Below are 288,358 nucleotides of genomic sequence, written 5' to 3'. Positions count from 1 at the left end.
AGAACAGTGTGACATGACTGTTTAAAGGCACTGAATGTGGTATTTTGCCAGGCTGGGACTTGATCCAAAAGGAAAATACTGAAGAGAAACAGAGAAGAAACAGACTGTGTTTGCTGGAATTCAAGACAACAAAAGGACACTGAGAGAAGAGGACAGTGACCAGTGAGAGGCGAAGCCGGACGAGTTCGACTGTGAGAATACAGGGTGTAATTAGGATTGAAATGAAAGCCTGAACTCATGATGGTTTAGAGATGTCCACCGTCACAAACAAAGAGGTAACCAACAATAGAAAACACACATACACAAAGTGTTACATGTGAAATTATTTTTGGAAAGAATCAGAAGTGAGATAATTTTGAATTAAGAAATCAGTGTAAAGATGTATTAATTAAACCTGATTATAACATACAGAGGCAATGAAGAAAGCAGCTTACACTCACTGAACAAAATACATAGGAAAAGCAATGAAGACCTGCTTACACGTATATACATGACATAAGTTGGGATTTCTGACCAGAGAGAGGGAAACGGGTAGTTTAAGTACTTATGATAATAATGAAAATGTCTCAGTTGTGTTTCTTTAGGGGCGAAAGAGACCTGGATCAATTCTCCCCATGCAGCGGTCGGAAGAAACCTGTAGGTTAACTTGACTGGACATGCCAAGGCAAGTTTCTGGTTGAATTGTTCACAGCGCCATGTCTCCATAAATCTGACAAGTGGGCCCTAACTTCTGGCTGAGGAGCAGGAATGCTGTTAATAAGGTGGGAACTTAAAATTTGGGTTAGCAAATTTGGGAAAGACAACTGACAGCTTGAGTGGAGAATTGTGCAGGAGTCTGACACACTGCAAAAGCAACATATGCAAATTCACATACACAAACAGAAAATGCATTAACCTTATAAAGACAAGACAAGCTCATGGAGTTTAATGCATAGACACTGATTAAACCTGGCTAAGAACACAAACATATGCAATGAAGAACAGCTTGCTATTTTGTATGAATGATACAATGGTGTGAATGTTTAATAAAATACATTTGAGTTTGTAATTGAGGAATAGAAGAAGCCATATGACAAAGGGAGTGAGTTATGTAAACAAAAAGTGATTAAAGTAGTTTTAAAAGAGTGACTTAGGAGTGCTCTCTCGTACTGAGTGATCAAAACCAGTGATCACTGTAGAAAGAAATAAAATGATTTAATGAGTTGGGAATGTTTAAACATATGTTTCTGTTGTTACAGCAACTCATTGAGAGATGACTCAGTATGCAAATTAGTTGGAGTGAGTGGTGACGAAGGAACTTCCTGTGTGTGTGTGTGTGTGTGTGACTGAGGAAGTGACTTTCAGGAGAGGAAGCACGGCAGACAAGAGGAGTGCAGACTTGGGTAGGAAATAATTTATAGTTTAGTGATATGTTGTTGTAAGGGGGTCTTATGCTGAATTTAAGTATGTTAAAGAGCATAAGGGGGTGATTTTTGTGTGCAAATTGTGTGGTTTTAATGAGACTTTCGGTGTATTGAGGAGGTGAAATTATGTGGTGGCAAAACTTTTGTGTGTTTAAGGTTCGGGTTGTTGTTGTTTTTGTTTTTAATAGAGGGAGTTTTAGGAAACATGGACATGTCTAAAAATTGGGCCCATTATTTTGTAACAGTGCACTTAAAGAAAACCTGCCAGGTGATTTTGTTTTGTTTTTATGAGCTAACAATCAGCTCTATTTTTTTTTTCATTTCTGTTTTAAGGAGGCCTGCAACAGTGAATAACGACGCTGAAAATTCTCGGGAGGAGCAAATATTTCCAGATTACAATTGGCTGAGGAGAAAGCTACCTGGGGACTATTCAGGTCGTAAGTCCCTGTAAAAAGGATTTTATGCGAGTCAATCCAGTCCAAAAGCATAAAGAAATATTTTCCTATGGAAAATAAAAAATGACTGAGCTCATTTTGCTGAGGGTGGAGAATCTGGCGCGGGACGCTCCACTATTAGCAAATATATGGTGTGACTGCATGTGAATGTGTGACTGGATGAAGGTGTGGATGAATACATGTGGACAGACAAATTTGCTTTTACCAGAGAAAATTTCTGTTTTGTTTTGTTGACTGGGGTTAGATTATGGGATTATAGTATATTGTTGGGAGAATGCCAAATGTTAAAGGGGAAACATTTTGATGTAACTCAGTTACCATTAATTGTAGAAACACATGACTGATAATTGTTCTGTTTTAAGTTTATTTGTAAGATATAGATTGGAACATGAGTGGGCAATACTGAGCATTTTTAAGTTTTGTATAGTATCTTGACACATGAAATGTATCAAGATAAAGGGGGGTTTAGGGTGTATTAATTTAATTGTTTAATAATTTAGGATCATTTTAGGACTTTTGGGGTTTTTGATCATTTGGATATGGTAAAACTGAAACTGTTATTTTTAAGTTAAGGTTAAAGGATTAAAGTGAACTTGTCACGGTTTGCGGGGCAAGCCGTGTGGAGTTGTAGAAAAGGACCCAAAAGGCGGCAGCTCTGGTGCAGGTGAATATTTATTTACAACGGTGGGCACAAAACAGCACTGGTGGAAAAACAAGAAACCGGAAACCTAAACTGGGTAAGCTAATAACACAAACCAGAAACGAGGATGCAGGGAGGTCCGGGGAAATACACAAGAGACGCAGGGAGACCGAGGGGAAACAACACAGACGAACCAGCAACTACCATAACAGAAGACACAACTTAAATACACCCAAAGAACACAGGGAGATTACACACAGGTGGGGAACACAGGTGACACTGATAAACATAACGAGACAGGGCAGGAGTGAACACAACATTACGCATACTGACGAGAGACTGTCAAAGTAAAACAGGAAGTACACAGAGGTTCAGACAGGAGGAGAGAGAGCACGGGGAGAACACAGACATAACAGGCTGGGGGAAACATGGAATAAACACAAAGAGAGACGAGAGCTCATAAATACACAGAGGGGCACAAGGGGGTAAGAGTCACAAAGGGAAAAACACTTGGGGAACACCACAACAGGACACCTCAGAAAACCTGGCCTAAATAAGGAGCGAAAATACAAGGAACCAAGAATACTGGGCCAACATGGCCCAGGACCATGACAGAACTGAATCCTGTTTAGAAGATACAATGCCGGTTTTTCAAAGCTGTGAATAATTCTTAGAGGGAAAATTAGTGAGGGTTGAAGGAGTAGAACAGCTTTGATTTCTTTTTGATTTCTAGAAGTAGTGGTTATAATGTAGGCTTACACATACAGATATAACATAGGAGGTATTTTTAGGATAAAGGGGAGAGCTTGTAAATAGAAATGATTTTTATACATATTGCATTTTTTGATATGAGTATTGAGTCCATAAACACACATGACAGTATTGAGTCCAGGCAAAAGGCCTCAAATTCATTTAGCTTTTTGACTGAACTTAAAGAAGGACCAAAGAGGAAGGAAAGCATATATTTTGGTTAAGTCTGATAAATTAGAATTAGAAGGTATTGTTACATTAAAATGAGCAAAATGAAATAAAAGGCTATACCAAAAACAGGTGATAACATAGGAAATGTGAGGTTAAAATGAAGTTAACACATAGGACGTTGAAGAATATATATAAATACAAGTCAATAAGTTAAGAACATAATTAGGATCATGCTTTTGATTACAGAGTCCCAAAAAGGATAAGTTAGGGAGAGGCAGGAAAAGGTGTTTTGTTTCCTTTGCAGAAGATCGATTTCGGCGACCACAGGAGGGGCGAGGATCCTGGAGATCTCGAGGCCTGCTGAACCACCAGAGAGGGACCGAGAAAACCAAAGCTTACACATGGAGTGTTCTCGAATGGGAGCTGGTTGAGCCAGAGGACGGCTAGAGAGGGTCTGAGCGAGGACACAATGTATTGCGACCTCTGGTGTTCCAGAGGTCGAGAGAGGGAGTGTGGAGCAGGGAAATTATTTTACTGCTATTGTTAAATAATTGTCATCATTACCATTGCATTAATAATATAATCTGGAGTTTATATTGCATTCAGGGGTTGAACAGTGTGTCTTTCAGAAAGGCTAAAAGTAACAGGACAGGAAATAGGCTTGGAGAGTTTTGCAGAAGTGGAAGTTATTTTGAGCAGCAGGCTAAGACGAGGCTTTAACAATGTAACAGATAGCTTTAAGAAGGCCTTAAGCAGTTATGACTATTTTATACACAATGCATATCTGTGCTTATTTGAGTTGATGTTCAGGTTCATTAATGGTCTTAAGCTTCATCTAGTGAGAGTGTCTAGATGATCCATGCTGAGGGAAAACTAGAACATAGAAGGAATTGCAGTACATGCTTACAAAACACTTATATATCAGGTCATTTCATATTAAGGTTTTAGTAGAAGTTCTTGGTTAAAACATTTATTTAGTAGAAGACATACACATAGTCTCAGTGAGCTTCTGGTCTAGTGAAAGGTCAGAAGTGCAACAGGTGAATTGAGAAAGAGCATTTGAGGACGAGACACAGACAGTAGGTGAAGAGGTGACACAAAGAGCATGTGAGGTCAACACATACACGCACATTAGTTAGATTTATTTAGAGGAGAGATTAGTCATGTCTGGTTGTAACTGCAAAAGTGTCTCAGTAAAAGAGGAACCGTCCTTGTTGTCTCGGCAAGAAAGAGGAACAATTTACTTTAAGACAAGAACGGAAAGTACCAGCCATGAAAATAGAAGATGATCTTCTGGGTTAAAAGCCATTGTGGTGTTGATCTGATCTATGTATAAAATGTATCTGTGACGCATGAAGGGGCGTCAGTAAATCAAACCCTGATGCTATAAAATATCTGTTCATGCTTTGATTAAGTCGAGGACTACTGGCTGTCTGCGTACAGAGTGTCTTCCCACACGTGTGTTCATTAAAATCATTGTTGGACCAAGAGCTTCTGGACCAAGGGTGGTTTGTACTCTCCCTCCTCAATTGTGAACCTTAACAATACAGAGTTGAGACATGTGCAAAACAGTGGCATTACTGTACAGTGTGGAGTGCATAATGTTGAAGTTCCAGTAGTGAAGCTGAGGTGTCTATGACGTGTTCAGCAGTCTGATGGCCTGGTGGAAGAAGCTGTCTCTCAGTCTGCTGGTACGGGACCGGATGCTGCAGAGCCTCCTTCCTGATGGAAGCAGTCTGAACAGTTTATGGCTGGGGTGACTGGAGTCCTTGATGATCCTCCCCGCTTTCCTCAGGCACCGCTTCCTGTAGATGTCTTGGAGGGAGGGAAGCTCACCTCCAATTATCCGTTCAGAGCACCGCACTACTCGCTGGAGAGCTTTGCAGTTGTAGGCGGTGCTGTTGCCATACCAGGTGGTGATGCATCCAGTGAGGATGCTCTCAATGGCACAGTGATAGAAGGTCCTGAGGATGCGGGGGCTCATGCCGAATCTTTTCAGTCTCCTGAGAAAGAAGAGGCGCTGCTGCGCCTTCTTCACTGTTTTGTTTGTGTGTACTGACCACGTAAGATCCTCAGCCAGATGTACACCAAGGAACCGGAAGCTGCTCACTCTCTCCACAGCAGAGCCGTTGATGGTGATGGGGGTGTGTACTTCTCTGCACCTCCGGAAGTCCACTATCAACTCCTTTGTCTTTGCGACGTTGAGGGTGAGATGGTTGTCTTGACACCAGTGGGTCAGGGCGCTGACCTCCTCCTTGTAGGCCGTCTCATCACCATTGGTGATAAGACCCACCACTGTAGTGTCGTCCGCAAACTTCACAATGATGTTGGAGTTGTTAGTGGCTGTGCAGTCGTAGGTGTAGAGTGAGTATAGGAGAGGGCTCAGTACACACCCCTGTGGAGCACCAGTGTTCAGTGTGATGGGGGATGAGGTGATGCTGCCCAGTCTGACCACTTGGCGTCTGTCAGACAGGAAGTTAAGGATCCAGCTGCAGAGGGAGCTGCTCAGTCCTAGATCCTGCAGTTTCCTGTCCAGCTTCGAGGGAACGATGGTATTGAATGCTGAGCTGTAATCTACAAACAGCATTCTCACATACGTGTCTCTCTTCTCCAGGTGTGACAGGGCAGTATGTAGTGTCAGGGCTATGGCATCATCAGTGGACCTGTTGTGGCGGTATGCGAACTGTAGAGGGTCCAGTGAGTCGGGTAGTGCAGAGCGGATGAAGTCCCTGACCAGCTTCTCGAAGCATTTGCTCACGATGGGGGTCAGGGCTACAGGTCGCCAGTCGTTCAATGAGGAGATGGTGGAGGATTTGGGTACAGGGACAATGGTGGCCATTTTGAAGCAGGCTGGGACTACAGACAGAGAGAGGGAAAGGTTGAAGATGTGCGTGAACACTCCAGCCAGCTGAGCCGCGCATGACTTGAGGACGCGGCCGGGAATCCCGTCTGGACCAGTAGCTTTGCGTGCGTTCACCTTCCTGAAGCACTTCCGCACATCCTCCTCAGACACAGTGTGCGCATTGACGTCATCCGCGGTGCGCACACTGTCCGGTCTCATGGTGTTCGCTGTGTCGAATCTAGCGTAGAATACGTTTAGATCCTCACACAGAGAGGCCGTGGTCTGCGGTGTGCTGGGTTTCCCTCTAAAGTCTGCGATCGTGTTTAGTCCCTGCCACATACTCCGAGGGTTGTCAAACTGTTGCTCCACCCTGTCCCTGTACTCACGTTTGGCTGCTTTGATCGTCTTCCGGAGTTGGTAATGTGCGTGTTTGTAGTCCGATGTGTTCGTTATGTAACGAGTTAGCATCTGTCCTGCTGTATCAGGAACTGATATGACTGTGTATGAGTGCCTAGTCCCCTTAAAGAACTCTCTCCAACATTACATCCCAAGTAAACAGAGGAACTATGAGATAAAAACATGGGCAGTATGTGATGCCCAGTCCAGCTGTACAGAGAACATGCTAGTGTATGATTGCAAACTTGCTTGCCTGCAGTCAGGGCACGCGAGCTGTGCTTAATACAGTAGGTCTCCAAAAGACAATGATCGCCCTTGAAAGTTTGTTTAATTCATATGCCCTTGGCCTACAACTACTGAAAACAAAGCTGTACATGGTGTGACCAGCAAAAAGCAAAAAACCTGAGCTGCCTCCTGCACTTATGTCAAATAGGACATGCATTTTTTGGCATTAAAGTGGGGGTTCACTAAGGCCCATGCCTAAGTTGAATACAATGTCAAAACACATAAAGATTTCAGGTAATCAGTTGGAATACAGTTTGATAAAACATTGAAACATGGAGATGGATGATAATTTATAATTCATGCTTTATAAATAGTCAAAGCAGACGCTTTACCCCAGAGGACAAAAGAAGTATGGCAATCGGGAGGACATCACAAGGTTTAAATATTGAAAATAATGGGAACATGATGACCATAGGTGAGGGTAGGGACGTAGATCGACCGGTAAATTGAGAGCTTCGCTTTTACACTCGGAGCTGAGTGTAAAAGGGTTTGACACGTTGACTCACTGTCAGTCTTTTCTATTTTGATTTCTTTTTCACTTTTATAAGGATTTGATCTTCACCACGAGGGACCGGTGCAGCGTCTGCATTACTGCAGCCCCAATCCGTCTGTCGATCTCCGGCTCCCTTCTCCCATCACTCGCGAACAAGACCCTGAGATGCTTGAACTCCTCCACTTGGGGCAGGAACTCATCCCTGACCCGGAGTGGGCACTCCACCCTTTTCTGGCTGAGAACCATGACCTCAGATTTGGAGGTGCTGATCCTCATTCCCGCTGCTTCACACTCGGCTGTGAACCGTTCCAGTGCGAGCTGGAGGCCCTCACCCAATGAAGCCAACAGAACCACATCATCTGCAAAAATCAGAGATGAGATTCTGAAGCCACCAAAGCGAAAGCCCTCCGCCACTTGGCTGCGCCTAGAAATCCTGTCCATAAAAATTATGAACAGAACCGGAGACAAAGGGCAGCCCTGGCGGAGCCCATCACCCACCGGGAACGAGTCCGACTTATTGCCAGCAATGCGAACCAAGCTCTTGCAACGGTCGTATAGGGATCGAATGGCCCGTAGCAATGGGCCAGACACCCCATACTCCCGCAACACCTCCCACAGGACACCCCGAGGGACACGGTCGAATGCCTTCTCCAAGTCCACAAAACACATGTAGACTGGTTGGGCAAACTCCCATGCACCCTCAAGTATCCTCGAGAGGATAAAGAGCTGGTCCAGTGTTCCGCGACCAGGATGAAAACCGCATTGTTCCTCCTGTATCTGAGGTTCGACTCGCGGATGAACTCTCCTTTCCAGCACCATAAACTTCCCAGGGAGGCTGAGGAGTGTGATCCCCCTGTAGTTGGAACACACCCTCCGGTCCCCCTTCTTAAAGATGGGGACCACCACCCCGGTCTGCCAGTCCAGGGGTACTGCCCCTGATCTCCACACAACATTGCAGAGGTGTGTCAACCAGGACAGCCCTACATCATCCAGAGCCTTCAGGAACTTGGGGCGGACCTCATCAACACCAGGAGCTCTGCCACCAAGGAGTTGTTTAACTGCCTCAGTGACCTCACCCACGGCAGGCACCAACCACCTTGCGGCCGCAGCTCAATGCAGCAGCTTCGGCAATGGAGACGCTGAACATGGTCCATTCGGACTCAATGTCCCCAGTCTCCCTCAGAATGCTGTTGAAGCTCTGCCGGAGGTGTGCGTTGAAGATCTCGCGGACTGGGGCCTCTGCTAGACGTTTCCAGCACATCCTCACTATGCGTTTAGGTGCACCAGGTCTGTCCAGCGTCCTCCCCCGCCACCTGATCCAACTCACCACCAGGTGGTGATCAGTTGACAGCTCAGCCCCTCTCTTTACCTGAGTGTCCAGAACATATGGTCGCAGGTCTGGTGATACGATTACAAAATCGATCATTGGCCTACGGCCTAGAGCGTCCTGGTGCCACGTGCACTTATGGACACTCTTATGTTCGACCAAGGTGTTCGTTATGGCCAAACTGTGATTTGCACAGAAGTCCAATAACAAAGCACCGCTTGGGTTCAGATCAGGGAGGCCGTTCCTCCCAATCACGCCCCTCCAGGTCTCGCTGTCGTTACCCACGTGAGCATTGGAGTCTCCCAGCAGGACAACAGAGTCTCCAGGTGGAGCACCTTCCAGCACCCCCCCCCCCCCCCCCCCCCCACTGTGGACTCTAAGAAGCATAGGCGCAGATGACAGTCAGGACCCGTTCCCCGACCCTAAGGCGCAGGGAACAAGCCCTCTCATCCACCGGGAAAAACCCCAACGTACCGGGAGCAAGCCGAGGGGATATTAGAATACCCACTCCAGCCCGCCGCCCCTCACCAGGGGCAACTCCAGACTGAGACAGAGTCCAGCCCCTCTCCAGGAGACTGGTTCCAGAGCCCAAGCCATGCGTAGAGGTGAGCCCGGCTATATCTAGCCGGTACCTCTCAACCTCACGCACTAACTCAGGCTCCTTCCCCACCAGAGAGGTGACATTCCATGTCCCTATTGCCAGTCTTGGCAGCCGGGGGTCAGTCCGCCAGGGCCTCCGCTCCTGGCCGCCACCCGGCACACAATGCACCCGACCCCTATGGCGCCTCCTGCGGGTGGTGGGCCTGCGGGAGGATGGGCCCATGTCTCCTCTTCAGGCTGTGCCCGGCCGGGCCCCATGGACTAAGGCCCGGCCACCAGACGCTCGCCCTCGGGCACCCTCCCCGGGTCTGGCTCCAGGGCGGGGCCCCGGTAACCCTATCCCGGGCAGGGTAAACTCTTCCCTCGATGTTCTTTTCATAAGGGTCTTCTGAATCGCTCTTTTTCTGGTCCCTCACCCAGGACCAATTTGCCATGGGAGACCCTACCAGGGGGCAAAAGCCCCCAGACAACATAGCCCCTGGGATCCCTGGGACACACAAACCCCTCCACCACGATAAGGTAGCGATTCAAGGAGGAGTGAACATTTTTCACTACGCTTAAATGTAGGGTGTTACTTTTAAATGTACACCTAAGAGTACAAAATCTAATCTTAGGTATATGTTATATTTCTATATATATATATGCTCTCCATTGTTTAGTATATCAATATTATTGAAGTTTTCAAATTCTAAAAATTATGATTTTAGACGCATTTCTGGAGGAAGACTATATACAAAGAGCAAACAATCTAAAACAATTTTCTCTAATTGGACTGAGGAAAATAACTGGCATTAAATGGCTAGAATGTTCTCGTTTCTTGTTAATAGTCCCATTTTGGTGAGTGTTAATTACTCACCTTTTCCATTTTATTGTTGGTGGGTAAACCAAAACCTTTGTCCACGTAGGCCTCGATGAAAAGTTCAGTGTACTAATAATAATTATATGTAATGACAGCGTAACCACATATAACCGTTTCCTGTCGCAATGAAAGCTACGTTATCTGTCTGTGTGATGCAACGACTCAATAAATACCGAATGATCAAAAGTGGGTTGGCTATATGTCATGTGACTCTTGTCCCACACATCCGTTTGCATTGAATTAACAAATAATACTAATTTAATTCTAATAATGAAGCAAAAACTAAAAAAATGTTAAGGCAATGTGCGACCTTGTTATTTCATGTATAAAATATAAGCAAAATAGTATTGGCAGAAATATTTCTACGAGTTACAGTATGAAAAAAAAAATTAAGAAACCTGTAATCAAAAGGCAAGATATTGTATAGGTAATTCAGAATATTACTGTTAAAGACAATGCGTGTCAGAGAAAAAGACAAAGGCATATGCTTGAAATATATTGTAAAAGATGCGATTTAAGACTTTCATATAAATTATGAGAATTGAAAATTGTTTTTATACTTCTAAGACTACTATTACTTATAGTAACTTGAAAATTAACGAACAAAAAAGAAAATATTATTTTCTATTGAACAAGTGAGTTGAATTAGATTTTCAATGTTTTTGCAGTTAACATATTTACTGAGACAATCAAAATTGAGCATGGAGCAACATGCCATGGTACCCAGCTCTTTGTTTTCTCTTACTCTTGTCTTTCAGGTGTCAAGCCTCATTCTATTGTCCAATACAAAGGTAATTGGCACGTCTCTATTGGCTGATCTGGGGAACAGTAGACCAATTGCTTGCCTGGGATAATTTAAAAAAACCAGCTCCCGGGCCAGCAGGTTGGCTTCTGACTGTCTTTGAACTTTTGTTAGTAGGTGTCTGTGTGTGTGGATAGAGTGTTTGGGTGTGAGGCTGGACAGATAAGATCGGGGTACCCCAAACACATTCAACTGAACTTTAATAATAATAATAGATTGGATTTATATAGCGCTTTTCAAGGTACCTTACAATGCCACTATTCATTCACACACTGGTGGAGGCAGCTACAGGTGTAGCCACAGCTGCCCTGGGGTAGACTGACAGAAGCGAGGCTGCCATATCGCGCCATCGGCCCCTCTGGCCAACACCAGTAGGCGGTAGGGTAAAGTGTCTTGCCCAAGGACACAACGACCAGGACAGAGAGCCCGGGGATCGAACCGGCAACCTTCCGGTTACAGATACGCTTCCCAACCCCCTGAGCCACGGTCGTGTTAAAAACGCTAGGTTAGGCAGGTGATGACACTTTTGTATCCTGTGACTGACCTTATGTGTCAAGCAGGTACACAGGCCTTTTGTTTTGCACATTATTTTATTTCCACTTTAGGGAAGCTGTTGGCTTCTTTTTGTTTTAGTAATGTCTTTGATCTGGCTCAGCCGCCTGGTTCTCGTCCCCAACATTTTTCTTCTGATAAGCTTACTGTTATCAAGGCATGGTAAATGAACAGTAAACCTTGCCTGATGACTAATCTTCCCATTTCCCTTCCATTGATTTATTTGGGTTGTCATAGAAGAAGTATTAAACAATGCCTTTTATTAGAACATAAGCATTTAAATGCAGTAATTGTACTTGAATTAGTTAAATATGAGTGGGCAACTCTGACCATGACAAGACTGCATTTGCTCTAAGAAATTAATAAAAAATTTAGACATATTGTTGTCATTGTTTTTACTCTTCAATTTTATGTGTTTTTTTCTTTAAGATCGTATCAGAAGTTGCTCCTCCACCATGAAAAAAAACAATCTGCATGTATTCTTTTACTACATCCATGATTCTCCTCTGTGGTCTTCATCATTCATCCTGTTTGGAGCTTAATGTTCAACATCCTTTATCTGTTAAAATTACAGAAGTAGAAGAAAGTGATCATCAGAGCAGGAATCATGATAAATAGATTACCAGTACATAAAAACATAACATTTGCATAATTTCTCTGATAACCCTGCATTGGATGGGTTTATTAACGGTGGGCTGAAATTGTACTACAGTCTGCTGATGAGGAACTTTTTTGAGTGTTGAATTAAATGTCCTCCACAATCTGTATATGAATTGTCATTAAAACCATAGAGATTCTTGCTTATAAAGGAAAGAAAAGTGGGACAATGCCCATCAACATATAGTGTATATTTTTTGAAACATTACAAAGATACAGGGTTCACCTGAATTACAGATTAGACTGGTGGACAAACAGATGTTGTGTACAACTGGTGACAGCATCCAGCGTTTGGGTCCTCCTTCTCTCATCCACGACACAAAGCCTAACAGAATGACACGACCCCGCGTTGTGGACCCAGCGGACTCTGACCTTTTTGAGCGGCAGGAGGCAGCGCTCTCCTTTTGGGTGGAAAAGCTTAAGGAGAGACAGCGGCTCTTCGCTAGTGATTTGCGGATCGATACTGAAATATCAATTCCGGGCTGGGGCCCGGGCCGGGCCTCGGGGGCTTGGGTCCTGGTTGGTGTGTTGCCGGGGTTGTGGGCGGGTGGGTGCATGGGGGCCCAGCCCTGGAGCAGGGTGCCGCCGGTGCATCGAACCACCTGGGGGGCTCTTCAACTGGTGGGGAAGATTGTCACATCTTGCAGGAGCTTTCCTCTCTTCAGGAGCTCTCTCTGCAGGAGGGGGAGATACAGGAGAGGTGGAGGAAGATCTCAGCCTGGGTGTTTATTGTCTTATGTAGTCTGGAAGATGAGGGGATGGTGGGGTGGGTGCAGTTTTCTCTGTGGTGGGGTTGGGTGGACTGTCCCGGGCTCTGTGGGGCCGGGAGGCGCTGCTGCACTGGGCCCCGGTCTGAATGGGCCTGGGCCCCCTTTCCCTGGCGGGTCGCAGAGTATGGGGGTGCCTACTGGGGTCAGCGGGGGAGCTGGCCCCTCCCTTCCTTCCCTCCCCATCTCCAGCTGCCTCCCTCTTCCCGCTCCACCACAACCACCCACACATGCAGGACCTTGGAGTAGGGGTATGTCACCAGGGTGCAGAGGAGGCTACCCCCCCTGTCCCATTCTGGCTGCCTCTGCCTCAATTTTATCCCACAACTTAGACATTCACATTACTCACACTCTCATTACACATACATATAGGATCTTGGGGGTGGGCACGATACACGGAATCCAAAGTACCATCAGGGTGTACACCTCACCCCTGGCGTCGTTGCCCACCTCTCAATTTTAAATACACGTAGACATTGAGGGCTAGCAGGAGGGACCATGCGCTTACCTGCTGCTCTCTGGCAGGTAGCTCCATGCCCTCCTGGGTTTTAAATGCACTTTAGAACACACATGCATCAACACTACAATGAGCGGGTGGAGGGAGGTTTGGAGTCTTCTCCCACCCCCATTCTCTGCGACCTGCTGGAGCGGGGGGGCTAGGAGGAGGAGTTGGCCGTCCGACTGCGGTCTGGAGTGTGGGGCCGCCCTGCTGCTGCGGAGTCGGGGCGGTCTGCCTCCCCCCACCGCAGGGAAAAGGGTAACACCACCTGGGTCTGGGTGCAGTTCTACAAACCGGGTCTAGGTACCCTTGCCCCTGGAGGGGGCCAGGGGCAAGGGTACCTAGACCCGGTTTGTAGAGTACGCTTGGGGAGTGTGATCGTGTGTACAGCGTCTCTTTATGTCTGTCTCCACGTTGGTTGAGTGTGGAGTAAGTGCATATGAGAGCATGAGGGTGGGAATGGATGTTTGTATATGTGTGTGCCTGTATGTCTGTGTCTATATGTCAGGTTGGGTATCAGACGCCACTTCTCTGGGGACATCTCAGGACAATAAGGAGAGTTTTATGTGATACTAACAATTCAATTTTCAATCCAATTTTATTTATATAGCGCCAAATCACAACAACAGTCGCCTCAAGGCGCTTTATATTGTACAGTAGATCGTACAATAATAGATACAGAGGACATCCCAACAATCAGTTTATATAAATGCAACTCAAATGCAATAACAATAGTACCGTGGGAAACAGCCTCAACAGTTTTTGACGTTGATGGCTGTGGTGGTGGTGCGGAGGAAGAGGAGGTGGTGGAGGCCCTCATTACGGAAGCACATTCTGCTTTCAGTCTTTTTTCTGCTTCGCTAGCTTTTGCAGGGCTGAGTAACCCGAGTTTTCTGAACCTTGGGTCCAGCAGTGTCGCAAGGAACATAATGCTCATGGTTTGTATTTTATCCAGCTTCTCTCTCAATAGCATCCTTAGCTTCTGAGCCAGAGAAGACCCAATGGATGGTGATTTTTCCATTTGTTCATTGAGGCAATGATCCAGCATGGTGAGCAAAGGTATGACCTTTGACCCAGACACCCTTTTTTCCTGAGAGAGCTCAGTGGTTGCATCGCTAAATGGTGCTAGGACAACCAGACACTCTGAAATTATACCAAATTCCTCGGATGAAACAGGTGGGATGTCTGTTGTGAGACTTGCCAAAGCACCCACTGGCTCCCTTTGCTCTAACAGTCTTTCCAGCATATTATAAGTGCTGTTCCAGCAGGTTTCCACTTCCTGTATTAGTTTGAGTTGAGACTTCCTTAGTTGTTCCTGCACCACTGAAAGCCTCTCCTTACAAAATACAATTAAAAAAGCATACATTAGATTGTCAAGGGAGCAGAACTACACACTTAAGTAGCATTAAAGAAACTGTAATTAAGGCATCTTACCTTTGCAGTGGTACTGCTCCTGAAATATCCCACGATCTTCCTGGACTTGGCTCAGATGGCAGAGAGCTCAGGGGTCTGGTCAAGGGCCTTCTTCACCACTAAGTTCAGGGTGTGAGCTATGCATATGGCATGTTTGAGTCGTAGCTCCCTTGCACAAGTCTCCATATTGGCAGCCCCATCTGTTACTAGGCATGTGACTTTGTCAGTAATTGCCCATTCTGTCATGAGTGAGCCTTTCACTTGTGCAATATTTTCTGTAGTGTGTGCATTAGGAAAATATTGCACTCCTAAAACAACGGTGTTTAATGTGCTGGACTCATCAACAAAATGGCAGGTGACTGCAAGATAGGCCTCTGTGTTGATGGAGGTCCACATATCTGATGTCAGACTCACAGCTGCTGCCTTCTCAATGCTGGCCTTAGCTTTCTCCTTCATCTCCTGGTACCTGGCCTCCACCATGACTGTCAGGGCCTAAAGGAAAGAAAAAACATTTTGTTTGAAAGTACGGCGTGGCTGCACTGAGGCTTTGAACCTCAGTCCTGCCTGTTCACATTTTATCCTGCCTGTTCACTGCTTTTATAACCTTTAGTGGGGAGAACATAGCTAGGATTTAATGATTTAACAAATCTTTTAAATCCTTTGTTCTCCACAATGCTAAATGGCTGGGAGTCCTCAATCACCATGCTAAACAGGTCTTCATCTATTTGAGATTGTTCTCCTGAGGAAAGACAATAAAGACAAAGCACAAATATAAATATCACACACGTAACTTATTGCAGTTGTATGATATTGTTATATCATTTAGTAACATTACGGCATGCTATATTATCATTGCATTTGATGGCTCACCTGGTCTTGCTCCACAATCGGTGTTCCCCTTATTCTCATGCAAAGCTCTGTAGTGCCTAAGCATGGATGAGGTGTTGTTGTTATATCCCAGCTCCCTGGCACATAGGAAACACTTCACCTTGTACAAAAGTAAAGACAGCTTAACATAAAATGTATTGCACAATCAGTATTATGAAAATACATCTTCTGTAGAAATTTACATACCTTGTTGGGAGATATAAGATCAAAATGTTCCCACACAGGGAATGACTTAGCTGGCTCCATTCTCTCCTGACTTTCTCTCCTGACTTTCTCTCCTCAATCTCCTAAACCTCCAAACTGTCTCCAAACTCTCACTAACCGCAACTCTCCATCAAACACCTACATTTTGAATGAAGTCTGAGGGGTTTATATCGCTGTCATAGCTCCCGTAAAGTTCAAACCACTTCCTGAACCAGTCACGTGGTACAGCCGGGCAGCGAGGCTTCGGACATCATCATTTTCAGCTCCTTCCATAAATGAAGTAAGCCTCATTACGCGCATCGTGGAAACGCCCCCTCCATTACTCGACACAAGCTTTGAAACCTCGATACAGAACGTCACATCAATAGTGTACATACCTTAATAAAAACAAGCAGGTGAGATGTTAGAACGCTTTTATTTTTATTTTAGTGGACACTCAATACAATAGACAGCTACTGGGGTTTGGGGTTTGTTTAACCTGAGTAGCAAAAAGACCGCGGGGGGGTTGGAAACGATGTGCCGGGAGTCCGCTGTTCTTGCCGGCTCTAATGATCCTCGACCTCGCTGTCTGCTATGGAGCTGGCGGGTCACAGACGTCTCCAAAAACGTCGGAGCACGTTTGGAAATATATGATATCTTGATAAATCGAGCAGATATTTGAAATTTACAAAGCTACATTCTGGCTTGAAAATAACTTAAGTTTATTTTGTGACCCAGAAAGAGTAATATTCAAAAGTTTTTAGCCCCGCTTATCCACCATTGCTGCGTTTGAGTTTTGGACGAAATGCATTCTGGGATATGTAGCTGTACCAAGTCCACACAAGTCTCCACCGATGCATGCTCGATAAAATGGGCAGAGCGAGAACACATCTGGGACTTTTTCGCGTTCTCGGCTTGATGCAAACAGTACTTGATCTCCGACTGATGACGTATCACGAGAACACGAGAACGCAAGTACTCACAAGTACACATATTGAGACAGGGCCTCTATATTCTGAATATATGGTGGGTCAATTTAACTCTAATGCTTAGCCACATTCAGGCTAGGTCCTCAAGAAAAGGATTTTAAAAAAATATTAAATAAGCCACTATCTATAATTTATTGTCTGACTGACAAAATTTCCAAAGAAGAGGTGTGACCTATACATTCCCAAGGTGTTACTCTTTGGTGTTGCAACAGTTCATCACTGTTTTGTAGACTGCATTTGTTCTTAAAGAACTATGGTGAAAGAACTATGCTATTTGTATGATGCCCCTCTCCCTCGATCACATTTGCACTACAAGGCTTGTTCAACATTTTTCAAACCAAATTTTCTCTTAACCTGAAGGCGTGATGGAGAGGCATTTGCTGAAAATTCTGGTTTGACAAACTCACCTGCAAATATCAAATCTAATTACACTTTGCTTCTAAAATGTTTTCTCTCAAAAGCAGAATTTAAAAGAGGAACTGGAGATGATGAAAGTTCAACAAAAGATTCACAGTTTTTTTAGATGAGGAATTGTTGCTGTGTTTTATGAAGGTAATGCTAAAGCTGCAGCCAGCTTAATGACTCAATAAGTAAGCTGCGAGTTAAGTTGTTGTTATGATGGAGAAAATACATAAATAGCATGTTAAGCTGGACCAATATTCTTGAAATCTTGTTCTTGTTTCTTTGTTTGTTTATTCTTATTTTGAACTCTTCGGCAGAACTGTCATTTGAAAGTATGAGAAAGCATTTACATATGAATACATCGCCATTCCCCATTGTTGGGCATCTGCAGAAAGTGCATATTTAAAAACAACAGGAAAGACCTTGCTAAAATTATCAAATTGGAGCCTTGATGTAAAACACATAAGCAGCTATTTTCACTTTCATTTCAGTAATTCTGTTGGTGCTCAATGCCAGATTCCTTTGCATTTCTTTGAACTCTCAGAAACCGCCTTGCAAAGTCTCCTTGTCTTGGCTTAGAAAAAATGTATGAACAAAAAGAAACAAATAAGATCAAAGTGTTTAAACAATAATTCAAAGCATTTTATCCTTTCTATGCAGTAAACAGAGAGGGGATATTAAATGAATAAAATCAGTGTGATCGAAAATGTATTATTGAGCCACTTTTAAAACAAATTGTTCTAACAAAGTAGTAAAAGCACTTTTAGAATGTCAATATAAAGTAGGCCTACTTCCTACTGATACATGTCATGTTTCAATTATGAGATATTATAAGTTCATATTAAATCATTTTGATTTAATGAGTTTGCAATCACTTGGAAAAATATCAGGAAATTTAGCTGTGATTCTGAGTTACAGTATATCACTATAAAGTTGTCGTGTCGTGTGGTAAATAACTCGAGAGGCTCACACTCTGTAAAGATGTCCATTTACTTTGATCATACATCTCTTTCATTTCTTACAACTTCTTCTCACCATACTAGAATTCTGTATTTGGTCTGTCATTATATCTTTGAGTCACTCTTATGAAACATAAAGAAGGGAGAGGCAATGTTATATTAGGCTAAGAAACGTGGCTTGACAAACTTGTGAATCCTGTGATGTGACATTCTAGAGGTGCCACAACCTCATCAATCATTTCTCACTTACGTCATTAGCCCCAATTCTGCTGAAATATAAAAGGACGAAAGGTGTTTTGACAGGAACATAAGGTGAAAGATTTACCAAAGCAAAGAGGTGAACTGCACCATTTTAAAATAAAAAGAAATTGAAGACATCTACAGATAAAAAAACAGGAATTAAAACATTTCCATTTGATTCCAGTTTTGGTAAGTACAATGGAACATATTTTCTGTACTGTAAATCTGATTTTTTTTTTTTGTATTATGACTTATAAAACTAATGATGTTTGTACCAATATGATTTTTTAAATAGTCATGATTTATCATTTCATTTTAAAGCATAATAATATTAATTACACTTAAAATTCCACTTACTAAATTTTTTAACTTAGTAACATAATGGCAGATTTTGTGTGTGCGTGTTTGTGTATGTGGTGTAGATAGGGATGGGAATTGATAAGAATTTAGGAATTCCAATATTGATATCACTTCTTGAGGTTATTGTAATGTAAGTCTAAAAGGAACCTATAAGCAGAATAGGCAAGCAATTCCAAGGAACTGAATTACTGGAAACCAGTTTGCTGCAAGAACCAGTCCTTCATCCCTAGTTGTGGAGATGAGGAACCAAGTGCACACTCACAGCCAGGCAGCATTGAGCAACAAATGAGCTGTTGATTAGGTTTATTGTGATACAGCCAAAATGACAAAAATTATAAAATCCAGATAAAGTGACAACTAAAGGGGAAGACAGACACACTAATTAAGTTAATACAGACCTCCCCAAAGTGTGGGGCCCACTCCCTGGGGGGGGGGCAGAGCCATGGCGGGGGGGGGGGGGGGGCGCATTAAGAAAGGGAAAAAAACAAAAGGCTTGGACACTGCTAGCACGGGCGCCCACAGACACGCAAAGCAGGAGATGAAGTATCGCTGAATATGTTTCCAAACCAACTTCATTCTAAGCCAAAGACTAGAAAATATGGTGAAGCATATCTGCCCTTTGGTTTCACCTGCACAAGTGCCGAGGTAGGTCTCCCCTGCAGAATTGGTTTTCCCTTTGTTGGGAGCAGCTGGGCTCTTCAAATCACGGACAAACAGGATCCCACATTCTTGATTTTTAGTTTACAAACACTTGTTGTAATGACTAACTACTCCTGACATTTTGGAGATGTTAGCTCTGTATACAGTAAAGTTACAGCGGGATACAAATAATATCGGGCTGATCCTGCCATGATTTGTTCTCCCTGTCTAAATCACGGACAAACAGGATCCCACAGCTGTTTATGTTTTTTAACCCATTTTGCACAGAGAGGCATTTTTTGAAAAAATTATTGATAGCAATGTTGAATATTATTACACAGGAAAAAAAAAACAACTACATGTAAAATAATCACATGGTGACGCCTCTGCCTTTGTAAATGGAGGGACAGTAACTGCGTGTAAAACCTGAAGACAGTCAGATTAACAGTAACAGTATTTCCTCTTGATCTGCTATTCTGCAATTCATCTCATGTAAACAATAACGTGGCGCACAGCCTGACGTGAAAAGAGGCACATACCTTTGATGTTGCCAGACGACCTCTGTATTCCTTGTCTACAATAAAGGAGTTTTAAAAAAAATCTCCGTTTTCGGTGATTCGAAACACCGTTTACGTGTGGACGAAACAGCTGCGTTTTCAAAAATACCCGGGTAGGTGTGGACGTAGCGTAAAAGAGTTAGTAGTTTATTTTATTACTACCTGTAATTTATTGCAGGTTACTTGTATTTGCTTAATTGTTTACTTAATGTTTGAGGTGTGAAATAAACCGCAATTGAGCAAAATATGTGTGTGTGTGGTTGGAGGATGTGTTAGTGCGTGTGCGGGGGAGGGGGGGGGGGGCACGAATGTTTTTCGTGTAAAACAAAGGGGGGCCCAGCAAAAAAAGTTTGGGAACCACTGAGTTAATACAGCAGACATGACACAGGAAGCAGGGGAACACACAGGGAAGTATTTGACTCTAAAGAGAGAGGGTTACATATTCTAAGAGAATGAATACAGGAAATAATATAAAGTTACAAAACCCTGGGCCCTCATATAAGAATTAAATAAACAACACAAGTCCAGAAACTCAAGTGCAGAGTAAAAAGAACCAGACCATAAAACAAGCCTTGACATATGTTTCTTTTACAGATTTAACTGGTTGAACAATGGGTGTTGCACTGATGATATCAGTTTCCTTGCTTCTAGCAGGTAAGCTAAGCGATGCTAAACTTACTGTTGATGCAAAATCAATAAACTGTTGTAGCACTGGAAAGTATAACCTCAAGAATAATTGCTTTAGAGAATATGCAGACTGTATTAAAGTTGTGTGTCATAGTAGTTTAATGGTTAAGCATTTCTTTATTTTGAGTGTAGTAACTAAATCTAGTTGAGTTGTACCTAGTAATGCAAGGTGGAGCCAAATTTCCCAATTTTTTTAATACCTAAAAGTTGTGGGTTCAGTGAATACTCTGAGTGCATGTCTGGCAAAAGTTTTTCTTAAAAGAACCCCACAATTTCTCTCTGATTCTTCCCCTCTTGACTCAGCATTTGGTTATCCTCACAGTATATGGAATAGCACACTTGCATCATTCCATTTAACCTTCCTCTCGTGTTAGCTTTCTGTTATCATCTCTTATGTTAGCGGGTCGGTTTTGACCCGTGAATTAAATCAGCTATAAAATATACTAAAAACAATAAGTTATCATCCAATTTGTTTCTCATCTCTTGGTTACCTTGTTAGGCTTCTTTATCCATGAAAATGTTGGTTTTAATACTTTTGGTGTGGGCCTCTGGGTCTTTTTTTGTCACTATACCCCTCGATTTCAATTAAAAAAAAAATTGTAAAATTAACCTCAAGAGAATCATATTAATAAATAAAAGGTTTCTGTGTTACCTGAGTATTACTGAGGGGTATAGGACACATCTCTTAAATAAATCTGTTTTATTGATTCTTTTCATTTTAAGATTAATAACTAAAATGACATCGATGGTGTTACGGGTCAATTTCGACCCATAGACATTTACATCAAGAAAAGACAAAAAAAGTTTTTTTTTTTTCAGCAGTAGACCTTTAATATAAACTGAAAAAAAGAAAAAGTCCTCTCCTCCTTTGTTTTGGTTATAGCCGTGGGTAATTGTGGGCTTTTTATCACTTCCCAATGATACAGCTTCACCTCAGTTTCCTTTGTGAAGTTCTTGTCCAAGGTCATATCTGGTAAAAAATAAAATAAAATAAAATATCACAGCTGATATTGTGATCCTGCAGTCCAGTGGTCATATGGAGGACCACACATTTTCATTGTTTCTTCTCAGGGGTGCCACTCGCAGCTTTGACTGTGAAAATCTGTACATTCCAGGCATAGTTGGTTTTTGCATCACAGGCTTCCCAGATTTTTCTGCCGTTTTTCCCTTGCTTACTGGGTATATATTGCCGGAAGGGGCATTTTCCTCAAAAAGTGGACAAGACATTCATCCACTGTCACTGGCCCTGGGATGAACATCAGTGGAAGAAGCTGCACCCATCTCTCCCAGACATCCCTGATGGGAGCAAGTTTGTCAGACCTCGGTCTGGTCTCTCTGTTGTCAAATCTGAGGACTCTTGAATCAAAATGATATCAAATGTGTGAAGTGACATCGTTGCCCAGAAAATGTTTCTGCCTGTCGATGCATCCCATAGACGATCAGTGGCCTCATTGCAGCATCTGTACACTCCAGCAAGAACAATGAAAGCATCCAGGTATTCCTCATCATGTCGCCATTGACTTTTTTTCCTTCAAGGTTTATCATAGTAATGATGATTCTTTCTAGTGACAATGGCATAAATATCTCAAAACATCTCTTGATGTCACTGACTTTGGTCAGAGCAAACCTTGTGATTCCAGGGGTCATTTTGATGACATTTGCAGCAGCTGCCCTGCCATGTACATCATGAGGTACTGAGCTCCAAAAGATCTTACCATTTTTGGACTTGAATCTTTCAGCAGGAGTAGCTTCAGCACCAGCGACCTCCACCTCTGATCAGATGTGTCTGTGTCTTCTGGATGATAGTCCACATTGTCTTCCTCCTTAGAAACCTGCCCATCTGAATCGCTATGCTGCTCTGTGTCCTCTCCTTCATTTTCACCAAAAATATGATCCAGAACTTAGCTCACTGTGAATCTTCTTCTCATTTTTTGTATGCTGCAAATTGTAAATGTGCACTCTGGAAGTCAAATGGCCACTCAAATAGTGAATTCACCTCACATGCCCGTGTTTATTTTGTTTTGTTTTTGTGCAGGTATACTGCAAAAAACATGCAAAATAAGAATCCCCTAAAGCTCATATGATTAGGAGAGGCGCTTGCTGTAAGTGTTTTAGCTGACAGTGCACTTATGATTTCAGTTTTGGCTTTAATTATTGCTTTATACTCATAATATTATACCTGGGTCGAAACCGACCCTAACAACACAAAGGTCATAATTTCAACTAGGGCATTTTATAATTTAGTGAAAATAATTTTTTTTATTTTATTTTGTAGAAATAGAGGTTCCTGACAAAGTCAAAAAGCCTTGATACAATAAACAAATGTATGTGATTTTTTTATGCATTTGAAATTTAAAATGGGTCGGTGCCGACCCTAACACGAGAGGAGGGTTAAAATCATTCAGTTCTGAAAAAGGTCCTAAAAACATTAAGGCACATGATTGAGGCTAGATTTGTGACACTTTTAGCAATATCATTAAAAATGACTGTTAAAAAAATATTCACACAGAAGGAATAACAGGTAAAGGTTGCCATATATCAAAATGTGGCTAACGGTGATACTTTTATTTGCCATAATTAATTTTGGCAAAACATTTATACAGCATGGTCATAAGTTTACCTAGGCTGCACCGTTAAAGTTTCACTACTTGAACTATGTCATATCTCATGACATTGCTTGTTATAGAAAAAATGTGCTAAACAACAATTATATTTCACTAGCTTGACCCACGTTCTCATTTTAGGCTTGACAGCGTTTTTAGTAGATAAAGGTGAATGGCTTAAACATGAATTGAGGTGTGGTTTGGGGAAGGGCTTGGAGAAGACTGGTGGCAGCTCCCAGGCCTGGGAAATCCCCATGTACTAATGAGAAGTGAAGAAGTGAAAAAAGTGAAAGAACTGAAAAAGGGGAAGGAGGGTGGGGCGCAAAAACAAGAACGAACAGCTTGTAGGACAGGGGAATCATATCTACAGATAAGAACGAGAAGGGATGTGTCTGGAGGCGTGGTCCTGCTCCTAAAATTCAGATAATTTAAACTCAAATTAACTTCAGACATTGACACTTGTTGTGAGTAATAAATGTAAAAATTCTAAATGCCTTTCATGTTCCACTATTCTAAACTTTTTTCTTCACCTTTGAAACTGAGACAAACTGCTGTGTCCTGTGTATATTGAGGTAATAGTTATAGAATGAAAGTATATTGTTGTACAGTTCATTTAATATACAGAACTAAATTCTTATTCTTTAACATGCTATTCTATCAGCTTGTCAAGAATGAAAGACAGACACAATCTAGGCACATAAAGGATTCAGCGTCAAATATACACATAATCCATTTTTCAACCACTGAAACGCTTGTGCATTTAATCGCAATATAAGACAGAAGTATCACAAAAAAACAATTCAACAAAAAACAAACTTAACAGGAAAATAAACAAAAAATAGCACTAAAACTGACCAAAAAAGCAAGACAAAAAGAGGAGTATAAATACTGGTGGATAATATGATTTCAGAAACACAAAGAACGCAAACAATTAAATAGCAAAAACAAATAACAAACAAATCCAATCCATTATCTACTTATTTTAACTTACAAAGTAATAAATCCAAAGCAATAAACTACCTAGGGCAGGGGTCAGCAACCTTTAAGACCCAAAGAGCCATATGGCCCCGGTTTCCACGCAAAAGAAAACACCGCAAGCCGCAAATACTTTTTGAGATCTAAAATGAAGATAACACTGTATATATTGGTTTTTACCTTTATGCTTTGTGTGAACAACTAAGGTGTGTTGGTTATGAAATCCATGAAGTGCTACAGAGAAAATTAAATTTTATTTATGTAATGAACACATTTTGAACTCTTAAAGAAATATAACAAAAGGAAAGACACCCAGCTGAACTGAAATGATCCATGTAGCAAACAAAAACTGTTGTGAGCCGCCTGACCTTTGGGCTTTTGGAGACTTGACCTGACTTTAAAAAATAATTGGAAAAAAGGCACTATGCTGCTAAAATATGAAAAATAGATATTTGCAAAATTCTGCCTAAATATGTATTTTACCAGGTTAATGTGTGTGGTGGGGCGTGGTCTGCAGCACCGCTGCAGGGGAGGCAGACGCACCTGAGCGGCACCCGCTATCACGCCTCGCCGCCTTAACGTCTGTGCTATCTATGCTGTTGTGTTGGTATGTGTCGGGCTGTGAGCTGAAAAGCTACAGCTGGCTGCATGCGCACAGCGTCTGCAAATCGAGGCTGTACTTTCATCTTTACGCAGGTCTGTAAGCTGCCATCTGTGAGGCGTGAGCGGTGTTTCTTTTTAACATAGTTCACGGTGGAGAATAGCTGTTGACAATGTGGATCCGAAGATTCATAACTGGCCTACCTGGGGTTGAAAGTCTCGATAAATGCACGGCATTTCGTCAGGCATACCGGCTTCCGCGAATGTGACACTTATTTTGAGCAAAGAAAAAATAATAAAATAGAATTTTATTTTTATATCTCAATGTCACAATAATCTTCCAATTTAGAACTACAAGTTTTAAAAAAAGTAACATAAATAAAATACACTTCAGCTAAATACTTCTAATTTATTTTCCCAAACCACGCGGAGCTGCACTATAAGGACTAAAGAGCCGCAGGTTGCTGACCCTGACCTAGGAGAACAAAAAAAAAAAAGGAAAAAAAGAACATGTTTTATAAGAATAACTCCAGTCAACTACAGCATTATACAGAAACAATCCATATGTCCCAATCAGTGCAACTCGGAAGTCCCGTTGCATTCCAAAATACAACTTTGGTTCATAAGATCACAAAAGAAATCAAATGGCTCCTAATACTGACAACCTGATTAATAGAAAGTAGTTAAGAAAATGGAATTTACTGAACATAGAAAGGGAAATATATCTGTGTACAACAAACAGGAAGATATTATTTGGAAAAATGAAAAATTAATATATCAAACTTCTGAATAGCAAATAATGTTTTCGCAAATGGAGATTCAGGGATGCAAAATATGTGTATCAAAACAACTAGAATAACTATCACATGTTGCAAAATCACAACAGCTGCACATACAACGATTATGGAAAATCCACCAACCACAACAACCACACCAACATTCACGACTGCAGCTCCAACAACCACGGAAGCAGCTCCAACAACCACAACAGCTGATACAACCACCACTGCAGCTCCAACAACCACAACAGCCGCTCCAACAACCAAAACTGAAGCCCCAACAACCACAACAGCAGCCCCAACAACCACAACAGCAGCACCAACAACCACAACTGCAGCTCCACCAACCACAACAGCCACACCAACATTCACGACTGCAGCTCCAACAACCACGAAAGCAGCTCCAACAACCACAACAGCTGATACAACCACCACTGCAGCTCCAACAACCACAACAGCCGCTCCAACAACCAAAACTGAAGCTCCAACAACCACAACAGCAGCCCCAACAACCACAACAGCAGCACCAACAACCACAACTGCAGCGCCAACAACCACAACAAGCGCACCAACAACCACGACTACAGCTCCAACAACCACAACAGCCGCTCCAACAACCACAACAGCCGCACCAACAACCACGACTGCAGCTGCACCAACAACGATGATGGCGAATCCACCAACCACAACAGCCACACCTACATCCACGACTGCAGCTCCAACAACCACGGAAGCAGCAACAACAACCACAACAGCTGATACAACCACCACTGCAGGTACAACAACCACGACTGCAGCTCCAACAACCACAACAGCAGCACCAACAACCACAACTGCAGCTCCAACAACCACGACTGCAGCTCCAACAACCACAACAGCCACACCAACAACCACAGCTGAAGCTCCAACAACCACAACTGCAGCTCCAACAACCACGACTGCAGCGCCAACAACCACAACAAGCGCACCAACAACCACAACTGCAGCTCCGACAACCACAACAGCCGCTCCAACAACCACAACAGCAGCCCCAATAACCACGACAGCCATACCAACAACCACAACTGCAGCTCAAACAACCACGACAGCAGTTCCACCAACCATAACAGCTGCAACAACAACCACGACTGCAGCTCCAACAACCACAACAGCCGCTCCAACGACCACAACTGCAGCCCCAACAACCACGACAGCAACACCAACAACCACAACTGCAGCTCCAAAAACCACAACTGCAGCTCCAACAACCACAACAGCCGCACCAACAACGATGATGGCGAATCCACCAACCACAACAGCCACACCTACATCCACGACTGCAGCTCCAACAACCACGGAAGCAGCAACAACAACCACAACAGCTGATACAACCACCACTGCAGGTACAACAACCACGACTGCAGCTCCAACAACCACAACTGCAGCTCCAACAACCGCAACTGCAGCTCCAGCAACCACAACAGCAGCCCCAACAACCACAACAGCAGCACCAACAATCACAACAGCAGCTCCAACAACCACGACTGCAGGTCCAACAACCACAACAGAGGCACCAACAACCACAACACCCGCTCCAACAACCACAACAAGCGCACCAACAACCACAACTGCAGCTCCAACAACCACGACTGCAGGTCCAACAACCACAACAGAGGCACCAACAACCACAACACCCGCTCCAACAACCACAACAAGCGCACCAACAACCACAACTGCAGCTCCAACAACCACAACAGCCGCTCCAACAACCACAACAGCAGCCCCAACAACCACGACAGCAATACCAACAACCACAACTGCAGCTCAAACAACCACAACTGCAGCTCAAACAACCACAACAGCTGCACCAACAACAACGACTGCAGCTCCAACAACCACAACACCCGCTCCAACAACCACGACAGCAGTTCCACCAACCATAACAGCTGCAACAACAACCACGACTGCAGCTCCAACAACCACAACAGCGACACCAACAATCACAACTGCAGCTCCAACAACCACGACTACATCTCCAACAACTGCAGCTCCAACAACCACGACTGCAGCACCAACAACTGCAGCTCCAACAACCACAACACCTGCTCCAACAACCACGACTGCATCTCCAACGACCACAACGGCCGCACCAACAACCACGACTACAGCTCCAACAACCACAACACCCGCTCCAACAAGCACAGCACCAGCTCCAACAACCACAACAGCCGCACCAACAACCACGACTGCAGCTCCAACAACCACAACATCCGCTCCAACAACCACGACTGCATCGCCAACAAGCACAAAATCCGAACCAACAATCACAACAGCAGTTCCAACAACGACAACAGCCGCACCAACAACCACAACTGCAGGTCCAACAACCACAACTACATATCCAACAACCACAACAGCCGCACCAACAACCACAACTGCAGCTCCAACAACCACAACAGCCGCACCAACAACCACGACTGCAGCTCCAACAACCACAACATCCGCTCCAACAACCACGACTGCATCGCCAACAAGCACAACATCCGCACCAACAAAAACGACTGCAGCTCCAACAACCACAACAAGCACACCAACAACCACGACTGCAGTTCCAACAACCACGACACCCGCACCAACCACCACAACTGCAGCTCCAAAAACCACGACTCCAGCTCCAACAACTACGACAGCCGCACCAACAACCACAACTGCAGCTCCAACAATCACAACTGCAGCTCCAACAACCACAACACCCGCTCCAACAACCACAACTGCAGCTCCAACAACCACAACATCCCCACCAACAACCACGACTGCAGCTCCAACAACCACAACAGCCACACCAAAAACCACGACTGCTCCAACAACAGCAGCTCCAACAACCACATCAGCCGCACCAACAACCACGACTGCAGCTCCAACAACTGCAGCTCCAACAACCACGACTGCAGCTCCAACAACCACAACACCTGCTCCAACAACCACGACAGCAGTTTCAACAACCACAACAGCCGCAACAACAATCACAACTGCAGCTCCAACAACCACAACTGCAGCTCCAACAACCACAACTGCAGCTCCAACAACCACAACAGGCGCACCAACAACCACAACTGCAGCTCCAACAACCACGACAGCAGTTCCAACAACCACAACAGCTGCACCAACAACCACAACTGCAGCTCCAACAACCACGACTGCAGCTCCAACAACCACAACAGCTGCACCAACAACCACGACTGCAGCTCCAACAACTGCAGCTCCAACAACCACAACAGCCGCACCAACAACCACGACTGCAGCTCCAACAACTGCAGCTCCAACAACCACAACAGCCGCACCAACAACCACGACTGCAGCTCCAACAACTGCAGCTCCAACAACCACGACTGCAGCTCGAACAACCACATCACCCGCTCCAACAACCACGACAGCAGTACCAACAACCACAACTGCAGCTCCAACAACCACGACTGCAGCTCCAACAACCACAACACCCGCTCCAACAACCACCACTGCATCGCCAACAACCACAACAGCCGCACCAACAACCACAACTGCAGCTCCAACAACCACGACAGCAGTTCCAACAACCACAACACCCGCTCCAACAACCACGACTGCATCTCCAACAATCACAACAGCTGCACCAACAACCACGACTGCAGCTCCAACAACTGCAGCTCCAACAACCACAACACCCGCTCCAACAACCACCACTGCATCGCCAACAACCACAACAGCCGCACCAACAACCACAACTGCAGCTCCAACAACCACGACAGCAGTTCCAACAACCACAACACCCGCTCCAACAACCACGACTGCATCTCCAACAATCACAACAGCTGCACCAACAACCACGACTGCAGCTCCAACAACTGCAGCTCCAACAACCACAACACCCGCTCCAACAACCACGACTGCATCACCAACAACCACAACAGCCGCACCAACAACCACAACAGCCGCACCAACAACCACAACTGCAGCTGAAACAACCACAACTGCAGCTCCAACAACCACAACATCCCCACCAACAACCACGACTGCAGCTCCAACAACCACAACAGCCGCACCAAAAACCACGACTGCTCCAACAACAGCAGCTCCAACAACCACATCAGCCGCACCAACAACCACGACTGCAGCTCCAACAACTGCAGCTCCAACAACCACGACTGCAGCTCCAACAACCACAACACCTGCTCCAACAACCACGACAGCAGTTTCAACAACCACAACAGCCGCAACAAAAATCACAACTGCAGCTCCAACAACCACGACTACATCTCCAACAACCACAACAGCCGCACCAACAACCACGACTGCAGCTCCAACAACTGCAGCTCCAACAACCACACCACCCGCTCCAACAACCACGACTTCATCTCCAAAAACCACAACAGCCGCACCAACAACCACGACTGCAGCTCCAACAACTGCAGCTCCAACAACCACAACACCCGCTCCAACAACCACGACTGCATCGCCAACAACCACAACAGCCGCACCAACAACCACAACAGCCGCACCAACAACCACAACTGCAGCTGAAACAACCACAAGAGCAGTTCCAACAACCACAACACCCGCTCCAACAACCACGACTGCATCTCCAACAACCACAACAGCCGCACCAACAACCACAACTGCAGCTGAAACAACCACAAGAGCCGCACCAACAACCACAACTGCAGCTCCAACAACTGCAGCTCCAACAACCACGACACCCGCTCCAACAACCACGACTGCATCTCCAACAACCACAACAGGCGCACCAACAACCACGACTGCAGCTCCAACAACTGCAGCTCCAACAACCACAACACCCGCTCCAAAAAGCACAACAGCCACACTAACAACCACGACTGCAGCTCCAACAACCACAACACCCGCTCCAACAACCACGACAGCAGTTCCTACAACCACAACAGCCGCACCAACAACCACAACTGCAGCTCCAACAACCACGACTGCAGCTCCAACAACTGCAGCTCCAACAACCACAACACCCGCTCCAACAACCACGACTGCATCGCCAACAACCACAACAGCCGCACCAACAACCACAACAGCCGCACCAACAACCACAACTGCAGCTGAAACAACCACAAGAGCAGTTCCAACAACCACAACACCCGCTCCAACAACCACGACTGCATCTCCAACAACCACAACAGCCGCACCAACAACCACAACTGCAGCTGAAACAACCACAAGAGCCGCACCAACAACCACAACAGCCGCACCAACAACCACGACTGCAGCTCCAACAACTGCAGCTCCAACAACCACAACAGCCGCACCAACAACCACGACTGCAGCTCCAACAACTGCAGCTCCAACAACCACGACTGCAGCTCGAACAACCACATCACCCGCTCCAACAACCACGACAGCAGTACCAACAACCACAACTGCAGCTCCAACAACCACGACTGCAGCTCCAACAACCACAACACCCGCTCCAACAACCACCACTGCATCGCCAACAACCACAACAGCCGCACCAACAACCACAACTGCAGCTCCAACAACCACGACAGGCGCACCAACAACCACGACTGCAGCTCCAACAACTGCAGCTCCAACAACCACAACACCCGCTCCAAAAAGCACAACAGCCACACTAACAACCACGACTGCAGCTCCAACAACCACAACACCCGCTCCAACAACCACGACAGCAGTACCAACAACCACAACTGCAGCTCCAACAACCACAACACCCGCTCCAACAACCACCACTGCATCGCCAACAACCACAACAGCCGCACCAACAACCACAACTGCAGCTCCAACAACCACGACAGCAGTTCCAACAACCACAACACCCGCTCCAACAACCACGACTGCATCTCCAACAACCACGACTGCAGCTCCAACAACCACAACAGCTGCACCAACAACCACGACTGCAGCTCCAACAACTGCAGCTCCAACAACCACAACAGCCGCACCAACAACCACGACTGCAGCTCCAACAACTGCAGCTCCAACAACCACAACAGCCGCACCAACAACCACGACTGCAGCTCCAACAACTGCAGCTCCAACAACCACGACTGCAGCTCGAACAACCACATCACCCGCTCCAACAACCACGACAGCAGTACCAACAACCACAACTGCAGCTCCAACAACCACAACACCCGCTCCAACAACCACCACTGCATCGCCAACAACCACAACAGCCGCACCAACAACCACAACTGCAGCTCCAACAACCACGACAGCAGTTCCAACAACCACAACACCCGCTCCAACAACCACGACTGCATCTCCAACAATCACAACAGCTGCACCAACAACCACGACTGCAGCTCCAACAACTGCAGCTCCAACAACCACAACACCCGCTCCAACAACCACGACTGCATCGCCAACAACCACAACAGCCGCACCAACAACCACAACAGCCGCACCAACAACCACAACTGCAGCTGAAACAACCACAAGAGCAGTTCCAACAACCACAACACCCGCTCCAACAACCACGACTGCATCTCCAACAACCACAACAGCCGCACCAACAACCACAACTGCAGCTGAAACAACCACAAGAGCCGCACCAACAACCACAACTGCAGCTCCAACAACTGCAGCTCCAACAACCACGACACCCGCTCCAACAACCACGACTGCATCTCCAACAACCACAACAGGCGCACCAACAACCACGACTGCAGCTCCAACAACTGCAGCTCCAACAACCACAACACCCGCTCCAAAAAGCACAACAGCCACACTAACAACCACGACTGCAGCTCCAACAACCACAACACCCGCTCCAACAACCACGACAGCAGTTCCTACAACCACAACAGCCGCACCAACAACCACAACTGCAGCTCCAACAACCACGACTGCAGCTCCAACAACTGCAGCTCCAACAACCACAACACCCGCTCCAACAACCACGACTGCATCGCCAACAACCACAACAGCCGCACCAACAACCACAACAGCCGCACCAACAACCACAACTGCAGCTGAAACAACCACAAGAGCAGTTCCAACAACCACCACTGCATCGCCAACAACCACAACAGCCGCACCAACAACCACAACTGCAGCTCCAACAACCACGACAGCAGTTCCAACAACCACAACACCCGCTCCAACAACCACAACAGCCGCACCAACAACCACAACTGCAGCTCCAACAACCACGACTGCAGCTCCAACAACTGCAGCTCCAACAACCACAACACCCGCTCCAACAACCACGACTGCATCGCCAACAACCACAACAGCCGCACCAACAACCACAACAGCCGCACCAACAACCACGACTGCAGCTCCAACAACCACAACACCCGCTCCAACAACCACCACTGCATCGCCAACAACCACAACAGCCGCACCAACAACCACAACTGCAGCTCCAACAACCACGACAGCAGTTCCAACAACCACAACACCCGCTCCAACAACCACGACTGCATCTCCAACAACCACAACAGCCGCACCAACAACCACAACTGCAGCTCCAACAACTGCAGCTCCAACAACCACAACACCCGCTCCAACAACCACGACAGCAGTTCCTACAACCACAACAGCCGCACCAACAACCACAACTGCAGCTCCAACAACCACGACTGCAGCTCCAACAACCATAACATCGGCTCTATCAACCACGACAGCAGTTCCAACAACCACGACAGCAGTTCGAACAACCACAACAGCTGCACCAACAATCACAACTGCAGCTCCAACAACTGCAGTTCCAACAACCACAACAGCCGCACCAACAACCACGACTGCAGCTCCAACAACCACAACTACAGCTTCAATATCAACAACCACTGTACATACAACCACAACAGCTGCACCAACAACCACAACAGGTGCACCAACAACCACGACTGTATCTCCAACAACTGCAGCTCCAATGACCACAACAGCCGCACCAACAACAACATCAGCCGTACCAACAACCACAAGTGCAGCTCCAACAACCACAATAGCCGCACCGACAACCACAACTACAGCTCCTACATCATCAACTACCATACCAACAACCACGACTGCAGCTCCAACAACCACAACAGCTGCACCAACAACCACAACTACAGCTCCAACAACCACAACAGCCGCACCAACAACTACGACTGTAGCTCCAACAACCACAACAAGTGCACCAACAACCACAACACCAGCTCCAACAACCACGACTGCAGCTCCAACAACCACAACAGCCGCTCCAACAACGTCAACAGCCACTCCAACTACCACAACTACAGCTCCTACATCAACAACTAGTGTACCAACAACCACGAACGCAGCTCCAACATCAACCACGACATCTGCACCAACCACAACGACTAAATATGTTGTTTTCCGATCCATAGCAAGCAGTTTTACAAGTGACCTGTCAGATTCGTCCTCTGAAGCTTTTAGAAAGCGATCTGCATCAATCAAGAATCAGGTAATTTTTCACTTTTGTCTAATGCAACACTGCTTGCCTACTTTGTGGAAAGCAAAAACACAAACACAAAATACTTTTTGAAATAACCAAAAACAAGTCAACTTCATAACCTTTGCTTCCAACCTTTTAAAACTTTAAAAGTTTGTTTTTTTCTAAGCTTTATACATCGAGTGCTTTTAAGCTTATTGGTCTGGAGTCTTTTTTTTACTGGTGGCAAAGCAGTTTATATTTGAACAAAGATTTTCAGTGATGAAGTTTAACAAACGCAGATACATATTCTCTTTCACTCAACTGTCTACTGTCTTTTGCATCTCAAACTCATGCATTGAACCTCACTTTATTGCATTTATTCAACATTAAACACATTGCATTTCTCTCCCTGAGTTAGGAAGAAACACTTCAAAAATGCGTGCAGAATTTTAAGTACTATAATTTAAAAGGCTTTGAACCTCTGACACACAAAAAAATCCACATGCATGGTTTATACAAAACGGTAGCACAGTGGACTCTTGGTAAGCGCTATTTCGTCCTTGCAAAATAAGTTTGACTCTGGGATCTTTTTGTGTGGAAATTGCATGTTCTCTTTATTTAAACATGGGTTCTTTCCAAGGACTCTGGCATACAACAGTCTAAAGACATTTTAGGGAGATTACTTGGTAATTCTAAATTACCCATACCATTGTATCTTGAAAGGTTTCACAGCTTTTGACTTGTTTCATATTTTGTCATTTTACAGCCTCATTTCATATGGATTATATATCATTTTCACTTCAAAGTTCTACAAACAATACCTGCTTATGTCAAAATGAAAGAGGTTTCTAAGTATTCACAGTCTTTCGCATGTGTCTATTTGAGTGTAAATGGTAGTCTTCCTCTTTGTGATAGCCATGTGACAAGCTGGCACGTGGCTAACACAGATCTGGTTGTTGTTGGGTATACCTTGCCTCTCATGCTATTGTAGCTGGAAAAAGTGCATGGATGGTTTCTGGAAATTCTGATCAAGTTTTCAAGATTGAGTTCAAAATGCAAGATTCTTTATTCGTCATATGCATAGTTATACAAGTATAACATGCAGTGAAAGTTAACCTCGGCTTTTGCAAAAGCGGGATGCGAGGAAGAAGATTGCATATTATATACATTAGGTGAATGTGCAGTAGAAGCATTGTATGCAGCAAGCAGGTGAATTCTGTAAATTAAGTGAATTAAATAAGAATAGACAATATGAACATATTCAAAATTAAAAAAGAATTTTAAATGTACATTTGGCCGGTGTAGAAGCTTCTCTTGAGTCTCTCTGTCCTTGCCCGGATGATGCCGAACATTCTGCCGGATTTCGGAAGTTGGAACAGTTTGTTGCCAGGATGGGATGGGTCCTTCAGTATCTGCACTGCTTTTGTCCGGCATCTCCTGGTGTAGGTCTCCTAAAGTGGAGGGAGAGCAATCCTGCAGCAGCGTTCTGCTGTACGGATCACTCTCTGAAGAGCTTTTTGGTCCTTAACACAGCTGTTCCCAAACCAGGACGTGATGGTCTTGCCAACGTTCAGCTGGAGATGGTTATCCTGGCACCATGATGCCAGATTCTTCACTTCATACATGTAGGCCACCTCATCGTTGCTGGAGATGGCGCCCAACTCCACTGTGTCATCAGCAAACTTCACAATGGTGTTGGAGCCATGGGTGGCCACGAGGACACGTTGCTGTGGTGCTCCTGTAGCGATGGTGATGCTGTTAGAGACGCATCTGCCCACCCTCACCACCTGAGTTCTGCCAGTGAGGAAGTCCAACACCTATGCACACAGACAGCTGTTGAGTCGTAGATCCCTCAGCTTTATGAACAGTCTGCTGGGCACTATTTTGTTAAACACTGAACTGTAATCAACAAACAGCATTCTCACATAGTTACCCTGTTTCTTGTCCACGTGGCTGAGCGTAGTGTGAAGGATGTTGCCGATGGCATCCTCTGTGGATCTGTTAGGACAGTAGGCAAACTGATGCGGATCTGTGGTGTCTGGGATGGAGGAGGAGATTGTGTTCTTCAGCAGCCTCTCGAACACCTTTATTACTTCATTACTGGCCGGTAATCCTTCAGGGATGAGGGTTTGCAGTTCTTGGGCACAGGGATGATGGTGGATCTCTTGAAGCAAGGGGGGAACACAAATCTTGCCAGGGACTCGTTGAAGATGGAAGTGAACACATGTGCTAGCTGGTTAGCACAGCAGACGGCCAGTGATGATGTCTGGCCCCGCCGCTTTCCTTGTGTTCAGTCTCCTCAGCGCCGCTTGGACGTCGTGCTCCGCGATGTTGATCACCAATCTCTCGGTTGTCAGGGGGTAGTTAGCATTACCCACTTGCCTGACCTTGTTAAGGGTGTAGATCTGGTTCAGCTCGTTGGTGAATGCAGTCGGCATTGATCAGCGCAGTGTCCCTGGCTTTGTAGTTCGTAATGGTGCATAGTCCGTGCCACATACTCCGTGTGTCGCCCTGGTGGAAGCGAGACTCCACACGCTCCTGATACTGGCGTTTGGCATCTCTCATCGTATCAAGCCGCATTGTAGGCACTCATATCACCAGTGGTGATCCCCCCTCGTCGGACACGAGACATGCTGGTAGAAGTTCAGCATGACTTTTCCGAGATTCCCTTTATTAAAGTCTCCTGCTACAATGAGGGCTGTGCCCGGGTCCTTGTTTTGAAACGAACTCAGCACATCAGAACTCAGCACATCATGTAGTTCGGACAAAGCCATGCCGATGCCCGCTTGGGGTGGGATGTAGACCAACATGGCGGTGACCGAGGTGAACTCACGGGGCAGATAGAAAGGGCGTCACTTAATGTTCAAGAATTCCAGAAGTGTAGAGCAGCCGCTGGAGAGAGTAGAAATGCTCCTGGCATCACACCACTTTCTGTTTACCATGAAACACACTCCACCACCTTTGGTTTTGTTTGACTCAGCCGTTCTGTCCGCACAGAGCACAAAGAATGAATCTGACAGAGTTGTGGTCTAGTCCGGCACGGTGGGGGTCAGCCAATTCTCCGTCAGCACACAATGTTGCAGTACCTTATGTCATGTTGGAAGGTGACTCTTGCTCTTAGGTCATCGAGCTTGTTTTCCAGCGATTGTACGTTGGCCAGTAGGATGCTGGGCAGTGGTGCGTGATGCGCCTGCTGTCTTAGTCTGTTTTGAATGCCAGCGCGTTTCTCCCGGCGCTTATTTGTTCTACGCCTCGGGTGAGTGGCTCGTCCTTTGTTGTTGATTGCGCTGCGTAGTATCTCAGGCGGCCAGGATGGGTCGGGTTTAAAAGTGTCCAAGATCAAATGTGCAACCTTGTCATCGATGTTTACAAGTGATCTGCTATCGTAGATTATAAAACTAGAGGATTTTGGGATGTAAACCAGACCAAAAAATAATATAATATAATATAATATAATATAATATAATATAATATAATATAATATAATATAATATAATATAATAATAACGACTAAAAAGGTGCATAGTCTAAGCGGAGCGGTCAGGAAGGCATCTGGACGTGGCCACGCCATCTTTGACTAAAAAATTGATAGAATATTGTTGTTTTTCATATGCCTATTTGATTTTCCTTTGCCTCACTGTAACAATGACTCTCACCATCAGCAAGAGACTTCATATTTACATTAAACACAACTGAATTGAGTTTCTTGGCATAGGGCTCCAAAAAATTAGTTTCTCAAGTGGCTCATTTAACAAAGAAAAAAAAAGAAATTGTATTGCTGATCTTAAAGGACAGATTAAGCCAGACCTTCCCAAAGTGTGGGGCCCGCCCCCTAGGGGGGACGCAGAGCCATTGCAGGGGGGGTGTGGTATGAAAAGGGAAAAAAACAAAAACAACATTTGGACACTGCTAGCACGGGGCGCCTACATAAACGCAAAACAGGAGATGAAGCATAGCTGAATATATTTCCAAACCAACTTCATTGTAAACCAAAGACTAGAAAATATGGTGAAGCATATGTTCCCTTTGGTTTCACCTGCACAAGTGGTAGGTCTCCCCTGCAGAATTGGTTTTTCCTTCGTCGGGAGCACGCACTGGGCTCTTCCAATCACGGACAAACAGTATCCCACATTCTTGATTTTTGGTTCACAAACACTTGTTGTAATGACTACATTTTGGAGATGTTAGCTCTTTATACAGTAAAGTTACAGTGGGATACAAATAATATCAGGCTGATCCTGCCACAATTTGTTCTCCCTGTCTAAATCATGGACAAACAGTATCCCACAGTTGTTTATGTTTTTAGACCCATTTTGCAAAGAGAGGCATTTTTTGAAAAATGAATTGATAGCAATGTTGAATATTATTATACAGGAAAAAAACAACTACATGTAAAATAATTACACCGTGACGCCTCTGCCTTTCTAAATAGAGGGACAGTAACTGCGTGTGTATATGTAAGCGTGTAAAACCTGAAGATAGAGACAAAATACTGTTAATCTGACTGTCTGCCATTCTGCAATTCATCTCATGTAAACAATAACGTGGCACACAGCGTGACGTGAAAAAAGGCACCTTTAACGTTGGCGTTAAAGGCACATACCTTTGACGTTGCGTGACGAACTCTGTATTCCTTGTCAACACATAAACGCAAAAAAGGAGTTTTAAAAAATCTCAGTTTTCGGTGATTCGAAACGCCGTTTACGTGTGGACGAAACAGCTGCGTTTTCAAAAATCCCCCTGTAGGTGTGGACGTATGGTAAAAAAGATAGTAGTTTATTTTCTTACTACCTGTAATGTATTGCAGATTGCTGGTATTTGCTTAATTGTTCACTAAATGTTTGAGGTGTGAAATAAGACACAATGGAGCAAAATATGGGTGTGTGTGTGGTTGGAGGATGTGTTTGTGCGCACGGAGGGGGGGGGGCGAACATTTTTCTTGTTAAACAAAGGGGGGGCTAGCAAAAAAAGTTTGGGAACCACTGGGTTAAGCCATGAGACATCACGAGGAAAAAAAACTTCATATAGCGAGTCCTGTTTTTGGAGTAAACCATCAAAACTACTCACTATAGAGGGAAAGTTCTTAGATTTCCTCTTTTAATATGTCTCCTTTTTTGATATTTTCCTGCACAATTTGTCACTTACACAAACAGATAAACATTGTTTTAAGAAAATCGCTTTGTGACTGCAGATTGAACCTGCTTACAAAGAGGAATTTCGTTCGTTTCGCTCCTTGGCTGTTGTCAACTTCAGGTAATTTCATTATTTTGACATTTGATGTTAAGAGCACCAACAACCACGACTGCAGCTCCAACAACCACAACTGCATCTCCAACAACCACAACAGCCGCACCAACAACCACAAGACCCGCCCCAATAACCACGACTGCATCTCCAACAACCACAACAGCACCAACAAAAACCACAACAGCCGCACCAACAACCACTACTGCAGCTCCAACAACCACAACTGCAGCACCAACAACCATGACTGCAGCTCCAACAACCACAACAGCCGCACAAACAACCACTACTGCAGCTCCAACAACCACAACAGTCGCTCCAACAACTGCAGCTCCAACAACCACAACAGCCGCACCCACAACCACGAATGCAGCTCCAACAACCACAACAGCCGCACCCACAACCACAACTGCAGCTCCAACAACCACAACAGCCGCACCAACAACCACAACTGCAGCTCCAACAACCACAACTGCAACTCCAACAACCACAACAGCCGCACCAACAACCACGACTGCAGCTCCAACAACCGCAACAGCCGCACCAACAACAACAACAGCCGCACCCACAACCACAACTGCAGCTCCAACAACCACAACAGCCGCACCAACAACCACAACAGCCACACCAACAACCACAACTGAAACTCCAACAACCACTACACCCGCGCCAACAACCACAACAGCCGCACCCACAACCACGAATGCAGCTCCAACAACCACAACTGCAGCTCCAACAACCACAACTGCAACTCCAGCAACCACAACAGCAGCAACAACAACCACGACTGCAGCTCCAACAACCACTACACCCGCGCCAACAACCACAACAGCCGCACCCACAACCACGAATGCAGCTCCAACAACCACGACTGCAGCTCCAACAACCACTACACCCGCTCCAACAACCACAACAGCCGCAACAACAGCCGAACCCACAACAACGACTGCAGCTCCAACAACCACAACTGCGGCTCCAAAAACCACAACAGGCGCACCCACAACCACGACAGCAGCTCCAACAACCACGACTGCAGCTCCAACAACCACAACAGCCGCACCAACAACCACGACTGCAGCTCCAACAACCGCAACAGCCGCACCAACAACAACAACAGCCGCACCCACAACCACAACAGCCGCACCCACAACCACGACTGCAGCTCCAACAACCACTACAACCGCTCCAACAACCACAACAGCCGCACCAACAACCACAACTGCAGCTCCAACAACCACGACTGCAGCTCCAACAACCACAACAGCCGCACCCAAAACCACGACTGCAGCTCCAACAACCGCAACAACCGCACCAACAACCACGACTGCAGCTCCAACAACCACAACAGCCGCACCAACAACCACTACAACCGCTCCAACAACCACAACAGTCGCACCAACAACCACGACTGCAGCTCCAACAACCACAACAGCCGCACCAACAACCACTACAACCGCTCCAACAACCACAACAGTCGCACCAACAACCACAACTGCAGCTCCAACAACCACAACAGCAGCACCAACAACCACAACAGCCGCACCCACAACCACGACTGCAGCTCCAACAACAACAACAGCCGCACCAACAACCACGACTGAAGCCACAACAACCACGACTGCATCTCCAACAACCACAACATCCGCACCAACAACCACGACTACAGCTCCAACAACCATAACAGCTGCACCAACAACCACAACAGCACCAACAACAACCACAACAGCCGCACCAACAACCACTACTGCAGCTCCAACAACCACGACTGCAGCACCAACAACGACAACATCCGCACCAACAACCACAACAGCACCAACAACAACCACAACAGCCGCACCAACAACCACTACTGCAGCTCCAACAACCACAACTGCAGCACCAACAACCACGACTGCAGCTCCAACAACCACAACTGCATCTCCAACAACCACAACAGCCGCACCAACAACCACAAGACCCGCCCCAATAACCACAACTGCATCTCCAACAACCACAACAGCCGCGCCAACAACCACAAGACCCGCCCCAATAACCACGACTGCATCTCCAACAACCACAACAGCACCAACAACAACCACAACAGCCGCACCAACAACCACTACTGCAGCTCCAACAACCACTACTGCAGCTCCAACAACCACAACTGCAGCACCAACAACCACAACACCCGCTCCGACAACCACAACAGCTGCACCAACAACAACGACACCTGCACCAACCACAACGACTAGATATGTTGTTTTCCGATCCATAGCAGGCACTTTTACAAGTGACCTGTCAGAATCGTTGTCTGAAGCTTTTACAAACCGAGCTGCAACAATCAAGAATCAGGTAATTTTTCACTGCTGTCTAGACTGTTGTCTAACGCTGCTTGACTACTCTGTGGAAAGCAATATCAAGGTTAATTCTTAGGAATACCCATTAAAACACAAAATACTTTTTTAAAAAAACCAAAAACAAGTCAACTACTTAACCTTTGCTTCCAACCTTTTAAAGTTTTTTTTTCTAAGCTTTATACATCGAGTGTTTTTGAGCTTGTTTGTCTGGAGTCTGTTTTTACCGGTGGTATGTCTGTGAAGGTTCTCAGTCATCCAGGTCATCGTAGTCAAAGGAGCTTGCAAAGAAAAGCGTCTGGACTTCTTTAAGTTTTTTGAAGACGTTTTTACTGGTGGCAAAGCACTTTATATTTGAACAAAGATTTTCAGTGATGAAGTTTAACAAACGCAGATACATATTCTCTTTCACTCAACTGTCTACTGTCTTTTGCATCTCAAACTCATGCATTGAACCTCACTTTATTGCATTTATTCAACATTAAACACATTGCATTTCTCTCCCTGAGTTAGGAAGAAACACTTCAAAAATGCGTGCAGAATTTTAAGTACTATAATTTAAAAGGCTTTGAACCTCTGACACACAAAAAAATCCACATGCATGGTTTATACAAAACGGTAGCACAGTGGACTCTTGGTAAGCGCTATTTCGTCCTTGCAAAATAAGTTTGACTCTGGGATCTTTTTGTGTGGAAATTGCATGTTCTCTTTATTTAAACATGGGTTCTTTCCAAGGACTCTGGCATACAACAGTCTAAAGACATTTTAGGGAGATTACTTGGTAATTCTAAATTACCCATACCATTGTATCTTGAAAGGTTTCACAGCTTTTGACTTGTTTCATATTTTGTCATTTTACAGCCTCATTTCATATGGATTATATATCATTTTCACTTCAAAGTTCTACAAACAATACCTGCTTATGTCAAAATGAAAGAGGTTTCTAAGTATTCACAGTCTTTCGCATGTGTCTATTTGAGTGTAAATGGTAGTCTTCCTCTTTGTGATAGCCATGTGACAAGCTGGCACGTGGCTAACACAGATCTGGTTGTTGTTGGGTATACCTTGCCTCTCATGCTATTGTAGCTGGAAAAAGTGCATGGATAGTTTCTGGATTAAAAAATTGACAAAATATTCTTGTTTTACATTAAACACAACTGAATTGAGCTTCTTGGCATAGGGCTACAAAAAATTTGTTTCTCAAGTGGCTCATTTAAAAAAAGGGAAAAAAAGGAATGATATTGCTGATCTTAACGGACAGGTTAAGTCATGATGTATCACAAGGATAAAAACTTCATATCGCAAGTCCTGTCTTTGGACTGAACCATCAAAACTACTCACTACAGAGGGAAAGTTCTTAGATTTCCTCTTTTAATATGTCTCCTTTTTTGATATTTTGCTGCACAATTTGTCACTTTTACAAACAGATAAACATTGTTTTAAGAAAATCGTTTTGTGACTGCAGATTGAACCTGCTTACAAAAAGGCATTTCGTTCGTTTCGCTCCTTGGCCGTTGTCAACTTCAGGTAATTTCATTATTTTGACATTTGATGTTAAGAGCACTGACCTAAAGCCCTAAATTTTCAAAAACTATAATTTTTGTTTCATTTAAAGGAAGGGATCAGTCATCAACACCATGGAGCTTCAATTTGTGTCACCGGTTCCAAATGACACTGAAATTAGAGATGTTTTGAGCAATCAAGCCTCAAATGTGACAGGTTTTGACATTGACACAACCTCCATCACTGTCAGTGATACTTATCCAACTATGACAACTACAGCTCCAACTACAGATATAACAGCGACGACTGTACCTCCAACGACCACGACTGCAGCTCCAACCATCACAACAGCCGCTCCAACAACCACAACAGCCGCTCCAACAACCACAACAGCCGCACCCACAACCACGAATGCAGCTCCAACAACCACAACAGCAGCACCAACAACCACAACAGCAGCACCAACAACCATGACTGCAGCTCCAACAACCACAACAGCCGCACAAACAACCACTACTGCAGCTCCAACAACCACAACAGTCGCTCCAACAACTGCAGCTCCAACAACCACAACAGCAGCACCAACAACCACAACAGCAGCACCAACAACCACAACAGCGACACCAACAACCACAACTGAAACTCCAACAACCACTACACCCGCGCCAACAACCACAACAGCCGCACCCACAACCACGAATGCAGCTCCAACAACCACAACAGCCGCACCCACAACCACAACTGCAGCTCCAACAACCACAACAGCCGCACCAACAACCACAACTGCAGCTCCAACAACCACAACTGCAACTCCAACAACCACAACAGCCGCACCAACAACCACGACTGCAGCTCCAACAACCGCAACAGCCGCACCAACAACAACAACAGCCGCACCAACAACCACAACTGAAACTCCAACAACCACTACACCCGCGCCAACAACCACAACAGCCGCACCCACAACCACGAATGCAGCTCCAACAACCACAACAGCCGCACAAACAACCACAACTTCAGCTCCAACAACCACAACTTCAGCTCCAACAACCACAACAGCCGCACCCACAGCCACGACTGCAGCTCCAACAACCACAACAGCCACACCAACAACCACTACTGCAGCTCCAACAACAACAACAACAGCCGCACCCACAACCACAACTGCAGCTCCAACAACCACAACAGCCGCACCAACAACCACAACTGCAGCTCCAACAACCACTACACCCGCTCCAACAACCACAACAGCCGCAACAACAGCCGCACCCACAACAACGACTGCAGCTCCAACAACCACGACTGCAGCTCCAACAACCACAACAGCCGCACCAACAACAACACCAGCCGCACCCACAACCACAACTGCAGCTCCAACAACCACAACAGCCGCACCAACAACCACAACTGCAGCTCCAACAACCACAACAGCCGCACCAACAACAACACCAGCCGCACCCACAACCACAACTGCAGCTCCAACAACCACAACAGCCGCACCAACAACCACAACAGCCACACCAACAACCACAACTGAAACTCCAACAACCACTACACCCGCGCCAACAACCACAACAGCCGCACCCACAACCACGAATGCAGCTCCAACAACCACAACAGCCGCACAAACAACCACAACTTCAGCTCCAACAACCACAACTTCAGCTCCAACAACCACAACAGCCGCACCCACAGCCACGACTGCAGCTCCAACAACCACAACAGCCGCACAAACAACCACAACTTCAGCTCCAACAACCACAACTTCAGCTCCAACAACCACAACAGCCGCACCCACAGCCACGACTGCAGCTCCAACAACCACAACAGCCACACCAACAACCACTACTGCAGCTCCAACAACAACAACAACAGCCGCACCCACAACCACGACTGCAGCTCCAACAACCACAACAGCCGCACCAACAACCACAACTGCAGCTCCAACAACCACAACTGCAACTCCAGCAACCACAACAGCAGCAACAACAACCACGACTGCAGCTCCAACAACCACTACACCCGCTCCAACAACCACAACAGCCGCAACAACAGCCGCACCCACAACAACGACTGCAGCTCCAACAACCACAACTGCGGCTCCAAAAACCACAACAGGCGCACCCACAACCACGACAGCAGCTCCAACAACCACGACTGCAGCTCCAACAACCACAACAGCCGCACCAACAACCACGACTGCAGCTCCAACAACCGCAACAGCCGCACCAACAACAACAACAGCCGCACCCACAACCACAACAGCCGCACCCACAACCACGACTGCAGCTCCGACAACCACTACAACCGCTCCAACAACCACAACAGTCGCACCAACAACCACGACTGCAGCTCCAACAACCACAACAGCCGCACCAACAACCACTACAACCGCTCCAACAACCACAACAGTCGCACCAACAACCACGACTGCAGCTCCAACAACCACAACTGCGGCTCCAAAAACCACAACAGGCGCACCCACAACCACGACAGCAGCTCCAACAACCACGACTGCAGCTCCAACAACCACAACAGCCGCACCAACAACCACGACTGCAGCTCCAACAACCGCAACAGCCGCACCAACAACAACAACAGCCGCACCCACAACCACAACTGCAGCTCCAACAACCACAACAGCCGCACCAACAACCACAACAGCCACACCAACAACCACAACTGAAACTCCAACAACCACTACACCCGCGCCAACAACCACAACAGCCGCACCCACAACCACGAATGCAGCTCCAACAACCACAACAGCCGCACAAACAACCACAACTTCAGCTCCAACAACCACAACTTCAGCTCCAACAACCACAACAGCCGCACCCACAGCCACGACTGCAGCTCCAACAACCACAACAGCCACACCAACAACCACTACTGCAGCTCCAACAACAACAACAACAGCCGCACCCACAACCACAACTGCAGCTCCAACAACCACAACAGCCGCACCAACAACCACAACTGCAGCTCCAACAACCACAACTGCAACTCCAGCAACCACAACAGCAGCAACAACAACCACAACAGCCGCACCCACAACCACGAATGCAGCTCCAACAACCACAACAGCCGCACAAACAACCACTACAACCGCTCCAACAACCACAACAGTCGCACCAACAACCACAACTGCAGCTCCAACAACCACAACAGCCACACCAACAACCACTACTGCAGCTCCAACAACAACAACAACAGCCGCACCCACAACCACAACTGCAGCTCCAACAACCACAACAGCCGCACCAACAACCACAACTGCAGCTCCAACAACCACAACTGCAACTCCAGCAACCACAACAGCAGCAACAACAACCACGACTGCAGCTCCAACAACCACTACACCCGCTCCAACAACCACGACAGCAGCTCCAACAACCACGACTGCAGCTCCAACAACCACAACAGCCGCACCAACAACCACGACTGCAGCTCCAACAACCGCAACAGCCGCACCAACAACAACAACAGCCGCACCCACAACCACAACTGCAGCTCCAACAACCACAACAGCCGCACCAACAACCACAACAGCCACACCAACAACCACAACTGAAACTCCAACAACCACTACACCCGCGCCAACAACCACAACAGCCGCACCCACAACCACGAATGCAGCTCCAACAACCACAACAGCCGCACAAACAACCACAACTTCAGCTCCAACAACCACAACTTCAGCTCCAACAACCACAACAGCCGCACCCACAGCCACGACTGCAGCTCCAACAACCACAACAGCCACACCAACAACCACTACTGCAGCTCCAACAACAACAACAACAGCCGCACCCACAACCACAACTGCAGCTCCAACAACCACAACAGCCGCACCAACAACCACAACTGCAGCTCCAACAACCACAACTGCAACTCCAGCAACCACAACAGCAGCAACAACAACCACAACAGCCGCACCCACAACCACGAATGCAGCTCCAACAACCACAACAGCCGCACAAACAACCACAACTTCAGCTCCAACAACCACAACTTCAGCTCCAACAACCACAACAGCCGCACCCACAGCCACGACTGCAGCTCCAACAACCGCAACAGCCGCACCAACAACAACAACAGCCGCACCCACAACCACAACAGCCGCACCCACAACCACCACTGCAGCTCCGACAACCACTACAACCGCTCCAACAACCACAACAGTCGCACCAACAACCACGACTGCAGCTCCAACAACCACAACAGCCGCACCAACAACCACTACAACCGCTCCAACAACCACAACAGTCGCACCAACAACCACAACTGCAGCTCCAACAACCACAACAGCCACACCAACAACCACTACTGCAGCTCCAACAACAACAACAACAGCCGCACCCACAACCACAACTGCAGCTCCAACAACCACAACAGCCGCACCAACAACCACAACTGCAGCTCCAACAACCACAACTGCAACTCCAGCAACCACAACAGCAGCAACAACAACCACGACTGCAGCTCCAACAACCACTACACCCGCTCCAACAACCACAACAGCCGCAACAACAGCCGCACCCACAACAACGACTGCAGCTCCAACAACCACAACTGCGGCTCCAAAAACCACAACAGGCGCACCCACAACCACGACAGCAGCTCCAACAACCACGACTGCAGCTCCAACAACCACAACACCCGCTCCAACAACCACAACAGCAGCAACAACAACCACAACAGCCGCACCAACAACCACGACTGCAGCTCCAACAACAGCCGCACCAACAACCACGACTGCAGCTCCAACAACAGCCGCACCAACAACCACAACAGTAGCACCAACAACCACAACAGCAGCTCCAACAACCACAACTGCAGCATCAACATCCATGACAGCCGCACCAACAACCACGACTGCAGCTCCAACAACCACTACTGCAGCTCCAACAACCACTACAACCGCTCCAACAACCACAACAGCCGCACCAACAACCACAACAGCCGCACCCACAACCATGACTGCGGCTCCAACAACCACAACAGTCGCTCCAACAACTGCAGCTCCAACAACCACAACAGCAGCACCAACAACCACAACAGCCACACCAACGACCACAACTGAAGCTCCAACAACCACTACACCCGCTCCAACAACCACAACAGCCGCACCAACAACCACAACAGCCGCACCCACAACCACGACTGCAGCTCCAACAACAACAACAGCCGCACCCACAACCACAACTGCAGCTCCAACAACCACAACAGCCGCACCAACAACCACAACTGCAGCTCCAACAACCACAACTGCAACAACCACAACAGCAGCAACAACAACCACGACTGCAGCTCCAACAACAACAACAGCCACACCCACAACCACGACTGCAGCTCCGACAACCACTACACCCGCTCCAACAACCACTACAACCGCTCCAACAACCACAACAGCCGCATCCACAACCACGACTGCAGCTCCAACAACCACTACACCAGCTCCAACAACCACAACAGCCGCACCCACAACCATGACTGCGGCTCCAACAACCACACCAGCAGCTCCAACAACCACAACTGCAGCTCCAACAACCACAACAGCAGCACCAACAACCACAACAGCCGCACCCACAACCACGACTTCAGCTCCAACAACCACTACAGCCGCTCCAACAACCACAACAGCCGCACCCACAACCACGACTGCAGCTCCAACAACCACTACAACCGCTCCAACAACCACAACAGCCGCACCAACAACCACAACACCCGCTCCAACAACCACAACAGCAGCAACAACAACCACGACTGCAGCTCCAACAACCACAACAGTCGTTCCAACAACTGCAGCTCCAACAACCACAACAGCAGCACCAACAACCACAACAGCCGCACCCACAACCACGACTGCAGCTCCAACAACAACAACAGCCGCACCCACAACCACAACAGCCGCACCCACAACCACGACTGCAGCTCCAACAACAACAACAGCCGCACCCACAACCACAACTGCAGCTCCAACAACCACAACAGCCGCACCAACAACCACGACTGCAGCTCCAACAACCACAACAGCCGCACCAACAACCACTACTGCAGCTCCAACAACCACAAAAGCCACACCCACAACTGCAGCTCCAACAACCACAACAGCCGCACCAACAACCACTACTGCAGCTCCAACAACCACAAAAGCCGCACCCAAAACCACAACTGCAGCTCCAACAACCACAACAGCCGCACCCACAACCACAACTGCAGCTCCAACAACCACAACAACCGCACCCACAACCACAACTGCAGCTCCAACAACCACAACAGCAGCACCAACAACCACAACAGCCGCACCCACAACCACGACTGCAGCTCCAACAACCACTACACCCGCTCCAACAACCACAACAGCCGCACCAACAACCACAACAGCCGCACCCACAACCACGACTGCAGCTCCAACAACAACAACAGCCGCACCCACAACCACAACTGCAGCTCCAACAACCACAACAGCCGCACCAACAACCACAACTGCAGCTCCAACAACCACAACTGCAACAACCACAACAGCAGCAACAACAACCACGACTGCAGCTCCAACAACCACTACACCCGCTCCAACAACCACTACAACCGCTCCAACAACCACAACAGCCGCACCCACAACCACGACTGCAGCTCCAACAACCACAACAGCCGCACCAACAACCACTACTGCAGCTCCAACAACCACAAAAGCCACACCCACAACTGCAGCTCCAACAACCACAACAGCCGCACCAACAACCACTACTGCAGCTCCAACAACCACAAAAGCCGCACCCAAAACCACAACTGCAGCTCCAACAACCACAACAGCCGCACCCACAACCACAACTGCAGCTCCAACAACCACAACAACCGCACCCACAACCACAACTGCAGCTCCAACAACCACAACAGCAGCACCAACAACCACAACACCCGCTCCAACAACCACAACAGCCGCACCCACAACCACGACTGCAGCTCCAACAACCACTACAGCCGCTCCAACAACCACAACAGCCGCACCCACAACCACGACTGCAGCTCCAACAACCACTACAACCGCTCCAACAACCACAACACCCGCTCCAACAACCACAACAGCAGCAACAACAACCACAACAGCCACACCAGCAACCACGACTGCAGCTCCAACAACAGTAGCACCAACAACCACAACAGCAGCTCCAACAACCACAACTGCAGCAACAACATCCATGACAGCCGCACCAACAACCACGACTGCAGCTCCAACAACCACTACTGCAGCTCCAACAACCACTACAACCGCTCCAACAACCACAACAGCCGCACCAACAACCACAACAGCCGCACCCACAACCATGACTGCGGCTCCAACAACCACAACAGTCGCTCCAACAACTGCAGCTCCAACAACCACAACAGCAGCACCAACAACCACAACAGCCACACCAACGACCACAACTGAAGCTCCAACAACCACTACACCCGCTCCAACAACCACAACAGCCGCACCAACAACCACAACAGCCGCACCCACAACCACGACTGCAGCTCCAACAACAACAACAGCCGCACCCACAACCACAACTGCAGCTCCAACAACCACTACACCCGCTCCAACAACCACTACACCCGCTCCAACAACCACTACAACCGCTCCAACAACCACAACAGCCGCACCCACAACCACGACTGCAGCTCCAACAACCACTACACCCGCTCCAACAACCACTACAACCGCTCCAACAACCACAACAGCCGCACCAACAACCACGACTGCAGCTCCAACAACCACTACACCCGCTCCAACAACCACTACAACCGCTCCAACAACCACAACAGCCGCACCGACAACCACGACTGCAGCTCCAACAACAGCCGCACCAACAACCACGACTGCAGCTCCAACAACAGCCGCACCAACAACCACAACAGTAGCACCCACAACCACGACTGCAGCTCCAACAACCACTACACCCGCTCCAACAACCACTACACCAGTTCCAACAACCACAACAGCCGCACCCACAACCATGACTGCGGCTCCAACAACCACACCAGCAGCTCCAACAACCACAACAGCCGCACCCACAACCACAACTGCAGCTCCAACAACCACAACAGCAGCACCAACAACTACAACAGCCGCACCCACAACCACGACTGCAGCTCCAACAACCACTACAGCCGCTCCAACAACCACAACAGCCGCACCCACAACCACGACTGCAGCTCCAACAACCACTACAACCGCTCCAACAACCACAACAGTCGCACCAACAACCACAACACCCGCTCCAACAACCACGACAGCAGCAACAACAACCACAACAGCCGCACCAACAACCACGACTGCAGCTCCAACAACAGCCGCACCAACAACCACGACTGCAGCTCCAACAACAGCCGCACCAACAACCACAACAGTAGCACCAACAACCACAACAGCAGCTCCAACAACCACAACTGCAGCAACAACATCCATGACAGCCGCACCAACAACCACGACTGCAGCTCCAACAACCACTACTGCAGCTCCAACAACCACTACAACCGCTCCAACAACCACAACAGCCGCACCAACAACCACAACAGCCGCACCCACAACCATGACTGCGGCTCCATCAACCACAACAGTCGCTCCAACAACTGCAGCTCCAACAACCACAACAGCCGCACCCACAACCACGACTGCAGCTCCAACAACCACTACACCAGCTCCAACAACCACAACAGCCGCACCCACAACCATGACTGCGGCTACAACAACCACACCAGCAGCTCCAACAACCACAACTGCAGCTCCAACAACCACAACTGCAGCTCCAACAACCACGACTGCAGCTCCAACAACCACAACAGCCGCACCCACAACCACGACTGCAGCTCCAACAACCACAACAGCCGCACCAACATCCACCACTGCAGCTCCAACAACAGCCGCACCAACAACCACAACAGTAGCACCCACAACCACGACTGCAGCTCCAACAACCACTACACCCGCTCCAACAACCACTACACCAGCTCCAACAACCACAACAGCCGCACCCACAACCATGACTGCGGCTCCAACAACCACACCAGCAGCTCCAACAACCACAACAGCCGCACCCACAACCACAACTGCAGCTCCAACAACCACAACAGCAGCACCAACAACCACAACAGCCGCACCCACAACCACGACTGCAGCTCCAACAACCACTACAGCCGCTCCAACAACCACGACTGCAGCTCCAACAACCACTACAACCGCTCCAACAACCACAACAGTCGCACCAACAACCACAACACCCGCTCCAACAACCACAACAGCAGCAACAACAACCACAACAGCCGCACCAACAACCACGACTGCAGCTCCAACAACAGCCGCACCAACAACCACGACTGCAGCTCCAACAACAGCCGCACCAACAACCACAACAGTAGCACCAACAACCACAACAGCAGCTCCAACAACCACAACTGCAGCAACAACATCCATGACAGCCGCACCAACAACCACGACTGCAGCTCCAACAACCACTACTGCAGCTCCAACAACCACTACAACCACTCCAACAACCACAACAGCCGCACCAACAACCACAACAGCCGCACCCACAACCATGACTGCGGCTCCATCAACCACAACAGTCGCTCCAACAACTGCAGCTCCAACAACCACAACAGCCGCACCCACAACCACGACTGCAGCTCCAACAACCACTACACCAGCTCCAACAACCACAACAGCCGCACCCACAACCATGACTGCGGCTACAACAACCACACCAGCAGCTCCAACAACCACAACTGCAGCTCCAACAACCACAACTGCAGCTCCAACAACCACGACTGCAGCTCCAACAACCACAACAGCCGCACCCACAACCACGACTGCAGCTCCAACAACCACAACAGCCGCACCAACAACCACTACAACCGCTTCAACAACCACAACAGCCGCACCCACAACCATGACTGCAGCTCCAACAACCACTACAGCCGCTCCAACAACCACAACAGCCGCACCCACAACCACAACTGCGGCTCCAACAACCACAACAGCAGCAACAACAACCACAACAGCCGCACCAACAACCACGACTGCAGCTCCAACAACAACAACAGCCGCACCAACAACCACGACTGCAGCCAAAACAACCACGACTGCATCTCCAACAACCACAACACCTGCTCCAACAACTTCTGCTCAAACATCAACAACCACCGCACCAACAACCATGACTGCAGCTCGAACAACTACGACTGCAGCTCCAACAACCACAACAGCCGCACCCACAACCACAACTGCAGCTCCAACAACCACAACAGCCGCACCCACAACCACAACTGCAGCTCCAACAACCACAACAGCAGCACCAACAACCACAACAGCCGCACCCACAACCACGACTGCAGCTCCAATAACCACTACACCAGCTCCAACAACCACAACAGCCGCACCCACAACCATGACTGCGGCTACAACAACCACACCAGCAGCTCCAACAACCACAACTGCAGCTCCAACAACCACAACTGCAGCTCCAACAACCACGACTGCAGCTCCAACAACCACAACAGCCGCACCCACAACCACGACTGCAGCTCCAACAACCACAACAGCCGCACCAACAACCACGACTGCAGCTCCAACAACAGCCGCACCAACAACCACAACAGTAGCACCCACAACCACGACTGCAGCTCCAACAACCACTACACCCGCTCCAACAACCACTACACCAGCTCCAACAACCACAACAGCCGCACCCACAACCATGACTGCGGCTCCAACAACCACACCAGCAGCTCCAACAACCACAACAGCCGCACCCACAACCACAACTGCAGCTCCAACAACCACAACAGCAGCACCAACAACCACAACAGCCGCACCCACAACCACGACTGCAGCTCCAACAACCACTACAGCCGCTCCAACAACCACAACAGCCGCACCCACAACCACGACTGCAGCTCCAACAACCACTACAACCGCTCCAACAACCACAACAGTCGCACCAACAACCACAACACCCGCTCCAACAACCACAACAGCAGCAACAACAACCACAACAGCCGCACCAACAACCACGACTGCAGCTCCAACAACAGCCGCACCAACAACCACGACTGCAGCTCCAACAACAGCCGCACCAACAACCACAACAGTAGCACCAACAACCACAACAGCAGCTCCAACAACCACAACTGCAGCAACAACATCCATGACAGCCGCACCAACAACCACGACTGCAGCTCCAACAACCACTACTGCAGCTCCAACAACCACTACAACCGCTCCAACAACCACAACAGCCGCACCAACAACCACAACAGCCGCACCCACAACCATGACTGCGGCTCCATCAACCACAACAGTCGCTCCAACAACTGCAGCTCCAACAACCACAACAGCCGCACCCACAACCACGACTGCAGCTCCAACAACCACACCAGCAGCTCCAACAACCACAACAGCCGCACCCACAACCACAACTGCAGCTCCAACAACCACAACAGCAGCACCAACAACCACAACAGCCGCACCCACAACCACGACTGCAGCTCCAACAACCACTACAGCCGCTCCAACAACCACAACAGCCGCACCCACAACCACGACTGCAGCTCCAACAACCACTACAACCGCTCCAACAACCACAACAGTCGCACCAACAACCACAACACCCGCTCCAACAACCACAACAGCAGCAACAACAACCACAACAGCCGCACCAACAACCACGACTGCAGCTCCAACAACAGCCGCACCAACAACCACGACTGCAGCTCCAACAACAGCCGCACCAACAACCACAACAGTAGCACCAACAACCACAACAGCAGCTCCAACAACCACAACTGCAGCAACAACATCCATGACAGCCGCACCAACAACCACGACTGCAGCTCCAACAACCACTACTGCAGCTCCAACAACCACTACAACCGCTCCAACAACCACAACAGCCGCACCAACAACCACAACAGCCGCACCCACAACCATGACTGCGGCTCCATCAACCACAACAGTCGCTCCAACAACTGCAGCTCCAACAACCACAACAGCCGCACCCACAACCACGACTGCAGCTCCAACAACCACTACACCAGCTCCAACAACCACAACAGCCGCACCCACAACCATGACTGCGGCTACAACAACCACACCAGCAGCTCCAACAACCACAACTGCAGCTCCAACAACCACAACTGCAGCTCCAACAACCACGACTGCAGCTCCAACAACCACAACAGCCGCACCCACAACCACGACTGCAGCTCCAACAACCACAACAGCCGCACCAACAACCACTACAACCGCTTCAACAACCACAACAGCCGCACCCACAACCACGACTGCAGCTCCAACAACCACTACAGCCGCTCCAACAACCACAACAGCCGCACCCACAACCACAACTGCGGCTCCAACAACCACAACAGCAGCAACAACAACCACAACAGCCGCACCAACAACCACGACTGCAGCTCCAACAACAACAACAGCCGCACCAACAACCACGACTGCAGCCAAAACAACCACGACTGCATCTCCAACAACCACAACACCTGCTCCAACAACTTCTGCTCAAACATCAACAACCACCGCACCAACAACCATGACTGCAGCTCGAACAACTACGACTGCAGCTCCAACAACCACAACAGCCGCACCCACAACCACAACTGCAGCTCCAACAACCACAACAGCCGCACCCACAACCACAACTGCAGCTCCAACAACCACAACAGCAGCACCAACAACCACAACAGCCGCACCCACAACCACGACTGCAGCTCCAACAACCACTACAGCCGCTCCAACAACCACAACAGCCGCACCCACAACCACGACTGCAGCTCCAACAACCACTACAACCGCTCCAACAACCACAACAGTCGCACCAACAACCACAACACCCGCTCCAACAACCACAACAGCAGCAACAACAACCACAACAGCCGCACCAACAACCACGATTTCAGCTCCAACAACAGCCGCACCAACAACCACGACTGCAGCTCCAACAACAGCCGCACCAACAACCACAACAGTAGCACCAACAACCACAACAGCAGCTCCAACAACCACAACACCCACACCAACATTCACAACAGCCGCACCAACAACCACGACTACAGCTCCAACAACCATAACACCCGCTCAAACAACCACAACAGCCGCACCAACATCCACAATAACAACTCCAGCTTCAACAACCACCGCACCAACATCCACAACAGCTGAGGCAACAACCACGACTGCAGCTCCAACAACCACAAAAGCAGCACCGACATCCACAACACCCCCACCGACAACCACAACTGCAGCTTCAACAACCACAACTGCAGCTCCACCAACAATCACAACAGCCCCACCAACAACCACAACTGCAGCAACAACAACCACGACTGCAGCTCCAACAACCACAACAGCCGCACCAACAACCACAAATGAAGCACCAACAACCACAAATGAAGCTCCAACAACCACAACACCCGCTCAAACAACCACAACAGCCGCACCAACAACCACAATTACAACTCCAACTTCAACAACCACCGCATCAACATCCACAACAGCTGAGGCAACAACCACGACTGCAGCTCCAACAACCACAACAGCAGCACCGACATCCACAACACCCCCACCGACAACCACAACTGCAGCTTCAACAACCACGACTGCAGCTCCACCAACAATCACAACAGCCCCACCAACAACCACAACTGCAGCTTCAACAACCACGACTGCAGCTCCAGCAACCACAACAGCCGCACCAACAACCACAAATGAAGCACCAACAACCACAAATGAAGCTCCAACAACCACAACACCCGCTCCAACAACCACAACAGCTGAGGCAACAACCACGACTGCAGCTCCAACAACCACAACAGCAGCACCGACATCCACGACTGCAACTCCAACAACCACAACAGCCGCACCAACATCCACAATAACAACTCCAGCTTCAACAACCACCGCACCAACAACCTCAACTGCTGCTCCAACAACCACAACTGCATCTCCAGCAACCATAACAGCTGCCCCAACAACCACGACTGCAACTCCAACAACCACAACAGCCGCACCAACACCAGCAACCACAAAAGCTGCACCAACAACCACAACTTCAGCTCCAACAACCACAGCACCTGCTCCAACAACCACAACTACAGCTCCAACATCAACAACCACCGCACCAACAACCATGACTGTAGCGCCAATAACCACGACTGCAGCTCCAACAACCACGAGTGCAGCTCCAGCAAGCACAACCGCCACACCAACAACCATGACTGCAGCTCCAACCATCACAACAGCAACACTAACAACCACAACCACAGCTCCAACAACCACAACAGCAGCTCTGACAACCATAACAGCCACAACAACAACCACAACTACAGCTCCAACATCAATAACCACCGCACCAACAACCATTACTGCAGCTCCAACAACCAGAACAGCAACACCAACAACCACAACAGCATCTCTGACAACCATAACAGCCGCACCAACATCCACAATAACAACTCCAGCTTCAACAACCACCGCACCAACAACCTCAACTGCTGCTCCAACAACCACAACTGCATCTCCAGCAACCATAACAGCTGCCCCAACAACCACGACTGCAACTCCAACAACCACAACAGCCGCACCAACACCAGCAACCACAAAAGCTGCACCAACAACCACAACTTCAGCTCCAACAACCACAGCACCTGCTCCAACAACCACAACTACAGCTCCAACATCAACAACCACCGCACCAACAACCATGACTGTAGCGCCAATAACCACGACTGCAGCTCCAACAACCACGAGTGCAGCTCCAGCAAGCACAACCGCCGCACCAACAACCATGACTGCAGCTCCAACCATCACAACAGCAACACTAACAACCACAACCACAGCTCCAACAACCACAACAGCAGCTCTGACAACCATAACAGCCACAACAACAACCACAACTACAGCTCCAACATCAATAACCACCGCACCAACAACCATTACTGCAGCTCCAACAACCAGAACAGCAACACCAACAACCACAACAGCATCTCTGACAACCATAACAGCCGCAACAAAAACCACGACTGCACCTCCAATAGTGACGGCCCCTTCCCCATCAACCACCAAAGCCCCGCCCTCCACCACTGCCCTTCCATTCACCATTACCGCTCCTTCATCAACCACAACAGCAGTTCATAACACAACAATCCCTCCAACAACTGGCAGGGATACAGTAATGAGATATGTCACATTCAGATCACTTCAGAGCAATTTTGAAACAGACTTGTTGAATTCATCATCTGCAGCCTTTATAAGTCGATCTTTAATGATAAAGAGACAGGTCAGTAACTGTTTTTCCCAAAATCCTTTGTGAAATTAATTTCCTCTCAATATTAGGTTAATGCCCTTTTCCAACAATATTTTCATGTTAATTTTTTTTGTTTAACTACATAAGCACCTCTACCATGACCGTAATCCTAACACATCAGTCTGTTTCAATACCTACAGAGCTCTTCAGTTCAATATAATTTCTGTTTTGTTATTCTTCATTCAAAGGGATGAACTTTCCACACACAAGAAGATGTCTATAATGTTCATACGTATTTCAAATATTTAAAAAAATACAACAGAAAAAATAGTTTTAAGAAAATCTCTTTTGTGTGTGTAGATTCAACCTGTTTACAGTAAGGCCTTCCCCTCTTCCTTTGTCTCCTTGGATGTGGTGAGCTTCAGGTAATTTCCATATTTTGACATATCATGTAGGGCACTGACCTAAAAAGCTAATATTCAAAACAATAACTTGTGTTTCTGCATTTGCAGGAAGGGATCAGTCATCAACACCATGGAACTTCAGTTTGTAAACTTTTCTGTCCCAAACTACACTGAGATTAGGAATGTTTTGATCGGTCAAGCCTCAAATGTGAGCGGCTTTGACATCGAAAGGGCCTCCATCAACATCAGTGACACTGCTCCAACAACAGCCACTCCACCAGAAACAACTGCAACTACAACAACAGTTGCAGCAACTCCAACCACTATCCCAACTACAAAAGCACCAACTGGACCTGTCCAAATTGTTCTGTTTCTACAGTTCCTTGAACCATATGTACCTGATCTCGAAGACCCCAACAGCATTGCATATCAAGATCGCAAAAAACGAGTTGAAGAGACGGTGAGTAATATTTGAACTTAATACAAATTACATGTTGACTGAAACAGTATCAAGAGAACAAATCTAGAAGCAAAAGATAGATGTATTTCAAATCATATATTTTAAATAAGGGTTTTTAGATAATGTAATTTTGAAGTTTCACCTGGTTTAAATTTTCTTTTTGTGTTTATTTTTTGCAGTGTGATAGAATATACAGAGCACAATTTGCTAACTTCATCCGTGCCATTGTGATTCGGTTCAGGTACATGTTTTTTAACACTGGTTATTTTTCACACACTTATTAATTAAATTTCATTTTGAATGTTAAAAGTGACATGTAACATCTGCCTCACTCTCTTTCATGACACAGCTCTGTTATAGTCCAAAAACGAGTGGATAGAACTGAGGCATTGGTGGAGCTTGTGTTCAATCAAACAATTCCCAATGCACAAGTCCCAGAAAATATTACTATTGTTCAAGCTTTAAAAGATGCTATTAACAGTTCCAGCATTAATTTCACCATCCAAATAGTTCCTGAGACAGTATCAGTAACTTCTGGTGAGTATTAGAAAATGCAAACAAAAGTTAGTTTGGTAATTAATCAGTGATAAATAAATTATTTTAGTCTGTACAGAAATATATATTAATCTATTTTTGAAAAATATTTTATAGTTCCTGTCATTGTCACGGACAATTCCACCACACCTCTACCAACCACTGTCACTTCCACTACTGCTGCACCGACTACTAGTTCCACTACTGCTGCACTGACTACTAGTTCCACTACTGCTTCAGCTACAACTGTTGTACCTACAACTACAGTTTCAAGTGGAGTATCCCACAAGATTAATCCCAGAATTGCTTTCCTCCTGCTGCTGTTGTTATGCCTTCTATCAAGCCAGCAATAGCATCTGTGCTGGTTTCCATGTGAAAGGCCAGCAGAACACGATCTCTTTTAATAATGAAATGAAAAAAATGTAATGTCAGCAGAAATCTGATATGTTACTATTTATAAGGGTTGTTGGGTTTGTTCAGGTGCACTTTAGTTGGACACATCAGAAAGAGTAGCTCTAGTATGTTTTTATCTACATTAAAATATTTTCGGGTGGGAATGACCCTGCCCTGAACAGAATGACACAAACAATTTTAAGCATCCGGTTAATTAAATCACCAATAAAAAAATTAGCCTGACAATGCATGGGCAAAACATTTAAATATATACTGTGGGTGCCCCGTAACATAGAGGCTTAGTAATTAGTACTATGCAGTGGCCTGAAATTAAGTGAAGTCCAGGTCTTTTGCTTGTAAGTGTATCTTTATCTTCATGTCTGTTAACTATTCCTCTTTCAAATATGAGGCCAAAAGAACATAAATTCTTCTTTTTTTTTCTTCCTTTCATCTTTTTAATATAATTATCGACAGCATTTTTTCTTTCTTTACATCCATTCATTGTTTCTAAATGCTTGTAAGATTATATATTTTGAGTTCTATTTCATATATATCATACACAGTATATATCACAAATTACATGTAATAGTGTTAAGAATAGATCTTCAGGTGTCCCAAAACATGCACTGTCACTTTTCTTATTTATACAAATGTATTTTTATAAGTATCTTTATATGTACTCTGTGAAATTTCTTTTAATTTGCACATTTTCTGTAAGAAAAGTCAAAATGACCAGAATACATCTTTATGAGAAATTAACACTGTTAATTAACACTATTTAGGTTTGGGTAAATAAAAAGAAAATCAGGAAACTTTCAAGATGTGCAACAACTGCATGTAAAAAGCTTTAATAAAAACAGAATATTTACAGATTGGTTTCTGTTATGTCGTTTCTTTAAATGAATATTTGCAATAATTTCTCACAACCTGATAGTGTCAGACTCAGATATGTCGGGGGGTCAGCTTGCAAGAGAGAGCCATACCTTTCAAATATGTCCATTGATCCATTCATCCATCCATCCATTTTCTTCCACTTATCTGGGGCCGGGTCGCGGGGATAGCAGCCTTAGCAGAGAAGCCCAGACCTCCCTCTTCCCAGCCACCTCCTCCAGATTGTCTGGGGGAATACCAAGGTGTTCCCAGGCCAGCCGAGAGATATAATCTCTCCAGCGTGTCCTGGGTCTGCCCCAGGCCTCCTCCTGGTGGGACATGCCTGGATCATACACCTCCCTCACCCAGGAGGCGCCCAGGAGGCATCCTTGTCAGATGCCCGAACCACCGCAACTGGCTCCTTTTGATGTGGAGGACCAGGATCTCTAAGGAGAGGACAGCCACCCTTCGGAGGAAGCCCATTTTTGCCACTTGTATCCATGATCTCGTTATTTCGATCACTACCCACAGCTCGTGACCATAGGTGAGGGTAGGGATACAAATCAACTGGTAAATTGAGAGCTTTGTTTTTATACTTCCCTCTTAACCACGAAGGACTGGTACAGTATCCATATCACTGCAGCCGCAGCACGAGTCCACCTGACAATCTCCTGCTCCCTTCTCCCATTACTCGTGAACAAGACCCCGAGATACTTCATCTCCTCCACTTGGGGCAGGAACTCGTGCCTGACCTGGAGTGGGCACTCCACCCTTTTCCACCTGAGGACCATTGCCTAAGATTTGGAGGTGCTGATTGTCATTCCCACAGCTTCACACTCAGCTGCGAACTGTTCAAGTGTGAGCTGGAGGCTATTAAATTCGGTTCTTTGGAATTCTTTTGGCGAAAGAGAAAGACTTCCGACTCAGAGTGGTCAAAGCTCAAAAAATGATCTCTATTGTACATTTCCGGAAACAGAGAACTGCAGACACGAGCACGCACCCCCAGTTCTAAAGGCATTGCCAGCCAAAATACGTATATAGTTCTGCTATACGTCACACACAGACACACACAGTTTCATTCAAAACAACTCCTTCTGGTCGGACTAGTGTGTGTGTGTGTGTGTGTGTGTGTGTGTGTGTGTGTGTGTGTGTGTGTGTGTGTGTGTGTGTGTGTGTGTGTGTGTGCGTTACTTAGTTCTGCTTTTTCTGTCTGATTTCCTGTATTTTATTAATATGCCTCTGCAGCTCTGCACTAAACTTCCTGTTTCTTAACTTCCCCTTACTAAAGCCTCTGTTGCTGGCGACCTGTCACCCTCTGACCTAGTTCTTTCTCACATCTGCCCTTGGTTTATAAAGGCTTCTATTATTAAAATACATAAAACAATCTAATCAGAAAATAAGCACTAAGAATATATATATATTTCGTAACAAAGCCATCACCCAATGAAGCCAACAGAACCACATCATCAAAATCAAAAAAGGGTTCTACTCACTCTGGGATTACAGGTGAACCTGGCAGTGTGAGCCCAATGAATAACCGCTGAACGAGCAGAAGTGGGAACTTAGCATAGATTTGGTGGACTGGTACTGGGGCCTGGCTCATTCAGAAGTTTCTGGTGGATGATTTCCTCGATGTCCCACATGAGGGAACCCACTTTGCAGCTGGATGGGAGGATGTTTTATGGCTCTGGTTGGTCAGGGTTGGTGGAGAATTGGGAACAGGTTTGAGCTTTCTGGAACATGGATAAACAGAAATGGAGAAATTAAAGCGGCCAAAAAACTTAAAATGATGACAGAGGTCAGTAATTTGCACCAGAGGTACACTTCAACTGTGGGAGACAGAATGTGAAAAAAAAAATCCATGAATCCACATGGTAGGATTTGTAAAGAATTTATTCGTAAATTAGGGTGGAAAATAAGTATTTGGTCACCTCAAACAAGGAAAATCTCTGGCTCTCACAGACCTGTAACGTCTTCTGTAAGAAGCTTTTCTGTCCCCCACTCGTTACCTGTATGAATGGCACCTGTTTGAACTCATCATCTGTATAAAAGACACCTGTCCACAGCCTCAAACAGTCAGACTCCAAACTCCGCCATGGCCAAGACCAAAGAGCTTTCGAAGGACACCAGGAAAAGTATTGTAGACCTGCACCAGACTGGGAAGAGTGAATCTACAATAGGCAAGCAGCTTGGTGTGAAAAAATCAACTGTGGGAGCAATCATCAGAAAATGGAAGACATACAAGACCACTGATAATCTCCCTCGATCTGGGGCTCCACGCAAGATCTCATCCCGTGGGGTCAAAATGATCATGAGAACGGTGAGCAAAGATCCCAGAACCACACGGGGGGACCTGGTGAATGACCTGCAGAGAGCTGGGACCAAAGTAACAAAGGTCACCATCAGTAACACACTACAACGGCAGGGAATCAAATCCCGCAGTGCCAGACGTGTTCCGCTGCTGAAGCCAGTGCATGTCCAGGCCCGTCTGAAGTTTGCCAGAGAGCACATGGATGATACAGCAGAGGATTGGGAGAATGTCATGTGGTCAGATGAAACCAAAGTAGAACTTTTTGGTATAAACTCAACTCGTCGTGTTTGGAGGAAGAAGAATACTGAGTTGCATCCCAAGAACACCATAGCTACTGTGAAGCATGGGGGTGGTAACATCATGCTATGGGGCTGTTTGTCTGCCAAGGGGACAGGACTACTGATCCGTGTTAAGGACAGAATGAATGGGGCCATGTATCGTGAGATTTTGAGCCAAAACCTCCTTCCATCAGTGAGAACTTTGAAGATGAAACGAGGCTGGGTCTTCCAACATGACAATGATCCAAAACACACCGCCCGGGCAACAAAGGAGTGGCTCCGTAAGAAGCATTTGAAAGTCCTGGAGTGGCCTAGCCAGTCCCCAGACCTCAACCCCATAGAAAATCTGTGGCGGGAGTTGAAAGTCCGTGTTGCTCGGCGACAGCCCCAAAACATCACTGCTCTCGAGAAGATCTGCATGGAGGAATGGGCCAAAATACCAGCTACTGTGTGTGCAAACCTGGTAAAGACCTATAGTAAACGTTTGACCTCTGTTATTGCCAACAAAGGTTATGTTACAAAGTATTGAGTTGTATTTTTGTTATTGACCAAATACTTATTTTCCACCCTGGTTTACGAATAAATTCTTTACAAATCCTACCATGTGAATTCATGGATTTTTTTTTCACATTCTGTCTCTCACAGTTGAAGTGTACCTCTGGTGCAAATTACTGACCTCTGTCATCATTTTAGGTGGGGGAACTTGCACAATCGGTGGCTGACTAAATACTTTTTTGCCCCACTGTAGGTGAAGTGTAAAATTGTTATTTGGATGAATGATTTGAGGTGCACATTGTTTTGAGAGAAAAGCTGGTGTGTGTGAGACGATGATGAGAGTATTGCGTGAATGATGCTGCAAAACTGAGCTGAAAGAATGGTGATATGTGTGGAAAATTGTTAATTGTCCTGATGAGCTCTGCTGAGCACGCTGAAGACAAGGAATGCTGTTATTTAAGGTGGGAAATCAAAATTTGGGTTAGCAAATTTGGGAAAGAAAAAACTGACTGCTCAAGTGGGAAAATTGTGAAGGAGTCTGAAACACTGCAAAAAGAAACACACAAAATCACACACACAAACAGAAAATGCATTAACCTTACAACTACGAGAGAGCTCATGAAGATTAGACAGCATGTTGAGCATGTGAGTCTGTGTATTAGTGTTAAAACAGTGTGAACACACAAACCCTGAAGTTGAGGAATAACTCAGGAAAGTTTCATGACAAGAGAGTGATGTTGGTGAAAATGAAAAAGTGATTAAAAGATTAAAGTAGTTTTAAAATAGTGAATTGGAAGTGTTCGTGTCGATTGAGCAAAACAAGTGATTACTCTTGGAAGAAAATAAAATAATTTAATAATGTGGTAAGATTTAAATACACCTTTCTCTTGTCACGGTAACTTCTTGAGATATGACTCAGTATGCAAATTAGCTGAAATGAGTGGTGAGAAAGAAGCTTCCTGTGTGGCTGTGTGTCAGAGGCTTTCAATGGAGGAAACATAGCAGAGACTGAGAAGAATTAGTTGGTGAAATATATAATGGTAAAGTAACAGGATAATTAAATAAGGTGGTCAGGTCTGTTTAGAGGTGCAGATTTGGACATGAAATGTATAATTTAGTGAGGACACATTGTTATAACAGGTTTATATCTTATGCTAAATCTAAGTATGTTAAAGCGCTTAAAGGGGAACATTACTGTGTGCAAACTGTGTGGCTGTTAACAAGATTTTCTGTGTATATAGCAGGTGAAATTATATCAGTTGACCTCTGACTCTCAGGACACTGTGGAATCTGAGGCCAACCACTGAGATATGATGTGGGGAAAATGAACAGAGGGAGTGATTTTAAGTCTGATTTCAGACTAAGTAAGTATTAGTTAACCCGAGAGTAGGGCAAAACCTTTGTGGCCCTGAAGTTCTAATCTCCATAACATATCGATAGATTAATAAGCAAATTTTTTGTGTTTAAGATCTTTGGGGTTGTTGTTTGAGTGATGGGTGGATTCTGTCAGTTAGGTTTGGGTTGTTTTCTTATTTTAATAGAGGGAGTTTTAGTAAACATGGACATGTCTAGAATTGGGCCCTTTAAATTTCTAACAGTCCACTTAGAGAAAACCTGACAGGTGATTATGTTTTGTGTTTTGATGAGCTAATAATCAGCTCTCTTTTCTCATTTTTTGTAAGCAGGCCTGCAAGATTGAATTAACAGCGCTGAAAAAAAAATTTCGGGAGAGCAAATATAAGGTGACCTTTCCAGATTATAACTGGCTGAGGAGAAGGCTACCTGTGGGAACCTGGAGTTCCTGTCTAAAAGGATTGCCGCATGTCAATCCAGACCAAAAATGATAGACAATTGTTTTTCTTTTCAGTGAATGTGTGTGAATGACTGGACTGATAACTGGACCAAGGTTAGCATGAATAAAGGGGGACAAACAATTGACTAGGTTGGGGAGAGAAAGGGGATACTTTGCAGACTTAATGTTTTGGCTGCTGATTTTGGGTTGCTGATGTTTGCTTTAAAAATAAAATTTCTGTTTTATTGTCTGGGTTTAGAATATGGTACTAGATTATATTGTTGGGAAAATGCCAAATGCTAAAGGAGAGAAACTTTTTGATTTAACTCATGCCATTAACAAAATAGGCCACTGTAGAAGTCAACTAAAGTTTGTAGAGGAATATAACTAAAACAAAAGTAATATTCATGAGTCACATAGGAGATTGCTAGACTTTTCATATAACATGCAGTAATAGAATAACAAACACTTGTCGAAGTGACCAAGGTTTTTTCCTTTAAAGCAGGAGCAAAGTAAGGAAAGCATATATATTTTGGTTAAGTCTGGTAAAGTATAATTAGAATCTACCGTTACATTAAGAGGAGCAAAATGAAATCAAAATATGCTGTATCAAGAACATATTATAATGTTTTAGTAGCTAGCTTTAGTGTATTTGACACATGAGATGTGTCAAGAAGGGGTGATTTTGGGTTTAATTTGAAATAAGGGGCTTTATGATCATGGTAGGACCTGGTGGGAGTTTGATTTAGCTATGATAAAACTTACGCATAAGTAATTGCTTTCATGCTTAAACTTAATTGATTAAAATGTTTGTTTTCTCTTTGATCTTTTAGTAGAATAAGCTGTTATAATGATTTTCTTCTAATCTATTGTGAAAGGTGTCAGGGTGTAAAAGGTCAATGAAGATGCTTGCAGAAACAGATAACATGTATTGTGACTTGTAGGTAGTGTTGGGAAGGTTACTTTTAAAATGTATTCCATTACAGAATACAGAATACATGCCCCAAAATGTATTCTGTAACGTATTCCGTTACGTTACTCAATGACAGTAACGTATTCTGAATACTTTGGATTACTTAATATATTATCATGCTGTTTACAACTACGTGAATGTACTATTGCTGTGTGATTTATTACTATTACTGAAGGTCCGCGACTCCGAACTGTAGTAAAGGGACCTCTGACTAATACGGCGGGGTCCCTGTCGGCTCGTAGCCGAAAAATAGCTTTACTTTGTTGTGTGGGTCAATTTTTCTTGCGAGAGACAGAGAGAGGCATTGAAAGGCTGCTCCAACGGAACTTATTGTTTTCGGAGGAAACACGAACACGGTGTACAGTCGAGTCTTAATAGCTTACTTACAACTGGGCTCGTCAGGCACTCTTCTTGGCTGAAGTAGTTATTATTATATTTACATGCTTCCAGCTCCCGTTTTTCCTCGATGACAACTCGTACCTTTCCACTCCCCTTTTTCTCCCTCCTCGCGCTCACAGACCCATAACGTGTATGGCAGTCCATTCTCCCTGCAACACGGACTACACTGCCCATGATGCTACATTCTTTAGAGCTATGCTTGTAGCATTCTGCCTGTTAGCTTAGCACAACAACAACAACGAAAAGGCGCTCTCTCACCCAGGAAACACACAGTCGCAGAGAGAGAGAGCGTCGCCTGTAACCATGGCAACCGTAACGCTGCCGCCTGGAACAACAGAACGTAGCTGTCAAACAAAACCCAAACAGTCCTGACCCGCGACAAAATGAAACAGGAAAGTACCGCAGTGTAATCCATTTATTTCAACAAAGTAACTGTATTCTGAATACCACCTTTTTAAACGGTAACTGTAACGGAATACAGTTACTCATATTTTGTATTTTAAATACGTAACGGCGGTACATGTATTCCGTTACTCCCCAACACTGCTTGTAGGTCAGAGTTAAGGCACATTCTGCTTGGAAACTTTCGCACTTGCAGAAGCAACAGTTTTGTGTACAGGATGGTGATAATCAGATAAGAGAGAAGAGAGCGAGCAACAGGAAGCACCTAGGGGGACGTGAAAGCGGCGCTTTAAGTGGGTTAAAGGTGTTAAAAGGTTGTTTACTGAGATGAGTAACATTGAAGAATATATATAAATAAAAGTCAAAAACCTGGTTCAGCGTGACTGACTGAATTGATATATTGTAGGGAGGACCTTGAGGGCCGGTGGATAGATGCTAATACGCTTATACACATAATTAGATTAATCCTTTTGATTAGAGAGTCCCAAACATGATAGGTTGAACTAAGTTTGAATAATTAAGAGAACAATTGATGAACATAATAAGTTAGGGAGGTGTAGTAGGGAAAGGTGTTTGTTTCGTTTGCAGGAGATTTTGGGACCACAGCGACCACAGGGGTGGCAAGACTCCAGGGAGCACCGTACCGAACGGAACCACCAGAGAGGGGCACCCATAAAAAGCACAGAGCACCAGAGTTGAACAAAATTTGTTGTTTAGGAGATTAAAAGCTTGTTAAGGTTAAATGTGAGCATAAAAGTAATGAAGAGTAATGAGAGCGACTTTAGTAATAGTTTCCAGGTTTTCTATGTTAGGTAAATTGCCCAAGAAATAGTGCTAAGACCGGATTTATGTTATCCGTAGAGGGGGTGGGAAAACTTAACTCTACAGAGGCTGTTTCCAAAGAGTGATAAACGTAAGTAGGCCCTTTGACCAGGAAAAGCTAATTATATCTGTTGTTCGTAAACAGTAGCTATTGAGGGAATCAGTTAATTAGTTTAACTAATAGAATTAGTTAAAGAGGGGGTCTGTTAGGTAATAAATATATAATCTTAAATGCTTATATGCTGATTATATTGGTTTATATAAGAGAGGCCCAGACTTCAGTGTAAAACTTGTCACGGCTGCCGAGGCGAGCCGTGTGGAGTTAGAAGAAGGACCCAAGATGCAGGCAGTGGATGAGATGCCGGTGAGTTTATTTACACAGTGGTGAGAAGGCAAAACAGGCAAGAGGGAAGACAAAACTAAAGACCTGAACTGGGAAAGCTAAATGACAAACCTGAGATGAAACAAAAAGGGAAGAGAGGCAGCGAGACGAGCAGGACACCGAGGAACACAGACTGACGCGGAGTTACACAGACGAACCGGCAACAGGCAGGAGAACACACCGGGCTTAAATACACACACACCAGTAATCAGGGGATGAGAGACAGGAGGGCAACACAGCTGGGAGGAATCTGGGCTGACGGGACAGGGGAAACGTAAACTGATCACACTCACATACGACACGGACCTTCACAATAAAACAGGAAACTCAGACACATGGAACCAGACAAGACATTGAACTAAACAGACAGATTCACAAACAGATGGGGAGACACCATAGACAGACAGATACAGACGCAGACTCAGAGGCAGATCGAAAATAACAGAACTTAAACAATCATCATCTAGAAAATGATAACAAACTAAAAGCGCTGGGTCACCGACCCAGGACCATGACAAAACTAGGTTGCAGGCTGACAGGAAATTACATGCTTTTGCAGAGCGTGCTTTTGCAGCTAGAAAGTGAAACCAACTAGGCTGTTTGATTGAAACTTAAAGTGTGGTGTGACGTAGAGAGCAAGTATATAAATACCTAGGCTTCCGTTTGTGCTTCAGACCTGGGGTTGTGTGTTTTGTGTTCAGGTCTCCATATCCAGGACATGTAAAATAAAGATCATTTTTAAAGTAAAAGGACCACTTCTGAGCTGTGTCTTTTTTGGCTGTAAAGAATCTAAAAGAACCCAATTTAATAGGCTGCTGCAGGCCAGGCAGATGAGGCTGCTGCAGGCCAGGCAGATGAGGCTGCTGCAGGCCAGGCAGATGAGGCTGAAGCTGGACCAGACGAGGATGATGAGGCTGAAGCTGGACCAGACGAGGGTGAAGACTCTGAAGCTGGACCAGACGAGGGTGAAGACTCTGAAGCTGGACCAGACGAGGATGACGACTCTGAAGCTGGACCAGACGAGGATGACGACTCTGAAGCTGGACCAGACAAGGATGTAGGCGCTGCAGGCGACGGCGTGGCAGCCGGAGACGGTGGCGCTGCAGGTAACGCCGTGGATGCCGGAGACAGTGTCGCTGCAGGCAAGGCTGTGGATGCCGGAGACAGTGGCGCTGCAGGCAAGGCCGTGGATGCCGGAGACAGTGGCGCTGCAGGCAAGGCCGTGGATGCCGGAGACAGTGGCGCTGCAGGCGGCGGCGTGGCAGGCGCAGTCGGTGGCGCTGCAGGATCGCTGGAGGATCCCTTGGACTCTCCAGTGGAGACAGGAGATGAAGGTCGGATGAGGCTGGAGACTGAGCTACGGGTAGCGAGGCTGGAGACTGTGCTACGGGAGACACTGGAGACACAGGAAGCTGAACTACGGGAGACACTGGAGACACTGGAGACTGAGCTGAAGGTGGCTGCTGGGCAGCTAGCTGAGCCGAAGGTGGCTGCTGGGCAGCTAGCTGGGCTGAAGGCAGCTGGGCAGGGGATAAGCAGTTCTTATTGCTGTCTGCCGCACAAAACACAGTCCCTGAATAAACAGTCACACAGTTCAAAAACTGTGCCACCGTGCCACCGTCACGGCACGGTGGTTAGCACTGTTGCCGCACAGCAAGAAGGTCCTGAGTTCAATTCCAACATCAGGCCGGGGTCTTTCTGTGTGGAGTTTGCATGTTCTCCCCGTGTCTGCGTGGGTTCCCTCCGGGTACTCCGGCTTCCTCCCACCGTCCAAATACATGCAGCTTGTGGGGATAGGTTAATTGGATAACCCAAATTGTCACTAGGTGTGAATGTGCAAATGAATGTGAGTGTGAATGGTTGTTTGTCCCTGTGTGTTAGCCTTGCGACAGACTGGCAACCTGTCCAGGGTGTACCCCGCCTCTCGCCCAATGACAGCTGGGATAGGCTCCAGCGCCCCCCGCGACCCTGAAAAGGATAAGCGGAAGTGAATGGATGGATGGACAGTTCAAAAAAGAAAAAGAGTCCCTACTCAACACCCGGCAATTCTGAAGTCCCCACGTCCAGCTGTGGGGCGACGCGCCGGCGGCGCAACTGTCGTTTCCTCCCCGCAGACAGCTCCGACAGGCTGGGCAAAACCACATCCGGCGGGTCGGGCAGCGAGGCAGTAGTGGCTGGGAGAAGGTGTGGTGTGTGCTGGAGAAAGGCCTGTATGGTCGGGGAAAGTGAGCCAAACAGCCACAGAAGGCCAGAGAAGAGCCGCTGTAGGCGTGTTTCCGGGGGGTGTTCCAGCCACAAGTTGAGAAGACTTTCAACAGTGTAAATGATGTCGTCCTGTAGCTCCTCAGAAGGATTGAAAACTGGCTGGCTAGTTCGTACTGTCACGGGGCAAGCCGTGTGAATTATTAAGGACCCAAAATGAAGGTGGCTTCTGAGGTGAGCGAGCTTTATTGTGACAGTGATGTACAACACAAAAGAAAGGGTGGCGAGAAACAGAACTGAAAACACTCTAAACTGGGAAAACTAAAACTTAAACAACAAAACCTGAACATGAATGAGGGTACCTTGCAGAGAGAACAACGCGGGGAGAATGCACAGGAAGACGGGGCAAAATACACAGAATGACCGAGGGGAATAACACAGACGAACCAGCAACGAGGACGAGGGAACACACACTATAAGTACACACACCAGTAATCAGGGGATGGGAAACAGGAAGGAAACACACCTGAGAGACATAACAGCTGACGAGGCAGGGGAAACGTAAACAGAATACACTGACATCAGACAGAGACCGTCAAAGTAAAACAGGAAACACACCGACTTAAGACAACACTCACCAACTAAACACAGGCTGGGGAACAGACATAGGAACATGAAACGTGAAACAGGAGAGTACAAAAACCCAAGATAACCAAAACCACAGAATAATAATAAACTTAACATAAACACAGAGTCACACACTCCGGACCATGACAAGAACGAAAATCTATAAAAGTTTTCTCTTTCCAAATATTTATGGACCTAACTGTATATTAACAAAATATGAATAGTGTGAGTACACAAGAAAACAATGATTAGAATAAAATATGCTCAAGTTTGTTTGATAGGGTGCAGCTGTTGATCAGAAGAATAGGTAAGGATTTGTGAATGTGTGGGTGTGAGTAATTGTAATTGAGTAATTGGGGGGAATTTATTGATACTGGGGGTCTGCCTGTCATAAAAGGACATGGGAAGCCACAGCTGGGGGTGTATAGGGATGCACAGAATAGAGTAAAAGCAGATGTAAGTCATGAGCATACAATCTCAATCATCCAGGTAAGTAAATCTCCAAAAGTTGATTCTGTTCATCTGGACGTATGTGTTTTCAGTGGGCGAAACGTTTCTTCACTCATCCAAGTGACTTCTTCAGACTGAAGAAGTGGCAATCTTACAGATCTTAAACTAAACCAACCTGTTTGTCTTCCTGTTTGTCACTGATTTATCACACAGTGATCATTGCTCACAAAAGTTAGATTGTTTTAAAAATTCTTATTATATATATTTGACATCTCTATTCTTATGAGGCATTATTCCTGGGGCAGGGATAGCTCAGTAGGTAGAGTGGTGGCCCCATGATCGGAAGGTTGGGGGCTTGAATCCACTGAACAGCTACCCTGAGGTACCCCTGAGTAAGGTACCATCCCTACACACTGCTCCCCGGGTGCACAATGGCTGCCTACTGCTTCACTGAGTGAATGGGTTAAATGGAGAGAGGAATTTCCCCACAGGGATCAATAAAGTATACATTATTATTATAGTATTGTCTTTTTGTAGAGAACAGCACGCAGTGCCTACAAAATGTGTTAGACCAAAACCCAGTAAAAGGTTTTATGTCATCCTGTTAATGTGCCCTACATTAACAGGACTGGTAACTAACAAAATAATTTTTTGTGTTTCTATAATAGTTAACCCCCCAATATATGCAAAGTCTTTAGTCAAAATAGTTTTTTCAATGCTAAAACAAACAAGGTCCCAGCATCTTTGACGGGGCAGTGCTTTTTTGTTCTCTTTCAGCCAAATATAAATAAATACAATTTTAATAAATAAAAAGGGTGCTATTTCTTATACACAAACCTCACCTTGTCCAACAAGTCTAACAAGAGCATTTAAGCTACACTCGGCATGGACAACTAGCAGACAAGATCAAATAACCTTGAAATGACACTAGGAAACACAATTATGGTAAGATATATGTTTTAAAAGACAAATTGTTAAATTCATGCTAACAATCAGCTGATATTTTTGTAAAAAGAAAAGATATATTAGTATAATATATTTAATTTAATCAATATCATTTTCATACTATGAACCTTTTTACAACTAACACCCCCTAAAACTACACAGTTGAATTGAAATTTTGTGCATTTTAAGTGTGCTTATTCTCTCCAGTATATTTGAGCTCTCTTCATTTCCTATGTCCACGAGACAACCACATGATATTTTCAGGCCTGAAAAACCAGACCGTTCTCACTCCCAAGGCGTAATATCTCAACGTGCTGCAGCGTTCCTGAGGTGACTTTCCGCATTCTTATGGTACGCGCCGGGTTATAGATGAAATCCTGCGGTAATAAACGTTCCAGCCCTAAACCTGACCTTATCCCTAACCATAACCTTATTCCTGACCATAACCAGCACTTTAATGACGTTAAATAGTGTTTTCCCAAGCGATTTGAAGAAAATTAACAAACATGTGTGGATTGAGTCCAAACGATTTTCATATTTCCTCATTTTTTTCCCAATCTTGTCATTTAGGAACGTAATATGTTGACGATTTGTTACCTAGTGTAAAATGTTACGCTTTGGGAGTGAGAGCATGTTGGAAAAACATATCCAGATACTGCAACCAAACCGGTTTTACGCTCATTCCAAGTGGCACAATCTAAAACCAAAATCTCAAGCATAAAGATCCATGACAGTCATTAATTAAGTTCAGTTTCTTGTTACCTTATGGACCATGCGTGTGACCTTATTTAATAACAAATGCGTCACAAAAGAGATTAATGAATGAAGATATTATATTTAAAGAGCAATAACTTGAAACAGATAGGATGAAGGAATGTGCAAGGGCATGGTGGTGGTGATAAACTCTTGTTTAATCTAAAGATCAAACAAGAAACAGCCGATCTTCCCCTGTGAACTTCATTATTGTACCAATACATGACTTAAAGTAACTAAAGTAACTATTTAAACCAGTTTTTGTTTGATTTCTTTTTTTTTTTAAGAGTTGGGCGTTCGCCTTGTAATCGGAAGGTTGCCGGTTCGAGCCCCGGCTTGGACAGTCTCGGTCGTTGTGTCCTTGGGCAAGACACTTCACCCGTTGCCTACTGGTGGTGGTCAGAGGGCCCGGTGGCGCCAGTGTCCGGCAGCCTCGCCTCTGTCAGTGCGCCCCAGGGTGGCTGTGGCTACATTGTAGCTTGCCATCACCAGTGTGTGAATGTGTGTGTGAATGGGTGGATGACTGGATATGTAAAGCGCTTTGGGGTCCTTAGGGACTAGTAAAGCGCTATATAAATACAGGCCATTTACCATTTACCATTCTTTTTCTCTATTTAGCCCCTAAAGTGCACACTTCAAATATGTAGGAAGAAATGATTGATTCTTTTTGGGAATTTAAAAAAATGTATATGGTCTGAATTTATGAAGACAGAATTGTTATCATGATCATGATGATCATCAGTTCTCATTGCCTGATGTGGGTGCAGCTGTATTTGACAACTAGATAAGGTGCAAAGTGAAACTATGCAGTAAATCAGGCTTGTATCAGAATCAGAATCAGAAACAGAATCAGAAAGGGTTGTATTGCCAAATGTTGAGCAGGTTTACAACATTAGGAAATTGCTGCGGTGCTTAGTGCAAACATCCATCCATCCATCCATCCATCTTCATCCGCTTTGTCCAGGGCCGGGTCGCGGGGGCAGCAGCCTAAGCAAAGAGGCCCAGACCTCCCTCTCCCCAGCCACCTCCTCCAGCTTATCCGGGGGAATACCAAGGCGTTCCCAGGCCAGCCGAGAGATATAATCTCTCCAGCGTGTCCTGGGTCTGCCCCGGGGCCTCCTCCCGGTGGGACATGCCTGGAACACCTCACCCAGGAGGCGCCCAGGAGGCATCCTTGTCAGATGCCCGAACCACCTCAACTGGCTCCTTTCGATGTGGAGCAGCAGCTGCTCTACTCTGAGCCCCTCCCGGATGGCCGAACTTCTCACCCTATCTCTAAGGGAGAGGCCAGCCACCCTTCGGAGGAAGCTCATTTCCACCGCTTGTATCCGCGATCTCGTTCTTTCGGTCACTACCCACAGCTCGTGGCCATAGGTGAGGGTAGGGACGTAGATCGACTGGTAAATTGAGAGCTTCGCTTTTACACTCAGCTCCCTCTTCACCACGACGGACCGGTGCAGCGTCCGCATTACAGCAGCTGCAGCCCCAATCCGTCTGTCGATCTCCGGCTCCCTTCTCCCATCACTCGCGAACAAGACCCCGAGATACTTGAACTCCTCCACTTGGGGCAGGGACTCATCCCCGACCCGGAGTGGGCACTCCACCCTTTTCCGGCTGAGAACCGTGGCCTCAGATTTGGAGGTGCTGATCCTCATTCCCGCTGCTTCACACTCGGCTGCGAACCGTTCCAGTGCGAGCTGGAGGCCCTCACCCGATGAAGCCAACAGAACCACATCATCTGCAAAAATCAGAGATGAGATTCTGAGGCCACCAAAGCGAAAGCCCTCCGCCACTTGGCTGCGCCTAGAAATTCTGTCCATAAAAATTATGAACAGAACCGGAGACAAAGGGCAGCCCTGGCGGAGCCCATCACCCACCGGGAACGAGTCCGACTTATTGCCGGCAATGCGAACCAAGCTCTTGCAACGGTTGTATAGGGATCGAATGGCTCATAGCAATGGGCCAGACACCCCATATTCCCGCAACACCTCCCACAGGACACCCCGAGGGACACGGTCGAATGCCTTCTCCAAGTCCACAAAACACATGTAGACTGGTTGGGCAAACTCCCATGCACCCTCAAGTATCCTGGAGAGGATAAAGAGCTGGTCCAGTGTTCCGCGACCAGGACGAAAACCGCATTGTTCCTCCTGTATCCGAGGTTCGACTAACGGACGAACTCTCCTTTTCAGCACCCTGGCATAGACTTTCCCAGGGAGGCTGAGGAGTGTGATCCCCCTGTAGTTGGAACACACCCTCCGGTCCCCCTTCTTAAAGATGGGGACCACCACCCCGGTCTGCCAGTCCACAGGTACAGCCCTACAACGTCCAGAGCCTTCAGGAACTCGGGGCGGACCTCATCAACACCAGGGGCTCTGCCACCAAGGAGTTGTTTAACTGCCTCAGTGACCTCGCCCCCGGAAATTGGCGGGTCATTCCCCTCATCCCCAGACTCTGCTTCCTCCTCAGAAGACGTGTCAGTGGGATTAAGGAGGTCCTCGAAGTATTCCTTCCACCGCCTGACAATTTTCTCAGTCGACGTCAGCAGCGCTCCGCCAGCACTATACACAGTGCAGGTAGAGCACTGCAGTGCAAACATACTGTCATAAATTACGCTAAAATAGACATGAAAATAAAAATAAGAATAAGAATTAAAAGTGCTAAGTAGATAGTGTTACTCCCCCCTCACCGCCTAGACCCCTCAGGGGAACGTAACAAGCCGTATTGGTCTTTTTTATGAGTTCGCCCTCCTTAAGAGCAGTGAGCTTGGGGGCCCTTTTTTCCCTTATTTCTATTTTTCCTTAGTTACACGCCGGTTGCCTAGGCCGGGGTGTAACAGATAGATATATACATATCTATCTACTTAGCGATCGTGGCTCAAGAGTTGGGCGTTCGCCTTGTAATCGGAAGGTTGCCGGTTCGAGCCCCGGCTCGAACAGTCTCGGTCGTTGTGTCCTTGGGCAAGACACTTCACCCGTTGTTATCATGATCGTTGCCTACTGGTGGTGGTCAGAGGGCCCGGTGGTGCCAGTGTCCGGCAGCCTCGCCTCTGTCAGTGCGCCCCAGGGTGGCTGTGGCTACAATGTAGCTTGCCATCACCGGTGTGTGAATGGGTGGATGACTGGATATGTAAAGCGCTTTGGGGTCCTTAGGGACTAGTAAAGCGCTATATAATTACAGGCCATTTACATGAGTGCAGGTGGTGATCAGTGCCAAACATGGAATGATGCAGTGAACACAGCGTAGGGTCATGTGTTAGTGGTGGGAACAGTCATACGGTTATTGTTCATGTGTCCAACAGCAGAGGGGAAGAAACTGTTCTTATGGCGAGAGGTTCTGGTGCGAATGGACCGGAGCCTCCTGCCTGAGGGGAGCAGGTCAAACAGACTGTGTTCAGGGTGAGAAGGGTCAGCTGAGATCCGAGCTGCATGCCCCAGTGTCCTGGAGGTGTACAGGTCCTGCAGAGATGGGAGTCTGCAGCCAATCACCTTCTCAGCAGAGCGCACAACACGCTGCAGTCTCTGTTTGTCCCTGATAGTGGCTCCAGCGTACCACACGGTGATGGAGGAGGTGAGGATGGACTCGATGGTTGCAGTTTAGAATTGCATCATCATCCGTGTTGGCAGGTTGAATTTCTTCAGCTGCCTCAGGAAGTACATCCTCTGCTGGGCTTTCTTAATGATGGAGGTGATGGTGGGCTCCCACTTCAGGTCCTGGGTGATGGTGGTACCCAGGACCCAGGAATGAGTCCACAGAGGTGATGAGGGTGTCAGTCAGGATGATGGGGGGGAGTGGGGCTGTGTGCTTCCTGAAGTCCACAATAATCTCCACTGTCTACTGGGCATTCAGCACCAGGTTGTTGTGGCTGCACCAGGACACCAGACGTTCAACCTCCCTCCTGTAGGCAGACTCATCCCCGTCCGAGATGAGTCCAATAACGGTGGTGTCATCTGCAAACTTGATTAGCTTGACAGACTGGTGGGTGGAGGTGCAGCAGTTGGTGTACAGAGAGAAGAGCAGAGGAGAAAGAACACAGCCCTGAGGGGAGCCGGTGCTGATGGTCCGGGAGTCCGAGACATTCTTTCCCAGCCTCACATGCTGCTTCCTGTCCGTCAGGAAGGATATGCTTTGAGAAACCACATACAGTACATGTTCAGGGAAATGCTTTCCATATTGATCAAGGCTTTCCATCTACAGTTCAGTCATGTGTAGGCTATATTTATATTTTCATGTCATTTCAGTTGAGTGAATGAAATGCAAATGATTTCCTTTTGGTTTACCAAAACAAATTATTGAAGGAGTACCTTCATGTTGTGAAGTACACTGGTTCTAAATTGACTTGTGAATGTGAGTTAGTCTGTTTCTCTGTGTTAGTCGTCTTTTTACATCACACAATGCTATCTGGGAAACGCTCCAGATTCCCTTTGCAAGGCAAAGCAACAATATGTTGGATGAATGGATAACTATACATTTATATCACAAAGCCAGCCAAAATCATACGGGGTTTGCAGTGTAAATTCAAAAATACCCTTTTCTGTCTTCTGTTCTGAGAACTAAAGGAGGGTTTGGGATCACCTGATCCACCTTGATCTATAAGCTTTATCAAAAAAGAAAGTTTTGAATCTCATCTTAAAATTAGAAAGGGTGTCAGTCTCGCAAATCCAAACCAGGAGCTGGTTCCACAGGACAAAGGACAGAGAGCTGGGTTCTGGGTCACATTCTAAAAGTGCTCATTATTCATGAGCTTCTTGATCGTGACTGCTGTAATAAATTGTAACCAATTAATTCCTTCAGCTTTGTCCATTAATTTTCTAGAATAAAACAATAATATATGAGTCTTTGTGTTTTCTAATCCTACACCACCTTACTATAATTAAGAGCAAACATGCTGAATGTGTTCTGAACCAGACTGGATTTTTGTAAAAGGGATCATAAGACATTTATTTCCTGTAGGTATGAAGCCAATCTTCGCTTAGCCTAAAATTAAAATAACAATAATAATAATAATAATAACAAGCAAGCAGTTTCTTGAGTGATCTTGCAGAGTACAAAGCAGCACTTTAAAGGAGTGGTTGAGAATTTGGGTGTAGGGATCCAGGCGTGCAAGAACAGGTTGTGTTGTGGAATGGACAAAGGCCTAACTGAATACTTAAAATAACCACATGCTGTATTAACAATGAGCCTTCGTGACTGTGCTAAAAAAAAAAACAGCTCGACACAGGTTCTTCAGGACATTTAAAGTTAGCACAATCATGACCTCAGATGAAATGTTTCTCACAGGAGGATTGGTGGTTTCAACAGTGTAGGAGGCTGTGGTTGCCACAAGATGTGTTAAGGAAACACAAGTTGTAACTACACAATCAAATAAAAAGATTGTGAAATGCCTGCCAAACCAAGCAGGCAATTGTATAGATAAGACTGGATTTTCAGTATCCTCTACCAGAAAAACACTTGCAGGCGGTGAGATTTTATTTAGAACAACCAGTGTTAAAATGTTATCTGATCAATCAATATAGAAGCACCATGATTGCTTATGCATTAAATAAAAATTAAGGTTGATGTGAATGAATTTTAGGGGGGGAAAACAACGTTTGAAACTGAATATTTGTCCTGATAATGGGTGATGATGGATAAACTGCTGCCTGTAAAGTAAGCTGTCACTATTGAACATTAGGGCCACTCACATTAAAAAAAGGCAAATGGCAGTCATTCATAAATTACTAAGATTAAAAATTATGCCCACTGATATGTTTTTACATATGAAAGTTAAGACCACAGAGGAGTCTCGCAGATGTATTGAAGGAGGACATGCAGGGGGTTGGTGTGACAGAGTTATAGGATGAGATGGAAGCAGATGATCTGCTTTAGAAACCCTTAAAGGAAGCAGTCAAAAGAAGAGTAAAAGTTAAGACTTTGTCCTGCGGTGCTTTACTTACAAGGTTTTTTTTAAGATTTTAAAAACTTGACAAGCAAAATGTATAAAGTTTATATGAGATATTGTTTAGAATGGCTATGTTTAGATTTTACATAAAATCCTTGAATGCGATACACAACCTACACAAAAGAACACACCCGCTTACACTGTACTACTGAGCGTTCAGACAAACCCATGGCGCAACACACCTTCCAAAATAGAAAGAGAAGAATCAGTGTAAAGAACAATAGCAATATCAACAGGGATTTGAGCGCACTGTACTCAAGCTTATATCTATGAACACACTGTCTCAAGGAATGAGGGGAAGAGTTGCTTTCAGAGCATGACATTTTTTTCTCAGATCACCACCAAAGTGTCTATCCTGACGTCAAGTTAGACCAAAGGCGCTTTATTTTTTATTGTTTTATTTTTATTCTCAACCACTTTCCAACCCCTTTTGATTTTGCCATGTCATTATAAAATGCATAAACACTAAAACAGTTCAGCTTGATGCATTGTCAAATAACTTTATTCTGCACTTACATAGCACCTTATAAATCTTAGCTTGGTTTTACTTGGTTTTCTCACTGACACATTCAACCTCTCACACTAGTGACAGCAGAAATGCCGTGCAGGTGCTTGCCTACTATCGGGACTAAGGTGGGATTTAGTGTCTTTCCCAGGGACACCAGAATCTGAAATTGCTACACATAGTCAGAATCTGGTATAAACAATATGAAAGTGTGGATCCGTCCTGCCTTGTATCAACAGCTCAAGCAGTTGCTGGTGTATTAGCATGTTGAATATTTAATGCAAATGCAGTTTTAAGGCAATGACTCATAAGAATATAAAAAGGAGTTCAAGAAGATAACACCAAAAGCTATAATTAATAAGAAGATAAATTTAAATATACTGCCTACCATTCAGGTTTATATTTGCCTTCTTTTTTCATATGGCTTAACTAGCTGCCATGCTTTGACTAAGAGGATCTTCCAGGTTAAGCTGAATTTATTATTTGAACAAAGGAAATATACCAAAATTGCATGAGAATAATTTAGAAAATGCAGACATGTAAATTAAAGTGTGACTCAAACAGTTCACTGTAAATTATTTGAAGTTATCAGCTTACATTGAACACGTCAATTGCCAGTTCTTTAATTACAGATTAAGAACTGTCGTACTGTCACTTGGCTTCATTGGAATTCTGTTATGAAACCTTTTCACAAGAAGCAACTACGCCCAATTTTGTTTACATAACTCCTTTGATAGTGACGCACAAAGGGACTGCTTAGCAAATAAAAAGGTTTTAAGAACTACTAGACATGATCCCCCGCATAAAGTAATCTGCCATTTAACAAAGGTTAATTTTTTTCTTACAACAAAACCATTCATCTTAGTTTATGCATATTTCGTTTCTTGTTTTGTTATTTTATTAACCCTTGTTAATTCTCAGCACACCAGCAGTTTATTCAGATCAGTTAGTTGATCAGTCTTGCCTGATCAACTAACAGATGCTTTTTTGCATTGTGTTGCTAACTTTTCTCCACACGTATCATGTCAGTCTTTTCAAATCCTGCATCAGTTGTGATTATATTGATTAGATTTTTTTCAAAAAAGATGTACAAATGACCTTTTGAAATCATCACACGCATCACGGCACATGTATCTCTCAGGTCCTGTGTCAGATTTTTGCTGGATTTTTCCCCCCCTGTTCCTTAGGACACAAATTAAAGTATGTAAGATGTAAAATTAGGAAGTCATCCTCTATTTTCTAAATATTTTCTTAAATGTTACTGACTCACACCTTACTTGACAAGCCACATCTCTTACGTCTCTAAAGGTTGATGAGATGACTCAGCGGGTTTGTAATGAAATCTTGAAACGCCACACCAGCATAAAACCAAGTCAAACATGAACGATTGTCGCTTTTAAATCTGGCGAGTTGCCGGGTCTGGGTTTGTCATATAGCTCTCTCATTTGTCAAGTGGAATTTGTTTTATTTATTTATTCACTATTTTTTCAGTTCTTTGCAAGAAAATGCAGAGAAGAAATTTAGTGAAGTAAAAGTTTGCTGGAACAAAATAAAGGAAAAGAAAATGAAACTGTATAATCAATTTTTGAGAACCTCTGCCTCAGCTGGCCTCAGATTTGGAGGTGCCGATTCTTATTCCCACCGCTTCACACTAAGCTGCGACCCATTCCAGTGCGAGCTGTAGGCCATCACCCGATGAAGCCAACAGAACCACATCATCCGCGAAAAGCAGAGATGAGATTCTGAGGCCACTTAAGTGAAAGCACTCAGCCGCCGGGTCTGTCCAGCGTTCTCCCCCGCCACCTAATCCAACTCACCACCAGGTGGTGATCAGTTGACAGCTCAGCCCCTCTCTTTACCCGAGTGTCCAGGACATGTGGCCGCATCATTCCTCTGAGAATGAGTGAAAAAGCAACCAATGTTCAAAGAAAAACTTTGAAAGATCTTCATGAAGTCTACTGCTCATTACCATTTAAAAGTAAAGTACTACAAAGTCTGGCTTCTTGTAATAAAAACAGAAAGAAATGAAGGTGGCTCAAAGTGCTTCTCCAGCACTGTAAAATAAATAATTCATGAGTATTTGCTATTTACTTTGGATAATCTTAACAATCTTACTCTTGTCCTCTGTTGCATTCCCTTGAATAGTAGGGGAGACCGGGGATAGTTGTAACGTGGGTCAGTTGTAACACTTCCAATTTCTCCAATCAGGGCTAAGTTTCAAATGATGTGACTCATCCTGTGCATGCCCAATTCAGTTCTGCTATCACATGTGAAAAATCAGCACATTTTGTCAAACACAGACAATTTAACATGAAAAAAAGTGATTTGTATGCCAAAAAGTAAGTTTTTCTACTTTATTTCAATTTGTAATAGCATTATCTGCTTTGCAGTTAAACTCATCAAACTTAAATTATGTTATTTGTATGTCTATGGGGATATATTCTGTGTAGGTCTTTAGTGCTAATGTTTTAGCCGTTGGCTGTAATGTTAGCTAGTTCATGGCTATAGGAGTCTGGGTCAGTTGTAACAGCAACAGTCTGGGTTAGTTGTAACAATAATGCAGATGTTGCAACTTACCACACTATTACTTTAACTTATATTAAACAAGTTGGGGCAACGACATCAGCAGAGAGAGGTTCACTGGTCGCATTTGTATATGCGGTTAATGCCATTGGCAACACAATTCCTCCACTGTTTGTGTTCCCACACATACATTATGCAGACCACTGTGTCAGAGATGGACCAGTAGGAAATACTGGTAGTGGAAATAAATCAGGATGGGGGCAAGAAACAGATTTCCTCATCTTTCTGAAGCACTTTGCAAACCACACCAAGGTAAGCCATGATAAAAAGTAATGGAATTGCGATGCTGGTGAACAACTACATTTTTTCAGCTTCATTGTTATGTTCAAAATTGGTGCAAGAGCTGTAGGTTATAATGCCCACTGAGCCAATGAGGCCAAACTCAAGGAAGACCAACCAAAATTAATGAAATATTCAGTTGCAGAAAATTCCATAATTTGTCTTTTTTGAGGGGTTGGAATATGTTCAAAAGCTAGATTTCTGCATTCTGTCACACACACACACACACACACACACACACACACACACACACACACACACACACACACACACACACACACACACACACACACACACAGCTACATACATGGCTCTAAGTGCATTCATGTGTTGAATAAACAAAGATTACACGTTAATGTTTTGTCAGTACCCTTATTTCATTGTGTTACATTTTACCCCAGGATATGTTACAACTAACCCAGACTATGGGGTTAATTGTAACATTTCACTCTTCGTGTTTGAGACCATACCATGCAATGGGTAATTGTGCTGCAGAGAAAATATCTGCACTATTTAATAGCAGAGACATGTAAATACTTTGCATTACATTTTGAATCCACTACCTTAAACGAGCTCCAATTTACAGACAGAAATGTCAAAAATGTTACAACTATCCCCGGTCTCCCCTACAGACCTCTGGGAATTCCGCCTACATTTGTGCAACCCTGTGGACAGCTTTTTGTCTCTCTTTCAAGTCACCACAAACATCCAGGCACAAGATTACAGGGTACTCATTTCTGAAGCGCAACTCAACAGCATTCTTTGAGAGCCCCTTGCAATTAAAATGCTTTGGGGGGGAAAAAACTATTGAGAAACCACTTATGAAGTCTGAGAAACCTTGTTGTACATCTAAGTACTGAATACCTAAATATATTTCTAAAGGTGCTACTGGCATGAAATTCTGTGGTCAGCAGCAGCTCATCCCATCAAACAGGAAAGAAATCAGACCAGTAGATGTTCATATATTAAGTTTTGTGTAATAGTGAGAATTGACCCAGAGAAAAAGTATTAAACATGCTTACTGAAATGTATTTACTACTTTGTACAAAACACTTTGTTGGTGACAGCTTTAAGACTTTTGCACACAACTATATATAATTATCAGTTACTTACCTCAAGATGATACTGTTTTCATGACATGGATTTACCCCATCACACCTACATTTACCTACACATTACGCCTATTAGAAGTAATGTTAGTCTGATAAAGGCAAAACCAATAGGCTGATGATTTTTTTATATGCATCTATGTCTTAACATAACTAAAACCACTCTTTTCAAAGAAAAAAATGGCAAAGCAGCAGCTTTTTTCATTAGACTACTACACAGATTGTTCCTCAGATCCAAAAAACAAACAATAAAGCACTTTAAATAAAAAAACAAAAACAAAAAAACAACACCACCATTGCTAGTGCATTGTGCAATGTGTGCCATGCATATTTTAATCTCATATTCCAAACAGCATTTCACTATGGTAATGACTGCTTCACATGTGAAGAATGAAAATTATTTGTGCTATGTATTATGATGACCTTTAACAGATGAACGCTCAAAACCGCCTTGAGTATAATTTGAAGAAGCACGTAAGCTGCACTTTTGTTCGTTAAGTTGTTTGTATGTGCCTTTTCTTTTGGTTTAGCAGAATTGTTGTTATGCAGGTTTAAAAGTATGCAGCAAGCCTAATCTCCCCTGAAGCGACAGGATCACTAATCCTTTTTGACTGGCAGATGATATGTGGGGAAGTACAAAGCAGAAAACAACACAGACATTGACGCAACACTTCAAATAAAAGTTGTGCATACTGAGAACAAGTGAGGCTTAATTATTTATTAGTTAATTAATGTCTGATGTAAAATTCAGCCAAATTATATCATGAAACGTTTCAGTGCTTTAAGATACTTAAGAATGATCTGCTGATAAGTCAGACAAACACAATCTCAAAATTACGGTATAATCTGCTCCACTGTCTGTGAAGCGAAATAGGATATTTAAACTGATTTAGATATTATACAAAACTCGCAGGCTTTGTGTAGAAACTATGAAGTAGAAAATGGATCACTAAGCACAATACTGTGTTGAGATGAGCTTACTGCAACACGTGATCCCAGCTCTACACATAAATGATTTTACACTCGTATATTACTCATGTTAATATGCAGTCACTCGAAAGAATCCCATATAACTTTGTGCAAAAGTCTGGAGCCGCCCTTTATTTCTTCATAGAGCCAGACTTTGTAGCAATTTTTTTTTATTTAATAGTCTTGAGAAATAGTATTCCAGGGATTCTAGATGTCTTCCAGAGTTTTTCGTTGAACACTGACAGACACTTGACGCTGACTTTTGAGTCATTGGTGCATTAAAAAAACGGCTTCTACACATACCAGACAACTTAGCAAAAAAGACTTGTACTTGCACTACAAAAACAGCTCATTTGGCACCATTTCTTTATCTGAATCTATGACAAAGCCCAAGGATACAAATAAATAGGACACGGCCCTGAAAAATAAGGGCATTAGAATACATGTCCTCGGGGGGTAGAATGCTGTAGACTTTTGCTTACGCTTGCCTGGGAGAAAGTAGATAACAGGGGACCATCTTCTAGTGGAAAGTTACTGAAAACACTGTTGTTTAGACTAGAGAGGGACCAGCAGATTGACTGTTTGATTGTAATTGATTGTTTATTCCGAGAAGAAAAACAGGAATGGGATATAACACTGTTTTATATCCCATTCCTGATATAAAACATTCTCTAACACTGAGAGAGAGAAAGAATGTGGATGTTTAGGTTTTATGACTTTGGAGAAATGGTCAGACACTTCGAGATTTGCCGGATACCCTCCCGTGCACATGTCCCGTCCGGAAGTTTGTAATGCTCAAAGTGTCTATTGAATAAAGAGATTGTTGATTGAGCATTAAACACCAAGTGTTGTTTTTCCTTTAGCCCAAAGATCAAAGAATAGGGACATTCAACAAGACCAAGCAAACTGAAAGACTTCCAAGCGATGCTTGTTATTATTTGGCTACCAGTATGGTGTTTCAACACCTCAGTACAAACCTGTTGAGCCATCTCATCAACTTTAAGAAATCTAACAAATGGGGGTTGTCACATAAGGTGTGAGTCAGTAACACTTTGGAAAACATGCAGATAATAGAAGGGGACTGAATAACTTTACATCTCATATGCTTTTCATTCTGGGTAAGTTTCTTTTTATAGTACAATAATAGAGAGCAGTCGTTATTGTTTTTCCTTGTATGATGTCCAAGAAAAAGGCTTTGCTTGCTTTTTTTGTACATTTTGTACAGCATTTAAATTTAGTAGAGAAAGCAAAAAGACAACAGATGAATACTGAGGGTGCAGACTTTAGTCAGATTCAGGAGAATAGCATTTTAGTGAGAACATGCTCCAAGCTAAAATGTGATTGACTCATCAAATGCAAATGCCCATCATGCAAGAACTATTAAAAAACAGCAGCTTTAAGTCTCGGTTCCAAAAGGTTAACTGACTTTTTTGTATAGTAACTTTTTTTGTTACTATTAAAATGGCTGTGCTTTTATTTTTGTTAAAAAATTACAATATTAAAGTGAACTGCTATTGAAATTGTATACAAGATCCTAACAACTGCAACAGCTGTCTTGTTTATCGGCACTTGAGAGACAAGTAAAACCGGAAACACCAAAAAGAAAACACATAAACTGATTCCCAGCACTCACTGTGACTGTTGCTGTTGTTCTATTTTGAAACATACTGACTCATTGACTTCTTGTTAGTCGATGTTAGTCTTATTTTGTTCATCATTTAAAAATGTAAAAATCATAACTTACTGTTATTGACAAATAGTAGCAAACGTTTTGTTTCCTTAAACAGAAAACAAAGAAACATCACAGTGCATGTGTGTGTGTTTCAAAGTAACGCACAGTGATTTTCTTGTACAAGTTACAGATAGATAGATGCACAGATAGACAGACAGGCTGGAGACAGAAAAAAGGGAGTGTCTATAAATAAAACCTGTTGGCATGACATAGCAAGAGAGGCGCCTGTGATGTGTACAGTGGAAGAAACAGCTTCTTCAGCAGGGAAAATAAAGGCAACAAGATTTAAAGGGAACACATAGGGAGGTGGACTGTTTGAAGGAAAGAAAGAAATGGTGAATGGCCTGTATTTGTATAGCGCTTTTACTAGTCCCTAAGGACCCCAAAGCGCTTTGCACATCCAGTCATCCACCCATTCACACACTGGTGATGGCAACATTGTAGCCACAGCCACCCTGGGGCGCACTGACCGAAATATTTTTCTTTTATTGTGAGATGGCTTTTTAAATACCCATTTTCTGTATTTTTGGATAGTCTGCATTTAAAACTACTCAAGGGAGACATGATAAGAATAACAACATTTAATCTTATTAAAAAATACAAATATAAAACTAACCCCCTTATAGCGACAAATTGGCTACTGAGTCTTTTTTTTTTTTTAAACAAACAAAAACAAAACAGGATTTAACATGTTCATTTCAGCTGTAAAGTTGGCCATTTTTTATCATGGGAGTCCATGGTGCCTGATTAACTACCTTGCAAGAATGAAATCACCATTGGAGATTTTAAACGCGCATTCAATCGACCAGAAGGTCAACCACATACTCAGGGGTGCTTTCTATTTAACATTCACTACTAACAACTCACCAGTAAGCCTGCCCAATGTGGAGGGCCACGAGTGGCAAATTAATTAAATAAATATATAATTAAATAATCCATTAAATGTGTCATTATTAAGATACATACATGTCTATTCATTTCATTTAAAACATCAGTGTACTTATTTGAAATTGTATTTATTTGATAGCACATTTTTGGGGTAGCTGTAGCTCGTGTGATAGAGCAGGTCACCTACTAACTGGAAGGTTGGTGGTTTAAATCCCTGTCTGCTCCAGTCTCCAGTCATCTGGAGTGTGAATGTTAGGTAGAAAGAACTTAAGAAAAAGTGCTTGTAATGAATGAGACAAGGTGTGTAAAGCTCTTTGAGTGCTCAGATAGAGTAGAAATACACTATATCAGAACCAGTCCATTTAATGATATATTTCATTAATTCATTTTAGCACTGGAGGCCGTGCGGCCTACATTTGTACATAATAATTACAGGCTGGCAAAGCTATAGGCCAAGTCTTGTTTTCTGCATACCACACAATGTGATTTTAATTATGGGCCAACTTCTCACCTACTTAATTTTATTAATAATCAAATCGAACCAAATCTATTTTTCAAGTGCCTTTCACTTGTTTAAACAGTTAAGCGTGTTTCAAAGTTTTACAAAGCACATTCGAGGACTGAAACAGCGTCAGTTTGGGGGATGGGGGGGGGGGGGTTACGCATTCAATGCGTAAAAAAATATAGCGCAGTCGGCTTAGATCGGCGATAATAACAGTAAGCTTAAGACGCTTTATATTGTAAAGTAAGGACCCTACAATAATACTACTAATTTTAAAGGCATTAGTGGGTTTGGAGGACATTTTTCTAACGCGTAATTGACCAAAGTGTTCGAAAAGTTAAAAAAAAAATAAAGCTGGACGATCACAGGGCAGCTTTTGAGACTAGCTAGTCCCAAAAGTCCATGTTTACCGAGGCAGCACTTTGTCAGCCTGTGAGGGTCTGTGGCTGCTCACCAGGTACGCCAGAGGGGGGGCGGTATGAAAAGAAAAAAAAGAAGGCTTGGACACCGCTAGCATAATGGACAGGTTTTTGACGGGGCTTCCACACAAACGCAAAGCAGGAGATGAAGCATCGCCAAATGTGTTTCCAAACCAACTTCCTTCCAAGCCAAAGACTAGAAAATATGGTGAAGCATATCTTCCCCTTGGCTTCACCTGCACAAGTGCCAAAGTAGGTCTCCCCTGCAGAATTGCTTTTCCCCTGCATCGGGAGCAGCGCTGGGCTGTCCAAATCACGGACAAACAGTATCCCACAATTGTTTATGTTTTTGAACCTATTTTGCACAGAGAGGCATTTAAAAAATGTATTGATAGCAATTTTGAATATTATTACACAGGAAAAAAAACATTTTTCTTGTAAAACAAAGGGGGACCTAGCAAAAAAAATGTTTTGGAACCACTGAGGTACGCGCTATTAAACGAGGCTATTTTTAATTTGTGCTGACCGGCGGAACCGGAAGAGAAAACCGCAGGGATTAGTGTGTTTACAACTCCTAGCATCCTGGGTGCATCAACCTGCCATCAGACACATGCAATTTGCATTTGCAAGCTGGTGGGCTTAGCCTATCGTATAACAGCTTCTCTTTTTGCTTTCTTTCCTGGATTGTTGTTTAGGTGGTGGTGGACTCTTGTTGTTCTGGAACCGTCGCAGCGTCGGGCCACCCACCATCTGTAGAAGTGGGACAAGGGAACAGATGGCGCATCCAAGCCGGGCTGCAGGGTTGCTGACGCTGAGCGTTCGTGCAGAACTGGAGATCAGTATCAATCATTAAAATAAAGCACTGCCGCTGTATACAGCACAGTGCGTTTTTCAAGGTTACCAATGCCAATGTGGTTGCGATAGAAGCGAGGGTGGGGGGACTGGAAGCATCGTATGTCGACCAAATTGAGGCGCAACGATCGGGCGACGATTTGACCGCTGGCATCAACTTAATCCCTTCTGACGTGTCTCTGTCTCGGTGAACAATGGTTGACAATCGCTACGCCACAGCTCTGGTCATCGCCTGCGTGCTGAGCATCATAGCCACCGTGTATCTGTCGGTGGCAATCGGAACGCAGCACTGGTACCAGTACAGCAGCCCCACGGTGCGCGGAGAGGCCAACATTTCCGAGTTGCGCTCGCTGTACGAGGAGTTCATAGACGGAGAATTCGATGAGAAAACCTACAGCGACACGTTGTTCCGTCTTAACGGGACTGTGGGCCTCTGGTGGCGGTGTGTGCTTGTTCCTGCCAACGCTCACTGGTACAAAGAGCCAGGTATGTATATGTGCTGACGTCAGTAGCACAGTGTCCTTGTAGCTTTACGTGAAGTTGGATCATTCACGTCTCAGATGGTTTAAACTATACAGAGATGGCTTTTGCTGCTCTCTAATTGAGCATCTGGTCTCAGGCAGGTGTGGTATATTCCCAGGCCTCTCCTCTGTTTTCATCACATCTCTATGCAGAGCATTTTATTTTGTTTCCCACTACACAGACTTAGACAGGAAATCAATTCCAACCCTGTTCCTCCAATTATTCATTATAGGGTCACGTGGGGGGGCTTGACCCTGTGCCAGCTGTCACAGGGCAAGAGGCTGTGTGCATCCCAGACAGGTCTGCCTGTCCCCTGCAGGGCTGACACATACAAAAAAATTATTCATAGCTACAGCCAATTTAAAATCACCAGTTAACCCAACCCCACTAACTGCATGTTTTGGACTGTGGGAGGGAGCTGGCCTATCGGGAGAGAACACACCTAAGCACGGGGAGAACGTGCAAACTCCAAACAGAGTGGATTTTCGCTTTCTGGTGCTAACCACCACACCAACATGCCATTCAATTTTAACCACTGTTGCCAATTAGTTTGATCACTCAGTTTTTTTGATCACCAATTTCTACCTGGGCCTTACGATCACTTTCATTTGTAGGTGAAAAACCAACCGTACAGTAGGTATTTCCTGTCGTGCTTAACGCTATATTTCTTTTCATAATGTGAGAAAGTTTTCTCAGGGCTTTCACATTTCCTTTACATTTTGTGCGCATTTGTACAACCAGTTTCTCCACAGGTAGTACGAAACTCAATGTTTGAAATGAAAATTTAATTCAAATGCACAGTAAATGGAGTATAAACGGGAGCCTGATCTCTTGTAGGTGCCAAGATGGTGCTGGAGTGTCGAGGCTTCACTCTACCTCAACAGTTTACTCCAAAGTACAAAGAACCAGGGAACCACAACAGCGGGGAGGACATGGTGCGCACATGTAAGCTCAGCCACAAGTTTATGCTTTTTAAAATATGCAAAAACCACACTTTAGCTGTGAGAATATTCTATATTAGATTCAGCCTCTTGTCTAAGTAGTGCATTACTTACATCTGATGTTGAGTACTACATTAATCCCAGTCAGGGCAGAATCTTATCTCGCACATCCCTCTGTGTGTGCACAGATCTGTGGAGGTGCCAGTTTCTGCTGCCGTTGGTGTCTCTGGGTCTAGTGGTGTTGGCAGGTCTGACTGGATTCTGTGCCTGTCTGTGCCGAAGCCTCACACCAACTCTTGGAATAGGAGTGCTTCACATGCTGGCTGGTAGGAGCAATGTTGAAATCCATACATGTTGTCAGACTGTGCAATTAAACATTTTAATAAGGGTTCAGGGATGTAAACTTTTACATCTGAAAGTAACTCTACAAACTTATTTAAATATAGTTCTCTCCATGGTTTGTTATTGCTTTTGTGAGGCATGAAAATCACAATGACATAATCTAGTCAGTGTCCATTTTTTTATGCACAGTCTGTGGTTATAGTGCATGTTGAGTCAATCTCACATTGTCATGACTGGGAACCAAGCAGATCTGTTGGCAAAGTGGACCTATCATGCACATTTTCAGCTTTTATTCTTGGTAACTAAAAGAAACTTGATGAAACATTCAAAATAATCTTTATTTTTCAGTTCAACCACCGTCTGAAACACACTGTTTGCATTAAATTTAACAAGCAGAGTGTTTCAAGCAGTCTGGAGCTCAAGCTTTTAGCTCACAGCGAATACTTTTCCATACGAGAAGAAGGTTTCCATTAATATTATTTCCTAATAGTCGAGCTTTTTCCACATTAACCAATCTAATGTGAAACAAGCAGTGATGCTGCAAAATGATAAATATACTATCTGGACGCTTAGCATTTGACTTATTACGAAGTGAATACCAAACTATAAGCACAAAAATTTCTACCTAAACATAAATTTGAAATCTGATAAGTGATTAAACCCTAACTAAGTGTGTCTGTACGCCATCCAGGTCTCTGCACCTTAGCCACAGTGTGCTGCTACCTGGCGGGGATGGACCTGCTCCACAGGGTGTCGATGCTACCCGACAAAGTGGACGGCTCTCTCGGCTGGTCGCTGTACCTGGTCCTCATTTCTTCACCTCTCCACATGATGGCTGCCGCCCTGCTAGTGTGGGCGGCGCGCAGCCATAGTCAGAACTACTACCGCATGACTGCCTACCGGGTGGCATAAACTGAGATTTAGCTCTGGATCTTAAGCCCTGTTTAGAGTCTGACACCAAGATTCGTTTTCTTAATGAGTTGTGGGGGTTTTTCCTCTACGTGTTTTTGTCTCTCAAGGATTAAGAATTTTTGCATGTCCTGTACACTAATGACCGTTCTTGCTGCGTTAACAGATTTGATTTTTATCTCCTGGGGGATGGAAATGGTTTGCAAATCAGATTTACCAGAACAATATGTAGTATACGTGTGCTTCAGACTAACTTGAAACGAAGTAGAGAAGCATTAGCAGTGCCCTACTTTCATACAACATAAATTTTATCAAAATCTCCAAAGTGCAGGTCAGTCACATCGGAAAAGTAGATATATTGCGATTTATTTTCATAGTTTAGTTCTTTGGAGGCAGTGATAAGAAGGCATGACCCCGTGAACTGCATACCTGGTATCAGAGTGCCAGATAAATTTTAAAAAAAAATCTTGTTTGGAAGAAAAGTAAAAGCAAGTTCTTAAATGACAGTTTACACAGGTTTCATGTGTACTGACTTCAGTTTTCCTTCCTTCTCATCCCATCTTATCAGATTACAGAGATTTTGTGATATTGCTGTTCTTCCTGTTTGTCATAAGGGCACATGCGTACTGCACATTTTTAAACATCTTTGATCTGTTGAAAATTGAACAGGATTTAATTTTATCTTTTAAAAACGTCACAGTTGTTGTCATAGTTTTCTTCAGTCCAATATAAATCTTCCATTGTAAAAATATAATCAAGTCAACTGACGTATAATGGAAAATATTTTAACTTGCGCAATTTTTGTTGATTTTGTTGATGACGTATTTCGCAAAGGAAGTCAAATTTGTAGGTTTTTTTAATTTAACCAAAAAAAAGCTGCACACTGACTACTGTTCCTTGATATGTGTGATTTTTATCATTTAAATGGCGATGACAGAAGGCACTTTAGTGATAAGTAAGCACACTTAGTAATAAAAGAAGTACTAGAGTCTGGGAAAAGTGTGTATTTACAGACCTCTGCTGGTGAAATTTTCTAGTCTGCCACACGTGATTGCAGCTGAATGTGATGACGTTCCTGTTCGTTGCACTTGAAGAATGTGGCCACAGGTTTGTTGTATTTACACAATGTTCCCATGACTAGAATTTAATTTACAATTCTGTTTCAAATCCTCTGTTGTTGTTGTTTTTTTACTTAAGTTTATTTATTTATTTATTTATTGTTTATGGTAGTTATTATGTTCAGACTGTGTGTATAATTTGTTTACTACACGATGTATGTATTGCATTGCTTTGTTTGCTTTTTGATCACATCATGTTGTGACTGATTTTTGTAGAAAAAAGTGAAAACCACAGTAGTGCTCATTTACTTTTTTTTTTTTTAGTTGAGCACATACATTCATGAAAGTAATTTTCTTAGTTCATATTTGGGTGTTTTTTGTTGTTTATTTGATCGATGTATGTCCCTCAGCTGACGGATTAATGTGCTGAAAAACAAACAAACTGTTTTAGTCTCATTTCCCTGGTTGGCACTATGAATGTACTTTAAAGGCCATATTATGATAAGCTACAGCATTTCTTTGCACCTAAATTAATTTCAAACACATTCTGACCATTGCTGTAGTAATCAGTAGTGAATTTCTATATTTTTAAAATGTAAATATTAAAATAATTACATTTGGAGAGAAAAAATACCACTATTACCCACAAATTCATGATATCTGTTTGTGAAATATCACTGCTGATAAAGATTTATGAGCTTCATGAATATCTGAAATGATGCACTGTTCGTCTCATTATGAAACACATTGTATTTTACACATTCACCCTTTAAATACTGGAAACTCAATCCCTGAATGCACACTACCATGTGTTGTTTGTGAAAGAGTGCTTAATCCCCCTGTTATGAGCTGCAGCAGTTGATAACTATGTATTTAAATATCGTGTGTGAGTGTGAACAAGCATAACACATGTCACCATTTCAATAAAAAGTTTTATAAAAACTGAATTCAGTCATCAGTCTCATGTGGTTAACATCTTTTGATGCAAATTCCTGCTCATCAGCTTGTTGCTCCTGCTCTGCCTGCACTCGGATTGCAGGAATCATCACCGTAGCCCAACTGTCGCAGAGTGAGTCACTGAGTACATCCTGGACGCGGCGCCAGCCTCTTGCACGGCTTCCTTTTTTCTTTTATATTTTGACTTTGCTTGTACAGCCAGTTTCTCCTCAGGAAATAGAAAATACACCGAGATTTTAAAAAAACGACAGCAACGTTTGAAATGAATGTAATTCATACAGTAAATGGAGTTTAATGTGCTTAAACACTGAAATAACTGATCTCTTGTAGGTGCCAAGATGGTGCTGGAGTGTCGAAGTTTCACTCTACTTCAACAGTTTACTCCAAAGTACAAAGAACCAGGGAACCACAACAGCGGGGAGGACATGCTGCACATATGTAACTTCAGCTATACTAGTGCATTAATTACATGTGATGTTGAATAATTACCCCAGTCTATGCAGAAGTTTGTGACATGCAGAGGAAGGTACTTAAATGCCTCATTTACTAATAATCTCACATCTCCCTCTCTCTGTATGCGCAGACCTATGGAGGTGCCAGTTTCTGAGCAGGTCTGACTGGATTCTGACTTAGAATAGCAGTGGTTCATCTGCTTTCTGGTAAGCGCAATATTCAAATGTCAACAGACTATATTAGTAAACAGTTTACTAAGGCTTCAGGAATGTGACCTAGTACATCTAAAACAATGTTCCCTCTAATTTTTCATGTGTCTGAGCGAACACACAAACTCCCTGAGCGATCCCTTGGACCACTGTGAGCAACAGCAGACGTGTGCACTGTGGTCACGCCAGCATCGAATCCATCCAAGTTACATGGTTTATTAAAATAATCAAATTACAGCATTTACATTTATGTTAGACTACTTTTAATTAAGTGCTTTAGCCCACTTACAATGAAAAAAAATCTTGTTCATGAACTGTGTAGTATGTTAACACTATTGGAAGTAAAAATATCTTGAACTCCAATTTTGAAAACACAACTTTCTTTTTTTTTCTTCCTATAAAGCTGTGACTTGTATTATGAGTTTGTGGTCTGGGAGAGAGTCCTGTAACTCTCTGTCTGCATAATACAGAATATAATGACCAATGTTGGGCAATTAATTATATAGTTGCTTCTTCAAAAAAGTAACTGAGTTTTGCAAACAACGAAGTTTATTTGCAGCTGTTTAACCTAAAAATGCAGCCAAGGCGTTTTTCTAGAATTTACAGAACAATCAGCTGTTCTGCATCAAATCTGATGCCACACAAATTATCTGTGTCACTCCAAAAAATACTTTCTGTCCACTATGAGATGAAGGAGAACAACAGCCTGATACCTGCAGGCCTGACAACAGGAGGTGTATCACTCCTGTAACACCTGTAACATTCAGCAGTCACCTCAATGTTCTGACACACACAACAAAACTATTGACTACACTGCACACTAACTACACAAGATTTGCGCTAAACGTCGCAAGTCACAAGTCTCTCACATCTCTAAACACTCCTAAACTTCCCCCCAACCAAAGTAATTTTTTGATTTTGGTTTGGTTTGGTTTTACGTGGCCTATCAACACAATTTAAAAACTGGGTCCACACTTTTTCCGTCAATTGTTCCGTCTGTCCTGCTCACATCTTCCATGGTTGTTCATGTTGTCATTAATGTGGCTTCACTCCACATCAGCCACGCTGCTTTGCTAGCTAAAACACCGGTGTCGGCACATAAGAACGCTGTCATAGCCTGTCAGCGACGTTGATTAGCTGCGAATGTGAATCGCATTATTGGCTGGACTATGGAATAAGGTGGCATCATTCTAATCCCATACGGGAGCAGCCAGTCACTGACTAACACTGCAAAACAGAATTGTTAACGTATTTATTTTAATTTCAGTTCAGGTTAGATTTCATTTCTGTGCGCAGAGACCATGCCGCATGCGCAATTGCGCACGCGCAGCTTAGAGGGAACATTGATCTAAAATTAGGTTATTTATGTAAATGTAATTTCAGTTTGACAAATACTTTCAAAGTAATTATAACATTGCAAATTATAATTATATTTTGCTTTATACCTTTTTTTGGGGGCAAACAAAATACCCAGCCTATTTTATGTCACAGTGAATTATAGATTTGCCATGCTAACCGTGGCAGCTAACAATATCAATAGTCAAATGTCCATAGCTCCACAGAGTATGGTTCAGTCTGTTGATTTGTTTTACTTTTTAAAACAAAATGTCAAAAGGTCTGAAAACTATAATGACATAGCATGGTCACAGTGTCCATCTTTTATATACAGTTTGTGGTTGTACAGCATGTCACGATAGACGGGGAACAGAGCAGAGCCATTTTGAAAGTGGACCTATTGTACACATTTCAGCTTGTAGTAGCCATCTGTAAAATAATATCTTGGCATGATTCACAGTTGAAACTAATCCTTATTTATTTAGTTCATCCACTTTCAGCTACTGGGCACACCCCGAGTATAACAAAAACGCACATGCTTTTTGTCAGCTGGGCCAGTTGTTTCGTAATGGGTTTTTTTTTTACGTAGCTTCTTTGGAACAGACTGAAAGAATTTGGCCTCGGGAAGAACAAAAGAACAAAGGCAGTGACACTGATTACTGTCATTGCAGTATGTTCCCATGATTTCAGGGGAACATACTTTGCATACATTTCCGTAATTGTTTCACTCAAGTTATATTTACTCATTTAGAATTTATGCTAGTTTTTAGGTTCAGATTGTGGTATAATTTTACCCAGTGTACTTTTTTTGATCATATTTATCATCTTGTCACGGATTTTGTAGAAAAGGAGGCAAATACAGTAGTGCTCATTCACTAATTTGTTTTGCTGACCGCTTACATTCAAAAAGTAATTTTCTTGTGAATTGGTTTTAATCTGGTGTTTATGTTGTTTATTTGATCTATATATGTTCCTCAGTTGACTTATTAATTTCAAGGAACCTGAAACAGTACAGTGACTGTACTTTAAAGGTCATGTTATTACAAGCTTCTTTGCACTTCATTTTGAACATATCCTGATCATCGCTGTAGTAATCGGTAGTGAATTTCTATTTTTTTAATTTAAATATTTAAAATAATTAAATTGCCTATGAATTCATGCCATCTGTTTTTACACATTCAATTCTTACTAGAAACTTAATTCTTGAATGCACAGTGGCATGTCTGTGAAAGATAACGCATGCCATCATTTCAATGAAAGCTTTTGTAAAAATTTAATTCAGCCATCACTCTCGTGTTGGAAACGTCTTCACTCCTCTTCTTCTGATGCAAATCCCTGCTCATTAGCTTGTTGCTCCTGCTCCGTCTGCACCCGGATTGCAGGAATCGTGATGCGCCTCTTTCTTGCCAGGGAGAGAGCGATGCCCTTCTCGTAGTAAGCGCATTCGTTGATGAAGAAAGGATAGAGAGGTTCAGTGCCTTTATACCTCACTGTTTCTCCTGAGAACGTCTGGAACAGGGGGTCTTCAGGGTGGAGCAGGCAGAAGTCTCGGTCCTGTGAGGACAAGCAGATGGTTTAGGTGCTGAGCAACACCTGTCGGATTTAACAGGATTAACCATAAATACATAAAAGTGCCATAACAAAGCTCCAGTGGCTTAAAGTGCAATATCATTAAGTGATGCTAGGTGCTTATTTTTAAATGCAAATAAAAAATCATATGTCATATGTCAGGAGCTAAATTTAAGAAGTGCAGAACAGTTTAAAAATACAATATACCAGACTGATAGTTATGCAACCATCCTATTCTCAGTAAACATCTCTACCAAAGCCTCCTCAGGTTGGTTGTGTTGACAAATTTAACGAAACTCCCAGACATTTCCAGCACATTTTTATTTTTACTTCAGCTTTTTTCTTATTTCAGTTTTCATTAAAGTTTCCTCAGTTGACTAAAGCTTAAAGCAGTTTAATCTATGTCGTCCACATTACACATTTCCCTTAAAAACCACAGTGTAAAGTATAATGGATAAAGACATTTATTTATTGCGTCTGCCTGTACAGCTGCTTCTGACATTTAGCGGTGTTAATCTTAAATAAATTGAACTGACTTGTTGTTTTTTTACTATCGAGGTTGGCATTGACCCAGTCAGCCTGCCTTTTAGCCACATGAATTAACTTAAAGGTGTTAATTTTTCATCCGGTCACCTTTGGCCATCCTTTTCCGTTTGGATTCCAAATAGGTGAAACAAAGATTTCAACTTAACACAAACCCTTGACAGGTATCATCTCTGGGACAAAGCTCCTTTAATAAAAAAGGCCTCACCTTGTGTTGTAATTGTTTATACTTTACAGTAAAAGAAAACGCACACTGACTGAATGAATCACTTCTGGACAGCAGGTGTGGCGACAGGCTAAATATAAAACTTGATTCATTCTTGCACAAACAGCTTTTGAGTTCAGACTGTGATTATTTTTCTTGGGACAAAGGGCCTTTCTTCTTCTTCTTTGTTTGTGTTTTGTACATGTCTCGTACTTTATTGTTATAAAGTTTGTTTCTGATGTCATGTGCGCCTCTTCATACTTTACAGCCTCCCTGGTTATGTCTAACTTACATAATTGCTTGGCAGTAATTCAGTGTTTTGTTCCGAGGAGTTTTTTGCTTTTAAGTGAAGGTATCTCAGGCCGTACCTGGAGACAAGGATGAATGGCTGCTGTGATATTGCGGGTCTCGCTGTCTCTCGGGTAGTCGATGTGTTTAACCATGGTGAACACGTCCACAAATCCTCCCTCAAACACATTACCTGGTAATAAACAGAGAAGGTGGTTGAAACCAACTGAGAGCCTCAAAGATGCATTGTTTCAGCTCAGCCCGTAATATGTCTATAAAAATGTACCTGAGTTAAAGAGGCGGACCCAGTCAAGCATGTGCTGGACACCCACTTTCATTGCTGTATAGATGTTTGACCTCACCACGCCGTGAGGCTGAGGGCCGATCTCCATGGCTGCAGATCAAGGATTTAAATTGAGAGTTATCACGCACTAATGCCACTTTTGACTAGACTAGATTTATAAAAGCTGTAAAAACTTACCAAAGCCATGTTTTCCCAGTGAATCAAGGGAATAGGACTCTTTGTTGGACACATCAAAATGTAGGAATCTCATTGGTGTATCTGGCATCTCCCTCTAAAAAAACTCAAATTTTAGCTCACAAACATGCAGGGCGCAAAGATTTCACTAAACTAAGAAGCTGGTTTACTCACTTGCAGGTGTCTAAATATGTGCAGGCAGATCCAGTCACAGTCAGAGTATCCGATGAAGCACAGGCCCATGTTGGCAGTGGTGTTGTGGAGGTCGCAGACCAGATCCACTGCCTCCGGACTGCCCTTGGGTCCTAGCAGGGCGTTCAGCTCTCGGGACCTGATGATCTCATAGGGGGCCATGTCTGAGAAGGGACCACTGCGGGATAAAGAAAAATACAAAATAGCAGCACGCTCTTTGATTTTACAACTGACACCATGAGTGTTATCTCTGATTGTTGCCTTACTTGAGGGTGGCGTGGGTAAAGCAGCGGTTCAGATCAGTGTCTACGTATCGGCGACAATGCTGCATTGCCCGCGGGTTTGACAGCACCAGCAGCACCAACGCAGGCTTCGAGTCCTCCTCTTGCTCTTTCTTCATAACTTCTCTCTGCAGTTTCAGCAGCTCTCGCACCAAATACACACCGGACAGCTCATTGCCATGGGTACCTCCACACACGGCGACCCGGGGCAACCTTGGCAAAGGCACCATCTGGTCTACCTCCATCTGACTGAGAGCTGAGAGACTTTCCTGACTTATTGAACACTGTAAAGGGACAATTCCAGCTTAAAGGCACTGTACTGTAAATCAGCACTGAGATGCAAGACTCTTAAGGAGAAGCTTGATGTAAATCAGGGTGAACTGCCAGCTCAATATTCACAAATTATAGATGAATGAACGACAAGGAATAACACTGTACATTTTACCCAGTCTACCCCTCGCTGTTACCTTTCTCTTCCCTCTCCCCCTGCCGTTTACCCTCTTCCACCCTCTCCCAGGCTTTCATGCATTTTCACTGATTCAGCATTCCCATCCCTCCCTCTGTTCAGGCAGTTGCTGCCTGTTATACAAACTCTCACCGTTTCTCAACCACCTCCTGTCCACTGCACTGCACTGTACCACACTGTGTGGTAGGAAAGGGTGTGTCCCGAGTGTGATGGAGTGTGTCGGTCGCTTCCTGTAGTCACAGCATCAGTCAGGTTAGATGAGCTGAAAAGCCCCTCCCCAGCTTTCCCCGTATTCCCTGTTTCTCTTTGCCCCGTGTATAGGATGGTAGGTTCCAGTCTGCCTTTCAAAAAAAAAAAAACTGGCTAAAAATAAATCTGCTGGCATGACACAGCAAAGAGAGGTGCCTGTGATGTGTACAATAGAAGAAGCAACTCCTTTGGAAGCAAGCAGGAGATTTAAAGGGAACACACAGGGAGGCGGACTATTTATAGACAAGTACATATAAGAAGTCAAATAGATTTTCTATTATCGTCAGGTGACTTTTCAAATACATATTTTCTGTATTTCTTTCTATTTTGTAATAGTTTTTACTAATTGTAAAAGTAGCTCAATCAGAACTGCGCTTCAAAGTGTTTCGATCAATCAAATGGGAAGGGACAGATAATTGTCACGCTATAAATGTAATGGATAAATTTAAAGAAAAGACCTTTTGTTGGTGAAAGGTGATGAAAAGTGTAAGAAGTGTACATGAAAACTCCAAAAGCAGGAAAAGCCCCACAGGAGGCTTGTTTTTACCCCCTCTCACCAGCGCTACTATGAAAATATACCAGTTTTGTTAAGTGGTTCATTTAGTTTATTTTCTCAGAGGGCATTTAAAGTCCAGTAACACACATCCATTCTGAGGCAGGAAACGCCATCCTGTGGCTCATTTTGTGGTGAGTAGCACCCTCTAGTGGACAAACTATATAACAGCATGCCTGTACAAAGCACAATTTTTCCATTCAAACATGATATTTATCAGATAATATACTCAGTGTTGACCTGTGAAATACACTAATCTGCTCCTATGACTTTAATTTTGAACCTTTACGTGTAATTTGCGTTGCCATTGTGTAGTATACATTGTGACTGAAATCCAGACTTTGAGCTTTAATTCAAGGGGTTTAGCAAAGTTTTCTTGTTTAGGAATTACAGCCTTACATATAAAACACAAAACGTTATATAGTAACCTGGTCAACTGACTGGCCAGCGATTTCATGGCCCAATGAAGTCTATTCCTGTATTATTTCTTTACAAATTAAACACATAAAAGATTTGGAGCTAAGTCCAAGTATTGAACTAGTGCTGGGTAGCTGTTCACTGGAACTTTAAATACACTGAACAAAAATATAAACGCAACACTTTTGTTTTTGCTCCCATTCCCCATGGGATGGACGTAGAGACCTAAAATTCATTCCAGATACACAATATAACCATCCCTCCCAAACAGTGGTCACAAATCAGTCCAAATGTGTGGTAGTGGGCACATCTGCTATATTGAGATAATCCATCCCACCTCACAGGTGTGCCACATCAGGATGCTGATCTGACATCATGAGTAGTGCACAGGTGTACCTCAGACTGCCCACAACAAAAGGCCACCCTGGAATGTGCAGTTTTGTCTCACAGCAAAATGCCACAGATGCCACAAGCAATGAGGGAGCGTGCAATTGGCATGCTGACAGCAGGAATGTCAACCAGATCTGTCGCCCGTGCATTGAATGTTCATTTCTCAACTATAAGCCGTCTCCACAGGCGTTTCAGAGAATATGGCAGCACATCCAACCGGCCTCACAACCGCAGACCTCGTGTAACCACACCAGCCCAGGACCTCCACATCCAGCAGGTTCACCTCCAAGATCGTCTGAGACCAGCCACCCAGACAGCTGCTGGAACAATTGGTTTGCACAACCAAACAATTTCTGCACAAACTGTCAGAAACCGTCTCAGGGACGCTCAACTGCATGCCCGTCGTCCTCATCGGGGTCTTGACCTGACTCCAGCTTGTCGCCGTAACAGACTTGTGTGGGCAAATGCTCACATTCGATGGCGTCTGGCACGTTGGAGAGGTGTGCGCTTCACGGATGAATCATGGTTCACATTGTTCAGGGCAGATGGCAGCTGAGAATGTCCCAGTTCTTGCATGGCCAGCATACTCACCGGACATGTCACCCATTGAGCATGTTCGGGATGTGCTTGACCGGCGTATACGACAGCGTGTACCAGTTCCCACGAATATCCAACAACCTCGCACAGCCATTGAAGTGGAGTGGACCAACATTCCACAGGCCACAACTGACAATCTGATAGACTCCATGCGACGATGTGTTGCACTGCATGAGGCAAATGGTGGTCACACCAGATACTGACCGGTTCTGGGTCCCCAGACCCCCAATAGCGCAAAAAACTGCACATTCCAGGGTGGCCTTTTGTTGTGGGCAGTCTGAGGTACACCTGTGCACTACTCATGATGTCAGATCAGCATCCTGATGTGGCACACCTGTGAGGTGGGATGGATTATCTCAATATAGCAGATGTGCCCACTACCACACATTTGGACTGATTTGTGACCACTGTTTGGGAGGGATGGTTATATTGTGTATCTGGAATGAATTTTAGGTCTCTACGTCCATCCCATGGGGAATGGGAGCAGTAACAAAGGTGTTGCGTTTATATTTTTGTTCAGTGTAGAAAGTTCAAAGAGATGCAAGTGGAAGAAGCGTCATTGGACTGAAAAACCCGAATAAACAAAAACACCTTCAGGATCAGCCAAAGCTTACACTGTGCACTTCAGTCACTTCCCCTTTCATTTAAAACCCACTGTGATAATGTACATTTAAAAATTACCAAAAAAAAATTAAACTATGTATCAATGTGTTTTAAAAACTAATTTAGTGAACCTTAAGAATGAAAACCTGGAAATGCAGATTAAAGAAAAACAGTATAAAGGTGCTGTTTGACATTAGAGCATTTATTTCAGTTTTTCTCTTTGTTAATACAAAATACTGAACAATGCCACGTCCCTCGCCCATCTGAGTCAAGTACTGAAACTCCCTTTTTTTGGAAAATGAAGCCTACCAATATTATGAGGAACCAAAAATACAAGGGAAAAAAAAGTCTACCTTACTACTACAATATGAATTTCTATACATTTATAAAATCAGTTATTTGCAATGATTTTCAATTCTTTATTCTTCACTTTTTAAGTACACTTACAATCAAAATTATGAAATGCACGCACACACACGCACACACACATACATATATCCTGTGTTTTTGGTGTCAACATGTAGTTGCATATGTATGAACATGTATTTTTTTTTTTAATGTTTTCTTCACTCATTTGTCTGTTTTACAGTCAATACAAGAGCACAGCAAGTATCCTGCACTATTTAAAACCATTTTTTTGTTTTGTTTTTTGTTTTGTTTTTTTTACAGTAAATTTGGTTACCGTTCACTTGATTAACAAAAATGTCAAAATATTATTCCAGCATTGTGAAAAAAAAAAAAGGGGGTAGTTTTATTATTTATTATTAAGGTAAACAGTTATATGAGACAATTTGCAACAACAAGTGCAGGTTCTTCATTTCTAAGGCAAAGAAAGGTTTTGTTTTTTTTTAGGCCTTGCCACACTACAATTTTCACTGTCATACTTCCCACTAGGCCTTGGTAAAGAAAAATAACCTAATTATAAACGTGATAGTGTGAAAGGTCATCTTTTTTTAAAGCACACTGCACAGTGGCCCTGTTGTAAAGTGATGGAAGAGCAGATAAGCAGTCATACATACGAGCACGCTACAACTTTCACTTCATTACGTTAAGACACTAAATCAGAGATTAACAAAAGAAAACTTGCTAATGTCTTGAAGGCCACCAGTTGACAGTTTAATGAAAATTACTTTTAATCATACCTGTATATAAATGTATATATTAATCAGGTTTTATCCCCCCCCCCCCCTTTATTTTTTTTCTAGAGTTATTACCAAAGCAGATAATGCTATGGGTGACAACAGGAAAAACAAGAAACAAAAAATAAAACCCGAATCACCTCAATCAAACACTCTTGATCTGAAAAGACTGAGCAAACTTGATTTGGAAGCACTGCTCGTTTCACATCCTCCCACTCATGCTCAGCGGGACAAAAGAAAAAACAAACAAAACAAAAAAAACTAAAAAACAAAACAAAACACAAAAGCACCCAAACAGCAAAGAAATTTTCATTCCAGTCCTCTCAGATATGTGACAGCAACGAGGGGGAAACCAAATATGGGACGAGGGAGAGAAAACCCTGCTCTCCCTGTGGATCAGACAGCAGTGACCGTCCTGGAGATCTCTTAGAACAGAGAGCAACTGGAGGGGAGCAGCCGTCAGAGAAGGGGAACAGCAGGCCTTTGATGGTGTCTCTTCACGGCACTTTGCAGTCAATGCCAAGATCAAAAGATGTTGGGACAGCTCTCCCAGCTCCCGCGCTCCTTAGCTTCCCAGTAGCCTCCCTTATAGATGTGAATCTCCTCACCTGTGATTGGGTCCTCGCAGCGCTCGAACCAAAGTGCAAGATAGCTGTCATGAGGTGCGCCTGAAAGAGAGGGAAGGACAGAGGGGGGGAAAGAAAAAAAAAAAAAAAAAAAGATCCCCAGAAAGTTAATGAGCTGCTCACTAGAGCAACATGAATTTAAACATGAAATGGAGACAGTTTAATCGATTTTTATCTAAAAAAGAAAAGAAAAGAAAGAAAAAAAAAAAAAAGGAATACTTGCCTTTCAAGGAGGGATCGGTAACAGAGTCCTCATCGACAGCTTTGGAAGACAAAAGGGGATCACAGAGAATCGTTTTACCCCTTTGTTCCATGATTTTCCCCATGCAGAGAGGAGAGGAGTACGGTAAAGAAAAAGTGAAGCACAAACAAGTTCGATTCTAACCTTCTTCTGATTGACTCGAGGTGCGTTGGCTTGCGGCCTCCCTCTCTCTCTCACGGCGGGCGGTGCGCTGCTTCTCCTCCAGCCGCTGCTTCTCAGCATTGGCCTCGTCCCAGCGACCTTCCTCCATTAAGCGCTGGTCAGGCCGCCGTCGGCTGTCTGTGGGAGCCACGCCCTCTTCAGGCTCGTTCAGGGTCAAGGCCAAGGCAGTAAAGTAGTACATGGTTTCTGCTCCATCGCTGAGGAGGATGACGGAGCACAGCACAGCAGCGCTTTCAGTCACACAAAACTACACCCTGATACTGGCATTGATGCCATCCATGTTTAGGTCTAATGTTTATTTCTGCTTCAGAAAGCTATGTGCGCACCTCTAAATCGTAACTAATGCAGCACAGCCCGGTTTTACTTTTTAGAACAGCACTTACGGTAAAGGGTTTCTTCTCCACAACTCTCTGGCTTTAAGGGTCTGATAGACTGTCTTCTGTTTGCCCTCAGTGCCGTTCTCGCCTCCTCGGCTGCTCTGCATCACCTTGGAGAACTCCATCTTCTCGTCCCATGTGCCCGACAGCACGTAGTGTGCCTTTCCATCTTTATCCATTACCACACCTGTAACCTAAAAACAGAAGAGAGGGGAGGTTACCACAATACCACAATATACCGCCTGTATATTAAAATTTGTCTGTTGGTTCAAACTTGATGCACCTACTGTGTGTGAGTTTTCTTTCAAAGCAAGTCAGAGAAAAACAGACTACATCTATTCAGGTCTTCTGCATCTTTCTCACCTTTCTGGCTACATCTCTGGAGAAGTAGCTGTAAGGAGCAAACTTTAAGTGGCAGCGGTCTCCGGTGGTGTGGTTTACTACGTCTATCTCACCAGACTGGAAGGGAAACACAGGGATACACAGTGAGGAGGGGAAAAAAAAAAAAAAAAAAAAAAAAAAAAAAAAAAAAAAAAAAAAAAAAAAAAAATCACAAGTGGGGATGATATCGACTAGATAAAAATTTTACTTCACACTCAAGTTAAAATGCTGCAACGCAATGCTCTTACTCTACTTTTTATCTGTAGAGTAAAAATTAGAACTGGAAGCAAAGAAATGGGGTATTTTAATGCTATGTGATGGCAACCAGCCATGGCAAATTCATTTATATAGCACATTTCATTACATGTGAACTCTTTGCGATTAACCAATAAAAAAACAAATCAGACTTTGCAAAGGAATAAAATACACTGTAACACATACAAACACACAGAGTAAAATCCCGAGTCTGTCTGTGAAGGCAGGCATAGTTGCAACTGACCTTTAGGTCAGCAGGCAGCTTGTTTCAAAGAACAGGCGAGCACTAACAGAAAGCTCCCTTAGCACACTCGAATCTAAATCTGAGAGGAGTGAGAAGAGCTGCCCCTGATGACCTGAGAGGTTTGACCTTGTTATAGACACTAAGTCAGAGGTGTACCGGGAGGCCTAAAGACAGAAAGCTATATTAACAAAAAGAAGGACTAAAAGGTAATTCTGTACTGAACTGTAAGTGAACTAAGTGACCGCAGTACAGATTCCTGGGTTGCTTGTTGTGTTTTAGAAAACTAGTCTCTGACAACAAATATCTTCAACACCTCTCTGTTAAATTACAAAAGTTTTTAGACATCCAGTCTAATCAATCATTAGTGTGTGAGGTTACATCAGAGGGAAATGATAAGTACAACTATGTTTAATCTGCATAAGAATGATATTTCGATTCTTTAAGATGGGACCAAGCAGGAATACGTAAAGGTTAAAGAGTAATGGACCAAGGACAGAGCCCTGAGGAACCCCAGATGCTACCAAGTGAAACTTGAAAACTTCTAAATTTTAGATATGAGAACCAATCGAGAACCTGACCTGTTAAAGTGAGTTAAAGCTGTTAAACAAACTGCCAAATAAATGGGAGGGCAGTAGTGGGAAGGGCACCCTGCGTAAAAATCTGCACAGAATGAGTTATGCAGATCTCTGATGACTAACATGTACACGTGTACGTGCAGGAGATCAGATAAGTGTACGGATGTGCTGAAGTACACCCTTTCAAAAGTTTTCTTTGTGCGTTTTCTTTTTGGTATCCACCCTGCATATTAATGTCATTGTGAATCACTGAAGTGATTAAAGGCATCAGTAACTCTATTCAAATGTCACTTCTTTGTTAATGTTACTAGCATGAGAACTTGTTATTGTCTCTCCAGAAAAGACATGTCAATCATATCGTGGCAAAGCTGGTTGTAAAAGATAAACCCATGTTTATTTTTCCTTGTTAGGAGCGTCATAACAGATCCTTTCTTGCTCTTCATTCCTGCCTCCTCTGCAGATCAGGCCCTGTGGCCCTGCAACGACGTGTCCGAGCGTCTCACCTGATCGATCCAAAGTTTTCCGACAATGATGTTGTGCACCGTGGTGTTAACTTTCTTCCATGTGTAGTGATTATTGCTCTTCTCAAAGACTGCATGAATTGTGCCTGTGACGAAGAAAAGAAATATGAAACAAACTAAAAAAAAAAACAAAAAGCAAAGCAAAACCTTTGTTCATTAGTAATTACCGTTTTATGGTTCAACTAAAGAAAGGTGTGGGCTGGTACACTCTTTAGTCACTTATAAATTCTGATGATAGTTGTGTGTACATCTTTTGTCCTTGACACTATGGAAGAATGGTATGCTTTGTTTTCTAACCTAGCTTGCCTCTTACCCAAAGGCATAATGGAGAGGTATTTCCCCCTGAACTTGCTCGCAACTGTGATTTCTTGTCTCAACGTCCAGCCACGATCAGAGATAGCATGATGTGCAGCAGCAGGTGGGTGGTGACTCACCTGGAAAGAGAAAATGTTTTTCTGATGCAACAAAACATCAAGTCCTATTCTTCGTGAGTCTGAGTCATCCCCAATAGATGTGACTCACATTTAGTCTCATAAATCTGACATGTGACATGACAGCTTTTACACACACACACACACACACACACACACACACACACACACACACACACACACACAAAACCTCCATTTGATTTCCTCCTCTACAAATAATCTATTCAGGATCAACCAGTGACTTTAGATTGTTTTAGGTTGGTGTATTTTATGACAAGAAGGGGCAGAAATATGACACTTTTTGATTTTTTTTTTTTTTAAAAGTCGCCACTTCATGTCTCCATATTAAAAAAAAAAATAATAATAATAATAATAATAATAATAATTCTGGTTCCCTGCCAGCATGTTCAACCCCAACTGCGCAGAAAAAGGAAGCAAGATTCTCTCTTAATGCCAAGTCAGTGGGATTTTTTTTAATTCCTCCTTTCTGACATTCAATCTCTCTCTTGGGTTACAGTTCTCGGTTGGAAAACTTCCATTCTCTTGGTTTTTTTCCTCCCTCACCTGCTCACATAGGGAGCGGTAGCCACTTTCTCTCTTGCGGTCCAGCTCATACGTTTCTCCCAGCAGAGGGTTGAAAGGCTTTCCCGTGCGGTAGACTGTGGTGGAGTAGGCAGACACTGCGAAGGCGGCCACGTAGCACATCTGCTCCAAAGAGTTCTGACACTTTGCGGCCTTATCCAGCAACTCGTGGTACTCGAGGTCCTCAGACAACCGCTGCAGCATGGAGATGGGCTCATTGAAATTAACCTAGAAAGCAAAATGTTTGAAATTTACTTTTATATTTGTGTTATGTATTAATTCCAGCAACAAATCTCACACATGGCTAAGACGTGGATCTGAACCTGATTCAAAAAGCTAGACTGGGTAGAAGTGACCACAGGCTGATCTGTTCAATTCGGTTCTATACTGTCCTGTGTGCATCTGCAGCAGTGCACTGCTTCCTTCTGGGAGAGCTTTGTTAGCACAGAGGAAGCTAATAGCAAAGAGTCAGCAGTTTTTGAGCAATTTCACACTTGCTGCAGTAGTTTGTGACTTAACCACAAACTGTGGTCAGGTTTGTGTTCCCTCTTCACTTCTTGGAAAGTTTTTATTACGCTTTCGGTGACCTTAAGAGTTGTTGTCAGCATATGCATCTGTCTCCACTCTGCTACACTCAATGTGAGCGAGGCCCATCACACACACACTGACACTTGCTATGTAGTGTCACTTCAGTAAAAGTATATATGTGTAGATTGTTAGATAGGTACAGGTATGGTTTGGGTAACGTCTTCTGTTTGGAAAGACCAAATAGAAAAGCTTTTAACAGAAAACCTGTATTGCCAGTTTCTGAAAATCTGCTAATTTAGCCTTTTGCTTAAGCAAAGCCCAAGCCATTTTCTAAACCACAACCATAGATGGGTCAGCAGTGACCTGGCGGGTAGTGTTGCTAAGCTACAGGAAGTCGACATGTGTCAATGTCAAAGTATCTCTGTAATGTGGCAGAGACAAAACTCTTTATTGTTAGAGTGGGGGCAGGGCGACACAATGGCAGTGATAAGTTGACAGAACAAAGCCAAATCAAACACGTGACCATTTATCTCAGCAGTGATCAGTCTGACAAATCAGTTTGTCTGGACTCCTATAAAAAGCCGTGATGGTAGCTCATTTTAGACAACTCTGCTGACCCACATCCTACAAGTGACCTACAGTCGATTTCACAAATAAACAAAATCTGGGCAGATTTGCCGATAAACATCTTCAAAAGCTCTCGCAGAATGCTGACAACCCTTACAGCGGAAAAAGGACAGGGATCAGTATCTACGCTCCAATTTCGTCACACTGAACTGACTGCTGCCACATTCTGAAGGCACTGCGGTGGCATTTAATGATGAGCTTATCATAGATTTTGTATTTTTACTGTAAACGCACACAAACCATATTTCCAATGTGGTTTTAACTTGGGGTAGGAGGGGTGTTAAAAGGCACCCAAATCTTTCATTAATTGAATATTATGAGTAAGACACAAATATTTTAACACTCAAACTCTTTGAGTCTGACTGTCCAAAATGAAGCTGATCAGACGTCTTTTTCAACAGGTGAACAACGAAGCACACATGGAAGAACAACAAGCTTTCAGTAACTCTGACTGGACGTTCAGTAAGAAATCCTTACAGGCATCGGGATCTTAGACAGCTCTTTGCCGATGCAGTTTTTCATGATGCTCCAAAGGTTGAGGGAGTAGTTTGGTTTGTCTGGGATGCGTGTCCGCCTCTTCTTTAAGGGTACCAGCTCCTGGGAGGGGGACTCCTGGTTCATCGCAAGAGGCTCCTCGTTAAGCTAAGAAGCAGAAACGTTTATCAATATAAAACGGAAATGTTTTTGATTTATTACCATAGCAACAAAATCATGTTTAAAGAATATCCATACAACACCCGTCCTACTGCAGCTTTTCATTCAGACTGTGTTATTTTAAAAGATGGGATACAGCATTATAATAAGATTTCAATGATTCGGACAGAATGAGGCCTACCGACTGATCATCTGCACACAATTCACTATTGAGGCCGCTGATATTACTGCTTGACCTTCTGTAAGAGATCAAAAAAAAGCAAATAGATTCTGTTAGTGACGTGAACGTTACTAGTTAATCAGGTATTTTCACATATGAGAAAAGAGAGGCTTAAAAAAAAAGACCTGATACACACACACACACACACACACACCAATCTGTCATTACACAATTTGATTGACTTAAGATAAATACATACTGGAATGTGATACAAGGAAGTGGTCTAAATATATAAAAACAAAGACAAGCCACACACAAAGTCTTGGGGAAAACCCCCAATTAACTCCATCTGTCAATCTGTACCGACGGGTAAAGGGAAAGATACCGACTTGTGAAACTGGGGGTCCGCAGGTACAGTGATAAACTCGGGGGCTTCTTCCATGGCATCAAAGAACTCATTGTCATCATCCTCATCACTGGCCTCACCTTTTCCAGGCCCAGCAGCACCTTAACACAAACAAACATCTAAGTTTTCCCTATACAGAAGCTTAAAGATGATTCTCCAGGTATCACAAAAACAATAAAACAACATGTAATATAGAGCAGGTGTGTCGAACTCCAGGCCCCGGGGGTCTGTGTCCTGCAGGTTTTAGATGTGTCCTTGATCCAACACAGCTGATTTTAATGACTAAATTACCTCCTCAACATGTCTTGAAGTTCTCCAGAAGTCTGGTAATGAACTGATCATTTGATTGAAGTTTTAGATCTCACCCAGGGTGAGATCTAAAACCTACAGGACGCCGGCCCTCAAGGCCTGGAGTTTGACACCTCTGATTCAGAGCATTTAAAGTGTTAAAACAAAAATTTAAAACAAACAAACAAAACAGGAAGTTGCAATTCCTCACATCTGGTTACATGGAATCAGAATCAGGTAATCACGGGTACTGCTACTTGTAAAACTTGACTTCACATTTACCTGATAATTGCCAAGGGGATTTCAAATGGGGGTTTAGTCAATAACGGAGTAATTAAAAAGTTTGATGAGACTGAAACTGATAATGTTCTTTTAGTTTCACATCTTGATTCTATTTTTCTTGCTAAGTGCTTGATCACAAGGACTCTCGTATGTCAGCCACAGAAAATCTTGGTCACCCAGGAGTTAGCATCTCCCTGGTTCCCCTGATAAAAAGCCAATGAAATTTTTCGCAGGCTCTTGGATTACCACTGAAAAATATCTCTGTGGGAAATTAGGTTTAATGAGTTTTGTTCAGAAATCGAAGTCGAATGCAAACAGTTGGTGGCCCCACATCTTTGATTTCGAAAGAGTTGTACGCCACATGTACCTGATAAGAGTTATAATAGTTTAGTATTTTATTTTCATTTCACTTTGACTTTTGGTTTTGAATTCAGTTTAATTTCATTTAGTTTTCAGAATCGATTTTCATATTTCAGTTTAGTTTTTGTTGTTTGAAAAATTAGTTTTAGTTTAGTTTTTATTATTTTCAGGGTTAGTTTACTCTTTTTACTTATTGTATGGAGGTCAGAAGTAAGATTTACAAAATAAGTGCTGGTATTACAATAAAAACTTTCTGAAAACATTAACTCACACTCTTGTAGAATGTCAATAGACATGTGCATCATCCTTCATTGTTATCTTGTCAGAATCACAACTTACCTTTATTGTCTGGACTAGCATTAGCCTGTGCGGCTCCTCTGAATGCTCGCTCGAGGTGATTGTGCTGTTTGGCCAGTTGCTCTAAAGTCTCCTCCAGCCGCACTCTCTGCTCCCGCTCAGCCTGCAGGGCCTTTTGCCATCGCTTGCTGTGAGTTTGTGCCAGCGTCAAGAAGTCTCGGCACGCCTGAGAAGCATAACATTGAAACACTTTTCAATGTGTTTCATTGAAAAGCTGCGCAGTAATACATAGACAAGGTCTTCTCTGGTATATATACATTATATATTAAAAACTCAGAGATCAACACACAAGGATGTCAGACTTACATTGATCATGGCGTTAGAGGTGATGCGGAACAGAGTGGCTCTTTCTGTGACTTGGCGAATCTTATCCCCAGCCTCTCCAGTCAGACGTAAACCATCCAGTTCTGCTAATGACCTGAAAAAAATATGAACTTTGGATGTTTGGACAATATGTAGTCAATTTACACATCAATGATTTTATAACAGGACTCTTCTGCAAATGGTACAAAACATCTGAATATGGCACTGAATTACCAAACCTACAGAATTATAACTTCAAATTTAGAGCTCACATAGTAGACTAGTAGAGACATGAGGCATAAATGAGACTGTTGCCTGAAGATTAAAGCAAAGAGCAAGGCAAAATGGGTTTAAGTCTGACCTCTGGAGGGCAGAGCCATGCTTTGAGATCAGATCGTTGCAGGTGCTCAGATCCTCCACTTTGTTGCTCAGGGTTCTGAGAGCAGACTGGACTTCTGAATTTTGTGACCCACCACCTTGTGTGATGCGTGGTGACGATGAAGGGAAGTCATCGCCCGAGTCATCTGTTAGGAAATCAAACAAAAGGAAAGGAAAATTAAATAAATAAATAAATAAATAAATAAATAAATAAATAAATACATACATACACTTGCTAGCCACTTTCTAAGGTACACTGTTGAACTGCTTGTTAATATCAAATATCTAATCAGCCAATCACATGGCAGCAACTGAGTGCATTTAGGATTGGTCAATGCGACCTGCTGAAGTTCAAACTGTGCATCAGAAAGGGGAAGAAGTGTGATTTAAGAGACTCTTAAAGTGTCATGGCTGTTGAGAAGATATTCAGTGAGCAGCTGTTCTCTGGACAAAAAATGCCTTTCTGATGTCAGAGGTCAGAGGACAGAGGACAGTCAGACTGCTTCATCTGACAGGAAAGCAACAGTAACTGAAATAACTACTCTTTACAAGCCAAGGTGTGCAGAAGAGCTTTTCTGAAGGAACAACACGTCCAACATCACATACAAATGGACTCCAGCAGCACAAGATCAGGCCGGGTGCAACTTCTGTCAGCTAAGAGCAGGAAACTGAGGCTCCAATTCACACTGGCTAATCAAAGATTGGGACAAACATTGACCTGATGAGACTTGATTTCTGCTGCAACATTCAATGTTTCAGGCCGCTGCTGGTGTTTTTACTAAAGGTCCCAGAGTGTGTCCACTCCATAGTACCAACTGAGCATCATTCAAACACCACAGTCTACTTGAGTATTGCTGCTGGCTATGTCCAGCTCTTTATGACCACAGTGTACCAATCTAGTACACTGCCCGGCAGGATAACACAGCATGTCACAAAGCTCAAAACATCTCAAACTGTTTTCTTGAACACGACAATGAGTTCGCTGTGTTCAAATGAACTCCAATCACCAGATCTCAAGCCAATAGAGCACCTTTAGGGTGTGGTTAAACATCATGAATGTGCAGCCAACAAATCTGCAGCAACTGTGTGATGCTATAATGAAAATACAGACTAAATTTTCTGAGGAATGTTTGCAGCACCTTGTTGAATCTTGTTGAAAGGAAAAGGGCGTCCAGCCCAGTAGACACAAGGTGTACCTAACAAAGTGGACATGCGTGTAAATATGTACAGAAGCACTAAATAATTCCCCTGAAGTCTGTTTTACCTGACTCTGCCTGCATGCGGACAGCCTTGGCTTTGGCCAGCTCCAGGGCAGTGATCCATCGCTGACGTTCCACCTCACAGCTGGCCTTGAGGTGATATGTTTGTGCCCCTCCATTGGAGATGACAAAGTTGCAGGCATCATCCACAGTGATAGTAGCTGTAGCCAAGTTGATGGTGCCCCGACACGTGTGACCCATCTCTGCCTGGGTCCTAATAATCAGAAGAGCCTCATTTGACTTTGGGAATAAAAAGTAACTAAAAAGAAAAGAGAAATATCCTTAAACTATACCAGTGTTCTACAGAAAGGTGTACCTGTAGTATGACAGCAGCCCATTGCTCAGCACAAACCACCTCCGCTGATAACCTTTGATGTAATTTGTCCACTTGAACACCCATCCTTTGTATGTGTCTCCAGGAGGGGTGGGAGTGGGGGTCTTGGCTTCTGACATCACACCCCCTAAACTTAAGCTACAGACTGGAGGGACCTTGAGGGGGAAGATGGAAAGTTGTATCATTTACATAACAAGACTGGCTGATACAGTGATTCGGTGAATCAATTAGGAGCCAGTTCCTTGAATTCTCAGGTGTGACCATTCTCGGCGTTCCCCAGGCGAGGCTTTAATTTAACTGAAATTGCTTTTGCAATGTGGGTGCACTGGGTTTGGAACAATCTGGTTAAGGACTAAGGTTGCAAAAACAGCATCTTGCTTTAAATCACATGCTTTCATCCTGTTTTTTTAGGCCCCCATGTGAAGCCTTCTGGTTAAGATGTTTGCATTTCATTCACCTTCTGATTACCTTTCCCCCCCCCCCTAGCTCTCGATGTCATTTGTCAACCTCTGCTTTCAAAGGTGCTATATAAATACAGTCTTAGTATTGTGACTTGTTTCATCAGCACAACAATGGACAGAACACGTTTTTTTTTTTTTTATAAAAAGTTCCACAAATGTAATTCACTGAGCTCTTACAAAGTAAATTTTAACAGTTGTTATATAACCTGAATATATAAAACACCTGAATATCTCTGGATTTTAAACCAATGGTCCAAATTTAATGTTAGTTTGAACTGTGTGAAGTCAAATTCACATTTTCTGACATTCTTAAACACAAACAATTTCACTTCTTTTTATTGACTACAACCCTATTTCCAAGCTGAAAGTCTTTAATATTGATTATTAATGAGTGTCAACACTGATCTTTGAGTGTGCAATGACAGGTCAAAGGTCGGCCGAGAGATCAATACATACCGACTACTCGTGACACGTTTTACCAAAATTAATTATTATTTTCGCCTGATGAAGAGATTAATAAAAACTTTTAGTGTTATTTTGTCTTCTTACTGATAAATAGTCCAAATATTAACAGTTTTGAGTCAGATTTGAGTCTAATTCAGTCCAATTCTCTTTTAGGGAAAATTACTGTAATTTAAGGGGCAAACAGAACAACAACAACAACAACAGGTTTTAACAACAGTAACTGGATAAATAAATCAGATAAATCTGAACATACTGACGAACTTGACAACAGAGGTTAGCCTACATTAGCCCCAGTTAAGATAAATGACAGTGTCGGTAACAACAATTCATCGCTGATAGGAGCTTAAAGTGAATAAACTCAATCTGACACGATTGTTCCAAGTTATTTAGCTAGTGTCTGCATATTTAAAAAGCATTGCGAAGAAGAGCAAATGCTAAACATTGGCTTCATCACTAGCTAGCTTTCAAACTCGCCGATGGCTAAATGTTTACCTTGACGTGTCCAAAATGAAAGATCAGGCAACCAGCAGCCGGGTGAAGTCACTGCTAACTCTGATACCCATACGACACTGGCTAGCTGAGGAGGCTAACAAACCAACACAAGGCAGCTAATGGGGCAAACAAACAGACCGAAGACGTCGACGGCAACAACAGTGCGACTTTAAAACGAAGTGACAGCAACACGTTTTATTGCTGCCCCTCAATATTTGCGTGTATAAGGTTCATTCTACAGCTGCGTACACCCACAAATATCTATAGCTAGCTAGCTACATCTAACTAGCCTAATGTTAGCTCGCTGGTTACACCCGGTGCAGCAGTGCTGGGTCTCCGTGTGGAAACACGCAGCTATGGCTAACTACGTTTAGCATTAAGCCAAACTACACATCTTGACACATTTAATTCATTTATAAAGCAACAGTCGCTACACTGTTCACAGTTAAGGTAACTACGGTTAATACTTTATTCCACCAACATGTTAGTGTAACGCAACTGAGAGGAAAAAAATAGACATTTACCCGTGAGGCAATAAAACATTGCGATTTTTTAATAATTACAATCACTGTTTTGTAATCGCTTGACACTCGTGACCATGTAGTGGTATGTAATACAGGTGACTATAAACATGGCCGAAGTTTTCCAGAAGAAGTACAAAAATGCGACTCCGGTGGGACTCGAACCCACAACCTTTGAATGTCTGCATCTATGCCTAGAAGTCCAATGCGCTATCCATTGCGCCACGGAGCCACCTGTTGCACATGTTGAACACTATGGTATTTATAGTGTAAATAGGTCGAACTCGGGGGTGATATTGTCAAAGGTTTTAGATTGTGATTTCTGGGGTTGTGAATATTTAATATAGCGTACATTGTGTATAAATAATGTGAAACTGAGCCCTTACTTCAGAATTGAAACATCCTTTCAGACAATACCAAGCAATAAACGTTCATTTTCACCCTATCGTTTTAGAGAGGGCTTTCTTTTTTCATATTTTATCATGTTTTTAGATTTGTATGCCTTCTCTGCATGTGGGGAACCTAGGGAAACACCTGGGATTTTTAAAAAGAAAATGATCTCTGTGCGTCAATATGGTATATCAAACACTGGATGGCGCTACAATGCTGCATTAACCTGAATAACCCTCAAAAACCACCACAATTTCTGGTGACAATGAGAAGCCACTGGATTTTAACCAAATTTACTTTGACAAACACAAATAAAAATCTCTGTACTTTATTTGCAAATAATGACAAGATCTGTTAAATGCAATCTCTAATTCTACTAAAGTACGGCTTCACCAAAAGATAGATTCTGTTCATCTGGACGTAGCGTTTTCAGTGGGAGAAATGTTTCCTCACTCATCCAAGTGACTTCTTCAGTCTCAGCTGACTGCAGGTTTCCCCAATTTTATAAACAGTGCATTTGCACAATTACTGAAACTAGCACCACTGAAGGAACAGTGGGCTTGGAGGTCAGTTCCTTGATCATTAATATGCAGATTCTCATGACCATTGATCAACAACTACTGATCAAAGACCACTGATCAATGGCCATGAGTACCATTCACAGATTTGGGGAATGGCTGCAATCACAGCATTGGAAGATGGTGAAAGATGCCCGCCTCCTCGATTCAGAGATGGCTTTCCATTTTCACATAAATGCTCTCCTTGATTCCCCACTCAAACCAGCGTTCCTCCCTGTCCAGGATGTGTGCATCCTCATCATTGAAAGAGTGTCCACTGGCCTGTAGGTGTAAATAGACTGCAGAGTCCTGGTCTGACAAGGTAGCTCTTCTGTGTTGTGATATTGGCTTCGCTAGAGGTTGTTTGGTTTCCCAGATAAATAAATCATGGCAATCCTCTTGGCACTTAATACTATATTACTCTGTTTGTGTCTGGGGCCCGATCCTTGGGCAATAGGCTCGGAGGTCAGCCCATTGTTCCTTCAGTGGGCTGGTTTCAGTCATTATGCAAATGTAGATTGGGGAAACCTGCAGTCAGCTGAGACTAAAGAAGTCACTTGGATGAGTGAGGAAACATTTCTCCCACTAAAAACTTTACATCCAGATGAACAGAATCAACCTTTTGGGGATTTACTTACCTGGATAATTGAGCGTGCATCAAGAAGATAAAATACCCCAACAATCAGATGAGTCGTTATCAGCAAGCACCTCCTGACAGGGGGAAGGAAAAACTCCCTTTTAACAGGAAGACACCTCTGGAAGAACCAGGCTGAGATAGGTGCAGCTCTTTGCCTGACTGGTTGGGGGTGAAAGGAGGGAGAATGGACAAGGACACGCTGTGAAGCCAGAGATGAATAATAACTAACGATTAAATTGAGAAATTGGTTTATAAACACATAATGAGTGAAAAAAGGTTAGTGAAGAAGAAACAATGCATCATGGGAAGCCCCAGAAGGCTACACCTATTGCAGTGTAACTAAGGGAGGATTCAGGGTCACCTGATCCAGCCCTAATTATATGCTTTATCACCAAGGAAATTTCAAGACTAATCTTGAAAGCAGAGAGGGTGTCTGTCTCCAGACTAGGAGCTGGTTCCACAGAAGAGGGGCCTGAAAGCGAACACTTTACCTACCATTCTACTTTTAAATAGTGTAGGAATTACGAGTAAACCAGCACTCTGAGAGCGAAGTGCTCTGCTGGGGTGATATGGTACTATGAGGTCTTTGAGATGATATGAGGCCTGATTATTTAAGATTGTTTGGGGGCTTTAAAAAAAAAAGTTATTATTTCAACAATTTTAGAGTGCAATGTTTACAAATTAAAGCCATATTTTCAAATGCATTTTTAAAATACTTATTAAAACATATAAATTATTCCGTGTTTTTTTTTAACTAATGGGCCCCGGGGTTGGACATGAATTCCTTTGGAGTGTCTACAGGAACGGCATCTGGCGTAAAACTCTGATAAATATGTGGAATTCGTTGTGGCAAACCTTTGTAATTAAGAGAACAGCCGAAAGTTTTGTGTTCGTTTGTTTGTGTAACAAGTCTGACCTGGCAGTTTGCTGCTTTTGCTGGATATGATGTTGTGCAGCGACGGTTAGAAATGCAAAGGGTTCAGAGAGATTTGAATTCCTCTGATAAATGATAAAGTGGAACAGATGTTTACAGAAGAGGGAGATGGTGATTCTGTGGTGTTAAAGGAAGGGATGTCAAGTCTCACAGATGAGAGTGTGCCCCATTTGGATTCTTATGGGGACCAAGAACATGAGGTGGGTGTAGCCAACTTGGCTCGATAAGGAAGACTGCTGGACAGCATTCAAACCCATTTAAATGGCCACAATAGACTATAAATAAATAAAATTTCAAGTGTGTTCCCTTTTCAACTCATTGTCGGGTCAATAATCAATAATCTTGTTTGTGTTTTGCAGCTGTTGTTGTGCTGCTTCTGCTGTCCTTTTGTTGTTCTTTTGGTTGATTTGTAACTTTGTATTGGTTAGTCCGTCCAGCCGTAAGGGCTGTTATGAATGATTGAGAGTGAGTCTTGTAAGGACGAACTAACCTCTCTCTTTTTCTTTTTTTCCGTTTATTTGTTTGTGCCACTTCCTTTATAAACCCAGGTTGCAGGTCATAGCGCTGCTTCCCAGCTGTGCAGAGGTCCAAATTGTTTGCAGTGCATGCCCATAGGTAAATTGATTGCAGTATCTCTAGATTGGGTTTGCAGTGTAGCGCTATTTGCTCACACCTTTGGTGTGATAGGTCTCATGTGCAGCTTGGATGTTAGTAGAATGTGTTATAAGTCCTGTCTGGGAATGAGTGGGAAAATGTATATTTAATTGATGGAACAAATAAATCATGAATTTATTTCTTTGACATTTTATTCAACACCTTAGTGCTCCTTACATTTGTTTTAATTGACTTAAGACATTATACTTTAATTATACTCCAATAATCTTTTAAATATATCTTTCTGAATAATGTTCAGCTAAAAATACAAATAAAATAATATTAATAAGCCAAGAATAAGCGGAATACAATAAGTGTATTCCAGTATGTACAGTATATATGTGTATAATGGGCAATTGCAATGTAAAGGGGGGGTTAGGATGAATAAATAAATGCACATTTCCTTTAAAACTTCAAGTTCTTACTCTCTCATTTTTCTGTACATTAGCCCTTACACTTTAAATTTAGAATAATGACAAAGATTAGGAAATTACGCCATATTGTATTACAATTGCACTGTATTATAAGGTGCTACCACAACACGAGACACAGCTCTGAGTAGTGAGCACAAAGACTATTTTAAAAAAACCCTCTGCGTATAACGATTTTTTAAAAGACCGGATGTCAGCAAAAGGTTTTAAAATTGTTAATTGTCATCATTATCATTTCAAATCATCTTCATCTAAATTTGAGTTCAGATATCAGTTTGGGAACACGCATAAATCCTCCGAGAAACAGTCGATTAGGTTTTGAAACCCCAAAATTGATATATTACTCCACATTTAAAGCCCTAATTAAAAGTTAAGTGCTTAAATGCTAATGGCTTCAATTGAGGTTTGCTGATAGTTTGAGCTAACAGCGTACCCGTAATAGCGGTCTGTTTTCCGTTTTTAGGTCTATGTAGTACATATCCGGTCTGGCCGACGGGAATGTAGACGTAGACGGAGGATATCTCTCTTTACTCCTGCGTGTCTTTGACACATCCTGCCTTGAGCGGAAGTGTCTGGGATTCTGCTCGAGTCGTCGCTTCAAAACAGTCGTTTGTAAAGGGAGACGGGGACAAGCGGTGTCCGCATCTCTCCCTCCACCATCACCGGCAGCCGGGCTCTTTTTAGCGTGGCTTTATGAGCGCGGGACATGCTCTGTCAGGTTAGACCTCTGCCACAGCAGACAGGCGCAATTCCTAGCAAACTAACGAGAAGACAGCTGAGAATTGGGTTAATAAATAAATAAATAAATAAATCGGATTTGCCCCCCTCTAATGAGCACGTTTTTGTTATAGGTCTGCGCAATCTACGTGAACGCTTGTCTGGACACAGGAGAGGATTAAGTTACTGCTGTTGGCGGCGGATTATTTTATTGGCCTCTTCTTGTCACGCCCGAGTCTTTGGTGATCCTTCTTCCAATTAAGAGAGGTCTCTCAAAAACCGCAGGTATGTGCGCTTTTGGACTGGAAAATAATAACGCGAGATGTGTCATTGTGGGACTATCTAAAACGGGTCCTTTGTTGCTCATGTCTGCATTTGTTTCTTTGCAAAAAAAGAAGAAAAAAACAACTGCTGTCTCCTCACCTCCTATTGTGAGCAGACAATGGGAACACATAGAGAAATGGTGCAAGGATGCAGCATATTTACTAAATGGGTATATATAGAAATGAACATTATCGTGCAGTAAGATCGCGCTGTTTAATAACACAGGTTTAAACGCAGACTGGACGTAGTGGAATCCAGCGAACTGGATTTGGGGCGGTTTTATCCTCACGCTGGAGCCCTCTGTAGGCTTCATACCTGCTGATATGCCGTTTGCTTTGACCATTGGTATATGGCATATAGAGTTACTGCCTCCTCTCACAGCAGCTATGACTGCCCAACCCCCTTCTCCTCCCTGCACGGCATGTTTTGGTTTCAGGCGGATCATGCCCTTTTGTCCACTGAAGCCTGACTGTACTTTTCAGGGCAGGCTCCCAGTATGAAAGAATTTGTCCGCTGTCCTGGCTGCCCCTTCTTTTTGTTTGTTTGTTTTTTTCACTGACCATATGAAGATGGTGAGGATTTACTAAACCAGCTGTACAGCAACATTAGCAGCATTAGTGCAGAGTTTGGGGATTCAAAAGACTAAGACTACAGTTTTAATAAAGCATGCATACTCAGCCAGTTTTTATTTCTATGCAATTCCAAATATTTTCCCCATCCCAAGTGGGAAAGTGTAACTAAGTGTTTCTTGGTAACTCATAAAAACAAAAAGAATCTGTTTTGTTATGTGATACTCAACTTAAAAGAACAGGATCTTTATTTTTAAGTTTTAACACTTTATTGTCATTGCACATTCATTAGTTGTAGTACTTGTCCCACATTTGTGCAAAAAGAGAGCCAAGCAGATGACAGTAAATAAATACCATATATACAGAATAAAATATATATGATATATGCAGACAATTAAATATGCATATAACAGCATTATATTTTCGGAGGTATACAGTGGGGTGTTATAATTGTCCATTTAATTGTCCTAAATATGGCAAATTCTTATTATTTTCACTGGAGCTTAATTATATATTGCTGAGAGCTGATATCAGATATTTGCTGATATATCAGTATCAACATTTATATCAGGCCATAAATGAAAATTTAAAAAGTAAAGAAGAGATGAGAGAAACACCCTTCAACTGTGCTATGAGTGCTGATGTTGCCTATTTTGTCCACCAGTGGGCACTCTACAGCTTAACTAGAAGTGAAAACACAAAAACGGTAAAGTACTTACTGACTATATACAAAAGAATATTTTTAAACTATCGTGAACTTATCAAGGACCAATAATATTATCGGTATGTGTATCGTTCTTAAAAATCCTGTAACAGTCAAGGTCTATTTTCCGTCATAAAATATACTGAAAAATGGAGATCTGAGTAGATAAAGAAGACATGTATTGTTGCTTGTTTTAGTTAACATGCATTTTAAATAAGATATAGTCCATTTTAAAAGGTGACAATATTTCATTTTAGCCATATTTTACTGGGGAAAATATCTTTTTTTTTCACAGTCCAAATGATTAAACCAGAATTTATTTTTCAAGCTTATTGGCTGTTTGGTTAATAATTATCCTGCTTATTTGATTACTGTTTGCTGACAGAAGCTTTTTACTTTTCAGCTGATGAGTTAATAATTTACTGTCATTCAGCAGCATCTGTCCATTTAAGGTTGCTGAATTGTAACTGTTCCTCTGTGTAATCTTAATCTCCTCAGGTATGTCTTTCCGGCGAGGTGTGGTCAGGCAGAGCAAATTCCGCCATGTTTTCGCCCAGGCGTGGAAAGCCGAGCACTGCATCGATGATGTCAGAGTGTCCCGGGTGACGTGGGACAGTCCACTCTGTGCAGTCAACCCCAAATTCATTGCTGTTATCATTGAAGCGGGTGGAGGAGGGGCCTTCCTCGTGGTTCCAGTCAGCAAGGTTCAGTCTCCTACATTACAGAGTATCAGATAAACAGTAGATCGATGTTTCTTCCACTCTCCTACTAAAAGCATTATGTCACCAACTTTTTAACAGCCTGCTGCATGCCTGACTAAAGTACTTTCTACACTTACGAGACCATTAGCAGGACTGGATAATGCATTAATGGTTGAAACACTCTGTTTTTCTCTACAGAGTGGAAGAATCGACCAGTCCTGTCCCACAGTCTGTGGTCATGCAGCACCAGTGTTGGACATCCAGTGGAGTCCTCATGATGACAATGTCATTGCAAGTGCCTCAGAAGATTGCACGGTGAAGGTAAAATTTTCAAACCTTGTAGAAGTTCTGTGCTGGTGGTTTGTGGTCAAGTTATCTGTAATCTGACGTCCGTAGGCATCAAACCCGCCACAACCTTAACCCACTAAAGCTGTGTTGGTCCTTCTTCTGCTGCTAATGAAAACACATCAGACTTCAGGGTGCAGACCTTGAGTGTGCTTCAAACTACTATAATAATTAACATTGTGTATTTAACACTTTCTTTATCATATTGTATGACTTAATTTTACTTATAATTGTAAAATTATGTCAGTAGAATTCAGTTGAGAGGTCTTTGGTGCCCTGGGTCCGTCCATAATGCCAGTGCTGGTGTGAATACAAAACATATGAGGGTTTCCTGTAGTATGTGGTGTGGGGACAGAGGTCGTGTCATTTCTGAGGTTAGGTTGGAGCCTGGATCAACACTTTAGGTGCTTTGTCAAGTCATCCAAGAAATTCCAGAGCTTTTTTTTTTTTTAAACAGTGATTGTTCAGCTGAAGGAGACGACTGCCAGGGGTGCGTGCTTGGTTTGCAGCATTTTTTAGGTGTAGGTAATATTGTTTCTCTGATCACAGCTGTGTAAACTTACGGCGAGGTCTCTGTGAAACAAGTTGGCATTCCTCAGCTGTTAGACACGGCTGGGCGAGGAGGGGGGTTAAAAGAATGTCACTGATTCCAGATAAATGATTGACGAGCACCCATAGTCTTTTCTTCAGGCACACCTTACCATTTTTTAACAGAAAGTAAATCACTTTTGATACTACTAAAAAGCTATACTGGGATATAGATACTGTTTTAAAAAAATACAAATATATATTAAATAATAAAAATCTGAAATGTTGAAAGAGAACCTAAATGCATATTTAGTTGATATCGATAATTGGGTAGTAGCTAGGCTAGCTCTGACCAAACGTAGCAAATTAAGCTATGGAGCTACTTCAAAGGTCACTTCCTAAAATGTCAGAGCTTTTTTAATCTTTTAAAAGGTGTATTGTGCAGGACTAGCTTAGCTGGCTGTTTTTTTCCTTCTAACAGCCTTACTATTAAACAAAGCCAATCATGTCTTGGCTGTAGCTTTATATTTAACAGGTAAAAATAAATGTGGTATTGAGTAAATTTGGATGAAGAAATGATGATGTACTCCAAGTGCTGTCTGCGTTATTCTTGTTAAAATGACATTAGCGAGTTAGCGCGGATTGCCGTGTGCGTGGGGCTGCATGGCGTCAACACGTTAGCACGGCTAGATTGTTAACGTGTTAGCGCCATGCAGCCCAATGCACTCGCTAACAGAGATTTGCCTCGTTATTGCGGTTGTGACGTTACAGTCATTTTAACGAGATTAACGCTGACAGCACTAATCTATCTATCTATCTATCTATCTATCTATCTATCTATCTATCTATCTATCTATCTATCTATCTATCTATCTGTCTGTCTGTCTGTCTGTCTGTCTGTCTGTCTGTCTGTCTGTCTGTCTGTCTGTCTATATATACACATACATATATGTATAAACTGGCAATAAAATAACCAATCTAAATCTTATATACAGAAAATGCAGGATTGCAGAAATGATACCACAGAGTGTGCATAAATTGCTGTTGCTGTCTAGCAGTGTGACAGTTCAACTGTTTAGGAGGGAGATGGTGAGGGGAATGAAGGCTCTGATAGCAGTAAGGTTAATAATATGTCAGGAAAACTGTAAAAATTATACGACACACATATATATGTCTGCTTTATGTTGAAGGTGTGGCAGATCCCAGATGGTGGGCTCACAAGTCCAATGACTGATGCCACTGTGACCCTTGAGGGACACAGTAAACGAGTGGGACTCCTGGCTTGGCACCCAACTGCCTTCAATATCCTCCTAACTGCAGGTAGGACCATCTGTAGCATTGTAGTGCTCCCATTGTTCTCCTATAACCAAACATGGTTCACATCTGTGGAAAATAACAGTGATAACTGGCTATGACTGGTGTGTTTTTTAAGTGTGTTGTGTAGAGAACATGGTCTAAACATTAAACTGCGCCACTGTGGAAGCAGGCTGGTGTAGTTTGTATGTTGCTTTACATATATTTCCATAAAAAAGTGATCTAAAACAAAGGGCTTGTGTTTGCACACTGGAAATGTATTGTACTTGAGTTTTATATGGTGAATTAAGGTAACCTTTGCCTTGTAATAAACATCCAGGGATCATTTTACCTTTTAACAAACTCCAAATATGGTGACAGTGAAACTCGAGGCGTAGCTTCCCCGTGCTAAACATTCCTCATTATCCAGATAAAAGTGACATACACCCGTCCATTTGTAAACAGTGAGAGTTGAGGAGCAGCTCCTGTCTTACTATGTTGGTGTTCAGTGACAGCCAGTTCAAATACTGCTGCATAATACAAGTATGGAGTAGGATTTCCCTCCTAGGCAACTCACAGCATGTGATTAACCTGAAAAATAATTACACTTTGCTGAAAAGCTGCCAGAGCTGGTTTCCATTGGAAATGTAGCCTACGCAAAGGAGGCACTACTATACGCACAAGCACATAAAGTAATGTTTGGCCTGCGGGATCCTCATGGCAGTGTAAGAATGTAAGCTGCCCACTTATGTTAATGCATACTGAGAAGAGTGCATATTGTTCACGCTGCATTATTTTACCACCAGCTTTTTTAAGCAGCTCTGCAGGCGTTGTTGCTCCTCAGTATAAGTTAGCGTTAGCGAGGAGAAAGGCAACACAACAACACAGTTATACTGTGCTAAATTTCCATAATGGAGTGAGATTAGAATTGTATTCAATTATATAACACTTTCAAATCACTCACATTAACTGCTGGTATCGTGATATAGCATCAAATACAGTGTATTATGTTATCTGTGTACAGTTATCATAATTATTTGATTCTTGATCGTGTCAGTGAAGTGGCTCTGTTAATTGTTCACTTTGTCATATTCCTTTTGGGATCCACTGCAAGGACTCAATCAGTTGAATAACATTGATAGGGGAAACATGTTTAAGTGCAACTGCTTGTTTAAATGAACATCAATATTTGCTACCAGGCTATCATTAATTGTACTGTAAAGGGGAATGAATCAAAAAAGAATATTGAGGTACTGACATCATGTCACAGATCGACTCCCAGCAAACAGCTCCACTGCTCTCACTCCATTTCAATTAAAATATTGGCCTGAAGTGCAAGGAATCGACTCGTCTTTCCACTCTAGCTACATCTTCTTTAAACTAACAACACAAATAAATGAATCTTTTATGTGAAAGATCAACAACAATGACTTGTTCAAAATTAGGCAGGAAATGATGTGATTGTTTGTGACATTGCCACTGATGGAGAAAAGTAACTACACCAGCAAGACGGATTCAACCATTTATAGGACACACTCCATGTACGACACATGTAATTAGAAGTTGAGACTTGATGCAGAACATATCAGGGAGAAGGCAGAAAAGCCCAGTTTGGAATCACAGAGCGAGCCGTGATACAATACGCTGAAAACGGCACAGATGGTGTTTCGATTAAGCAACTTTAAACTATCGGGGAATTCCTTTAAAGATGCAAAAGGGATTTGTTCACTGCATTGTGCTATTGTGTGTGTATTGTCATTATTATTCATTTTTAATGTGTCAGATCAGTTAATACTTTGCTTCTTTGCTTGTCTCACCGCGAGTTCACTTTACCAATATTTACTTTGATAAAGTTAATGACATACTGAGGTAGTGTGTGTAGGTAGTATCTGTCACAGGGCTAACACAGAGACAGACATCCATTCACACTGTTGTTCAATTTAGCATCGCCCTAACCTGTTGTTATTATATATTGATATATGGTGTCATAATTAGAGATGGGTATCGTTTAGGTTTTATCCAATACCGGTGCCAAACTGGTACTTTTGAAACGGTGCCGGTGCTTAAACGGTGCTCGAACCGGTGCTTAAAGAATGGAGAACACAAAATTGGTCCAAAAACCTCTCATGTTCAGCTGTTTTTTTGTAAAAAGATAACAATGTTAGCCTTTTCTGCAGCTATGGGGCATATATGGTATCCCTCTTGGCTGGAAGCAGTGCTTAAACAATGGAAAAAACACAAACTTTGTCCAAAAACCTCTCATGTTTAGCTGTTTCCCACTTTTTCTTTGGTCATTTTAGCCTTTTTGGCCAGGGTGAAGGGAATATCTGCCATCAAACAAGAAGACAGCTGCATGTAACTACGACGGTGTTTGCTAGTTCACCTTACATGCATTAATGTAATAACGTGGTTAGCCTACTCAACGTAAATTACACACAAACAACGTTAAGTTACTCACGCAGAGAAGAACGGCTGCTGCTGCCATCATCATCCGTCATCATTTCTGCTACACTGGCAGGGCTAGGGGCCAGGACTCTCCTCTTCGGGTTTTTGGGGGATGTTGCTCCGGGTCCGATAACAGGCACGACACCCGCAGTAGATGTGCTCTGTGTGAGGTCTCGCAGCAAGCTATCAAATACGGCGCATTTCTCGGCTTTTAAAAAAACCGCTATGCGTCACCAGGTGTTTCATCAGATTTGAGGTGTTACCTCCTTTGACAGTATCAGCTTAAAGCACTTGTTGCTGGCTGCTGAGTTTGCATCTTTTGCTGTGAAGTACAGCCAGACTTTTGACCGCTTCGCCTTGGGCATTTTTAATCTGTAGCTCTGCTCTAAAAGAACGTACGTACCTGGGCCCGCCTACTATTCTCGGAAACGTAAAATGATTGGCTAGAAGTGTATCACAGCTCAGGAAATAAAGCACCGAAATGTGCGCTGCTTTTCGGTCTGGTTACTACCGTTTATGTCAGATGATGGCACCAGATACCGGTACCCATCCCTAGTCATAATGCATTCATAATACACCTGCACCGATAACCTGTCACTTTCTCAAGACGAACAAGAAAAGCAAATGAATTTATAGGAACATCGGCAACATCTGCATCTGTTTATCCTCACATCCTTGCCCTGTACAATTTCAGGCTTCACACCCTCTTCCTTGGATGTTGTCTTTCCCTCTCTGTAGGCTGTGATAATGTGATCTGCGTGTGGAACGTGGGCACGGGGGAGCTAGTGTACCAGCTTGATGACGCCCACCCAGACTTGATCTACAATGTCAGCTGGAACAAGGACGGCAGTGCGATATGTACCGTCTGCAAGGACAAAGCCCTCCGAGTCATCGATCCGCGAAGAGGCGCCGTCCTCAAGGTGATTTCACATTCATGCTGTCCGTGAAGATGTGAGCAAAGCGTGGAGCACGGCTCGGCTCTCATTTCTGGTATAACGCGTCAGTGATCAGCTTGTGACTGCTTTCCTAGGTCAGAGAGAAAGTCCATGATGGTACCAGGCCCATGAGAGCCGTGTTCCTCTCTGATGGAAAAATCCTGACGACAGGCTTCAGCCGTATGAGCGAGAGGCAGCTGGCTTTGTGGGATACTGTAAGTTTCTTGTTAGACATGTGGTATAATGCAGGTGAACTGAATTTTACACATGGAAAAGGTTTGAGACACAAAAAACATGTGTGATTGTTAAAGTAGGCATTCTAGTGATGTGAAAATGCTTTTATCTTACAGAAAGACCTCTCAGAGCCAATGGTAATACAGGAAATGGATACGAGTAATGGAGTTCTGCTGCCCTTTTATGACCCCGACACAAACATGGTCTACCTGTGTGGGAAGGTGAAGCCTTGGCATCATGTGGCAAATAGAAATTTAGCTTGTTCTATGCAGCGTCAATCATCGTGATTGTTTTGTTTTTTTGTTGTTAATCTCATGGCTTTCAGGGGGACTGCACCATCCGATACTTTGAAGTGACTGATGAATCACCGTACGTTCACTTCCTCAGCTTATACAGCAGCAAAGAGCCTCAGAGGGGTGCAGGCTTTCAGAGTAAAAGAGGTGTGGATGTCAATAAGTGTGAAATTGCCAGGTAAGAACAGTATGCGTACCGGTAACTAGTAAAAACTACAATACACAGCTACTTCAGGAACTGACCAGTCTCCTAAAAGTGGGAAAGAATAATGCAGAATAACGTCAGACGGGACTTTGTCCTTGCTTTTTCGGCAGGTTTTATAAGCTTCATGAGAGGAAGGTGGAACCCATTTCTATGACTGTACCAAGAAAGGTAAGGCACACACATACTTTAAAAGTGGACTTTATAAACTGCTTTTTTTTAATAGCTAATGAAGTTTCCATATTTCCTCTCCAGTCAGATCTGTTCCAGGGAGACCTTTACCCAGACACAGCCGGCCTGGAGCCAGCCCTCCTGGCTGACGAGTGGATCGCGGGGCAGGACGCACCACCGCTGCTGGTCTCCCTGAGTGGTGGCTACACAGCTCCTCCATCCAAATACAGAGACACTCTCAGAAGCAAGCCCAAGCTCGTCTCTCAGGACTCTGGGACCGGGGCCGTCCCACCTTCCGCAGGGAACGTAGCAGCTCCCACGTCCACACCTACCTCTGCCGCCAAGGAGACAGAAGAAGAGACGCCACAGCCGACAGCGGCCACGAGGGAGACGGATGGAAACGGCGATAGGCCAAAGAGAGAGGTCGGTCAGCAGCAAGTGAGATGCTGATTTAAGATTTTTTGAAGCTATTTTTGACTTGTTTTTTCTCTCTCTCTCTCTCTTCTTTCAGGATGACGTGTTGAGCGAGCTGTTAGCAGAAATGAAAGCTCTGCGGGCCGTCGTGCTTGCTCAGAATCAGAGAATTGAGTTGCTGGAGAGACAGCTAGCACGGATTGAAGATGGGGATGTATGAGCAAGCGGAAGATTCACTACATTCAGATGGCTTTTTTTTTTCCCCTTAAATCCATAGACCATAGCCTTACTAGAGTCAACAGTACCTTAAGCAGTGTGGGCTGAAGAATGTAGTGTAGAGCAGCAACTAATTGTGAATAAATAGGAGCTTACAGCTATTGTTTCCAAGACCACAATATGTGGGTGACAACTGGGTAAAGGATATCGTTGCCGCTGTGTGACGGTGCATATAATGCAGTTTTGATCTTTGCTTTAATTTCGAAGCACCCTAAAGGAGTTGCATCGGCACAGTTGCCTCAATTTGACGCACAAAGTTGTGTTGAAAAGGATTATATTGGAGCTAACGAAGGCTGACAGTCTATAGCAAAGCTATTAAGTACCTCCTGTACGTTTTTCTCTCTGACGCACTAACAAATGTAACCATTAGGGCTATTTAATCAGGTAGATTAAGCTGCTAAACTGTGATTTCATATCAAACCCCCGGTTGTTATCTCACTGCGTGACTCGTGCTTTGTTTTACTACTCCATAATAGAACACCACGTGTAAAGTTAACTGTCCTCGGCAGCGAGAGCTGTGTGAATGATGGCCGATGAGAGCGTAGCTGAATATTTATGTGTATTCGTAGCTGTGTGTAGTGTTTGCAATCAGTGAGAAGGTGACACTTGTGATTTTGTACCTCATGTTGTCATACGAGAACAGCGTAAAGATAACACTATGTTACACTGTAACCTGTCATAAACACAACACAGAATTTCTTTTTTTCTTTTCTTTTTTAAGCACGCGGAAATGCCGCAGTGTCACACGACCACTCGAGAACCAATCAGGATCTGAGCAGCAAATGTCACATTTTGTAGTTGTTGCTTCCAATGATATGAAAGACCTGCAGACTGGGCATGGGACGGGAACCTTTTTTTTCTTCTTTTAAATATTCAACCTTACACTACAGTGACCGTGCAGCTAAGTCTGACTAAACTGTTCCAAATCTACTCCGGATTGCAGACCAGATTTGGTAGCAGCAAGAAAAAGGTTCAAGTGTGGAGGCTTTTCTACGTTTTTGCGCTTGTATTTGTGTTGATGAAAAAGCACTTTTAGATTCGTGTAGTTTTGTGTTTTTTGCTATTACATTTGACATTTACATTTAGAGGCATTGATCTGTTATTAATCTGTTCTTCTTACAAATGTAGAATAACATTGGTACATTCCACATAAAGACTACCCCTTTATTACTTTATTTATTTCTTTATGCACTGATGTAACATTGACTGTAAAAAAAAAAAAAAAAAAAAGTAGCAGTTTTAATCAGACTACATTGTGAAAGTTCAATAAACATTAATTCTTACTTTATGTGAATTGGCCTTTTTCATATGAAGTAGTCAGATCACGGTGTGTATGTGTGATCACATTCTACCAACAGAGAGTGGTCTGAAAATGAGAAAATACTGAGTGAGCAGCAGTTCTGTGGGTGAAAATGTCAGAGGAGAATGGCCAGACAGTAGCTCAAATTACTATTCATTGCAACCAAAGTGTGCAGGAGAGCGTCTCTGAATGCACAACACATGGGGGTTATAGTAGCAGAAGACCACACTGAGTGACACTTCCTGTCAGCTAAGAACAGGAAACTGAGGCTTACAGCTTACACAGACCAAAGTTGGACAGAAGACTGGAAAAATGTTGCCGGATATTATGAGTCTCGATTTCTACTGCAGCATTCAGATGCTAGTCTTTTAGCATAAACAGCGTGACAGCTCCCTTGTTTCAACAGTTCTGTGTGGGATATTTTCTTACCACACTTTGGGTTCCTTAGCACCAACCAGGCATTGTTACAGTGCACCCATCTTCTGCCTAGTACACTATCCCTAGTGGGATAACGCACTATTTCACAAAGCTCAAATGACCTCAGACTGGTTTCTTGAACATGACAGTGAGTTCAGTGTACTCAGATGGCTTCCACAGTCTTTAAATCTCAATTCAACAGAACACCTTTGAGATGTGTTCTCAAAGGTTTCAAGGTGGCATGTTCCACCCTAAACTGATCCCTTGCCACCCTAGTTTTGCATATGACAGTGTTTATTAAAATAAGACAGCATTAACACTTTGAGCCTAGCTACAGTTAACCCTGAAATACACATTCTAAAACTGAATATATTGCATAGTGTTACCCCCCTCCCACCCACTGTTAACAAATGGTTCAACCCATAGCACAGACCGGCTTTTTTTCTTGTTGTCAGTAGCAAGTGATGTGCCAAAGCACATTTTAAATCAACACCATAGTCATTTCAGATTTTATGTGTGAAACTTAAGTTAGACTTGTGTTTGTGAATGAGCCACCCCATGGTGTGTATACTTCATCCATTTGAATCATTTTAACCATATGTAACACCTGCGTGCGTGCGTGCGTGTGTGTGTGTGTGTGTGTGTGTGTGTGTGTGTGTGTGTGTGTGTGTGTGTGTGTGTGTGTGTGTGTGTGTGTGTGTGTGTGTGTTTTTGCCACCCCATTTGATTTTCATGCCATCCTAAGAAGGTTTCTCTAGATCCACCCCTGACACAGGATGAACATCAAGGACCAAAATCTGTGAGGAATGTTTCCAGCACCTTGATGAATATGTGCCATGAAGAATTAAAGCAGTTCGCAATGCAAAAAGGGGATCCAATCCAGTATTAGCGACGTGTACCTAATAAATGGCCAAGAGACTATGGTATTTGGGTTTGGTAACCGTGCCATCGCCTGCTGCTTTGTGCATTTAAGCAGATACACAAAACACAAACAAAACAGTTTAATGTGTTGTACTTGACTGCTCGTCAGATCAATTAAAATTCCTCACACCCAGCAAAGGCCATTTTATCTGATTTGTACTAGAAAGCAGCTGGAGGCTTGTTAGAAAGGCTTATAACAACAATAAAAAGAATAACAGAACAACCTGTGATCTTTTTAGAATGAAAATCAAACCCAATCAACCATGCAAAAGCCTAAAAAGAGGCCACCCAGTTCCTCCTCTCAAGTCAGCGTAAAAGTAACAATGTGGAGCTTTAGTACCATTCTGAAACACAACAGCTCAAAGTGTTAATAACCCAAGGTTAGAACAGTAGATCACTGAATTATGTAAACAACACAAGAGTGCTTAACCTCCCCCTCAAAAAACCCAAAACAACAGAGTTATGATTAGAGTTGTATAGATATGGATTTTCAGGGTTAACGGCCAAAAAATATCAGGTGCATAATAAGATAGAAAGATAATAGAAAAGTGAAATAGGAAACAGATGTAGGCTGGCTTTAGAGTGTAGTACAGTGCAGTATTACTGTACAGATTTGGTTTAGCTGTCTTTGTTGGGTGTAGGGGCTGTGGAAGGCAGGCCGGTGGAGCAAAAACAGGATGTGGCAAAGTGGTTTCATATTCAGCACAGCTTTTTGAACATGATGCACTCTTTTGATAGGTTCAGATATCACTGTTGTAATATGTAATTAAGTCCTTCGTTTGGGGGTTGATTAAAAAGAAATATAGATCAGGGTTTAGCTCTTAGGCTGCCTTCGGGTTCATGTACACCACCAGACTTGTTTTGTTGGTTTATATGTCCAATAAAGCAAAACCAAACCAAATTAACAAACTTCCAACTGAAAAAAAAAAGAAAACTATATATATAAGTTCATTCACAGACCTGTGCAACAAGTAATGAGACATGCATGTTCTGCACGTGTACTTCACAGACTTCACACCTGCAGTTTCCAAGTGACTTGTCAACCTCGCAAGGAACAAATTCAAATTTGCACCTTCCTCTTTCCATAAATAATTGTGTGTTTCCTTATCTGTGCTCATCACCACACCCCGTCAAAGTCTCTCTTTAATCTCTGCTCTCACCACCTCCTCGGAGGGCTTCAGCGAGCACTTTCTGCATCACATGTCATGCATCACCCCCCTGCTGTCTCTCTCTCTCACTTTTTTTCTTCTTCTTCTTTTTCTACGCACTCGTTCTAACACACCCTAAATGACACAAGTCAGCCTCTTTGCCATTCTTCGCTCTCCAGCAACACAAACAGTATCTCTCACTCACAACTTTGGTAAGTTTTTCGGGTTTTTAAAAAAAAATGTCCTTCCTGTTTTTCTCTTAAGCTCATTTTTGCTGCGCACATCTTTTACACTGAAACTGCTTTGTCTGCTTTTCCCCTGTTGTGATTTTTAATACTTTGGATTTTGAAGTACTTGAAGCATTTATTTAATCTATGCTAAGCTACATTTGAGGTACAATTACAGCACCTCAGGCAATAATTTGCAACTTAGATCAGTTATTCTGATCCATTTTGGCTTTAATTGCTCTTTGTAAGTGGACCTGCTTTAGTTCTTGATTAATTTTGCAATAGTTGATGTCGGCTCTCGGTCTGATGAACTCCGAGTGAAAAAGTTTCCACCCATGGCGGGCTGACTGATGCTGTTCAATTATCATTTTGACAGGAAACCAGCAAACGCTCTGAGCGGTCTGCAAAGCTTCCTGTCATCCTAGTGAACACAATTTAGAGTTTAACAAGGGCAGACTTCCTGTAACATCTCCAGTGTGAGTATGTATATAACTATAACCTGTGAGCCTGTGTTATGTTTTGGTAAAGATTGATTTAAAAAAAAACTTTCTAAATTTTAATGTGCAAAGAACACATTTGTATATGGAGAAAAAGTTTCAGGTTAACGCTGAGCAATGCATCAATGTTTCCTCTCGATTTAGAAAGCTACAATTAGTGATGCTTCATCATAAATCGTGCAATATTGTGCACTTGCTGTTCAGATGATAGGTCATTTCAGTAGTACCACTGCCGTTTTTGTGCAGTGTTGTGCATGCCTTAACTTTGTCAATTTACCTCTTTTTTAATTTCATGTTTAGATCCTGAGTATAAAATTCACCAATGGATCTCCTGATGACAAGTTCACAGCTGCTTTGAAAGCACCAGGAGTTTGTGACTGTAAAGTTCAGCCTGTAACTGAGACTCCAAACCATCCAGGAATTTTTTTTCTTTAATTCAACTGTAACTTCTTCCTAAGGAGGTAATGCACATTTTTAATTACATTTAATTGTAGCAAAGTCAGATTTGTGTCATTGCAACGAGTTAAAAGTGGACTGACAATGAGTTCAGAAGCCCTACACAAAGTCTGTGGCAGACTCTTAGTTTCCATTGTTTAAAAGTGCAAAGAGAGAAACAGCTTTCTGCTTTTGTGTTCCCTCAAGTGCACACACTGCATTGTTTTAAGTGATAAGGCACACCCTTGCTAAAATAAACAGTGAAAGCTGCTCTTAAAGCTAAAAATGTACCTATTTTTAGAAGTGCTTGTTTTGTGTGTGTGTGTGTGATAAACAGTGTTAATGACTTTCTTGCCAAGAGTTTGATAAAAAAAAAAAATCATATTGCTGTCATATGTAGAAATATGAAGATGATGCAGACAGTTAGCTTTGCTAAGCAGTGTTAGAAAAAAAAAAACACACAGCTTTTGTGTTTGAAAAAAGGCCTAAAGCAGCTGTAAATCTTGCTTGCTTGCTATTTCTTTTTTTAATTTGCACCACAACGCAACTGTCAGATTTAGTTTGTTGTGTCAGAATGATTCTTAGCTGGTGTTCTTGGGACCAAAGCAAACTGTAATGCAGCAAACGACTGAAACAAACTTTCAAAAGTGGATATAAGTGCCAAAAATTGCGTGTTTGTCACTCTAGAATTTTGAAAATTTCTAATTTATGCAATTTGATCATCATTTTCAGCCGTTTCACTGCAGAATTTCAACTGGTGGATAAAGTTCACAGGTTTGACTCTTTTTGACTATAAGAGAGTCAAATTTATGAGTTAAAAAATGTCTTCGGAGCGCCTTTGTAAAATGAAATAATTGCAATGACACATGTTCATCCAACTTTAAACCACCAGCTAACCTGACAAGCAGTTCTGCCCAGACCCAGAACTTGCTTACTGTGAGGTGATTAATGCGCAGCTATCCGTTACAATGGGTCTCTCATTTAACGAAACAAGCTAGACTATGAAAGGGACAAGGTTAGTTAGTACTTGACCACGGTTTGCTCCTGCTAGACCGAGCAGTCTTTCCACTGAAAGCTCCACCCACAGACACATTTTAATGCTCACATACAAATCCAGATAAATATATATCACACCTCACACCCTGTTGGCAAGTTATTGGTTGAATGCATATGATTTCACATTAAGATCATTCAAAGAGGCAAGGCTTGCTTGAAAGAGAGTTATCTTCAAATGCCTAATGGGTTTTATGAAGAAAAAAAATCATATAGGAATTTATACATCAGCTTTGCCCCTTGTGTCCACCTGTGACTGATTTCCTTGTACTGCACCCTTCGTATTTCGCTACTCTATCAGATTTCAGGCTTCAATTAAATGAAACGAGAATGATGTAAAATGTCATTTTTCTAATCTAACTCAGCAAGAATGTAAACATGTGTTTTCTGAAATCCTACATCACCAAAACATTTATGAAAATGAACTGATTCCCCATGTGTGTTCATACTAATTCTGAACCTCTTCTCTGTCCTTCCTTCAGGGATGGGGGATTCTGAACAAAACAGCACTCCATTGGTGCTGGGCCTTTTGTTCATCCTATTATTCCTCCTTGTTGTGCTCTTTGTACTGTACAAGAAGCTGAACAGGGAGGCTGAAGGGGAATATACAGTCCGACGCATCGTCTACAAGGAAGGAGGTCTCAGGGACCAGGCGAGAAGTGCAGCGTTAGCTGTGGGGGCACGTCTTGGGGTCCAGCTGTGGCCTGGAAGTGATGAAGAAGAGGAAGGGGAGGAAATGCAGGAAGTCCAAGATGAAGAAGAACAGGTGGATAGTGGTGGTAGTCAGGAGAGTGACACAGAGGGAGATGAAGAGGAGGAGGACAACGACACTGGTAATGCTAAAAAGAAAGAAAGTAATACTTCAAATGATGACTCAAGTATTGGGAGTTCAGAGGCAGGAGAGCAAACCAAACTTAACGATGAGTCTGAGCCAGAGGGAGAGACGGAAGATAAAAGTGAAGAAAAGGAGGAGAAAGTGGGAGAAGAGCAGAGTAAAGCTGAGGCAAGTGGAGGGCCGGGATTGCTGATAGATCTAAAGCAGTTCTCTGGAAGTGCGATCTGGTCTGAAGAAGGTGGTGAGGGTAAAGGTGACGTGACGGCGTTGTGAGAATCAGAAATAATGAATAAGACTGAGGAAACTGCCAAATCAGGATTTCACAAACATCAGCTTCATCCCCTAAATGTCTCCCCACTGCAAATTCCTTCTATTAGTCTAAAAAAATAAAATAAAATAAAAGATACATGCACCCACCCATTAAACCCAAAGAGCTTTAAACTTTCATGACCTCACTGACCTTGCTTTCCTCTGGTCAAATTTTTTTGATGAATAAAGCAGTTATATAAACATACAGGGGTACTCTAGATTGTAACTGTAAAGTGTAAAAAAAACCAATACTTGTCTATACTTTTTTGCTTTAAATGTTTATTTTAATCTACATAAGAAATTGAAAACTGGAAACTTTTTTTAGTGTTTTCTGCTCTGTTTTTTGTTGTTCTTTATGCCGTTTGTAGAAATAAAAAAAGAGTAGTAATTAAATATAGTGAGAACAAAATAATGCGTTATTTGTTTTATTGAAAACAAGTGAATGTAACCGATCAAACTTTAAGTCAACATACATTTTATATGGTGTGTAAATGGTTGAAAATTTAATAAACCACATACTGAAAATACGAATGAATTGTATACTTTAAAAATATATAAAACATGCAGTAATGCTATCAGCGGAAGCATGTGTACATAACGTGATCATAGCATGACGAAGCTAAAATTCTTCCGTGTTTTATGTTTTTAGGGTTTTAGAGAAAAAACATGCTAGCGGTACGCCACAAGTTTCCTGTTGTATGCATTAACCGGAGCAAATACATATGAATAACAATATAACTTTCAATATTAAAGTCGTAATTACACCAAAATCAGCCACAATAGCGGTACAGCCATGAGTTACAGATAAATCCTCTCCTTGTTGATTATTCAGCCAATGGGGATGTAGCTCAGTGGTAGAGCGCATGCTTCGCATGTATGAGGTCCCGGGTTCAATCCCCGGCATCTCCAAAGAATTTTTTTTTTCAACTTTTATTTCCGTATAAGTTGTAAATGTTATAAAGTGCAATATTGTCACAGAAGTCACAGAAGAAGAGGTAAAAAATTTTAAAGCAATACGGCATAACTATATAGCAAACACCGTCACCTCAATGTGTGCGCGAGGTGAGGTAGGTTTGCGATTGGCCCAAAGCAGCCCGTGCTCGAATGTGATTGGACGGTGGATGCCTTGGAGGCGTGGGGGTGTTCATACACGCGAGCCTCAAAGATTTATTTTCACCCGTCCAGTACCTGATAGTTAAGTGAGAGCTGGTCGATGGAGGCATTTTGGATGAGCCAATAAGTAAAGCTAACTCCAAACGTAGTGTTCCGAAAATTTATTAGAGCGATTATGTAACACGGACACGGGATTTTACCTCATTCTTACAGTTATATTGGTGGATCAATACTAAACAAACTACTCTACAAAGCAGTGTTGTTGTTTGTTTGTTTTTACAGGAGGAGACGATTTAACGGGGTAAATATTAAAAATCTATTTTTAAAAAAAATCCTCCGTTTTTTGTCTGATTATATATATTTTTTTAAATCTTACAGTTTACTATGAAAGTCGGTTCATGACAGTAACCTAGTTCACCACCGCCGCACCACCGTGAGCATCCAAGTTGCATTTTCTCCTCTCACCCAAACTTGACTGTGGCTGAGAATTGATTTCGGTAGACGTCACTCATCTGCATAGGGAGTAAAATGCAACCATCCTGGAAGGCTTCTGTTCTGTCTTTGCTTCCACGAAACGCTCTGTATCTCCCCCGTGCAATAAAAGGACCTAATAATTGCTGCACCTCCGAAACTACAAACATGGAAGGTACGGATTGCATGTGCTGTCATCCCGAAAGATGCACTTAGAAGCACAGATAGCACTGAAAACACATCTGGGTTGCAAACTGTCCAAGATGGATGCAGCGCCGCTGTGCGCAGGGCTGCGCGGCGGAGAGGCATCAGCGGGGTACCTTTAAACACCCGTCGCCCCGGCTTCTCCTTCATTTGTGCCTCGGTATTGTCATTTTTTGTTTTTGTTTTTGTTTTTCTGTCTTTTCAGGAGTAGGATGTTACTAGCATCCGCCGTAGTGGTATGGGAATGGCTGAACGAGCACGGACGCTGGCGGCCCTACAGCCCGGCTGTCTGTCATCACATCGAGGCAGTCATCCGGAGCGACCCGCGCTGTGGTAGTGTCGTCCTCGGCCAGGTGGACTCTCGCCTCTCGCCCTACATCATCGATTTGCATTCCATGCACCAGTTCCGACAGGACACAGGTGAGAAACGGGAGGGGGGAGAGGGGCGAGAGGGAGGGTGTGTTTGAGAGAGAGAGAGAGAGCGGTGGTGGTGGTGGGGGGGGTGTAATGCTGAAGCTGAGCCTGAGGTGGAGGCCTTTTTTTCTTTTTTTTATGCTGGCGGGTTGTTATTGATAATCATCATGCAGAAGCTGATGGGTTTAGTGGTCTAAAGATCTCACTCAGTGACATAAATTGAATCATTTTCATCTTAAAATCTCAAATCATTGAATTGCCATCTTCACCAGTTCAGTGACACCCCCCTCCACACGGCCCCTAGATTTGTGCACTCCAGCATTGAAGAGGTTGGATTTTGAAAGGTGTCAGCTCTGAAGTGAGTCATTCCTGGCAGGAAGTGTGTGCTTGCCCATGCATGGGAAGGTTTTCATTGCAAAACACGGCCCTCGGTATTGTCTTCCAGGAGACACAAGCGGTGATCTGCCACAACTTCACCGAGCAGGCCAGGCAGGGTGGTATAAGACAAAGAAGGGGATTGTCAGACCCCCCCCCCCCCCCTTTTTTTCCCCCTCTTTTTGGCAGACACCCCAACATTGGCCTTTTCTCAGCGCTGGCTGATAAAAGCTTTTGTCTGGTTTATTTTCTAAACCCGAAACCAGGCTGAAATGAGGGAGACAGGCAGGGTGCCCCAGTCTGAGGAAGAAAAGCAGTAGCAGCAAGAGAGGAGGAGAGGAATTTCAGGAGTGCGAGGACACTGAAAAAATGGGGTTGACAGGAGCAGAATTCGTGAACGAGCCCATATTATTATGCGTCTGTGCGTGGCAGGCCTCATGTGCTCAACAGTGCTTTATGTTTTGTGTGTTCATTAGTAGTGTGCAATGTTAAAGCTCCAGAGTCACAGTTGCGAAAAGTGTTATTTCACAGAATTTGTACGGTTTTCTGTTTTTCCCTGTTATTGTTGCCAGTGAAGAGGCTCAAGTGTGAAGCATCCTTCTTAACGCAACGTATGCAGTGCTATCGGAAGCCGGGATTTGATGTGGGGAGCTTTTACAGTATAGAGACTCTGTGGAGTTTCTCTAGACACCCAGGGAAAGCAAACACAGTCAGCTTTGGGTCGGATCAAGGCTGCCAGCCAATCGGAATTCAGAACACCATGTGCTGTTACCAGGGGCAACCTGTTTGCCCAAATTCTTAGCAAGCAAACACAGACATGTAGAATTTGTTATGGTTGTAATCTACTTCTCCGCAGCAAATTGTAGTGCAGTCGCATTCCTCGTCTCGCGTCTACTTCTCATCGCCTGGCGTCATGTTGAGCAGACTCAGTGAAAAGTCGCTACAGAACTTCATATTCACAGTACAAGTCTTCTTTTTAATGTATACTAATATAGTTTACTGTTCAGTAATTCAGTCCATTGTGGCGTGTTCTTCAGGTACCCTAAGACCGGTGCGACGCAGCTTCTACGACCCCACATCAGCGCCAGGCCAGGGCTGGTTGTGGGAGTGGGAGAACGACGCTGGCAGCTGGACGGCATACGACACTGAGGTGGGCATTGCAATCCAGGCAGCGCGCGACCGTCAGCAGCCCTGGCTGGACCTGGCGCCGCTGGGTTTCTGCTACCTCATTGACTTCGAAAGTATGACCCAAATCAATGGGCAAACGCAGCGCTGCAGACGCATCCAGCGCCGTTCTGATCTGGCTTACCCGCTGGTATCTGGGCCACTACCCAAGTCTCACCATGCCTGGGGGCCAACGTCCATGCCTGGACACGGAGGACTTCTAGGTGTTGATGTATCTGGAGTGGGCATGGGGATCCGGATGAGCAGCAGTGGGACTGGAAACGGGAGTGCGTACCCCAGCGGGGCGCTCCCGGCTTCAGCCATCACTTCCTTGGGACAGCCATGCGCCTGTCAGCAGTGTATGCTGGTGCTAAGTGTCAAAGCAGGCACTATGTCGACCGCTCACACTCTCGGTCGAAGACCACCACAGACTAAACCACCAAGTCCCAAACTAAGCAGCCTCCCCATCCCAGGAGGCTCTTATTCACTAACCCTGCCTCGGCCTCCAACCCTGTCGAGGTCGCTTTCCCCCCACAGGACATCCATGGTTGGGGCGACAGGTGGATTCAACATAGGTGGTATGGGAGGTGCAGGAGGTATGAGCATGGTTGGTGCTAGCAGCGTTGGCACTACGAGCCTTGGCTACGGAGGAGGCTTCACCCATTCTCTTTCCCTTCTTGGGTCAGCCACAGCTGGTCTCTCCATCTCCTCCACAAGGCCCCCACCTCCTCCTCTCCCACCACCGCTGCCACCGCCCCCCCCGCCCTCCACTACGCTATCATCTTCCACCACCTCCACCCCTCACCCTTCCACCTCTGTCTCCTCTCTCTCCATTTCCTGTTCTGCCCCTGCAGCACCTGCCTCAGGGCCACCTCTCATCTCCACAGCTACATCCACCTGCACCCCATCACCTTCTGCCCGTGTCCTGGGTCCGGTGTCTTCATCCGGCGCTGCCGCGGCGGCTGCTGCCTGCGCGGCGCCCCTGCCACCTCGGTCTAGCCTCGCAGGGCTGAGCCGTCCGGCGCTGCAGCGTATCGCCATGGCTCAGTCGCGTGCCCTTATCGCCTCTGGGTGAGTAGAAATACGCTGTAATGTTTCAGCACCTGTCTCTGTACGCAGAACCTGCTCGTATCCTGCAAAACCTATCAATGATGAGAACCCTCTCACTCACTCCACACTTCAACACGTCAGCTGTGAAATTAAACACGCCTTCCACACTTCTGAATGACAGGCTTATGTGTTTTTCTGAGCTTCTCTGTCATATGCTCTGTCAGCAAAACAAAGGTTGTAAAGTTCCTGTAAACCATGTTTTCAGTACATGGAAATTTAACAAATAACTTTCTAAGGCACTTGTATTTTTGTCACAACAATTTCACATCCGTTTTTTCACAGCCTGCAGTTCCTTGGTGTATTTTGCCTCGCATGCTCTCCTGGTATATCATGTGAATTGTTTCCAGATAGACCAGCAGTATAAAAATGCTCATATGATATGAAAGGTACCTACAAATCATGATCCAAGCACTAACACTATGTAATACTAAATACATGAAATGTTTCTGGGCATAAGATCCCATGCCAGTTCACTTTACACAAAAAAGCCCAATCAGGCATCAAGACATGTAAAAAGAAAACATTTTTAGACAGCAATTTCCTATTTGTTTGGGGCTGTCATTACACCGTGACAGCCCCAAACAACCATGTCTGACATCGATGCTCATTAGTATTTCTGAGCCTTTAATCTTTGTGACAAAGTCCACCAGGCTCAGTTACTTTCACGGAAATACAATGAAGGGCATTCAACAAAGAACAAAGTAAGCTCTCTCAAGTGTTTGCACATTCCAGAGATTAATCACGCAAACAGCAAATGGTGGTAAAGCTCTACAAACACACAGTAGCACAAGTGTCATCTTAAATCAAAGTAAAGTGAGGATGTTGTCAAAACAGCGTCATGAATAGTTCGTATCTGTCACTTAAATAGAAGAACTCTGGTATTCGTTGCTAGTCTTTCAATGAATGATGACCTGATCCAGCTTTTTTTCCTCGTTATGTGTAAAGAAACATCAGGCTCAACTTAAACAGCTTTTAAAACTTTGTAACATAAAATTTAAGAAATCCAGAATTTACTGAAATGTTGTCGCTGAGGACAGTTGTTGACTCTGGCTATATGGCTGAGCTTGTTTTAAATGTACAGAGTGAATGTAGGACCAGGAACCTGCCTGGATGTACTCATGATGGATAAAAACTTAGTTTGCAAGTACTTAACTCTAAGAGATGGGTTGGTAAGATTTACTGAATTGTCTGGGTAACTTGGTTAAAAAAAACCCTTTGGTACAATTAAATATAAAAAATGTGGATGTGGTGTAATGTGATGTAAAGATACTCAAAGATGCATCAAGAAACATTTTGAATGCTTGTAAAACAAGTCAGGGATGTCCAAAACGTGTCACTGAAAATCTTGATAAGAATTTAGAAATTTCCACTAAGGAATATTTTAGTGTACAGACATCAGCTGTGTAGCTGCTAAAGTTGTAATTTTTAAATTATTGTAAAAACAAATTTCTATAGTAAAAAATGAAAGTAACGTTTTGTCAAGTCACTCTACTGCCTGTAACTGTGCATCAGACAACATCATGGTGACCAAAGTAATTATGGTAGCTAGCAGCCACAGTTATCATTAAAATAAAGGCCCTTGTATTTTGACTGAAGACAAGGAGCTCCCAACTGCTGATTGCACTCCTGTTTAAAATTAAACAAAATAAATAGATATATACATACAACCAAATGTTTTCCTGTAATATACTAAAATCCATGAATCTACAGCAATTTCTATACATGTCATCTGGAACTTTTTGCATGGTGTTAGCTGTAACTTAAACTAAAAATGCCATGCAGTGGGAATTTATCTAAATATTTGCTAATGAATGCAATATATCAGGAGGATTAATGGCATAAAAACTAGGATTTAAAAATAGGCGTTCATGTTGCTTTTACTGCATATTCTGCAGCACCAGTCAGCAAAGAGTATACATATAATTAACAGTAACATGCTGTAATTCATATACAACAAAACTATAAAGTGTAACATTATATACTTCATTTTGCAGTCATCCATCACATTCATCCAGTTCCTGCCATGTGATTGCTGTGATTTGAGTTGGAATACGAGATGTTCTTACCTGCTATAACCTACAAAAAGATCTCCTTTTATTAGGGAGAAGGGTTTGATGTAACAGAGAATTTTGAAACTCTTTATCAGAGTGTCGCTTTATGACCGCGTGATCTTCCGGTGTTGACGAACTGAGTGCATGAGGATTAATGAAGGAAGTCGCAGTATCCACGTGTCGGAGCCAGAAGGCGCTGGTTAGTTGGATGTCTGGTCATGGTCAGGTGGAGGTGCGCTGTTCTTGCTGTGTAACTAGAATTTTTTTTTTTTTTTTAAAACACAGTTGTTGTGTTTAGTTTGCAGCTGGAGTTGTTTGTGGCGTTCACTGTGACTGAGGTAGCTGTTTTATATATAAAACTGCAGACATGCAGAGAAAATGCATGCGTGCATACTGCTCTGCATAGACCTAGTTTCTAGTTCCAAACATTAGACACATAACTATACACTGAAAAATAATTTCCATGTCACCTAATCCATTCGTGCCCCAGCACGGTGACCCAACTGTCTGAATCCTGGCATTAACTGAAACAACCTCAGTGAAACACCAGTTTTTACACCAGCTAAGCCTCAGATTAACACCAATCACAGCAGGATTAATATTTCTGCCTCGTTAATCTCCTCATTTTGTGTCAGGTGAGCTGCATGACAGAGCAATTCTTTAAACATATCAGGTGAGAGTCCAGCAGATGGTCACACCTGCTGCTGCGGTAAAACCACCGACGTCACCGATTCAGAATCGCTCTGATCCTGCCAGCCTGCTCACTGCTTTATCCCCATATCCATGCAACACAAGCGCGGTCACATCCAAACTGTTTTAAACCCGCTGAAACCAGTCATTATTTAAATCCATTGAAATGTGTGGATAATTAAGTTCACCCTTTTTAAAAAGTAAGTAATTAAGAAAGTACAACAATCAGGAGTTATTGCCCCTGTGAGGCATTTAACATCATTGAATTGCTGCTTCACCTTCCAGTGGGACCTTTCACCTGCTGTGCAATGATGTTATTCACAGAAGGAAATTACATGTAATTATTTTTAGCAAAATGAATTCTGCTGGGGGATTAGGGTAAAGCCTTAACAGAAATTACTTCAAATTGTAATTTTTCTTATCATTCAAAACCTTAAACTGTTACTGTTTGACACTACTCGGCGCTACGGTCCTCAGTTAATTTTAAGGTTGCATTCATTATATAGAGTAAACTGTCAACCAGGCTGTATATGAAACATGGGCTTATAGTAGTAAATTATCAGTCACAGAGTAACCACACTCTAAATCATGCCCATGTACAAAATGATAATGATAATAAAATCATGTAAGAGGATATTTTCCAGACTTGTATATAGTCAGACTTCCAGTTTTGAAGTCTTAATTGTAGCGTGTTGGCCCCATCAATAATGTTTTCCTTTATTCTTATTTTTCTTTTTGTGGCAATGGATGGTGAGCTAAATTATCCACTGATGTTAGCAAGCTGCATCCAAAAACTGTAAAGGTGTAATGCACAGAAACAGATAGCCTGCTAAATAGTAATGAGTTAGTAATAAGATAGAAGTTCACTTATTAAGACTTGACTACAGACTTACTGGAATTTCTGTTAGTATGATTAGCTACTATTTTCAGATAACTGCATTAAAATTTCTCTACAAATGCACTTGAGATACCAGTTCAGTGACTCAGTTTAGCTGAAATGACGATTAGCAAAAAGCCGCCAGTGTCACCATCCATCTGTTGCACTTATACAGTTTAGTGGTTAGTGACACAGACCTAGCGACCAGTCAGTGAGCGCCTTGGCAACTTTTGGCCGCTAGGGAAAAATATGTATTGAAAAATGTGACTGGTTACTGAATGCTTGCTGCATGAAACAGTTGTAATGAGTGTGTTGCACCAAAACCATCCTTGCAGTTGCATTGGTTGCAAGCAGATTGCCACGGTCACTTATAGTTTGCATCTAAGACACCAAATTCATTGACTGAAAGATGTTGACTGCAGCTGAAACCAGCACCTTTCCAAAGGCACATTTTTCCATTTCTGGTTTGCATTGCACTCTTCAACCAATTTCACTGAGTGACAATGAGCAACCTGCAGCAATCCCCCACCAGCTGGTTGGCCAATACATTTTCCCTAGTGACAGATATGACTGGGGCCTTCTGAGAGTGTGTTATTAAGAGGAAGATTAAATCGAGTTGCCCAAACAATTTCTTTGTACCAACTAGTAAACATTCCTGTTCTAAAGCTGGTAAAACATTAACATGGAAGTCTCTGGGCTGTTCTCCCTTTTGGAGCCAGCGTGAAAAGGTATGTGGGTTATCACTACACTGATGACTTTTTGCCTTGCACATATCCTCTTTTGCTGTCAATGGGTCCAAAATATTTATGTGTTGAGCTTTAATTATTCAAATCTACAGAAGAATTCAAGCTGCAGTGAATTTAACCAAGCAGCTCGCTTTTACTTTCTGGAGAGGATCAAGTAGAATTTCTTTAAGACCACAAAAGATGAGCACATGCTGCAGTAGCAAAGGAAGCACAAGACACATGTACATACAAACTGTAGCAAGAAAACATGATGACAAATTGAGGAAGTGTGGTACCAGAAGATGTTAAAGAACTCTCATACTGGATTTAAACAGTCTGCTGAAAAAACAAAAATATTGTAGCATTTATGCGGTTTAGTTAAAAAATAGTACTATGTAAGTTTGTTATGTAAAAGAATTTCCTTTAGTAGATGGATTGATGAGCTGTTGTTGAGAGTTTGCCTGCAGTGAAATTGAGCAGATGGTTTGTAAGTGAGGCGTTAGCGTGTCGGGGGTCTTCAGCGTCACAGATGCATCACAGTGACGAGAGTTTCCATTGGTCGGCGCACCTGCTTTTTCTGCACTGCCTATGCTTGTCTCCATAAAAAGTAACCCGTCATCATTCGAGCCCGATGACTGGATTTACTTCTGCTTCAAGTTTTAATCAACCAATTTGTTTATTAGATTTGATTCAGGGTGTGAGCTTGTGTTGCCATATGCGGTGGCTTGTGCGTTTCCATCATCCAGCGCGCCAGATGGACTCCGCTCTAATGCCGATAGCTTAACCGAGATCAGAGAAACGTGACTGGCCGACACGCCCCGGCTTGTTTTCTTAACCTTTCTCCACTTTTCTTCCACCTCATACTGCTCACTTATTCCCGCCGGACACACAAATAAAATGCCAGTCAACATTTACCCGTTAGAGATCGAGTCGGTCGGTCGACGTTTTCTTAGTCACGTAAGGAGCATGCTCAGACGGAGTTAATACCACAGCTAGGACACTTTGTTGGTAAACAAACAAATATAGAGCCACAGCACCGTGTAATCAGGTTGACCAGTACAGGAACCTGAACAGTCTAGTAATTCCTTACTGTGAGGTTTTCCATGCCATCGTCACATCATTTACTTAGAGAGGGAAATTACAGGGTTTTTTCTTGTCTTTTTTCTTTCTTTTTTACATTTTATTATGTATTCTATTAACTGTAGAATAGTCTGAGCTCTTCTAGTCACACAGGAGTCACTGTTCCTCAAAAGCTCAATTTTTCTTTAGTGACTTCAAGATAAGCAGGTTCAATTCTGCATATGTTAAAATGACTCCCAGATTTGTCATCGCATCTATTTAAAGCTCTGTCCAAAGCTAAGTCACGATCACAAATAAGACATTATATGAATCTATAATAAGTGAAGAAAGTATCAGTCATTTATCTTCAGCTCTAGAAATGCATTTTGAATTTGATGACTACCAAAAACACAATCAACTTATACAAAGAGAAATAAAAGTACTCTCAGTTTTTCTACGTGATAAAGGAGTATAATTACAGAAAACGTTCTGCCCAGACTGTCCTGTATTTATAAAACAACGTTTTTGTTGATTGAAAAAAAAAATCTTTGAAATCTCTAATAGATGAAATAGATGATGAGAAACAGGAACTTGTCTGTCACTTGATTGTTTACACTCACTTAACTACTTTGGTGTAGTATGAATGGCTGTGGGGGAGGTTTTTTATCAGCAGGAAAAGCTTTAAAACTTAAAAGTACAGTTAAAAATCCAAAATGCATGCCCTCCTTCATATATCCAGCCGGCCGGATTGGGGTCTTTACTAGGCCAATTCTAGAACCAGGGCCTTATGTTTGCTTTTGTAGTCTTACTCGAAACACTTTAGACTAGAAACCACATTTTCAGTCATACATAGTCCTTTATTTTACACTCTATATCTGCTGTGTTTACCCCACATGTAAACCAGTCACCCTAACATGCATGTCTATTTTGCTGTGGTCGAAGCGACCTGCTGAACTTCAAACTGAGCGTCAGAATCAGGAGGAAAGATAATTTAAGTGACTTTGATCATGGTGTGGTAGTTGGTGCCGGACGGGCTGGTCTCAGTTATGTTTGTGATTTTCAGATTTAGTACATGTTGATTCACTAACGACATCAGAGTACTAAATCAGCTTTTTAAAGTCAGAGGGATTCTTTTGTATCGCCATATTGTAACTCATACAGTCACCAACCTGGTGCTGCCTTATGACAGCCTGGCAGTGTGATGTAGCATCTGACAGGTAATCCCTGCTGTAACGAATCTCTGGCCTACAACCAGAGTTTAGCCACCAGATGGAAACAGGTGGATTAGGCCTATAAAAGAGGAGAGCGATCTAACACCGGCACACAGGCAGAGGAAGAGGGAGACGGGGGCAGACACACTGACACACTAAAGAACAGAAGAGTGAGAAACCAGTGGAGAGGAAGCTTAAAAAACGTATCATCTGCATATCGCTGCTGGAATATTTTTGACTCGTATCTGTGGTTTTTGGCACTTTCGAGCAAGAGCGATGACTGTTATCAAAAGTGGCAGACCGTAAGTACGCTCGTCTGATGGGTCAGACACAGCCGTGACTCTCCCTGTGTGCTATACACATTACAGCTGTGCTTAAAGTTACTGTAGCATTTCAATATGTTCATAACAAATTTGACATACTAAACAGCATTTTTAAATATCTTGAACAAAAACTGGAGGTTAAAATGAACAATCATGTCACCTCCTTGTATAAAAATCAAAGCTGCTTTTGTTGGAGTTGATGGATTTTAGCTTAAAGTGTTTATAATTTTGTGATCACCGACCCTGGGATATTACAAGTATTGTTACTGAGAAAATAAAGCAGCCAAGGCTCTGGTGCTGCCATTTAATCCCAAACATATGTGGCAATTATAGGGCAGCATGTCAATCCGTGTTTGTTTCTCCACTTGACTCGGCAAAAGCTCCTTAACCTGCTGACTCTAAGTAAGGTGGAGGCGAGCATCTGCTGTATCTAACTGCACCTGTTCACAGGTGACTCGTCAGATTTCTTCAGTCTGCGTGGAGGTGACCTGGCCTGTGTCAGCCATCAGTAGATTCATACAGCTTTGTTTTCCTTGTTGCAGAGTGCCAACAGTTCCAGTGAAGAACCTGAATGGATCCAGTCCTGTACATCCTGCACTGGCAGGTAACCTATGCTAACTACCTGAATCAATCCAAATGATTTAGACTGGATCATTCTCATAACACAAGAGCTCATCCAGCTTTGTGTATGCAATAGGAATGTATGAGTAGTATGTCTCATGCCCCCTCTTCTGGCTATATTCAGGTATAACAGGCATCTTGATGAGCGCAGCAGGGCTTCCTGTCTGCCTGACCCGCCCTCCCAAGCTGGTGCTTCATCCTCCACCTGTCAGCAAGAGCGACCTCAAACCTGTCCCAGGGTTGGGCCACTGCTGTCGCAAGACCACAAAGAAACAGGCCCGGAAAGGTGAGCTAGTTGTGATTTGAAGAAGAGCAAATGTGCTTTGTGACTATAATGAAATTCTCACTGAATTTTGTGTTTCTGTCTGTAGGCAAGACTCCAGAGGAAGTGGTGAAGCGCTACCTCCAGAAAGTGCGAAACCCCCCAGAGGAGGTGAGTTCTCTCCCTATGGAGGGCATTTATCTAGCAAGTCTATTTATGATGGAGACGTCATAGCTTCCAGCAACATCTCTTAGAAATCTAACGTATAAAACAGAGCCCGTGTTTGGGACAATAATGACCAGTAAAATGATGTTGGACTTTGATGGGATTCATTCTTAATAACTTTTAAAATACTTTCAGAGCAAAATACAGCAAAAACGTAAAATATTGGGCCAAATTTCTCTCTTTGAGGCTCAGGACTTATACTCCTGATTATATAACTGAAAAAGGTGGGAGGGAAAATAACCACATCTGCACTATTCTCAGTTTCAGGAGCAAATTACATAGTAGAATTGTTTTGGTGTCCATATTTTTACGTGGTAGAAGTGTAGAAGGTGTACTAATGCTGCTCAAAGCCATGACACGTGCTGAAAGTTGTTGGGAGGTGATCAAACATTAAAAAAGAGCTGCACAGTGTAGCCTCAACAATGTGTCGTGATATTTTAGGGAAATTTGTGACAACGATATTTCTGATGACATAGGGAAAGATACCTGAATAACATTTTACCTTTAATTGCAGCTTGCAGGGAGCAGCATTTATTGTAGTGCAGTAGTAGTGACACAGCGCAAGTCAAATGTAAGCACTCCAATGTCTGGAGTCGCTGGATTACAGATATCTGATAACATAAAATACCGGTATTATCTCAAACAGCATGATGTGGCACGTGCTGATAATTTGAAAATCTCTTTTCTGCAGTGGACAGAACTCAAACTGTCCTTTATCTTTCTATGTCAGGATTGCACCATCTGTATGGAGGCCTTGCCCGGACCATCGGGCTACAAAGGTCCTGGTGTGGGTGGCATCTCCAGGGCCGAGTCGGTGGGTCGTCTGGCACAATGCGGTCACCAGTACCACCTGCAGTGCCTCGTTGCTATGTACAATAACGGCAACAAGGACGGCAGCCTGCAGTGTCCCACCTGCAAGACCATTTACGGCGTAAAGACTGGCAACCAGCCACCCGGCAAGATGGAGTACCATGTCATCCCGCACTCCCTGCCTGGCCACCCAGACTGCAAAACCATCCGGATCATATACAACATCCCTCCTGGCATCCAGGTACATTCAGTATATCGGTGTTTATGTGGTGCTAGCAGCGTCTCTTTTTGAATGAAGTGACAAACTGTTCTTCTTCTGGTCTTCAGGGCCCAGAGCACCCAAATCCAGGCAAACCCTTCACTGCACGTGGGTTCCCCAGACACTGCTACCTTCCTGACAGCGAGAAGGGACGCAAGGTATACATAGAAATGTCTCTTCTTTTGAATTTCAGATGGGCAAGATGGTCATATATTAACACGTGTTCTTTATTAACCCTTTGCAGGTTCTGAGGCTGCTTCTGGTAGCGTGGGATCGTAGGCTCATTTTTTCTGTGGGTACGTCGAGCACTACAGGTGAGAGCGACACGGTCATCTGGAACGAGGTGCATCACAAGACCGAGTTCGGCTCCAACCTCACGGGCCACGGGTACCCCGACCCCGGCCACCTGGACAATGTCCTCGAAGAGCTCAAAGCTCAGGGCATCACCGAGGAGGAGTGTCTACCCAGAGACTGAGCAGAGACATTCACAGCACTGAAGACACTAGAAGATACCAGGCGTGAGTCTTTAAACACAATCCTGGGACGGGGATCCGCAGCTAGACGGACCAGTTCTTTTCAAAGTGTGACGAAACGAACAGAGGAAACTTTTACACCAGATGATGGAGAAGGACTATAAAACAAAAGCCCCAACTGAAATAGCTTCAGCAGAATTTGCTGCGACTCAATTTTTTTTTCTCTTACGACTGCATGAGTCAGTTTTGATACGTACGTGGGGAATCATTTTCTTTCCTGATGCAGTAATGGTGTCAAGGTTGCCGATGTTACTCAGTGAGACATTTGAGACCACTGTGCACATACGAGTCATTGTTAGTTTGTGGGGGGGGAACAAAAACTGTCATTTATACTGTCAGACTTCATATCAAGAATGTAACTAACTGATTTTGTTTTTCTTAAGTGATGAAGTGTTTACCACTCCTGCTGCTGCTGAACCGAATGGAAGTGAAATTTAAGAAATTAATGTGGGTTCGTTTTTAAAGTGTTAGTCCACAAGCAGAAGCATATAAATCCTCCAAATGTTTGACTGGATATCTGAGCATGGATATTTGCTGACCTCTAGTGGTACTTTTCCAGAACTACATTCCTTTTTAGGTTTGATTTTTAACTTGTGTTCTTGTATGTTATGAATACTTCATATATTATATGATATCGGTTCCATTAATCCATGTTTTTTATACTATAATTTCACATTTTGTTTAATATGCTGTGTTCCATTGTATTGTTTTTGGGTTTGGCTTGACAGACAAAGACATGGGAGGGAAGTTTAGATAAGCTGTTGGTGTACAAGAGTTTGCCTGATACTTTATATGCCATTTACCAGCCCCTTTCGTTAAAAACAATCATTTTTTTTAGTATTTTTCTATTTAAGAAATAAGCTGACATTCCTGAATCCTTTGGCCCTGAGAGCATGGGTGTATTTAACAGCTTTCTATGTCTTCTTGTATCTGCATTAATGTTAATGACTGATAGAAGAAACCCTATCGTGGATTAATCCATTACCCCCCTAGGAGGCATAAATTCCCCAAAAGCTAGGATTGGACCTCCTGCCTGAGCTCAGATTTGCACAGTGTTTTTTACTTAGTGTCAAAAGGAAACAGCTTGTATCTACTGTATTTTTTTCCTTTTATTGTGTAGGATACACACCAGCCTCAAATGCTCTAATCACACTACAGAATGTGGTCAGCGGTTGTATTTGTCATGTTTTGTTTTTTGCCATGCGCGGTCTAAAAGACTATCTTGATGTGGGTCCAGCTTGGGCCAAAGTGGTCCACTGTGGACCAGGTTGTTATGTTAAAGAGAAATGCAGCAGTATGTGTCAACATACTAATGTAGGCCAACATCAAAAGCATTTTTACTTTATGATATTTTATGTATGCACTGTATTCTATGTATATGTTTTATGTGCATAAATTTGCATTAAACATTTTTCTAAGGTTCAAAGAGAAAGCCTGAAGCCTCAACTTTTTTATTTTTTTTATTTTTAAGAAGTGATGATCAAGTCTGACTATTTGACTTTCTTGGAAGGTAGCTCTTTAAACTTTTGTTTTGCTAAGATAAAAACTTATTAAAAACAGGTATATTCAAAACAAAACAAAACAAAAAAGCAAATGATATCGGGGTTCAATTTTAGTGGCTTTTGATAAGAAGCAGTCCCGGTGTGTGACCAAGCACAGTAGTAATGTCTGTGTTGAGTCTGCTAACATTAGCAGTGAGTTGTAGCACTGACGCTATTAAAAAGTTAGCTAGATATTACAGCTTTACTTATTAAATAAAGTAACTTGTTATTATAGTTATTTTTGTGATAAGAAAAATTAACACCATATTTCAAACATTTGTTATATTGCTCAGGGGAATTTAGCTTACTGTAAGTCTGCTTCGGGATGCGTTGACTTTAGCTAATTTTACAGCTAGTTGATATTGGAAGCATTTATCAACTTTCCCACAAGATTTGGTGCCAAACAATTGTAAGTGAACTAAAAGTTATCCTAGCATTAGCACCATTCTCCTCCTTGATGTGTCATGAAGGTTGTAGAGCTGTGTTTAGCTAGCAGGTATGTCTGCTCTATGTTCAAGAAATCAGTTAAGGGTGATGTGAGCTTTGTGTTCCTGCTGGAAGCAGATATCAGAAGATAGTTACACTGCAGTCATAAAGGAATGGACAGGGTAAGCAACAACACTCAGGTATGCTGTGGTGTTTAAATCCCTGCACCATTAAACCACTGGCAGCCTGAACTATTAAGGCAAGACCATCTGAATGCAGCAGAAATCAAGGCTCATTAGAACAGGCCATTTACCATTTACAGAGTGCATGAAAAATAAGCAGCATGCTTATTAAGGAGACTGCATGTATTAGATTTTAAGTTGTTCAGTTTCTCCTGAAAACCTTTGTTAAATCGGCTGATAGGACATTTTAATCCAACAGTTGATCATTTCTGAAATGCTTTGTGTGAATACAAACTACACTGTGAGTGAGGTGAAATTAGAAATGAAAGATTCCTTAACGAGATCTCCGAGTATGCGTTGTTTACATATATACAATTTATTTATTTATTTCTACCAAGTGGCTCTATTTTACTGATCACTCACAACGGTGACTTCTGCCTGCAGACGTGAGCAGTGCATCAAACAGTTTATCCGCAGATTAGTCTGGCTCCTGGATTACTAGTCTGGATTACCTCCACCTTATTGAATGAAAAAATGCACAACAGTAACTAAAATGCAATCCTAAAGGACCGCAGAGAAAAGACAGAGAGGAGGGGGCGGGGCGTGATGCTGAAATAAGCCGAAGTGACAGATTATTTTTAATATTTTGAGACTCAGTCAAAAAACGATCAACTGTTTAATCCGGAGCAAAAACGCGACGTGGTAACGATTGCAACCCTTTCAAAAAAATCTTTTTAAGTGTCAGTCACATTTCTTCAAGCACACCGAGAACCTTTCACGTCAACTTTCGTTTGCGTTTCCATTTCTGCAACGGCAGAGATTTATTTTAAGTGACAGATGTGATGGATCGGGCAAAGCTGCCAATTAGCGGTATGAACATGCAGCGCCCGCCTGTCAGGTTAGTGGGGAGCAGATGGGTTAAAGATCTAATCAGCCTGCAACTGAGTTAAACTGGACGCAATGCAGCTAATGGCACTAATGCACCTAAAGTGAGAATACATGATGGTTATTGCTGCATTGCCAGTTTTAAGGTGGCAAAAGTAAAAGAAATTTAAAAAAAATGTGGGAGACAAAGCAGGGGCTGAATTGCTGCCAACTCGCTGTCTGTGTGTGAACGACGGTGGGGCTTCAGTGCGTAAATGCTACTGAGAGAAACATGAGACCAGGGGAGGTAGAGGGAAAGGAAAGAAATATGCACATAAACTGGTTAATGCGCACAGGGGCAGGGGAGAGCCGCCCTTTGCAGAGACTGGAATGGGGGTGGGGGGAGGGAGTCCCCAAATGGTCAGAGAAACCCTTTCTGCAGGGGTCCATTGTCTGCTGACCATGACTATGAAAAGAAAGCTGATTACAGGAGACAGCGTGTTGTGTTGCTTCAACGGTTGCCTGCAGTTGATCACTACACGTTGCCGTTTCGTCTGATGTCTCCCTTTTGTTATCCCCACCTAAAAAAAAAAAGAGCTTCACAGCTTTGCGGTGCGATGCCTGGGCTTGCTTTCTCAGGTCTGAATTGCAGGCTGCGAGTGTTTCTGCTCTCTTTTCCCCCGCATCCTGCCAGATAAAGCAAATCCTCCCTCTCCTCATCTCAAAATGACTTGTGTATTATTAAAAGCTTTTAAATGGAGCAGAGTGCTGGCTGACTACCAAATCCACTGCCTTGTTGCCAGGGAAACACATACCCATGGTCTCCACTCCTCCTCCTTCTCAGTGCTTTTTTCCCCCCTCCCACCCCTCCTCCCCTCCCCGGAGGCTCATATTTCAAAACCATCAGCAGTCTTGTGCGCTCACACTGCTGCCTTTCAACTAAAAGCTTTTTGTGCTTCCAGTGAAGCAGAATGGAGGGGAGAGAGAGCAGATGGGAGTGGTTAGAGGAGAGGGGAGGGAAAATAAAGGGCCTCCCTCACCGTTGCCAGGGCAACTTGATGTCACGGTGACATCACGCACCACTAAAAGCTTTTAACCGGATTCCTCTCCTGCCTTAGGCCCCATTTTGAGTCCTCTTTCAGCTAGACTAGGGGGAAAGGCACAGGCAGGGTGGTGGTGTGTGTGTGTGCCTTCCTGCTTCTATCCCTCCATTACTGGAGACTCAACACGGCTCTTTAGCGAAGTAAAAGGCTTTCAAAACCAACCTCTAAAGCTCTGCAAACAGAACCAGCACAGGTCAAGAGAGTCATTTAAATTTTTAAAAAAAAAAAATGGCATCAGAGGATGGTTTCAGCTACCTGATGCCAGGCCACAGTGAGAAACACAGACGGGCCCCGAACTGGACCGATGGCGAAATGAAAGCCCTCCTGTACGTGTGGGAGGAACACCACAACGAGCTGAAAATGAGCAAGAGGAACGCTAAGGTTTACGAGAAGATGTCCCAGAGGTTCTTTCAGCTGACAGGAGAGCAGCGCTTCAAGGAAGAGATCAAGATGAAAATCACCAATATGTCTTTTCAGTACAGGCAAGTGCAAAACCCCGGTCCAAAGTCGTGGCTCCAGCTGCTGCATGACCAACCCCCCCCCCCCCCCCCCCCCACCCCCCCACCACCACCACCACCACCCATTTTTTTTGTTTTTGTTTTACATTTTCTCTGCTTTAACAGGCGACTGAAAGCTACAGTTGGCGAAGGCAGCGAGGCGCCGGATTGGCCGTACTACAAGGCCATAGAGAAGATCCTCTCCAAGCCGCTGGAGAACGGCAGGGTGAACTCTTTGGAGTTTCAGGCCTCTGCAGCGGGTCCCTCCACTTCCTCCCAGTCGACAGACAACCTGGTGCCACAGTCAGACGAGGGGCTGATGGGATTCCTGCCAGAGTACACAGGCTCCTCGGACGAGATGGAGATCAAACAAGAGCTGGACTCGCTGAGCTCTGATAGTGAGCACACACAGGGCTCCAGGTAACAGGAAATAGAGGAGACACACAGTGCATGTGTGTGTCATAGTGAATATGTGCACTTTTGAAACACTCATAAAGATAATAATAGATGAACTGACCTTTGTATGCTATTGTTTCAGAGAAGCAACCCACCAGATATACAGTTTTATGCAGTTTTCAGCTTGCCAGCTATAACTGAAAGTGACTACCTTTCCTCAGCTGGGTTACTTGTTGCTATGCTTTATTTAAACCTTGAATGCTAAAATTATATACACGATTGCTTTTTTCTCTCTGCGTTTTAACAGTTTTGTTAGTTTCTGTAAAGTATACTTACTTTACTTACTTACTAATAATCTGTGTAGGTCTGTCTGTTCCTCTGATCCACTCCAGACTTGGTGAGTCTGTCGCTGGGGACTCTGGCAAGGGCAGTGCTCAATTTTGAGGTTGTTTAGATGAGCGGTTCTCTTTTTTTTGGGGGGGGGGGGGGGGGGGGGGGGGGCTAAATGTAGTTCCTTGTTAAAAGTGTTTCCACACTGACAGACACACACACTATCTTTCTGGGGACATTCATGCAATCCCAAGCCTCTTAACTCTACGTTTAGCCATAACAGCTAAGTGCTAAAGTCTTAAATTCACCCTAATTCTTTAACCCTAAAACCAAGCCTTAGCCCTCAAATCAACTTTTAATGGGCTGAAAAATGAGTCAAAAAGTTCTGGCTTTAAAAAAACCCCTCATCACTCTGATGCACTAAAATTCAATCTGGATGTGTTTTCTTGTCATTATTGTTGTTGTTGGCATTAGTTTCCTGTGGCACACCACAGCAAACGCTCACTCATGCTTAGGGATGGGTATCGAAAACCGGTTCTTGCTGAGAACCGGTTCCCTCTGTTTCAATTCCTTGGAATTGTTTGCCATTTTTGCAAACGATTCCCTTATCGATTCCCGTCGCCACGAATTACGTCACCACGTTGCGGAGTGTCATTTACCTGGCAGGAAACATGGCGGCTCAAACGCTCAAAAGTTTGGTTATACTTTACGAGAACGGATGACAACAGGGTAACTTGCAATACTTGAAAAGTAGATATTTCATTTCAGGGAGGAAACACTACGAATATGCAAAAGCATTTGCTCACAAAACACACGATAACCTTAAATGAATGTCGTGTTTTTAATTCCGCTCCAGACTCGTTAATCTCAACCCAGCAGCAGCGGTAACGTTTGTACGTCCTCTCCCGTTAATGCAGCAGGTAAATAATCAACTAACAGTGCATATTATGTTAACGCGATCTGCCTTCTTACAAAACCTGCCATTACTGTGCATTTAGGTGACCATGATGAGACAGACAGACAGTCTGGCTCAGATGCTGCCAGTTCTCGCTGCAGTCTACTGGTAGCGTCTCCTTTCAGGCCAGGATAGACGAATGTCACCGAGCAGTGACTAAGTTTGTGGTCAAAGGTTTGCACCCATTTGCCACAGCAGATGTGTTTAATTGTAGGCAGGGACATTACTGGATATTCTTGTGTAATTGTAATTATTGCTACAGAAGAATATTTATGTTATTATTTTACATTTACAATTTTTTTCCTGGGGACCCTGTGACACCCCATTGAAGAGCCGTAGGCTGTGTATCTCTTAAGATCTCACTGTTGGGTTTGTAAGGCCATGTTACTCCTAAATTTCTATCTTGTTCAAAGAGAAGATATAAAACAAAGTTCTAAGCTAATCGACCTTAGTGTTCTCCTTTTTTAAAAAGAATCGATAAAGAATCGAATCGTTAAACAGAATCAAAATTGGATCGGAATCGTGAAAATCTTATCAATACCCATCCCTACTCATGCTGCTTCTCCAGAAAGCTGCAGCCCACAATCTGCCTGTACTGGTTAGGCAAAATCAGAAACATGCATCCAGCTGATGTGTCCTCAGGGCTGTCTTCTTATTAAAACTGTGCCTCTCAATTGTCTGTCTTAATTGTCAGAAAAATCTGTAGATTGTAGCTACCAGTAATAAGCCATGTTTCACTCCCTTTAAATGCCGTCCATAGCATTGTAAAACACTTGCAATGATTTACTTCTATGATTTCTGCCTTCGGCGCGAGGAGCCGATGCACACAAACCAATGTTATGTTGAAGGTCGTGGAACTAACCTGTGAAAATGCGAACCCAGTGTGATCTCTTTTTACTAGGCACTGCCTGCTCTGAAAGGTTCCCCTCTCTGCTCCCCCAGCTCACATCCTATCTCGGCCAGGAAGAGGAAGGCCAGCAAGCACCTGTCCTTGAAGCGGAAGAAACTGCGAGTCTTGCAGGCTATGCTGCAGCAACAGAAGAAGTCGAGCCGGGCCATGGAGGAGACGTGCAGGGAGGTGCGTCGAGCCGTGCACCAACAGAACCTCCTCCAGGTCCAGTGCCTGCAGCTGCAGGAGCGCATGATGAACCTCCTGGAGAAGATGATCCAGCTTCCCGCCACTGCATCAGCCACATGGGGTCAGAGCGGTGTGAAGGATCCGGGAAAACCATAAAGTGTATATTTTTTGTTTTGTTTTTTATTGGGGGGCATTGCCTCACCTATAACCTTGTTGAATACAAAAAAATGATGTATTTTATTTTGGCATTCCAGGTTTATCCTATTGTGAGTAAAGCTCTGTGTAGAAATGGTAGAGACAGGCATGAATACAGGCTTTTACCATTTCTGGAGGAGTATCATTTGTAGAAGATAAACATGTTATTGCATTTGTTAGCACTTTAGCATCAACATTAAGTCAGGCTCCACTGTACATTTTCATTTTAGGAACAGTTGTATAAGATTTCTTGATAATTTGCCAAGTACCCTAATAAAAATCACTGTGGGAACAACAGCCATCACTTTTTATTCTTTGCCAGGATAATTACATGTTACATGGGAGGTCTGATGCCAAAACAGGGCAATTTGATATATATGGAAGCTTTCATTCAAGGCAGAAACCCGCAGATTTGTTTCTTGAGAACTGACAACTATGCAAAGATAACCTGCTGCTGTCTTTCACTCTAACATCCCCCATCTCCGTGACTCTACGGTACAATTATTGGGATGCAAAATACACAGAGGGTGGAGGCTGACGTTAGCTGAAATATTAAGGTCTTTGCCTTTCAGCCCATTTTAAGAGGATTTAGAGAAATAGGGGGGATTAGGCTAGTTCCATCACACATTACACCAGCTCAAAGGAAGTCACTCCTTCATGAAAATGAGAAAGCAACATCATTTGTTTCCTTATAACACACTGAACTGTGTGGCCTGTGTTTGCATAGTATGCTCATTGCTCACAGCCGTAATAAATAAATCATAAAGTGCAACGTCATTGCATTAGACTTCTAATCCTGTTGTTATATAGTGGTTTGTCAAAACGGCTGTCAGCTTCTTGCAAATGAGTAAGCTACACCGCACATGAGTAGTAAGGCCAGGGGTGAGGCAACCGTTGCAGCCCTTTGACCAGAGTTAGTGTTTACACACCATCCGCCGTAAAGAGCCGCAGTCGAGTGGAGGGGAAGGAGTTAACCAGAGGCAAAGTGGATGAGACATACTGCAGTAACCGCAGTCATATGGGTAAGACCTTTTTTATTTTTACTTTTTGGTTTTTAAGTGATCAACTTATCACCATTGCATGGGCAGTGCCTTTTAAATTTCATTATATTCCTCCTTTTAGACATATGTCAGGGGTGATTACAGAGTCTCCAGAGAACTTTCTGTGCTCTCACTTGTATACTTAAGCAGAGTTATTTATTAAAAATATCATATATAAATAAAAAAATATATACATACTTTACTTAAGGGAAAAATGAAGCTTGTCAACTGCCATCATTGTCAGCCAATAGCGTCACTCCCACTGTTTGAATATTGAACGCAAAGGAGATGCTGATTGGCCAGTGGGAGGAGTCACATGTTCCGGAGACGTTACGCTGTCATGGTTACAGTGAAAGACGCTTTGTGTTTTCCGTGATGAGTGAATGGATGGAGGTGGTGCCCTCGAGCTCTGCCATATGGAATACCGAATCACTGCAGGGAGAGAATAGAGAAAAAAAATGGACGCGTGAAGCGGAAAATGTAAACGTGGTAGACTCGTGTTAACGTAAACGTAAAACCCGTGGGCTTTTTTTTTCTGGCACAACTTTAAAAGCAGGTACTGTTAATTTTTTTCCCCGATAAGGCCTTAATTGTTGTCAAAGTTTCGAGCTACGTTAACATTTTTTGTCGCTTTAAAGTTGCCAAAACTCTAAAAAAAAGTAAAGCAGGAGCTAGCTTTCGCTATTTTTGTTTCGGTTTTTTTGCCCTCATAAAATGACTCGGGCGGTGACTTAAGTGTTGGAACATTTAAAAACTGGCTTACCGACACCAGAGTCCTTCATTAAAGTGGTGGTGAGCAGGGAGCCAGCTGGCGGTGTGTTTTGGGGAGTGGGTGGAGGGGTGACTGGGAGTAATATGCGAGCCGTGTTTGCACATAAAAGCTGCCTCTGTTTTAGCTCTGACAGATAATTGCAGATATAAGATTGATGTGGGTTGCGTTACTTGGTTATTAAATGAAACTGATTAAATTAAATTAATTTGTTGACTAGGTGAGAGCAAAGAAAGCTAGAAAAACACCCTGCTTTTTCTAACACTGCTTAAAAAATGTTATTCTGTTTTCAGTATATGGTCTTTACATTATTTATTAGCAGTATTCATCAATAAAATAACCATTTAATGTAATTAATAAAATGTGCTGTAGAACTTCTCATTAGTTTTCACAAAGAACTTTAGAGCTGTCGTTTATTTGCAAGTATTTTTGACATTTTAATGCATGAGTTGTAATTTATTAAGTCTTTGAACAATTTGATGTGGTGGAAAAACATGTCGTCTTCTTTACTTTTTGTCCTTGTGTTTTGCTTTGTGTTACCATAAGACGACAACAACACAATAGTGTTGGCAACGGACAAGTGTTACAGTTCCCACATGCGGCAACAAAGATGAGGATACAGGGACAGCCTGAGGGCGCGAGGAGGCGTCTGGATATGAATGCATCCGGTGAGTTCAAGAGCGTGGAGGTCATCCGTGGTCGGGCTGGATATGGCTTTACTATTTCAGGACAGAGGCCGTGCATGTTGAGCGGCATCCTGGAAGGAAGCCCGGCATACTTGGTGGGGCTCAGACAAGGAGATTGCATCATGGTCATCAATGGAAGTGACGTGTCTACTGCTTCTCATGAGGCTGTGGTGCAGCTGATTGGCAGCTGCAAAGGACCCCTGTGCTTGGTGGTGCAGGCTGAAGGCCGAGTGTTGGGAAACCCAATCCTTAATGATGTGAAATTTGGGTTTCCTCAGAAAAGTGGCGTTTTCCAAAAGGCAAGTGTTTTCCGCACAGTCTCAGATGACTCAAGCAACTCCTCCTTTAACGCGAGTTGTTCGGTTGCCGCCAAACAGAGGCCGGTTTCAGAGCCGGATATGTCACAGTGGTCACAGCAGTGGAGTGCTTTAGCTGAGCAGCCAAGGGAGGAGACTTCCACGTCTGGGGATGCAGACTCTGTTATTACAGACGAAGCCAATCCAGACTGGGGTGTTTTGAACATGACTTTGGTGGTTGGCTACCTGAGCTCCACAGAGCTGATTTTGAACACTAGTGAATCAGAGGACTGTTCAAAGGCCATTCTGGAGAGAATCCGACAGCTGGGCACTGAGCAGGACACCCATACCCTTGTGATGATGAAGATCATGTTTGATTGCATTCATCTTTGTGACGACGCTGGAGCTGTTTTGGCAGCTTTCCCTGCTGAGAACCTGGTCTTGGGGGCTGTGTGTACTGAAGACCCACGTTTTTTTTGCCTGGTCACCACAGGGCATATTATTAATGGCCGTGTGCCAGAAGATAGTCCTCTGCGTGCCTCCTGCCATGTTTTTTTCATTGACCCAGATCTGGGAAATCACAAGGATCACACTGGGATTGCTGGCCGTTTTGGTTTCAACTGCACTCCAGATCCAGATGCCTCGGGCTGCCTGGAATTCCCACAGACTCCCCCGGATGTTCTTAACTTTGTAACAGTACTTTACAGCGACATGGGGGAAGCTGTGGAAAGACTAAGAGTGAAACTGGACGCAGAAGCCCAGGAGCATGCCAAGGAGAACGTCAGCACTGCCAAACGTGGCAGTGCAAGCAGCAATGGGGACAGTGGTATTGGAAATGTTTCTCCCCCTGAGGAGAGAGCGGACAGGGATTTCCCTTCGGTGATCCAAAACCATCCTGGGGCCCACCTCCCCAGCTGTCCATGGGATTATCCTCCGGCTGAGGGCCTCACCCCAATAACCCTCTCCAAGAATGGCCAAAAACTTAATCCAGAGAACACTACCAGCACAGATTCCCTTTCAGAGTCATTACCTGGCCCAGATTCTTTAGTTAGCTTTTATGGAGGACCCCCACCCAGACTACAGTTCCAGTTCAAGCCCCCACCACCTCTTATGCGTTTGGATAAAAAAACAAACTTCTCTGGAGATCCTCTCAGAGGGAGCCAACGGTGGTTCTCAAAGCCAAAGTGGCCAAAAGTCCTGAGTAGTGATCCAGCACTATGTGAAACATCCAACAACAACTGGCCCTCACACAATAGTCTTAGTGCCAGCACCAATAACCTGCCACCTCCAATGAGCCAGATACCCTCGGAAAGATACCAGTCAGCTGAAGTCATGATGCTGCCTCCCAGGGAGGAATGGACCAGAAAGTTTGTAGAACAGAGACAGAAGCAGCAAAAGGATGGCAGCACTAGAAATGTAAGTAAGACACTCTTTCTTGTTTTCAATTTTTTTTTTACTTTAAAGCTGCAATCTAAAGAATTTAAAAATAAACATTTCTTATGCTGCCATTGAAGTAGTTAATGAGGTTTATGAGTATGTATAAATAACCTGTGATCTGAAATACAGGTTTCAGGCATTTAACTTCCACAAGAGTCAAATATGAAAAATCATATATTTATCATGTTTTTGAACCCAAAAGGTTAAAATTTCTTGATAGTTATTTACAAAAAAGGGCAAAAATGTTAGAAAATATTTTTTTAATTTCACTTGTGAGGGAGCCATTATATGCTCCCCCCCCCCCCCCCCCTGTTTTTATCTCATATGTACTTTTAAAATTGCAGATGCTCAAATTAAAAATGGCACACAGCAGCCCAACTACCTGCTCTTTGTATGCTGCAGCATATCCAAGAAAGTAGTTTTAAAGGGGAGGATGTAAAATAGTTTATTTCAGACTGAGCAACTGCACCAAGGCCCATCATCAAATTAATAAGGATTATTTTGAGGTGTGAGTCATGCAAAGCTCTAGCAAGCTAGAATACAAGTCAGAAATGACGTCCCTGTAATAGGTCCTTAATATGTCCTCTTGAAGTACCTGGTGATGTTTATAGGATCTTTATAGGTGTCCTGACAGAGACATTTTATGTGATCAGCAACAAGCATGAGGTGTCCTGTCTTTCACAAACTCTTTAAAACTTTTTTTTTGTATTCTTGTTGAATTAAATGCTTTTACTTAAGTGCTGTGCAGGTTTCTTTGCTAAAATGTAAAGTTTATTATTCCTGTCACCTTGAGGCAAGAGCATCTGCTTCTGTGCTTATAGTGGCTCTTGAACTATTAAATGCTCAGAAAGAATTGAGTTTCCCGACATCAAGGGGGTGTTAGTAAGTCTGTTTTTGGTGGCACCTAACATGAAATAAAACACCACTGCTCAACGCTCAGTTGGTGCAGTGTGTCAATTGAGCTCAGAAAACACCTGCTGAAAGTTAATGTGCAACTCTATAAAGAGGTTTGTTTTACTGTTGGTTTCCTCTTTGTCCACAAGATGTCCCTGTGTATCCATGAGCTCCAAGAACCACAATTACACGTCTAAAGTATCTCTGAAGTCGGCTTTTTCACTAAGCAACAGACTCGAATTAGTCAGCATGTAGGCGAGCTTGTGTTTGTAAATAACTTTGTAATCAGGGACACGTGCAGCGGGCTTTAGATTAAGTTTGGCTACAGAATAATCTCATGTGATATATTTTTTTTAAGTTTATTTCTTTAAGAGAAGCATTGCCCTGTGTTTCCAAGTCAGAGCTTGATTGCATCTTTTCCCAGCAGCTTGCATTAGATCAGAAAAAAAGACTATCTTGAACAGGAAGCCAGACAAATTACAGGGTAGAGCCCATGTCATGTAGCAGTAATTATCTGCAAGCAATAGACACAAAACCTCTCCAGTCACAAGAGTATGCGGTGGCTGGTTAGAATGCAGTATCTTTAAGATATTAGCGATTGTGTTTCCATCTGCAGTCCGAGAGACTGTGACATTAGTGTGCAATTATATCTGAATGTAGAGGCACCAGGAGAGAAATCTGTCAGATCTCGCGGATCATTTTAGATTCCCAGAAAGATGTGTTTGAACAAACTCATCTCAAATTCAATTCTCACTTTGCTTATACTGTTACATTTTCATTTTCTCCTATCCGCGAGTAACTCCATTATCTTTGACTCTCCGGGCAAAAACGTGTCACAAACACTTCAGTTCTCTGAAAATTATGACATTATCTCCGACAGTCATAGCAAAAAATTTCTGTAGATAAATAGATGTCAGTGACAGTAGTTTAACAGTTACTAAGTTGTAGTTTGGTAACTTGATTTTCTAGGAGAGACAGTGTCTTGTGTTCAAAAGTTAAATCAGTAATGGTGATTTTAAATACTCTTGCCTTCAGGGTTCCAGGTTTTGGGGTATAGGCGCTATTCGTGCGTCTAAACGTCGTTCTGCCAAACGTCTCAGCCTGGCGCGATCGCTGGATGACCTTGACGTAAGTTCTTTTTCCTTCCTCACCCTTTATGCTATGAATTTGAAACATGGAAAGTGTTTTTTCATTTTAATGCTCGGATGCTCTTCTGTCCTTCCCATTCTGGTTGGCCTGTATGTACAAAAATTACCTCATTAATGTGGACGTTTGAACCATACCCCCTCCCTTTTACACTTCAGCTTTTTTTCTCTTCTTTTTTTTAACCTCACATTTCCGTTGCCTTGAACTCTGTGTTTGCAAGGGATGGCTCACAAAGTGGTCTTTGTGTAAGCTAGAGGCATGTTCCTGTTTGTTTGGTGTCACTAATGAGCGCTGCTGCACGATGGAATATCATGCTCACATTTTCTCATATTAATGTTTCTGAGGAACCCTCTTTCTGCAGTGGGTCTGTGCATGCACGTATTACTTAGGCACACTGATTCTGATTCATATTCACAAAACTACACACACACGTGCTCTTATGTCTTGTAATTGTTCCGAATGCACACAAACAGGCGCAAAAATGATCCAGAAAGTGGCAGACTGTATTGTGGGTCCACATAGGAGCACACTTGCAGGATCCACATTGCACTCAAAACATCACACCACAAATCTGCTTCTCAGGAATGTCTCAACACACACTAAAGAGCACTGTTAATAATAATAAAATGTTTACCCCAAGATGTCTTAAGCTACTTTCTTAATCAGCTATAGATTATAATACCCCACCTCCCACTTCATCTCCTAATCCTCACTGTATGTTCACATGTACGAATCTGAGTAGCTTTTGTTTTTAAGCGAGGTTACAAACTTTTACCAGTAAAAAAAAAAATTGAAAAAATTAAAAAGTGTATTTTTATTTTGTTTCATAACTTCTTGTTGGCTCGTGTGCAAAGATTTCCTCACCGTGCGTGGGTCTAACGGTGTGTTTCATTGTTTACTTTTTATGACTTACCAGAAATAGCTAATTACTTTGCATCAATCAAGAGTAAAATTGCCTCTGAGTATGCCATCACCCCTAGCAACTAAGACATCTCTTCTCTAGTGCTGTTATGAGGTGTCTATTCCTGCCTGCTGTTAAATTTAAAAGGGGATGTTTTGAGCTGTCATATACTCTGCTTGTACAAAATAACATTGGCTGAATAGAAAGGTAGGTGTTCTCATGCTTGAAGCAGTCTGTGAAATTATCTAATCTCTTCCCCCCCTTGTCTCTCAGCGTTAGTTTGATCTGTTACATTGTTTTGTAGATCTTTGATATCTTTGTTTTATCATCTCTATGCTGGTGGGACCTGCAGTGGCACAAACAAAGAGAGGCAGGCTTAGGCTAGTCTCAGTTGGCTCAGTTAAATACAGCATATGTTTTGAAGTGTTGATTATCTACAGACAAGAGTACTACATGACTTCTGTTAGTAATTACATGCTATCTAAAAGATAACTATAGCTTCATTGTCTGAAAAATGAAGCCATTGTAAAAGAGCTTTTAAACTTGCATTCAAAACAGACAGCGGGCCTATTTGCTTAAATGCTAGTTTCAGGAGATTTCAAATAAAACAAGGTTTCATTTTGTAAATTAAGAGTCAGACTAACAGCTTTTCAGTCTCAAGTAGTTAGTTTTTCTCAGTTTTGCACTCACATTTACGTGCCCATTACTCCTGGTTTCAAAACACCAGCAGTGCCACAGTGAAAATAATGAGTTGTGAGTATCACAATGAGATTTCACTAATTAATGGGTAATCTTATGGTGGCTGTGTCCATGTTTTATATATAATCTATGTAGGAACACTATAAAATGACAGAAAAATGGAATACAATGAAATGAAAAAATGTAACTTTGCTTGTTTTGAAATATAGGGCTCATTTTTTGTGCTGTGCAACAATATAAAACAAAATGGACAGTTTAACGATTCTTTTAACATCAGTGTGAGTATTTCCAACTGACGACACTAACGCCTGTAGCTTAAAGAAAAATATTGCTCATCCTTGCTTAAATTAGAGCTGAGCTTCATAACAGGTTGCTGTATTGTGGGTTTGTTTGTCTTTGTTTCATAATGTGCCAAATGTTTTCAGCAGGTGGCAGTTTAAGACCCAGACTCTGTTTTACAGAGCTGTGCTTCTACATGTAGAATGCGGTTTGCATAGGCCCTCCTTTAATAAGATGTCTATATGATGATATATAGCTGCATATATTGTTCAGCATTAATGGTGCCTTCACAAATGTGTATTTTACCCATGCCACATGCACTAATGCACTTCCACAGATCGAGCCGTATGATATCACTATTCTTTAGTCAGTATGATGTGGTGTGTGTGATTTCCAAAAATCCCAAATTCAAATTTTCAGTGATAAAATCTGTTTTTAATCTGCAGTATTAAGTCACGGTACTGCTATACATTCCAAATAATAAGAGTTTAGGGAATTTATGATTTTCAGAGACTTTTCAGTGTGCACCTCGGGCTCTGCTCTGGATTTTAATTTCACAAGCTTTCATCTTGCAGTCATGGCCAGATATCAGGTTTTCTATAAGCAACTCTGTTCTCCCATAGCAAATTAAAGCCATCCAATGGCACCAATTTGGTTCTTATAGACTTACACATATGCAGAATTGGGTGGTGCCTCTTAAGCACCAGATTTGGAGAATGACCTGTTCAGGAAATGATTTTTAGCATGGGAATCTTTGAAGAATGAAGTGAAATTTAAGGACTTGTTTCCCCCCTACTTTGAAGGTTGTGGTCCCCTTCAGAGCAAAAATAAGTGACAAATGATGGACACAGCAAGCTGATGCACTGTAGTAAACTCTTTACCTCAGAAGACTCTTTAACCTCCTAAGATCCGAGCTCTTCTACGGCATGCATTTTTAATTTCTCTTTGATATTTGGGCATATTGGGGCCCGATGAATGTAAAAACAAAGAATTACCAGATTTTTTTTTTTTTTGCCTTATTTTTGTTTTTATGAAAAATTAGAGCCACATATGAGGATATTTGTTTAAAATCTTGATAGAACAGTAGCAGTATAATGTCTTCATAAGTGGAAATAAGGCCCTTGTAGAGCAAAATTGAGTATTTTGGTCTAAATAACCCAAAATGTGATGTCCAGGTTAATACAGGGAGAAACTCCTGTCCAAGTGTTTGGTTTCTGCAGGATTTTCTGACTTGTGTATAGTTGTGAAGGACTGTTCTCATAACAAGCCTTTTCAGAAAACACACGATAAGCTCTCATTCAGTGCATCTGGACTCACAAGGACACTGTGAGGCTCTTTACGAGTTCCCCCTCATGGATAACTTCTGTATGCGTTCTTGTAGCATTTTGTGTCCATAACAATCTGAAACTATGGGTGACACAGTGGCCAGAAATGAGCATACTTCTGGAATCTTTCCTCACACGGCTCTGACATGTCATAGTAGTAGTAGTATTGTTGCTTTTCAGTGTTTGCCTTCCTTCTTCACCAGAAGAAGAAACTGCTATATAACCCTGTGCTTGTGTATGTAGTAATTCATTTTTTTTGCCCCTGCTGCTTTTCCCTCAGAGAGTACTCCGATGCTAAGCTTTTCTTCGTGCTGAAGAGCGTCCTGTTTTGTACATCCTTGTATTATTTCTCATTCAGAGCCCCACTGCAAACCCCCACCACCCCACACACCCACACACAGCCCCCCACATCCCACTGCCCCGGTGCTGTAAGCCTGTGTCTCACTCATCACACACTCAGCTGCAAACAGATGCTTTGCGCCCTCCACGCTCAGCAGACGACAGTGTGTTCAACTTTGCAAAGATGACACCATTAGCTGGCTGCTGCGACTGTGCTCAATCTGACTATGTTCGGAGGTGTTGCGGCATTTGAGAACATCTGTTCCTGCGAGCCGTTAATGGTTAATGCGTGCCGTTTGATTCGGGTAAATTTGCTGGGGAAATTTTTTGCCTCTTTGCTCCGTGCCTGAAGTTTCTCCCTCTCCTTTCCTTTTAGGTGTGGAAACATTAGCGGCTTTTGTTTACATGATTGTGGGTAAGAGATGTATGCTGTGGGCGTAGCAGAAACCCAGACAGGGCATGAAGACACAGACGGAGAGGGAGGTAAATAGAGAAGGAATGAGGAGGAATTCACAGCAAAGAGAGCGAGAGAGGGAGGGAGAGAGAAAACGAGGGGAGGGATATTGATAGAGAGAGAGAGAAAAGAGAGAGGAAGAGAGGGGGAGCTTTTGAACTCTCAGTGGCTGTCAGGATTTTCGGCTCCTCTGCACGCTCTCTCCTCCCTCGCTCAGCTCTGCCTCTCTGCACTGCAAACACAGACTCGCACACGCACCGCGCGAGATCCAGCGGATGGACTCTCTTACACACACCAGGCGTGTGGAGTAGCGCTGAAGACGGGCAAAGCACACAGCGCCATACATGGAGCAAACTTTAACGCTCAACTCCGTAAGTCACAAAAATCCTGCCACGCGTGCTTTTTTTTTGCCCATTTGGTGATGGCACCTTCATCTTTCACACTAGGGATGTCTTGGCTGCCACACTGTTACTTCTTCTTTGGGCTCTTTGTAGCTCCTGTTGTAGCTTTCTGAGCAGCATACAGTGGTTAGCTTGTGTGGTCTGTCAGAGGAATGTTTTGACCAGTGCCAGCTGAGACTCCCATGTGCTGTGTGACACACACTACACTGCTGTATGCAGGAAAATGTGGCATTGCGTCTAGATCAGGATGCACGACGACTTTAAATTAGATGTCGTACTGAAAGAGTTTTGTTAAGTGACCCGGAGGCTTGTTATTGTAAACTGCATGGGGCCTTTTCAATGAAGCGCGCTCTGTTGCACTTGCCCCGAGAAATGACCCTTTCCGCAGCGAGTCGGCAGCACCGGGAGAAGTTCGATTAGCTGAAGCGACGTTGAGATCCGGCGTCGTCGCTGTCGGATGGTATTAAATCGGCAGTGAATTCTCTGTAGCTTTTTATTCTGAGGGAGTCATCTAACAACCACAGTTTAGTCTGAACTTGAAATGGTTGCCTGTGGTTTTACCTTGCCCTTATTTGCTTTGTGCAGGCATGTCTTCGTGTTTGATTCACCAGCCATCTCTATAACATATCTTTCCTAACACATTTCACAACTACTTTCTTTGGTAATGTGGAATCATACATGAAACTAAGCTTTAATGACTAGTGATTTAGTCATAGATGCCATACTTCATTATGTAAATTTGTGCCCTATTTTTTTGGTTATTATTTTTTAATGCGGATGTTGGGACTTGAGAAGATGAGCAGGTATCGAATCTTCCTGTGAATTAGCAGTAGTGTAAGGAGAACACGACACACTTTTATGTCTCTGACATCACATGGCCAGCTCTGTTAGAGTGGGTGGACAGCTGTGCTCACGATATTTGTCCTTAGGCTACACACACACACACACACACACACACACACACACACACACACACACACACACACACACAAAGCCAGCAAACAAAAATGGTGCATTAACACAATAAAAGTTATTTTGCTGTCCAGCTGCTCTGTGTTGGAATATGCAGCGGCCTTTAACCAGCTGAACAGATGTGGCTGCGGTTGCTGACTTTGCTGTTTGACCCAACTGTAACCACGGAAAATACCCGCTGCCTCACCATCTCTAAATGCAGGCGTACTGCTGCTCCACTCTTGGCTGTTGTCATACCAACATCACTTAGCGACATTTGAGACTATGGGAGTTTTAAAAAATTGTTTTTTTAGTTAACCACACAGCCCTTCATCAATGCCTGTTGATTTTGTATGCGTGAATCAGAACGCTCTGAAGCTCATACATTCCCCTCTCTCTGTTTACCTCGCTCACTATTACTATTATTATACTTATCTGCTTCACTGAAAAGGAACCTACTGCCAAGGGTGTGGAGGTTATTCAATGAGGAACGACTCTAGAGCTGCCAGACTTTTTTTAACCTCCTTGGTAACAGTTGAAACATGTCTGGTGTACAGTGGACTGCTCGTTGTGTTCAGCTTTTTACCTCTCGCATGAAGCTCAGATAATGCCGGGGCATGTTTACTTCCCGTATGAGACGTTGAGCAAGGCTGCAGACAGGCTTGGAAAGTTAATATTGTTGGCATCTTTTTGGCCTTGTGTTGGCGCAAGATGATGCAGAACCAGGCCAAGGTCTTGTCGATATTACACTGTGGGAGTCATAAACATGGCCCACTGGTGAAGCCTAAACACTGACTTTACCTCTTAAACATTTTTTTAACATCATCTTTCTCTGGTCAACATCAAATGTGGTATTTCCAAAGCCTGGTTATTGCCTGATCTTGTTATTTTTGGCTGTGTAAAATACCACTTATTACTCAGTTTGCAACCTACATGTGTTAGGATGTTTCAAAGAAAAGGTTAGCCAAATTATGTAGTGCTAGATCATTCTCATATTGTGTAGTAAAGTTGACTTACTGTACCCTTTCTCAGTGTTTTCCTTTTTAAAATGTGTATATTGTTGCAGTGGTGGATGCCCAAGTTAAATATGGCCAGAGTATTGAATAATTAGGTCAGGGTACATACAAGTAACCTCAGTGAGTCAAAAGCTCAGGCTTCAGGCCTCTATAAAATGCCCAGTTTGAGAAAGTTTTTCAACTCTTGGCTCTCACTGATGTCACAGAGAGGGGAAAATCCCTAATATAGTCATCTTCAGAGCACAGCTTTTCTAGTTAGGAGGGGCAGCCAATCAGAAGAAAGTCTTCCAATGATGTCTGCATCAAGGCCCAGTATAATATAAATAAGGATTATTTTGAACTGGCAGTCATGCAAAGCTGCTCCAGTAGATGCTGCAGTTAAATGATGATGGTGATTGTTTTTATAGGTCACCTTTAAACAGAAGCTGACTGATTGTTTTCAAAACAGAAATAACTGTCTGACCTATTTGTAATTTTACATTGTGAGCTTTACCATACATCCTTACAATCTACAGGACATCTTAGGCCTGAGTGATAAACATTGGACCAACTTGCCTTCACTTCTTTCCCATTTCACTAAAGTGGCTTTGGGTTCCCAGCATGACCAAAGGGATTAGACAGAGGGGTTTAAGGTCAGTAGGACTTAAAGAGGAAGTAAAGAATTATGCTACTTCTTGTATTCTGCAACATATGGCCTTGTTACATTTCCAGATGGCAAATAGTATTAGTATAATCTTATCGTCATAAAACAAATGTAGCCATACACCCAGACTTTTCAGAAAACTTTAAAAAAAAAATTCGTTTGGTAAAAAACTGAAGGGACTGTGAGCTAATTATAGGTGTCTGGTTTCAGGTTGGAAAGTCCATTTCTGGTGGTTTTTCTTTCTTTCTTTCTTTTTGTGGAAAAGAAAGGGAGCAGCAGGAGGGTGTGGTCGCGTCTTATGTGGTTTACTCACCTCCAGCCCTCCAGGCTCATGTGTACACAGCCCTTTCACTGTGATAATAAACTGCTGTGGGAAAGGTCCTGATCACTGGTTTTGGTTGCCTTCTCTGAAGTTGTTCTGTTTTTGTGGAGTTCAGCTGTGAATTGTAAATCGAAAGGCTTCTCATTTGTTGCTTATTTTGTATGCGGCCCTGCTTTAACACTGTGTTACTTTACAACAAATAGAGTTGAAGTCATGTTTTCATGTATGCTTTTAGGCTTGGTGGTCAGACCATTTTCACACATGATGGCAACCTGTGTAATTAATTTTATTACATTTTCATCATTACACAGTAGCTCTGAATATGAGAATGCAATGTCATGCATGGAACTGTATTTATCTCGAGTATAAGCCAGTTGATGATCTAATGGTTAAGAATAAAACAGGTCATTGCTTTCATTGCAATTGTGTGTCTGTTTGGTTTAAAGGCCTCGTGTCTAAATCAAACAGTAATTTCAGTAGTGAGAACTGATCTGACAACACAATTCTGACCATCCAATGAGTAAAGCAAAAGCAAAGCAGTAGAGTAAACACATCAATTTATAGGAATGCTAGAAGTACCTTTCAGCTTTTTAAAAAATAGCAACAAGCGCACAAGCACACGAGTCGCACCACACAAATCATACAAATGCCAGTTTAATCCAGACAGAAGCAGAGCTTTACCCATCTGCTCTGACTAACCTGTAATTATTGAGGAACAGGCAATAGATTACTGCTGATCATTGGGATTAAGAGATGAAAGGCAGCGTACTGACGGTCTCTTCCATGTAAATCACTCATACAAGTCTTTGAAGAGATAATTTGTTTACTAAATGGAAACTAAGTGGACCCTTCATGTGGCTAATAGCCAAAGGCCAGACATGTGACATTTCAGCAGCATTATACTGTTATGGATTGTTATCTGTTTAAATAAGAAATCGTTTCACTTAAACTTCCCAGAGGTCAGTAGCACAATGGAAATGTTGGCTTCCTACTCACGCTGGAGGATGAAGTGATCTTTGTATGCATGAATAACACAACAAGCTTAGATCAAAATTTCTAAATGACATTTACAGTATCTTCAGCAAGTTTTTTTTCCATGTATGTTTTTGTTTTGTGTTTTAATCTAAATTATTTCTGTGGAATAAGCAGATGGCGAGATGAGATAACAGTCTTGATCAAAAAGACGATGCTTTTATTCTTTTCCACTCCTCTGTCAGTATAATGGAATAATTACACATTAACAGAGACCTTTTGCTGTAATGGTTTTGCCAAGTTTATATCTAGAAATAGTGGGGAGGAAAACCAAAAAACATTTTATTTTTGTCAAATTCAAATGCTGAATGGTTTGAGCAGTGTTTTTTAGCGATGTCACATGCCTTCTAACGTCATGCAAGAATCAACAAGTTTCAAAACTGTCACTGTAAAATCAAAACTAACCAAGAACATGTGAAGCTCAGTTGGATCACAAGTCCAGCCTTCATTTCTGGGCCTATTATGGCAAACAGCATTACTCAACAGTGCATGACATTAAGTCACAAATATGACTGTTTGCTCTGTACAAGTCATCAAATATCTTCTTCTCCGAAGGGTCTGAGTGTGGTTTCACAATCCTTGAACCACAGACATAACAGCGATACCAGATCTTACGAGACGGTCATTGTGTTCGTGTTTTTCCCATTCCTGCCCTTTTGCATCACATAACCATGCTGACCTCATCAGATCCTCGCTAATTTGATAGGACGGCCTTGCAGATTTGTCGTGACAAATAAGATTATCACAGTAAAAACATTGGATCCTCTAAAAATCAAACACAGTGTTGCCTGTCAGGAGTTTCATAATTTTCCAAATCAGTCCCTTTCCTTGTCTCCCTACACTCCTTGCATGTTTGGAAAAGAGATGTGTCTTCCCTCTTATCAGCTGCCGCACCCTCAATCTCCCTCCCTCAAAAGGAAGTTGCCTTCATGCAAGGCGCTTTCTGATGTTATTTTCAGGGAATAGTTTGTCGGCAGCCACAGATAGCAGGCCTAGATTATTTTCCGTCTTGGGTCAGGATTGGTTGTTTGAGAACTTACCATGCAATTAGTCTTGTGACAAGCAGCACTTATTGCTGTTGTAAAGCCTGTCTAGAAATCTTTCGTGTGTTGATTGAATTAAGTAGAGGCTCAGCACTCACACAAAACCTATTCACTTTGTGGCAGCAGACGGCTTCTTCAGCTGTGAATGCTGAAGCAAAGAACAGAAAAAAGCTCTTTCTCAAGGCATTTTAACATGCTTTGCTCTTGTTGTGTGCTGAGACGTGCTCACCTGGACGCAGAAGGTTTTCCGCCCGAGGGAGGTCAAAGGGCAGGAGTAGACTTAAAGGGCTGAGGAGGGCTGTTCTGTGTCCTTTGTGACAGGAGCTATGGATGACTCAGCTCTGCACCAAAAATAGCTTCTAATTACTGCATGACAGATTTTATCCTTGCTTTAAAATAGAGTCCCACTTATATTGTTTTTTTTCATGCCACTGCTGATTTCTAGGGAGCAAAAAAGTTCCTGATATCTCTCTATGTGCAGATATTCTTGTACTCTTATACTGTATTTGCTCTCACGACAATGAGAGAATCTGGTGGCTCTGTTAAGTTCTTGTCCACTTAGATGAAAATGCAAAATGAGTGATCAACTTCATCCTATGTTGAAACATTGTGGTCTCTTCTAGAACCATAATGATATATTGACATGCCAATATAGTGGTCGATATTAGCCGTTTTGTAATATGTGTAATTGTTGTCTGTTGTGGTTGTATTGAGAGTGTCCATGTGAGGATAGATAAATGACGACTGCAGAACAAATCTACCTATGGGTACAAAAAAGGAACCTGAAACTGTTTGGCGATAGATGGGTATCTGTATTTATGATGGACAAATTCTAAAGTTAAAAATGTAAAAAAAAAAGAGATGGGAGACGCAGCCTTTAACCAGATTATGAGTATTGACATTCCATTTGTACACCAGAGAACACTCTATGGCTTGCTGTAATAACAAAGCAAGATTATGTTTAGACCATATTATAAGGATTCCTAACTAGCTACACATACCAAATGTTTAAATCGGATTTTGTATTTGTTAAGTAGTTTGTTGTTTGGGGTTTCACTTGCCCAATAATGTACATTTATTTAAGAAGAATGGAAGTTCATACATTTCAGTCAAATAAGGCAACAACTAGGGCAGCCTCATGTCACACCATAAATTTCTAGGTAATATAAAAATCTCATATCATGACATCAATGATAAATCAATGTCACGCATTTATGTTTGCTAGTGCCCACAACAATGAGACAAGCCCAGACATGTCTGAGAATGAGAGGCCTTTGTCAGCCTCCGGTGACAATTTAGGACTGAAAAAAAGGCAGCTTAAATAACCTTAAATAATAAACTATACTCTGCAAAAAGTAAACTGTAAAATGTTTTCACCAGCTGAGTCAAAAACACAATGTCGACTCAAATCCGGCTATGAAGGCACATGATGAGGAGAGATGCTAGTAGCTGGTGATGTTACTCAAATGTTCAGTATTTGTTTTTGTTTGTAAATGTATGTAAATGTCATATGTCATCATTTCTTTGAGACATTGCAATCTAATGTCCCACTGCTAGTAACGATGAATGAGGGAAGGCGCTATAAGCATTATTTATACTGGCTAGCAAAGGTTGACTCACTTAGTTTATGGTTTCAATCGCTACTTTTAAGATTTCCTGAATACAGAATGAAACTTATAGTTTTGGGTGATTTTATGTTATCCAGCACTTGCTTGGTTTAAAACAGCAGCCAGAATACCAAACTCAAGACATTAAAAAAAAGTCCGATAAACCATTTTCACGCTGCCTACGTCCATATTATACAGTTTCTAGTTCTATCCTTCCAAAAACAAACAAAAAATAAGAGTAAATTTAAAGTAAGATGAACTGACAAAGAGTTGTAAAAACAATGCCAGAACACTTCATACAGATGGCACTTTTATGTTGGTTTCTAAATTCATCGAACAGCTCTGCAGGATAAAATGTGTAATACCACAATTTTTACATTATGTTTTGTAAAACTAAAGAGCAAGCACAAATGCTGACATCAGTAAGATAGACAAACCCTCTCCAGCTGACATATCAGCGTGGCTTTACATGAAAGCGTACACATTGAGCCTTTTAGTTCTGCGCTACAGTGTAAAGTACAAGAAGGTACTTTCATCTGCTCTGTTATTTCCCGTGGGGTTACCATAGCGGATGGATCCGCATATTTGATTTGGCTCAGTTTTTTACACCAGATGCCCTTCCTGACGAAAGCCTTCCATTTATCCGGATTTGGGACCGACACAAGGACACAAGGACTACACTAGCTTGGGATATCCTGAGGTTGGGTTTTGTGTCCCCACCATCATGGCACTGAAGTATACAGAGAGATTATTGTGCTCAAAACTTACAGCCCAAATCTTAGTTGTTTGAGACGTTCCTGGAGCTATGTCAGCCCAGTCTAAAATCATAACAATTTTCACCTGTGAGCGGCTTGTCTTATACATCTCCCTTTTTTCTTTAAATTTCTGGATAAAAGCAAGCTCTAGTAAACAGATTTATTAAATTACGGGCAGACACTGTTGCAAGATTTATTTATTTTTTGTGCAGAATCCTTTCAAAAGATCCAGTCTAAAGCACAGTTTGTTTGTTTCTTTGGGAAGTGTGAAGTGCACACCAGATGATGTAAGGCTTTGTTCAGACCAGTAAATGTAGTTCCCACATTCACTTCAGGAAGACAACTTCATTAATGCAGAGGGCTTTACGTAGCAAGCTCTGGCAGGAAAAAAAGGACCATATTTACAAAAAACTTAACTAAATGACATTACGTGTAAGTGTTTTGCTACAACTTACAGCGAGAGGGTGTTTCTCTTAGATAAATGAAGAGATAAATGAAGGTGCGAATTCCTTGTGGATTAGTTTGGAGCAAATTGGTAGGTCTTGGAGGCATGCACTGCGTGGGTGTTTTTCTGCTGCATCGGTTCACAGTACCAGGTGCTAAAAGCCTGGGTGAAACGGGATATAAATTGTAGGGTTTGTGATTAAATAAATTCACTCTAAGCCTGTTAAGGCAGTGACTGCTTTGAAACAACAACTCAACAAATGGATACACAGATTTTCCGGGATTTGCACTTTAAACACAATGAAATGCAGGATTGATAATAACATACCAGCCTGGTGCGTGTGGCACTGAATGGGGTAAATGGGGTAGTTTCATTTGCATTTGAGTTAATAAACGCAGCTGAAGATGTGCATGATCTCAAAGCAGATTCATCAACATGTGCTGCTTTTTATTTCCTGCCTCAAGATGCCTGAAAAAGATTTAAAATGCAGAAGAAGGAGCTTTTTGCACAGCATAAAGCAGCTATGGGCAACAGGTACTGCTATGTTGTTGTTGTTTTTTCTCGTAGCAGACTGTCACATTGAGTAGGTTTGCTTTAGTCTGAACATCTACTAAGACGGCCTTAAGCTCCCTGTCTGACAGCATGTCAAACCTGAGTTTGACTACTTCTGAAACTTTTTTAAAAAAACCATGCCGGGTGTGTGCAGGTTAAAACGCACAACTCAGGTTTTGATACTACAGGAAGTGATATATGTGTATATATGTGAGAGCCTGCAAGGAGAAACTGTCCAAAGATGTGCATTCTAGTGTATTTGAAACAATACTCGGCAATTTCTTTCCCTCATTTCTATTTGTTTTTAAATGCATTTACATACATGAGCGCACACCCACTCCAGATAGCCACAAGAATGCCACTACCACCCCTAACCCCACCCCCAAATAATCAGCACAGCCATTCAAATGAGATGTTTAACTTCCAAAGCGATCGAGCATGCGGAGATTTAATAAATAGGAGAAATCTACCATGCAAACCAAGCTGTTAATTTTGCTGAAATGAGTGGATGAGATCCAGTGTCTATTAAGTCCGACGAATGCTTGGTCATTTGCCACAGGAAAACCTCAGAATGAGCAACCCCTGCTTTAAGAATAATAGCGGGTCTAAAAACAGTCGACATGTTGATTGTAGAGATTTGCCAGTTATGTGGAGGCACAGTGTTGCAGCAGAGCAGAGAGGAGTGATGCCAGATTTGAAAGGGGGAAAAAAAAATCTTTTTCTGGTACATGAGCTTTAATAGCCAGCAGAAAAACGCCAGTTGACACGGCTGCCATTTGGAGTTTAAGAATAGCGCTCTGTGACAGCGGATAATGAAGCTCAGGATTTGGCTTGTGGACTACAAACTTTTATTTTGATTAAACAAAATTCATATGGTCTCAATTTTAGCTGACTGGGTCATTCTTGTCTCTCTCTCTCTCTCTTTTTTTTTTCTTGAGTGAATTGAGAGAGGGAGCGAGAGGGAGTAGTGCCCCAGCTGGAAACAAAAGAGGGGGGAAGGCCGGTGTGGTTTTCACATAGCGAGCGCGCGTTTTTGCAAGGGGAATAAAAGGGGGTTAATTCATCTGATTCCTTCATGCCACTGTGGCAGAGGCTGTATGTATTGTCAAGCGGGTTGCCGTAGCAACAGCTGCAGAGTAAGGAAATCTTTCTTTCCTCTTTTTGCACCCCCCCCCCCCCCCCCCCCCCCCACACACACACACACCTTCTTTCTCTCGCTTTCTCTCTCTCTCCCTCCCTCCAGTACCTTGTCAGATTTCTTCCTCATCCTCCCTCCCTTATTCCCTCTTCCCAACTTGTACAAACATGCTTTGCAAAGTTTTGGGTGGGGAATGTTCAGGTATGCGTTCACACACACACACACACACACACATATTGTCTGCGTGCCGCTGGTGTTGCAGACTAGGGAACAATGAGTCTCAAAAAGAGACTTTCCTTCAAGAGGACTTGGAACTTCAACACTGTAAGTAAACAGTGGCTTGCCGGCTGAATCTCCTCTTCCTCTCCTCTTCCTCTCCTGTGTGAAATGAGGAGACTACTTGTGTTCACTCAGCTGTTTTTGTCATTAATCTCCCTCTTTGTCGCTCTTCTCACTCTCTCAGTCAGAACAGCTGTTTGAAGCGGCAGGGACTTGTCGGCTGTTTTGTTTTGTGGAGTGCTGGAATCGGCCATTATTTGTGTTAAAGTTTAGACCAGGCTTTTTGTACAGAAGTGTGAGGGATTTCTGGAAAGGCAACGTCTCGACCTAACTTTTTGAGGGCAGAGACGTGCCTAAACAAGCTCAAAAGATAAAAGAAGTCACTTTTTAAACATGTGAAACACACTCTGTGAGAGGTGATAGCGAGTGTGATTAACTAGGTGTTAATGGAGTTGGTCCTTCAACCATTTCACACTGATAAAAGTTTCAGTTGTGGTAGATCACAAACAAAGATCTGTCGGTGTGATCCTCTACGTTCCTTCAGCATGTGGTGCCTTGAGATGCCAGACTGTATGGCGTGGGGAGCTGTACCCGAGTAAAGCTGAAAGAGTGGTTTCCAGCTGGAGAGCCAGATCGTGCTTTGTTTAGAGCCAGCAAGCTCGCCATGACTTCAGTTGTGATATTGGCCATTTGGTTGACAGACTTGCAGCTTTTTAGGGGAATTCCATTTGGGAAATGGGGTATTTTCACTTTTGACTCTATAAAAGGGATCAAAGAGGGCCTGCAGTGCTACTGCGCCACCCACAGTGCTCTTGCTTGTCACCAGAGGTGTCAACAGAGGAAGGAGGTGTTACTGACTAGAGGTGCCAGGGTCATCACTTTGGCCTCATTGTTAGAGACTTGTGGGCAAGGAAGCAATAATGAGTTGGAAAAACACAACACACTGACATGTGTGCTTGTGTGTGGTCTAACTCCAGCAGCAGATATCATTTTGGCTTCTTATCTTGCCAACTTTTAGAAGTACACATTTGTACATGTGTCTTTGTATTTGACAAAAAGCTTTTAGATAATAAGTTAGTTTATTCATGTATGGAACCACTTCTGCAGAAATCATTATATTTAAAAAGAGGAACAAGCTGAACAGCCACATATTTGGTGAACCCATGGATGAGATTACAACTCCACTGAAGAGATTGAGAAAAAATATCTTTCAATCGTGTTATACATAGTTGCATAGTCTGCCCACCAGAGAACACTCTGCACCTTCCCTGTTAAAAGAATGCTGCAAAAACCCATGATCTGAGGTGAGTTGAGCAGAGAGTGTATATAAGTAATCAGCTAAACATCCAAATTTTGGGAAAATTCTTTGATGTTTCAAGTGTCTGAAAGAAAAACAAATATCAGCCAGTATATAGCAGTTTTAAACCACCAAATATCGGTATGTGTCTTAAAAATTCTATATCAGTCAGGCTCTAGATGACATGAAAATTGATGACATGAGCTTCCGAGTCTGTAAAATGAGACCAGTGCAAACCTTCATAAGTTCTAATGGCCAGCAGGGGGGTGACTCTTCAGCTTGCAATAAGAAGTGCAGTTGTATAAAAATTGGAAATACATGTGTGGAAAAATGACACAATTGCTTGCATATGTATAACATCAGTAAGCACTTTCCTGAACAGTTTATGTTGTCAATAATTAGTTGCCACTCATAGCACATTAACACTAAGCTGTATCAAGTAAAGTGCACTCCTATTTACAATAAAACTGAGCGTAAAGCAGAGTATGCTGTAGGGTGGAACTGCTGTGTGATTAAAAGGGGTAGGAAAGTAAATTGACAGGGACCCATTTATGTCTTTGTTATACTTTAAGTGACCACAAGTCCGATTTGGTCTGTTTGGGTCCGAGTGACACAAACTTCGTCATCACACTGTGAGCCTGAGGTTCCTGTGGATGTCCGTTTGACCATGTGGACTTTACATTACAATGCTTCGACCTCAAAGACGTATAATAAGTATGACTAATCAGGTTGTGGTGTCTGTTCGTGCCGGCAACAGCGTATAATCAAGACTTAACATAGAGGCATGCATGCAAAAATAATTGCTATCTCGGTTTAAAGTTCGCTGTCTGGGACCTTTCGACCTCGTGAGCCACAGCTAACCCCCAAATCACCGATGTAAGAACTGCGTAAAGAACAGAGAGTCCTTCGACTTCTCAGTGAGTTACTCTCCTCCTCGCTCGTCACATCCGGTTTTCAGACGATCAAAATGTGGCTAAATGTTCAACTTTGCTGATGAACGTTTGGTGGTTGAAGGTGGTTATGGCACAGTGATGCAGTCTGTGTATTTTTGGGACGATCGCATAGACAAAACAAGACATTTGAACCCACTGCCTTGGGCCTTGGAAACGTCTTTATTTTGATAACTCGCTGTTCCATTTCAAAATATGACATGAATTTTAATTAAATTGGATAATAATTTATCATGTGGCTGTTAGTCGGATAAGATCAAATAATTAGGGTTTTGCAACATTTGAGTTTATTTGGGTGCTTTAAGACATTTAAGACTTTTCTGTCACTAGGATAAATCTGTCATGATTGTGGTTGGAACCAGGAGATTGCAACAAATGTCACAAGCGAGTGATTTATCGCTGCTCTCCCACTTTTTGTGTAATTTCTGCTCTTGCACAACATGGATAGTTATCTAATTTGTCATCCATATAGATGTGAGTATTGAAGCACCGAGAATAGCTAAAATGCTCTTTTCAGTATTTAACCTTTTGTTTGGTCCAAACCAAAATTCACGTCACAGTTTTTTTGGGGGGGTTTTCCCACCTTTTTTTCTTAAACTGGACTCCAGCTGTGGTGCACTATATATTTAAGGTTTGAGGTTTAGCTGTTTTTAGACCCATAGGAACAGACAGATGGAGTGGGTGTTCTCTCTTTTCTCTCTTTCTTCTGTTTTGGCTTCACGTTGGTCCTCATCCTACCCACCCATGATTACTGTACACATGCGAGCCACCACAGAAGGGGTGGCTTTTTTGGGTGTTGACGATATAGGGGTTGGACTCAGCAGCAGCAGAGTTGTAAAGAAGGCTGTGATGGACAATTAGTGGTTTAGCGGTCTATGTCTGATAGAGCTTTTACATGTGGTCATTCCCAAAATGGAAACAAGCCGTCACGTCGGTGAGCATGACCGATCCCCCTAGTCTTTGTGCATAAAGTGAATAGGCTGCCATCTGAGGTTGTGCTGAAGCTGACTGATTTAAAGCTCCTAATTGAAAAATAAGAGTTTATATAATGAGTAAAATCAGAGCGGGGGGACAAAAACAGTCGATGTTCATTGTTTTCGTTGTTTATGTCATTCCTCTTATGATATTACAGCTCCACAATACAGAATTACGTGAGTGTACCAAAGCACAAAGTCTATTTGCTGCTGAAACCAAAGCTGGAGCGTGGCAATGAGAGCCTTGTTTAGTCGTATTTATCAGCTCTGAGTATTCACACTTTGAAGTGGCAGCTCAGAAAACACTCCTCTGGAAATAGTGCCTCCTTTTCAGATGAATCCTCCAACGCACACTTTTTTTCCTTCTTTTTTTGGAGTTTTCTTGGACAAAGCCCTAAGATTCTGCCTCTCATATCCTCCCCTGCATGTAAATATATATTTATGCTGTGGCTCTCCAGTTTGCACGTTAAATCTTTCTTTATTAGTGGGGTTTACACAAGCCTAACGCTGAGGCAGTGATTTTAAATTGAAGTATTGCCAAGTAGAGCAGGGCGATATGGCCAAAAATATTTATCACGATATATATTTGAAAATTTGCGATAACGATATAACCGACAATATAATTGATGCGAGACAAAATACAACTCCACAACACTACTAGCGCAAAAAGACAACCTTCCATTTATTTTCACTTAAACAAGAAGCTGTTTTTTATGTACATTAAAGCTTTATAAAAATGTAACAGTGCAAATGCAAATTCCTTGCTGAAAGTTTAACCAAAAGGCATTTCCAGTAGAAATGGGCTGACATATCCTGAGCATAACCATGTATAATATCCACTGAAGTTAAAAAGAGGTGCTTTGCGACATTAAACTGCAGTGTGCAGTACGCATTTTTCGGACCATAAGGTGCACGGGATTATAAGGCACATTAAGCGAAACAAAGCAGTCAGATAAATCAAACTTTATTAAACTCATTCTTCTTGCTTCCTCCACTTCTGTACCATTTATTCATTAATGTTGAATTCTCTGGCAGCTGCTCTATTCCCATGTTGTTGCAGTATATTAATGACTAACCTCGTATTGTGGATGGATTATCTCAGTTGTTCTCCTGACTGAAGTTTGGTCCGTTTACAGTATCCTGCCATGCGATTGCATTTGTCTCTAACCATGAAGAACCTTCACGTTAACTTTTATAAGTGGAAAAGTGTTAGTGTTCGTCCTCCAGCTTCACTGTTTATGTTATGCTAACATAGCTGTGCCGCTAGCGATCACGTAGCACATCATTATATACCAGCTAGCCCAACTTCAGTAACCCTACAAACGTCACTGCTGTTTAGTTTCCTGTCTTCATTTATGTTGGAAGTGATAGCAGAGCTGTACGTTTGATTTTTTTCAGAAATCTCTCAGTCAGAACATGCTATATCATGCTTAGGTAACTAGCAAAACTAGCGAGCTAACTTCCGCTAGCTTCCTGCTAACTTCTAACTCCGTTAAATGTAATAACTTTTGTTTTCATGGATGCCTGGAAGTTAAACTTTATAGTTACACCTGGTAAAGCAGCAATGCTGATCGTTTTATTAAAGATGAAAGAATTTAGACAGTTTTTAACGCTCAGTGATGCTGCAGTGTTGTTTGACCTGAAATATACGGAGTTTAGGACCCAGATTACTCCCAGATTTAAGAGCATCTTAGTCCGACAAATATGACAATAACGACGGCCGCTTGCATGTTCTGCAAAAAAATGTGCTTTGTTGTGTATCTGACGGACAAACACCAAACCAGTTCCACATCACTGAAGTTGCACCATTTTTACAAACCAATTCTGGTTCATCTGTTTCACTCAACAATCGGCCATGTGCGTATGAAAACAAAGGCACTGCGCATGCGCGTTTTACTCCCATTCTATCGCGATATTTCATTTTCCTATCGTTGCCTAACATTATACCGGTATTACCGTGAACGGTATAATATGGCCCAGCCCTATTGCCAAGTTAATATTCACTTATCCATGTTAAGCTCAGACATGGGTGGTGTTTTTATTGAGCCTTATTCTCTGGCTGTAATTACACTCCAATTAGGGCTCTGAGTACAAATGATTTCCATTGTGAATTAATCCACATATTATTTATCCCAATCAATTCATCTTGCTTTGTCTCAGCTGAAAATGTGAAGATAGTCAGTCAAACCAGTAATCAGCTGGGGATTCCTAATGATAATTTCTCTCAGTCTGCTTTCAGTGTATGGGTTAATTCCTGCAGCTCTACATAAACTTCTAAAAAGACGTCCGTGCCCAGTAGGGGAGCTCATGTCATTTGCCTTTCTTAGGGACATCTACACATGCATAAAACTGCAACTCTCCGAATTAACAAGTGAAAAGCTCATCGTTAACTAGTCTGCCTTGATGACTCCTGATCCTGTGACTTCAGTTAGCAGGAATGCACACGTTAGTTCAGAGCTGTGGGTGGGGTACCAGTGTGGAGGTGTGAACAGCTGTCCATGGTACGGGTCGAGAGCCACCCACATAAAGTAATTGTGTAAGCCCCCCCAAGGTCCAACCCTTTCCAAGCAGCACACTCAGTTTTACTTACAAACCAGGAGGACACACAGCTCACAGGGATGCCTGAATGGACAGTGCTACCAGCACAGCATTCAGCCTCTTGTGTCTGCGCAGGAGGTCACGAGGGCAACTCCTCACTCATGTCTCTCTTTGTTCTCTTCCAGTCTGCTGCTTCATCAGATGGTGGTAAGTGCAACTCTTTTTTTTTTTTTTTTTTATGAGAGTGTGGAGAGGAATTCAATCTGTGTGCTTATGAATATTTACAATCTTAAAACTGAAGTCTTTTCAGCATTCATCGTTTGGTTCATTTTTGTTGCTTTTTTATTTCTCATTTTATATTCCGCCCTCAACACAGAACTTTGTAGCTGCTCAATAAAGTGACCTAATAAAAAGTCTTTTAGCAAGCATGATGTATTCGCTGTAGGCAGCATGCCTCGTTAACAAATGTTGTTTACCCAGCGTGGTTGGGTTGCTTTCATGGCTAAGCTTGGATGCTGTCTGGTCTTCCCTTTCATAGCAGTTTTAACAGCGCTTGCTAACAGGCTGACCGAGGCTGTGTTGAGGAGTGCAGCTCCGCTTCTTTCACAGTTGATGTGGATCAGACATGCACGGCTGTTTGCTTTCTAAAGCTGTCTCATTAGCTGAGCAGCCAACAGTGTAGTAAACATAGGCCCTCAGTCCTAATACAATAAGCCAAGTCCAAACAAATAGCTTGTCAGAAAACCTCAAACCAGGACTAATTTGACCGTACTGTTAAAAGAAATATGTTTACTCATAATTTATGGAAAACTAGTCTAATTTTAATTGGACATCTACTTTAACTAGGATGTGGTGTAGGCTTGGAAGGTCATACAGAGGCCACCTTATGTTTCTTTCCATTTGAAATGGGAATTTCCGAGTTCCCAGTCAGAATTTTTAATGGGAGCAACAGCCTCAAGTGGGACTTCCAACTCAGAAAGTCATACCTCCATTCCAGACACCTAGGAACCCATGAGTGACACCACTCCCCAGTTAGCTTGTTCCAGTTGTAATGTAATGTTAAAAAAAAGAAAAAAGAAAAAAAAAACATTTGTTTTGGTTCTTAGCACCACAGAGCCTGGTATTGCTAACAATACAGCACAGTACTTGTTTTTGTGTGCTTAAAAACAGCACGTCCTTGGATAGAGACTTTTCAGTGGTCTGCATATGGCAAATTTAGTGAGTCACAAATACACAACAGTGGCAGAAAGGATTAAAGGTTTTACGGGTTTACTACTGTTTACATTCACTGCTACTATCTTAGATTGTTAGCTAGCCGTGGGTGGTGCTTAGGGTTGCCAACCGTCCCTTAAAATACGGAATCGTCCCGTATTTCGAAACAAAAGTACACGTCCCGTATTGAGCTAATAAGGGACGCACTTTGTCCCGTAATACAGTGAGAATCAAAAGTAGTCTATAACTTTTAATGGAATTAACGCTTTGTTTGAAAACATAATTCCCAGCCCCTCTCCTGCTTTGTGACCAATGAGCTGACAGCACACTTACGAGTATGACAATTCAGATTACCACTCATCTCATTGGTCGAGGAAAGGTCGCTTACGGAGAAAATACCGGAAGACAACAAATGACCACAACAAGAAGCATGGCCAACAGGGAAACAAACGCAGACACTGCGGTGCAAGTCTCGGACGACAGTAAACCTAAAGCTGGGCAGACACTGTGCAATTTTTTTCAGTCACGTTATTCAGCTCCTGCTCAAACTGCACGATTGACTCGCAGTTGGTAGGTCACGATGCAGGTCTCACACTATACCGCCCGATGCTCTGATGCGACCTGAGTGCTCACACTGTGCCTCCATAAAATGAAGGTTATAACAGAAAATCTGTCGCTCGCTCTCTCTCTCCGTCTTACACTCACACAGACACACACACCACCACCATCAACTTTGCTAAATTGCTAATGAAAAACATTGATCGGGCAGCTGTGACTGAGCAGCAGTGTAGATCCAACTATTTTCACGGTTGTTGTGGTCGTGATAATTTTGTGATGCCACATCGAAAAGGCTCGGATGAGCTTTCCAAAGTTCTACAAGTTGTGCCTCCATCGCTTGTGTCCAGATCACAGGCTGCACAGCCGTGCTGCTCCATCTTTTACACCAACGTTTACGTGTTTGCGCGCGAGCAGTGTGAGCGGCTGTGGTGAGACCCTCACGAGCGATTGATGATCGGGAGCTGGTCGTGAGGTGTTAATCACTTCTTGTTACCCCACGTATACTACACGATGCACGATGAAGGCCAAAATCGGCTCAAAATGGGCCAAAAATCGCACAGTGTGAGCCCAGCATTAGAGCAGCAATGTTTGTTCCCCTCAGAGAAAGGGAAGAATGGAAAAAGGAAAACACCTGGCTGGAAAAAGTTAATATGGGCATGTGCAGTGAATATCAGCGCTATGTGGCCAGAAGTGTGATAATATAATTTATTTTGTGTAATAAACAACTGCAAGAATAGATGATTACAACAAATAGATGACTAATACATAAAAGTAATACATAGATGAATAATGATGATGAGTTAAGATGCGTAATCATGGGAGCAAGTGGGTTTACAAACAGGAGCAGCTGATTAGCATTAGAAAAGCTGAAATAATACCTCAACTGAAGCCAATTGTACTAAATGCACTAAATGTGCACTGTTACAAGAATGTTTTTCTTTCTATTGTTTTCTATTATTTTAAGTTAAGCAGGACAGAGTTCTTTTAAAGAAAGATTTACTTATATTCTCAAAAGTTAAGCATGACAGGCTTCTGTTTAAGAAAGAGACCTGTTTTATCGTGTTAATGTTGTCATTTTGAGCTAAAAATAAATGGCTAAATGATCATTTGTTTCACATGTGTTCATATCACAAAGAATACACATCTACTTAAATCAAATTCAAGTCAAATGGTTAAAAAAATAATTTCACACACAAAAAAAGAGCTAGAAAATTCACCACACTGGGAAGGGTGAAGACAATTGGGTCGCCCGGCCCTGGCCACGAGGTGTCCCTTATTTATTTTTCAGGGAGTTGGCAACCCTAGTGGTGCTGCCCTGACTTAACAAATTCAGGCGGTGTTCCACATTCAGATTCCAACTGAGAACTTCCAGCTTATTTTGGAACGACCCATCAGAGCGGCACCATTGAGCCCGACTTAACAATCCAAGATGGCGGCTGTGCTTTTAAACATTGGTAAAGCAGTTTGTGCTGCTGTACTATTTGTACGTTTGCAGTCAGTGCTACCACTGTTGTGTATTTGTGACTCGACAAATAAGCTACATGCAGACTGACCTGTGAAAGCACAGTTTTTAAGTGCAACAAAAAAAAAAGTACTGCATGGTTTTGCTAGAAGTGTTCCACCTCGCCAAGGAGCAAAATAAATCCTCGGTTTTCCGACACATTCCAGCTACTGGAATGTGCTCAACTTGGGAGTGATGTCACTACCCGAGGTAAATAGAACGCAGCCTTACTCACAGTCAGTGATGTCATCTGCTATTTAGAGTTCTTTTATTTTGTTTGCAGATCTAGCCCACTCATGCAGGTGGATTGGCAAGATAAAGATATGCAGTACTACACCTTACTTGCCCCTGCTACCATTCCTTTCTGAAATGTAAAAACAACCGCTTAATTTCAGTTGCCTGCGCCAGCGAATTGACTTTCCACAGAATGACAACCGTGTATGTGTAACCAATTTGGCTGAGACCCTTTTTGTTCTTTTTGTTTTTACTGTGCGCTCCTCACTCGATCTGCTCACAGCTCTAAAGTGGCCATCTGCCGCCATGATAGCAGGTACTGTGTAGGCTGAGGCCACCACTTTAGCTTTGTACCAGCTCCTGTATTGTCACCCACACTTCCCTGTGGCCTTCCCTGTAATCAGCTGTGTCGCCTTTCTTTCCTCCTTTTTATCCTCTGCACTCTCTTTCTGCTGCTCCCTCGTGCAATGTGAGCAACCTCTGCTGTGTCTTTGTGCACTTCTTGCCTTTCTAGTCTAAAAAGCTTTAGGGTAAATTTTCCCCTCTCTAACAGGATCATTAATTTTCTGACAAATTGTGTGTTCTTTCCTTTATTTTAGATTTGCTTCAACTAAAGGAAAGGAAATTATTGAACAGGTTGTGAGAATTTTGAGTGGACTGCATGAATAGCATTAGCACGAGCGCCAGATGTGATTGATGTACCTACCTTTGGAAATTTCTGATTAACGAGGATCTCATTTCCATTTGCCATGGATTTAATTGCAGTCCAACTGTAGCTTTTGTTTTAAAAAACATTCAGTGAAGTTAAAACTGCTCAAAGGAAGTAAAACATACAAAACACCACTGTTATATTTAGAAAGGGTGAGAGGCCACAGTGGAGAATCTAGATCTGGTACCCCCCCCCTCTGGCTGGAATTACCCTTTAGCATCAGCGCTCTCTAACCTTTGCACTGCACTCTCCTGTCTCGCAGACTATAGTGGGATCCAGCTGCAGAGCTGCTGCAGCCAGAGCAGCCTGAACAGTAATGGCAGCCTTCCAGGAGCAGGCAGCAACCGAGGGGCTCCAGAGCAGCGTGTGGCCAGCTGGTCCTCCTGCTTTGAGCGTCTCCTCCAGGATCCCGTGGGTGTGCGCTACTTCTCGGTAAGCTTGGAGAAAGAATCCTTTCGGAGGTTATCAAGAGTGTTATTAAGGGGTTTGCTGAAAGCTTCTCTGTGCTTTAGATTTGAGTCACTGATGTAGATCAAAGTCCTGTAATTCCAGATGTTACTTTTGGAGACTAATGAGCAAAAAAGGAAAGAATATTTTGAATACTTGAGGCATTATTTAATATTTCTGAGATTAATAGAAACTAGCTCCAACTGCAACACGGACAGACGTGTTAGCAAACACTTCCAAATTATCTCTCTGCCAGTTTATTTTAGTTCTGTACTTGTTCAACTGATGACTAATATGCATCCATTTTAGCTCAATTCTGAGCTCCACTGTCTTCAGAGGGAAATATTTACATCCAGATGTACTATTAATATTAGTATTAAAGAGTTGATATAGTGTAAAAAAAAAAAAAAGCTGTAGTGTGATATATGAATGAATTCTTTTCCGTCTGGTTAAAGTGAAGAGCCATTTACCAACACTAAACCCTGGTGAGTGAGTGAGTGAGTGAGTGAGTGAGTTTATTGTCATGTACCATTTCCTCCCACATAAAAGATGTGCTTTTGAATTTAGCCCACAACACCTTCAGAAAGCTCAACATTAAGTTCTTCCATCCCAGAACCACCTCCCTCCTCACCTTCCCTCAGTACTGATCAGAGCTGCGCTCGCCTACACCATCCTGCGCCTACACTTACACCAATCTTGTTACATTACACCCAGTAATATCTGCCCGCTCGACTGGTCTCAACAGCAGCAGAACTGGAAAGATGAGAATGTGATCACCAGTTGAGATTACATAGACAGAGGAAAAAAAAAAACCTCTTTTACTGTGTGTTTCCACAGGAATTTCTCAAGAAAGAATTCAGCGAGGAGAATATCTTGTTCTGGCAGGCCTGTGAATACTTCAGTCATGTCCCTGCAACAGATAAAAAGCAGGTAAGCTACAGTGTGCAGCTGCAGATCCTGTGACAGTTTTGTTTGGGGGCCCACTGTGAATTGTTGGATTATCCCCTTTAACCAAAGGTCATACTAAAAAATATGAAGTGTTTAAGACCTGAGTTTTCTTTTTTTCTGTAAATCATTTGTCACACAATTAAAATAAGTATTATTTATTTATTCTCTTTTAGCTTGACAGTCTAGCATACTTTAAAGCACACTGCTAATTTCCTATAACGTATGTGGAGCTTTTATTTTGAATGGTAAATGGCCTGTATTTGTATAGCGCTTTTACTAGTCCCTAAGGACCTCAAAGCGCTTTACACATCCAGTCATCCACCCATTCACACGCTGGTGATGGCAAGCTACATTGTAGCCACAGCCACCCTGGGGCTACCGGACGCTGGCGCCACCGGGCCCTCTGATCACCACCAGTAGGCAACGGGTGAAGTGTCTTGCCCAAGGACACAACGACCGAGACTGTCCAAGCTGGGGCTCGAACCGACAACCTTCCGATTACAAGGCGAACTCCCAACTCTTGAGCCACGATCGCTTTGATCTACATCAGTGACTCAAGATTCAGCTACTCTAGCTAATCTACCTACTTCTCTCTAAAAGGTTCAGACTAAACCGAATCTGCTCACTTAGCTGATGTAGACTCTTAAAATGTACTTTTATTTTGAAAGGGAAACCAAAAAGAGGGGGAAGGCTCTAACATGGTGTGGTCGTATGCACTGCCTACAGACGGCTTTACAGTTGAATCTACATCATAGTTAGGTAACCCCCCTGAGACCCTACAAAGTAACTTACGCCATGACCTGATGTGCACGTACCTGGAAATGTAACTACATCAACGCATCTACGCAACCCGCAACTATTGCACTTTTATTACTGAGATATTATCAACAATGACTTTAGTATAAGGAAGAAGTCATACCCTCATTATGAAGGCTCACAGGGGGAAAAAAGCACAAGAAAAAGTGAGGACCCCGGAAAGAACAGTGTCCCGGGATTTTGATTTGTTTTTATTGTGGCTGGCGCTGCATATACAACACTTGGACATAAGCACAAGGTCATTAAGAGCGCGCAAAAGTATAAATGAATGCTGCCAAAGACATAAGCCACTTACCCAGGTTACAAGAAAGGTTCTAAAAAGAGTTGTGCATACGTCTAACTGTAACAGATATCGCTTACATGTTGTAGCTGATTACTGCACTAGGGGGCAGTGTCACAAACAGCCAGTATGTGGGCTAAGTAAAATTTTTGGTCCTTCAGCCAGCCATAGAAAAGGGCAAACTTATAACATGCGAAGAGCTGAAGTGAAACTAAGTGTTAAAAACAGTCAAAAAAAAGTGCTGCGGCCACCATCTGTGCTTCTCATGCTTTATTTTGGTCTTATTTTGGATTTTTTTTTGTGCTTTTTCCCATTAACTCCCCTGTTCCTGTTTCCGTCCACTTTTTCAACCAATCACCTTCAAGCTATGTAGAGCTGCATGGTTCTGGGTTGTTTAAGGACTGCATGCAAGCATGTTTCCATTAGATGCATACCCTTTTTTTGGGGGGGGGGATCGCTAAACAAACCATAAAACAAGCATGATGGTGTTTGCGTCACTGTGGCATAGCATAACACACACACTCATCACAAATTCTCAACAATTCTCTTTCCTGCAGCTGTCCCAGAGAGCAGGGGAGATCTATAACAGCTTCCTGTCCAGCAAGGCCACCATGCCGGTCAACATCGACAGCCAAGCCCAGCTGGCCGATGACGTGCTAACCTCCCCAAGGCCTGACATGTTCAAGACCCAGCAGCTACAGGTAGCAACGAGACAGCTGTTGAGTTTATTTATTAGTGTTCCAAATGAGGCAGCGGATAAATAATGCGGTGCTCCCGCAGTAATCAAAACATTCAACAAACAGTTTGACTTTTAGTGACAGGCCCTTTGTGAGAACCTCATTTGAATTCTTCAGTTGTTCGGTATCAAGCTGAGGATCAAGCTTTTTCTAGACAGTATTAATGGAGGAGGGATTCTGCGTGCAGTAGGGGGTTCTGTTCTCATCTAGCCTTTAGTCACTTAGCACAAGCATATTGGCTTTTTTTTTGGTGGCCATCTGCATTTGTTTACAAAAGGGCTCTGAGGCTTTACCAGAGAGATAAACACAAACTGGCATACACCCACAGAGAACCTAGCACATACTGTACACACAGCCCCATAGACACACAGTCAGAGATCTGTATATTTTCAGTGTGCACATGAGTATGATTAAATTTTAACCGTTAAGGCTGCTGTCAAAACATGAGCTGTAACCATATGTTAACACTAGCAGCTTTTTGTCTATTGCACATCTTCTCTTCTCTTTTTATTTATTTATGTATTTTTTTGGTCAAATCCTCACTTGCGATGTCTTACTCATCGGCCCCTCTCACCACGTCCGCAGATCTTCAACTTGATGAAATTTGACAGCTATTCGCGTTTCCTCAAGTCCTCCCTCTACCAGGAGTGCATGCGTGCTGAGATGGACGGTCAGCCGTTGCCGGACCCCTACCAAATCCCCTGCAGCCCCGCCCCCTCAAAGCACAGTGCCAGCTCTGACCGCTCCACCCTGTCGACCCCCAAAAAGGTATAGCATTTATTAAAGACATTTCTCACGGAGTTGTGCGGTTGTTGTCCAGACTGACTGATAACGGATCTATTTGCCTCCCAATCCACAGGACGTCAGAAAGCAGCGCTCAGGGAGGTCACTGAATGAAGACGGCAGAGACGAGAGCGCCGACAAGAAACGTGGCTTCTTCTCTTGGTCGCGCAACAGGAGCTTTGGGAAGGGTCCAAAGAAGAAGGACATCGGAGACATTAACCTCGGTAAGGAGTGAACTGACAACGGTGAATGTTTCAAACGTCCCCGACACAAACGTCTGCAGTGCTCAATTGTCCTTGAATAAGACACCAAATCAGTGCCAGCTCCAGGGCTGGAGTGAGATACATGCAGGGTAGAAGTGAAGAAACACAGCTGGAAGTCTCTCACACACTGAGAAACACACAGACATACCACTGGTACCCTGGCAAAAACATACTTGTTGCGTCCTGACACACTGAGGAGGCCCAAGGAAGGGTTTAAATGATAGTCTTAGTGTTTTTTTTTATTGTTTTGTTTTTAAGTTGTTATTATGTTTTGGGTTGATTTTATTTAAGACTGGCCATAAACTTTAATCTACAATTCCATTTTCTGACTTTTAGGCATACATCCGTAATGATTACTTGTAGTTTCTTTCTCATGCCAGTTGTGTGCAAAAAAACTCGATTCTGTTCTTACTTAATGTGACTAAATATACATTTTACACTCTCTCTAAATGCATTTGTCCTGAAATGAAACTCCAACTCCCACTCATATCCTTTATTTATTCTCTTTGATAAAACGCGCCTTTCTGTTTGCCAAAATCTTCCAGTGACCAACTTCGATACTGAAACACTGTTATTAGTCATATTACATGTCGGTGTTGCATATTGTAAGTGTCATGTAAAATGAGCAGTGCGCTCATGTCTCTCTGACGTGCACTAATCTGTCGTACTCTGCACTGCGCTGTGCAGATTACTGGGGCAGTAATGGGAGGAGGGAGTCCCAGGGCTCCTTGTCATCCGGTACCAGTCTGGAGATGCCCATTTCCTGCTCCGCTGGCAAGATTGAGGTAAGACTCCTATGGACAGGTCACCATGGCAACACAGAGCTCAGTGTCTGGTGAAGCTATTATAATAGGGCCGCAGCAGTTTTTTATATACTTCTCAGACCATGGAGTTTTTTTGTTTATGGGTCACATGGAAGAAAAAACACACACATATATATATATATTTATAATATTAAAAAGTATTTATTTATATATGCGTTTATTTTTAATTCTTTGACCATAGTCTGATAATCGCCACTCGGTTGGAGCGTGGGAACGTGCTCCCAAACAGTGCAGCGTGCTGCTACCCAACGGCTCCTGCTCTTCTGTCAGCCTTCGGCCAGGTGCCTCCATCAGGGAAGTCCTCCAAGAACTCTGCCAGAACATTAGTGTCAACGTTGCCGCCGTTGACCTTTTCCTCGTGGGAGGAGACAAGGTGAGAACAAACTGCTGTCAAATGCTGCATACCGTACATCTGCTGCTGCTGTCCCAGTAAGCTAAGCACTGCTACAGAAAGAATTTGAGCGGAGTTATTCAGCTGTGCTTACACTAAGAAAATAAAATGTAGCCTTTAGGAGTTGCTTTGTTTCATTAGGGGTGAGGCTCTCCCAAATAGAGACTTTTGAGTTCTGTAGAACTTATCAGAAGGAAAAAGACAAAGCTTTGGTTACAAAAAAACTATCTGAGAGTCATCAAAGAAAGGGTAGAAGAAACACAGTATCTCACATAGGGGTCACATTCTGTTTACTGCTTACTCTGACTGATATAGGATTTTTAAGAATGATACCAATACCAATATTCGGTTACTTGAAAAGCCAATATGTTGGCAAATATTTCTTTTTAATTTCAGATACATGAAACAGATGTATTTCCCTAAAATTTGTTATGTGCAAATATTTGTGATTCCTTACTGACATAATATGACAACGCAGTTTAAACGTAATCTTGTTACAACGATTCACAGATTACTCATTTACACTCCTTGTTTTGCTGGGATCAGCTGATCGTTGCGTTTGTGGCGTTCTAAAATTGTTGCCAATACGGATGCTCCAATGTGTCCTCTGTGGACAAAGTGTGTAACCTCTTAAAATTGTCTTTTATTGGCCTTTAGAAATACTGATACCGATTGATCAGAAAATGATCGGCCTTCTGAGAAGCTCATCTATGCCAAAACCCAGTTTTCAAAAATCTAATTTTAAGATAAAGGATTGCTTGTGTCATGCTTAATAATATAATGAAGCAGGTGTGCTTCCAGGAACCCCCCAAAGAAGTATTAGCCCTATTGATATATCTGTCAGGCTCTCTCTAATATAAGCTGGGGCACCCATAATTATTCAGTAAAAGCTGATGAAGTTTGAAACAGTGAACATGATAATCATTACTTTGAATGAGGAGAGTGTCAAGCTGACATTTTTCACAATTACAAAAGCAAAACAAAACAAAAATGCACATAATTACTAGAGATGGACCGATCCGATATTGCGTATTGGTATCGGTCCGATACTGACCTAAATTACTGGATCGGATATCAGAGAGAAATAAAAAATGTAATCCGATCCATTAAATATCAAAAAAGCACCTCACAAAACTTGCGACATGGTGTAACTCGGCTCATAACATGTCGGAGCAGTGTGCGTCACGTGATAGAGCAGCTGTGTGTATTTGTAGCCTCGCTAGCAATCCGGCATTTCATCTCCGAGGAAGTTAACCCAGAGAGAAGTAAAGCAAGTGAATGTTTGTAAAGCATTCCCGCGTTAAGCTTAACAACCGATATATGGAGCGACTGCCTCTTCTCTCTCCCTCCCTCTCCTGCTGCTACTTCAATCATGAAACTGATTAATGATCAGCTGATCGGCTTTTCTGTCGTGAGTCCGTCTCTCTTCTTTGTTTTTGGCCCACTTCGCGCCAGAAAGAGGAAACCAGCGGCTGAACAACAGCAGCACGTTTAATCTGTTGTTAGAATTTATTTAATATTACTTTCTACACCAGGATCTTTTTCTATGTACCTGACGGCTGGTAACTGTGCAGGGGCGGATCTAGCAAAGTTTAGCCAGGGGGGCCGATAGGGCATGAACAGGGAAAAGGAGGCACAAAGACATACTTTTCTTTATTCTCATTTAAAATGTCTAGCTTTTAATAAATAATTATCTGAATCTTACACCCAAAGTTTTAATCTGATGTAAAATGTATAGAAGTCCTTTACTGTATATAGTGACTACTTTTTCCTTTGGGAAGATACCATCTGTGCAGTCTGCAATTATGTTGAAGAAAGATGTTGAATCTATTTAATATTTCTTGAAAAATAATTGATATCTGTCCTTTTTTTTTTTTCACACTGCATCAAATTAAAGTTGATTACATCGATTAAGCATCATGAGGTGGGGGGGGGTCATCAGTTTCTCACCCCGATGACTAACCCTATTGGTTAGGTTGCTTACTCTTTAAAATACCAGATTAGGGAGGATGGTGCAGGTTTAAGTTTATTAGATTGATCAGTGTTGCTGAACTATGAAATATTTTGGGTGCAGTGTATTTTTTGCATACAGGTATAACAGAATAGCTTTAGTGTTGTTGTTTATTTAAACTTGAGTATTAACTTATACAAAATGCAGCAAGATATAAAAAAAACCAGTTTTATTGATTAAAAAACACACTATATCGGATTCATATCGGTATCGGCCGATATCCAAATTTATGATATCGGTATTGGTATTGGACATAAAAAAGTGGTATGTGCCATGTCTAATAATTACCTTGAAAAAGGAACTTCAGCATGCCGGGGTGTGTCTTGTGACTTTATAATTTTTATGTCATCTTGACAAAATTAGTGTACACAGTTTAATGATGATGGATGTATAAATACCACATACTGCACAAATGTATGCACATTTTATGTGTTTTTATTTGATGTAGGTTTGGGAGAGAGCAGGGGTGGAAGGTGAGGGGGGGAGTGTTTTTACTACTGCTGCATATTACTGTGAAAACAAATCTTTGTATGCTGCTGCAAAAACAACAAAAATATTGTTTAAAAAAAGATGATGGATGTGCCGCGATCTTGTACTCGAGCTAAGATGGCAGATATTTTTCATATTTACAAAAAAACAAATACTTCCAATATCCAGACACTTAAATATCTGGGTACAGCACACCTGAGGAGTCCTTGTTAGCAAATATAAGTTGTGAAGTGAATCAAAAAGAGAATTACAGATAATTTGTTTTTTTCATTGCTGTTTATAGCGCTCAATACTGTGTTTGATCCTGGCTCTTTATGTACTGCTAATGTGCAGTTTTATGCTTTTTTTCCCTTTTAGCCTTTAGTGTTGGACCAAGACTGTATGACACTAAGCTCCAGAGACCTGAGACTGGAGAAGCGCACATTGTTTAGGTATGAACAACCGATCAGTGTTCCCTTGAGTCTGTTAATCGCCTTCAGTTTCTCATTTTGCGTTTCTGCTTTCATTGCTGTCACATTTACTTTGATGCTCTCGGCTCACTGGTAGGTTGGATCTGGTGCCCATTAACCGCTCCGTGGGGCTGAAAGCCAAGCCGACCAAGCCAGTCACTGAGGTCCTGCGGCCCGTGGTGGCCAAATATGGTCTCCACCTCGCTGATCTTGTGGCCAAAATAGTAAGTTGTCTCCAGTGCCTTAATCCTTTTGAAGCTCCCGTGTGTCCAGACAGCAGCCTGTGTAGTGTGTGACTGTGCCACAGGGTGGAGTATCATGGTTAGGGGGGTAAAACGACCGCATCCTTTTCCATCTCTACACAGTGGTTAGCACTCTGACTCAGCCCAGCCTGCTAAGACGAAACACCGGGGCTATAATTAAGAATGACGACACTCCTCAAACATGCCGACTCTCTACTCCTCCTCCTAAACCCCTGTCAGATTTATTTTAGTCCTGTGGGTTTCCAGGCATTATAACTGTATTATACAGTAGACCAGAGCTGAAAGGTGGTTTATAAACTAAGCAAAGGAACACGCGCAGCAGCAGTATTTAGATTTCCGCACAACAGGTGAGGATACTAACATGTTGACCTTCAAATTTTATTTTATAATAGAGCGGCGAGACTGAGCCTCTGGATCTGGGTGCCCCCATATCGAGTCTGGACGGCCTGCGAGTTGTGCTGGAGCGAGCAGATCCCTGTTCAGTCAAAGGTAGAATGGAACAAGAAAACAAAACTGGTTTGTCCTTTCTCATCAAGGCACCAGAAAAATGTAAATCACGCCCACCTCAGTCATCCTGCTGATTAACGTGTACGAGTTTTTGCAAGACGTCTCTCTCATTACGCCTCAAGCACCCTCTCCTCCCCTCTCTGTCTCACGCTCTTCCTCATCAGTTTCTCACCCCGATGACTTTTTCATGTACACATCTCTCTGTTTCTCTCTCTCTCTCTCTCAAATAGACAAATCCAAGTCTTCCTCCTTAAAAAGTCACCCAACCCGGAGTTTTTCTGCGACAGTGAGTACTCGTCACATCTTTATTCTCACACAATGATAAAAAGAGTGGTGTTTTTGTCTTTTTCTGCTGCTGCTTCTGCAACATCATTTAATAACATTATTAACACTGAGCCAATGCTAAGCTATCAGTTGGTGTTTACTTCCTTTTTTTTATATTATTATTACTGTTATTTTGGGGTCTTCCTCTCCCTAACACTGCCTATGGCTGACTCACTCGCTCCTGTTTTCTCCGCTCGAGTTATTGCACCATATGAAGGCAGATCCTGCTTAGTCTGGATTCTATCAGGGTCCTTAAAGACACACAGCCGACAGATGGACCAAGCTCATCTTTACCTGAAGGTCTCAGTAAATCTGGACAAACTGCTCAATAGGGTGCTTAGCAGCTCGTGCTTAGCTTCACCCCCATCCCACCCCACCCCTTACAACCTCCCCACACACCACATCGTCCCTCCATCCCCTTAATAGAGTGCCTTGTTATTGTTGAATCTGCAGGGAGATGAGAGGTCAGCACCAAAGGACTTTTCTGTGAGGCCAAGTGGACCAGACTCAGCACTCCCAAGGGATAAGAGAAAACAGAAAAAGATTAATATAGATGAAGCTGAAGGTAAATCCCCCTTTTTCTCCTTATTTGTCTTTCTTTCTTTTCTTTTTTTCAACTTGTGGTGGAATTCTTAGCTTTGCTTTGCCTTTAAGACTAACTCGTGTCTTTGTTAGTTCCATGAGGGTTCTTTTCTCTTAAGAGGAGCGAGGTTGCTCTGCTGCACGTCACACCCAGCTAATCCTTTTCTTGCGTGTGTGTGGAAACTTTCAAGTGAGGAAATGTGCTTGAACTGTTTTCCAGAATTCTTTGAGCTGCTGAGCCGGGCGCAGAGCACCCGAGCCAACGACCAGCGTGGTCTCCTGAACAAAGACGACCTAGTGCTTCCCGACTTCCTGCGACTGACTCCGCCCACTTCCTCTGTCTCCGTGTCCTCCGACCTGGCCTGCTCCACCCCCAACTCCCTGAAGCCGGTTCGAGAGAATGGCATTCCCTCCCGGAGCCCCCTCACTTCCAGCCTACGCTCGGAGAGCCTCGACTCCTCTCTTAGCTCCAGTGCGAACGGACACTCCAGGCGGTGCCTCATGCCCCCTCCACGCCACCCAACCTTCGGCACTCACATGTCCCCCATCCTCCGGCCCTCAGACACCCGTCCAACCCTTCGCACCGTGGAGGAGGACGCCAACACCGACCTGACTCTCATCGGTGAAGGCGACATCAGCAGCCCCACCCTGCTGCCTCCTTCACCATCCCCTGTGTCGTCCTTCGATAGCAGCCTGCCGGCAGCCAACTTCACCCCGCCACCGCCCTGCTCCCAGGCTAAAGACACGGGTGAAGAGGGAAAGTCCAGTTCAGGTATTTCTACAGTGTAACAACCTAACACTCGGTGTGTTTGCGTGTGTGCTTGTGCGTGTGTGTGTTGTACATGCATGTGTGTGGTCAGGAACAGGACCACTTTGACAATAAAACTCCCTCTACACTGACTCTGATGCACTTTAATGACAAATTGATATCGACTCTTTCTCAGTTTGCCTGATTCGTCTTTATCAAGCTCAGCAAAGCATGTGTGTGATTGATCATGATGATTACACTACTCAAGATTGATCTGTAAATAATGACCTGTGTATTTTGTTCCGTGAGTAACGTTTACTTGTATATCACCTCCCTCGCCACAAATTGTTGAGTTGAACATGTGACTGACATAAGCGGATTTCCAGTGATATATTTTGTCCTTTTGGGTGCATGCAAAATGTGACTGATTGCAGATCTGTTGAATATCAATGAAATATACACAATGCGTAGAGATTAATGATCAATATTTGACAGTTATGTGGACGCTAGATGTTGTACCGAAGATTAGAAATCAGAGGAGAAAAAAAAGATCAGCTTTCATGTACAAAAAAAAGAAAATTGAGCCAGACTGCTGCACAGTGTTGGACCTGCAAATACCTAACAGTCGGTACATATAAATGCTGTATCCCTATCCATCCCACCTCCTCTACTTAAGAGCAATTCAACAATGTCCGTGTCAAAAAGCTAGATGTTTTTTTCATTCTCTTTTTACGCAATGCTACAAATCCGGTGAGCCATTAAACAGCTCATGCTGTAGCAGTTTGAGCAACGGTGAAAAATTATTAGTCATTGGAGGACAAGTGCTCCTTGGCGCTGGTGACATTGTTGAAGTGCCTGTCATTCTTTACCAGGCTCATTCGCTCTCTAGGTGCCTGTTTGTAGATAATCACTGCCAATAATCTCTGTACCTGTGATTGAATAGATCTAATAAATGTTAGAATTGGAAATCACTCTCGTCTGTCTTTTTACACGTTTGTCAGATCAGTCCCTCCCCCCCACTCCTCCCCTCTCTCTCCCCGCCACCCGCCGCTTGTCCTCTCCACCTCCACATGCCTCCTTCCGTTCTCTCTTAGCTTTTTTTGTTTAATTTGTTTTTTCTTTTTCTGTTTTTTGTTGTTGTTCTTGTCTAGTGGCTTCCTCCTCTCATCAGCTCCCACTCCTCCGTGTCCTTCCTCGTGCGCGCTCATTTCACAAGTGTCACTGCTCGCTGGGTGTCTTTATTTTTTTTACTCCTAGGATCTCTCGGTGTGTGTTTATTCTGTGTCGTTGCTCAGCCGACCTGCTTCTTGTTGTTGCTGTTGTTGATGATATAACACATATTGCTTTTATTTCTTTAAATTGAGCCACTGCTGTTCGCGCGCGTGTGTGTGGGTTTCGCATTGGGTTTGCAAAGCTTTGCCTCGGCATTGGTTCATCGTGCTCTGAGTGCATGGCCATCTCTCGCACACATTTCCCGCCTTTATGTGTTTTTTTTTCCCGCTCCTCCGTGCATATGTGTGTGTTGTCTGTGATGCTATGTGAAGTGAAGTAGTGATTTGATCTGTGACAGTGTTGCTTTGATATCCTACATGTGATGATCGCGGCTTCGAGTTGAAGCCTTTCCTGACACGCTGTGAAGTCGTCAGAAAAGAAGATAACCACACTCCTGTGTTCCAGCTACAGAGCAGCTCCGGCTGCTCTTTTTGATGCACCTCAAAGCACTTTTTTAAAGGGGCACAAACATGACCTTATTGCCTTGTCTTCATATCTACGCTTTTAATGCAAAGCAGGGCTTACCCACACAAGACGAGGAGGATAAATCGAAGCTTTTTCAGCTTTCATACAGCCTCATTCCTCTTTTCTGGTTGCTAAGCACATCAGGCTGATTCTTCCCACCACCGGGCGCCATGGTAACCTTATCCACGAGTTGTCTGAGCTACAGATAGAAACTGTCACTACTGGTTTTCATCTATCTCCCTGCCTCTTTCTCTCAGTTTCTCTTTTCTCTCGCTTGCTAAAACGGGAGCAGAGCAGTGATTCGGTATGGCCACGCTTTAAGCGCAGTTTGCCACCTTGGTATCACCGAGGCTGTGCTGGGATCTTTACAGCGAGCTAAAACGCCTCCACTTTCTCACTTTCTCACTTTTTGGACTTTATGAAGTTGTTACATTTGAGTTTGGGTGGAAAGTTAAGCTCGCTGGCTTTCTTTAGTTTAAGACAAAGTAAACCACCCACAGAGTACAGTTGCATCTTTAATTCCAACTGCAGCGAAGCCAATGTTGTGCAGTAGCAGCGTTCCTCTTCTTTTATCTGTCATCCTGCTGACTTCAGGCACTGCAGAGATGTCTCCTCGCTTTCTGTATTACTGTTAGACTGACGCCCTCTGCTGTTCCGAGAGAATAAGAATACAGTAATTACTGCTTTGGTAGCTTGACATGGATCTCATTTTAATGCCATGCAGAAAGTCAAAGACATCCTTTCTACAGCAGCAGAAGTGCATCACGCGGTACCATTTTTCACATTTCCTCTAATTCTACTGGAAAGTCACCAGTGTGCACACATGACAGTTACACAAATATCTTGAACTGCATATGGTTTGAATCCAAAAGAAGGCTAAAGTTCTTCAGTGATCTGAAGCTTTTAGTACCTTTAATGGGTACTAGTTTTATAGTTTAATAGTTTTATAGTTTAATTAAAGCCCTAATTAAACTATAAAAGACAAAATCAGAAAGGAGAACCAGGGCTGAACTTGATGCTCCCTCTTACTCCACGGCTCTGTGGGGAATAGAATGCCCACTAGGGGGCGACATTACACAGTGTATCTCTACACAGCACTGATTCAGACTCAATTTAAAGTGTGTTTAGTTAAGTCAACAATAATGCTGCCGTCTTCATAAACAAGAACAGACGGCCATCTTTGTCTGAATACTAAGCAATAAATTACAGAAGTGAATAATTCAGCAAGTTCACGACAAGAGCTTGTTTGTCTTGAGTTTTCTATTTCTTCTTATACACTCATGCTGAGGGAAGATTAAAGGATTCCTTGGGGTAATTGAGACTCTATCTCAGGGCATTACAAAGTGCTTTGTAATGACTCGATTTCAGCTGCCTGCATCTGAGGCACCATGCCACTGAGCTGTCCTTCAAGCCCGCTTCACCCGTTTCTTCGTCTTCTGTCCTCGAAGCAGACAGCTGCTGATCCCCGGGCCTGCCTTAGCATCCATCTGGCGGTCAGAGGAGGGCTTGATGTGGATCTTTTGCAGGGAGACTAAGTGAGGACTGGAGCTGGTTCCGTTCTGTTCTGGCTGCTTGAGCTCAGCGTCCTGCTGCCGCCATGGCTGCTGAAAGGAGTTGCCACAGGAGGAATGGCCATGTTAAACAGTTGTGCCTCATTATCACATGGTGCAGACCAATCAGCAAGCACACCACTGAATCCATGCATGAGAAGCGTGTATGTGTAAATGGTAGAAGTGCACACACCAGGTCCAGAAATTACATTTGAGTAATGGCTACATGAGTTTGATCTCCCATGACTAAGCAAAGTAAAGCTTATGTTATAAGCAAAAACCATATTTAAACCCTATCTTGTAGGTTTATTGTGAGTAATATTAAAAGGTTTACCATATCAGTACAAAGCCAGGTGGCTCAGTCAGTGGTCTTTAACGAACTGCGATATTAACAACCTCACTGTAGGAGTGGGGGCTGAGAACAGAGAAGCCTTTCCCAAATTTTCTAGTTTGTGACTAGAGCTAAAACAAACTGCGACTTCATTATTCTTTTGACATGAATTAATTTTTATAGTTGATTACTTGTTCCAGCCAGGCTAAACTTTATCTGTAGGTGTGAGGGTTTGCTGCGTTCCTCTTCTATGATTGTGGACTGAATTACCCCCAAATTATTTTGTACCAACAGAATAAGACTTTAATTAAAGGTAGGGTTTGTGAAAACCTATGTCTTCACTATTTTCTCTCACATTCTATAGATTGCGTAAAATAGCCATTAACTATTATTTAATAATTGGCCTGAACATAATCCACTTGTATTGCCCTATTAGCAAGCAAAGCAAAATTCAAGTAACACTAGAAATGCTTTGTAAGCAAAATGAGGTAAACCAGCAAACGCAAGTGCTGGAAACTATTACACAACCGGAAAAGTACTTGTAGGTTTTCTCCCTCACCCCCCAAGTATGATTGTTCAAGCTGTTGCAGGATAGATAGGTTTGCTGGGTCTACATAAGGTCAGCTGTTGGAGCTCACTGACAGTGTTTACATATATATCGGACAGCAACGAATAACAGCCAGTCGAGTTCAGAGCATCTGTGTGTTGAAGTGTAGTGCTTATGTCCGTGTGTTTACAGTCTCTGGAGGCCACATGGTTCACATGAGATGTGGAAAGTTTATCACCCATAGCTGTAACACCAGCATCAAAAAGAAACGCTGGCTTTGTGGCTTCTTGAGTGCGCTTGCATTAGCGAAGAGAGGGGAAGTTTGAGCATGTTTTATTTATTATCCTGTAGGGGTATTGCGATGAAGTCATGCATCTCTGGGGTTAAAGGAAATAAAGACAGTAATGTTCAGATGTGTCGCATCAGATTTTATTGCACTGAATTACTGTACAGCATATAATCCTGTCAGTTTTTAGTCCGATCTTTCTGACGAACCAGCTATAAAGTTGAGCAAGTTTAAGCAGAAGTGGTTATGTCATCAAGTCTATCATGACAACAGCTGGGATGATTACACAACTATAGAATGCTTAAAATATAAAAAAACAAGCCCACTATTCAACTTAAAATCAAGCAAAGTGGAGTTAAAATGTGCACTCGCACGGTGTGACAGATTTTGCTTGAGTGCTTTTGAAATCTGGCATTGCTGTGCTAAACATCTGGCCGTCAGCCAGTGTAATAAGAGGTAAAAGAGATGTGAAGGCCAAGAATGAATAGTTTTGCACATCTGTGCAGTCACTCCTGTGTAAATGAACATTTTTGGAAACCACATTGATTATCTAAAGCTGCACTCAGTGTTTCTGTTAAACAACAGATCAACATATAAAGTATAAGGTAAGAGGAGCTGCACTGAGCCCGGTGTAAACGGACTGTAACAAAAAGATGGAAGTAGCTACCCAGACAAAACAAATTATCAAGTTATTGAATATTGGTTAACACCGGCAAGCATGGTTGTCAAGCTGCGAAACTGCACAAAATGTGTGGCTGCACATCGCGCTAATTAGATAGCTGCTAATTAGATAGCTGCTAATTAGTGCTAACATATAAGTTAATACTTGAAATTTACCCACTGAAAATGGAGTGCAGTGTTTTCAGGCCGGCTGTTTGTACATTATTTGTCAAAAAAACAAAAAAACAAAATGAAATGCTGTCAGGAAGAGGAAATTAGCTGAGACCAAATTGTTTAACATGGCAGTCTCTGGGGATTGGAGTCAGGTCCAAGTGGCCATTAATGGAACTGCGGTTTTTTAGCACTTCCTGCATTGACTTCAGAAAGAGGGTGTAGCTTACAGAGTAGTAGGATTTCTCAAGCGTGATTATACCTTCTGCTTGGATCAGACAGAGTGATGGTCCGTGTGGACATCCATGTGTCTCCCCTTTTTTTTTTTTCTTTTTTTTTTTTGTGGCTCATCCATCTACTGCTAACTACACGTGCGCCTGAGGCAGTGGACTTCAAAGAAGTATGATTACTTGGCTGTTGGGTCTGCTTATTCATTTCCCAACACCATCCTGCATATAACGTTAGAAAACTATTCCCCAGGATCTTTTGTTGGTGGACTTGGTGGACATGGGCGCTCACACTAGAAGCAATTTGCCTATTGGCTGCTTTTTAGTTGACGGGTGATCACTGGTGGACATTCCAGGCTTTGGTTGCTTGTCCTTCATTCTTATTGGTAATCTCACACCTCAAAGTTGAGAAAGGTTTAACTTGGCATCTACCTACTTTTTGCATTCACTAGCAGAAATTTTGCTCTCTGTCGCTTACAGTTACTGAATGTCACTTTTGGTGGTCTGTGGTTGCCATGTTGGTGCTAGTAACTTCCTGGGTGGACAGCCCTTTAAAGTACAGTGAATGGTTCCTTATGATGTTATATCATTTGAATGCAGAATGGGCCATCCCACCCATCATCTGCAATATCCAAGTATCTCTTGTCTCTAAATCAATTTATCTTATATCTTCCATGTTTTGCTTTGTTTTTCTCTCCCTTGCACAGAGGCGACAGAAACGATACCTAATGCCAAGTCACCTCCTAAAAAAGCCAACGCTGCACATACCATTCAGGAGGTGATGGATGTGGAGGGAGTACATCTAGAAGAAGGAACAGCGGAGACATCCCAGGGTGAGGACTCTGAGTTGAGTCTGAGTTTTCAGGGCTATGTCGCCGAGCTGCGACAGTGCCAGAGCAAAATGAGAAACGCCCAGATGCCCCAGAACGGCCGCAACCCACCGGAGGGCCAGGACTGCAACACAGATCTTTACAAGGCCACCATCGTCTAAAGGGACCCCCCCCCCTCCCCCCCATCCCCACTGCTGCACTTTTAAAGCCTGAGCGACTGTTGTTTGAGGAGATGTAGTCGAACAATGTGCTGCATGTACAAGTTGTCAGTTTTCTTTACTAAAGCATCAATATTATGGTGATGGATATTGTATATTTGTTTAAAAACAGTTCAGGCATCCTGTTGACTTCTAGTACCGGTTGTAATTTTGGGACAGTGATATGTTTTGTTATTGGTATGCTTTGATAATTAACTATTTTGAGCCATGTTAGGCTAAATAATAATACCACAGAAGAAGCCTGAAACTCACTTTGGGGTACCAGTTGATAATAATTGTACACAATTTAAAAAGTGGAAATGACTGAGAAACAGGACACTGCTTGATAAGAAGCTGCTTAACATCTTCTAAACAAAAAAACAATGTAATAACCGGCAGCCTTCTGGTGGTGGAAACCAAAAGGTTAAAGCTCAGGAAAACGCTTGTTCAGGTTCTTGATAACAATTTCGAAACCATCACCAAATGATTTAATAAGCTGTTAAGCTGTTTGGGTATATTGAGTTTTACATTAAAGTCCCAATTAACTGTCCACCCATTACCTTTTTCTGCTAGTCTTGCGCTGAGAAAAGTTGTGAGATGCAATTGAAATAGCAATGATAATTTAAAAATCTAGAAAGTAAAGCTTGACTTTTGTTTTACGTGTCCTGATTAGAAAGTAGGACCACATGCTAGGAGAGGACTCTTAGATATTTGACTATTTCTTGTTCATATTGTCTTCCTGTGTTGTACAGATGACACATAACAGTACCTCTATCGTCTGTACTTTCTGCTTCTGTGGTTGTGAGGTTGTCCTAATTGTTGAACAATTAAAAGGCTTCGATGGCTCTACTTTCAACCAACTGTGTGTCTTTGCTTTTGTGCTTTCATCGTGTAAACGAGGGGGGAATACTTCAAATGTTTCTTTGTTGTTGTATCTAATGCAAAGTCTTCATTTCATACTTGGTATATTTGACCAGCTCGATGTGTTTGCTAAGTTAGTTAGAGCTGTCAATAATTAACAACGTAGTCTTCAGGGCTGAACGATTTCCCATCTGGAAAGTCCACCTTCACTTGCTACTTATGTGCTATTTAGAGGCCCAGCCTCCTCTTTGTATTTTTAGCCCAACATCTGGAGGAAGATTATTACAGCTGGTGAAAATTAGAGGTTAGATTGCATGACTGGGGACTTTGACTTGATACAGCATGTCACTGCTGGAATGCTGACAAGATATGAAACTCTTACTTAGTTGACTTCCATGCTTTACCTGATTTCAGAGGTATTTTCTTTAAGGAGTTCTTCTTAGGAACAACAATTCCTTTGAGGTCCCAAATTATCTTCCCGATGAGACATTTCCTTATCTTGAGATGTTATTGAGCATAACACCTGTGAAAGACACTACTTTTCATAGTCACACACACTTATTTCACTTGTATTTTGCAACCTTCAACTCCAGATTTAGAAAACTCATTGTGTACATTTCAGGACAGAAACCTTCTAGATGACAGATTACCTGAAGAGAACTGCAAACTGAATGAAGGGAGTGCTGACAGGAACAATAATGCTTGAAAATGCACATTAAAGGTAAATGCGCCTTACTTCTTTGTCCTTGTATCCCCTTGTATCCCCAAGGCTTGCTGAAGTTTAATCTGAGTATCAGAATGAAGAAGAAAATTGATTTAAGGACTTTCATGGTTGTTGATGTCAGATGAGTGGAGCTGAGTATTTCAGAAACGGCCGATGTGTTCCTGCACTCGCTATGGTTCATAGAGAACGGTCTGAAAAGAGAAAATATTTGTAAGTGACGGGTCTCTGGGTGGAAATGTCTGGAGAATAGCCAGACTGGTCCAGGTGGATACTAACCACTCATTACAACCAAGGTATGCAGAAGAGCATCTTCAACAACACTTCCAGCCTTGAAGCAGATGGCCTATAGCAGCAGAAGACCGCACTGTCAACTAAGGAACTGCCAACAGGAAAGTGATACTGCAAACAATATCTCACCACAACTATTGGGACAACAGAAGATTGGAAACATGTTGTCTCGTCTGATGAGTCTCCGTTTCTGCTGCGACATTCAGTTGGTAGGATCCGTATCTGGCGTAAACATGAAATCAATCCCGAATTGTATCAGCGGTACAGACTGCACCGCTTAGTGAGCACCATTGAGACACCACAGCCTACCTGAGTATTGTTGCTCTCTATGACCACAGTATGCCCATCTTCTATTGGCTGATAATGTGTCGTGTCACAAAGTTCAGATCATCTCAAACTGTTTTTTTAAACATGACGATGAGTTCACTAACTCAAATGGCCTCCACAGTCATCAGATCTCAATCCAATAGTGCATCTTTGTTCTCTATTGTGGTAGCACGGAAGATTGGCATCGCGGATGTGCAACCGAAAACCTGCAGGTACCGTGTGATGCTGTCATATCTCGCGTCGATATGAAGCAAAATCTCTGTTAAGTACAGAAACGACGCACACCTACACCACAGGTGAAAGAAAAGCTAAAATTGGGCGACTTTAGGAGAAAGCAGTGTTAAACCTAAAAGGGGTAAGGATTGAGCGGTATTACCTCTCTGCCTGCCTCTGCCTCAAGAAACTTCTTGTTTCTTTCGTGAGTCGATAAGTCGTAATGATAAACCGTGGGCGAGCGCAGAGGGGGAGCTGGGGGAACACCAGCCGGGATACAGGATGCCTCAGCGTCAGACAAGCCTAATGACGCAACGGGTTTACTCAATACAGCTTCAACTTGTGAGGGACAGGATAATACTTGCAGGATTTCCCACGTTTCCTATGACCAAAAACGGGCTGAGGACTCTGACACTGACAGATATTACGTGACAGGCACACGGGAAATAAGCTTCTCGGGACACCAGGGAAACATCAGATGCAAACTTTCGCGATGGCACACGCCGTGATGCTTTTTCTCTCGTGCGTTTTCGCAGGAGTGGTAAGTTTTAGCCACACTTCTCTACTCAAGTGAGTCTGTGCTTATTGTTATTGCGTGTTTTTGAGAGCGTGAAAGGAGTGAAATAATGTCTCTCCCTTGATTTCAGCACACATTAGCACCTACATATGAAGCAGAGGCGGTGAGGGAGAGCCATACAGGCGAGTTTCTTTTTGTTATTGTTTGTTTGTTTGTTTTTACTCTGGTCTTAAAATCATTTTTCCTATATTATTATTATTATTATTATTATTATTATTATTATTATTATTATTATTATTATTATTATTATTATTATTTTACTTAGTTGGTGGTGCTGCACTCTTAAGTCCTGAGTGAGCTGATGTTTGCATAGGTGTTACCTGTAGGGGAGGGGGTGTAGCTTGCTTATGGATTTTTGTACATTCATTTGAAGTGAAAGGGGTCTTTGTGTGTGGAAACCAGCGAGAGAGTGGGTGGGTCGGGGTTTCCAAGACAGTTTCTGCTGCTAATGTTTTGTGTTTTCCCCTTTACGTCCTCTGCAGTTGTTACCACCACGGGCAAAGAATGTAAATTCCCTTTTCGTCAGGGTGGAAGGATTCATCATCACTGCATCACTGTCCTCTCCTCAAGACCATGGTGAGTCCTTATTAGCCAGCCTGTCTGTCTGGATCTACTGTTTTGGTTGCACAAACAGTCTGTAATGTGTGTGTAGTCAAGTCAAAACACACTTCTGACAGAAGTGTCAGTCCTCTGACACACACTGACAGATCTCTCTCTTCTCTCTCTCTCTCTCTCTCTCTCTCTCTCTCTCTCTCTCTCTCGCTCTTACACACACACACACACACACACACACACACACACACACACACACACACACACACACACGCACACACACGTTGTTTGATACGCATGATTTGAAACTTTTATTCCACAAAATGTAAAAAAATCATCTTTGGATAATTTACAGATTATTTGATTGCATGGTTTGTATTGAATTTATTTTCTTAATACATCTTTTATTTTTTTGCTGTCTTGATGATGCGTGTTTATCATTGCCTTTGTCACTTCCCACTTAGTGTTGTCACTGTATATTTTATTCTACCACAGCGACTTGAAAGCAGCTCCCGCTGCTTTTAAATGTGCTAATTAAATAAAAGCAACTAGCCTTGACTTGACAATACCCTTAGCACGGTCAAGGCACATGTAGCAGAATAGCATCGTGACTGATGGAGCGGAGTCAGGCTGTGTGTTTTGATTGCTTGATAGTTAAGAAACAATGAGCCATAATCTTCCCTTTTCAATCTCAAACTTACTGTATACACACAGGTCAGACAGTTAGCTACACATTCATGATGCAAATCTCTGTGGTGCTTAAATGATGCTCATTTAGTACTAAAGGACCCAAAGAAAATATCCGGTCACAACATTACACCGCCACCACCATCAGCCTGAATCATGGACTCGAGGCACAGATTCATGCATTCATGTTTTCTACACCAAATTCTGAGCCTACTCATTAGACCAGACAGCATTTATCTTCTGTTGGCAGGCGTTTGTAAATTGTAGCCCAAGTTCCCTGTTTTTAGCTGACAGGATCATGTGTTTTTTTTCTCTTGTTGTTTTCCATCTGCTTCAAGGTTTGACGTGTTATGCGTTCAAAGCAGTCTGGCCATTCTCCTCTGATCTCTGTTATCAACAACACATTTTCACACAGAGAACTGCCACTCAGTGGATATTTTCTGTTTTTCAGGCCATTCTTTGTAATCCCCAGAGATTGTTGTGCTGGGATATTCCCAGTAGATCAGCAGTTTCTGAAATACTCGAGCCAGCTGGTCTGGCATCAATACCATGCCACATTCAAAGTCACTTAAATCACCTTCTCCCGATGCTCGGTTTGAACATGTTTAAATGCATTGAGCTGCTACCATGTGAGGTGGGGCAAAATATCGATATTTTCATATATCGTATACCGTTTTCTTGTAGTACATTTATTGATGTACTGGTTTCAGATATCAATATATGTATTCATTATAGCAGACACTACTTCAGTCTTTGTGGTGGCAGTTATCAACTGAAGAGCTTAAAATGAGCTTAATGAGCTGACACTGAAGAAGAACAAACTCTTTACTTCTTTAAGTATAGTTCTTCTTGTTAAGTCACACAGATACGGTGTCATAGATGACTGTCTTACAGTGGATTACAGTATCACTGGAATATATATATACAGAATATGTCTGTGTAAAAAATAAAAGGCAATATATTTATATCAGACTTTTGAATTTTATAACTTTAAAAGAAAGCACTGGAAACAGTCAACCTTTGTGGGGCTGGAAGATACAAAGTGCAGCTTTCTTCTCAAGGGAGAAATGTCGAGTTAGTGTTCTTATTTCTAATTGGTTGATAGTTCCTGGCTTTTTGCATGCCCTTAAAAGAACAAACACACTGGTGTTTTCCATCACTGCTGTAATAGCAATGATTTGTACACTGATGCAGTGTGTTTGGGGTGTGTAGTCACACCTAATTACAGCTCGCGGGGATGAGGGATTTATGCGACAGTGCCATCTGATCACAAATTTTAATGAGGTAATGAGCGAAAAAGCTTTAATAAAATGCTTATTGCTCAATTGCTGCTGGGGCCTGTGATGATTTTTATCATAATACAGTGTTATCATTAATAACTGTGAAGATAAAATGCAGAGGTACTCTGTGAAACTGCAACTATAGCTGAAGTTTAGCCGTTTCACAGCGTTTATCCCGAGGGTGCATAAACAGCTGCCTCAGTAAAACCATCATGGTGTAATTTGGTTTTTTTTAATCGCTCATCTTTTTATGATATTGGAAAAAAAACCCAAAACAACAGGAGAGACGCTGGCAGGGTTTCAGTCTTCACTACTTGGAAATGATGCAGAAAGGGTGGATGCCAGTAAGGTGGAGCAACGTTTATGCAATTATACATGGGCCAATATTTTCTGGTCCACCTACATGTAAAGTTGCGGCGGTTTGACCCTGCTTGTTTTTGTGATGTGCTCATCAGCTCACCGTCAGAATGGGTTTGTCATTGAGTGTTGTAGTTACAGTGAGTGGAGAAGAGGTATGTTAATGTTACGCAGGTTAGATTAGTGGATGATTGACAGAGTTAGTTAGTGTGTGTTGGCAGAAGATGCAGCGTTCTGGAGCAGGGTGTCAGTACTTGTGGGTTTGATTAAGGGTTGGGTAAAATCCTCTGCACATGGTTTACGCAATTTTATGTCACAATATCTATATGCTCAACTCCAACAGTATAGCATGACTAACCGTCAGCGGGCACGCTAACTTACACGCTTAGTCAGGATATGCTTACTAAGGTTGTAATCAGGGTGTGATTTGTGAAAAAGACGTTTGATGATTTATTTATTATTTATTTATTTATTTTTACATGAAAAAAAAGAGTGGTCCTATATACTCCTTTATACAAATTCAGAACAAAAACATCCAACCATACTTAAAGAAATTACAGAAACTTGCTTAAGAGAGTTCAGGTTATGTTGAAGAATAAAGGTGATCATACCAAATATTAACTTTCAAGCTTGTTAGAATTGTGCAGACTCTGTTTTTGGCATATTTGCTGCATTTGCTGACTTGCAGGTGACTCTCTTCCTGTTTCCTTTGTCCCAGGTGCTCTCTTACACACAATTTTGATCGGGACAGGAAGTGGGGTTTCTGCGCACCAGAGAGAAGCCATCCAAATGGTTAGCTCACCAAACCAGCTGCAGATTGAATTTCCACTGCTGTTTAATTAGAAACTACAGTGTTGCGGTTGTTCTCCTGCTGATTATGTTTTGATGTTTTGATTTCAGTTTTTGTCCACACTTCACGCAGAATCACAGATCCGTGTCAGGCGAACCCGTGTCAGAATGGAGGCGTCTGCACAGCGATCCCACACAGACGCACATTCGAATGCTCCTGCCCTGAGAGCTTCTCTGGGAGAATATGTGAACAAAGTAGGCACCTTTATTAATATTCTATGAATTAAAGGTATAGTGCTTGTCATCCATTCATATTTGGTTTTGTCAGACTGTCTTTTTTTTGTCTGTTCCCTGAACATATTCACATCAAAGTGCACATTAGGCAGCCCATTGTCATTCATCTGTTGTCCACAGATGTAAACCAAAATCAAAAGCATGCCAGCTAAAAACTCTGTAATCAAATTCATGCTTAGTGAAGGCAGTTGAGTGTGAAGAGTTAACTCCTTCTTCTCTGGGGACCAGTGAGCCACATAGAGAGGCTATATTTGTTAAAAATGCTCAACTGTTGACTTTTCAGAAAGGTTGCAGATTGTGGCTCATTATGCAAAGAGGCCACTCATCATACAATGACTAAATTGGTGTGGCATTTGACGTGCTTCATTTCTGCTACATCTGCTACATTCAATAACGTTGTAGTTTACTGGCTCACTGGTAAGTGCTGTTATTTACACTGATTTACAGCTTTGATTAGGAGGAAAATTGCTGTCAGTAATTGTTGGAGGTTTGAAAATTTCACTGGTGACAAGAATAAGGATACTTTTATCCACAGAGCCCAACGCTGTTCTTTGTGAGCTTACCTTTTCCCAGCTGTGAACAACTAAATTTGGAGATTTTTCATAGATAGAAAATTTACATTATAATCTGGACTCGCTGTGCTTGCACAAGGTTTTCTATGGGAGTCAAAGAACATGCTAGGTTATAAGGCTGCCTGTATGGTCCCAAAATACACTCGCAAAAGAGACTTTTGATCTTAATTTCCTGCATAAATAAAGGTTGATTAAAAAAAGGAAACAAACCGTGAAGACAAACAAAAGCATGACAGTCTAAGTTCACTCTTGATTATCACAGTAGTTAAGAGTCTGCGTGGCTTTCAACCCCACCTCATGTAACCCTGTTCTGCCGCTGGCAGTAGCACCACCCCATCTGTTAGTTCCAGAGATTTACACATTTACAATAAAAAAAGATTGTGGCCGATGCCAAAAAGCTGCCACTAGCAAAGCACCACAAAGTTGCCGTGCCCAAAGGTGGAATCACTGATGTCTGATGCAATAAATTCTCCAATGACTGGCAAGCTGTGATTATCAATTTTTGTAATTATTGGTTCCCAAACTTATCTGGGCAGGAGCTTCATATCCTGAAGGAGTTAAGGCAGAACTGGTTACAGACCAGCAGTGACACAGTGATTTCGCTCTTTTTTAGCAGCAAATGTAGTTTGTTTAATTGACTTTAAACTGGTTTAGCTGCATTCAGCTATAGCCTCACACGCCACTGACAGACGTGACCTGATGCTATTAAGATGACAACTGAGCAATCTCTATTTGCTGATATAGACACTGAGATGTGATTGAAAGATCTGAGTGGCAGTCTTATGTTCGCCACAGTCCTATAAATGCGGCATACGCTTCACAATAACGTGACGTGTATAACATTGAAATGACATGCCAGTTTCATTTAATCTGTGTTTTCCGTTAAAATGCTGCTGAAATTTTGCGTGCTTGCCTTCAGGCCAAAATAATGGCAAATCAGTTATGAGTTACCTGTAAACAGGTTTCACTTTTCAGCTGAAAGCAAAGCAGTGAAAGAAGATGGAAAAACACAGAAAAATGGATCCGTCGCAGCAGCTCAGCCATCGGAGATTTGCTCCGTACGCTCCATTGAGCTCTTCAATCTGCTCTCCCATTTCAGCCCCGACGCCTTTCATGTGTTGTGTCGGCTTTTTCAGAGAAGTGCTACGAAACTGTACACCTGCGCTATTATGACATCGGAGAGTCTTGGGGACGAATTCACCTCCGTAATGTGGAACAGTGCACATGTGTGGCAGGGGAAATCAAGTGTGAGAGAGTCCACTACACGAGTAAGACATGCTTTCTGCTTTTGTTGTTCTGCTCTGAATGTGTCCAGTTTTTTTTTTCTTGGCCATTTTTTGCTATTTTTGGGGTGATGAGAGCAAAACTCAATAGGCTGCAATGACTTCAGCGCTATTTGCTTTGACAGCTGCTTGAATTGATGCTCAAATCGGCGAATGACAAACGAAATATTGCTACATGTTGGAATGTTTTGGGGTTTGTTTGTTTTTACATTAAATAAACATAAAGATAAAAACCTAGCAACCTTAGCAACTCATATAATTTTAAAAAAATAGTATACAACTTGATCTCAGGCCTCCAAAAAAGTATCAGATCTCCTCCTAGCCTGAAGAAATGTTTTTTTTTTCACTCTCATAAGAGGGGGTTTGAAAGACGTGCCCTACCCTTTCTTTGATCACAGCTCCATAGTTACAAGAGTAACTTTGCATTGAAGAAAAGGCAGATTATATGACTCACTGTGACTCAGGAATGGTGTTTTAGGACACACCCCATGGGTCCATAGGGTGCTTTCATCTCAATGTTCACGGGCGTTTAGCAGATTCCCCTGGCATAAAGGAGATACAATCAGAGAGGTATTTTCATGCTTCTTCAGCTGAAACTGCTTTTGTCATGATGATAGGGGCTCAGCTTACAGGAGTCGCAAAACTAAAAAAAAAAAAAGTTTTCTAGCTTGAACCTGACCCTTAATGTGCTTTACATTGTTTTTCTTCAAAGCACATCAGGACTGCTCACTTTCAGTAAAACCCAATAAACTCATGGCATCTCTGATCCCCAGCATATTTTCTGTATGTTATATTATTTCACAAGAGGCTGCTCAGACCCAGATATATTACATGTACATAAGAACACAGATGCATGGGTGAGAGCGAACCAAAGCCAAAAAAATGAGACCGGAAGATGTTAGTAAGTCCACCTGAGCGGAACTGTAGAGTCAGGTTAAAATACTCAGAGGTTTCTTTTGCAGTTTTCTTTTGGTAATCTAAAAATATTAAAAATTACATTTAAAACCTGCGTGGGAAAAACCATGATGGTGTAGCAATGCTAATTATTGTTGAATTATTGTCTGTTATAAATGTACTATTACAGTGATTTCCAATGATTGATGCCACAATACAGAAGTTTTAAATAGCGAGGTCAGTGTATGTCAGACTAATCCCTGTGAGCCAAAAGCTCAGGCTTCATACTGCTGTAAATGCTCAGTTTCACACAGTTTTTCTTTTCAGACGTGGTCATGCATGATTTAATACATATAGTACATACATAATACATATATATTATATACATATATAATTCATACCTCATACACAAAACAGCAGCAACCACCTAAGTGCTGTTTAAGCTTTCTCGTTATGAGGGGCAGCCAATCAGCATAAAGTTCCCTTAATGCCCCAGTCGCACACGTCTTCAAAGTAAAAGTTGTACAACTTACGTTCTCTGTTTTACTAACACTTCGCAACTAGCTGGTGAGTGTTTGCAGATGAGTCTGTGGCTACCACACAAATTACTTGTGACAACAGCAAATTGCTAGTGTCCAAAAAGAATCACAAGGAAACTTTAATGCATCAACAGCAAGCAACAGGTCAGTCAGGCAATACACTTTTTACCTTAGCAACTGGTGGTTTCCTTGGTTTAGTTCAGACCGGTTGTTCCAAAGTGTAAAAATTGCAAATGTCTGGCCATTTGCTACAATTTTGTTGGCATCTATAGGAATTCTACTTCAGGACTCTACATTAACTGCTTACATTCAGAATTCAGAATCTCATAGATTTGAAACAGAAATTCCTCCAAAGACAGTAATGTAGGAATGGCAATTTTAATAGTTGCAATTTCCCAGCAAAATGACCTAGGTGCTCGGCAACCATTTTATTTTATAGAAATATAACCAGAATACAATACTTTTAAACTGTGCATAGCGACTATCATAATGGGTCCGTTAAACAAGCTAAATGTTAATAAAGTTTTGCTGAAAAACAAGCATTTTAAAGAGAATGGCATTAGGATGTGACAGTGTGTGTCTTGATGTGTCCAGTGTGCCGTACAAACCCATGTCAGAACGACGGAACGTGTCGACTGATCGTATCCACCGGAAAGGAAGTGTGTAACTGCAGGCATGGCTACAGTGGACCTCACTGTAGTCTCGGTAAGTCATACGCTGAGTGCTACGTTCCCGTTTTCCTCATTCAAATGGAAATGCAAAATTTGCTCTGAGCAGAAAGCACAGTTGACATGAAATGATGTTTGTATTGGGCTAAAAATAGCAGAGGGCAGAATTTCTAGTCACTGCAGTCTGCATAGAGCCAGAGTCTTTGTCATATGCGAGAGCAGATGTATGGAATCCTCATTGTGTCACGTATGCACAGACGCATGCTCGTGCATGTGTGGATGACAATAGTTTGATTAATGGTCACAGGTGAGGGCGTGCTGGTGAGCTTGTAGCCAGCTGTCATTGACGCGTTCAGAGAGAGGTTTTAAAACGTGTTCTAACTCATTCTGAAGAGAAAAGAGCTGTCATCGCACACACATATCTGCTGCATCGGGAGTTTGTGTGATCGCTTTCATATTGTTTACATACCTGTGTTTTACTGTGGTCACGGCTGGGATTATTTCCATGTCTCTCTCTCTCTCTCTCTCTCTCTCTCTCTCTCTCTCTCTCTCTCTCTCTCTCTCTCTCTTCTCTTTCTCTCTCTCTCTGTGGCTTGTGTGAGCAGAGCCAGAGACAGAGTGCTATAGCAGCAGGGGCACAGGTTACAGAGGCCTGGTGGGCACCACCGTGTCCGGCGCCCAGTGTCTGCCGTGGAACTCAGACCTGCTGTTTGATGAGCTCCATGTGGGCACAGTGATTGCATCACCTGTTAAAGGCCTTGGGGAGCATGCCTACTGCAGGTGTGTGTGCTAAATCATCCTGCCTTAATAGCAGCTATGGTAGATTTTCTAGTAGTTGTTTCTCCAACAGTTAATCAAAATGAGATATTAAAGCCTTTGTCGCTTGCTGTGCTGCAAACAGTCTTATCTGGGAGGCCACATTTCTATACAGTTTGCACATAATTTCTGTTTTAAAGCTGCAGTATCCAACTTTTTTTTTACCCTGAGCTAGCAAAAGCCGTATGCTCCTTATCTGTCAATTCCATGTGTCAACTCTTGTCATTCGTGTGACTTACGAGCACATAGCTACTGAGGGGGAAACCCTGAAACCATCATGCCAAAAGGCTTATCTCTGGCACATTCACCCTTCCTGCCTTCTTCCATCAGCTGATTTCTTACTATGACTTCTCATGAGCAGGAAGACATACTGACAGCAAATGGCACGTTTCCCAAATTTTCCCAGGCCAAAGCAAACAATGGGACTTAGACTTACACCCAGGCTCGGATAGATCATTAATTATTGGTAAGATTGCATATTGCAGCTTTAAAACTAAAACCTGAATCCTGGTTGTTAAAACGTGAAACGAATGTAGAAAGAAAGCGAATTATCTGCGTGTGAGTGTGTGGATTTGAATGGCAATGGAGCCCCTGTGAGACATTCAGCTAATGAAGCAATATATAAAGATAGGAAGCAGCGAGGCTACACGCACACACTCTGTCCGTTGTGTATCTCTGTGTGTAGGAACCCAGACGAGGACAAGAAGCCTTGGTGTTACACAATAAAAGACAACGCCATCTCCTGGGAGTACTGTGACGTCCCCTCCTGTGTGATGGCTGCGTGTGAGTAAGCAGGACGCAGGGAAGGAGTTTGTGTGCAGAATGTAATTATGTTGTAATTGAGGCGTTATATTGGAGTGTGGATATGCTTTAGCATAAGATTAAGGCATACATCTGTTAGCTTGACCAGACACCTGAGCTGTTCTGCCGTTTAAATCTATATATGTACATATTCTAATACCCCTCGTTTGTAATAATGTTCATATCCAACTCTTGGCTTAATTTTGTTTCCTCGTTAAGAGTATCAGATTTATTTAGCTGCCACTCTCTGAACATTCATTCCATCATTACAACATGCAATAAGTAATGATCTTACACAAAGGTCACGCAGTGCAGCAGCGTCTTCTCTCTCTCTCGGCCTCGTTCATATGACATTGACACTGACGCTCCGTATTCGAGAAACATTTCTCGAATGTGGAGGCTTATTAAATGCCTTCACATTTAATTAAAATCCAGTTTTAGATTTAAAAACAAAAAAAAAGTGCAGAGAAGGCAGCTAATCTGTGCCGCTGAGTCACGCTGCTCTCGAAAGTTAAATTCAGCCAAGCTGACTGGTTTAGTGAAAGAGCTTTTTTTTTTTTAAAGGAAAAACATTGGCTAGGTTAGATATGGGGGAAATAATAAGACATTACTCACCCTGAATCAACACGTCACGTCAGGTGGAGCCAAATGTTGATGTGGTGAGTGGGGTTTGCAACAGCTGTCTATCTGTCTGTCATGATGCCAGGGGTATGCACCGAATTCATAATCCTCTTCCTGATCATCCTCAACACATGATTTGCAGCCAGAGGAAGCTTTGCCACACTGAACATCATCACCTTATAGAAATGACTATTTTTGTTTTTTGTGCTTCTTGCAGGGGGAAATCAACCAGCAGTAGATTCAAAATTATTCAGAAGAGGTATTTAGGAAGCTAGTTTAAAAAAAAAAGTCTAAATCTAAGCTAGTTGATTGATTTGTAGTTTCTTATCTGTTAGCGTCTTTTAGCTCTTTTTAGAAAGTGGCATTTTGCTGTGTCCAAGTTAAGCTGAAAATAATCCTCTGTTTGAACTTTTCTCAGCTTCTTCTCTGAGGTTTACTCCATTCAACGTCCTGCCCACCATTGAAAAACCCAAACCCTCCAAGCCGGCCAAAAAACCCTTATGCGGGAAAAAGCACAAGAAGAGGTTATCGACAGCCAGAGGGAGGATAATGGGTGGAACTTCGTCTCTGGAAGGTAGTCATCCATGGATGGCAGCCATTTACATCGGACAGTCAGACTTCTGCGGCGGCACTCTCATCTCCTCTTGCTGGGTCGTGTCTGCGGCCCACTGCTTCTTCAGCAAGTATGTATTGAATTCTACCGCTGCAGAGGATGTTACACACATTAGTGGAAAAAAGGCAACGCTATGAGTTTTTCCAGCCATTTTTTCCCCTCTACACAGTGTTATCTCTTAACCTTGGAAAGTGTGAGTCTTTTAAGAAATCGTATCCCCTTTTGAGTCAGTCTATGAAAGACTATAGGAAGCTTGACAAAAAAAGTCACATTTCTTGAATTTTAAACAGTAATATATTCTCTCTGTATTATATAACAAACGTGTCTAAATATGCATGTTGTAATGTTTACATGCAAATGTTAGCACCTTCCTCTGATGTCAGTAAAACAGTAGGGGTGCAACGATATTCGTATCGATATTGAACCGTTCGATACAGTGCTTTCGGTTCGGTACGCATATGTATCGAACAATACAATTTTTTTTCAATTTTTTTTTTTCAATTTTTTTTTTTTTTTTTTGTGTCCCGTTTGGATCTATAGCCATCAGAATTGTTGTCTTGAGGCCAAGAAAGATGCCAAGAGGATTTATTTTAAGTGGATCATCATATTGGTCCATTTGATTGACCTTTATTATAATTATGAATTTATTTTATTTTCAGTTGCAAACGGGACAGACATGACTGTGGGATAGGACAGGGGGAAAGAATGAAAGAAAGAGGGGGAGAGAAAGAAAGAAAACCAAAGGGGAGAAAAAAAAAGAACAATACAAAATTTGTAATTTATTTTATCAACTTTCCTTCTGATGATGCTGTCTGTGTTGAGCGCTCAGTGAATCTGCATTTGACTACTCCGCCTAGGCTCGAGAGTGCAGCCTAGGCGGAGTAGTCGAACGCAGATTCACTGAGCGCTCAACACAGACAGGATGGTCAGAAGGAAGAGCGCAGGGCAAGCTAGCGAGACAGAAGTGGACCTCCCCACCCTCATTCAGATCTGGCGTTTGGAATTATTTTGGTTTTCATGTGACGTATGACCCTGAAGGTAAGCGAGTCATGGACTAAAGTAAAACAGTATGTTGGATGTGCCATGCAATGCTCAATTACATGGGTGGGAGCTAGTGTGTTAGCGCAGTTAGCTCGTTAACGTGTTGGCCGTCTAGCCCCTCTGTATAGGGTAGCTCGTTAACGGAGATTTGCCGTGTTGTGGCGTTAAGGTTATTTCAACGAGATTAACCTGAAAGCACTAGTGGGAACACAACGAATATGACTGCACATTTACACCGACATCATCCTAGTGCAAAGACAAAAACAAGCATGCATGCTACAAACTTTAGCCGAGTCATTTAGACAGCTGTTAGCACAGGATTCTCCTTATGGAGACCTGATATGTTTAATATGCTGCTGAGAATATAGCCCAGAAGAAGCGGATAGTATAGCTTTTATTTTGGAAAGAGACATTTCTCTGTAATAAACTCTCTTTTCCAAAGATGAGTGATTCCTCAATCAGATACAGGGCTCGCAATATCGCTAGCCCGACGTCCCGGGGCTATCTCTCCCCTGCCTGTCGGGCTATTGTAGGAAGGAAAAATATATGTCAATGCTTTTGCATTCTTTCAGAAATGTAGCTGGGTAATTATGTCATTGGGTGAGCCACTGTCAATATGTGACATATTGAAATCGTGTTTGAATTTGCGCTTGTTTTTTTGCTTTCACTTTGCAATGGCGCGAACTGTGTATAGAGAGCGACAGCACTGATCTGTGAGTGATGATAATTTGTGCACCAATTCCTCTGACATCGTCTTATTAATCGTTAGCTTACTATGCAAACATGACAAGTGAAATCTCCCGCAGCTTAAACATGTGAGAGGTTGATCGCGCAGAGAATCGCTGAGCTTATGTGAGTGCGGCAGGATATATATTTCACTACGATGACCTGGATGATTGAGAACCTTCACAGACAGATATATATTTTAGTTCTGCTGAGCCAAATAAGACAGGTCAGGGTGAAGAAGTGACAGCCAAAGAAAAGCTTACCACAAAACGGAGAAGTTATGACAAATCAGACTATAAGGCAAAAAGAAAGTGCAGCTTTATGGTTTCATGGACAAAAGAATTTCTGTGGCTGCAATATGACGAGCTAAAAAACAACACGCACAAGGGTTAGGGTTAAATTTAAAAACTGTACTTTTGTGTTAAAATATATATTTATAATTTTAATAAATGACAAATTAAAAAGGCATGAACATTTTTTTTATCGAAAAAATATCGAACCGTGACACCAAAGTATCGAACCGAACCGTGAATTTTGTGTATCGTTGCACCCCTATAAAACAGATGTCTGTTTACTGACATCCACAAGTTTAAATCTTTAGCTAAAGCAACTGAATGTTGCACTGGACCTACACAGCAGAGTGCATATAGGAAAATACAATATATGGTATCTGCAAGGCTTTCTTTTTAAGCCCCATGTCTACTGCTACAACTGTGTTTTAGTACAGTTGGGGCATGATTGGATTTCTTATTAGAAAGTATTAATTAAAATTCATAATATAAAATAGCATTATCAACATCGCAGGGGTTTAACTATCTTATAGATAGTTGGTGCTTTAGGAAGGAAAATTACAGAATTAAGTGGATTTTTTTTTACAGCACAAGTGACATTAAAATCATTAGATTTTAATTATTAGACTTTAAAGCAGTGTAATAAAAATTAGACTGATTTTTAGCCCAAGTGACGAAGTGGTAAGAATGCATGCCACATGGCTAAAAGATCGGTCAACCAGTCTGACTCCCTTTGTGTGTCATTGTTCTCTTCCTGTCTATTGTTGCTACTATGGTTCCTACAGGTGTAACAATCATGATAAGAATGGTCTTTTTGCCATCTTGAGTGACCACATTTGGATGGTAGGACGCTGTGCTAAATTATCAGCTAATGATTGGTTGGTAAGCTTGGTTAGCATCCTGTAGCTATTTACCGCTCCTGGAAAAGTAATGGCTAAAGCCCCAGACAAACAGGGCTAGAGACCAGTCACTGAATCCTTAGCAACTGCCAGTCACCAGCATAAAATGTGAATTAATTAGTGAAAACCTCTTTGTTATTACTTTGGTCGTGTTTTCAACTTGTCTGCAAACACTTTCCAACTACTTTGCAAACAGCAGTAAGATTTTACAAAGTGCGATGCCAGAAACGGAGACTGTTTCTGGTTTGCGTTGCACTTTCTCCAAGTTTAAGTACCGCTTTGCTAGCAGTTAGCAATTATACAAAATGCTGTCTTTCATGCAAACTGCAAAGAATCTGCTTGCAGCCAACACGTTTTTTGATACAGCATCGTCTTTGCAACTGAGTTTAGCTAATGAGGGCTAGCAGTCTCCAGCAACCACTCACCAAGTGGTCGCAAAATGGACAGTTTTCCTGAGTGACATGCAGTTATATCACATCCAAAAGGGCAGGCAACTCTCAAGCAATGTAAGCATAATGCCAAGCAAGGGCTGGTTTAAGGCACGTCTGCATTTGCTTCACCTTTTAGACCTGGAAGCTATATTCTCTTTAATAATGCATAACTTTAACTTTTGGTATTGTTTTGTTTGCTAGCAGATTCATGCGTTCGTCCATAGTTTGCACTTAATACTCGAACAAATACTCATCGACTACTTTCCAAATGGCAGGAAAAACACCCGTTTAATTGCAGCATTTGGAAGTTCTGCATTGGCTTCCTTTTTCACCCCCCTTAAAGGCCAAATGTGATTGACTGTGCTGCTAAAAGCTCAAACAAATGTTCTGTGAAGGTATTTTGGGTTCTCTAATTTTCCCACCAGATTTCACGAAAAACAAGGTGAAGTACTCCAGTTACCTCAAGTTTATTTTGACTTGATGAGCTTTGTGAGTGTGGACTTTGGTATACTGGTATACTATAATGAATTAATTAAGAATGTCTTTCTTCAGCCCCCTGAAATCTCAAATCCGTGTGGTCCTGGGCCAGCATAGCTTTAATACCACCAGTCCCAACACGAGGACATTTGGAGTGGAGGACTACATCTTTCCAAGGCACTTCTCAGTGTTTAACCCAACACTGCATGACATTGGTAATTATTTAACGCATACACACACACGCGCACACATATGCCAGTGACTCACATAAACTGGAAGACCTCTTGTCCCTGTTCAGAAACACACAAACCCACTTAAGAACCCAGTCTGTATGCACAGCTGTGCTTCACTGAACAGCTGTGTCCCTCTGCACCCCCGCAATAAAAACACGCACAAACACAGATGCACACATATATGTATATTGACAGTTGGGTGTGGCATTTTCCCAAGGCGAAGTCAGCCACTCGCTTCATACCTTTGCTTCATTTCTTTTCCTGTTTCATAACATTTCATTTCTGTTTGGCAGTTCTAATCAAACTGAAGAAGCAGGACGGGCGATGTGTGAAGAAAACCCCGTTCATCAGGCCCATCTGTCTCCCAGACAAAAGCATGACGTTCCCCGATTACTACTGCTGCACCATTAGTGGCTGGGGACATACACAAGAGAGTGAGTAATGAGGAGGTCATGGCAGAGCTGTGTCATTTCCGTTTTGTCACGATGACAACTATTTACATTCGTGCATTGATCACAGGGAGCACATTTGTCGTGCACCTCCAGTGAATTATTTATTTGTTTACACGCTTAAACCGTGAGGGTGGGGCCAAAATTGTTTGCGCTGCTATGTGTCTTTGAGAAAAGTTTCAGATTTATTTTTAACGCACATAAAAGAAACATTTTGTCACTTTGGAAAATAATAATTTGCTTTCATCTTGAGGGCTAAATCTGTCACAGCCGGGAGACGATTAGCCTAGCTTAGCTTAGCATAAGGACCGGGAAAAAATATGGGGTGACAGCTCGGTGTTACTGGGCTTTTATCTAACACGACTCATTTGTGTTTTATTTGACAGAGGGAATGGGATACTCCACTCTGCAGGAGGCTGGAGTAAGACTGACTCCTCACGATAACTGCAAGAAGCCAGAAGTGTATGGCAACCATGTCACCAGTGACATGATTTGTGCAGGGATTAACGGCTGCGTTGATGCGTGCCAGGTAGGGAAGCATTTTGAGGACTGTCGTGTTTTGATGTAATTCTGCCAAGGAAGTGCTGATGTCCTAAAACAGAGTCCCATGATAGAAACATCTTTTTTAATTTTAAATTAGCTCCTGGCTCAATGTTCTATTTGCAGTTAAGACACCAGATTCACCAGCACTATAGAGCTCAGCAGTGAGGTCCTGGAAATAAAACTCATAGTCACGTTCTGATTATGAGCCATAATACTAGAACTATACATAGTAGAGCTGCTATGACATTGTGAAATGATGATATGTGTCACAAGAAACCATAGGTCTATATGATAACAACTTTGTTTTTGGGGAAACAAGTTTTATTTACTATGTCATGAAGAAAATGCTGAATTTAAACAGCGGTATCTCTCGTGGTTGGATATGAAGGTTACCATGGACATATCTAAAGGAAGGTTAGAAGTCGTTTGCTGTAAATTCGATGAATTGCAAAACATTATGGGTTTTAACTAATCATTTTTTTCTTTTTATTTCCCTTTAATTTTTTTATCTGTATCTTTTCCTTTATAGTCATGATTCACCTCATAGCTGGTTGGCTGGGTTAAAAGCTTAAAACTCTATATAAGGCTTTTCGGAAACATCAGTGGAGTAGGTCCATCCATCCATTCTCTTCCGCTTATCCTTATCAGGGTGGCAAATTCACTTGGGAAAGTGGGCGATTGAGCGCAATAGTGACAATATTATCTCTTATTATCAAGTTATTTATAAAGAATATCAATAGGACTTTAACTTCAGGAACTTTTTTGCGATTTAATCTCTTTTCTGTCATTACATTTTTTTTTTTTTCATTTCAGATTCTGCTTCACTTATTTTACTCTCAGCCAGAACCAAAAAGCTGAGCATACTTTTTACATTTTTTTATTTTATGGTATATTTTTGTTAGTTTTTTTTCTTTAATTATTTAACAGTATTTAAATTAAGAGTTAGATTGTATTAATAGTTCTAACTCACAGTGTTAATGCTCCTGCTCTCAACTACACTCTTACACGCTGCATCAAACAAACTTTGATGCACAGTCATGTGATCCCGCTGCAGGTCATTGCATTTATATGAAGCTGCTGGATGTTGGAGATATGAACTACTTTGCTTCATGAAGATCACATTTTAACCAAAAATCTATTTTACAATGACAGATTTTAGAGTTTAAAAAAAATCAACGTTACCTTTTCAACATCTCATTTAATGCGTGACTACACAAACTTAAATACACGTGAATTTAAGAAAGAAGAAAACAAATGTCTTTATTTCACTGTGGCTGGGACGGTACAGTACTTAACCCGCCGCCTTGGCTCTGTTGGGGATGACATCAGAGGCCAGGCTCGAGGTTTCACAGTAATGGAACAGCACTTAAGATGGCAGGAGGGATTCCCCTGAGTGAAATGTTGGGGGAAGGCAACGAGGGTCTCAGTGATATTCAGAGATGTCTGTGGTGTGACACTACCCCCTCATCCTGCTGTGTAAAATATTTGAACTTCTTCCTGTTAAATGAAATGAGACAACTGACTGTTTAGCTCATAGGTAGAGAGCAATTTTGAGCAATATATTCATTTTTAAGTGTGTGACTCAGCCGTTTGTGTGCCTTCACTGTGATCTGCGTGTATATTCATGTGTACATCCACTTGTGCGTTTCCTCAGGGCGACTCCGGGGGCCCGCTGGCTTGTGGGAGGAATGACGTCAGCTTCTTATACGGGATCGTCAGCTGGGGGGAGGGCTGCGGCCGCTCCAATAAACCCGGAGTTTACACAAAAGTAGTGAATTACATAGACTGGATCGATTCAGTGATCAAACACAAACCCAAGCCTTCACCAAACGACATTACCTGGAAATAACCTTTCCTGCATGAGATGTTTAGAGATATTATATATGAACTTTTTTACAATTTTTTTTATTATTGTAAAGCTTCTGGAAGTTTACAGGTTATTTGTTTAACTGTGAAATATTTTGAGACTGAATAAACCTTCAATGACTTTCAGTGACATCAAACTTTGAGTGTCTTTGTTAAAGAGCTGTGATATGTTGTGAATGTAATTAAAACAAGCCAGTCTCAAGGTTACCATGATGTTTTTCTCCAAGTGGACTTTTCTCTGTTATCATGAGGCTGGATTTTCTGAGATTTGATATGTATTGCTGTTCAGTTCATTCATCAGATATTTCTCTCTTTAGTTTTTTTTTAAATTAAGTATATAAATGGGCTTTAGAAATAATAGATGGATTAAAAATAGCTCATCTCAAGGTCTTGAGTCCTTTTACTGTACTAGTTAAGCACATTAGCTTTGAAACAGTGAAACATCTCTAAGAAAATAACAGAAACTGGGTAAAAAACAATATATATTTATTGCTGATATATGTACAATTACATAAAAAGACTGTATAGACTTGATGTGGTACTTTTAATATGCACAGTTCAGTTTTAAGGTTGTTTTGTGGATAAACTTTCCAGATACCTAAAACTATGAAGCCAAATATAGAAAGTAGCTCCAAGAACAACTGAATGTAAAGATAATAAAGGGGTATTAAAAGCTTAAAATTACCTTAATAGGTCCAGAGACACTGAGTGTATGTGATTAGCTCCAGGGTCTGGGAGACCTTGGGTGGCACCAAACACACCCCTGAAGTTAGACTGCCCTGCTTTGGTTCTCAAATCAATGAAGTGCATGGATACAAATTACCTCGGGGTGTGGGTGACCTTTTTTCTGGAAATTCTAAATACACCTTCATGGTGTTTAGTTGTTTAATCCGTTTAAATTGAACTTCAGATTGCTTTCCGCCCTTGGTGTGGTTCTTTTGCACAGGTGTGCAGACTAAAACAACTGTACCAAGGCCTTTCAGAGGAGGCGGACCAAACAAACTGCAGAGCAGTTCGCTGGTGAGAATGCGATCTCACCTCGATGCAACCCAGTTACCAGGTATACACTAATCAGCAGAGTGCCACAGAGGTACACTGAACATTATTGGCTGAAATAATAATTAACAGAAAAATATGAATGTTAGGACTGAAGTCTCCATGTTACCACTCGTCCAGAATACACAGCTGTCTTCCTGTTTTTGCTCTTGCTGCTCCCACTGCAGATGTGTGGCCGACAATGAAAATGAAACTTTGCATTTTTGCAAACTCATCAGCTGATAAGTGGGCTAGAGTAAATGAAGTAGGTGTATCAATGAGTACCCCTTCACACGGTGAATCAGTGCCTCCTGCCTCTTTTACTGTGCAAAGGTTTTGTCCATTTTTTGGCCACATCTACTAATGTACATTTACACAGGCTGGTGATATGTCCACAGTTAAAATCCTTATAACTTGTTAATTGTCAAACCTTTTTCCAGTTGTTTTGTGTTTTGTTCTGGTTGCTTTCCATTGACTTAACCTTCAGTCCAGTTTACTTCCATTTGATGCAATTCAGAATCAGATTTATTTATTTAGTGCCAAAACACAGCAACACCTCAAAGTGCTTTATACTGTAAAGGACCTACAGTATTTTGAAGAAAACTCCAACAATCCATCACCACTTTGTGATGGTGGGAAGGAAGAACTCTCTTTTAACAGGAACAAACCTCCAGCAAAGGCAGGCTCAGGAAGGGGCAGCAGTCTGCTACAACCGGTTGGGTGGAATAAAGAAAAAGACAAAAACAGAGCACAGTGAGACAAAAACAGACAAACAAACAAACAAAAAAACAACCCACGAATCCTGGCAACTGCTTAGTTTAACTCGTTAACATTTTGACCCCACATGAACGCAAAAGGGTGGTGCTACATTCAATGGCCACTTTATTAGAAGATTAGTACACATATTGATCCATACTGATATGATAGCATTACACATTTGCTCCACATGCATCTCCACAAAGGTGCACTGCTGGATTGAGATCAGGTGACGGTGGAGGCCATGCCAGTACAGTGAGCCGGCTCATTGACATGGTGATGTTTTCCCGCTGGACCAATTTTTTTCAATCTTCTGTTGTCCAATGTTGGTGAGCCCATGACAATTATATAGCCTCAGTTTCCTGTTTCCTTAGTTCCCTCCCAGTGTGGTCTTCTGCTGCTATAGCCCATTTGCTCCCAGCATCACAATGTTCTTTTATGCTATTCAAGTTACTGTTTCCTTCCTCTAATCTCATCAACAAGGCGACCTCGCTGAGAACTGACGCTCACTGTACATTTCCTCCGTTTCATTCCGTGAATCCTAAAGATGGTTGCTGCCCTGTGATTGGTTGATTAACGAGCTGTTGAAAAGGTGTACCTAATAAAGTGTCCGGCGAGTGTATATGCCTAGTTTGATGTATTAACGTGCTCGGTTTTACTGTTAGAGTGGCGTGTGGCATGTTAAACACGCGGGAGCGTCTCACTGTACCAGCCCAGGTGGCAGCAGCAGCATGGCCGGCAGACGGACACACAGGCAGGCAGACAGACAGACAGACAGACAGACACTGGTCATGCCATTTTCCATGTGCCTTCCTTGCTGGGGGGCGAGTTTGCGCCCCGCTAGAGGAGAGCGCAGCTATTTTGAAAGTGACCCCTCATTCAGGCAGCGACTCTGCAGCTGTCAGGAACCATGACTGAAGATGACGGATTCTGTTGTCGTGGAAGGATACGCCAGACTCAGAGACGGGAAAAAGGTTGCTTTTACTTTGTCTTAATATGCGGATATCTCCTATGCACACTTTGACCAGTGCTTTAAAACCCCCCAAAAAACTTTTCTTTTGTTTCACAGTGGAAAACTAGGTGGCTCGTGCTCCGCAAACCGTCGCCTGTAGCAGGTAAAAAAAAAACTTAAAAACTAGCTAATTTTGTTTTTAGCATTTCTCGCTCGCATTGTTGTTTTGAAATTAAATCTGACAGCGGCTACACAAATCTGCCGCGACAAGCTGGAGGAGGACAGTGAGCTGGTGTTACAGTGAGCTGGTGTTGCACTGCTTGTGTTTTCTGTTGCGTGAAAGCTCAACAAGCCTCGGCTTCAAAGGGCCTGCGTTTGTGTTCAAATACACAGCTTTGACCCAGGAGGCTATGGCGTCCAAGGAGGGACAAAAAGACCTAAAACTTTTAAAATAAGGCTTGCATGACAAATTCAATACATTTGAATTTCAAAATCAACATGTGTGCAAACCACAGTTGGTATTAAAAGACGTGTGTGTGTGTGTGTGTGTATATGTATATGTGTGGGGTGATACTGCAACTTGTGTTGTAGATCCGATACCAAGTAAATACGGGACCAGTGTTGCCGATACTTTGAAACCTAACCTATAAAGGCACTTTATCTAGGGGAGATTTGGTGAATTGTTGTTAATTTGTAAATTCTGAACACTAAATCAATGATTTTAACTTTTCCCAATAAGTAATTACCAGAGCAAAACACAATTATTAGGTTTTTGTGCAGTTTCGTGCAGATAAACAGTTTTTTTCCCTTTTATTTTGCCTGTAATGTAAATGTGCCACTTTGGGGAAACTTCAGTTGTTTAAATGTGTTATGGGCTATAAATAAAATAGACGTGACTGTCAACACAAAAAAGTTCAGACGTAGTGGATTTTTGACATATGTATATTTTTTTCGTTTCCAAAATAATAATAATTTATTTAATACAGTTCAGCAGGCTACATACTGAACCCAGTGGATAGAAACAAAGTATGGAGCCTATTATTGAGCTAGTATCAATCTGACACCAATACCAGAGATGATATTGATACTATCCACACTTGCCCATCTCTAGTAAAACCTATATTACACAATGGTTCTGAAAAAGAGCTGAAACATTAGCACAAGCTAAAAGAATTTCATTAAACGTTTTTAATGACTCAAACGTTTAACGTGGGATTGTGTTTTAAAAAAATTGGAAAACTGATGCCAAAGGTGCTTTTAATCCACACACTGTCTTTTCCCCCATGCTGTAAACTCACTCTTGAAAGCATTTCTGCACAGTTTACTTTTTCTTTTTACACAATTACATTTATAAATTATTTATTTTTACCACGTGTACTGCTTCTGCTGTACAACAGCAGGCTTTCAGATTATTTCTAAATCACAAGCTTCAAACCTGTGGTTCTTATTTGATCCCATCTTCAAAGCTAATGTGCTAAGGTCTGAGCCAGAGACTCGCTGTATTTTTAGATGTACCATGAATGTGAACAGTCACGCTTACCTGCGAGGCTTTGGCTCTGCGGAAATAAAATCTAGTAGTCATTATATTTGCACACATTTTCAAATATTTTATGGAAAAGTGAGTGGATTTAGCATGAACTTGTATTTGTACCGCATTCAGTTTTACCGCAGAAAGGTTTCTTGGGTATGTTGCGCTGCACAGCTCAACATGCTCCACAGTGAGGCTGAGTGCTGCTGCTCTTCAAATCTTTGATGTCATGTTATCCCAGCTGTCTGTGCTCATGCCTCAGTTATGCGAGTGTGTGTGAAGGAGAGGGATGATACACGGACACACACAGTGTTGTTTTGTCAGTTGACACTGATTGTTTGAAAGGTGGCAACAAACAGAGGACACTACAGTAGCTACTGTGGGTCAAAATACATCCTGTTAGTAACTGTCAGTGTCATTTGGGGATTCCAGTATTGATTTTACTTTTTTTTTGTTACATCTTAAAAAAAAGAGTAGAATTTAATAATGTTTTAATGCAGACTGTGTTCTTCTGTCTTTGTTTCGTCTCCTGCTCATTGTCTGTCCTGCAGACTGCCTCGTGTTGCTGGTTTTTAAAGACAAATCAGAGAAAGTTCACGGCAACAAGGAGAGGGCGAGCATCACCTTGGAGGAGATCTGCGGCTTGGAAGCTGGACAGTGGTATGAGGGTGTGGCTTTTACTCTGACCATCCTCTGCCTGAATCAGGCTGTTTTGCTGGGCTTTGACAGCAGGGAGGCCCTGCAGGCATGGGACGCCCGCCTGCGATATAGCCTAGGAGAAGGTGAGAAGAACCATGAGTGTTTGTTTTACTTGTGTTTAACATCCAGTGTTTCTTTTTCTTTCCCCTCAAAACCTTTCAAGGAATTTAAATGATGATATTTGATGTTCCTATCCAGCTGTTCAAAATTACCCCCGTGCAATCATCTACATGCTTCTGAATCAATTTCCTAGATAAACAAATGATTTTTGTCTTTAATGAATATCTGTTATCTACTATCATACTACGTTTGTTGTCTAAAGTGATATTTTAACTTTTTTTTTTTCCATGTCTGATTACTCTTAAGAATGTCATTTAGTCAAGCACTGACTCTCTTTAGTGTGCATATTGTTTACTGTGTGGACTTGTTATATAAGTTACATGCATCATGAAGCAATAGGAGCTATTAATAGCAACGAACTGTTCAGCAGGTGGCAGCTGAATTTTACATTTTACATTAATGACAGTGCTGGGGGACCTGATTGTGTGGAAGAGGCTTAAGACAAATTGCATTGCAGTTGTTCCTTCCAGTTTGTCGTCTGTTTTGTGTTAAAGTATACGTGTGCATGCTTGGACAGATGCACTTGTGTCTGTTCAGGCTTGCATTGAGAGTTAGATAAGTGTGTGTGTGTGTCCTAATGTCACTGAGTGGAGTGCATCCAAGCTGGCAGAAATGTCACCTGCCAGCTGCTGGGCTGAGGGCCACCATGCACAGAGCTTTTGTTGTCTTACGTGAGACTGTATGAATCCTTTTTAACCTGAGCGATGATGTGCCGCACCTGGCCAACATGCCCTCGTCGCCGCCTCCGTTAATCAATCTCCCTGGCCAAGTTTGTTCAAATCCACGAAAGTTTTTAGTTTAGTGTTGTTGAGGAAGATCCACAAGATCCACACTTGCTGTGTGTGAAATTTAGCAAAGTCAAAGGCAGAAACGCCAGTGAAGTGTTGTGATTCGCTCTAATTTTATACCCGACTTTCCCCTTTTTCTTATTGTCGAGACTCAGACTCATAAAACACAGATGTCTGTGACACGCTTTGATTGATTGCGCTGGGCTTTAGATCTGAGCCCGTTGTGCTCGGCTTGCTGATTTCATTCTGTCTGCAGCTGTTTCCCCTTTTTATTTGTGAATGAAATCAAATCCATGCTGAAGTAATCATCGTGTGAGGACACTGTGTTTTCTGCCCCTTGTGAAGCTTTTCTCCTGTTTTTGTCAGTATGCAAAATTACATTGACCGTTGTCTTTCCATTACTCATTAGTTCTGCAATCCTGCTCACTTTAATCACAGTGAATCCCAGTAGACTGTTTGGTGGTTTCTTTGATGGTTCATTAGGACATAGTTGTAGAGCCCTCAAAAAATCCCTATAGAGATAAAGTGCAGCCATTGACTGTATGTAAAAGATGGATGCAGCCAATGTTGCACCCTGTTTGTGAGCTTGCAAACGGAAGATTTAGCTAGCAGCCATCTTGTATTTTTTTTAACAGAAGTAAATATTTTGATAAGGATTTTGAGCCTGAAGTTATCATTTAATGCAAGGTTAGCAACTACATCCATAAACTGTATATACGGATGCATGTGCTCATTAGTCATAAGTAACAGATTAATAAAATAATGTGATTTCACTCACAAAAACAGGAGTACTGTCTTGACTTTTAAGTACAGTTAACCATCACAACAGTGTGTGTTATTTGTTAGATAATTGCAAAAAACATCCTACAAAGAAACAAAACCACTAACGAGGTTCAGTACAATGGTTTTAATCAGCCCAAATACTATTACTGACCTAGCTGCAACATTATGCTCCAAAACACAGCATCAAACATGGGCGTAGGTTCTAGGTTGGAAAAATAAAGCTAATATAAAAGTGTCTCAAACCTGCATTGTGTCTTAAAGACACCAGATGGTCAGCTTTAGTTTAGTTTACTGGTGTAATTGATGAATTAATTTAGTTAATTCCTTTTTAAATCTTTGTCTTACGTTCTGTATGCTCATTGGCTGATGACTTATGATTGACCAGTTGTTAGCCAATGAGCAAGTAGATTTTAAAAAGCAGGATGCATGTGGATGGGCAGATATGACTGTGAAACTCTTTTTTTTTTTTTTTTTTTTTTTTGTCAAATATTTTTATTGAAAAAAGAAAACAACACAGTACTTGCAGTTACCGAAATACAATTAACCTTTCTTCATTTTCCTAAGTGTATATATATATATATATATATATATATATATATATATATATATATATATATATATATATATATATATTAGGGGTGCAACGATACACAAAATTCACGGTTCGGTTCAATACTTTGGTGTCACGGTTCGATATTTTTTCGATACAAAAAAAATGTTCATGCCTTTTTAATTTGTCATTTATTAAAATTATAAATATATATTTTAACTCAAAAGTACAGTTTTTAAATTTAACCCTAACCCTTGTGCGTGTTTTTTATTTTGACAGCGAATGCGCACCTGCGGACCACTTATGTGCAGCCCTGGTTATTTAGCTCGTCATATTGCAGCCACAGAAATTCTTTTGTCCATGAAACCATAAAGCTGCACTTTCTTTTTGCCTTATAGTCTGATTTGTCATAACTTCTCCGTTTTGTGGTAAGCTTTTCTTTGGCTGTCACTTCTTCACCCTGACCTGTCTTATTTGGCTCAGCAGAACTAAAATATATATCTGTCTGTGAAGGTTCTCAGTCATCCAGGTCATCGTAGTCAAATATAAATCCTGCTGCTTTTACACGCGCACTTACATAAGCTCAGCGATTCTCTGCGATCAACCTCTCACATGTTTAAGCTGCGGGAGATTTCACTTGTCATGTTTGCATAGTAAGCTAACGATTAATAAGACGATGTCAGAGGAATTGGTGCGCAAATTATCATCACTCACAGATCAGTGCTGTCGCTCTCTATACACAGTTCGCGCGATTGCAAAGTGAAAGCAAAAAAACAAGCGCAAATTCAAACGCGATTTCAATATGTCACATATTGACAGTGGCTCACCGATGCCAATGACATAATTACCCAGCTACATTTCCGAAAGAATGCAATAGCCCGACGGGCAGGGCAGAGATAGATTTTGGTACCCCGACTGAAAAAATCGCTAGCCCGGACGTTGGGCTAGCGATATTGCAAGCCCTGTATCTGATTGAGGAATCACTCATCTTTGGAAAAGAGAGTTTATTACAGAGAAATGTCTCTTTCCAAAATAAAAGCTATACTATCCGCTTCTTCTGGGCTATATTCTCAGCAGCATATTAAACAGCTGTCTAAATGACTCGGCTAAAGTTAGTAGCATGCTTGTCTTTGCACTAGGATGATGTCGGCGTAAATGTGCAGTCATATTCGTTGTGTTCCCACTAGTGCTTTCAGGTTAATCTCGTTGAAATGACCTTAACGCCACAACACGGCAAATCTCCGTTAACGAGCTACCGCCGATCGGGGCGTCCATGGGGCTAGACGGCCAACACGTTAACGAGCTAACTGCGCTAACACACTAGTTCCCACCCATGTAATTGAGCATTGCATGGCACATCCAACATACTGTTTTACTTTAGTCCATGACTGCTTACCTTCAGGGTCATACGTCACATGAAAACCAAAATAATTCCAAACGCCAGATATGAATGAGGGTGGGGGAGGTCCATGTTGTAAGGAGAGCTTAACTTCTGTCTCGCTAGCTTGCCCTGCGCTCTTCCTTCTGACGATGCTGTCTGTGTTGAGCGCTCAGTGAATCTGCATTCGACTACTCCGCCTAGGCTGCACTGTCGAGCCTAGGCGGAGTAGTCGAACGCAGATTCAGTGAGCGCTTAAATATATGACCTTAAATTGACGAGCACAGGAGGTGGAAGATCGTACCCTCGCTATTAGGGATGGGTATTGATAAGATTTTAACGATTCGATTCCTTATCGATTCTCTTATCGATTCTTTTTTTTTTTTAAAAAGGAGAACACTAAAGTCGATTAGCTTAGAACTGTGTTTTATATCTTCTCTTTGAACAAGATAGAAATTTAGGAGTAACATGACCTTACAAACCCAACAGTGAGATCTTAAGAGAGCCACAGCCTACGGCTCTTCAATGGGGTGTCACAGGGTCCCCAGGAAAAAAAATGTATATGTAAAATAATAAAATAAATATTCTCCTGTAGCAATAACAAAGTTTAACATAAATTATTCTGTAGCAATTACACAAGAATATCCAGTAATGTCCTGCCTACAATTAAACACATTCACTTACCAAAGTGAAATCGGGGGCATCTGCTGTGGCAAATGGGTGCAAGCCTTTGCACGTTGCCCTGTTGTCATCCTTTCTCATAAAGTGTAACCAAACTTTTGAGCGTTTGTGCCGCTCAGGCGCCGTGTTTCCTACTGGGTAAAAGACGCTACTCAACGTGATGACGTCATTCGGGGCGACTGGAATCGATAAGGGAATCGTTTTTAAAAGTGGCAAACGATTCCAAGGAATTGAAACAGTGGGAACCGGTTCTCAACAAGAACCGGTTTTCGATACCCATCCCTACTCGCTATAGCCTGTTCCCAAGACTCCTCATGTATTTGAATTCCTAGTTCTCCTTAAGCTTAACAATAGAGTGGTTACTAAAAGACAGGATAGTATCATAGAGTTTCGAAATGGTTGACTGTGAAACTCTTACTCATTGGCTAAAAACATCATAGTCATAGTTTGTTAGTTTGTTTTCCGTGAAACCGGTGTGCATTTTCACGGAAAAACTCCATGAAATTTAAATTTTTATTCATTATGACACAAAACGAATGACTGAGCCCATAAACCCATCAGAAAGCTTTTAAAGAGGTCAAGTCAGAAAGCCATTTTCCCGTAGACTTTTTGTTTGTTTGTTTGTTTCTTTACTTGCTTGCTTGCTTTTTTTAAATACCAAGATAGAGATCGTGAAAATGCTAATCCCTAGCCTTCAGAACAGGACTCTAGAAAACCAGTCGACGATGTTATATTAGCTAAGTTTTATACCATCTATGCCTGCCACTTAAAGTGGCCACACTTTAAACAATGGAAAATAGAATTGGAAAAATATATTCAGGGTATATCAGTTTATGAAAACAATTATCTCTACAGAAAAAGTGTTTATGCAACCTACCTGGCTCTGAACAGTTCTACTCTAAACTTGAATATTTTAACATGGTTGCTGTGTGGATTGAATTACCGTACTTCTGGACCAGCCCCAATGGACACTTAAGGTATTGCAGGGTTTCTGTGTTAGCTTTATTTTTCAGCCTCATACCAAAGTGAGGCTAAAACTCTTACAAAATACCTACACTTCATTATACCAGAGGATCTTTTTTCCAGCTCCCTCTTGCTAATTAGCTGCTAGAAGCTAATGTTAGCGATGTGTTAGCAAGCTACTATATTTAGGTAATGTACTTGCAAACATAATTACTCATAGCTTCCTAAATGGCACATATTTCACTGCAATGCAAGTCGAACGCTGATGCTTCAGATTTACTTACAAAAATATATTCACCCAGAACGGACATTTGGGTATTTGAGAGTGACAAAATAGGAGGTACTTCGCAGCTTATGAAGAAATGTGTTCAGGGTTATTTGCCTCATTTATGTTCCTCTTTACTCTTTCCACTCTTTCTACTTATTGTAAAACTCATTTACAGTTATTGGAATATGCGTTAAATTTGAGGATCTGTGTGTTTCTCAGTTCACAGATTCAGTGTTGGAGTCTTACCAGGGACCAAGTTGGAGAGCGGGCCTGCAACTCTCCATTTGTGCAACAATTTGTTGGCTCTTGCTCGGGATGTCCCTCCTGTTATTATTGGCCACTGGAACCTTCCAGACCTGCGTAGATATGGACCTGTACCAAATGGATTCGTGTTTGAAGGAGGAACAAGATGTGGCTACTGTAAGTTTATAGCTGCTTAATTATTGTCTGTTTTGTGCAACATTTGAGTGTGTTAAGTTTATGTAAATGGGTATTAAAATAATATTTTGTGCTTGGCAGAGGGTTTAGGGGATAATTAGCTATTAGGCTGCACAGTGACAAAGAAAATGTAATGCAAAATTTAATCACCGATTGTAAAGTGAGGCATCTGAAACACATAAACAGTAAAAGACATTAAACAAAAATGTAATAATATTAAAATAACACAATTGGAAGAAGAAGAGCATGAATGTTAAACCCCAACAGTGAATTTCAAAGAAAATGTGCTTTTAAGAAAAGACAGAGACTCAAGTATGACTGCGTTAAACATCTCCATCCTTTCATAACATTAATATCTCTCCATCATTAGAGGCTAATGGCTCATTAAATCATGATACGTGCTGTGGTTTGTGTCTCTCTCTCTCTCAAAAACACAAAATAATCACCGGCTGTGATTTGCGGTGATTCATGCTTATCTTTCTGCCCGTGAAAGAGAAGCTCTTTCTCAGTACAATAAATCTGACTCAAAAAATATGCTTTCTAGCCTGAGGAAATATAGCTAGAAGAGGAGAGGAAGTTTGAGTCTTTGTTATTGATGATTAGTTTGTCCTTGCCTTACTTTTGCAAATGTGCCTTGTGCAAAATAGAGTGGACCTAAAACCTTTTTCCTGTGACAGGAACAGTAAATAGTCTGCCGGAATAATATTTTGGTCCAGCAGTCCAGAGAAAATTAATCTTTCAGGCTATGTTCTTTCAGGCTCCGTTGTTAAGCGTAGAACTTCTTGGATGAAAACTCATCCTGCAGCGAAATAATAACTCAACAGTTTTTAATGTTGACCATGCTTCTGTCCGTACGATTGGGCTGATGAATAATTTATCAAACGTGGGCATATGAAGACAGCAACACACAGTATCCTCTGCTGCGTCCTGCAAACAAATTTAACTTTTAGTACTTTGGTTTAGCGCTTTTAAAACCCCGTGGTCATCTGTTAAGCATCCGTGGACCTGATTTGGATTCCTGTGTGATGCTCAAACTTTGAATTTGCATGTTTGCATGGAGAAGATCGCTGTAAACATCAGGATTAGTGGGTTGAGGTCAGTCACTGGGTGTGTTTTTTGCTCTCTGGTTGTACATCTGGCATCCCTCGGGCGGGCACGTTGAGGAAGATGCTCAGTGGAGTTTCATGAACCAAAAAAAGAGAGCGCCCTCAGCAACTACATGTGCTGTTATCGTCACGAAAGACTGTATGGTCCTTGTTTTTCTGCTTCCTTTTTGAAAGGCTTCTTATAGAAACTTTTATCAGGCAGCTGATGGTGTGAGTTGGTCATTCGTCTTTAGATGTTTTATTGTAATACAGAATTTTGGTTTTCTTTAGTATATATTTAGATTTTAGGAAGTGTTTTTCTGACTATGATGATTCCTGCCATGATTTCCCAATGTAGGAAGATCCTATAGTGACTGTTTTCAAATGACATCATGTCATTGGAGAAACTGCAAGCAAAGCATTAAGTATAATAAGAGTGTTACTATAGCAATGCAAATGAAACACAGTTCTAAAAACCCTTCCACCAATGGCAAATCCCACCAATCCATCAGTCTCTAAACCATGTTGTGTCAAACAAAAGGCCCAGGGGCCAGAAACGGCCTGGGAAACACAAAGGAGTACATAGATTTTGGAAGCTGTGTTTTCAAAGGTTTTACAGCCTTTCCTACTGATAAAGACTGGCACCATACCAAAGTTATTAAGTAATTTTAAAAGCTATCCACTATAGAAGTTTCAGTTCTTTACAATAGACCCACAGTAAAACAAACAAACAAACAAAAAAATAGAAATGAAATTTTTCTGTGAATTAATGAAATAATTCAGTTTTGTAATTACAGGAGAGTCTGAGCGATGAGCTACCAGAACCTTTTCTGTAATTTTACACATTTATTTATTCATTCTGGCAGATGTCTTCCTTTTCATTATCTTATTAGCAGCTTGTCATTATCGAGTCCTACTGTTAAAACTACACTTCTATTTTGAGGATTAGTTGTGATAGATTTGTAGTTAAGGGTCTTTACAGTGACACAAAAGAGAGTTTTTCTATTTTGGCCAAATTAAGATCAAAGTGTGCTGTATGACATGATGTGAAATGAATTTAACATCTCAGCTCAGTGGCTCTAAACTGACACTGGAAATATGTTTTGATTTGTCCATATAACCTACCAGAAATATTGTTGTCTGGTCATTACTGATGAATCAATATTAGCTATTAGATAGCTAAAAAGCAGCCACTATTGCTTTAACAAATTCATTCCCCTTTCCCTCCCCAATGGGAGCGTTACTGGCCAGTTTGGCTCAGCATTACACAGAACGTTATATATTTAGCACATTTAGCACTGGCGTTCTTGTTATGCACTTTAATCTTGACGGAAGTAGAAGGGATGTGTGTAAAACCATTGCTAAAATGTTTCAGTGGCAGATCTTTTCTGTTTTTTACTAGTTAAAGTGCTCCAGCAGTTCGTCTCTGTGGGTCTCAACTGCTCAAAACTGTCAGTTTGTTATTTTTTATTTATTTTTGCAGGGTGCTTTGAATGTTCATGGATTAAAACAGATGATATATTGAAAGGCTAGTGCTGCATTTGTATGGAGTATCTAGTTTCTTGGAACGGTGCTTCACCCTGCAGGACTTCGAAAGCTATGAATCACACAGTTGTGTCATTAAGTAAATCACAGAGCTGTCCACACTTTGCTTTTCCAAACTGTGCTCATAGGAGCATTAAAGCAGCAGATGAGCAGATGTGAATCGTTACTTCTGATCAAAATTTCCAGAGTATAATCAGAGCAACAATATGATGCAGATATTTTAAGTTTTGTCGAAGCGTCTGGCTTTATAGTGACGTAACAAGACACGTACACAATCATCTGATCACACGTGCTTGGTTAAATCTGAGAGGAAATTGGATTTAGATTGTTTCCAAACCCCACAACCTTTTGTTTTGTTTTTTTTGCCACATAACCCATTTTAACACTACACAGTAAAAAGCATGTGGAGTAACGATGTCACAGCAATGTGTCTGACATGCTAGGTATCAGCTTACCATAAAGACAACACTTGAATCCACACTGCTGTCTGCTCAGCTGTGAAAATGGTAAGAAACTGAGTTGGAGTTGCTCTGCTGGTCAAACTATATATAAGTTGTCTGTTGTTCTCATTATGGTCTGTATGGTACATATGGTACACAGGCAGCTCCTTACCTTTGAGTCTGTCCATTTAGTCTGTAGGTTTAAAGTTAAAAAGGTTTTGTTCTTAAAATTGCAGTTTTATTGAGTGAAATTAGGTTTGACTTTATTATGTCTTAGTCAAGCCCTGCGACAGACTGGCGACCTGTCCAGGGTGTACCCTGCCTAAGGCCCTAAGACAACAAGGATAGGCCCCCACAACCCTGAAAAGGATAAGTGGAAGAGAATGGATGGATGGATGTTTTAGTCGCATGCTAGAAGAGCACATATTCAGAAACTTCAACATGTCACCTTAGAGATGTCGTGTCATACATGTATTTTGGCCTTGTGGTTCTTCTTTTTTTAAATGACCCCCTTCTTTGAAGCATTATGTAATCACCCCACTTGAAGGATGTTCATTCAACTCTTTGACTTTGAACCAAATAAACAAACCACCACAGATGTGACGCAAATGCACGTTTGTTTAAAAGCCGAACATTCTGGCTTCATGAAACATGCCCCAAACAAGTTAATTTAATTATTCATCTGTTTTTCCCAGATTAAGCACAGAGGAGGGAAAATATGGAATCACTTTGTGATTTGGATGTGTAAAACAGACACTTTTTAATATTAAAAATAGTCAGCAGTTAAAAGAGCGTTTGCAGACCTCAGCAAGCTGTTACACCTGATTAAGAGGAAGCAGCTCTCCAAGAAGAGAGGTGTCAGTCAAAAGGATTATACAACTCCTTGTTTTTCCCCAGTCAGCTGTGTCTAAGAAAAGTGCAAAGTGTTAAGAATAAAAAAGGAAAACTTAAGGGTAGATGGAAGATGTCAAAGAGTCAGACGAAAATTGAAAATGCTCAAAACTCCCCATAAATTGGCAGAAAGAAGAATCAGTGGTTTTGTGATAAAAGTGTAAAAAATGGGATTGCCAAAGGAAAGCCAGCATTAACGCCTAATGGGAAGAAAACAAGGTTAGAGCGGGCGAACACAATTGTGCGCTGTGGATGATTTGCTAAGAGTCACGTTCAGTGATGAATCTGCATTTGCCAAAGGGGATGATGCTGGGACTTTTTATTTGGTGCCATAAAAAAGATGAAGGCCTTGAGAAATCAAGCAAAAATGGAGCAGGAGAGATGAAAGTCTTTACCTCAACAGTAAATGCACAGGTGTAGACTGCTTTATGCTTTTCTTATTGCACTGAGAGCGTGGTTTTGGTTATGATTAGGATTAGTTTTCGACATCACGATGATGACGATGCGTCTTGTTGTCACAGAAGAAAGGAAATGCAGACAGACTCATTGACACAGTCAGCACATAGTCCAGATCTTAACCCAAACAGAAAATTTACAATGTCTGGGAAACAAATGTGCCATTACACAAAATTATTTAATTAGTTTGAAGTTTGTTTCATGAAGTCAGAGTTGTTCAGATAGTAAACAACAAAAGGAACAAAAAAACAACACTTTATCACATCTGTGGTTTGTTTATTGCTGCAAAGTAAAAGAGTTCAGTGAACATCTTTCAAGTGTGACGACTTCATGTTCTTTGCCAGAGGTTGTAAGTTTTTCCATGTAGTCTAAAATTCATATCCAGTGGCATACACTCCAATAAGGCCACATCGGCTAATAATATTGTATAGCCTTACGTATAGGTCGGGCTCTGAATACTACAGCGTATGATTACAAAGCAGTGATCACAAGAATGGAGACGCTGTGACTCGTGTAATATTTTGTACTTTGTTCAGATGTTCTTCTTGTACTTGCTTTTTCCTTTGAGATGCAAGATTGTTGAAATCCTGCTTTTGATTGCTCGTGCTTCCACAGACGTGTAGTACCAAAGACCCCAGGTAACTCAAAGTACTCTCTGAATGACTCACATTCAAAAGCTTCAACTCGACTCATTTAAAAAAACAACAACAAAAAAACAGGTCATGACGCTCTTTCTAAAGTGTTCCGGTGGCCTTTACTGCTTCATCAGTCTGATTTCTAAGCTTTGATTTTTGCTCTGTGCCTTTTTTCCTGTCCACACACTTTTGATCACGTGTAATATCAGTCAAAATTCAAAGAGTGGGCTTGCTGTGGCTGCTTTGAATTGCTTAGAAGTGTAATGGAGAGCACACAGCATGACAGGCAGCAAACTATGTTTCAGTCGTTCTTGTTTGTTCGTTGCGTTTTATTGACTCGGCAGATGAAGCATTAGAAAAACATCTGTTCAGAACAACAAGAAAGGAAATGATTCAGGCTGTGCATAATCACCCCTGCTGTGCCCAAAACTCAGCAACATGCATCACTCTGGAGTTTTCCTTAAGGTCTGTTTGAACACGTCGGGCCGCGTGCGTCCCTGTGATAAGATAACGTTTGAAAAATTCAACAGATGTGAAACTATTAAAGTGAAGAGGACCGTATGTGAACACCTGGAGGGGACAGACAGACATTGGAGCATTAAAGATACATGATGACCCTCCTGGAAACATGACATTTTATTTTATTTTTTTAAATTTAAGAGCCAATAAGCCTTCAGTAGTCTACTGGCTTATCTTAAAGAAAGTCAAAGCTGCTTTACTTTTATACAGAAAAGGGGAAAAAGTAAGGCTGCATCTCAGTGTTTGTGTGCGGCGAAGGCCGAGCATTCCTGTGACATGTAATCCCTCGGCACAGTTTATCCACAGCACGGCGAGAAGTGATTTAGCTGTGCTGGGTGTCTCACTTTTGGTTAGAGCAGCTGTAGAACTGCAAGCTGCATTTGTCCTGCCTTTTGTGCACGCCACGGGCGAATGGTCATTTAAGTAAAGTGTAGGTGTGCGTGTGAAATGCTTAGCGCTAAAGTGACTGTACACTTTAGCGCACTTTGCTGTACCAAAGTGTTCAGAAAAACGATTTTCTCTAAACGCAGTCAAAATGACCTCTCAGTAATTAGTGCTTTAATAGTTTTGTTACTTTATTTACTTTCTTTATTTGTTCCTGAATTTTATCGTCCTGGAATAGTTAAACTGGATAATGTTTACATGCATTTCTGAAGGTTGCAAACATGGTAGTGAAGGAAATCTGAATTTCACTTTAAAGTAATTAAAGTTTGCTAGACTTTCATCTTGAGCCGTTTGGATGACTCTGCTGCTTTCGAAATAAAAATGCCAACCTTGGCTCTCGGCGCTTGCTCATTTACACTTCCCACTTAACAAAGTTGGATTTTATAAGCTGTGTTACTTTGTATGGATGCTGTGTTTTTATCACCTCTTGGAGCAGAGACCAGAAGGGTCCATTTGAGTTGTTTTCATTCCTGCAGAGATTAATGTGAACTAAAAAGCTTTGCCACCTGTTCTTTGTTTTGTTTTGAATGTTTGTTTTTGGATTTTTTATTTTTTATTTTTTTGGTAATCGTGCATTTAGTAGTGTAACTAAAATGCAGTCACCTATCAAAACCAACGTGTATATAAATTTGTAACGTTGCAAGATGAACGTGTATGAGGTGAGACACCACTTAATCAGCTCCATCGTAAAAGCACAAAGGAGGCAATAAATCTTTAGTTTGAACAGGTTAAAACAGTTGAGCAGACTTTGGTGCTGACCTTTGACCCCTGCTCACAGCCACAGCAGTGTAAGGGCAGCTTTGACATGGGTGGCTTCAGCCGCAGAATGACACAACAACACTTTGTAAAGCGCAGGCCGTTGTGCTGTCAGAGGGAGGTCAAGAGACCTCAGGAGAACGTGACCTCTCTGACCTCTCCACTATATTAAATCCTCCTTTATTACACTCTAAATTGTTGAAATAGACAAACTGGGAACCATAAAGAAGGAACTTTTTTATTATGTAATACTCTATAACTGCAGCTTTGTGAAACGCATCATGCCTCAGTTTCTTTCTGAAAAGGTTCATGTAGTGCTCGTTTACATATACTACACACTATAAATAATCTATCTGTATCTATCTATATCCATCTCTATATATCTCTATCTCTATATCTGTCTACATCTACATCTATCTATTGTAACAAATTCTACTTTTAGGTGGTATTTTATTCAGGAAATTATTTTTATATTGATATGAAAAAAAATAATTTGATGTCATAAAAAAACAATAACTAACAGATGCTCTTTGATTAATTGTTATTATTAGCAGCTGTGTTTTGTAAAATATCTGAGTGGTCCATGATTTTGGCGAGCTGTTGACTTTCCTTGTAGAACCATCGAGGAAAGTTGTGGCTTGGAGTAAAAACTTTATGTCCCACTTACGTAAAGATTACGGCCGCCATTTTTTTTTATTTTTTTTTTAACATCAGAATTAAAGCTGTTCTCACTGGTCCCGGGTGAAAATTGTGTTGCTGCAATATTAATTTGCTCATATAGTAAGCTACGAAAACAGAAAGGGTCAAAAACCTCAGCATGTTAGCGTGTTGAATGACTGTCCTGGTTTAAAAGTAAAAGACAAATAGTTTTTAATTTTAAATAGTAACCAAATATATCTCAGTTTAGGACATTTTGATGGTAGTTGAAAAGTAGAAATGTTTTTTGTAAAATTGAAAAGTTTGTCTCGTTTTACTGATTTATAGCAAGAAACAGCCTGTTCTTTTTTTATTATACTGGCATCACCAATGTTGCACTCTTTCTTGTTGATTATTAACCGTAAAATGCACTTTCATAAATTAGCTTAAAACTAATGAAGTCTATTTTCAGGGGCTGGTGTTTTTCTGCTCGCATCTGCTGAGAGCGAGCAGATCAGCTTTCTATTCGACTGCATCGTCAGAGGCATCTCCCCCACCCGAGGCCCTTTTGGACTGCGGCCCATTTTGCCAGGTCAGTATCAGAGGTGTTTCATATTGCTTGGCTGAAAAGAACTGAAGTTATACGGAGGGGGAATGTCAAGATGAAGGAGTAATTGTTTTAAAGCCGTGCTTCTTGGGGAAAGCAAACGGCTCGCTGACTTGTTGCACTAAAATGTAACTTTTAGCCTTTTAGCGGAGGCTGGGGGGAGTGACTTCTGAGAATTCCTGCCTCAAAGACAAGACGTGGACTTCTAAGTATAAATACTAAAGTCAACATTTACCATTATAATTTTAGCTAACTCTGCTTGTGTTGCTTATAGAGATTCATCATGGCTGACATGCTCTAGCTTCCTGAAATCCACCCATTTTTGGCAGAATAAAGCCAGAGGATTTCTTTGATGATGGATACGCTTTGATCTGCCTAAATTATGTCTGGCAGCTGTGTTTTGGTTTTTTTGTTTGTTTTTAAATGCAATTACATAAATCCCCATGAACCAATTTATCAACGTCCTAACCCCTGACTTAAGTGATGAATGTAAAGCTTTAGGTCACCTTAAACTTCAGTAAGAGGATGACTATTATACTCACTCTGATTAGGTAACAAATTCAATTGTATTCTATGTATAGTCCAGGGTGAAGTGCTACTGGTGGGCACGTTAGAGGATGGCTCTAGTTCCAGATTGTTGTCAGGTTTCAGTTTGTGAAAGATGCCAAGCACCAAAGTGTAAATGGTTCTTCTGTTCCTTTGCAATCTGCTGTGAAAATCTGACACGTGTCAGTTGTCTTCACTAATGGCAGATCTGCCTTTTGTGATATAATATCACTATTTATTTAAAACACTGTAGTGAAAGTAGATGAAAGGAATTCATCAAAAAATGTGAAGTGAAAAAATTCTATTTTTTTTCTGCATAATCCATCATATAAAATTGAATCAAATGGAAAAATCTCTTTATAAAACTTGTTTTATTAGTTTTAATCTTTTAACTTTATGCACATTGAATCAAGCAAGAATTTAATTATATGCAACAGTCTTTGACTTGAAGAAATTTATTTAACATTTAAACCTATTTTCTGCATATTCCAGCATATAAAATAAAATAATTTTTTGTGTCTACACTCACTCTTTCAAATAAATGCAAATAAATAAAATCATAGATTCAGCAGCACTAAGTCCTGTCGCCCTTAAATCTATTTTTACCTGTTTAGCAGGAGTGGGGCCTGTGAAGGTTTGCCCAGTACCGTGGCGTTCATGTCAGTGGGGGGATCTGAGTGTTTCTCTGTGAATTTCACATTCCCACCGCAGCGTGCTCGGTGCTTGCTTAGATTTGAAGTTTAATTTTTCGCTGTAGAAAGAACTTTTATTCCCACGCAGAGTGAACAGCGGACGCTAATGTTTTTGTCACTTTTTACTAAATCAAACGCAAAGTATCGTCACTACTTCTGAGCTTTAAACGCTGCATGGTCGTTCTCTCTCCTGCACTCCATATTATCAACTGTTGATCTAAACACGTCTGTTGCTGCCACGGATGTCGCACACTTGTACGTCATGGTCATGAGACACTCTCACAAACAAAATCAGGGTTTAGTACCGCAGTAACGCAGAGTGCTTACGTTAAGTAACAGTAATCTAATTACTGTTTTTTTTTTTTTGTTTTTTTTTTTAAATCCCTTACTTTACTCGTTACTTGAAAAAAGTAATCGGATTACGCGTTACTGCCCAGCTCTGTTGATGAGTGACCATTTTTGAGTGGGAGGGTTCTGTGCTAATTTATCTCGCAGTGCTTGGGAATTTTCTGGTTTTTAAGTGGGCTGAAACATTCTCCACGTTGGGAATGGCTGTGTAAGATTATCTCAGTAAACACGCACACCAGGTCTAGTAAGATGGAAAATAAAATAGAAGTTGTAATTTGGTACGGCGTCATGATCCATGTTATATTTGTTCATACATTAGATACAAAACAGAAAAACCCTGTAGCCATTCTTGGATATATTTTGTATTTTACATTTCCCCATATTTGGTCACTTCCTTTAAACACTTTCAAATGTTAGATTACGTGTTACTGAAGTGGTTAAACATTATTTGGTTCCCCGCTGTTTCCAGCAACACTTTTGATTTTCCACACTAGCAGTTACAAAAAAAAAAAAAACATTTCTCACCCAGCCGCCAACTTATTAGGAAATGTTGAGAGAGTAGCTGCAGGGCCTTGTGGGTATTTTGGTTTTCACACATCTAACCGCCCAATCGCATGTTGAGCTCATATTCCTATTATTGTGATGCATAGTAGAATAAATAGTAGGGAGGATGTGGGTTGGGGTGGGGGTGGAGGGGTCAAAGTCATGGTAGCAGAGCAGCCAAAGCCTCCTAATCGCTTCGGGCATGTGTGTAACCTCATCCACAGCATTCCACTGCTGCCTCCCCCCATCATTCTTGGTCACAGTGCTCTTGGCTCTCCCCTCCCCTTTTTCCTCATCTTTCACTTTGTCTCATCCCCCTTCGCAGTTCTTAACCGCGTCTCTCGTTCTCACTTACCTTTCACCTCTCAGTCCATGTCCGAGTCTGTCTGTGTCACATGATTAAATCTCTGTGCTAGCTGCTATTTTGATTAATTGCTGTTAATGTTCTTGGCTTATTTATCTGTCTTTCGTCCTTGGATGCTCCAGTGTGTCAACCTATAGTTTTCCTGCTTTGTGTTTAGTTCCCAGCATACAAATTGTTCCTGCAGTGCTTCTTTTTTGCATTTAGTCATGAGTACATTCGTGTGTAAATACGAAACATGTAAAAGCAGGTGGACACGTAACCTACATGCATTTTAAGCTGTCAGACAAGGAAAAAACACCTCAATTGATGAAAGATTATGTAAAACGCTGATGGCTGGTTAGATTCACCTTCATAAAGGGCTAAACTAAGATTGACATTTGATCATTTGTACTTATCACTGTAGATTTATTTCATGTAGATTCTTTATTCCACAACCGAAGACATTAGAAAAATGTAGTGAGGACATTTATGAAGCCTGTTTACAGCTCACTGCCATCTTTGCCAACTTCTGGAGCCATAAAATCCATAAGTGGCCAAAGGGGAGTAACCCTGAAGGCCTGAACAGAGCTCAGCCGGGATGTGCAAACCTGTAAAATATTGATGACCTTGATAGATTGGATACCTGTCAGTCAAGGAAGCATGACCTGAGGCTGGGTTACTGCTTGTTAGAAGTGCAAATGATTTTCACTTAGTTCTCTCTCTCTCTCTCTCTCTCTCTCTATCCATCTATCCATCTATCCATCCATCCATCCATCCATCCATCCATCGAGTGTATCCTAGCTGTTCCCAGGACTGCGCTCTTCTGGACAGAGATTTCCGATGTTGTTCCCGGGATCTGCTGGAGCCACTCGCCTAGCTTGGGAGTCACCGCACTAGGTGCGGGGACCACCGTTACCTTCACCCTCCACATCCTCTCGAGCTCTTCTCTGAGCCCTTGGTATTTCTCCAGCTTCTCGTGTTCCTTCTTCCTGATATTGCTGTCATTCGGAACCGCTACATCGATCACTACGGCCGCCTTCTTCTGTTTGTCTACCACCACTATGTCCGGTTGGTTAGCCACCACCATTTTGTCCGTCTGTATCTGGAAGTCCCACAGGATCTTAGCTCGGTCATTCTCCACCACCCTTGGGGGCATCTCCCATTTTGACCTCGGGACTTCCAGGTTGTACTCGGCACAGATGTTCCTGTACACTATGCCGGCCACTTGGTTATGGCGTTCCATGTATGCCTTGCCTGCTAGCATCTTTCACCCTGCTGTTATGTGCTGGATTGTCTCTGGGGCATCTTTACACAGCCTGCACCTGGGGTCTTGCCTGGTGTGATAGACCCCAGCCTCTATGGATCTTGTGCTCAGAGCTTGTTCTTGTGCTGCCATGATTAGTGCCTCTGTGCTGTCTTTCAGTCCAGCTTTGTCCAGCCACTGGTAGGATTTCTGGATATCAGCCACCTCCTCTATCTGCCGGTGGTACATACCGTGCAGGGGCCTGTCCTTCCATGATGGTTCCTCGTCTCCCTCCTCTTTCTTGGGTTTCTGCTGCCTGAGGTATTCACTGAGCACTCGGTCAGTTGGGGCCATCTTCCCAATGTATTCTTGGCTGTTCCTTGTCTCATCCTGGACTGTGGTGCTGACACTCACCAGTCCCCGGCCCCCTTCCTTCCGCTTAGCGTACAGCCTCAGGGTGCTGGACATGGGGTGAAACCCTCCATGCATGGTAAGGAGCTTTCTTGTCTTGATGTCAGTGGCTTCTATCTCCTCCTTTGGCCAGCCTATTACCCCAGCAGGGTACCTGATCACGGGCAGGGCGTACGTGTTGATGGCCTGGATCTTGTTCTTACCATTCAGCTGACTCCTCAGGACTTGCCTGACCCTCTGCAGGTACTTGGTGGTTGCAGCTTTTCTAGCGGCCTCTTCATGGTTCCCATTCGCCTGTGGGATCCCCAGGTACTTGTAACTGTCCTCTATGTCTGCAATGTTGCCTTCTGGTAGTTCAATCCCCTCAGTTCTGACTACCTTCCCTCTCTTTGTTACCATCCGACTACACTTCTCCAGTCCGAACGACATTCCAATGTCATTGCTGTATAGCCTGGTAGTGTGGATCAGTGAATCGATGTCTCGTTCACTCTTGGCATACAGCTTGATGTCATCCATGTACAGGAGGTGGCTGACAACTGCTCCGTTCTGTAGTCGGTATCCGTAGCCGGTCTTGTTAATGATCTCACTGAGGGGGTTCAGGCCTATGCAGAACAGCAGTGGGGACAGAGCATCTCCTTGGTAGATCCCGCACTTGATGGTGACTTGTGCTATGGGCTTGGAGTTGGCCTCTAGTGTTGTACGCCACATCCCCATTGAGTTCCTGATGAAGGCTCTTAGGGTCCCATTGATCTTGTACAATTCTAGGCATTCCAGTATCCAGCTGTGGGGCATTGAGTCATAGGCCTTCTTGTAATCAATCCAGGCAGTGCACAGGTTGGTCAGTCTGGTCTTGCAGTCTCGGCTGATTGTTCTGTCTACCAGTAGCTGGTGTTTTGCGCCTCTGGTATTCTTGCCAATTCCTTTCTGTGTCCCGCTCATGTATTGACCGATGTGACTGTTCATCTTAGCCGATATGATGCCTGACAGGAGCTTCCATGTAGTACTGAGGCAGGTTATTGGTCGGTAGTTGGAGGGGACCGGTCCCTTCTTGGGGTCCTTGGGGATCAGGACTGTCCGGCCTTCAGTTAGCCATTCTGGGTGTCTCTCGTTAACTAGCATCTGGTTCATTTGTGCTGCCAGACGCTCGTGGAGTGCAGTCAGCTTCTTCAGCCAGTAGGCGTGAACCATGTCGGGCCCTGGTGCTGTCCAACTCTTCATACTGGAGACCCTTTCTTGGATATCTGCCACTGTGATGGTTACTGGACCCTGTTCAGGGAGGTCGCTGTGGTCTGCCCTCAGATCCTCTAGCCACTGAGCATTGCCGTTATGGGTTGCATCCTTCTCCCATATGCTCTTCCAGTATTGCTCCGTCTCCAGCCTTGGTGGTGCTGTTCTCTTATTGTTCCCTTGCCACTGAGAGTACACCTTTGCTGGTTCTGTGGAGAACAGCTGGTTTATTCTCCTGCCTTCTATCTCTCTGGTGTACCTCCTCAAGCGGCTGGCCAAGGCTGTGAGTCTTTGCTTGGCAGTTTCCAAGGCCTCAGGTATGGACAGCTTGCTGTATTTCTTATTTGTCGCACCTTTCTGCAACTCCCTTAGTTGGCTAACCTCCCTCCGTGCTACTTTGATCTTGCCCTCTAGCCTCCTTCTCCATGGAGGGTACTGCCCCTTGTGGCTGTTCAACTTGTAGCGAAGCATCTCACTGATCACTGCTGCCGTATTGTAGATCAGCTTGTTAGTGTCGGTAATCGTGGTTGTAGGTATTGTCCGTAGTGCTGCATTAACATCATGTAGCAGACCTTCTGAGGGTACTTCACGTAATCTTGGTAACCGGCTACGGGGGATCCAGGTTTCAAGCTTGGCCATGATCCTATTTTTCAGGTCAGTTCCTCTCGCACTCAACGATCCTTCTCCTATCGCACTTGGGGCTATATACCCAATCTCGGGTGGGGGTGATGATATCGCCCCCCTGACCTGGCGTCCTGACTCCTCCTTGCCGTAGCATTTGTGTTGTACCTCGTCAATCTCTAGCTGTGAGAGCAGTCCCTTCTTTCGAATGTTGGAACACTGAGCTACTAGTTGTTTCGCCGTCATTGTGGATGTTGGGTATCGAAGAATCCATAGGTCCCTCATCCTATTCATGTAGCCCCTTCCGCTGGGGTTACTTGCGTAGTAGCATTCCAACAACGCCCTGTTTTCGTCTCTTGCCCACCGATGCCTTCTTGTTCCAGTAGCCCACTTTTCGTCAGGGTGCCCTGGTTCCTCAACACCTGACGCGGACCTTGTTGATCATGCAACGATACACAAAATTCACGGTTCGGTTCGATACTTTGGTGTAACGGTTCGATATTTTTTCGATACAAAAAAAATGTTCATGCCTTTTTAATTTGTCATTTATTAAAATTATAAATATATATTTTAACTCAAAAGTACAGTTTTTAAATTTAACCCTAACCCTTGTGCGTGTTTTTTATTTTGACAGCGAATGCGCACCTGCGGACCACTTATGTGCAGCCCTGGTTATTTAGCTCGTCATATTGCAGCCACAGAAATTCTTTTGTCCATGAAACCATAAAGCTGCACTTTCTTTTTGCCTTATAGTCTGATTTGTCATAACTTCTCCGTTTTGTGGTAAGCTTTTCTTTGGCTGTCACTTCTTCACCCTGACCTGTCTTATTTGGCTCAGCAGAACTAAAATATATATCCTGCTGCTTTTACACACGTACTCACATAAGCTCAGCGATTCTCTGTGCGATCAACCTCTCACATGTTTAAGCTGCGGGAGATTTCACTTGTCATGTTTGCATAGTAAGCTAACGATTAATAAGACGATGTCAGAGGAATTGGTGCACAAATTATCATCACTCACAGATCAGTGCTGTCGCTCTCTATACACAGTTCGCACGATTGCAAAGTGAAAGCAAAAAAACAAGCGCAAATTCAAACGCGATTTCAATATGTCACATATTGACAGTGGCTCACCGATGCCAATGACATAATTACCCAGCTACATTTCTGAAAGAATGCAAAAGCATTGACATATATTTTTCCTTCCTACAATAGCCCGACGGGCAGGGCAGAGATAGATTTTGGTAGCCCGACTGAAAAAGATCGCTAGCCCCAGGACGTCGGGCTAGCGATATTGCAAGCCCTGTATCTGATTGAGGAATCACTCATCTTTGGAAAAGAGAGTTTATTACAGAGAAATGTCTCTTTCCAAAATAAAAGCTATACTATCCGCTTCTTCTGGGCTATATTCTCAGGAGCATATTAAACAGCTGTCTAAATGACTCGGCTAAAGTTAGTAGCATGCTTGCTTTTTTTTGTCTGCTTCCACTTGTCTTTGCACTAGGATGATGTCGGCGTAAATGTGCAGTCATATTCGTTGTGTTCCCACTAGTGCTTTCAGGTTAATCTCGTTGAAATGATCTTAACGCCACAACACGGCAAATCTCCGTTAACGAGCTACCGCCGATCGCCCGTGCATGGGGCTAGACGGCCAACACGTTAACGAGCTAACTGGGCTAACACACTAGTTCCCACCCATGTAATTGAGCATTGCATGGCACATCCAACATACTGTTTTACTTTAGTCCATGACTCGCTTACCTTCAGGGTCATACGTCACATGAAAACCAAAATAATTCCAAACGCCAGATCTGAATGAGGGTGGGGGAGGTCCATGTTGTAAGGAGAGCTTAACTTCTGTCTCGCTAGCTTGCCCTGCGCTCTTCCTTCTGACGATGCTGTCTGTGTTGAGCGCTCAGTGAATCTGCGTTCGACTACTCCGCCTAGGCTGCACTGTCGACCCTAGGCGGAGTAGTCGAACGCAGATTCACTGAGCGCTCAACACAGACAGCATCGTCAGAAGGAAAGTTGATAAAATAAATTACAAATTTTGTATTGTTCGATACATATGCGTACCGAACCGAAAGCACTGTATCGAACGGTTCAATATCGATACGAATATCGTTGCACCCCTAATATGTGTGTGTGTGTGTGTGTGTGTATATATATATATATATATATATATATATATATATATATATATATATGAGAATAAATTGATAAAAATACAAACTCCTCATTTTACACTATTTAACAATCTGAAATACTCAGTGCAGCTGTTTCAGTAGCAAAAACCTTACAGCATTAACTTAGTGATCATTTACTGAGTGACTTTATCAGTCTCTCATGTTGTTATGGTTAGGCAGACCCTTTTTCAGTTTCAGCATTTGTGTATGCACAGCTCTCTTGCGGTCCTACCACAGCATTTTAGTCGGGTTGGACAAACACATTCTTTTCCTTTTCAGATATTCTGTTGTAGATTTGCTGCCGTGCTGGGGATCATTGTCCTGTTGCATGATTCAGTTTCAGCCAGGCTTGAGCTTTAGACAGATGGGCTCTAGAAAACTTTGCTACACAGAGGAGTTCATGGTGCCAAGATCCTGAGGTCTGCAAAACGAGCCCAAATCATCACCCCTACACCACTGTCATTGACAGTTGGTATGAGGTGTTTGTGCTGATGTGCTTTGTTTGGCTTTTGGCAGACGTGCACAGCCAAACATCTCCACTTTGGTCTCATCTGTGCAAAGGAAATTGTTCCAGAAGTCTTGTTCACATGCAGCTATGCAAACCAAACCTCGCTGCCATTCTCCTGCAATCCTTCCAAACACATCACACTTGTTGAGCCCTTTTCTAACTGTACTGTTATGAACTTTGACATTTAACATACTGAGGCCTGTAGATTCTAAGATGTAGTTTTTTTGCAGTTTCTACAGTATTGCTTCAATATTCTGTTATACTGCCACAATAGGGGATGCTTATATTAAACATGGCCAGAATTTCAAGTAATGAGGTTAGTGTATGTGCCAGTAATCTCTGTGAGCCAAAAGCTCAGGCTTCAGACTGCTCTAAACACTGTGATGTCAGAGGATATCTCAAATATGGTCGTATGAGCACTGAAACTCCACCCACCTGCTGTCCAGACCTTCTGTTTCTGAGTGGCAGGCAATCAGAAGAAAGTCGGCTTAAAGGGAGAGGCTATAGCTGCTTGTTTCAGGCAGAGGATGATCTAAGGGGTTACAACAAGACCCTAACTTTGACTCATGCAAAGGTATGTTGTAGTCCAGTAATGTAAGCATGGAGTTCAATCAGAAACAGGAAAAATCCACAAAAATCTACAAAATACTTAAAGGAAAAATAGTGGAGGAACCTCAGCCTATATGTATAAATATAAATATATGTATATGAGGAAGCCTGCTTTCTCAAGTGGCACCATTAAAGGAATGTGTGGTCAATATGTGGGGAAAAAAAGACACTTTTTATTTTTAATTTTTTCCCAGTGTGACCTTTTTCAAACACCTTTTTAGACACTCCTGTACACTGGAGGTCAGTACTCATCACCTGGGATTTCAGACTTATGGTATATTTACCACTTTACTGATGCAGGATTCAGATGGATATAAAAAAATATATCAGCCCAGTGTTAGAACTGACCTTGATGGTCCAAGGCACATTAGATTCATGCACTGCCGCCAGCAGCAGAACGCGTACCAGCAGAGCCACGTGGCAGCACTATTAATACACCCCTCAGTGTTGCACAAATACTGCTAGGTGTTCCCCTGTGTGACCCTTTTCTCTGCCTGTCCAACAGCACGCTACACTCAGGGATCAAATAATAGCACACGTCCGCAAAGTTGTTTACTCCTTTTCACTTACACCTTGTGGCTGACACTGTTTGCGCGTTCACAGACAGTTGAGTGAGACCGTTGCAGTTTAGAGTGTTTTCGCAGCTGTGCCCGTGTCACCACCGCGGTTCAGCTGCGTCACATTTGATCCCATATCTCATTGACAGTGTCGAGATTCATCACACTTAGCACTTACACTTCATTTTTCTCTGCCCGACTTTTCATGATTGAGATCATGCTGGCTGCTATTTATAATACAGCCCTTTGTTTTTTTTTTTACAGATCCTAGTGGCAGCCAGACCACTTCAGAGGAAAAGCTGAACCTCGAGGCCCAGGAGCTAGAGAAACGACTGAGCATGCTCTCTCATGGGAGTGGCACAGGTAGAAAACACGACTAAAGTTTTTGGGTGCGCTGGCAGGTGCTTTGATTTATTGTTCCGTTAAGTGGAAGGAAAAAAAGACCGAGGCAAAGAGAGTGTGTCATGATTCCTTAATGTGCTTTGTTGATGAAAGCAGTGTTTTTGTTGATTAAATTCATTAAAGGTTTAATTATGTTCTGCTCGTCTTGGCAGTCTCTTTGACTTACTGCCCGTCTGCTGGGGGCGACGACCGCAGCATTTCCGGTTCTTCTGACACTTCAGACACCAGTCACTCAGACTGCAGCATTGGCAGCCGGCTGGGAATTTGGACTGAACCGGCTTCCAACCCACCTGAAAACGTCAGCCACACGGGCGCTAAAGTGCCACTGCAGATCAGCGAGAAGCTTTCTGCCAACCAGGGAGGTGGACACCGGCCTGCGGCTAAGCCGCCCCGGCAACTTCAGGAAATCGGTCGTCAGAGCTCATCAGACAGTGGCATCGCCACTGGCAGCCATTCCTCGTACACTGGCAGTTTCTCTTCCTACACAGGCAGTCTGGATATGACCCCCGGAGAGGACTTTGGTTCTTTTTTAAGCTTGCCTCCACATTTGGCTCAAGATCTCAGCCCTTGCACTTGTCCTGCTGTTCCTGGACGTGACTACCAGGTGCCAACTTCACTTAGGTATGTCTATGACACTCCCAGGAGTGTTTTACAGGAAGCAGGTGGAGGTGCCAAAGACAATGAAGCCTCCGCCTCAACTAAAGACCCTCCAGCCCTTTTAGGGTTCACAGCAGAGGCAGCAAAACAGGACAAGAGCAGTGCCACAACCCCTGAGGCTCACTCAGAAGCTACTGAAAGTCAGTCAGTGAGTGAACTCTTTCAGGGCCTTTCAGTGACAAATAAGAAAACCAAGGTGGCACCCTCTAGTGACTCTTGTAATACCTGCACCTCCTTCACTTCTGTCTCCAAAACCATCGTGACCATCTGCTCTGTATGCGGTGGAGTTAAGGTAAGTGGAAACACAAGTATTCTGTTTGTTTTCTGGCAAAAGGGAATGTTGATCAGATCTGGGTTAAACAAGCGTAGCTGCTCTCATGAACCATCTGTTTTTCCATCAAACTTCAAAAAACGAAGGAAAAAAAGTCATCAGTCCTGTTCAAATGGTCTCGTGAACACGCTCCATTATATAACCTGCTGTCACGCAGTAGCAGCTTGTGTGCACAGGCTTTATCATCAGTGTATCATCTGTTCTGTAGCCCGCTTGTCAGTGTGACCTTTGTGGTATCGTGCGGGCTGACGGTGATGCCGCGCTGCGTTTGGTGTCAGAACAACTAACAGTCCCACGGCCCATCTGTCCAACACGTTAGTGTTTCTGCACTCGGTTCAGTTTTACACTGTCACTGAATATGGCAGATTCACACCTTGTAAGTTATGAGTGACTTGCAATTTTCTATCCTTATTACACCTCTGCTTCTGTATATCTGTGTATGCATATCTAGGTCAAAACACACAATCTTTATTTAATGCCTTTAACGCCCTTTAGGCTCACTTCAAGCTGTTTAACTCCGTGCGTGCTTCACTCGCCTGTGAGCGCCGAACTATTTTGCTGTTTTATTTATTTATTTTTAAATACTCAAGTACAGACTTTGGTGGTATTCTTTGTTTGAGCTTTGGCTGACTTCTTCTGTGGTGTCAGAGTTGGTGTGAATTTTTCTTTTTCAGAGTGTAGTCTTTGTAAGGGGTACAGCTGATAATTATTTATCTTATTAATGAATCTGGGGACTATTTTGACAAAGATTTTGTGCATATTATGTGAATAAAGTACTATTATAATTCATTCAGGGCTAGAATTGGAGACAGTTTTTTGCTTTTTCAGAATTGCATGATACATGATACATGTTCTGATTGGCCAGCGATGGCTTAAGGATTAATCATTTGTTGACTTTTGGAGTAACAGGGAGTTATACACATATACAGTGCATTATCTGATGGCTTGCTGCTTTCAGGTACAAAAGTAGCTGAAGGTTTTTTCTGTTCCTTATTAGTCACTTTTACTCAATACAGAGAGCTCCACCTGCTGGCAGTGCATTTATTTAAGAGTGCAAGCTGCATTTGTTTGATTGGGTAGATAAAAAAAAAAAAAAAAAAAAAAAAAAAAAAATCAGCTCTGTATTTTCCGTTGGTCTACAGTGAAGTAGATGAATACTAGTTATTGGCCAGGTGGATCAGACATGAATGCCACGGGAGGGGATCCAACTCCTTCAGCCTGAACAACACCATCTACCCCTGTAGTGTTGACTGGCTCAGTGGAAAAGGGCTAGTTCACAGGACACATTAAACCGTGACTATTATAATTACAATCACATGGATGTAATAAGATTTAAGGAACCTGGTTGGTTTCTCACTTGGGGAGTTTGTGTAATTGTTTTATAAGAAAAAACAAAGCAGCGCTGGCCTGTGATCATGTGATGCCGAAGTCAGACAGCCCCCGATATAACACTCATTCACAGCCATGACGCCTGATTTACACTCAAAATCAGGCGAATCGTAATAATTTGGAAATCATAATCAGTCAAATCAACATAATTTTACTGCATTTCCTCAAATAATACAGTGCAGATGTTTAATGAAATGACTGGGCCTTTTTAAACTCAGTGCATAAATAAAAATATATAATTTTCAGAATCAGAATCAGAATACTTTATTGATCCCTGGGGGAAATTATTTTTTGTTACAGTGCTCCATTTTAAACCAACATTAAGACAAGACAGACAATACGCTAACTAAGAATAGTACAATATATACATATATATACATACATACATACATAAGTCACTTATAAATAAATATTTGGAAAAGAAACATGTGTAGTTGTAGCAGCAAACAGTGTGTTAAGTGGATGCGTTGTACAGGGAGATGGCCACAGGCAGGAATGATTTCCTGTGTCGTTCAGTGGTGCTTTTCGGTAATCTCAGTCTCTCACTGAACGAGCTCCTGTGACTGACCAACATTTTGAGTCATTTTATAGATTTTTGTTCTCAGAGGAAGTAGTGGGCTTGTGAGCCATAGCCAGGCTGTTGAAGCGTGAAGTCCCTGAGTCACTTTTGTTCTTTTTATCAGCTTTGTTGACAAAAAATAAACTAATATGTAGGTCATTGCGAGCCTTTCCCTCATATTTCAATATTAGAGTGGACTGTTAAAATAAAAGTCATTTTTTTCATCAATATTTCACAGGGGACTCCATACAGCCCTTGTAGTTCTTCAGTGATACCTGCCACACCAGGTAAGGATACTCCTCTGAAGTCTTTCATGCACGCTGCGTGTGGTTTCTCTTGCATGCATAAACGGTTTTAAAGCACGCTGGGCAAAAAACATTGATGTAGCAGCCACAGCTTGCTGTTTTGATTTGGGACAGAAATCAAAGTTGTTGTAGGTTTTTGGTTTTTTTTTTTTTTTTTAATTTTGCCTCCAGAACATCATATTTTTAATCCAGCAGATCAAAGTGGTGACAAATCACCATGCAGACCCAGTACCAGTGAACACACTGGTGCGGAGATGAAAATTCAGGAGACCTCTCCTGGCTCTGAAATCATCCACAGTGCGGGGATGCTAACTGTGAAGATGAGTGAGGAGTCACGGCTGCCAAAAAAAGGAAGAGAGAAATTAGCCTGTCTTTTAGCTGATCTGCTCAGCTTTCCAGGCACAGATAGCCAGCCAGAGGCAAAGACACACAGATTGAACCTGTATGAGTCAATGAGCCCTGCTTTTGGTAATGAGCTTAATTTGGCACCAGCAGTACCATTACAAGACTCACAGCAAGACAAAAGAGCTGTCATTTATGAAAACTGTTTGAAGTGTCAAGGAGAGCACTGCCAGCCTCCACCACGGGCCGTGCCCGCTCAAAAGTGGCGCAACAGGAACATTTCCCCTTTAAAAAGCTTTCCGACTTGGCTGCACCTGAAGAAAGGCCAAGAACATCCAGCTAATGAGGAGTTACTGTACCAAGCCCTAAACGATTCATCACAGAGCGCGGATGGGCAGTGTTGGTATGAAGAGATAAATGGATCGACAGTGACCAGTGAAGGTAAGAGGCCACCTTCGACAGTTTCCTCTTCAACTGATCGCAAACTTCAGATCCTTGGCTGGTTTCCTCTTTTTCCCCATTCTGTTCCTTTTGAGGATCTTTTTCTGTCCCGTTCCTTGTGTTTCTCTCAGTGAAACCACTCTTTCTTCCTGGCTTATTTTCTCTAATCAGTCACTTGTGTTGCTTTGTAGAGCTGAGCCTTGAGGTGAGCTTTGCCGCAAAGTTGCAAAATCAGGAATGATAGTTTATCCTGTGACTGTCACTGTGTACCAACTCAGTCATTTACAGTCAGTCTTTTACCTGCTAGAGCAGAGAGAGAGAGTCATGTCTCAAATCAAACACAGCAGATTGTGTCCTTTTTGGAAGTTTGCAGTAATTAACTGTGATCGTTAACGGTTGTTGTGGTACTTTTGCATTGAAGATGTTTACGTACAACACTGAACAAAACCACAAAAAGCCTTATGAGCATGTTACGATTGGATAGCAGCTACTGCTGTCAACAACGTCCATAATTTTAGCTTCAGCTTTAGCATTAGTAATACATCCTCTTCTCATGGTGGTCTCTTCACTGCCTCTACCTCTGTAGTTAAGATGGCAAAGGTGCACAGAAACCAACACTAAACACTTTGACCATTACGCTACATTGCCTGGGTATTTATAGTGCCATGCATGTAGTCTCGCAGAAGTGTAATAAAAAATGACACAGCTTTTAGAGGGTTTATACACTCACTGGCCACTTTATTAGGTCCACTTGGTAATACTGGGTTGGAGCCCCTCATTTGCCTTCAGTGCGGTCTTAATTCTTCATGGCACAGATTCAACAAGGTGCTGGAAACATTCCTCAGAGATTTTGGTTCATGTTGAAATGATAGTATAACGCAGTAGATGCAGATTTGTTGGCTGCACATTAGGGCTGAACGATTATGGAAAATAATCTAATTGCGATTTTTTTTGCCCCAATATTGCGATTGCGATGCGATATGCGATTATTTTTTAAGGTATTTGTCTTCTGTATTATTAAACAAAGACAAGCAATACATCATATAGTATGGCCAATACTATATTACATTAATTTTAAACTGTTCTTTCCTGGAAGACAGACCTCTGTTATGATGACATGAGGTGATGCATGAATTGATGACTGACATTTTTATTTAACTTCTTCAATCACAACAGTATATTTGAACATACACAATAGTTTATTTTTAGCTTACAAACATCTGAGCATAAAGTGCTGACAAGGAACCCTGGTGTAAACATTAAAATGAAAGTCAGTACAATGTGCAGATTGCAGAAATATACATAAAAAAAATCAGTGGCTTTACCACACTCAGTTTTTCGACATCTGTGAACTACTAGACAGTCATTCAATTAAAAAATAATATTAAATAAATAAAACTAATAAATAAAAAATACACACATCTTACTGATCTCTGCAGTCAGTAACATTACACATAAAGTGCAAACATAATAGCAATTGTATAAACACACACACAAACACGCCTTTAAAGTTTAAAGGCGTGAAATTGGACAGTCTAGTTCTGATTAGCGTCACCGCTGTCTCGGTGGAGTTTAATAAACTCGGCCGTCTGCTTCTTGCTATCTAAAATATAACCAGACACTGGTGTAAATTCTCGACTGTCTCATACTTCTGTTTAATAAGTTTTCTGTTTGACGTTTAGTCAGCTGTGTGAAAACCAAGGAGGAACCCACCCGGGGGATTAATAAAGTTTTATTTTATCTAATCTAATAACTTTAATCTCAGCCAAACCGATTTACTCACGAACAAACAAAACACTGAAAAAAGCCCAACAATAACATTTTTAGGTTGTCTAAGTGACTTATATATTACGTTTAACCCGAGCAGCGAAACTCCGCGGTGATCTGAAAATGATGTGCCGGGAGTTGTGCCGTTCTCGGCCGCATCAGTAACCCTCGAGCTCCCGGCTAGCTGTCGAGCTGGTGGGTAGCAGACGCCTCTGAAAACGTCGAAGCACTTTTGCAAATATGGGATATCTTGATAAACCGAGCAGATATTTGATGTTTACACAACTACTTTCTCGCCTGAAAATATGTTAAAAGTTTATTTTGTGACCCAGAAAGATTAGTATGAGTAATTTTAAAACTTAGTAGCGGCCGCCATTGCTGGAAACTGGAGTTTGGCTGGAATTCTGGGATATGGTAGTAATTTGGACAGCCTTCGGCGCGTCGCTGTGACGTAATCGGTCTACAAATGCGGCCTCAGGAGGATGCAGCCCATGAATTGTATAATATAATCGCAGTATAATCGCAGCCTTTGCGGTTAGAAAATTGCACTTGATCATGTCGCGATATTATCGCAAATGCGATATATCGTTCAGCCCTACTGCACATCCATGATGGGAAACTCCTGTTCCTCCACATCCTGAAGGTGCTCTGTTGGATTAAGCTCTGGTGACTATGGAGGTCATTTGAGTACAATGAACTTATTTTCATGGGAATGTTTGAGATGATTTGAGCTTTGTGACATGGTGTGTTATCCTCCCATCAGTGTACACTGGTCATAAAGGGATGGATATGTTCAGCAGCAACGGTCAGGTAGGCTGTGGTGTTTAGATGATGCTCAGTTTGTACTAAGGGGATCAGAGTGTGCCAAGAACATGTCCTCCATACCATTACACCACCGGCAGCCTGAACTGTTGATACAAGGGAGGACGGATACACGCTTTCATGTTATTTACACCAAAAATCTGACCCTTCAAAACTCTTCAGAGTAGACACCGTTTTTCTAATATTTTAGTATCCAGTTTTAGTGAGCTTGTGTGAAGTGTAGCCATGTCAAACGTCTCTTAAATCATCTTTCTTCCTCATTCTGATGCTCAGTTTGAACTCCAGCAGGTCGTCTTGACCATGTCTGAATGCACTGAGCTGCTGCCGTGTGATTGGCTGATTAGACATTTGTATCACTGATCAGTTGAACATTATACCTAATAAAGTGGCCAGTGGGTGTAAGTGGTCTCTCGTGAATTTAATCCTGTTTACAGAAAGATTAACTAAGACTTTTTAAATGAAATGTCATCTGTAAATTTTTAAGTTTTTTGTGAGCACAGAAAGACCACTTTTTAGGAAAGGAGTAACCATTTATTAATCTATTGTCGGAATTATATATGTGTGTGTTATAAGTAAATTTTAGGATGGGGTCTGTTATTATTTGTTCCACAGATCAAATGATGACAACATGATAATTTTATTTATATCTATAAATATTGACAGTAAATGAAGCCAAAATGACACATCTTAAACATTTTAACAAAATTCAGGGTGCAATTTCTGTCCTTTGCTTGTTATCCATGATTCATACTGAGCAACAAAAGGATCCTATTTAACTATTTGTTCTTTAAAAGAAAAAAGGAAAAAAACTCTTAGTATTGTGTGATGATGAATCAAGCCTTTGTTGTTTGTTCTCACCACTCGATCTGCACGAATTCCTCCATTTGCATGGAGAAAATTGTGTCTGCTTTGGTTCACAAAGTGCATTTAAACAAAAAAAGAAAAGAAAGCAACACAATGTGGTATAATTTTTTTCCGATGAGTTACAATAATAAAATGTGTTTTTGTTTCTTATATGTAAAATGCACAATATCGTCTCTTTCACCAGACAAAAGGCTTAGTAGTAAAGAGGAAAGACGCAGAGCCGATCCTGCTTATGAGATCATGGAGAGTCGGATGCTGGAGAGGAACACAGAGGTAGACACATCCAAAACACTGTAATCCGCTTTACACTATCAACAACTCACACATTTTTACTTTGCAACTCATTGTGCTCTTAGTTCAGCTAAGCATTTGGGGGAAATGTCTGATATCATGAGAATATTAACTGAATACACAGAATAAAGGGCAACCCATAGAGGTTTGTTATTAAGAGGCTTCAGTAGTAAATCTGAAATTAGACATGGAAAAATATGTCCAATAAGCATTTTGTAGTTTTGAGCCTATTGTCCTGATATTATTAAGCATTTGGATTAGAATAAGCGAGTTTAAGGGTTTGTATTTTCTCTATAATGAACTGAAGTTTTAGCATGAAAACAATGTATTTAATGCACTCGTTCACGTGTGCTTGCTCAGTTTTGTGACAGTATCTTGCATGATTACATCGCTATGTTTACAAATTCTCTCCAGGATATAGATTTTATATACAGTCATGTGCAAGAGAGTTTTTCACAGTTGTGTGAAAAACAAACACAAGAACTAAGAGGGTAAGCAGCAGCCGCAAATACACTTGATTACGTGATCATCATCAAGCATGAACAAAAAGCAGACATTTTGGCAGTTTCTTGGTCTGAGGCATAACACACAGGAAAAGACATCAGCAGTGATCTTAAACAAGCAGTTGTTGCTGCTCATCAGTCGGAGAAGAGTTATGGGGTATTTCAAAACATTTGAAGTCCATCATTCTGCAGCGAGACAGACTATTGACAACCAGAAAATACTCAGGATGGCTGGAATTCTTCCCAGGAGTGGGCTTCCCAGCAAACTCACCCCAAGGTCAGATTGTGCAGTGCTCAGAGAAACTGCAAAAAGCCCAAGAGCTACACCTTAGACCTTAACGGCCTCAGTTAGGATTTTAAATGTTAAAGACATGCAACAGGGCAGTGATCCCAAGCACAGCAGCAAATCTACAACAGTATGACTGAGAAACAAAAGAATCAAGGTGCTGCAATCATCCAGTCAAAGTCAAGACTCCACCCTTAAGGAAAGGGTGTGGTGACCTCAAAAGGACTGTGCATAAATGAATACCAGCAGATCTCAATGAGCTGAAGTGGCTTTGTAAAGAAGTGTGGGCCAGAATTCCTCCACAGCAATGTGAGACACTGATAAAGTCACACACACACTTACTGCAAGCATATTACATGTTCATGTTTGTCCTGTGCTGTCGTTCTTTTTTATGTGACTGTAAAAGATGGCTACCATTATGTCACCTACTAGTGTCTGGACTCTGTATTTTTAAACTTTAATATTAGCATCTATAGCCCAGAGAGTAAAGTGCTAAATATCATCATCATTGTCATCATCGTCATCATCATCGTCATCATTGTCGTCGTCTATTTATATAGCACTTTAAAAAGGCACCAGGCAGACCAAAGTGCTGAACAATACAAAAACAAAGAAAAGCATATCAGGTAATGTTAGCATTAAATGCTAACAGTTCATCATACAGACATGGGTAAGCTCACTAAAACTGGAGCACAATCTTATTTAATGCTCTGCACTGCAGTGGGCCTAAAGTTCATGGTTATCTGTCTGTAGCGATGCTGCACAGTGTTCGCACATGTAAGACATAGCCCTGAGTTCTGAGTAAATTCCAAATGTCTATAAATACTCCTCATGTGCCCACTGAACAGTCATCGTCACACTTATGTAATAAACTTATGTCACTCAATGCAAGTTATAATCAGCAGTGCTTACTTTAATGTGTGTTGCAGGCACAGGAAAAACACAAGTATGAACTAATGGGCAGCTACGGCCAGCAGAGGTTCCTTCAAGAGACTGAAGGTGAGTGAGACTGACGCCAGGCAATCAACATAACCAGGTTGTTTCAGCGATTTGGTTCATTATTTTTTTCAGCCAAGCTATTCAAACATATGCAGATTTTCAAGTCTGTAGCAGCACAAATGGATTTTTCTTTTTTCTGAATGGACCATTTTAGTTTTTTAAAGTGCTCTGAACACTTTTCAGCTGTGCATTACCCAGGCTTCTTACAATAACCGGGCCCACTTACGGAAAGTGAATTAAATTGAGTCATGCGCCTGAATCAACATCGCTGTAAACCATCACCTGTTGCTTGGTGTGCTTGGACTGAAATGAATAAATAAAACGAGGCTCATTCAGAGTCTGAAAAGCAGACTGGCACTAAGCATAACATCCACAAGGCTGAACATAGGAACATGTTATATCTCGGCGCGCTCGCCATACACCTGCTTGACTTCAGTCAGGGCAGTGAACTGTAATGCTGATGGGGACTTGCCTTCATGAAGTGGCTATTACTACATAGCACATGAAGCGCATTACAGAGACTCTCTGCAAGCACCAGCTGTCAGATTAGTGTAAACAAAGGGGTAATTAGCACTTTATTACATGTAAAATAGTTGTGCCATGCAAACTAGTTTGTATGGAGAAATTTTTTGCTGCTAAATTTTTAAGCCTTTTCATTGCAAATTTGCACTGTAGTAAACGTCACTGTTTGGAAAAAAGCTGCTTAAGTGTAGCATCAATAGCTAAAATTGCTCAAAACTAAAGGGGAGCTCCTGGTCACTCAAGGAGAGAGGATTCTGGGAAATCTCCATAATAAGAAACACCCCTGGAGAAAGTATTACATTAGAAACAGTCATTCACCTAAACAATGAACTTATTAGAATTCGTTTACTAAATAATATTTTACACGAATACTAATATAATAAAATTATAGAAATGCTATTTTACAGTATGGTGCAAAACTCCCTGCACTTCTTTGCTTTTTGCAAGTAAAATAGGGAATAGGTGCAGCAATCATTTTTTAAATGTGTAAAGATCAATGTCAGTGTTTGGAATGAACACCTTTCTTGTAATTTCTTTAAGTAGTGTTCAGGAATAGTTCTCCAGGCTTCTTGAAGGACATTCAGAGTTCTTCTTTGGACCTTTTGTTCTGTTCTCTGTTATGATGATGCTACAATCGATGACTGATGGTTTCTGATTATGAGTTTTTCTATCCAGGTCTGTCTATCTTTTACTGCATTGGCAGTGTGCTTGAGATCATTGTTATACTAAAAAAATGAAGCCTTTCCTGATGCTATTGCATGGATGATAAAAGTCTGATGTTACTTTTTCTGTTAATAATTTCATCAATTTTGACATAATCCCTACACCACTGGCTGAAACCAGGACAGAGCCTCCACTGTATTTTACAGGGTTCCACTCAGCTGACCTCCTCTATACACACTGATAATTTAAACTTTTTAAAACATGAATGTATTTTATTTATATAAGACTTTACAAAATGTGTACAAAAACGAACATAAAACAAACAATTGGCAATGATAAAAGAAACACTGAAGACCAATAAACTGAAAATGTTAGAAATTTGAGTATTGAGGAAATAAGAGCGAGATATGTAGCTATAGTATCAGTCAGTCAGTCAGTCAGTCAGTCAGTCAGTCAGTAAATACATATGCATTAAAACAGGACTTAAAGGAAGTGACTGACTCCATGACTAGTTGGTTCTGTTCCTGATCCTGGCCTGATTACCACTGAAATTAAAGGCGAACCTCCTATTTATTCAGATAGGTGAAATAACTGCACAAATAAATACGATGGCTACTGTGTGGCAAAACTTCCAGACACACTTCTCTTGTAGATAATGTGAAGTAGTAAAAGGATATGAGAGAGTATTCACTCTTTGAACTTTTTTACATTTTACTAATGACCTGCTTTTAAAGGAAAAAGTTCTAAGAAATTTGTAAAACTTTCCAAAGCAGTTCCCTTTTTGTTAAGTTGATACTAATTAAAGAAATGCTATGCAAGCGCTACAGTTTTTATTCGTTTAAAAGGAACCGTAAAGCTCGAGGTCCAAACAACAAATTAATATTAAATTAATGTGATGTTTACCCGAGGTTAATTTCAGCATTTGGCTGTTTTTCTTTTCCCATTTTTTTGCACATCATTGTGTCCTTTTGTTTCTTTCCAATGTGGGAATGAATACACAAAGGGACAAATTAGGGCTAAACAGAGGTGTAATTTAAAATGGCATTAATTTACCCCATCTATGGTTAGACAGATAAATCGCATGCAAAACAGACAACGGCATGAGTCACAGTCTTTGCTATTTGGTTTTTTTTTTTTATGTCTTCATTGGCTTTTTATCCAAAGCCATAAACTCGAGTTACGTAAAGGCCCATTGTGTGCTGAGAAAACTCACAGATGTGTAACCAGAGAGTGCAGTGATGTGTGACGGGCTGCCTCCCCTGATATGAGGCGAGAGGACAGTTGTCAGGGGACGTTTGGCCACTTAAGCATCCCACACCCAGAAACATGCCCTCAGTCAAACACACACCTGCTCTACAAAGTCCCTGCAGCTGTCGCAGTGTGGCACCAAACCCATCAGTCATTTTCACGTACCTACACATGACTCACGACTCCCTCGTCATCTTTCCCATCATCCCGCTTCAGTGGACACTTAATGGATGGGGGGTAGACCGGATGTGGCTAAGTCCAGCAGCTAAGGTATGTGGGCTTAGTGGAAGATAAGCTACAGAAAAACTGTCATATGATTTAAGAACTTTTCATATTAAAGCAATGCACACAGGTCAAATAAATAAAATATCAGGTTTGAGGCATTCCAGACTTTGCAATAAATCATAGCTCTATGTGATGAAAAATGCAAGCGGACACACACACATGCTTGCATCATGAGTGCGTCACTGTATCAGAACGCAGCTAAACAAACACTGGCTTTGCCCGTGGCGTTTTAGATGCTGCTGTGTTGGTCATTACATGTTACACACTAAGTGGTCGGCTTGGAGAGGTGTGAATTGCACCTCAGGACAGTTTAGGCTTCACACTGCTAATCCATTTCTGAAATGATATTTGTAGAACCAGCCCATAGCCATTATGTTGTCTTTAATTATTCAAATTTTACTGTTTATTGAACTTATCTCCTACTCTTTGTTTCCCACCAAAATAATCACACTGGTGCTGACATGAAGAGAGTATCTCATTGATATTAAAATGAATACCACCAAGTCTCAGGTGGGAATTAATACAAATACACCATTTTATGCTAAAGCTTTTAGCTTACAGGCAGGGGCTTCTTTCCAAGTTCAGCGGAAGAGGCATCGTAATCAAAAACCTGCCAACAGCATGACACCAAAGTAAGCAGTTTGAACCCTTGAATTACTTGAATCTTCTTTATAATGTTGCTTTAATTCATTGAGGTTTCCGGGCATTTGTTTAGGCACAGCTCCTTATGTACCTATCACAGTATTTCAGTTAGGTTCAGGTCTGGACTCATTGCTACACCTTGATTCTTTTCCTTTTCAGCCGTGCTGTTGTAGGTTTGTTGCTGTCCTTGGGCTCATTGCCCAGTTGTTGGAGTCAGTTCGAGACATGCTTTGGCTATCAGACAGATTGCTTCACTGGAATACTTTAGTACACAGAAGAGTTCATAATCAGGTCCCATGACTACCAAACAAGCAAAAATCATCATCCCTCCCCCTCCGTGCTTTACGCTTGATACAGCGCAGACATTATCGAAAGAAGATGGTTTTCCACCTGAAACTTTGCAAGGTCTAAACAGTATGTCATCTATAAATCTGTGTATTATTCAAATAATATTCTTTGACATGTTTTCAAGATTACGCAAAAACCCTCCAGCCCTCCAAGGGGCTGATTATAAGTTTTGATTTCTAAAAATCAGCCTTTACTAAAGACCACATAGACTACACTATCATAAATAGGATTTTGGTAGGACCGTCTTTGTGGCTCGTGCACATCTGTGATGTAGTCTTGCTCTCAAAAACTATTTTAATTTCACGCACCCGCCTCTTCAACTTTTTACACAAGTTTATCACATCAAAAAGTGGATGTTGTTGTCCTGGTGAAGGTCTCATTTAAAGCTGAAACTGGAGCGGGAGTGAAATGGTAAGGTGTTCTAGTCAAAGAAAAACAAACACCTACACTAGGGCATTTTGCTTTCCCATTCCCAAAGGTTTCCACATGCATACGTTGCCATAAATTGTACATTGTGGGAGGTTTACAGGTCTTTGTAATCCTTTTTGTGTACATACCACAGCTTAGTGTCTTTCTGCAACAATAATGTGGGAAAGGTGCAAAACCCACACACCCTGAATACACAGTTATTATCTGAACTGTGTTTTCCATCCGAAAGCACTTGACTTTTTAAGCTGGGGGTCACTAAACTCTGTCAGGTATTGCCTCTAACTTCTCCCCTGGAGGTTTTGCAAAGTGTATTATCGAGGCGTCCCCCAGCCTTAGAGCTGTGGGCAAATCCACTGTTGTAATGGAAGCCATTATAAAGCACCACACTCTCCTGCAAGGGCTGGTTGGTGTCTGATCAATTAGGTTAGACTTTGCCAAAGGCTGTACCCACTGAGACTTTGCTGGCGTCTAATGGCTTCTCACTGATTGTAAGAGTGTCCCCTGGGGTTGATGCTTCTGAGCTGCGGGTAATGGCCACTGCCTACTACCATTTAGGAAGAGTCAATAGCAGGTGAAATCTTTTTTCCCAAATGTTGTTCTATACAATCTGTATGCCAATGGTAACGCACTATCTGTGACAGGGTAATTGCAACAAGAGAAATATGAATCCATGTTGGCGCATATATAATCCTGTAGGTATTATATATGCGCCAACATCTATTGTTTTATTTACTATAAGACGGTTATAGACGTTCTACTACAGAGTCCACACTCTGATTAATGTTTCTGTTTGTAGTTGTGAAATGCCTCAACCAAGCTGCTTTGTGTTGCTTTGATTGACAAATAATGACGGAAGATAAAAAAACAAAAAAAATAAATCTTTTCTGTGATCCAGATCTACTCTTTAATCTTTAAACATCAATGCACACACAGCAACGGACTCAAAGAAAGATAGATAAATGTTCACAGGCTCAGATCAGCAGTGTTTGCATTGTTAGGAACAGTGCGTTGTTTTGCTACGTCTGTAAGGGTCTGGGCTTTTTGAATTCTTTTTGTTTTCTTTTTAGTTAATGATGAAACATTTTTTGTTGACATTATACTTGAAAAAGATAACACAGGCTCTGTTTGTGTATTGTAGCTCAACTATGATCCTTGAGGGTAAATCAGGGAAAAATGTATTTGCATTGGTGCGTTTTTCAACAATTCACTCTTTTTTTGGGGGTCCGATATTAATATAAAAACAGATATTGTTTTTCCCTAAAATAATTTCAAAGAAATTATATATGATTTACTGTTTGGACTCCACTTTGTACATAATGAATACAAGACTGTGTGTTTTTTCATATTTTTTTTTAATAGTGCTGAAAATAAAGTGAAACTATAACACTATAGTATTAAATAATTAGTTAATCATTTGATCAGTTTTGCATTGCATTTCAAAAATCAGCAGATAAAAAAAGATATTCATGAACAATAGGGATGGGAATTGTAAACTGGTTCCTGTTCCCAGTCTTCCAATTCCTTGGGATTGTTGGTCTGCCTGCCAGTTGATCCCACTTTCTTGCACTCTTGCAACGATGAACTGTTTTCAGTTCTCGTGTCAGAGGAAGGAAATGGCGACACAGTCTAGAACGTGGATATGAACAAAGACGAGATAAATGGTCTTTGTGTGCAACGTCGAAAACTGCATCCAGGACAGAAACAACCACATTATGCTGCTGACTTTTTTCTTTTTGGAAGCAGTAATGAGCCTGCAGGCCCTGTTCCAACTTTCACAAGTTGATGGAATTGCCTTATCATGATCCAACACCACTGGCAGAAATACAGCCTCGAACCATGACACAGTATTCGCCATGTTTTGTAAATGGCTATAGATACTCACTGTTGTCTCTATCTCCTGAACTTCTCCATGCACACGGATGGTTTGAACAAAAACATTTCAGCTTTAGTTTCATCACTCCATAAGGCCCACTCCACTTTCTTCCTGTTTCCCTTCTTTAAGAGTGGCTTCTTGACAGCAACGCTTCCACTTAAACCATTTCTGATGAAGCTTCAGTGAGCAGTCGATGGATAACCTGAAGGCCCAGATGCATCTCTCAGGTCCTGTGTCAGCTCTGTTGGGTTTATTAAAGACTTGAATTGCAGCTACTTGAACTGCACTCTAGTTATGTGGTCACTGCAGGCCATAGTGTACGACTTGCATCACTTGCATGCTCATCAAACATTCAGTGACCCCTCGTGCTCTGTGATTGAGGCTAGATTAGAGTCCTTCCTTCCATGCTCTGAGTTCAGTTGGAAAACAGTCTTCGGGTCTCAAAATGTGAATTTTTTTTTTCCTTTTCTTTTTTTAAATTATGGACCGCTAAAGATGAGAGGCAACATCTGGCTTGCTGTCAGCACGCAGTTAAAAAGCCAGCATCTGTGATGGTATAAAGGGTCATTAATGCACATAGCATGAGTAACATGTTTGGAGGCACCACTAACAATATGTTGAAAAATAGACACAGCTTTTGGAGCAACATATGCTGCCATGCAGATGATTTGATTATCAGGGAAAAGTCTTGCCTGCGATGCCAAACAACATTCTGCATGTTTACCAGAAAACATCAAAGTGAAAGTGTCTGAAAATTGGATGTATCCGAAGTCCAGACCTTTAGATCGGATTTGGTGCATTATGAAACAATGAATTTGACAAAGAAAGCATAGGTGAGTCTGTGAAAATGTTTATATTTCAGCATTATAGTAATTCTTTCCCTTAGTTCCCAGACACCGTGTTGCTAATCATGCCCCTGTCCCAACAAATTCAAATGGGCAAATGTGTTAAAAAGAACAAAAGAGATATTTATACATCGAAACTCTGATAGTGTGTGACTGCCATGGCTCATCTATTTTGTGCTGGTAGACAACTTTTTGTACCTGTCATGTAAGCCCATCAACCGGGTTAGATGATTCCTATGAACAGTACCGCAGTACTTGTTGTAGTAAAACCACAAAGCATGTAGATTCATTTGGCTTTCTTGACTCTCATTTGCACAAAATTAAAGTGACAGCAAACGTTTATATCACCGTTCAGGATAAGTGATTTTCACTGGTCTCTATTCACAGAGCAGTATTCAAGTTATGCTAATTTCAAGATATCCTTGAGCGTACTGTACTCTGGTTTTGAAGGTTGCAGCTATCACTGCATTAATGCATACCCAGGCACCACAAAAAAAATATGTGATGTGTGTCACAGAGCTGAAATATGCACATATTTTATGTAGTGGTTGTTCTGAAGCTGTATCACTGAGATGCTGAACTAATCATTTCTGCAGCCAGCAGAAAACTTGACTGCAAATCTGCCTTTCTCAGCTTTTAGGTTTATGAAGATAAAGCCATGAGCTGTTTCTTGTGATTTGAAACAATTTTTCTGGCACAATTAATTAGATGTGCAATCCACTGTAGGCAAAAAATCTGGCAATAATGTGTGTTTGACAGGAAAATCAAAGAGGTTTGGGTGTTCCTATTCAAGTTTTAATGAACGTTTGCTAATAGAAAAATGAGATTTTGCTCCATAAACCCTCAGATATTTGATCTGGACACGTTCATACACTATACAGCCGCATGACAAAACAGCTTGATGATGATTAAAAGAACAATTGAGTTTTACTTCCTCAAAGCATTCTGTGCTTCGAGGACGTAATGTGTATCCCATAAATTATCTCTGGGGCATATCAGCTAATTTCACATAATTAGTCTCTGGGGCGGGGAGAGAACCAATTCATCGTGAAACGCTGTGTTCCTGTGCGACTGCCGATCCCATTATAGCTACCGTTGTTTTTACTGCTGGAAACCGTATTGATACTTGTGTTGTGGACGTCTGTATTTGAATATATCTAATTGACACTGGGCTGCAGCCTGGAGAGCTGCTCAGACTGGAGGGTAAGTTTAGCTTTTGATTAAGGTTATAATGACAAAAACAAATCCAGTTTCAAAGAAGTGTCAAAGTGTAAGTCTGGTTCAATTTAATCTTATAATTATTATCAGTTCTGAGAAAGACTTGATTGGTACTGTGTGCCGTCATAGCCCGTTTGAGCTTGTCTCTCTATGCCACGGGAATCCTCACGACAGGAAATCTAAACATGGGCTGTTGCACTCGGGCAGCATTTATCATGTTAAGAAACACAAACTGTCTAGAAAACACAAGTGAATCTAGAAATACGTGTAGTGTGTGTTCATTGTGCTGAACCCAGGTGGCATTGTTCTTTTATGTTTTTAATAGATTTTGGTTGACAGTGAAGGCTTGGAGGTGCAAAAAAAAACAGCATATTATCAACAGGACAAATTGCTTGTTATTTTTAGTTTCTGTGGGGGATTTTTGTTAAAAACAAGTGTTCACACGTTAAAAAAAGAAAAAGCATGACAGAAACGAACCTAACACCGTCTGAGCTTAATTTACTCTCGCATTTTCAGGGGCCGTGTTTGTGTTCCCCCCAGAGGCTCCGCTTGCTGAAAGACCTCGCGGTGAAGGTGTGACGTATGTGAATATTCCTGTTAGCCCCACGTCCAAGAAGCAGCTCAACTACATGGAGCTGGAGCTGCAGGATCCTGTGCATGGCACTAAAGCGGCTGCCGCACATCTGCCAGCTCAGAGTAAGGAGGCATGAATATCTTCTGGTTAGTAAAGGAGATAAACGCCAGATAGTTGGTGTCTGAGGAATGAATGTTCTGCTTTCGATTTATACATACCGTATAACTGCAAACGGCAGCTGTGAGGACCAGTCAGGGTGGACACTTGGAAAATTGTCATGTTGCAAGATTATAGTTTAAAGGATGTCACCAAGACTGTGTTTTATTTGTCCAATAAGAGCATTAATCTACAGAGAGCTTTTTGATTGGTGGTGCAGAATTGCTTATTGAAAGCAGGTTTAAAGGGAACTGCTCTAAGAAGAGACGGTGGCAATTCACTGCAACCACCACATGATGCTGTAAGCTTAAGTATATAGCAAAAAAAGTTTGTCTCATTAATAAATCTTTGAATTTTAATAGGCTGGGTATTGAAGTGAGCTGTTGTCTTTTTTGGCACAAGGAAATGTCTTCAAGACCGGCTGTTAAACTGTCAAATATTACAAACTGAAACAAATTCTCAGACTTGTGTAGTTATTTTCAGTCGGTCTGCAGCGCACGTCTTCCATTAACCTTTGAACAAACTACTAAGAAATGTTGTAATCACATTCATGACCCACAGAAGATGAATCCTAATGACTCTGCTAATCCTGAATTTTTATGTCCACCTCAATGCACCTCTTTTTTTGGCTGCATGTTATAGCACCACCAGCCAGTAAGCAGTAACATTTGTCCAATGTTTTCATTTAGCACCAATTTCCTATAAAACTTTCTTACTAACCTAAGCTATAGTTTGTCTTTAGTGCCTGTTACCACCATGGATTGCTGCCTGTGATAAAGCTTGTCGTGGGACACATTGCTGTGTAGCCACAGACCGCGTGGTCAGAGTGCGCAGCACATCCTGCAGTCGATCCATTTTATTTATGCAGAGCAAATTCAAAACAATGTTCATCTAAAGCTCATCAAATGCCATTATGGACAGAAATCCAACAATGCAAAGTTCCCCTATGAACAAGCACGTGTTGGCGTAAGAGGAAGTAAAAGAAGCTGCGGGCGAACTATTAGAGTTGGTGTTAGTCAGGTCTGATGAACCACGTCCTGCGTTTTTGGAGAGTAAGCTGTAAAATCATTGTTTCCTTTTATTCTCTCTTCAGATTGTCTTTGTATATTTGTGAGATTTTCCCGGGACTGTCCAAAATGCAAATTGTTGAATTTTAGAGACCACCTCCTTGATTTAAGAAACAAAATGACCTCAGTAATGCCCTGATACTCATAGTGTGAGGTATTTTTTGCTTTTGCTCAATGTGCAAAAGTGTTCTGTGCAAGAGCCAACTTACAGTAAGCTGGTGTATCAGCGTTACGCAAGGATGAAAGCCATTGTAGTTACATATTTATGTGTAATTCTATTCGACCTACTCAGAGTTACTGGAATCGCTCGCAAACAATTGAGATGATTTCCTCTCATCTTGGTAAAAGACAGCTGAGTCCTTGTCATCGGAGCCGTAATTGACAGACACGTTGGCCGCTAGCGTCACTGCCCTCGAGAATACGAACAGCGTGGCTCGAGCTCTGACATGAGGTTAATGTCTAATGTCAGCAATACAGTTTATATCCCGGCATGCGGCCTCATTAATCTGTCACCTGGGAGGAGGAGTGTCCTATTTCGGCACTGAAAGGGGGTCGCAGGGCATTCAGATCACAGCTGTAAACTCAGTGGCCCTAATGGGACCCTCCTCCAGGGACTATTTATGTGTCGTGAGGAGCCGGTTTTGATGTCCTCAATTCTGGCACTGTAAGGCGACAGGACTCTAACAGGAGACACATATTGGTGCACGAGGACTGATGTTGTGGGTTTAAACTCTGACATTTTGCTTATATGATTTTCACACAAGGTATACAGTGGGGCAAAAAAGTATTTAGTCAGCCACCGATTGTGCAAGTTCCCCCACTTAAAATGATGACAGAGGTCAGTAATTTGCACCAGAGGTACACTTCAACTGTGAGAGACAGAATGTGAAAAAAAAATCCATGAATCCACATGGTAGGATTTGTAAAGAATTTATTCGTAAATCAGGGTGGAAAATAAGTATTTGGTCACCTCAAACAAGGAAAACCTCTGGCTCTCACAGACCTGTAACGTCTTCTGTAAGAAGCTTTTCTGTCCCCCACTCGTTACCTGTATGAATGGCACCTGTTTGAACTCATCATCTGTATAAAAGACACCTGTCCACAGCCTCAAACAGTCAGACTCCAAACTCCGCCATGGCCAAGACCAAAGAGCTTTCGAAGGACACCAGGAAAAGTATTGTAGACCTGCACCAGACTGGGAAGAGTGAATGTACAATAGGCAAGCAGCTTGGTTTGAAAAAATCAACTGTGGGAGCAATCATCAGAAAATGAAAGACATACAAGACCACTGATAATCTCCCACGATCTGGGGCTCTACGCAAGATCTCATCCCGTGGGGTCAAAATGATCATGAGAACGGTGAGCAAAGATCCCAGAACCACACGGGGGGACCTGGTGAATGACCTGCAGAGAGCTGGGACCAAAGTAACAAAGGTCACCATCAGTAACACACTACAACGGCAGGGAATCAAATCCCGCAGTGCCAGACGTGTTCCGCTGCTGAAGCCAGTGCATGTCCAGGCCCGTCTGAAGTTTGCCAGAGAGCACATGGATGATACAGCAGAGGATTGGGAGAATGTCATGTGGTCAGATGAAGCCAAAGTAGAACTTTTTGGTATAAATTCAACTCGTCGTGTTTGGAGGACGAAGAATACTGAGTTGCATCCCAAGAACACCATACCTACTGTGAAGCATGGGGGTGGAAACATCATGCTATGGGGCTGTTTTTCTGCCAAGGGGACAGGACGACTGATCCGTGTTAAGGACAGAATGAATGGGGCCATGTATCGTGAGATTTTGAGCCAAAACCTCCTTCCATCAGTGAGAACTTTGAAGATGAAACGAGGCTGGGTCTTCCAACATGACAATGATCCAAAACACACCGCCCGGGCAACAAAGGAGTGGCTCCGTAAGAAGCATTTGAAAGTCCTGGAGTGGCCTAGCCAGTCTCCAGACCTCAACCCCATAGAAAATCTGTGGCGGGAGTTGAAAGTCCGTGTTGCTCGGCGACAGCCCCAAAACATCACTGCTCTCGAGAAGATCTGCATGGAGGAATGGGCCAAAATACCAGCTACTGTGTGTGCAAACCTGGTAAAGACCTATAGTAAACGTTTGACCTCTGTTATTGCCAACAAAGCTTATGTTACAAAGTATTGAGTTGTACTTTTGTTATTGACCAAATACTTATTTTCCACCCTGATTTACGAATAAATTCTTTACAAATCCTACCATGTGGATTCATGGATTTTTTTTCACATTCTGTCTCTCACAGTTGAAGTGTACCTCTGGTGCAAATTACTGACCTCTGTCATCATTTTAAGTGGGGGAACTTGCACAATCGGTGGCTGACTAAATACTTTTTTGCCCCACTGTACATTATGGTAATGTGCATATGGAAGACAGTGCATGACAGGAATGTTAAATGCTTCAGCTAAATCATTTGCATATGATTTGTGTTGTGATGCGCTGTCTCATTCTTGAAGCACGCAGACTGGCAGCGAGGGCAGAGGTGGGTGGGGGTGTGTGTGTGTGTGTGTGTGTGTGTGTGTGTGTGTGTGTGTGTGTGTGTGTGTGTGTGTGTATATACCGTATTTTCTGGACAATAGAGCGCACCTGTTTGTAAGCCGCATCTGCCGTATTAAAAAAAAAAAGATGTATAAGTCCAGGACATTTTCAAGTTCAGGCCACCTGCTTTTATGTCCTCTGAAAGCTTTTCTCGACTTTTGGCATTGCATGAGCTCTTCCCGCTGCCGCCTCCAACGTCTCACCATAGATTGATTGACGCTAAGCTTGCGTGCAGCAGCGCGGTTTCCTTCCTGAATAGCAAGATTGATGGCCTTCAACTTAAAACTCATACAAACTTCTTTGTGTGGTTTCCACGATGAAGGGGCGAGGATTTGAAAATAATTAATAATAATTACACCTTTGTATAAGCCTCATGGTTCAAAACCTAGGAAAAAAGTAGCGGCTTAGAGTCCAGAAAATACGGTGTGTATATATATGTATGTATTAATGTTTTAAGATGATCTAGGAGTGTTTTTTGTCACTTCCACAATTAATGATTCAAGTTCAAGAAATGATTATATCCCCTAACAATTCATTTCCATAATCTTGTTGACAAAAGAATGTTGGGATTAATGAAAAATGCCCAAAGACATCTGCAAATGTGTAAACCAAAGGGAAACAAAAGAAATATTATGGAGTAAAATTTATAAACAACACTTTGCTGATGCCACCTTGCAGCCATTTATATCAGGAAAGTGAACTTGCATACTTGTATATGATTGATGGCTCATGAAGGGAAACCAAAGCCTTAGGCTAGATGCTTATCTCCGACTTAGCTAGGCTAATCAGTCGCTACAGGTAGGAGTGAAATAATCTTAATATTATAAATGAAATCATCATTTAAAACTACATTTTATATTCACAGAGTTTATTTTTGTTTAATATAAAAATTTGATGATTTGTAACATTTAAGTGAGAGAAAAAGGCAAAAAAGCTAATTAATAAAGAAGGTGGGAAATGTTTTTTCACAGCACTGATATAAGAAAGTAAAGTTTATTTATGTAGTGCTTTTCAAGAATAGTATAAATTGCTTCACAATGTCAGACAGTAGAGCATTAAAACAGCATAAAAGGATAAAACCAAATAAATGCACGTTTGCATAGGTGGGTCTTCACCTTCCCTTTAAAGGTATCAGCAGTGTCAACAGATCTTTAGTCTAGTGGAAGTGAGTTCCACAACATGGCAGCGAAAACCTCCTTTTATCCTCGACTTGGACTGAGGTACAACCAAGAAGCATTGATCAACTTGCATCAGAGACCTAGCAGTTATGTATGGATGTAGAAATTCACTAATATAGGGAGGCACCACAAAGAGCTTGGAAAGTGATAATCAGAATCTGAAATTGAACTTTGAACTTTGTGGTGAGCCAGTTTAAAGAGGGCAGAATCAGTGTCACAAGGGACCTTTCAGAGGAACTGGTGAGAAACCTTAGGGCAGCATTCTGGGCTATCCAAGGATGCGATCCAGAGATAATTTGGTCAGCGGAAGTAATAACAAATTACAATAATAACAATAAAGTGAGACAAAATACACAATTGGCTGCCATCCGGTTATTTATAAGACAAATAATTTGGTAACATTGAATGACATGTACAACTGGGCATCATCTCAAACAATGATATGAGATGTCTTCAAAGAAGACAGGCCCCAAAAATGAACCTTGGGGCGCACCACAAGATAAAATCGTAGAAGAGGACAGGAATTTAGCAAAGCGCATGAAAAGCTTCTGTGAGTGAGGTAAACGTACGATATGATATTGTATGATACTGATACACTCGTTGGAATATTTCTAAAATGACAAGCTAATTTTTAAAATTTCCATTGTCAGATTAATCATCTAATAGCTTCTGCTCTGTGCAGCTAGTTTTGTGTGCAGCACAACACTGATGAATAATTAAATGGTACACTGATTGAGTTAAAAGAAGTCCCACTTTTGTGTCCTGACAGGAAAGAGCTCCACCAAGTACGCCCAGATTGACATCACTGCCACAGAGATGGCCCACAAAGTCGGCACGTTGCACGCTCTGGGTCGGCAGGAGGGCCTGCACACTCTGGAGCTGAGAAGAAAGGGGACGCCACATTGAATTTTCCTTCACTCAAACGTTAATCTCAGCAGGATTTTTTTTTTTTCACAACAGCAGAACTACAACATCAGACTATAACGTTAGCAAGAAACGTGGCTCTGTGGGCCTTCCTGTGGGATTCCTTCTCTATTCTGTTCCATCTTTTGAATACAGATATCTTTGAAAGCAACCTCAGCCAGTTTACAAAACCCAGAATCCCAGAAAAATGTATTGCGTCCAATGTCTACTTTGTTAGATCGAGACTGTAGTCACAAAGGAGCTGGAATATAGAGCTGGCTTTAGAAAGGTTTGGCTCTTAGTCATGAGATTTCACAACGTTTTTTTGTGAACAACATCTCGTTAAATGGCATTACGCTGCTCCTCGAGCTCCAGGCTCTCTAGAAGTTGGATGAGCAAACCCTGGGCTGAGTCAGGGGCCTCACTAATACCCCAGAGCAAAGGCACTTTACAGCTCACTCAAGCCATCACTAATTGTGTGCTGTTTTTGCCCTTGTGTGGGTAAAAAAGAAAGGTAGGGTGTTTGCAGGAAAGGAAGTGGAAACAGTGTTTGTTCTCACAAGGAGTTCACACACATTTATTCCTCAGTGATCTGTAATTCCATATGTAGTTGCACATAACTCTTTCTGTGTTTCAAATTTAGGAAAGCTTACCAGCCGGTCTTACTCAGAGTGATGCAAAATTCAGAGTAGCTTGATGCGTAAAAAAAAAAAAAGATTTTTTGTGTAAAAGTAGCACAAGTACTGTATTTTCTGGATTATAGAGCGCACCAGTATATAAGCCGCAGATATCTATGTTGAAAAATTAGATATTTACTGCATGTACAGAACGATTTTGTACTGTAAATGTACATGTATGTACCTGAACAGATTCTTTCAGTGCCTTTTAACGGCAGCAACTTAGCTGATTAAAACGGAACAGAAACAAAAGAAAATAACCGGTATTAGGATCCACTGACAGACATCAGAAAAGGATGCTTCTCACCACTTGTCATCCAAGTCTCCCACTCAACCTGGAGTGCAGCTTTAAATGCCCGATTCACACTGATGTCAAGTGGCTGCAAATACTTTGTTGTACCTCCAGGTTTAGGGCCCGGATGGCTTGGGGATAGAAGCTCCTCTTGAGTCTCTCTGTCCTTGCCCAGATGATGCAGAACCTTCTACCGGATTTCAGAAGTAGGAACAGTTTGTTGCCAGGATGGGACGGGTCCTTCAGTGTCTGTGCTGCTCTAGTCCGGCATCTCCTGGTGTAGGTGTCCTGAAGTGGGTGAGAGCAATCCTGCAGCAGCGTTCAGCTGTACGGATCACTCTCTGAAGAGCTTTTTGGTCCTTAACACAGCTGTTCCCAAACCAGGATGTCATGTTCTGTGTGACGATGCTCTCCACAGCGCCTGTATAGAAAATCCCGAGGATCTCTGGAGAGACCCTGAACTTCCTCAGTTGTCGTAGGTGGTACAGGCGCTGCCTAGCCTTTTTGGTCTGGACCTGAATGCGGGCAGCCCATGTCAGGTCTGAGGAGATGTGGACACCGAGATATTTGAAGGACTGCACCCTTTCCACTGGAGCTCCATTGATGATAATGGGCTTGTAGTCTCTGTGCTGACTCCTTCTGAAGTCCACCACCAGCTCCTTGGTCTTGCCAACGTTCAGCTGGAGATGGTTATCCTGGCACCATGATGCATGATGGACAGGTTGTCCATGTGCCCTGATGGACAAGTTTTTACGTCTCATAAATCTGAAACACCACGACAGCCCAGCTTTGAAATCTTCAATATTCATTTCGCGGACGATTGTTTTGGCTTTCAGTCGGATCTGTACAGTGAGTACACCTCGGCCACCTGCTCTCTGTGTATTCACCCAGTCCTCCAGGACATATTCAAGTTCAGGCCACCTGCTTTTATGTCCTCTGAAAGCTTTTCTCTACTTTTGGCATTGCATGAGCTCTTCCCGCTGCCTCCTCCAACATCTCACCATAGATTCATTGACGCTAAGCTTGCGTGCAGCAGCCCGGTTTCCTTCCTGGATAGCAAGATTGATGGCCTTCAACTTAAAACTCATATGAACTTCTTTGTGTGGTTTCCACGATGAAGGGGCGAGGATTTGAAAATAATTACCAGTTGGTAATTTGTTGTGCGTGTTCTGTCTGCTAAAGAAAAAGTATCGTATTCTTCTTTGCATTGATTTTTCGTCTGTCTTGTTTTTGATTCCAATTCCGGTGAGAGCCCCTAGCGGTGGAAGAAAAATCCACAGAATAGCCGCACCTTTGTATAAGCCTCATGGTTCAAAACCTAGGAAAAAAGTAGCGGCTTATAGTCCAGAAAATACGGTAATGGTTCTGCATAACACTTCCATTCTATGCGTGGTGACTCTTGTTAGCCTGGCTCTAACTAATGGGAAAAAGATCAGTTGCTGCCATACATTTTCCCTCCTGCTTCCCAGTTCATATACAATTGGGTTTAATTTGGGAAAGTCTTCATAAATAATGCAAAGCTTTGTTTTGTTTTGTTTTTAAATCAGTGGCCGTTTTTGTCAAAATTATATTATACAATGTTTTTTTTCTAATCACCTCCCTGAAGCTATTAGCATTTTTGTTATTCCATACTGTGTGTCTTTGTGTGGATATTGGCATTTTACTGCAGTATTGAAAATAGCTTGTATTTGTAGAGCTACTCCTCTTGATAAAGCCAGTATTGCTTTTTTTTTTTCATGTTCTGTTCACATACCACTGATTTGATTAGCTGTAAATATATTTTCTTTCTATTTGGGTGGATTGTCATAAAATGTGAAGGTGTTTCTGTACAGTAAGCATGTATGGAAAGGGTTCAAGGATGGCATCTGCTTCCTAAGGATCTACTTTTTTCATGTAATACTCTTTTTCTTGTAAATTATTTATGTTAACACTGCTTTGATGTGTTCTTTCTTTTTCTTTTTCTAGAACAACAGTAGATCTCATATGGCTCTCCCTCCATGTACAGCTGTAAACCTGTTGGGTACCATATTATATAAATCAGCCTTACCATTGATGTGTTTGCTTCATTCAACTGTAACACCACTGGTTTATAATGCAGATAGCACAAATAATATTAATACTGATCATCTTATTACAAACTAGCTATACATATCTAACTTTTTTTATTATCATGCTGGAAATGTTTTTTTCTGTTAACACTGAAGACTTAGGCTTGAAAGCTGAGTCAGTAACACTGAGGGTGCAGCTTGCAGACACTCTGTAGCTCTAATTTTTACTCATTTATTACAGCAAGAAAGACGAGATGTTTTGATAATTTCTGGGCAAACTGGGAAAGTAAAACATAAGTAAACAGAAGTATTACATTGATAATACATTGAGCATAAATGTCCAGCTTTATGTGCAGAAAACGTGAACATGCACAAATTAATATATGGTATTATATGTCACACTGCATTGATGGACAGAGTTTCAATAATGTGAAGTGATTACAAAACACTCCATGTACAAATTTGACTTAAAACCCTTAGTAGTCTTTGCCCAGATTTGAAGTCAGTCATTAAATAATTGAAAAAACAAAACAAAACTGCAAAGGTGCCTTTATTGATCTGATGCAGGAATATCAGCCAAAGACAGACAGCATGGATGATAATGGAGACTGCCTGTGTGACCTCATCATGTCAGTTGCATCATATGATTTAATATGGTGCTGCACATTCTGCTGGGTGTAGCAGAGGTGCTCAGAACATCATATATTTCTTGGTGTGTGTGAGTGTATTTCCACTTTCTGCTGTGCGAGGTAGCTTACCATGAAAATCCTTTGCTCGCAGCAGATATTTGTCCCCTTGTTGCACAGAGGATATCAACATATAAAGAACACCTGTGAGAAAATCATAGTGAGGTGGTTGTGTTGGTTTACACAATATCTGATGTGGTGTTCACATTTAAACACGGGATCCAGTAAGCTGTTCAAAGGTTGATTTTTTTTTTTTTTTTTAAACTAATGATAGTTAGGTAAGTTATTGTCCTGAAAGCTAGCATAACACAGTAATCTAATGTAACACAAGTAATATACAGTCACTGGTTACTTCATTAGTTACACATTGCCAGGACTGTTGACCTCCTGTTTGCTGTCAGAACTGCCTTCATTCTTCATTGCACAGATTCAACAAGGTGCTGGAAACATTCCTCAGAGATTTTTGTCCATGTTGACATGATACCATCACACAGATGCTGCAGATTTGTAGGCTGCACATCCATGATGTGATTTTCCCGTTCCATCACATTCCAAAGGGAGCTCATTGTCACCTTCAAGAACCAGTTTGAGATGATCTGAGCTTTCTGACATGGTGTGTTATCCTGCTGGAAGTAGCTAGCGGTAGATGGTTACACTGTGGTCACAATCAGATGGCTATGGTCAGAAAAGATACTATATCCCCCACCTCGTTTCACAACCACCTGTCTAAACTGTTGAAACAAGACAGGATAGATCCATGGTTTTATGTTCGTCTGACTCTATGCAATCCAAATCTTGCAGCAGAAATCAAGACTGATCAGACCAGACATTTTTTTTTTTAAATCTTCTGTTGGACATTTTTGGTGAACCCCTGTGAATTGTCGTCTTCTGCATTAGCCCATCTGCTTAAAGGCTCAACATGTTGTGCATTCAGAGATGCTCTTGATTTTAACAAGTGGTTATTTGAGTTGGGGATCTTTTCCTATCAGCTCAAAGCAGTCTGTCCATTCTTCTATGGTGTGTCCAACTAATTGACAGAATGTAATGTAGTCAGCAAGGGTAAGGTTATTAAACGTTTAATTTTAAGAAACTGTCTTACCGAGACCAGATATTGATTAATCTGAGTTTCAAAGTGGCAATGCTCTAATGGATGCCAAACTTCATTTGTGCCTGAAATGCAGTGTATGCATGGACTGAGCCACAGGTCCAGTGTGGGAGCATACACTAATTGTCTCCAGTCCATCTATCCAGGAAAGGATCTGTGAGCTGCTTGCCGTTGCAGGAGCTCTGGGAGAGAAAGTTCCCATACAGTTGCCCATTATTCTCAATCTAAGCTGCACATCAGCCTTTACAAATTTCAAATTAAAAGCTCCCTTACAGAGAGATTATCAATGGGGATTGTTCCCGCTCCACGTATTTTTAAGGTAGTCGTATCTTATCCACCAACTCTTAGTGAAAAATGATTAACAGTGACTTGTCACAGACTTGCACCCTGGACATTAATGTCACTGAACTGGAACGGAACCATATGGTGCAGTGAAGTGTTTCATGAAAACTCATTTACCTTAATAAATTTAAATGGAGAGAGCTGTTAAATTCATAAAGCATAATGGACCGCCTCTGTGGACAAATATTGATATAAATAAATTAATGTTAATGTCATTGAGAAACTAGTGGCAACAGTTTAATGAACTATGCAAATCCACAGACAGCTTGTAATTGCAGGACCTGCTTTCAAAGAAGGAAAAGCGGTTTTAATCTCTCCCGCTGTGCCTACCAACAGCGACATACACCACAGGCCTAATTCAGGACTACCATCTGTCTGCAAGAGCTGGAGACCTGGGACTCACTTAAGTCATAAAAAATGAGGATTTGCAGGCTTAAATTACTTGAGACTTCTCTACCTGAAGATTTCCCTTGCAATATTATGTGTAGGTGTTGACCTGAGGAAAATCAAAACTAGTATTTACACCACATGAGGCCATGAATGCCTTACATGACTTCATGTGCTGTTAAACACTTGACTTCTTTACGTGGTCACACCACAGTGGTTTAAACCTTGGTAAGTCCACCCTGATTTTCTGAGTCTAGGAATGAGTTCATATAAAAAGGGGCTGTGCTGCCACTGGATGCTTAATCACACACGTGGGCAAGTTAGGAAGCAGACGTTTAAAACGGGCTAAAAGCAACACATTTGCAGCAGCCAAAACCTGGAAGGAAAGCTGGAAGAAAATGTTCAGCTGGGCTTATCTATATCACTGCCTCAACATTAAGCCACGGGTAGATCTAAATAGAATTGTCTTCCCATTAACTTAATGTGTTGCTTAGATACTGTTCTAAGCAACTATTCCTATGGCCTCCCAGGAACATTTAACACCATGATGGTGTTAAATGTTCCTGGGAGCAAGTAAAGAACAAAAACACAGTTTAAAACATGAAATAGTCGTACTTACAAATCGTATAAAAGGTGAACTAGTAGGCTGCAAGGCTTTTGTGCTCTTTTATGTGTTGTTGTACAGAGGCCAGGTGAACAGTGAAGTAGTTTTGGAATTACAGGAGCTGCAGCCATCTAGAATAAAATGAAGCAAGAATAAAGTTCTTTATCCTGACAATCTGTATTCCTCATCTATCCCGGACTTTAAACCCATTGTCAAGCCAAAAGGTTTCAAATTGTCTATAAAAAAAGAAAAAGGAGCAAAATGTCCAAATGACATTCTACTGAGAAAAGGCTGCATATTTTTCCTCTAAGATCTTTAGACTTGTTTGACATGCCCCGAAAGTCATCTTTTATCCTAGACTTGAGACTCAACTTAGGACTGTAAAATCTTGAGTGGCACTTAAGACTAGACTGAAAACTTGACAAAGGAATTCAAAAAATTACTTTTCAACTTACTTTAAGAAAACGTCAGGAAATATTTACTCGGAGTTCACTACAGTTCACTGACTCAAAACCATTAGTCAGAAGCCAGGTTTGACCTAAAACGTCCATTTTTACACATGCAGCCAGCTTCAAATGTAGTGGCTCTGTAGTGTAGTGGTTTACACATTTGCCTAGCAAGCAAAAGAACCCCAGTTTGTTTTAAGGAGGATATATAAAGGCTAT

The 288,358-nt window shown here is 42.5% G+C and overlaps 12 protein-coding genes and 2 non-coding genes across 26 annotated transcripts; 10 read left to right on the top strand and 4 right to left on the bottom strand.

The window, feature by feature from the left end:
* Positions 1-14,118: 14,118 nt before the first annotated feature.
* LOC146675091 (zinc finger BED domain-containing protein 4-like) lies at positions 14,119-14,864 on the bottom strand. The gene has a single exon (XM_085401132.1). The coding sequence runs from the start codon at positions 14,862-14,864 to the stop codon at positions 14,133-14,135; it is 732 nt and encodes a 243-aa protein (XP_085257258.1). The 3' UTR covers positions 14,119-14,132.
* Positions 14,865-20,739: 5,875 nt separating this feature from the next.
* LOC146675090 (uncharacterized) lies at positions 20,740-61,194 on the top strand. The gene is made up of 23 exons (XM_085401131.1): positions 20,740-20,782; positions 28,571-28,764; positions 31,570-31,617; positions 32,490-32,517; positions 32,747-32,808; positions 33,070-33,126; positions 33,404-33,426; positions 33,527-33,567; positions 33,665-33,789; positions 40,540-40,642; positions 40,793-40,953; positions 41,527-41,733; positions 43,201-43,262; positions 43,351-43,643; positions 44,733-44,923; positions 48,488-48,541; positions 55,157-55,240; positions 57,854-58,576; positions 58,904-58,968; positions 59,056-59,407; positions 59,587-59,648; positions 59,757-59,944; positions 60,059-61,194. Exons 1-23 carry the CDS (start codon positions 20,740-20,742, stop codon positions 60,292-60,294), a joined length of 3,402 nt encoding a protein of 1,133 aa, XP_085257257.1. The 3' UTR covers positions 60,295-61,194.
* Positions 61,195-86,227: 25,033 nt separating this feature from the next.
* On the top strand, positions 86,228-94,533 carry LOC146675089 (claudin domain-containing protein 1-like). Of its 2 annotated transcripts, none has more exons than XM_085400152.1 (5): positions 86,228-86,539; positions 89,658-90,300; positions 91,174-91,281; positions 91,466-91,603; positions 92,311-94,533. In XM_085400152.1, exons 2-5 carry the CDS (start codon positions 90,009-90,011, stop codon positions 92,529-92,531), a joined length of 759 nt encoding a protein of 252 aa, XP_085256278.1. In that variant the 5' UTR covers positions 86,228-86,539; positions 89,658-90,008; the 3' UTR covers positions 92,532-94,533. The 2 variants fall into 2 exon arrangements, with proteins under 2 accessions (XP_085256278.1, XP_085256279.1); XM_085400153.1 differs by lacking the exon at positions 86,228-86,539 and adding an exon at positions 89,004-89,214.
* A 3,147-nt stretch (positions 94,534-97,680) lies between these two features.
* Positions 97,681-100,397, bottom strand: LOC146675088 (N-acyl-aromatic-L-amino acid amidohydrolase (carboxylate-forming) B-like). The gene is made up of 6 exons (XM_085402462.1): positions 100,082-100,397; positions 99,798-99,993; positions 99,627-99,720; positions 99,432-99,539; positions 99,226-99,338; positions 97,681-98,094 (listed from the first exon to the last, which is right to left on the bottom strand). Exons 1-6 carry the CDS (start codon positions 100,339-100,341, stop codon positions 97,849-97,851), a joined length of 1,017 nt encoding a protein of 338 aa, XP_085258588.1. The 5' UTR covers positions 100,342-100,397; the 3' UTR covers positions 97,681-97,848.
* Positions 100,398-103,776: 3,379 nt separating this feature from the next.
* On the bottom strand, positions 103,777-116,607 carry LOC146675087 (oxysterol-binding protein 1-like). 3 transcript variants are annotated; one of them, XM_085400151.1, is made up of 17 exons: positions 116,281-116,607; positions 114,845-115,017; positions 114,534-114,742; positions 113,253-113,415; positions 112,895-113,006; positions 112,571-112,754; positions 111,285-111,402; positions 110,917-110,974; positions 110,559-110,723; positions 108,909-109,154; positions 108,227-108,347; positions 107,896-107,999; positions 106,301-106,396; positions 105,944-106,131; positions 105,522-105,757; positions 105,360-105,398; positions 103,777-105,178 (listed from the first exon to the last, which is right to left on the bottom strand). In XM_085400151.1, exons 2-17 carry the CDS (start codon positions 114,979-114,981, stop codon positions 105,036-105,038), a joined length of 2,319 nt encoding a protein of 772 aa, XP_085256277.1. In that variant the 5' UTR covers positions 114,982-115,017; positions 116,281-116,607; the 3' UTR covers positions 103,777-105,035. The 3 variants fall into 3 exon arrangements, with proteins under 3 accessions (XP_085256277.1, XP_085256274.1, XP_085256276.1); XM_085400148.1 differs by lacking the exon at positions 105,360-105,398; XM_085400150.1 differs by having other exon boundaries at positions 105,104-105,398.
* Positions 116,608-116,945: 338 nt separating this feature from the next.
* Positions 116,946-117,033, bottom strand: trnar-ucu (transfer RNA arginine (anticodon UCU)). The gene is given in 2 exon segments: positions 116,946-116,981; positions 116,997-117,033. It is a non-coding gene; the product is annotated as a tRNA-Arg (tRNA).
* Positions 117,034-120,973: 3,940 nt separating this feature from the next.
* On the top strand, positions 120,974-131,837 carry coro1b (coronin, actin binding protein, 1B). Its single transcript, XM_085400146.1, has 12 exons — positions 120,974-121,122; positions 121,256-121,406; positions 123,216-123,421; positions 123,617-123,739; positions 125,482-125,611; positions 128,768-128,949; positions 129,060-129,179; positions 129,315-129,419; positions 129,524-129,669; positions 129,807-129,864; positions 129,949-130,287; positions 130,376-131,837. Exons 3-12 carry the CDS (start codon positions 123,218-123,220, stop codon positions 130,496-130,498), a joined length of 1,530 nt encoding a protein of 509 aa, XP_085256272.1. The 5' UTR covers positions 120,974-121,122; positions 121,256-121,406; positions 123,216-123,217; the 3' UTR covers positions 130,499-131,837.
* A 2,526-nt stretch (positions 131,838-134,363) lies between these two features.
* Positions 134,364-138,178, top strand: LOC146675084 (uncharacterized). The gene is made up of 4 exons (XM_085400147.1): positions 134,364-134,552; positions 134,944-135,043; positions 135,365-135,525; positions 137,035-138,178. The coding sequence occupies exon 4, from the start codon at positions 137,037-137,039 to the stop codon at positions 137,658-137,660; it is 624 nt and encodes a 207-aa protein (XP_085256273.1). The 5' UTR covers positions 134,364-134,552; positions 134,944-135,043; positions 135,365-135,525; positions 137,035-137,036; the 3' UTR covers positions 137,661-138,178.
* Positions 138,179-138,533: 355 nt separating this feature from the next.
* On the top strand, positions 138,534-138,605 carry trnaa-cgc (transfer RNA alanine (anticodon CGC)). Its single transcript has one exon. It is a non-coding gene; the product is annotated as a tRNA-Ala (tRNA).
* Positions 138,606-138,852: 247 nt separating this feature from the next.
* On the top strand, positions 138,853-153,615 carry dtx4a (deltex 4, E3 ubiquitin ligase a). Of its 2 annotated transcripts, XM_085400144.1 has the most exons (9): positions 138,854-139,455; positions 139,690-139,904; positions 141,311-142,508; positions 150,026-150,087; positions 150,229-150,390; positions 150,476-150,537; positions 151,322-151,642; positions 151,729-151,818; positions 151,905-153,615. In XM_085400144.1, exons 2-9 carry the CDS (start codon positions 139,697-139,699, stop codon positions 152,133-152,135), a joined length of 2,334 nt encoding a protein of 777 aa, XP_085256270.1. In that variant the 5' UTR covers positions 138,854-139,455; positions 139,690-139,696; the 3' UTR covers positions 152,136-153,615. The 2 variants fall into 2 exon arrangements, with proteins under 2 accessions (XP_085256271.1, XP_085256270.1); XM_085400145.1 differs by having other exon boundaries at positions 138,853-139,904.
* A 2,665-nt stretch (positions 153,616-156,280) lies between these two features.
* msantd1 (Myb/SANT-like DNA-binding domain containing 1) lies at positions 156,281-160,055 on the top strand. The gene is made up of 3 exons (XM_085402461.1): positions 156,281-156,791; positions 156,933-157,226; positions 159,430-160,055. Exons 1-3 carry the CDS (start codon positions 156,538-156,540, stop codon positions 159,719-159,721), a joined length of 840 nt encoding a protein of 279 aa, XP_085258587.1. The 5' UTR covers positions 156,281-156,537; the 3' UTR covers positions 159,722-160,055.
* Positions 160,056-160,690: 635 nt separating this feature from the next.
* rgs12a (regulator of G protein signaling 12a) lies at positions 160,691-208,440 on the top strand. Of its 2 annotated transcripts, none has more exons than XM_085400143.1 (18): positions 160,691-160,782; positions 162,116-163,967; positions 165,918-166,010; positions 186,154-186,175; positions 190,445-190,614; positions 191,467-191,559; positions 193,231-193,374; positions 193,996-194,178; positions 194,270-194,417; positions 195,144-195,241; positions 195,462-195,653; positions 198,529-198,602; positions 198,718-198,844; positions 199,276-199,372; positions 199,621-199,676; positions 200,168-200,279; positions 200,517-201,068; positions 207,261-208,440. In XM_085400143.1, the coding sequence occupies exons 2-18, from the start codon at positions 162,180-162,182 to the stop codon at positions 207,542-207,544; spliced, it is 4,233 nt and encodes a 1,410-aa protein (XP_085256269.1). In that variant the 5' UTR covers positions 160,691-160,782; positions 162,116-162,179; the 3' UTR covers positions 207,545-208,440. The 2 variants fall into 2 exon arrangements, with proteins under 2 accessions (XP_085256269.1, XP_085256268.1); XM_085400142.1 differs by lacking the exon at positions 160,691-160,782 and adding an exon at positions 161,163-161,356.
* A 1,635-nt stretch (positions 208,441-210,075) lies between these two features.
* On the top strand, positions 210,076-228,627 carry hgfac (HGF activator). 4 transcript variants are annotated; one of them, XM_085400137.1, is made up of 15 exons: positions 210,076-210,534; positions 210,641-210,692; positions 211,053-211,146; positions 214,165-214,238; positions 214,347-214,490; positions 216,238-216,369; positions 218,412-218,522; positions 219,091-219,265; positions 219,987-220,084; positions 220,941-220,982; positions 221,142-221,406; positions 225,276-225,415; positions 225,727-225,867; positions 226,269-226,411; positions 228,080-228,627. In XM_085400137.1, exons 1-15 carry the CDS (start codon positions 210,472-210,474, stop codon positions 228,272-228,274), a joined length of 1,869 nt encoding a protein of 622 aa, XP_085256263.1. In that variant the 5' UTR covers positions 210,076-210,471; the 3' UTR covers positions 228,275-228,627. The 4 variants fall into 4 exon arrangements, with proteins under 4 accessions (XP_085256263.1, XP_085256264.1, XP_085256265.1 ...); XM_085400138.1 differs by lacking the exon at positions 220,941-220,982 and having other exon boundaries at positions 228,080-228,626; XM_085400139.1 differs by lacking the exons at positions 219,091-219,265; positions 219,987-220,084.
* Positions 228,628-230,658: 2,031 nt separating this feature from the next.
* Positions 230,659-285,105, top strand: LOC146675078 (protein Dok-7-like). 5 transcript variants are annotated; one of them, XM_085400131.1, is made up of 13 exons: positions 230,660-231,056; positions 231,152-231,197; positions 233,114-233,344; positions 239,012-239,212; positions 247,110-247,229; positions 257,343-257,441; positions 257,633-258,429; positions 260,655-260,703; positions 260,914-261,504; positions 265,142-265,230; positions 266,967-267,036; positions 275,626-275,829; positions 281,419-281,557. In XM_085400131.1, the coding sequence occupies exons 1-12, from the start codon at positions 231,003-231,005 to the stop codon at positions 275,817-275,819; spliced, it is 2,541 nt and encodes an 846-aa protein (XP_085256257.1). In that variant the 5' UTR covers positions 230,660-231,002; the 3' UTR covers positions 275,820-275,829; positions 281,419-281,557. The 5 variants fall into 5 exon arrangements, with proteins under 5 accessions (XP_085256258.1, XP_085256257.1, XP_085256256.1 ...); XM_085400130.1 differs by having other exon boundaries at positions 230,666-231,056; positions 260,917-261,504; positions 275,626-275,805; positions 281,419-285,105; XM_085400129.1 differs by having other exon boundaries at positions 230,671-231,056; positions 275,626-275,805; positions 281,419-285,105.
* The last annotated feature ends 3,253 nt before the right edge of the window (positions 285,106-288,358 follow it).

The sequence above is a fragment of the Rhamphochromis longiceps genome, linkage group LG3 (assembly GCF_057381845.1).
Source record: "Rhamphochromis longiceps isolate RC_006_pf linkage group LG3, R_longiceps_female_GT1.1, whole genome shotgun sequence".
NCBI classification, from domain to species: domain Eukaryota; kingdom Metazoa; phylum Chordata; class Actinopteri; order Cichliformes; family Cichlidae; genus Rhamphochromis; species Rhamphochromis longiceps.
Note: the sequence above shows the minus strand (reverse complement) of the source record. Positions and strands in the feature narration are given on the sequence as shown.

Coding starts and splice junctions, on each gene's coding strand:
- LOC146675091 (XM_085401132.1), bottom strand. CDS start 14,864: ATGTATGCTTTTTTAATTGTATTTTGTAAGGAGAGGCTTTCAGTGGTG.
- LOC146675090 (XM_085401131.1), top strand. CDS start 20,740: ATGGGTGTTGCACTGATGATATCAGTTTCCTTGCTTCTAGCAG. Junction 40,954..41,526: donor CAACAGCCGCACCCACAACC/ACGACTGCAGCT, acceptor ACAACCACTACT/GCAGCTCCAACAACCACAAC. Junction 43,263..43,350: donor TTGGCCGTTGTCAACTTCAG/GTAATTTCATTA, acceptor TTTCATTTAAAG/GAAGGGATCAGTCATCAACA.
- LOC146675089 (XM_085400152.1), top strand. CDS start 90,009: ATGGTTGACAATCGCTACGCCACAGCTCTGGTCATCGCCTGCGTGCTG. Junction 91,282..91,465: donor GGAGGACATGGTGCGCACAT/GTAAGCTCAGCC, acceptor GTGTGTGCACAG/ATCTGTGGAGGTGCCAGTTT. Junction 91,604..92,310: donor AGTGCTTCACATGCTGGCTG/GTAGGAGCAATG, acceptor TACGCCATCCAG/GTCTCTGCACCTTAGCCACA.
- LOC146675088 (XM_085402462.1), bottom strand. CDS start 100,341: ATGGAGGTAGACCAGATGGTGCCTTTGCCAAGGTTGCCCCGGGTCGCC. Junction 99,721..99,797: donor ACATATTTAGACACCTGCAA/GTGAGTAAACCA, acceptor GAGTTTTTTTAG/AGGGAGATGCCAGATACACC. Junction 99,540..99,626: donor ACTGGGAAAACATGGCTTTG/GTAAGTTTTTAC, acceptor CTTGATCTGCAG/CCATGGAGATCGGCCCTCAG.
- LOC146675087 (XM_085400151.1), bottom strand. CDS start 114,981: ATGTCAGAAGCCAAGACCCCCACTCCCACCCCTCCTGGAGACACATAC. Junction 113,416..114,533: donor CCGCATGCAGGCAGAGTCAG/GTAAAACAGACT, acceptor ATTTCCTAACAG/ATGACTCGGGCGATGACTTC. Junction 106,132..106,300: donor CCAGAGATGTAGCCAGAAAG/GTGAGAAAGATG, acceptor TTCTGTTTTTAG/GTTACAGGTGTGGTAATGGA.
- coro1b (XM_085400146.1), top strand. CDS start 123,218: ATGTCTTTCCGGCGAGGTGTGGTCAGGCAGAGCAAATTCCGCCATGTT. Junction 125,612..128,767: donor CAATATCCTCCTAACTGCAG/GTAGGACCATCT, acceptor CCCTCTCTGTAG/GCTGTGATAATGTGATCTGC. Junction 128,950..129,059: donor GAAGAGGCGCCGTCCTCAAG/GTGATTTCACAT, acceptor CTGCTTTCCTAG/GTCAGAGAGAAAGTCCATGA.
- LOC146675084 (XM_085400147.1), top strand. CDS start 137,037: ATGGGGGATTCTGAACAAAACAGCACTCCATTGGTGCTGGGCCTTTTG.
- dtx4a (XM_085400145.1), top strand. CDS start 139,697: ATGTTACTAGCATCCGCCGTAGTGGTATGGGAATGGCTGAACGAGCAC. Junction 139,905..141,310: donor CCAGTTCCGACAGGACACAG/GTGAGAAACGGG, acceptor CGTGTTCTTCAG/GTACCCTAAGACCGGTGCGA. Junction 150,391..150,475: donor AAAGAAACAGGCCCGGAAAG/GTGAGCTAGTTG, acceptor TTCTGTCTGTAG/GCAAGACTCCAGAGGAAGTG.
- msantd1 (XM_085402461.1), top strand. CDS start 156,538: ATGGCATCAGAGGATGGTTTCAGCTACCTGATGCCAGGCCACAGTGAG. Junction 156,792..156,932: donor AATATGTCTTTTCAGTACAG/GCAAGTGCAAAA, acceptor CTGCTTTAACAG/GCGACTGAAAGCTACAGTTG. Junction 157,227..159,429: donor GAGCACACACAGGGCTCCAG/GTAACAGGAAAT, acceptor CTGCTCCCCCAG/CTCACATCCTATCTCGGCCA.
- rgs12a (XM_085400143.1), top strand. CDS start 162,180: ATGAGGATACAGGGACAGCCTGAGGGCGCGAGGAGGCGTCTGGATATG. Junction 190,615..191,466: donor TGGGTGTGCGCTACTTCTCG/GTAAGCTTGGAG, acceptor GTGTTTCCACAG/GAATTTCTCAAGAAAGAATT. Junction 195,242..195,461: donor GCTCCGCTGGCAAGATTGAG/GTAAGACTCCTA, acceptor CTTTGACCATAG/TCTGATAATCGCCACTCGGT.
- hgfac (XM_085400137.1), top strand. CDS start 210,472: ATGCAAACTTTCGCGATGGCACACGCCGTGATGCTTTTTCTCTCGTGC. Junction 219,266..219,986: donor GGGGAGCATGCCTACTGCAG/GTGTGTGTGCTA, acceptor CTCTGTGTGTAG/GAACCCAGACGAGGACAAGA. Junction 226,412..228,079: donor GCTGCGTTGATGCGTGCCAG/GTAGGGAAGCAT, acceptor GCGTTTCCTCAG/GGCGACTCCGGGGGCCCGCT.
- LOC146675078 (XM_085400129.1), top strand. CDS start 231,003: ATGACGGATTCTGTTGTCGTGGAAGGATACGCCAGACTCAGAGACGGG. Junction 231,198..233,113: donor CAAACCGTCGCCTGTAGCAG/GTAAAAAAAAAA, acceptor TCTGTCCTGCAG/ACTGCCTCGTGTTGCTGGTT. Junction 261,505..265,141: donor ATCGACAGTGACCAGTGAAG/GTAAGAGGCCAC, acceptor CTCTTTCACCAG/ACAAAAGGCTTAGTAGTAAA.